Source organism: Micropterus salmoides, unplaced genomic scaffold (genome assembly GCF_014851395.1).
Source record: "Micropterus salmoides isolate LMB-PRFRI ecotype aquatic unplaced genomic scaffold, ASM1485139v1 Ms_hic_scaffold_18, whole genome shotgun sequence".
In the NCBI taxonomy this organism is placed as follows: Eukaryota; Metazoa; Chordata; class Actinopteri; order Centrarchiformes; family Centrarchidae; genus Micropterus; species Micropterus salmoides.
The window spans coordinates 32,391,846-32,679,345 of NW_024040928.1; the positions used below are offsets into that span (position 1 = coordinate 32,391,846).

At 43.9% G+C, this 287,500-nt stretch overlaps 8 protein-coding genes, 1 long non-coding RNA gene and 2 pseudogenes across 12 annotated transcripts in view; 10 read left to right on the top strand and 1 right to left on the bottom strand.

The window, feature by feature from the left end:
- Nucleotides 1–3,930, top strand: part of zbtb25 (zinc finger and BTB domain containing 25) — a 4,408-nt gene extending 478 nt beyond the window's left edge. Inside the window, exons 2-3 of one of the 2 annotated variants that reach the window (XM_038727624.1) lie at nucleotides 746–926; nucleotides 1,060–3,930. In XM_038727624.1, coding sequence (XP_038583552.1) covers nucleotides 754–926; nucleotides 1,060–2,248 — 1,362 coding nt within the window. In that variant the 5' untranslated portion in view covers nucleotides 746–753 and the 3' untranslated portion in view covers nucleotides 2,249–3,930. Of the gene's footprint in view, nucleotides 1–638; nucleotides 927–1,059 lie in introns of those variants that run through there. The other variant, XM_038727625.1, reaches the window with a different exon arrangement.
- An 8,002-nt stretch (nucleotides 3,931–11,932) lies between these two features.
- mthfd1a (methylenetetrahydrofolate dehydrogenase (NADP+ dependent) 1a, methenyltetrahydrofolate cyclohydrolase, formyltetrahydrofolate synthetase) lies at nucleotides 11,933–21,356 on the bottom strand. Its single transcript, XM_038727694.1, has 13 exons — nucleotides 21,253–21,356; nucleotides 19,831–19,916; nucleotides 18,681–18,783; nucleotides 18,494–18,578; nucleotides 18,306–18,365; nucleotides 17,869–17,922; nucleotides 17,653–17,789; nucleotides 17,018–17,118; nucleotides 16,644–16,780; nucleotides 16,439–16,550; nucleotides 13,330–13,463; nucleotides 12,810–12,903; nucleotides 11,933–12,642 (listed from the first exon to the last, which is right to left on the bottom strand). Exons 3-12 carry the CDS (start codon nucleotides 18,779–18,781, stop codon nucleotides 12,850–12,852), a joined length of 975 nt encoding a protein of 324 aa, XP_038583622.1. The 5' UTR covers nucleotides 18,782–18,783; nucleotides 19,831–19,916; nucleotides 21,253–21,356; the 3' UTR covers nucleotides 11,933–12,642; nucleotides 12,810–12,849.
- A 7,118-nt stretch (nucleotides 21,357–28,474) lies between these two features.
- LOC119909372 (NACHT, LRR and PYD domains-containing protein 3-like) lies at nucleotides 28,475–145,470 on the top strand. Its single transcript, XM_038727571.1, has 15 exons — nucleotides 28,475–29,045; nucleotides 29,133–29,258; nucleotides 31,237–31,341; nucleotides 31,462–31,566; nucleotides 31,755–31,833; nucleotides 33,626–33,854; nucleotides 34,132–35,935; nucleotides 36,022–36,195; nucleotides 55,498–55,607; nucleotides 137,098–137,188; nucleotides 137,277–137,450; nucleotides 137,584–137,757; nucleotides 137,891–138,064; nucleotides 144,448–144,494; nucleotides 144,714–145,470. Exons 1-15 carry the CDS (start codon nucleotides 28,897–28,899, stop codon nucleotides 145,241–145,243), a joined length of 4,071 nt encoding a protein of 1,356 aa, XP_038583499.1. The 5' UTR covers nucleotides 28,475–28,896; the 3' UTR covers nucleotides 145,244–145,470.
- Nucleotides 145,471–147,024: 1,554 nt separating this feature from the next.
- On the top strand, nucleotides 147,025–148,467 carry LOC119909472. The gene is made up of 2 exons (XR_005445459.1): nucleotides 147,025–147,613; nucleotides 147,781–148,467. It is a non-coding gene; the product is annotated as an uncharacterized LOC119909472 (long non-coding RNA).
- A 14,830-nt stretch (nucleotides 148,468–163,297) lies between these two features.
- LOC119909378 (NLR family CARD domain-containing protein 3-like) lies at nucleotides 163,298–180,488 on the top strand. The gene is given in 12 exon segments (XM_038727583.1): nucleotides 163,298–167,917; nucleotides 168,005–168,136; nucleotides 169,028–169,126; nucleotides 169,227–169,286; nucleotides 169,952–170,030; nucleotides 170,211–170,439; nucleotides 170,717–172,095; nucleotides 172,097–172,521; nucleotides 172,620–172,793; nucleotides 172,936–173,109; nucleotides 179,387–179,433; nucleotides 179,662–180,488. Coding segments are annotated over 12 exon segments (3,513 nt in total). The 5' UTR covers nucleotides 163,298–167,768; the 3' UTR covers nucleotides 180,228–180,488.
- Nucleotides 180,489–190,454: 9,966 nt separating this feature from the next.
- Nucleotides 190,455–205,555, top strand: LOC119909388 (annotated as a pseudogene).
- A 1,408-nt stretch (nucleotides 205,556–206,963) lies between these two features.
- Nucleotides 206,964–215,287, top strand: LOC119908587 (cleavage and polyadenylation specificity factor subunit 3-like). The gene is made up of 4 exons (XM_038726373.1): nucleotides 206,964–206,981; nucleotides 207,181–207,278; nucleotides 208,329–208,457; nucleotides 214,989–215,287. Exons 1-4 carry the CDS (start codon nucleotides 206,964–206,966, stop codon nucleotides 215,053–215,055), a joined length of 312 nt encoding a protein of 103 aa, XP_038582301.1. The 3' UTR covers nucleotides 215,056–215,287.
- An 8,419-nt stretch (nucleotides 215,288–223,706) lies between these two features.
- On the top strand, nucleotides 223,707–224,171 carry LOC119909453 (NLR family CARD domain-containing protein 3-like; the record flags this gene model as incomplete). The annotated part of the gene is made up of 1 exon (XM_038727719.1): nucleotides 223,707–224,171. A coding segment is annotated over one exon (417 nt), but the record flags the coding sequence as incomplete, so codon positions are not given.
- Nucleotides 224,172–224,463: 292 nt separating this feature from the next.
- Nucleotides 224,464–225,279, top strand: LOC119908588 (NACHT, LRR and PYD domains-containing protein 12-like; the record flags this gene model as incomplete). Its single annotated transcript, XM_038726374.1, has 2 exons — nucleotides 224,464–224,603; nucleotides 225,033–225,279. Coding segments are annotated over 2 exons (372 nt in total), but the record flags the coding sequence as incomplete, so codon positions are not given.
- Nucleotides 225,280–253,451: 28,172 nt separating this feature from the next.
- LOC119909057 lies at nucleotides 253,452–284,108 on the top strand (annotated as a pseudogene).
- A 2,876-nt stretch (nucleotides 284,109–286,984) lies between these two features.
- si:ch73-212j7.1 (centrosomal protein of 170 kDa protein B) overlaps nucleotides 286,985–287,500 on the top strand; it is a 26,313-nt gene continuing 25,797 nt past the window's right edge. For 2 of the 3 annotated variants that reach the window (XM_038727099.1, XM_038727101.1), the window contains exon 1: nucleotides 286,986–287,241. The gene's annotated coding sequence lies outside the window, so the exon portion shown is untranslated. Of the gene's footprint in view, nucleotides 287,242–287,500 lie in introns of all 3 variants that reach the window. The other variant, XM_038727100.1, reaches the window with a different exon arrangement.

Below are 287,500 nucleotides of genomic sequence, written 5' to 3' on the forward strand. Positions count from 1 at the left end.
CCAGCTGAGACACACTGATGGCTGAAGCTGCTGCCTGCTGGGAAACAAAGTTTAGGATCAGCTGAAACTGTTGAGTCAGAACAAACATTAAAAACTGTAGGAGAGGAGTCGACTACGACTCCCAGGGTGCATTTCATTAACAAACAGCCTGTTAGCTGCGCTGCTAACAGCTCAAGATTCATAAACAGTCTGCAGAGAGGATGAATTCAGTAACCACGGTGACACGTGTTGTTCAGGAGGCTCCTGGGTACCGTAGGTAGAGCTGTTGTCACAATAAAACATTTCATATTATTCGATATTTATATTATATATGATTCGATCTTTCTGGTCAGAATGTGACACTTCTGATGCCGAAATCTGAGGCAGTAAAGTGTTTTTCAGTCAGAACAACAGAAGAAATCTCTTAATAGAAAAGTGCTAATTCATTTGTAATATTTATTGTTTTATTGCCGAGCTCTAATTGTACTCCACCATTAACCTGTGTGATGGTTTCAGCAGCATTCAGGAGGTAGTTGGTAGAAGAAGTTAAAGTGTTAACAAACAAACCCGCCCAGCTGCTAACAGAAGCTGCTAACCGGAGCTTCGACCAGCTAATTCAATGTGAACAAATATACTTTGGTTGGGAGCCTTTGAAAACCCTGTGCACTAGACTACTGGGACCTTAATGTTCTACTGTGTAGACATGTTTAAATGTGAGTGTTGTTCCCATTGTGTCCTGGTTTGAAACGGCTGCTGTGCGTTGCAGAGTGGGTCATGGAGGTGTCGTCTCACAGCCTCTTCCTGCTGCAGCAGCTCAACGTTCAGAGAGAGTTCGGCTTCCTGTGCGACTGCACCGTCGCCATCGGAAACGTCTACTTTAAAGCCCACCGAGCCGTGCTGGCCGCCTTCTCCAACTACTTCAAGATGATCTTCATCCACCAATCCAGGTCAAGGGGTTGGGAGGGGGACTCTCATCTGAGAGTCCTGAACCAGGGCACACTAATGTTGATTCTCAGTGTGATCAGGATGAAAAATTGGCACTGACGTTTTGTCCTTCCTGTCTCATGTTCGTGTCCTCAGTGAGTGTATAAAGATCCAGCCCACGGACATCCAGCCGGACGTCTTCAGCTACCTGCTGCACATCATGTACACCGGCATGTGTCCCAAACAGCCGGTGGACCAGAGCCGGCTGCAGGAAGGCATCAAGTTTCTTCACGCTTACCAGCTGTGCCGGAAACCCGGCGAGGCTGCAGCAGACGCCACCACCGACGTGGTCCGCATGTCCAACCTGTACGGCATCCAGATCTCCTCCCAGCTGGCCAACAAGGAGGCGCCCGGGGTCCCCAAGTCTACCACGGTGTCCTGCGGGGCACCAGAGGACGGACGCTCCTCTGGCCGAGGGGCACGGTCCCACTCCCAGCTGTCTCTTACTGTCGGACTGGAGGGGGTCCCGTCAGACCGTCAGATGTCGGCGCTGCGTAACGTCTGCTCTGTGGCGTCTGGAGACGACTCAGACATCTCGACTCGTATCAAGCAGGAGCGGTTGGAGGAGGAGGAGGGGGAGGACGGCGAGGGGGAGGAGGGGCAGGGGTTGGGGTCTCCATCTCAGAGTAGCAGTCCCAGTCAGGGCCTCCTCTTCAAAGACAGGGCCCTTGTCCTCTTGTGTCCCCGCTGTGGAGAGCGCTGCTCCTCCCCCGAGGGCCTGCGTGAGCACCTGTTCAGCCACGCCCTCGATCCCACCCGCCTGATGGAAGGGCTGTCGCAGGGCGGCGAGCTGGATGCCGGTGTGGAGGAAGGACCACCAGGGGCCCAGGAGCAGCTGGATGCAGGGTGCCTGGAGGAGGCGCTGAGACAGAGCCAGGCGCTCGCTAACCAGCTGGCTGCAGAGCTGAGGAGGAGCAGGGGCGGAGGAGGCGGGAGCAGCCCCACTCCCACCGTCCTGCACTCACGCAAACGTAAGATCGCCTGCGCCGTCTGCAGCCTGCGCTTCTCTCACAAGAGCCAGCTGCAGGAGCACATGTACACCCACACTGGCAAACCATCACGCTACCACCGCTACAACCGCCTCTGCAGCCAGCTCTTCCAGGCCTCCGCCCACTTCTGCGAGGGCGGTGCTGAGGGAGGGGGCGGTGCTGGGGGCGTGGCCTCATCTGGAACCGCTACACTCTCTGAGGAGGCCAACAGGGACACACAGGACAACGGCAGCTCCTGCTACTCCCTGGACTCTGAGGTCTCCCAGGAGAGCGTGGACGGCGTGCCCGTCGAGTGATGTCATCAGATGAACCATGACAGGTGTTTCACCTCCAGGTGGCGTGACGGAGCACACAGGTGGTTCTGTTGTCTGGTAGCAAAAAGACGAGTTGTTCCAAGAGACGTTCTCTCTGGACTCAGACTGGACTCTGAGGTTTGTGTTGTTGTTCTGTTTCTGTCTCTGCTGCTGTCTGATGGTCCTGTACCTGTGCAGGTGTGTGTGTGTGAATCAGTCACGTGATCATAGTGTGGTGCTGTGGTTATCAGCTGAGGGGGTCGGACTGCTGGTTTTAAGAGTTTTAGCTCATGAACTTCAGTAGAGCTGCAACAATTAGTCTATTAATTGATGAGTTGAGCTACAGAAAATGAATCAAAAGTGCTCTGAAAATCGATGAATTGCTTAAAGTCATTTTCTAAGAAAAGTCAAACTTTTCTTTTGCAGCTTTTCTAATGTGAATATTTGCTCACAGTCAACTGCATTTTTGGGGTTTTGGACTATTGGTCGGAGAAAACAAGACGTCTGAAGACGTGTTGGACTCTTTTTCACTGTTTTCTGACATTTTGTAAACGAGATGATTATTCGGCTAATCAAGAAGTAAACTAACATCACTTTCATCATCGATTAAACTTCGATGAACGTGATGGTTCGTTTTCTCTCAGACAGCGTTTACATCACATCGTGTGATCAGTTTTATTTCATCGGATCGTGTTTATTTCTGTGGAATCCTGCAGAGAAATGTTGAATCCTGATCTTCCAGACTCACCAGCGAACAGGTTTCATTAAGGTAAACTCCATCAGTGACGTAGGAGTCAGGTGTGTAGAGCAGCAGCAGTGCCTTCTGTGGTGGTGTTATGGTGTTTGTGTCGTTTCCATCAGTAAAACAAAGCTTCATGACAATCTAAGTCAAAATCAAATTGTCATTGACAAAGTTCACCAGCTGTTTTACTAATGTTTTGACCAAATTATTCCTTTTCTAAAATAGAAAAAACTGCACTTATTTAAACATTCACGTTTCTGCTAATCATTCTGCAGGGTATTGATTTGCTTCCTTCTGGGCAGTTTGTTGGTTTCATCAGCTCGTTCATCACAATTCAGTTTCTTTATCACAACAACACAATAATAGTTTAAATAGATTTTACATCTGAAGAACGGAGGGAAATTAAACATTAAGCATTATATTATAGTCGTGCTACAGCCTGCTGGTCTTGTCTGACACCGCACAGGTTCACCTCAGGGTCACGTGTCGAGCGACTGAACAGTTAAAGGAGGGGAAGAAACATTCTGTTTTTCTTTGATATTTCTCTATTTCTGTTTGTTTCTTGTGAAATAGTGAAAACTTTCACTTCTTCAGGCTGTAAAATCCTTTAAACAAGACAATCTGTTGTAGTTAGTCTACAGAGTAGTTTAGTCCTCGCTACTCGGATCCATGATGAGGAGAATCACAGGATGTTACTTTATTTTGAAAGACGTTTCATGGAACGGTGTTGTGGTCCTTTGAGTCCTCTGCTGTTAGTGTCTCTGGTCACATGACCGGCGGTTGCGATGGCATTGATTATTGATTGGTGAATGTCTGATTGACAGTCGTGACGTCGTCGTGTTTCACTGTAAAAAAAATCAAAACAGGAAGTTTTGTGTTGACGTGTTTTGTACATAGACGTCTGTTTTTTTCATTGATGGAACAATAAAGTTTTGTAAATAAATGTCTTTTTCCACCAATCAGACGACAGAGCTGGAGTTTGAGGACATGATATTTTTTTAATCATTTGTAGCTGATATAAATCTGCAAATAACAATATTGTCGGAACCCAAAACTTTAAAGACTCCTGGACGTCATGTGAAGGTTTCATTTTGTTTTATATTCAAATAATTTTAACAAAGAAACAAACAACAGAGGAAACTAGTTACATTAAAGTTAAAAAAAATAGTTTTATTTATTATTGTGATGATTAACATACAAGAGAAAAGCATCAAATAATCCAAGGCAGACTGAACATCAGCTTCTCATCACACCTGTAAACTAAGTGGAGGAAGCAGCACCGAGAAACAACAAAGGACAACTCATAATATTCCAGTGAGAAAGAAAAACAAAAATAGGAAATCACATATAAAACTTAAGAGGCTGTAACGGAAACAATCAATTGTAAAATCAATACTTGATACATGAATGAATGAATGAATGAATGAATGATTCACATGTTGAAGGAGTGTGTGTGAACCACTGCGAGAAGAGTACTGATATGAGAAACAGCTTTATTGTCAAGTAGTTTTTACACATACAAGGACAAACAAAAACCTATCAAGGAATAAACAGGATGTACAAGTTATAATGTTTGTAAAATAATAGAAATCAGCGAGAGAATAACATTTTCAAACTTGAAAGCTCATTCTTGACCTTTCAGCAGAAGATCATGGTCATCCAAGACTAATGAAAGTGAGTGAGCCTTTGAGTGCTGAAGGTTAAACCCTCGTCTGATCTCAGGTGCTTCATTTCCTGCAGTAACAGATTCAGTCCAGCAGGCGTCAGCAGAGGGCAGAACAGCGAGGGAAGCTTTCACTCAGCAGGAACCTAAAAAGATGTGAAATGTGTTTTTCCTCCTGCAGCTCAAACTGTACATTTAATTTAAAGTGACACTTTATTCTTGTGATATCAAGATGTTTTCTTGTAAAAGAAATACATTTATAATCATAAAATTTAAACTTTATGATCCTGATTTTACAAAAAGAAAAAGTCAACAACCTGAAAGATGACGACTTTATTCTAAATAATCTACTAAGAAATTTATTTTCATTACAGTATGACTTTATAAAAATTTATCTCATTTTTCCCCATGTAAAATTAAAGTTATTCTTTCATGACAACAGACAGAAATACAGCTTTATTCTATTAATATATTGACAGTGACTCAGTAAATCACAGGGTCATTAAACTGTTTCAATACTAATGTGAAAATATTATAATAAAAACAGGAAGTGACCTCATGATGAGCAGAATATTAATCTAATCTCAAAGCTGCAGGTTCTCGCTCAGATTCAGGTGACGGTGCCTGCTGATTGGCTAATTCATGGATGTGATGTCACATAGGCAGAGAGAGGAAAAACCTGATCAGCAACATGTGAACGGCTCAACACTGAAGATGCTGAATTCTAACCATGATGTCAGTGTTTGCAGAAAATAATCAGCCATCAGATTAACAACAATAATCTGACACTACTGAGAGATACGAGGTTTTCCTCCTGAACTCTCGTACGTGTTTGTTCATTTTATCTTCATGTTATTAAACTAAAGATCAGAAGTTTTAATTCTCATCTAACACATCTGTAAATTATAAACAATAATAATAATGAATAAAAACCACGTGACAAAGTGCTTTCACAAGCGATAAAAGCAAGAAGAGTCTTGTAAGGAATTTAAAAACAGTTAAAATCAACTATAATCAGGAAAGGCTCTCCTATAAAAGTATGTTTTAAGAAGGGACTTAAAAGAGTTCACTGACTCAGCCGACCTGATTTCCTCGGGCAGGCTGTTCCAGAGCCTCGGGGCCCTGACAGCAAACGCTCTGTCCCCTTTAGTTTTCAGTCGAGACTCTGGAACAGACAACAGACCTCTGCCCGAGGATCTCAAGGTACGTGCTGGTGCGTATGGGACTAAAAGGTCAGAAATATAACAAGGCGAGAGGCCATGAAGAGCTTTAAAAGTGATCAATAGAATTTTAAAGTCAATTCTAAAACATACTGGGAGCCAGTGTAATGAAGCTAAAATAGGAGTAATGTGGTCATATTTCTTTGTTCTGGTTAAAAGCCTGGCAGCTGAGTTCTGGACAGTCTGGAGTCGATCAATAGATTTTTGGGTTAAACAGGTGAAAAGGCTGTTGCAATAATCCAGGCGTGATGAGATGAAGGCGTGTTAGAAGGTCTCAGTGTCCCTTAAGAGTTAAGATTCTTTGCCACAGGCCTGATGTGATCCACTAGGGAACCAGTAGAGGGCAGTGTTTGCTGGGACCCGAAGACCAGGATCTCGGTTTTGTCGCCAGGGTTTTGAAGGAATGCGTAACAAAAACTGACCTAAAATAAAGAAGTTCTGCTCTGAAGTTAAGGCCGTGCTCTTGGATAAAGACAGTAATATATTTCCATACAGGGTAGTCATGTCCAGTAAAAGCACAGAGGACATGTTTACACCCAGGTCCAATGTAAGGACACGGTCATTCGTTTGTCTGCACACATATTGTGTAAAGTTAACAGAAGAGGTGATGTTTAAAAAACACAAGAGAGAGAGAGTCATCATCAACATGGAGATTAAAATCACCACTAAGAACATCTCTGTTTTAATTTAAATCAAGAGCTGATAAAAATAAAGATCTTCCAGGTTTTGACTAACCCGACCTCTGACTCTGGGTTTGCTGAAAGAGTCATACTGAGTTCAGCTCGCTGGCTGTCGTCACTAGTTTTTAACCAGGAGTCAGTTAAAAACACAAAGTCTAGATTAGCAGATTAAATTAAACTATTTCAAGTTAAAGTCTTGAGCGTGATCTCACATTGAAGTTGGTGTATTTGTGCTGGGTGCTGTTAATCTGTAATGTTTCTGTGTGGGCGGGGCTGGTGGAGGAGTCGGCAGCTGTCGGTGAGTTCTGATTGGTGAGCGGTGGTGAGTTCAGGTGTGCTGCGTGCTGTGTGAGCAGCTAACATTAATAATTAACCAACCACAGAGGCTCCCTGAAGACGGACGGGCGCTCACCTGTCCGAGGCTCTGATTGGTCCATCTGCTGTTGCTTAGGGACACATGGATGTATTTTTACTCTCCATCGCTATAGAAACCGAAGCTGCCGAGGTTCCTCACATCTTTAAAAATAGACGACGACATTTAGAGCTGCAGCAGATCATCAACCGATCATCTGTACCCGACTGCTGGTCACCAAACCAGGTTTTGTCAAGAAAACCAGTGAAAAGTGACAGGAAGTGACTCCAGGCGTGAATCTGGAGGTGTTGATTTTTAGCATAAAGAGTCGGGGGCTCCATGGCAACATTCCCAACCTCCATCTGGCCCTCTAATCCTCCCCCAGAGTAACTGGCTCCATGCCCCCCCCCCCCTCGCCACCTCCAGCTGATGTGGTGGAGCTGCACATCGGTGGTATTATGATTTACTGCGCTGTGTTAATGTAATGAAGTATTACTGTTGTTGGTCTCAGGGACGACACAGCTGCAGCTGAACGCTCAGCTCCACCTGCAGCTTTTATTAAAGTGGGTCACATGACATCAGTCACAGTCTCACTGTAATGACACTAACGTGTTCCCTCGTCCTTCTACAACATGTTTGTGCTACATGTAGCTGAAGGTCACAGACGGAGCCTCCAGCCGTCCACACAGGACGGAAACACGACCATGTGCATAGGTGTCATTTACACTGGGGACTCTGGGGAATCTGGGGACGCTGGGGACTCTGGGGACACTGGAGACTCTGGGGACTGTGGACTCTGGGGACTCTGGGGACACTGGAGACTCTGGGGACGCTGGGGACTCTGGGGACACTGGAGACTCTGGGGACTGGGGAATCTGGGGAATCTGGGGACGCTGGGGACTGGGGACTCTGGGGACCCTGAGGACTCTGGGGACTCTAGGAACGCTGGGGACTCTGGGGACGCTGGGGACTCTGGGGACACTGGGGACTCTGGGGACGCTGGGGACTCTGGGGACCCTGAGGACTCTGGGAACTCTAGGAACGCTGGGGACTCTGGGGACGCTGGGGACTCTGGGAACTCTAGGAACGCTGGGGACTCTGGGGACGCTGGGGACTCTGGGGACGCTGGGGACTCTGGGGACGCTGGGGATTCTGGGGACGCTGGGGACTCTGGGGACTCTGGGGACGCTGGGGACTCTGGGGACCCTGAGGACTCTGGGAACTCTAGGAACGCTGGGGACTCTGGGGACGCTGGGGACTCTGGGGACTCTAGGAACGCTGGGGACTCTGGGGACCCTGAGGACTCTGGGGACTCTAGGAACGCTGGGGACTCTAGGAACGCTGGGGACTCTGGGGACTCTGGGGACGTGTACCTGCCATTTTGAAAGCATTTGTTGAACCTTGCACCACAAACTAACAAATGAAAGGTTTATTTGCATAATGAGAAAACATTTTAAATTCAGTTTAAATACAGAAGAAACAAAAGTAACTTTCCGGCTCTATACTGTCACCTGCCAGCCAAGTTTTTTGTTTCCTTCTATATTTAGACAAACATTTCCACAGAAATAGCAGCAGAAAAGTGTCCAGAATGCAGGACGGTGTTTAACGCTGCCACTGACCTCCATGTACTTCAACGTTTCATATTTCTTTAAAATCGTGCTGAACCTCTGCTCGTCTTCTTCTCGTGCTGATCCGTGCCGCCTCCGGCAGTTTGTGTCTCTGTGGTCGTTCCGCTGACGTTAGAACAAGAAGAACCTGATTTATTTAGAACCTCTCAGTAAACACATGTGGCCCTGAGGCTCCTGGGGGCCTGATCCGGTCTCCTGTAACCTTCCATCTGTGATCGTCTCTGCTGCAACGCCGGCTTCTGATCAGGTTCCGATCATCAGAGGTTCTAAAGATAGAACGGCTCAGCCGGCACAAACTCATAATGGGAAATAAAACCAAATCTCGTTTCCCCCGCGGGGGGACGCTCGCCCTCCCCCGCCCTCTCGCCTCCACATCGGAGATGCAATTTCTGTAAAACAAAACGCCAATCGGTGAGGTTGCTGTGGAAACTGGGGCGGTGGATGCAGAGAGACGGGCTCGGCGTGTCCTCTCTCAGAGAAACAGATCTGATCAGCATCAGGACGGAGATCCACGTTCAGGTGAGGCTTCCTCTGTTGATGATCAGCTGATCAGACTTCTGATTAAAGACTCTGATCTGGGATCAGCTGAGGAGGAGGATTTATAAATCTGACAGAAAGATTTACTCTTGCTTTATTCAGTCTGTAACTCTGACAGAGGTCTGTGTCTCTGCCTCTCCAGCTCCTCAGCGAGACGGTCGATAATCTGCGTTACAGATACGTGTGCTGAGAAATCATCTCTGCTCTAAGGATAAAAAACTCGTTATTGGGTTTCTGAAATAAAATGTTTGCAGTTCAGGCGTCTCCAGCTTTGCTTTCTCTGCTCTCATGTGTGACGTGAAGAAGGCAGAGCAGCTTGATTTTAAATTAACTTTAAATTCTAACGGAAAGTGAACGACTGAATGACGTCAGTTCATCCTGAGGCGTTCACAGTTAAACAGCAGCATGTTCAGGCTAATTATCTTTAACTGACCCATTAAACCTTTTTCTTTATAGATAACAGTTTGAACTGTGAAACTTATTTTTATTTAAACAGCTACCTTTCCCCAACAGAAACATGATTTTTATGTCCTTTTACTTTACTGTTCTAATGTGTTCACAGTTCAGCCGGCATTTATTTAGCTGACAGACTTTCAGAGAGGGAATTTAAGCTCCATCTGAAAATGTAGCTTTTTGCTTCTTTCTATTTTAACGTTCATCAGAGGTTTGATGAGCCGGCGGTGTGTAACTCTGTCTCGGCTCTGCAGGTTCAAACAGCAGCAGATGATTCGTCGGCGGCTGACAGAGAAGCTGAAACGACTCCAGGAAGAATAAAAACCACTCAGCTTCACCGTGGAGACGAGTCATGGAGACGCAGGACGGAGAGGACGTGCAGCGAGCAGAGAAAGCCACTTTAAAGAGGAAGCTAACGGGTCCTCCCAGGCTGCTGCTGGGAAAGACCAGGACCAGGAGTGTCGGGGAGGACAGACCCGAGGCCCGGACTAACAGGGACCAGACAGGAAACCAATCCTCAGCTGAAGCAGACGCCGATGCTGCTGAGCTGACGGAAACTGAAATGAACGTGGACGTTTCATCTGGAGTCACCGTGGAGGGCTCCAGGGGGCGCTGTGGAGCGGCAGGTGAGGATGATGACATCACAAACAGGAAGCTGAACAGACGCAGGTGGTGGAGAAGATTCGCACCTGCTGTCGTTTGTAGCAGGAAGCAAAAGACCAACATCCAGGAAAGTTTGGAGAAGCAGAAAAACGACCGTCCTGCTACAGCAGAGGAGGCGCTGCAGGAGACGGACGCCGCTTCAGAAGAAGACACCGAGAACAGTTCTAAAGGGAGGAGGAGGTTTAACGGGACGGCGTGGACGGTGTTTAAACGGTTCCGGACTTCGTCCAATGCTCGCCGAGGTTTTGTGGAGAAAGATGGTGACGAACCTTCGACGACCTTCCAAAAAAAAATTAGAAACATTTTCAGCAGTGGAGGAAAGAAAAGGTCGTCTGGTGTCCCTCTGGAAAACATGGAGGACACGGCGAGGTGTGAGGCGCCGCCACGTTCAGCTGGAGCTCCAGTGGGGAGTCTGCAGGTTGTGACGGTCCAGCTGACTGAGGAGAGTCCAGACGAGACTCCAGCTGAAGATCAGCAGCTCTGTGACGCCGGAGACGGATCAGAAACCGTCAGAACCGACGGCGAGGACGTTAAAGACGCAAACAACGTCAAAGACGAGGTCTGCTGTGTTTCCACCGCCGTCGTCCTGGACGCTGAACCTGAAACTACCTCACAGTCCCTTCTGCCGCCGACTAACGGACCCGGTATCCGGATCGAGCTGGTTCCTGCAGACGACGTCACTCAGGAGGAGGAAGACCGCCGGGTGGGCGGTCCTGCTTTAGTGAACCAGAACCACCTCCTCCTCAGCTTCGACCACAGCGAGCGGCGGCTGGTTCAGACGGCCCGCTCTCTGGTCCGAGCCGCCATGAACGCCGCCGTGGAGCAGCTGAGCAGAGAGCAGCAGAGCGAGTCGGACGGCGTCCAGAGAGAGCCGCAGGGCTGCAGAGACCACGCCTGATGGCGAGCGCCATGAGAGGAGGGACGCTGCCTGCAGGTCTGACAGACTTTAATCCAATCAGATCTGAGTCAGCGGTGTGTTCAGGCGACAGGAGAGAAAATCAGAACAAAGACCCTTTATCACCCAGCAGAGCAACTGTTAGCATGAAACTCAAAAAAGCTTCACTGTCGCTTTGTGTGACGTCACTTGTTGTGATTGGCTTAACGCTGGATCCTACATTTCCCATAATGCACCCAACTGGACCTGCAGGGGAGACGGGTGGACCACAGCTGACAGCTGACAGCTGATTATTATCCTCCGCCAGAGAAGAAGACTCACGAGGTCAAAGTGACTGATGATCAGCTTCAGGCTGAACAGCAGCTGAGAGGAAGCTCTGCCTGTCAGTCACAGCTCAGGGCTTAACTCTTCCATTAAAAACACGACGTAATCATTTGAATTCTCTTTAATTAATCGTGTCTGATTCATGTTCTGCTCATTAACGTGTTTATCTTGTGTTGATTAATGAGGCATGATGTGGTTTGTTTTGGTTTGATTCAGAATAAGACGACTTCCTGTTTTAGTTTCATATCGTTAGTTTAAATACAGAATTTACTCAAATCAAAATGTATTAAAAGTATTAAACTTGCTGACTGAACGAATGTTTATTGATCTCTGAGTGTCGAGCACAGAAACCACAGAAGAAGAACATTTGTTTTTTTAATAAACATGTCGAGCCGTCAGAAAAAAACTTTTTCCTCCTGAAGAAGCAAAAACAGAAACAATGAAATTTATTAAGGACATGAAACCCAGAGAGCCTCCAGCGTCACACAGCTGTCAGTCAGCTGTCTTCAAACCAACACATGATGAAAATGTAACAAGAATAACTTTATTTAAAAGTTTTTAAAAGACAAAACAAACCAGCTCATTAATATAGAGTCAATAACTGAAGACGGTCGTTATGATGTTTTTCTTCAAACATGTGATGCAAACAGAGTTTATTATTATTATTATGAATAAAAACATTAAAATTCAGCTGAGCGATGAATTAAATCTTCACATGTTTAAAGTTACTAACGACTTTCTATCTGGAGGCTCTGACAGTCACAAGCTTTTATTCTGGCGGCGACTTCCTGTTTGTTTGAACACTAACGAGCCGTCAGCTGCACGACCTCCACAAACTGTTTGTTCTGATTCAAAAGCTTCTGTTAATCGTTTCTTATTAAACCCCCCCGACCTGCGTCCAGCAGCACAAACAGACGAACAGAATAAAAATGAGATGATTTAGTTTTATTATTAAACTGATTCATCAGAAACACGAACGTCCCTCTGATCAGGTACTTCATGGTGTCACAGTAGGAAACTGCTGGTTTCCATGACAACGACCTCTGACCCCTGAACAAACAGCTGCTGCTGAAGATGAGAGGAGACAGTGTGACCCTGAGTTCAGACTGTCAGGACAGTGTGACCCTGAGCTCGGACTGACAGGCTCAGTCAACAACAAGTAGATTTCATTTCTTCTTCTTGTTTTAGTTGTTTTATTCTCTGATTATGGACGTAAAATATGTGTCTTCACTCAGAGCCCCTAAATGAAATGACATCAAGATGAAATAAAACTTTATTGGTCTCTTTAGGTCAGATCAGAAACACTCTCAGTGTTATGAATAAAGTCATAATTTTACACAGACTAATGTGTAATATAAATAATTAGTAAATAAAATTGTAATAATTTTTAAAAAAACGTCTGCTCACATGTTTTTCACCTCTCAGTTTTTCCTGCAGTGTCGTTTTTTCACTTCGTCGGCTGATTCTTCAGGAGGAAACGCTGAGCGCTCTGTACCGTGTTCTGAAACAAAACCACCAAAAACAAACATGTAACATCAGCACAACCACAAAAGTGAACAGAACACATTTCCTCCTGAATCTGAATAAAGTATCTTCAAATATGAACTCCGAGGAGTCACAGATGAAGCATCACTGCCAGAGTCTCAGGGTTATTGCGCCTGCAGGCGAGACTCAGGGAGTAAAATCTCATTAGTTCTGCACTCCAGATTAATAATTGATGTTATTGTGATAAATGTCTGAACATTTAATCTTTAAAACGTAACGAGTCTCTGCTGTAATGAAAGAGTCTGAAGGTGTTAACGAGGAAACACATCTGTTCCTGTTTCCTCATGAAGAAACTCTCGGCTTTAGAACACATGCTTTTATATTTATGGAGATTTCTCTGAACTTAAAATACTTCAAAATACTTCAAAACAAAATAAAACACCTCCATGAGCATGGCCACCGTCATCGGCCCCACACCTCCTGGAACAGGTGTGATGAATCCTGCTCTCTGATTGGCTGAGGCGTAGTGGACGTCGCCGACGACCCGTTTCCCGCTCGCCTTCGTCTTATCTGTCACTCAGAGGTCAAAGGTCACACAGAGCAAATTAATTACTGTTAATATATTTAACAGAAATCAGAGTTCAAACACCAAAGGAAAGCATCTTATTAGTACCACATGCAGTACCACACGCAGTACCACACGTAGTACCACACGTAGTACCACACTTAGTACCACACGCAGTACCACACTTAGTACCACACGCAGTACCACACTTAGTACCACACGTAGTACCACACGTAGTACAACACGCAGTACCACACTTAGTACCACACGCAGTACCACACGCAGTACCACACGTAGTACCACACGTAGTACCACACGTAGTACCACACGCAGTACCACACTTAGTACCACACGCAGTACCACACGCAGTACCACACGTAGTACCACACGTAGTACCACACGCAGTACCACACTTAGTACCACACGCAGTACCACACTTAGTACCACACGTAGTACCACACGTAGTACCACACTTAGTACCACACTTAGTACCACACTTAGTACCACACGCAGTACCACACGCAGTACCACACGCAGTACCACACGCAGTACCACACGTAGTACCACACGCAGTACCACACGCAGTACCACACGTAGTACCACACGCAGTACCACACGCCGTACCACACGCAGTACCACACGTAGTACCACACGTAGTACCACACGCAGTACCACACTTAGTACCACACGTAGTACCACACGCAGTACCACACGCAGTACCACACGTAGTACCACACGCAGTACCACACGTAGTACCACACGCAGTACCACACGCAGTACCACACGTAGTACCACACGCAGTACCACACGTAGTACCACACTTAGTACCACACATAGTACCACACGCAGTACCACACGTAGTACCACACGCAGTACCACACGCAGTACCACACGTAGTACTACACGCAGTACCACACGCAGTACCACACGTAGTACCACACGTAGTACCACACGTAGTACCACATGCATTACCACACGCAGTACCACACGCAGTACCACACGTAGTACCACACGCAGTACCACACGTAGTACCACACGCAGTACCACACGTAGTACCACACGCAGTACCACACGTAGTACCACACGTAGTACCACACGCAGTACCACACGTAGTACCACACGTAGTACCACACATAGTACCAGATGAAGTACCAACTGTAGTACCAACTGTAGTACCAGTGTGTACCACACGTAGTACCACACGCAGTACCACACGCAGTACCACACGCAGTACCACACGTAGTACCACACGCAGTACCACACGTAGTACCACACGTAGTACCACACGTAGTACCACACGTAGTACCACACGCAGTACCACACGCAGTACCACACGCAGTACCACACGTAGTACCACACGCAGTACCACACGTAGTACCACACGCAGTACCACACGTAGTACCACACGTAGTACCACACGCAGTACCACACGTAGTACCACACGTAGTACCACACATAGTACCAGATGAAGTACCAACTGTAGTACCAACTGTAGTACCAGTGTGTACCACACGTAGTACCACACGCAGTACCACACGCAGTACCACACGTAGTACCACACGCAGTACCACACGTAGTACCACACGTAGTACCACACGTAGTACCACACGCAGTACCACACGCAGTACCACACGTAGTACCACACGTAGTACCAGATGAAGTACCAGCTGTAGTACCAGTGTGTACCACACGTAGTACCACACGTAGTACCACACGCAGTACCACACGTAGTACCACACGCAGTACCACACGTAGTACCAGATGAAGTACCAGCTGTAGTACCAGTGTGTACCACACGTAGTACCACATGTAGTACCAGATGAAGTACCAGCTGTGGTACCAGTGTGTACCACACTTAGTACCACACATAGTACCACATGCAGTACCACACGTAGTACCACACGCAGTACCACACGCAGTACCACACGTAGTACCACACGCAGTACCACACGTAGTACCACACGTAGTACCACATGTAGTACCAGATGAAGTACCAGCTGTAGTACCAGCTGTAGTACCACACGCAGTACCACACGTAGTACCACACGTAGTACCAGCTGTAGTACCAGCTGTAGTACCACCTGCAGTACCACACGTAGTACCAGATGAAGTACCACATGTAGTACCACATGCAGTACCACACGCAGTACCTGACGTAGTACCACACGTAGTACCACACGTAGTACCAGATGAAGTACCACATGTAGTACCACACGCAGTACCACACGTAGTAACACACGCAGTACCACACGTAGTACCACACGTAGTACCACACGTAGTACCACACGCAGTACCACACGTAGTACCAGATGAAGTACCACATGTAGTACCACACGCAGTACCACACGTAGTACCACACGTAGTACCAGCTGTAGTACCAGCTGTAGTACCAGTGTGTACCACACGTAGTACCACACGTAGTACCACACGCAGTACCACACGTAGTACCACACGTAGTACCACACGCAGTACCACACGTAGTACCACACGTAGTACCACACGTAGTACCACACGCAGTACCACACGTAGTACCACACGTAGTACCACACGCAGTACCACACGTAGTACCACACGCAGTACCACACATAGTACCACACGTAGTACCAGATGAAGTACCACACGTAGTACCACACGTAGTACCACACGCAGTACCACACGTAGTACCAGATGAAGTACCACACGTAGTACCACACGTAGTACCACACGCAGTACCACACGTAGTACCAGCTGTAGTACCAGCTGTAGTACCACACGTAGTACCAGCTGTAGTACCACACGCAGTACCACACGTAGTACCAGCTGTAGTACCAGCTGTAGTACCAGCTGTAGTACCAGCTGTAGTACCACACGTAGTACCAGCTGTAGTACCACACGTAGTACCACACGTAGTACCAGCTGTAGTACCAGCTGTAGTACCAGCTGTAGTACCAGCTGTAGTACCACACGTAGTACCAGCTGTAGTACCAGCTGTAGTACCAGTGTGTACCTGCTATGTAGTTGATCCCACAGTCGATGACCACGGCTCCCTGCTTCACCCACTCTCCTCTCACCATCTCTGCTCTTCCCGCCCCCACCACCAGGATATCGGCTCGGCCCACCTGCAGACAGGAAACGCATCATCACACATACAAGAAGCGTTTACATTTGGGATAATAAAAGAAATCCTCATCATCCTCCTGAGGTGACGTCACCTGGTCAGGTAGGTCTGCGGTCTTTGAGTGACAGGTGGTCACGGTGGCGTGGTTCCACAGCAGCAGGTCATGCATCGGCGCTCCGACAATCTTACTGCGACCAATCACAACCGCGTGTTTCCCCACCACAGACACGCCTGCACAGGAACAGGAAGTCACAGGTGAGACGCGTAAAGTCCAACTAAACGCTTTGTCGCACTGAACGTGGCTCACGAAGCAATCATGGTTAGTCAGCTGTTTACCACAAACTGTCAGTCCTTCATGTTGTGATAACGGTGTGGTGCTACACATGTTCACACAGTCATCATCACCACATCACTGCAGTCGAGATTAAAGGGTTAAATTAACTGTGTGTGTTGTATTGTGTGTGTGACCTGTGTGTCTGATGAGCTCCATGCAGCCGCTGGGGGTGCAGGGGATGAAACAGTCCTTCAGGACACCTCGAGACAACTTCCCTGCATTGACACAGCTCAGACTGCGCACACACACAGGTTTGTGTTACTATCTTTGCGGGGACAGGAACCCTACATTACATTTATTCCTTTAGCTGACGCTTTTATCCAAAGCGACTTACAATTGCTAAACATGCTATACATGTCGCACGCCTCTGGAGCAACGAGGGGTTAAGTGTTGCTCACCACAGTGGGGGATTGAACCCGGGTCTCTCACATTTCTCTCACACCAAAGGCAGGAATCACATTGCGCCATCGCCGACCCTATAACCAAGTCTTGACCTTGAGCTGAGCCCTTTTAACTTGTGGGGTCCAGAATTTGGACCCTACAAGTAAATTTGAATCCTGGTTTTTGGACCCCATGAATACAGTAAAAGAAGCTCGCTGTAGATATAATCTGATTTAAGAGGATTATTCCATGTTGTTAAAGGTCAAAGCAGTTGGTCAGGAGGTTCAGAGGTTTATATCCAGGACAAACACAAACATGAAACCACAGAACAAAAACCCTCCAGGACGTGAAAAGAAAAGAAGAAGACAGACTTCCTGTGAGGACTCACCCATCCACGTCTTTCTCTGGAGAGACGGCGTTGGTGATGAGGTCGGTGTCGATGTGGTTAACGGAGTCCAGAGGCAGCTGGACGATCAGACCGTGGACGGACGGGTTCTCGTTGGCACACATGACGCTCTGCAGGACCTGCAGCACCACAGGAAACAGGAAACAGTCAGAGCGGCAGCTTCCGCCACGGCCGGCTGTCTTCGGGGTCGTCACACACCTCGTCCTGCGTCGCCGTCGTCGGCAGCCTCACGTGTTTCGCATCGATTCCAATCTGCAGACGAGAAACTGAAAGAGTTACCAAAGCTGCAGCAGTCAGCATCATTATGTCCCCTTTGTTTCACCGTTAAAGTGACCTTAGCCTCGTTTTATTCTGTGTCGGGTGCGACTTAACAAAACCAAGGAGGGTTGACACTTTTTATTTCTCATGAAAATAAATCACACATTTCAGAACTTTAATTCCTTCACTGCATTTGCAGAATTATTTTATTGGGCTACTTTTTTTCCTTATTGAACTCTAATATATTTACTCTAAGAGCCTGTGTGGAACTTTCCCAACGCACGCACAACAAAACAAAACATGCACAAACTGAATCCCCAGAACCATTGACAGCAGAGGAGCAACAGATTCCAGAATCCGTCTTCGGTGCACCTCACCTGGGCTGCAGCCCTCAGTTTGGTGCTGATGTACAGGTTGGAGTCGTCTCTGTCTCCCACCTGAAACACAGGTGAGCACCTTCAGGTTATCAGGAGGGGAAACAGGAAGTGAGAGCGCCCTAAATGTTGGTAATAATCACTCTGGGTCCTGGTTTCTCTCTTCAGACTGAGCTGCTGAGTCAACAGACCTGTAAGACGACCAGACTGGGTCTGAACCCTGAGAACCGGGTCCTCATGGTCTCCACCTCCTGCTTCAGCTTCTCCTTCACCAACCTGCTCACACACAGACCCGGATCAGTTCTTAAAGTGTTTAATCCCGGTCCCGTCCGGTCCCTCTGCAGGAACCGAGACAAACTGGTATGTGGACCGACTCACTTGGACGTCTTGATGCCAGAGACGACAGTTGCCATGGTGCGCCTGCTTCCTTGGAAACAAGAAGGCCGGAGGCGGAGTGGGAGGGCGAGCGAGGATAACATGACTGAGAAAGAGAGAGAGAGAGGGCGAGCATCAGGTAACATCACAGTGAGAAATAATGAATTATCTCTTAATGAGCTGCTGACCTGAAACAGACAGGAAGAGGACAATAAACTCTTTAAAGATCAATCAATAGGTTCTGATTTATTGATCAGTTAGTGTATTTAACAAATCTCTGATCGGCTCCTTTGTGGCCAAAAGTATGTGGACAGCTGATCATCCACGTGTCAATAAAATATCTGCTTGTTCAAAGTCCAGCGTTTCCCTCTGAGTGCAAAGTAGCTAATACTGAAGTACAAGTACCTCTTAAATACAATATCTGAGTAAATGAGCTACTTTTAACCACCGTAAACAAATGACACACACACATTTGAACTGACTTGATGTTAATGAAGCTCATCGGGCTGCCGGTTCAGCACGTTCTCAGCCCAACTCGTCACATATGGAAGCATCGCTTTTTAACAACTTCAACAATGTTTTTGCCCATGTAGGGCTCCACAGCTCCTCAGCCACCTCCTTATGTCCTACACCTGCTTTTAGGATTCATAAAGAACGCTACCCAGTTCTTTGAACTATGACGCTAAGGTGTTTTGACCATGTGTCCATATGTGACGATTTCAGAGTGAGAATGTGCTTATAAAATGTTTAGTAATATTATTACAAAACAGCTGAAGGTTACTTACAAACACAAATACTGTGAACTGGTTTTCTCAGCTCTTTACTAACTGATTTATAAAGTTATGTTACTACAAAGACATAAATAAAGTTGTGTTACTATGGAGACAGCGTGCAGGGCGTTTTCACAGGGACACAGTTCAGTCATTAAACATGTTAATCATTAGAAACTAAAGACAGACTTTGTGTCTGTGAGCTCGGCTGTTTCTCCTTTAATAAACAAACACAAATCTGCCTGCAGCTTCGCTTCTTCGCCACGTCAACAGACAGCAGCCAGAAAGTTTCCCATGATTCATCTGTGCAGCTGCAACAGAGTTAATGTGGCTGCAAACAGACGAAGCGAAAGAAACAAGCAGCAGCAGCAACAACAACTTACCTGAGAGACGAACAGAGTAGAACTGAACTCTGCAGGAGGGTGAGAGATCCTGTGATGTTTGATCAGCTGCTCCTGTGTGTGAGTGTCTGAGTGTATGGAAGCTCATTAATGACAAAATACTCAAACCAAACTGTAATGTTGATCATCCTGTAAGTGAAAAATAAAATCTATTCAGAAACTTCAGATTGTATTTGTCACAGGCCAGGTTTCCATTTGTGTGTAGAGCAAATCTTTTACCATTTCCAGAAAATTGGAAAAGAAAATGTGAATTCATGCATTTTGTCGCACTTTGCTTTTATCAACACAACAACTTTTCCAACCCGTTCTCACACTCAAGTCATCACATATGGACGCTTTGTCAAGACACATTGGCGTCACAGTTCAACGCACTGGGGGAAGCCCTGCAGCACCATTTATAAACGCCAAAGGTAGGTGTAGGATATTTAAAAGGAAAGTCCGATCAAAGAGCTGAATGAGTGGATCAGAAACCGGAATTTCACACTGGTGTTTGTTTAACATGTGAAACAAACAGTCAATGTTTTTATTACGTCAGTTGCGTAAGTTACACAAGTAACGTTACTTAACTTACGCACCGCAAAACTTCAAATAATAGCTGAGTCCGAAATAGCTTTCTGTCCCATTTACTGGAATGGAACACATTTTGACATATAAACGCAGGTCTCGATTAGAAGCCTGGTCAGGTTTTTACAGAAGTAAAATGCTTTTTTCCCATTACCTTGCTGCCTTCAAAATAAAAGCGCCTAAGCCATCTGTCAGAGCTATTTCAAATTAATAATTGGTAGTCAATATGTTATTTGATATATATAATTTTATACAATATTCATACTGGTTGAAACAAATAGTTTTATAGCAGCCTGTTCCACATCTTTGCTGAGCAACAGTTTTTTTGCAAATGGAATTAAAGGCCAGCCCCACATGGACAACTGTCCCAAATATATTCAGGGTCAATTCAGTGATTTTAACAAATATAAGCCCGGGCAATCAAAGTTTTACGGTAAGTTAAGTCACGTAAGTAATGTTATTTTAATCCAAACCTTGATGGTATTACAATTACAACATTTCACAACATTTACCACTAGTTTTATTTTGAAAGTCTAACCAGAATCAGACATTCTTTATTGATCCCTGAGTGGAAATTCTTGTGTCATAGTTGCTCACATTGCACATAAAAGTATTAAGGAATAGAAATAATAATAGAAATTTGGTAAAACACTTTAGGACCCGTGTCCCCCTCAGACTTCACTGTACTCTTCCCACCTCTGATCATTTGTATTATACAGAATAAACTGGTCCATGTGTTTAAGTGGATCCACAAGAAAACTCTCAAATATTATAAAAAGAATACTTGACTTCCTTAGCTCTGTCAGACTCAGTGTGTGATATTGGTTGTTCATTTCTCACCGTGTCAGATCTTTGCCTTTTAATCCAGGACTGGATTTTGGCCTCTGTTCCCCACCAAAGTCCGGATCTTCGTCGCAGAGTTTGTGGTGGAAAATGTATGTAGAAAAATTTTATAAATTACAGCAAACTGTTTGTTCAGAGAGTCTGACCAGGAGGAATTATTGCTATCACCCAGTCAGCAGTCTGTGAAGTCTTTCTCAGCCCTGAGAGAAGCTGACAAAACAACCTCAGAGGTATTTATTGAATCAGAACAGGGGGCCCTCGAGTAGAGCTGAAACTCAGCCAAGCAGAAAATCCTTGAGCATAAGAACAGACATCACAAGTACACAAGGAGGAAGGATTCTATTTTAAGTACAAACATTCAAACAAGCTTTTTTGAGTTAGTATAACAGAGTGATACAAACAATAAATAGATAAAACAAAAGTCTGCAATGTCGTCTTTACTCCATGAAATATAGGACAGCTGATCAGCTCCAACAACACACAAACTGTCCTAATTAGTCACAGTGATAATTAAATATTATTAAATATTTCAGATGTGAACTAATAATAATAATAATAATAATAATAATAATAATAATACAGTTTATTTATAGGTGCCTTTTAAAACACTCAAGGTCACCAACACTCAGTCTTTAAGTAGTATAAACATGGCAGAAACTAAAGTACAGGTACGTGCAGTACTGCAAATGTGACACCACAGCAGGACTGTTAAAAGGAAAACTTTGCTTTGAGTTCAGACTCAGTACGACTGTGTGTGTGTGTGTGTGTGTGTCAAGTTATCAGTGTTTTTGTTTTACTATTGTGGGGTTCAAAAATAGTTTTTTACTATACTTGTGGGGACCAACCAACTTGTGGGGAACAAAATGCTTAGCACTTGCATGTAAGTGCATTACACATTAAATTTATTATTATTTATTATATAAATGCTGGACCCCACAAGTTGAAAGGGCTGTTTGAGGGTTTTAGGGTTCAGGTTAGAACGAGGTTCAGGTTAGGCAGGTAGCTGTGATAGTTGAGGATGAAGAGAATGCATAATGTCAATGACAAGTCCCCAAGAAGATAGTTAGACAAGTGTGTGTGTGTGTGTGTGTGTGTGTGTGTGTGTGTGTGTGTGTGTGTGCACGTCTTACTAAGGAGTTTCTGAGAGTTCAGTCTGAACTGAATCAAACCAGCAGAAGGATCCAGACTGATAGAAAGTAGGGAGGTCAAAGGTCAAACTGGAGGAGGAGGGACATCCTAAACTGCTCTCAGCCAATCAGATTCCAGACTGTCAGGGAGGAAAGAAGAAACAGCCCCTTGACAAGAAGGAACAGAAGGAGGAGGAGGAGTGTTCTTTATCTCTTCATTGAAACAACTGTACTTCTCTTTCATTAGATGTTGTTTTTAAATAAACAGTTTCATTCCGTCTGTTCAAACTGTGAGTCAGATTTATATGAAAGGCCGTTCAGGGTGAAAACACTGAAATACGGACTGACAATATGTTCACACTCACCACCTCCTCACACAGCAGGATGCAGGCTGCTTGTGTGTTTCTGAGTGTGTGTGTGTAAAATAATGTCAGTGTTCAGTAATGTCAGTGTTTGATTGTAACAGGAAGTCACTGATGTGTTAAATATCCCTGGTTTATTATTATGAGTCTGTTGTATTTCTAAGGTCTGCAGATAATTTCATGTTGCAGATCATAAAGTGAAGTGTTGTAGATTTAATTGTGTTCGACCTAATTTTATTTTGAAAGTTAGCAGAGGAAGTAGTGTTTTTTCCTGCATTTGACATGAATTTGCAAAATCTTCTATGAGGAAGGCATGACCCGCCCTACTGTGCCTCTGATTGGCTTAGTCTGATGATGATGAACAAGAACTTCTTGTTCTTTTAGCAAAGATTTGTCACCTTCAGATATTTCATACACTTTGTCTGCTTAATCACATGAAACAACACAAATAAAATAGACAAAAATATGTCCAAACTTTGTAAAGTGTTTTTTCAAAGTTTTCACTTTGTAAAACAGCTTTCACTTTGTAGAAATGTCTTCTCTTTGTCAAAATATCCTCACCTTGTCAAATAAGTCCTCACTTTGAAATAGTGTTCTCAGTTTGTTGAAACGTCCCCGCTTTGTGAAAAGGTCCTCAACTTGTCAAAATGTCCTTACTTTGTCAAAAATGTCTTCATTTTGTAGAAATGGCATCACTTTGTAAAAACATCCACACTTTGTCAAATTGTCCTGTTTATGAAAATGTCCTGATTTTGTCAAAATGTCCTCAAATTGTCAAAAATGTCTTCATTTTGTAGAAATGTCCTCACTTTGTGAAAATGTCCTCACTTTGTTGAAACGTCCTCACTTTGTCGAAACATCCTTAATTTGTGAAAACTTAAATGCTTTGTGAAAATGTCCTCACTTTGTTTAAACATCCTCAAATTCTCAATTTGTCAAAAATGTCTTCGTTTGTAGAAATGGCATCACTTTGTCAAATTGTCCTCAATTTGTGAAAATGTCCTCAATTTGTCAAAAATGTCCACACTTTGTCAAAACGTCGGTTCTTTGTTAAAAATGTCCTCTCTAAGTTGAAACGTCCACACTTTGTTCAAATGTCCCCGCTTTGTGAAAATGTCCTCACTTTACATCCTCACTTTGACAAAAAAATGGGAAATCTTTCTCGAGATCTCGAGATGACAAACCATAGCTGAATATGTATTTTTACATTTGTGATGTGTGAAATCATATCCACAAAAATACAGAGTGACTTCTAAACCAAACTGTTTTTGCATGTTTGCAAAATGTGGTTGGTGCGTTTCTCTAGGATTATGTCAGAAAGTATTTCAGTATCACTTTTAATCTAAGGCAGGGGTTCTTAACCTTTCTGGAAGTCCAACCCCTTTTTGAAGTTGAAAATATTTTGCGCACAGTCATGCTTTATTGTGAGCATGTGAAACAGTCTCACTCTTCACTTCTTCATAAAAACTTTCTGTTGTTGAAGAGGATTATGAAAAAAAAAGACCTTCATTGAGGATCAAACACACAACTGTTAGACTATGAATCCTGTGCTCTACCAACTGAGCTAACCAGTGACATAAAAAACACACTGAAATTATCATTAAGAAATGTTCCTGTTTCGTTATTTCAAGATCACAAAAACATCATCCCGTTACCACAGGGAAACAACATTTGTTATCTCAAGATTCCGAGATAATTGTCCTGTTTTCACAGGAAAACGGAGTAAAAAAAGCATTTGAATCGATGGCCGCTTAGGGCTTCCGTAGATCTCTGTGGAACAGATTGGACAAAATTCCACAAATGTGTAAAAAGGATCTAACAAATGTAATAAAACCCACAGTTTGACCGAACGCAAACTGCAAATGTGTTTTGTGGATATGATTTTACACATAACAAATGTAAAAAGACATTTGTGGAAAGTGAAATATATATAATATAAAATCTTCCATAGATCTGTTAATTTCTTTTCTGATTGATATTGCATTATTTAAACACAGTTAATATCATATGAGACTTTTTCTTTGTGGAGATCCACCTGACCCAAAGTGTACCGGAACTGCACGCATGCACGCACGCACGCACGCACGCACGCACAACCAGCTGCAGAATGAGGTTTGTCTTCTTCTTCATCTTCTTCATTCCTTTCCTTCCTGAGACTCAGTGTGACTCTCTGTTCAACCTGTTTCCTCGTCTCTTGAGACAAACGGAGTAAGGACTAATTTAAAACTTCCAAAGAAATAAAAAAATAAATCTGCAGGTCAGAAATTAAATGTGCAGAATGTGTTTTTATATATATATAAAATAATCCTTTTTGTAACACTGAACATTAAACACTGATGCAGAGAGTTAAACATGATGTATTTAGCAGGTAAATGTTGTTTGAGTCTCAGGTGTAAGTCACCTGAGTGCTGATAATCTGAGATCAGGTTTGTCAACAGGCAGAAGGAATGCAGCCGAACCACAGCATGACTCACTTCCTGTTCACCTGAGACACACCTGATCAGAGGCGACAGGTTCACTGAAAACCATGTAGGTCCAAGACTTTCAGCCTGGTTGAGATTCAGGGATCTGGTGTCTTTAATTGATCTATCTGGCTTTAAAATGGATCAGTTATCATAGTAATCAGTGCTTCCCAACCCGTGGTCCACAGGCCGAATCAGGCTGAATGAAAAAAAGGTCAGAGAATCACTAATGCAGCGAAGAGAGCAAATAAGTTTGGAAACTCCTGATATCAGAAAGGTCAAAGATTAAATTGCAAACCTGAACACAAAGTTACAACCTTTCAGACATTAAATGAAAATATAAAATATAAAAAAGAACTTTGAATTTACAAACGATGAAACTAAAACACCATAAAGAAAAACCCAACCCTGAACGTGAAAGTTAGATATGCCAGTTTACAAAGAATTTAAATATGTCGTCAGTGACCGTTTCATCATGTTGGTGAAAATAATCTGGATCATCATCATCTTTCTAACCAAACATGAAAATAAACTCATTGACTCAGGTGACCTGTGAGGCTGCCTTACTTTATTATATCTGAGCCTAAAGAATAAAGAATACAGACAGCACCAATCAGAGAGACGTCAGAGCTTTAGAGATGTGAGTTATCAAACCCATTTATAATTAATATAATTACGACATTACCTGGTTCCCACACTTTGCCTCATTAATAACTAAGTGTTAATGCGTTTTAATGATAAGATGCTCAACCTGATTTTCATTTAAAAAAATTTTTTAAGTAAAACATTTAAACCTTTAAAAGTCTGAAGCTCTGACACATTAAACATGTAGTTTAAAATAAATTCTGAATGCCTCTGAATGTTTCAGTGATACTCCCATGTGAACAGGTGAACAAACCGGTGGAACAAGTGAGTCCATGTGAACGCAGCTCAGGTGTGTCATCACCAGTCCAACAGGTCACTCCCCCTCCACCCCCGCAGGAGCCAGGCGGACCGGTCGGACCTCCACTCCTCCCTCGGTGAGGAGGTTCAGGTATAAATGAAGGATCCGGTCAGAGCTTCACAGCCCGGCGGACGCTGCTGATCCTCTTTGGTCTAGTGGTTCTCAACAGTTCAACAGTACTGAACCCATGTTTGTGAAATGTTTAGGACCACTGGATCAGAGTGAAGGAACTCTCATCTGGTTCCTATCATCAGTCAGAAGACTCTGTGGAGCTCTTTACTTTGGATCTGACCCGGCAGCAGAACCTCAGGTGGGCTGAAAGGACCCTGATTGGACTGATTCCAGCTCAGACTCTGTTTTATTAACTCTTTAAAGGTTTCGCAGCTGTCTGACGGACGTCTTGTGTTTCATGATGCTGGCGTGTTTTCTCTCCTCAGCTTTGACTGTTTTTCTAGTGTTTAGTGTTTTTAGTATTTTATTCTTGTTTGAGGGCAGCTGGACACAAAGCTGCCGTCTCTTGACTTCGTCCCTTCAGACAGAGGAAGCTCAGTGATCAGGAGAAAGGTGTTTATTAGTATTGTTAGTGTGTGTATATTATAAGTGTGTGCTGTCTGTGTGTTTGTCTGACTTCACCCCTGTTTATATATTTATGTATTTTATATTTATCACATTGCTGTTAATTTAACATTAATTAATTATATTATGTACTATATTATATATTAATTGCTGCTGGAGAGATTTTACAAAAATAAAATTTATTTAAATGTCATCACGGTTGATCTGCTGTAGTTTTTAATTACTGAATTTAAAATTAAGTTAAATCTGTGTTATTTTCTTAAAGATTGACCAACAGGATTCAAATGTGGGTTAAATCCTTGTCTCTGATTGGCTGTTCCTGCTTTTTTTTTGATCTTATGATTGATTTGATTTAAGAATACAAATGTTTTCCTCCTCAATTGTTCTGTAAATAAAAGCAGTTGCTGTAATTGTTTCTCGTGTTGAATTTATGGTTCAGTTTTCAAAGGTTTTGATGGAGCTTAGTTTTCCTGAGCAGAAGGAAAAACAATAATACATAATTAAATACATAAATCAATACCTCCCAAAAGTCTGATCACTTTGTAATATATATACTGTGCTTGTAGTGAAAAGTAATAATATTTTAAAATTCAAAAGTGTAGTGTATAATGTAATGCAATATAATAATAATAATAATAATAATAATAATAATAATAATAACAATATATATATATATATATATATATATATATATATATATATATATATATAATTAGTTAGGATTTAAAAATTCAACATATTCACAAATAAAGCCATTTTCTGATATTAAACAGCTATAAGCTAGTTTCAGATAATAGTACACTATTTAGGATAATATTGATTCCAGTTAGATGAAACAGCAGTTTAATTTTTGTCGGTTGTTTTCATTTATTAAATCCTCATTGAACAACAAGTTCAATGTTTTTTTCACGTGACTTTTCCGTACAGGGGATTAATAAAGAAATATCTTATTATGAAAGTTTGCTGTAGCCTTCGTCCTTTTTTAAGGTTGTGGTCAGTTCATTAGAAGTGACACCGACAAGCAACTTTATACAACTGAATATGTGCAACTGAGCTTCTCCCTCTTCTTTGTCTGCTGACAGAGTTAGTTAGTTAGTTAGTTAGTTAGTTAGTTAGTTAGTTAGGACCTTAACTGCATTCTGGAAAATATTCAGTTCCACCACAGAGGGTTAAAAACAATACGGGACAATAGATGAGACAAACAGCAAACACACAGTTTGAGTGGACAAGGTGATTTAAAAACACTCGTCCGCAGCTAAGTCAACAATGTGACTTTAAAACAGACAGCAAGCTGCAGAATGAGGTCCGTCTTCTTTTTCTGCTTCATTCCTGTCGTTCCTGAGTCTCTGAGATTCTTGCTGTTCAACCTGTTTCCTCGTCTCTCGAGATGTGTTGAGGTTATGGTTCAGTTTCCAACAAATAAATAAATACCCTCAAAAGTCTGATGTCTTTGTAATAAATATACGGTATTCCCCATTCACATGTTGGCATGTGTAAACCCCCCCCCTTCGCCAAAGGACAGTTACACTGACTGGGTTTCTGCCACAGGTTAGACCGGTTTTGACGTCACTCTGATGTTTTTTAGACTCTGAAGTTATGAGGCTGTGACGGCGTCCTCAGATCAGATCCACACAGACACCAGGACTGACAAGGAAGAAAAGAGCAGCTTCTTCTCTCCCAGTGTTTCCTCCACACATGAAGGTGCAAAGTGTCTGTAAGTCGACCTGAAGTGAGTTCAGCAGGTGAGAATCCGACCAAATGTCTGATAATCAGGATCACTTTGATCACATTGTGCTGGATCACTGTTTAACTGGACAGTAGAAATGCTTCTTGATGCTGATTGGCTGTTTCTAAATATCTCTTTGAAATCTGCTGTAGAATTTCTCTCCGAATTAAAGAACAATGATTTCAGAAAGATTTCCCTGTAATATTGTTCATGTTTCTCAAGTAGAATCAGCAGCAGTCTGATTGTAGTCTGAGCTCACATCATCAGTGAAACATGCAGGGTGTGTCTCTCATTTCAAGACTTGAAGACACAGACCTTAATTTTCTCTTGGCACCCAGAAAACCGCCAAATGCAGTTTATTCTTCAGCATATAACAAGCGTTCAGTGTTTAGACTTTCTAACTAATTTAAATTCTAAAGTGTCCTGAGATGTAAAGCTTGTTGTAATGAATGAGTGCAGCTCTCTCAGCATGTTGTTGTGTTTGTGTGAAGGTGTGGGCTCTGCTATGAATCAGTGTGAGGACAGAGAGGAGGGAGTCCCTCCCTCTAAAAGCACTCTGTGTGGGGAACATGACAGCCAGACCAAAGCTCAGAGGTGAGATGAGGATCTCTAACTGTCCAGGACTCAAATCACTCCACCATCATTATTCACTCTCAAAGCTCTGTGTGTGTTGTGTTGAAGCCCAGAGCAGCAGCAGGGACCAGACTCTGCTGGACCTGGACCTGGACCTGGACCTGGATCCAGCTGTGTGTCTGTGAAGAGTGATCGGTCTATGGAGCCTCCTCTTGCTTTTAAAGGACAATGCGGGTGAATAAAATTTAGTTCTGAGCTGCCCACAGTAAAGTTGCAGCCAGACAGACAAATTAAATTCTGCTAAGTAACCAGCTACGCTCCTCCAAGTGGTTGCTTTTTAATGTACCCAGGGTTTTGACAGATCTGGGGAAAACTGCATTGTCATATGTCTATGAAGATTCTCAGTCATCCAGGTCATAGTTATCCAACGAAGGTTAAAATGAAGGGCAACTGGACTTGGTTGAAGCTACTGGAAGACGTTTCGTCCCTTATCCAAAGGACTTCTTCAGTTCTGACTGACTGGCAGGGAAACTCAGCTGTTTAACCTCAGTGGGATCGTTATCCCGGGTCATCGATACCGCTGGTTCGTTAGTGTTCCTTGTTGCTGTGACGACAGTCGTTACAGTCGTTAAGACTACCTGTGGCCAAGACTGAACGACCATCGTTGGTATCTTCACCTGAGGCCAATAGGTTACGTTTGTTGAGTTTCCTGGGAAGTGATGAAAGGACAGCATTGTAAGTGGGGGATAAGTGGTGGCGTAGACCCCCTCCTCTGTTCAATGACGGCTTCTCAACCCTGGTGTAGATGGCTTCCTTGACACCTCTTTCAAACCATCCAACTTCTCTGTCTAAAATGTGCACCTGGTGGTCCTCAAACGAGTGTCCTCTGTCCTTCAGATGTAAGTAGACAGCAGAGTCTTGACCTGAGGAGTTGGCCCTTCTGTGTTGAGCCATGCGTTTGTGTAGTGGTTGTTTAGTCTCCCCAATATACAGGTCTGTGCATTCCTCACTGCATTGGACCGCATACACTAGATTGCTTTTCTTGTGTTTGTGTGTGGTCTTTGGGGTGTACCAGCATCTGTCTTAGTGTGTTCTTGGGTTTAAAAAACACAGGGATGTGATGTTTGTTAAAAAACCCTCCTGAGTTTCTCTGATACTCCAGACACGTATGGAATCACAATGTTGTTGCGTTTGACCTTCTTTGCAGTGAGGAATGCACAGACCTGTATATTGGGGAGACTAAACAACCACTACACAAACGCATGGCTCAACACAGAAGGGCCAACTCCTCAGGTCAAGACTCTGCTGTCTACTTACATCTGAAGGACAGAGGACACTCGTTTGAGGACCACCAGGTGCACATTTTAGACAGAGAAGTTGGATGGTTTGAAAGAGGTGTCAAGGAAGCCATCTACACCAGGGTTGAGAAGCCGTCATTGAACAGAGGAGGGGGTCTACGCCACCACTTATCCCCCACTTACAATGCTGTCCTTTCATCACTTCCCAGGAAACTCAACAAACGTAACCTATTGGCCTCAGGTGAAGATACCAACGATGGTCGTTCAGTCTTGGCCACAGGTAGTCTTAACGACTGTAACGACTGTCGTCACAGCAACAAGGAACACTAACGAACCAGCGGTATCGATGACCCGGGATAACGATCCCACTGAGGTTAAACAGCTGAGTTTCCCTGCCAGTCAGTCAGAACTGAAGAAGTCCTTTGGATAAGGGACGAAACGTCTTCCAGTAGCTTCAACCAAGTCCAGTTGCCCTTCATTTTAACCTTCGTTGGATGCATTGTCATACTATGCACCCTGGGCATGGAATAATTTGCAAAAAGATCTGAAATTGGAAACATGAATATCCATTGATAAATTTAAGAGTCTGATAAAGTTTTTCTTGAGAGGCCATTATGTTGAACAGATGTTTTTTTTTTTTTTTTGTCCAGTTGTATATGTAGCATTTTAATATGTTGTGTTTATGTATGGCTGCTACCTTGGCCAGGTCTCTCTGGTAAAGAGATTTTTGATCTCAATGGGACTTCCTGGTAAAATAAAGGTAATAAAAAAACAAACAACTAAAAGTCTAACTCTAACGCAGAGAAACTGCAGATTCAGCTGACAACTCACTACTAGAGACACCAACACATAAATATTTCTATTAAATCTGCTTTGAGGACACATTTGACCTGTCAGTTCTTTGTTCATACCAGGATCCATGAGCAGAGACCTGAACCCAGCTGTGTGTTCATGAAGAGTGACCAGTCCATGGGCAGACCTATTGAGTTGAAAGATGGACAGCATTCTGATAGTCAAGGGTAAGAATTTAAAGTGGGATTTATTTTTGTGTATCAGTATTAAAATATTTGAACCTCAAAATTTTTCAGCAGCGTTTTATCTCAGAACCTGGGCATTTATCAGTGTTGTGTTTCTATCAGGATCCAACAGCAGAGTCCAGTCTACCCTGCACCCAACTGTGTTTCCATGAAAAGTGACCACTTCATCCGTTTCTATTCCAAGATACAAGAAAAGCATTTTGACAAGTAATTGACTTTTTGCATAAATTGATAATTTAATATTTCTAAACAGCATTTTACCCAGAAATAATTATGATGAAGATGTTAGCATTTTTCAATGTGTATGAGGATCTGTTTCTATCAGGATCCACAAGATATAACACCTCACATATTTTACTGTTTGCCATTATATGTATCATCATATGTCTTCACAGAGTTAAGCGGCAGGGCTCAAAGGATCCCAGAGGTCAATCTGCTCAGCAGCATCAAGCACACCTGGACTCCATATTCATGGTGTGTAAATGTACAAACAGAGCTAATACTGCTAATTTTCTTTTATCAGGTGGCAGCAGAAACAGTTTGTGTTCAGTAGCAAGTGTCCCTGTTAGAGTGAGAGGAAGTGCTTGCCTCACGCCTGCCGCCGAAGTTGAATTGTCGCGCAGCACAAATCATTGGAAGAGAGACTGATCCTCGCTGTTTGTGAGTTTCCAGAATCTATTACTGTTTACTAAATAGGACATCAACAGGAGGGAATTCACATGACAGAGCATCCCGTCCAGGCAGAACAGATTGAGCTGGCAGATGGTGTGCAGGTTGCAGAGCGAGGCAGGCAGGCAGAGACCACAGATAACTTGTTAATCTTAGCAGGCAGGGGAAAACACACAGATTAGACACAAGGGAAATCACAACAAGAAAACAACAAAGGTTGTCACAAAGGTAAACATCTGATCTGGCAAATATGGACGGATCTGTCACTAGGGTCACGGTGTGTCGGTAGATTAACACTTGAGGCCCCAAAGTACGAAATAAAGAACTGAGAGATGGTTTATATACTGTTTAATTCTTCCCTTTGTAGTAACACATATACAGATATCCAGTAGTCATGCAGTAACAGCTGCGTGTTTATGTCTAGTTGTGGTTTCTTTAAAGAGGAAGAATAACAAAATACAACTGAATGAAGGAAAACACAATTTCCTCCATATGCAGTAAAATGTACTGTAATATTACATATCCTAATACAAACAATAATCAGGAATTATATGAATATTACTACATGTCTGCCAAAACTAACAATTTTCACGTGTTACGGTTCTGGAGAGGTTGGTGTGTGCATTATTTGTTGTATCTTTGGTTTGATTTACTTCCTTTGTTCACTGATTGTCTAATTTATCCTTTTACACCAAGTCTACTCCATAGCCATGTTGTGAGCATTTATTCTTATATCAAAATGAAGGCTGGGGGATTTTCTATGTTTGATAGAAAGGACTTCCTACCTTTTGGTTTAGCCCTCCACTAACTTCAGTGGGTGTAATATGGTAATCAAGAGTCTCTTCTAGAATTTAAAAATGTTATAAAACTGAATGGCTCAAATTCTGATAGTGGAATGAGTCATTTCATGGGGGTTGTGACACTAGAAAAACATTTCAGTTCAGGCAGGCGATGAAGTCAAACTCAGCTCATTCCAGCATGTCAGCTGATAGCAGCCATCTTCAGCAGCACATCAGCTGACAGCTCAGCTGATTCCACTCTTAGCATTCATTGGCAAATTAAATTAAAACTGCTGTTCTCTGGCCTAGAGACAGAGAGACAAGTCGCTGAGAACAAGTCGCACTCCGCCTGCACTGAAAGTATAATGGAAATATCAGAATGAATCCATTTGTTTTAAACCAAGGCTTCTTACTACAATTGTATGTGACTACTTGACAAAGCAAAATTTATCTAAAAAGTGTAAAACACAGAAAGTAATCAAATAACCACAATTAAATTTCACTCCGTTATACACCTAATTACACATATGTTAACAGTACTTATTAACATCAACTTGGAACTTTGGGGATTTGCTACATGTGTTCTTTATCAACAGTTCCTCATTATGTTGATAAAAAATCTAATCTGGCAAGCATTATGTTCACTTCAAAACATGTTTCCTTTTGTAAATTAGTGTATAAACATATTTCTACGAGACAGGGCAGTCCACAAAGTAAGTCTCCATGCTGCACTCTGCAGACCAGCAGGCTTTCTGTCTGTCACAGATGATCTGATGTTGACTTCTACCAGTTCACCTTTACATTTTCTTCTGTTCCAGCTGCTCCAGGAAAACATTGTCAGTTTTGTGAAGAACGAGGTGAAGAAGTTCCAGAGAGTTCTGGGTCCAGATTACCCAGAATGCTTAGAGAGTCAGAGGGAGGATGAGGAGGTGTTGGACGGTGAGGAGGAGGAGCAGAGGAGGAGCAGCAGAGAGGCATTTCTGAAGATCACACTGCACTTCCTGAGGAGAATGAAGCAGGAGGAGCTGGCTGAGCGTCTGCAGAGCAGTAAGAGGATTTGAACAGATTTAACATGATGGAAAGAGGAAATGGAGGCAACATGGGAGAAGTTTCCATTTCAAACTCTGCTGTTAATATGATGCACACATTTGGATCAGATCTATGAATTCTTCTGGGCTGAAACTCAGAAACTGTTCACAGCTGATGAGCTGAAGAGATTTCATGGAGGAGGAAAATAAATACCATCTTGATGTCTTAAAGTTTACATTAATCAGATTTACTGTAGCATCCACTTATTAATCACATTTGTTGTTTCTTCATTCAGGAACTGTTGCTCCAGTGTGCCGACGTAAACTCAAGTCTAACCTGAAGAAGAAGTTCCAGTGTGTGTTTGAGGGGATTGCTAAAGCAGGAAACCCAACCCTTCTGAACCAGATCTACACAGAGCTCTACATCACAGAGGGAGGGACTGCAGAGGTCAATGATGAACATGAGGTCAGACAGATTGAAACAGCATCCAGGAAACCAGACAGACCAGAAACCACCATCAGACAAGAAGACATCTTTAAAGCCTCACCTGGAAGAGATGAACCAATCAGAACAGTGATGACAAAGGGAGTGGCTGGCATTGGGAAAACAGTCTTAACACAGAAGTTCACTCTGGACTGGGCTGAAGACAAAGCCAACCAGGACATACAGTTCACATTTCCATTCACTTTCAGAGAGCTGAATGTGCTGAAAGAGAAAAAGTACAGCTTGGTGGAACTTGTTCATCACTTCTTTCCTGAAACCAAAGAAGCAGGAATCTGCAGCTTTGAAGAGTTCCAGGTTGTGTTCATCTTTGACGGTCTGGATGAGTGTCGACTTCCTCTGGACTTCCACAACAATGAGGTCCTGACTGATGTTACAGAGTCCACCTCAGTGGATGTGCTGCTGACAAACCTCATCAGGGGGAACCTGCTTCCCTCTGCTCGCCTCTGGATAACCACACGACCTGCAGCAGCCAATCAGATCCCTCCTGAGTGTGTTGACATGGTGACAGAGGTCAGAGGGTTCACTGACCCACAGAAGGAGGAGTACTTCAGGAAGAGATTCAGAGATGAGGAGCAGGCCAGTAGAATCATCTCCCACATCAAGACATCACGAAGCCTCCACATCATGTGCCACATCCCAGTCTTCTGCTGGATCACTGCTACAGTTCTAGAGGAGGTGTTGGAGACCAGAGAGGGAGGAGAGCTTCCCAAGACCTTGACTGAGATGTACATCCACTTCCTGGTGGTTCAGTCCAAACTGAAGAACACCAAGTATGATGGAGGAGCTGAGACAGATCCACACTGGAATAAAAAGAGCAGGGAGATGATTGAGTCTCTGGGAAAACTGGCTTTTGAGCAGCTGCAGAAAGGCAACCTGATCTTCTATGAATCCGACCTGACAGAGTGTGGCATCGATATCAGAGCAGCCTCAGTGTACTCAGGAGTGTTCACACAGATCTTTAAAGAGGAGAGAGGGCTGTACCAGGACAAGGTGTTCTGCTTCGTCCATCTGAGTGTTCAGGAGTTTCTGGCTGCTCTTCATGTCCATCTGACCTTCATCAACTCTGGTGTCAATCTGCTGGCCGAAGAACAATCAAACACCCGGCAGTCTAAAGTCTCCAGAGACAAACCTAAACTAATACATCTCTACCAGAGTGCTGTGGACAAGGCCTTACAGAGTCCAAATGGACACCTGGACTTGTTCCTTCGCTTCCTCCTGGGTCTTTCACTGCAGACCAATCAGAATCTCCTACGAGGTCTGATGACAGAGACAAGAAAAAGCTCAAAGACCAGTCAGAAAACAATTGAGGTAATCAAGAAAGAGATCACTGAGGATCTGTCTCCAGAGAGAAGCATCAATCTGTTCCACTGTCTGAATGAACTGAATGATCGTTCTCTAGTGGAGGAGATCCAACAGTCCCTGAGATCAGGACGTCTCTACACAAATAAACTCTCTCCTGCTCAGTGGTCTGCTCTGGTCTTCATCTTACTGTCATCAGAAAAAGATCTGGACGTGTTTGACCTGAAGAAATACTCTGCTTCAGAGGAGGCTCTTCTGAGGCTGCTGCCGGTGGTCAAAGCCTCCAACAAAGCTCTGTAGGTGGATATATGAACAATTTAAAAAAGCTTCATTTCATGTTTGACAAACATTTAGTTTGTGTCCATTGTTAATCCTTCATCAGGTTGGGTGGCTGTAACCTCTCAGGGAGAAGCTGTGAAGCTCTGTCCTCAGTTCTCAGTTCCCAGTCCTCTAGTCTGAGAGAGCTGGACCTGAGTAACAACAACCTGCAGGATTCAGGAATGAAGCTGCTGTCTGCTGGACTGGAGAGTCCCCACTGTAAACTGGAAACTCTCAGGTCAGGATTCAGTTATTCAGTTATCAGAGTCATGTAGGTTCATTTTCCTTCTGAAAACCTGAGGTTATGATGTTTCCCTGATTCCAGTCTGTCAGGATGTCTGATCAAAGAGGAAGGCTGTGCTTCTCTAGCTTCAGCTCTGAGTGCTAACCCTTCCCATCTGAGAGAGCTGGACCTGCGCTACAATCATCCAGGAGAGTCAGGGGTGAAACTGCTGTCTGATGGACTGGATGATCCACAGTGGAGACTGGACACTCTCAGGTATGGACACACAACAAGAGTTAAACGGCAGGTTCCTCTATTTTCTCTTTTTTAACACCTCGCACCTCCTTCAGCAAAAACTATCATCTTTGTCAAAGTAGTAAGTAGGCCTGAGTTCGGAGTCTTATTGAATAGAAATACACATTTGTTAGAAACATCAAACTTTAATCTCCCTCATTACCACCAGAGATGAGCCCAATGAGGGTGGTGTCTGAAGCTTCTCCAGACAGAAGCAGAGTCATTTTTGGAGAACTGGTGCTGTAATCTCTCTGCTTACAGCTGCTAAGCATCTTGCACTGCTTTGCTAAACCTGTGCTTTGACTCCTTAAACCTGGCCTGGTTGCCACTTCTAAATGCCTCTTCCTTTTCCAACCTCAGCTGTGAGTTTAGCTGTGAACCAGGGTTTGTCATTCTCATAACTCACCCTGGTACGTGTTGGAATGCAGCTGTCCTCACAGAAACTGATGTAGGATGTCACAGCTTCTGTATACTCATCCAGGTTATTGGTAGCAGTCCTGAAAACATCCCAGTCAGTGCAGTCTTGGTCTTTAAATAACAGTAAATTGTTTTATAAACTTAAAAGATGCTTATTAATCATTCAACGTAAACCTCCTCATCAGACTACTCTCTTTCTACAATCACCCTCTCCTGGCCTCACAGAGTCCTTGTGCCACAGCATCACAGCTTTTGTTGAATCAACATTTTTTATACACTTGATGGATGGTATTACTTGATCTCCGGGTAGGACAGCTGGACCATTAGGAGATCTGTCAGTGCATCAGACACTAGACTGGACAGCCTGACTGAACATTTTAATGTTCTGCTTCAGCCTCTTCTTCCTCTGCTTCGTTTTTTTTGTTTTGTTGGTTTCATTTTGTTGGATTGGGGCAGCTGTGGATCAGGAGGTAGAGCACTTTGCCCGTTAATCGGAAGGTCCTTGGGCAAGATACTGAACAACGAATTGCCCCTGGCGGCTGTTCCGCCAGTGTATGAATGTGAGTGAATGTTAGTTTCGGTTTGAGCACTTAGGCTCAGTGTATAAATGTGAATGAGTGAATGGTGAATGCAGATGTAGTGTAAAAGTGCTTTGAGTAGTCGAAAAGACTAGAAAGGCATTATAAAAATACAGAGCATTTACATTTACGTTTAAAGCTAAAAACCTAAAAGCACTCCAAGCACAACTTTTGTAATTTGCTCCCAACACTACCTGCTTTCACACTGCCTTATTTCACGGGGGTATTGAGCCATGTGTAAGGTACAGACCTGGAAAGGGAGGTCCGATTTGATCCGCCTCAGAACCGGGAAAGTTGGTGACAGAGACAAGACAGAGACACGGAACAATCTCTCTGTGAAAAGCCACAACCGGCATGCTGTCTTATTACATGCCTCTGGTTCCGGTAAAGCTGGGCTGTTATGTGAAAACACACATGGTTGCAGGATAATGCTGCAAACTGCAAACTTTTGTTCAGTATGAATGAGAAAATGCGACATATATGCAGATATTCTTTCCGTGTTCATCTCTCAATGTTACACTCTCACTCTCCCCTCATTCCCTCCCGACTCCTGTCCTGTCCCCCAACTCCCACCCCCTTACAAATCTATGCCAATCAGACATAAGTAATATGAAAAGAACATGAACAACAGCCAATGAACCCCCCTAACTACGAGTTACACAATTTTAGATACCTTGGTTTCATGGGAACCAGTTGAAGTGCCACACACAACAAACAAGTACACTGGGCTGCTGATAGTTACCTGAAGTGATAGGAGGAGAGAGGAGAGGGACGAGAAAAGCACAAGACTACCGGAAAGGGGAGAAGTTGTGTTAGTAACATGGATTAATGGGATGAGGTTGCATAAAGAGGGAGAGAAAGAAGAGGAGAGAGGAGCTCAGTGCATCATGGGAAATTCCCCGGCAGTCTAGGCCTATAGCAGCATAACTAAGGGATGGTTCAGGACTCATCTGAATCTGCCTCCTGAACCCAAACCTGGTGAAACCTGGTTCCACAGGAGAGGAGCTTGATAGCTGAGCGCTTTAAGATAAGATGATGCCTGACCATTAAGAGCTTTGTAGGTAAGATTTTAAATTCTATTCTGGATTTTACTGGAAGCCAATGCAGAGAAGCTAAGACAGGTGATCTTTTCCTGGTTCCTGTCAGAACACGTGCTGCAGCATTCTGGATCAGCTGAAGAGACTTTTTCGAGCAGCCTGACAATAAGGAATGTCAGTAATCCAGCCTAGAAGTAACAAATGCATGGACTAGTTTTTCTGCATCATTTTTAGACAGGATGTTCCTGATCTTTGCAATATTACGTAGGTGAAAAAAGGCGGTCCTTGAAATTTGCTTAATGTGAGACTTAAACGACATGTCCTGATCAAAGATAACTCCAAGATTTCTCACGGATTCCAACTTCAGTTTTATCTGAGTTTAACATTAGAAAATTACAGGTCATCCAGGTTTTAACATCCTGAAGGCACATTTGAAGTTTAGCTAACTTATGAATTTCATCTGGCTTGATCGATAGATATAACTGAGTATCATCTGCATAACAATGAAAGTTTATGGAGTGTTTCCTGATAATAATGCCTAAAGGAAGCATATATAAAGTAAAGAGGATTGGTCCGAGGACAGATCCTTGAGGAACTCCATGACTAACTTTGGCATGCATGGAGGACTCATCGTTAACATGAACAAACTGAAATCGATCTGATAAATAGGACTTAAACCAATGAAATGTTCCGGTCCCTGTAATAGGATCTGATGGTCAATGGTATCAAATGCAGCACTAAGATTTATTAAAACCAGTACAGAGACAAGTCCTTTGTCTGATGCAAAAAGGAGGTCATTAGTAATTTTCAAGTAATTTTCACCAGTGCTGTCTCTGTGCTATGATGAGCTCTAAATCCTGACTGAAAATCCTCAAATAAACTATTGCTCTGTAGAAAGTCACACAGCTGTTTAGCAACTGCTTTCTCCAGAACCTTAGAGAGAAATGGAAGGTTAGATATAGGTCTATAGTTGGCTAAAACATCTGGATCAAGTTTGGGCTTTTTCAGAAGAGGTTTAATTACAGCTACTTTAAAGTACTGTGGTACATAGCCTGTTGATAAAGATAGATTGATCATATCTAATATAGAAGTGCTGACTAAGGGTAAAACTTCTTTAAGCAACCTAGTCGGGATGGGGTCTAAGAGGCAGGTTGATGGTTTAGATGAAGAAATTATTGAAGTTAGTTGGTAAAGATTGAGGGAAGTAAAGCAGTCTAAACCTATATCTGGTTTGAGTTTGGAGATAATTTGGTGTTTCTAATAGTTAGAATTTTATCATTAAAGAAGCTCATGAAGTCTTAACTACTGAGAGCTATGGGAATACATAGCTCAATAGAGCTGTGACTCTCCTGAAACCTGGGGTTGTCCTATTTTCCTCTATTACTGACGAGTAGTATGCTGCCCTGGCATTACGGAGGAAAAGTTTTAAGACTATTTTGCCATTGGAACGCCAATTCCTCTCAAGTTTCCGCAATATTTGCTTTAATTTTCGAGTTTTAGTATTATTATCTTTTTTTACAGGCGCAACAGAGTCGAGTGTCCTTCACAGCGAGCCTGCCGCGCTATCAACAAGATGATTTACTTGGGAGGGATTGAAATTAGCATAGGAGTCCTCCGTTAATTTGTGACTTTGATAATGAATTTAGAGCTGATGGAATCGCATCCTTAAATTTAGCTACAGCACTATCAGACAGACATCTTAAATTGAAATTTTTGCCCAATGGCGTGTAGTTCAGCAATACAACAAAAAGAATTGGTTGCAGTGATTTCCAACTTGGATGTGAAAGACTAAGAACAAGGCTTTCAAATGAGTTATAGTTTAGTTTAGGTTTAGAGCTGATTAGTAGGCTAGAGTCAAAGATAGCTGCAACTCCACCTCCTCGGCCTGTGCCTCGAGGAATGTGAGTATTAATATGACTGGGACGGGTGGATTAATTTAGTCTAACATATTCTCCATCACCCAGCCAGGTTTCAGTAAGACAAAATAAATCAATATCATAATCTGATATTAGTTCATTTACTAGTACACCTTTAGAAGAGAGAGATCTGATGTGTCCACATGTAATTTTCTTATTCGTTTGCACTATTGCTCTTTTGGTTTTAATTTTTATGAAGTTTTTATGCACAGCTCCTCTTTGTTTACCTTTGATTTAAATAATTTCGCACTATAGGGTTTTCACTAAGTAACTCCTGGAATGGAGGAGCAGAGAAGTGTGTTAGACTGCGACTCTGCGTAGGGTTTTGGGTGGGTAACTGCTGAATTAGAAGGGCAGAGAAGTGTGTTAAACTCTGCCTCCTGGTCTCAACTCTGGTTTGTCATGGATTTGGTCCGCTAATAAACTTGATTTCTTGAAATGAGAGCTGCTCCTTCCCAAGTGGGATGGATGCTGTCTCTCCGAATCAGACCAGGTCTTCCCCAGAAAGTCTGCCAATGATCTACAAAGCCCACATCGTTTGCTGGACACCACCTCGACAACCAGCGGCGGAATGACGACATGCGGCTGTACATGTCATCACTGGTCAGATTTGGCAGAGGTCCAGAGAAAACTACGGTGTCCGACATTGTTTTTGCATATGTACACACCGACTCAACATTAATCTTAGTGACCTCCGATTGGCGTAACCGGGAGTCATTACCGCCGACGTGAATAACAATCTTACTGTATTTACGTTTATCCTTAGCCAGCAGTTTCATATAAGACTCAATTTCGCCCGCTCTGGCCCCAGGGATGCACTTAACTATGGCCAGTGGCTTCGCTAATTTCACGTTTCTCAAAATGGAGCTGGCAATGATCAGAGTTGGTTTCTCAGCGGGTGTGTCGCTGAGTGGGGAAAATCTGTTAGAAACGTGTACAGGTTGGTACGACTGTTCCTCCTTCGGACAGTCACCCAGCCACCCCTTCCTGGCTGCTCAGGAGATGCTGGGGGACGGCTAACACAGGCTAACTCAGGCCGTTCCGCACCGACTACCGGGGAGTGGCTAGCTACAGTAGCTAAAGACTGATCTACCAAGCTGCGGAGCCGGACTTCTAAATCACTGAGCCTCGCCTCCATGTCTATAAATAAACTACACTTATTACACGTACCGTTACTGCTAAAGGAGGCAGAGGAGTAACTGAACATCTGACACACCGAGCAGGAGAAAGTAGGAGAGAGAGAGGGAGAAGGTGAAGCCATCACTAGCTGCTAAGCTAAAGTCGCTAATGACTAAGCTAAAGTACTGTAGCGTTCGCTACCAAAATTTTTGAAAACAACTATGAGATTAAACAGCAGTCACTAAAAGATGGAAAGAACTGTGAGTGCTTAGGCAGAATTACTGTCAGAATAAGTGTTTAGCGGACAGTTGGCTGCTATGTAATGACAAATTTAACTGGTATTTAGCAAGAGCAGCAAAACACGCTACCAACACACAAGCACTGAAAACGGAAATGGGTCAACACGCTTACCGCAGAACGTCAACACATTATGCTTTTCTTGTCCTTGTTTTGATGTGAAAGAAAGAAACAAACAAAAATCATTTACTTTCAGGGCCATTTCAAGGCACAATGATCTGGAGGGCGTAACATCGAACAAAACTTGGATATGGGCTACTTGGGCTTAAAACCTTAAGAGGGAAATAAGAAAGTGTTGTATGTGGGAACTTAGCTATTCATTATTTTGATGTTTAGAGAGAACAAATTTAACATATTTCACAACCACTAATGCCTTAATGAAAAATAATTTACTCTGTTGGCAACACCGAGCTTATGTGTTGTACACTGTACAGTTGTAGTCAACCAGGCACATCAGAAGTGTTAAGCATATATACCGTTCGTGCATGAATGAAGCAGAAGCTAACTTTGCTTTTCTTATTCAGAAGTTGAAAGTTTTAGCAGTTTACAACCACCAATGCTTTTAAGATATGAAAAATTCTTATCCCCCTGCTGTTAGCAACATCCAACTTATGTAACTTTTTGTACACTGACTTGTACACACAGGAGAGTTACACATTATCAGCCCTTCAAGCATGACAGTCTTACTAGCTGTTGATTGACAACCTATAAATATTTCTGCTCTAAAGCACAGGTGTGCTACATGATTTATGAAACCAAGATGTAAGGGTGCATACCTCTACCACAAAGGTTTTGCCAGGTGTGCACTGCTTGCAAGTTTGCTGCGCAGCAAAGTAGTGGGTGTGGTCTTGCTAGGGGGATTCCAGCAAATGACTGATAATAGAATTTAAAGGAGTGCTCACACAGTTGTCGTTGCTGTGGATTAAGAAGGTTTACATATTGGGCCCATCTCAATATTTTAAATAGCTTAAGCAATAGGGAAGAAGGCTAAGCATGCTTTACCATATACACAACAGTTGACCATTCTCTGGACCCTTCTTTCACCTCGGGGCCCTAGGCAATTGCCTGCTATGTCTACCCGGATGCAACATGCAAAAATCTGGGGGGAAGACAGGTTGCAGTTGTTGCAGTGGTGTTAGACACAAGGTTTAAATATGAAAAGAGATATCCTGTAATACAAAAAAAGTAGTGTCTTAATGTAAGGAAGATTTCATGATGATATTGATTAGTTTCTTGTTTTTACCCCATTCACCTGTAGTATCCTTAATTAATATGAAATTCTCAAGCCAGGTCAGTCAAGTCCAAAATCCCAAAAGGCCTTAGAGTCCGAACATCATATGACACTCTCTGTCCTCAGACCCCCTGTTTCTGACACATAAATTACACAATACAAGTTGAATCTGGTGGTCAGACTGATCTGAGAACAGTCTCGAAAACGAATAGTTGTTCATGTGTGAATGCTGGTCAAACTATTTAGCATGACAACATGCAGAGGACAATATTTGACACTCTCATATTAGTTGTCTTCTTTTTCACATATTTTTCTCTCAGTGTAAGAATCCTGGACACATTTGACATAGATGAGTTTCAGCGTGTTGGATAAAAAATCACTCTGACTGTGTTTCTTCCTCCAGGGTGGACCATGGTGGAGAGCAGAGGTTAAAACCTGATGTGAGAAAGTGTAAGTGTGGATTCAATCTGACTTATGATGACAAAACAGCACACAGTCAGTCTCTTTCAATACAAAGTTGATAGTTGTGGTATTTAGTCAGTTCAATTAAATCTTATTAATGTAGCACCAGTTCATAGCAAAAGTTATCTCAATTGCTTTTTCATAAGAGCAGGTCTAGACCATACTCTTTGTAATAGTATTAACAGAAAGGCTACAGTACCCACCATCAGCAAGTACTTGGCAACAGTGGCAAAGAAAAACTTCCTATTAAGAGGCAGAAACCTCAAACAGAACCAGCTCAGGGTGGAAGGCCATCTGCCTCAACTGGTTGGGCTGAGGATGTCTGATAATAAACTGCCGCTGTGTCGTGTCTTTTTCTCTCCATCAGATTTCTGTGAACTCACACTGGACACAAACACAGCAAACAAATTCCTCAAATTGTCTGACAACAGCAACCGGGAGGTGATATATGTGACAGAGGAGCAGCCATATCCTGATCATCCAGAGAGATTTGACTGCTGGGTTCAGCTGCTGTGTAGAAATGGTCTGACTGGTCGCTGTTACTGGGAGGTTGAGTGGAGAGGAGAAGTTTATATATCAGTGAGTTACAGAGGAATCAGCAGGACAGGACAGAGTACAGACTGTGTGTTTGGAATGAATAATCAGTCCTGGAGGCTGACATGCACTGGTGATGGTTACTCTGTCTTGCACAATAAAATAAACACAGTACTCCCTTTCTCCCACTACTCTTCTAACAGAGTAGCAGTGTATGTGGACTGTCCTGCTGGCACTCTGTCCTTTTACAGTGTCCATTATGGCAAACTGATCCACCTCCACACCTCCAACACCACATTCACTGAACCTCTTTATCCTGGGTTTGGGTTGTTCTGGCCTGGGTACTCCTCAGTGTCTCTGTGTTCTGTGTAGGAGGGAGACAACCTCCAGTCCTGTGGTTTAAATGTTGGTGGTGGACGAGGCTTCACTTTGGTTAACATCTGGCTCACTGATTGTGCCTTTAAATTTATATTTATATTAACATACAGTCTCTATATGTTACTAACAGGTATCATTCTACATGAAAACCTCACTTTTAAAACAAAGTATTTTGTTGATGATAACACAGCTTTGTATATTTATATTATCATTTTATTTTCTGTCTTAACCTTCAAATATCAAAGCAGATCAATAAAATAAAAGTGATCAGATAAAATGTCAGAAAGAATCAACATCCAACATGCAGATTTTATTTCTTTTAGTTAACAACATTTTAAATTCACCTTCAGAGGACAAGTTACAGGACGACAGATGTTAACAAATGTAAGATCAGCTGAGAGCTCTGAGACACGACTATAAAACATCAACATGCAGCTTCACTTGACAGACGAGATGAAAACACAACAGCTGATACTGAAATCAAAACTGTTGCTTCATATTCTGAATTTATTTTAAACGAGAAGAAATCAGCTGATAGAAATATGAATATCAACTGATTTCTCTGAAGCTGTCTTGTTTGATTTTGGTCTGTGCTTGTCTGCCCTGTTTTGTGTTTTGGGGTATTCATCCTGTTTGTCACTCTGTCTACCTGTGTGTCATGTCATGATTGTGACTAGTTGCACTGTGTATTTTGCTGATTGAGTTCAGCCTACTTGGTACCTGTCTGTTCACTGACCAACCTACCAATGTGTCTTCGGTCTGACATGAGAAGATCATGTGCTCCACCTGGTCTTGTTCCCGCCCTGTGCTTAAATGTTGGTCATTTCTGTTCAGTCCTTGATGGTTTGTGTGTCTGCTTGCTTGCCTGTTTGCACTACCCTTTGGATTTATCCCTTGTTCTGTCACTTTTTGCATTGTTTGTTGTATGGACTTTGTTTTTGCTGCTCTGCAGACAACCTTGGATTATAGATTACCTTGGTGTATTATATGGACTCTGCTGTAAATTTGGTTTCGTCATTTGTTAATATATACTAAACAACTGAGCCAGTTCTGACTTTGTGTCCTGCATTTGGGTTTTAAAACATGTTGGTGCTGGAAAACATGGAAAATTGTGACAATAATTCACTGAATCATCTGTAAAATAACAGAAAACAAATAAATGCTCATCACAATATCTTGTTTTATTTAAAAGCCCCAAATATTTATTTCATTAGTGTCAAGATCAAGAAAAGCTGCAAATTCTCACATTCTTGACTTTTATGTTAAAAAATGACATGAATGATTAAATATTAAAATAGCTGCAGATGAATGTTCTTCCGATCAATCAACTAATCGTTGCAGCTCTGCTCAGTATCAGCTCACTGAGATTTTGGCAAAAACATGAATAAATTCCATTGAAAATTAATACAATTTTCTTATTTAAAACAACCAGAGTTAATCACCTAAGGGTCTTCTGCAAAAATTTAGTTTAATTTCATATACTTATTTTGAAAATGATAAATTATATGATTATACACTGCTCAAAAAAAATAAAGGGAAAACTAAAATAACACATCCTAGATCTGAATGAATGAAATAATCTCATTAAATACTCCTTTCTTTACATAGTTGAATGTGCCGACAACAAAATCACACAAAAATCATCAATGGAAATCAAATTTATCATCCCATGGAGGTCTGGATTTGGAGTCACACTCAAAGTCAAAGTGGAAAACCACACTACAGGCCAATCCAACTTTGATGTAATGTCCTTAAAAGTCAAAATGAGGCTCAGTAGTGTGTGTGGCCTCCACGTGCCTGTATGACCTCCCTACAACGCCTGGGCTCCTGATGAGGTGGCGGATGGTCTCATGAAGGATCTCCTCCCAGACCTGGACTAAAGCATCCGCAAACTCCTGGACAGTCTGTGGTGCAACGTGGCGTTGGTGGATGGAGCGAGACATGATGTCCCAGATGTGCTCAGTTGGATTCAGGTCTGGGGAACGGGCGGGCCGGTCCATAGCATCAATGCCTTCCTCTTGCAGGAACTGCTGACACACTCCAGCCACATGAGGTCTAGCATTGTCTTGCATTAGGAGGAACCCAGGGCCAACCGCACCAACATATGGTCTCACAAGGGGTCTGAGGATCTCATCTCGGTACCTAATGGCAGTCAGGCTACCTCTGGCGAGCACATGGAGGGCTGTGCGGCCCCCCAAAGAAATGCCACCCCACACCATTACTGACCCACTGCCAAACCGGTCATGCTGGAGGATGTTGCAGGCAGCAGAACGTTCTCCACGGCGTCTCCAGACTCTGTCACGTCTGTCACATGTGCTCAGTGTGAACCTGCTTTCATCTGTGAAGAGCACAGGGCGCCAGTGGCGAATTTGCCAATCTTGGTGTTCTCTGGCAAATGCCAAACGTCCTGCACGGTGTTGGGCTGTAAGCGCAACCCCCCCCCCCCCCCCCCCCGTGGACGTCGGGTCCTCGTACCACCCTCATGGAGTCTGTTTCTGACCGTTTGAGCAGACACATGCACATTTGTGGCCTGCTGGAGGTCATTTTGCAGGGCTCTGGCAGTGCTCCTCCTGCTCCTCCTTGCACAAAGGCGGAGGTAGCGGTCCTGCTGCTGTAGACTCCGTCTCATGCTACCACTAGAGCTAAACTAAAACATCAGCCAGGAAGCACAGGAACTGAGAAGTGGTCTGTGGTCACCACCTGCAGAACCACTCCTTTATTGGGGGGGGTCTTGCTAATTGCCTATAATTTCCACCTGTTGTCTATTCCATTTGCACAATAGCATGTGAAATTGATTGTCAATCAGTGTTGCTTCCTAAGTGGAGTTTGATTTCACAGGAGTGTGATTGATTTAGAGTTACATTGTGTTGTTTAAGTGTTTCCTTTATTTTTTTAAGCAGTGTATGATAGCCCAGTACCCACAAAATCCATTGTCCTCAGACATTTCGCTTCAATTTGATAAGTAAGAAAAAATAATTTTAAATGTATATTACATATTCCAGATGAAAGAGTGGAATGAAAAAACAACAACATTTCTTCTTATTCTTTTGTTGTTCAAAATGTGCCCCAGGTTTTTGTCAACATTGTCAGATATTTATTTAAAGGCAATAAAATCAGGCAACTACATGGTGAACTGTATTCCAGTGGACCCCTTTCCACCCTCTACATTTATGAAATGCAATGGTCAAACAAGTTCCTGTAATTTACTATTTTTCCATATGTTTTGTTTACATATTTATTGACATTGTTAATGTCACAACCTTAGTGTGTCAACACTGTCTTTTTTGTATAGAAAGTATTATTTTAAATTACAACATAAGTACCTGCTTTTTTTTTGTAGAGGCCAGAGGTAGCTAGCAACAGAGGGAAAACAGTACGGAGTGTGTAAATCATCCAAAAATTGACGTATAATTCAAAATGGCCGACTTCCTGTTGGTTTTAGGGCATTGCTCCAAGAGGCTTTTTTGTGCGTCTGGACAAGATACACGTACCACAGAAAATTCGTGCATGTAGGTGAAACGTGAACGAGGGGCTAATGTTTTCCAATTTTCTAGGTGGCGCTAGCGAGTCATTTTGCCACGCCCATGCACGAAACCCATAAAATACGGTTCAGTATTGACATGTCCAGTTCTGACATATGTGCAAAGTTTGGTGAGTTTTCGAGTATGCTCAGGTCCCCAAAATGGAGCTTACTTTGCAGAAAAAAAAATAAATAAATAAAAAAATAATAATAATAATCTTTACAAATTCAATAGGGACCTCGCACGGTTCGTGCTCGGGCTCTAATAATCCTTACAATTTCAATAGGGACCTCGCACGGTCGTGCTCAGGCTCTAATAATCTTTACAATTTCAATAGGGACCTTGCACGGTTCGTGCTCGGGCTCTAAATAAATAAATAACCCCCAGAGGCACTGCAACACAAATGCAGAACACCCCGACCCAACCGACAGGTGCCCTCCATAGAAACGACCATCCACATGCCAATCGACAACACAATGCCGACAGAACGCAGAAGAGCAGCACCTGGACTGCGGCGCACACAACAGAGACCAGAGCCCGCACCCAAACTGCACATCCTGAAAACTAACTTTATACTTAAGTCTCCAGAGGAGTCCAACAACTGGCTGACAGAGAAATGGGGAAGAATGGATCCAAGGCCAATGAAGCAAACCAGGCAGCCTTTCCAAGCCAACTGGCCCCTCCAAGCCAATGAGGAAATGCCTCCCTCCAATGCACAAACTAAATGCCCTGCAGCCATCCAGAGACCCTGCACAGAAAAAATACTACGCATCAAGATGCATCGACAATCCCTCCCCCCGACCCACGCCAGGTCAGGCAAGGCAGACACCAACCCCACGGCACCCCCGACACCCCGGGGCTTCAGGGGCAGGACACGAGGCTAATGAGAAATACTACTTTTACACAGAGTCCTCACAAATACTGTTTTTGCACAGTGTCCTTACACACACTGCTCTCAAAGAAGCAAACACACTAGCTAAACTACTGCCAGACCCTGACCACCTCCTGGTCATAATATTATGGCTGATCAGTGTTTGTTGCTGTTGCTTTTTTGAAATTTTGGATTACAATGTGGTAGTTCTTTTGTCATTGTGAAAAAAATCATAGCAATAGCAATGTTTTCACTGTAATTAGTTAATCTCATTTCAGAGGTTTTACAACACTTAAGGGGAAGGTGGGGGGAAATAAAATTATAGACATTTATAGGATTAATTTTCAATTTTCAATTTCAATTCAATTTTATTTATATAGCGCCAAATCACAACAACAGTTCTCTTACAACGCTTTTCATAAAAGAGCAGGTCTAGACCGAACTCTATGATGCTATTTACAGAAGCCCAACAATTATTATAGAAAAATTATAGAAAATATATTGTGGTTTTACAAATTCCTAATTTGGGTTGTAAGCAGTGAGGTGTGGGTGTACTGTAACACATCTTAAAAGTCTAATACATCTGATATATTTTGTGGTCAACATACTGAACTTCTGGGTGAATGGGGGCTCCAACAAGATTTCTGTTGGCCCTGAATATTTGTGTCATGTTGTGTCTAGTGGACAGGTAGAGGAACTACATCACCTGACTTTCTGCCACAGGTTAGACCGGTTTTGACGTCACACTGATGTTTTTTAGACGTGGACTCTGAAGTTATGAAGATGTGACGGCGTCCTCAGATCAGATGCACACAGACACCAGGACTGACGAGGAAGAAATGAGCAGCTTCTTCTCTCCCAGTGTTTCCTCCACACATGAAGGTGCAAAGTGTCTGTAAGTCGACCTGAAGTGAGTTCAGCAGGTGAGAATCCGACCAGAGGAATCTGTAAATGTCTGATAATCAGGATCACTTTGATCACATTGTGCTGGATCACTGTTTAACTGGACAGTAGAAATGCTTCTTGATGCTGATTGGCTGTTTCTAAATATCTCTTTGAAATCTGCTGTAGAATTTCTCTCTGAGTTAAAGAACAATGATTTCAGAAAGATTTCCCTGTAATATTGTTCATGTTTCTCAAGTAGAATCAGCAGCAGTCTGATTGTAGTCTGAGCTGGTCTGACAGCTTGGATCCACTTGGCTCAGGTTTCTGGTTTAACTGTTAATACTCTGAAGTTAAGAGCATGGATGAAGAGTTCAGGGCTCAAATACAGACATCTTCCAGCACTGAGACGGACTTGGTTTCACTGAAGACCCTTTAGGATCCAGAATCCTTTCTAGATGGACCAGAGCCAGCAGGGTGGAAGGGAACTTAGAGGCGGATTAGGGCCCCTCAGCCATCAGGGGCCCTCACAGGAATAGAGGGGGACCAAAGTAAAATCAGCCATCCTGTGTCTCTCTGGTCATGATTTAAACATTTAAAGACAGAAATAAAGGTTTAAAGACACAGACCTTGAGGAGAACTAATGTGTCCTGAGATGTAAAGCTTGTTGTAATGAATGAGTGCAGCTCTCTCAGCATGTTGTTGTGTTTGTGTGAAGGTGTGGGCTCTGCTATGAATCAGTGTGAGGACAGAGAGGAGGGAGTCCCTCCCTCTAAAAGCACTCTGTGTGGGGAACATGACAGCCAGACCAAAGCTCAGAGGTGAGATGAGGATCTCTAACTGTCCAGGACTCAAATCACTCCACCATCATTATTCACTCTCAAAGCTCTGTGTGTGTTGTGTTGAAGCCCAGAGCAGCAGCAGGGACCAGACTCTGCTGGACCTGGACCTGGACAAGGACCTGGACCCAGCTGTGAATAGTGACCGGTCTATGGGGCACCCTATGGAGTTTAAAGATTAACAGCAATCTGATGATCAAAAGTAATATTTTATCTTTTAGTTTTTATTAAAGCTTTTAAGAGTCAACATAATTTTCAGCAGCGTTTTAACCCTGAAGAATTTCAGTCTATCTTTGGATTTATCAGTGTTTGATTGTATCAGGATCCGACGAAAGACACCAGATTCTCCAGGACCTGGAGTGTCCATAAAGTGTGACCAAGAGTTTAAAGATGAACAGCATTCTGATAGTCAATGGTGAGAATTTTTTATGTATTAAAACATTTGAACTTCATTTTCAGCAGCGTTTTATCTCAGAACCTGTGCATTTATCAGTGTTGTGTTTCTATCAGGATCCAACAACAGTCCAGTCTACCCTGCACCCAACTGTATTTCCATGAAAAGTGACCACTTCATACGTTTTTATACCAAGATATGAGAAAAGCATTTTGAAAACTAAATTACTTTTTTTTTTTTTATAAATTGCATATTATTGCATTAAATCTAATATTTCTAAACTGTATTGTACCCAGTAATAATTGACTTGAACATATGAGCCTTTTTCAAAGTATAGGAGAATCTGTTTCTACCAGGACCTAAAAGATATAACACAGCACATTGTAGCAGGTCTAAACTGCATATGATTTTTAATAAATTTATGAGAATTAATACCCAATTATGAATTTTAATATTCAGAAAATATTAATCCATAAAAAGCTCTCATTTCGCGGTGCACCACGGGAGTTGTTATTAACCTAGAGTCTCCGGACCTCTAGGTAGCTTTTAATAATTATACAATTATTCACCAGTGATCAGTTAGTTAATAATCGCTCAATTATCTTAAATCAATCAGTCAGTCTCATATCTAGGGTAAATTCTCTTGGCAGGGACTGGCAATACACACAATTGTATTACAGTGAATTTATTAACTAACTAAGGTGATATAAAAAGGTGGTTAAATACATCAGAGAAATAAACAATGGCTAAACAATGAGAATGGAGGTTCGATTGTGGGAGGACTTGACTCATATGGCAGAGGAGAACTAATGAAAGTAAGCTATAAGTTTAGGAGTTAAAAAGACAATATTAACACTATGGGACATCATTGATCACAGAATGCCTTGTTTTGCCTTACGGTGGGTCGGCGGCCTGCCTTGGCCTGTTGCACGGGTCCCACGCTAGCTGCCCGATCCTGGCTTTTTGCTAGGGATTCTCCGGGGTTCTCTGTGTCTGATTGAAGAAAAACCCTTAAGGGTTGGCCGTCCTCCGCCTGGCAATTCGGCTGTTCTTCAGGTGTCCTTGGTTGCCGCTGGTGAGACCACATGGGTTAGTCTGACCTCGGTGAAGTTAGCTCGACGAAAAAGCTTAAAAGGGAACTTGGTCGTTCCTGAATTAGACCACTGTAACTTAACAGACTGATAACTTTTAACAAAACAAAAGAAAGAAAATAAACCAAGTAAAGTTGCTGGAACTGAGGGACAAATCGATGTTGCGGCACCTCGCGTGTGTAGCTTCAAGCGAAACAAAGACTTTGTTGCGCTGGTCGAATTCTTAGGGCGTTGCCGGGAGAGGGGAACGACGGGCGCGTGCCGAAGCGCCGTTGAAGAGCCCGAAACAAGCCGGCAGAGGAGGGTGGCAGAGAGCAGAGAGGAAGAGAGCGAACGACGTCATGTGTCTCTCTTTTGTTGTCTGGGGCGTGGTTCCCCAGAGGGCAGTCCTTCGTTTCCCGCAGAGCGGGCCGTTTGCCGGTTTCCCGAGGGACTGTCTTTCTAAACTTTTAATATGTCTATAAAAGGAAAAGAAAATCTATTTGGGCGTATTATAATCAAATATTTTCCCACAATCAAACCTCAATGGTCAAGTTTAAGCATTTGGTAACAGGAAAACAATTGTCAGTAATTAGACCTTAAAAGGTTAGCATTTCAGAATGATGGCATGTAATACTTATTTCGACCACTTGGGGGTGTTTACATAAAGTTCAGGGCTGTCCTTGGTGTCCAGGAATATCCCTTTGATGAGAGGTAATTAAACACAGAGCAAGGACAGTTGCCATCGTTACATGTGTGGGTCAGTTTAGGGTTTCCTACCCCTTTCTTTAAGAAGAGTTCTGATAGGCTGTATGTAATCTTTGGTTAGTTTCTTTGTCATTTGAACAATTCAGGCACAGAGAGGCTTATCTCGGCTGTGATGAACTGCCCAGAGACAGCACTTTTTTTTTTCACCTTTTCCTTTGGGTCTCTTCAGCCGTCTGTTGAAAGTTGATATGTTTACCCCCTCCGTTCTCTCTCCCAGGGAGAGAAGAGGAATTTGAAGTAGCCCAAATTTATTTTAGGTGTGTAAATGTACAAGCTCAGCTACTACTGCTAATTACAACAACCATTGAAATTATATTGATAAGTTATTCAATTATTTCCCAATTACACTGCAATGGCACCTCCACAGGAGTCACAGGTCAGAGGTCGTGATTGATAATGGTCATACACAGTTTCAGAAATTTTGGAAACTTCACAGCTGTTATCAATTACTTGATACATGCCACTTTTAAATGCAGTTATGACATTCGACCAGCATGTGTGTTGGCTCCCCTAATAGTAGGCTATAACCAGCAATATATGGCAACAATATATAACACTAAGTAAAACTACATTTTCTTCTGTTCCAGCTGCTCCAGGAAAACATTGTCAGGTTTGTGAAGAATGTGAAGGTGAAGAACGAGGTGAAGAAGTTCCAGAGGGTTCTGAGTCCAGATTACCCAGAATGCTTAGAGAGTCAGAGGGAGGATGAGGAGGTGTTGGACGGTGAGGAGAATGAAGCAGGAGGAGCTGGCTGAGCGTCTGCAGAGCAGTAAGAGGATTTGAACAGATTTAACATGATGGAAAGAGGAAATGGAGGCAACATGGGAGAAGTTTCCATTTCAAACTCTGCTGTTAATATGATGCACACATTTGGATCAGATCTATGAATTCTTCTGGGCTGAAACTCCGAAACTGTTCACAGCTGATGAGATTTCATGGAGGAGGAAAATAAATACCATCTTGATGTCTTAAAGTTTACATTTATTAGATTTACTGCAGCATCCACTTATTAATCACATTTGTTGTTTCTTCATTCAGGAACTGCTGCTCCAGTGTGCCGACGTAAACTCAAGTCTAACCTGAAGAAGAAGTTCCAGTGTGTGTTTGAGGGGATTGCTAAAGCAGGAAACCCAACCCTTCTGAACCAGATCTACACAGAGCTCTACATCACAGAGGGAGGGACTGCAGAGGTCAATGGTGAACATGAGGTCAGACAGATTGAAACAGCATCCAGGAAACCAGACAGACCAGAAACAACCATCAGACAAGAAGACATCTTTAAAGCCTCACCTGGAAGAGATGAACCAATCAGAACAGTGATGACAAAGGGAGTGGTTGGCATTGGGAAAACAGTCTTAACACAGAAGTTCACTCTGGACTGGGCTGAAGACAAAGCCAACCAGGACATACAGTTCACATTTCCATTCACTTTCAGAGAGCTGAATGTGCTGAAAGAGAAAAAGTACAGCTTGGTGGAACTTGTTCATCACTTCTTTCCTGAAACCAAAGAAGCAGGAATCTGCAGCTTTGAAGAGTTCCAGGTTGTGTTCATCTTTGACGGTCTGGATGAGTGTCGGCTTCCTCTGGACTTCCACAACAATGAGGTCCTGACTGATGTTACAGAGTCCACCTCAGTGGATGTGCTGCTGACAAACCTCATCAGGGGGAACCTGCTTCCATCTGCTCGCCTCTGGATAACCACATGACACACAGATCTTTAAAGAGGAGAGAGGGCTGTACCAGGACACGGTGTTCTGCTTCGTCCATCTGAGCGTTCAGGAGTTTCTGGCTGCTCTTCATGTCCATCTGACCTTCATCAACTCTGGTGTCAATCTGCTGGCAGAAGGACAATCAACCTCCCGGCGGTCTAGAGTCTTCAGAGACAAACCTAAACTAACACATCTCTACCAGAGTGCTGTGAACAAGGTCTTACAGAGTCCAAATGGACACCTGGACTTGTTCCTCCGCTTCCTCCTGGGTCTTTCTCTGCAGAGCAATCAGACTCTCCTACGAGGTCTGCTGACACAGACAGGAAGTAGCTCACAGACCAATAAGGAAACAGCTGAGTACATCAAGAAGAAGATCAGTGAGAATCTGTCTCCAGAGAGAAGCATCAATCTGTTCCACTGTCTGAATGAACTGAATGATCGTTCTCTAGTGGAGCAGATCCAACAGTCCCTGAGTTCAGGAAGTCTCTCCACAGATAAACTCTCTCCTGCTCAGTGGTCAGCTCTGGTCTTCATCTTACTGTCATCTGAAAAAGATCTGGACGTGTTTGACCTCAAGAAATACTCTGCTTCAGAGGAGGCTCTTCTGAGGCTGCTGCCAGTGGTCAAAGCCTCCAACAAAGCTCTGTAGGTGGATGTATGTATGTACATTTCAAAAATGTTTGTATTTGACAAATAAATAATTTAGTTTGTGTCCATTGCTAATCCTTTTTCAGGTTGAGTGGCTCTAACCTCTCAGAGAGAAGCTATGAAGCTCTGTCCTCAGTTCTCAGCTCCCATTCCTCTAGTCTGAGAGAGCTGGACCTGAATAACAACAACCTGAATGATGCAGGAGTGAAGCTGCTGTGAGTTGGACTTGAGAGTCCACACCGGAAACTGGAAACTCTCAAGTCAGTATTAAGCTGTTTCTTTTAAATCCTCCTAATCTGGTTAGTAAAAATGGTCTGGAGGATATTTTCTGACATGATTTTCTAAAACACAGAGTTTATGATGTTTTCCTGATTCCAGGCTGTCAGATCACAGAGGAAGGCTGTGCTTCCCTGGCCTCAGCTCTGAGCTCCAACCCCTCCCATCTGAGAGAGCTGGATCTGAGTAACAACGACCTGCAGGATTCAGGAGTGAAGCTGCTGTCTGCTGGACTCGAGAATCCACACTGGAGACTGGACACTCTCAGGTTTGGACAGACAACAAGAGCTCACATTCTGCAGGTGTCTCTATTTTCTGTTATTTAATGTCAGTCTACTGGAGTCCATCATCATGAAGGACGTCTTATTTCTCCTCATTCTGCTCAGAGCAGTGAGTAGGCCTGAGTTAGGAAACACATGGAAGTCTTATCAATTGGAAACATCTGTTCATTAGAAACATCAGAAACTTGCATGTAAAATCATTCTCATGTGAGCCCTGCTAACAGCATGGCTCTGTGGATACAGGCAGGGGTGGACTGGTAATCTCGCATACCAGGTAAATGCCTTGTGGGCTGACAAACCTTAGGGGCCGGTGTATCATAAATTACTCATTTATATAACTTTTTTAAAAAAGGGCCAACTATCGGCCCATAAAGCATGTACCGCCCATTTGGTCATTTTCTATACTGACACTGGGCTGGCCTAATTACATCTCTTACTAGTCCCCCTCCCTCCCCCAGGGCTTAAAGTTCTCCGGCACAGCGCCAGAATTCTTATGTATTTTTTTAACTGTCGCCTGATATGTGTGTGTGAAGCGCCAGTCCTCTGCACAATCTCTGTTGGTGTATGCACAAAAGAAAGGGGACTGGCACTTCCTGACTACATGGACACTAATTGGCTATTGTAGGCCTTGGACTTCTACTTTTTACTCTTTGGCATTATGGGACTTTTGTTGAGTACTGCCCTCTCCTTATCAGGTTCTCTGGGCACTATGTGATGCTCACCTGTTCCTGTTCTCGCCTGCTTCCTAATCTCTTGGTACAAACAGAAGAGGAGAAAGAAGCTCGGGTGCCTTTCGTGCAGTCGTGTGCATATCAAGTTGTGTTGCTCATCAAAGTAACTGTTGTGAACTACCTAATTACAGCCTGGAGGTGCGTGACACTAAAAAAAGTTTGACGTACTACAGCAAACTTTAGAAATGTTGAACTCATTGTTGTGCATGAATGATTATTGACGAGTTAGTAGTACTTAGCATTAACTAATTAGAAACTGACCACGATAATTTTTCTTACACAGATTTAATGAATGGAAACAACCCACACAAAGGATACAGCTGTCCAACTTGAACTAATATTATGCTAGTCGTAAGATATGTAGTAGGTTATCTGAAATTATGATGAATACACTAACATTAGCCCTAATACTGGCCGCTACAAAAGGCAACATGTAAATGGGGACTACCAGTAGGGCTGGGCAATTAAACAATTATAATTATCGCAATATAATTTTCATCGATAACAAAATAACAAATGTTCAATAAATGTTTAATTTAATTCATTTGAATCATAGACAAATCAGCATTTCATTTTTCTATTTAGATATTTACTTTGTTGAGAAAAAGGGACTGAAAACAGATTTTATCAGAATAGTTCTGAATGTTCTGTCTCAGATTTGTGAAGTGTGTTTGGCATCAAGTGTTTGTTCTGACCAGAAGGAAAAGTTTAAAACCACAATTAACTTTCACTCAGGAGCAAAAATCTGCCTTTAATCTTGAAAGAAATAACGATTTGACATTTATTGTGAAAATTTAATTTAAAAAATATCCAATGATATGAAATCTTTTATTGGGATAACATTTTTGTCCATATCGCCCAGCCCTTTTTCCACTTCAAGCACTGATTTTAGGTGATGGCAGAAAATGTTTCCAGAATGCAGGAAATTAAGTGTTTAACGCTCAAATTTTTCAGGGGGAGGACTCCCCCAGACCCACACGTTGAACATTTTGTCAAAACAGTGTACAATTATCTTCTCGTCTTGTGAATCCTGTATCGTAATTCCTCATGTCTCGTGAGCTAAGTGTATCATCACACTCCTAATATTCAACACAGAGTTACACTCTTGCCCCCTGCCCTCCATCTTTCTGTGCCTGAACGCATTTCAGGCACAGAAAAAGTTCTTGCTTTAAGTCCTACTCCCCATCTGCCCTCTGTTTCTTGCATTGCGGGCCAAAAAACAATCTTCAGACGGATGCCAATAATAAAAGCCGAAAATAACCAATATGTGAGCAGGAGGAGATTGGAAGTGAAGCGGTAAGCATAGAGTAGCTCAGCCTTTAGGGAGGGAGGTTCACAGTGTCATTTACACTGGGGACACTGGGGACATGTCCCCACTACTTTTTATAATGGCAGATGTTGTTCACATCACTTTTGAAAGCATTTGTTTAAAATGTTCTTAAAAAAACTTGTTCATTAACATTCATTCAAAAATGTTCATTAACAAATGAAAATGCTTTGAGAAATGTTTACTTGCACAAATCTGAAAACCTACAATGTAAACATAGAAGAAACATCTGCGTTGTCCAATAAAAGAAACTTAAGCTAAAAAAATAATAAGCTACTGATTACTGCATTATTCTATTACATTTTTATATTCTGAATCGTCACTTGCCACCTAAATTGTGTGCTACCCTTTATATAAATAAAGACATTTCCTCCATAAATTGGTGCAGAAAATATCTCCAGAATTCAGGAAATTAAGTGTTTAATGCTCAAAATCTTCTGGGGGAGAAACAAATGGTATATTTCATCAAAAAATATTTTTTTCTAAATAGTGTTCATGTTACTAGTAACGGGTTACTGTAATAATATTGCTTTTTCCAGTAACTAGTAGTGTAACTAATTACTTTTCTATAACAGTTACTAAGGCAAGTAACGCTGCGTAAGTTGTTACTGAACGCACCATCTTTGATGTGAATCCACGACTGTGCAGCAGGTCAGTGGCACTGGACTGTGTTGTTCATGTCAGCTGATAGCCAAACACTGAAGGAAGAAAGGAGAACGAGGGAGACAGGTGTTCTTTCCACAGCTGGAAGTAGCTGCTGCCATTTATGTGTCACAGTCTAAGATGCAAAGAACATTGTCGTCTATTGTACTACTGTGCTGTAGCAAAAAGCTTTCAACCGCGAACATTTCTACATCTCATTTATTGAAGCATCTGCTGCAGCAGCACAGTGATGTGAAACTTACAGAAAGAAGCTGTTTAAAAGTCGGGATTTACTTGCTTTATATTTTTATTTCAGCTGGTGGTGTTAAGAAACGTTAGGCCAAGGCTATATGCTTTGTAAAAACCATACTCCTTGCTGCTGTTATGAATATGATATTAGATTAAAAAAAAGTCGGGAGAGATGCTTTGTTTGGGGGTGAAGGGGGTGGTAGTGAAAGCAGTGTTTCCCATAATTAGCCTATAATTTTGATAATTATCAGCGTGGACTGCCACATTGGCTACTGATTTTCAAAATTTTTTACTAGGTGTACTTAAAGTCATTGATTGAGGAGCATATATTCGTGCAGCACCTCCTCCCTCTTTCTTTCTCTCTCTCTCCCTCTCATGAACACCGCTGCACAAACCTGTCCAAAGTTAGAATACCACCCCTCGCTGTCATTCTGTGGGAAACACTGGAAAGTAACATAGCAACGTAACTAGTTACTCTTATCACCAGTAATAAGTAAAGTAATAATATTACTTTTTTAAGGAGTAATAAGTAACTAGTAATATATTACAAATCTGAGTAACTTGCCCAAAACTGTGTGTCAAACCCCTAATCTGGGCCCTTAAATGTCCCCACCACTGTCCAACACAAAGTGAGGCCCTTGGGTAGGGTGTGTGCCATGCTGTAGTGACAATGATGATGATTACTTCAATTAAGGTCAATGATTATAACATGATCGTGAAAAGAAAATCCTGCTAAATTTATGAAATAAATAAATAAATTAACAATTGTCACTGTGTTTTTATTTGCCTGAGCAAAATATTTTATTTCATGTACCATTGTACATTTGACAGTTGTAGGTATGGTACAAATACCATGGTACATACATATGTATATATTTATGTTATACCATGGTACACATACCATTGTTATATTGTAAATACCGTGGTATATGTACCATGGTATTTTTTGACAGTATCATGGTGCATATCATACTGTATACCATGGTATTTTTGACAGTACTATGGTACCATAGTACTGTCAAAAATACCGTGGTACTAGTACCATGGTAAACTTTCTTAATCTCAATAAATGCAGGAAAATTATTTGCAGGTCTGCAACTCAGATCAGGACATTGTAAAGGAACTATAGTTAAGTTATGCTTAACAACCCCAGCGAATCTATAACTACATCTAGCTGGCTGATACAGTGTTAAAGACACACGCAGAGCAATACAGCAAGTCTCCAAATGCATACAGCATCAAGCATGCAAAGCTTCACATGAGGCAAGAGTAAGTGATAAATTCGAGGAGCGGATGCAGTCACTACAGCAGAGAATCTTTTACGGTACCTGTAGTCGGCTGTGAAAGTCAACATTTGGATTTGATGTCTTTTCCTACCCATCGGCTTCACAGCATTTTTTCATCCAGGGTCCTAAATCCTCCCACTTTTTATGTTTAGCTTTGACAAGAGGGACATGAGGAACTGAGTTAAGCATCTGAAACAGAGTTTTAGAATGTGGATCATTCACAAAACTGCACATTTTTTATTGCTCCAATATCACAAGGTCAGTATCAGTGTGTTTTTTTTCCTTCATGTTTTCTGAACCATTTGTTCTCTAAAGTCACGAAATCAGCACGACGATGCACATATGACGTGCAGCCTAGTTCTTCTGGAGACATGAAGACTGTCTGTGAGCATGTGTTCTTGAAAAGTGTTTTTACTTCTGTGATTAGGGAATGGTTTACTGCGTTAACTGCTGTCTCTGGCGTTTTCCACTTATGTCCATATCTCAACTCCCTTTGACTCTGTTTAACATATTGTGATGCCATTTCAGAAATTCTGGCCACAACAACTCCCTTAGGAGTGGAAATCAGAACAATGCCCAACAAACACATCAAATCTCTAGTGAGGAGGTTCACTGGACAATGGTCTGATATCAGAAAGGAGTATATTATACACCGGAGACAGCTGATCAGCAGTGCTCCAAGGTTCATGGGGAGACAGAGTCCAGCCCAGCTGCTTTGCGGGCGTTTTGCTTCCTGAATAGTTTGTTGACATCCCTCTCTGAGATTGTGTGTGTGTGTGGGGGGGGGGGGGGGGGGGGACTGGCCCCCTCTAAGGCCCCATTGACACTGCTGCGTTTTCGAATTAAAACAGAAACCTTTTACTACATTTGCTCCTCCCATCCAGACTGAAAGGACAAAAGACCTAAAATGGAGAAGTTTGGATACGCTGCTGACCCCATTTTGCGTTTTGAAACTCCAGAGGGCATTTTAGTGAAGGCGGGCATAAACGGGGGACTTTAGAAACATTGATGCAGACGCTCACGCTCGGCTCTCTGATTGGGTCTTATAAGTCATGCAAAGCAGAAACACGATGCTACTGACAGAGTGACTTGTACTGTGCATGTCTTCGTTGCAACGACTCCCAGTCAGCTTTCTGCTGTCTTGTGACAGTAGTCTCAAAGTCATTGTGGTAGACAGGGGTCACACATTACACGAGCTGACAACAGCTGTGTCACCCGACGCTGGTCTCCAAACCACATTTTATCAAGAAAACACGTGAAATGGGAAATGATGTAAACCCACACACGACACAGCTTTTGTTTGCTATTATAAAGCTAGCAATAATAACAAAGAATATGGGTGAAAGGATGGATTAGCACACGCAGGTCACAGGGATTGTCTGAGCTACAGAGAGAGCTGAAAGTAAGTAAAAAGTGTTTTGAAGAGAAAAAGTAGCTGCCTGCTCTCTTTGGCTGGATGTGGATGTAGAGTTGGCTGAAGGTCCTCTATAGCTTCACTGGTCCACTGCTTTGATATCCTCACCACAGGTTTACAGAGTTGTAGTTTCTGCCTTGTATGAAGGAATCAGATGGACCATGATGTGGTCGGAGTGTCCCAGTGCAGCGGGGTGGATGGTGTGATAGGCACGGCTTACTATGGTGTAGCAGTGATTCAAAGTGTTCTCCTCTCTGGTTGGACATTTTATAAATTGTCTGTGTTTGGGGAATTCTTGGCTGAGGTTTCCTTTGTCAAAGTCACCAAGAACAATAAGGGAGTCCAGGTTTGTCTGCTTTCTGGTCTGCAAGCATGCGCTGTGCGTTGTACACGTTTCAGCCCCCTTGTCAGGTGAACCACTTGTTGTGTATCTTCTCCTCTGAAGGTGAATATAAAATGTGAACTAAAATAAATAAAATCTGGATGTTGAACACTCACGCTGTCTGACCTTTTCAAACTGATCATGATTTTATTGATCTGCTTGAAATATGGAGGATAAGACAGAAAATACAATGATACAAGGAAAAATTACAGGCGGTACTTAAATAAAAGTAATAGTACCTCAATGTAAAAATGTTGTTAGAAGTAAAGGTTCTGCATTTAAAATATGTTATTAGAAAAAAGTATTTTTAAAAGTGAAAGTTCTCATCATCCAGAATGACACCTGATTGTTATGGCCAAATTGTTCAAAACAATGTTTGTGAGGCTCAAACTCAGCAGGAAAAAAAATTCTTGAGCAACAGAATAAATCAAGACTATATTTATTTATATCAGCCCTGAGGAGATCATTTCACCATTTCTAAGAAAACATTTCTGACATTAAAGGCACAATCAGTGAGCCAGATGTTAAACAAAGTGAAGCCTCGTCCACCACCAACATTTAAACCACAGGACTGGAAGTTGTCTCCCTCCTACAGAGAACACAGAGACACTGAGGAGGAACCATAGGACCAGAACCACTGGAGCTTAAACCCGGGATAAAGAGGTTCAGTGAATGTGGTGTTGAAGGTGTGGAGGTGGATCAGAGTGTCAGAGGAGACTCTGTAGAAGGACAGAGAGCCAGCAGGACAGTCCACATACACTGCTGCTCTGTTAGAGGAGGAGGAGGAGGAGGAGAGAGGGAGGACTGTTTCTCTCTTATTGTGCCAGACAGAGTAACGACCATCAGAGCAGCTCAGACTCCAGGACTGATCATTTCTTCCAAGGACACAGTCTTTACTGTCTCCTCTCCTCCTGATTCCTCTGTAACTCACTGATATGTTAACTCCTCCTCTCCACTCGACCTCCCAGTAACAGCGACCAGTCAGACCATTTCTACACAGCAGCTGCCAGCAGTCAAATCTCTCTGGATGATCAGGATATGGCTGCTCCTCTCTCACCAGCGTCACCTTCCTGTTGTTGTCAGACAGTTTGAGCTTTCTGTGTGCTGTGTTTGTGTCCAGTGTGAGTTCACAGAGATCTGATGGAGAGAACGAGACACAACACAGCAGCAGTTTATCATCAGACACATCTGAAGGTTTATTCTTTGTTTGTGTGCTGATGTTGTTCATTTCTATAAAGTTTAATGATGATGCATTTAGTCAGTAATGTTTGAATGAATAAATATCACAACTATCAACTTTGTATTGAAAGAGAAACTGACTGTGTGCTGTTTTGTCATCATGAGTCAGATTGAATCCACACTTACACTTCCTCACACCAGGTTTTAACCTCTGCTCTCCACCATGGTCCACCCTGGAGGAAGAAACACAGTCAGAGTGATTTTCTATCCAACATGAGTCCTAACTGCTGTTCAACATGAAGCAGTGTTTCTCAGTTTGTCAGTGGGACAGAGAAACAGGCTGAAACTCATCTGTGTCAACTGTTTCCGGGATTCTTTTACTTTCAAGTTCTGAAGGACATTCAAAACAGTGTCTGGCTTACTTGAAAATAAGCGTCCATAGGTTTATGAATGCGGATCAAATGCCGGGACACACGAATACCGGTAGCATGTCCTAAAGTGTCCTTATAATCAAATTGTTTAACAAGGGAGAAAATAAATATCTGCCTTATGTATGTGTCATAAAACCCTCCCAATGGGAGTCCCGCACACTACCGACTGAGCTAAACATACACGCAAATACCCAGGGAACAATCGACTATGTTCTGGCCCGCCATGTACGACCTATTTGCCGACCCCTGCTTTAAGTGATCCTATGTTGATATCAGATATAAGTCAGAGCAGCAAGTGGAGTCGGCGACAGTATTTAGTTATAACAACAATATTAACACCAATATTAATAATAATAAATAATATAGGTTTGCCCTTTCTTTGCCTTTAAAAAAAGGGGGGTTATTCTTTTTGTGACATTCAATTCCAAGGTAGCCTCTCTGGAACCATCACCTTATTGTAGTGGAGAGGTTTGTGTGTCCCTATGAACCTGAGGGCTTTGTAGTCTGGAGCCTGGTGCTCCTGGTAGGGCCTCCAATGGCAAAGTGGTCTTGAGCGAGGGGCCAGACTAGGAACCCCCAATGACAAAACCAGCAAGACGAGGAACTACCCCGCCCAGATGGAAGTCTGGGCCCCCTGTCTGGAGCGTGGCCTAGAGGAAGGGCGCATTGGCAAGCTTCTGGTGGCCGGGTTTCCAATGGAGCCCAGCCAGGCGCAGCCTGAAAAATTGACATGGCACCTGCATCCTTCTGCTGAGGGAGTATGGGGTGAGGGGTTCTCTTTTAAGGGCTATCCATTCCCTGTATTTCCAAAGGGACAGCTGTGTACAGATTCTTGGCAGTAATTTGACACCAAGAACCAACAGATGGCTCTGGAGAGGTGACAGACCGAGAGGAAACGGAGGCGTTGTTCTGCTCACTGTCATCATTTCCTAACAACCAACTTAGGCCTGACTGAGGTAAAGATCCAGGCCAAAGAGGAGGAGATACACGTCCTCCCTGACAGCCCAGCTGGGCTGAAAGACAATGCATGGTATGCAACCACGATGCTGCAGATTCCTGCTTCTTTGGTTTCAGGAAAGAAGTGATGAACAAGTTCCACCAAGCTGTACTTTTTCTCTTTCAGCACATTCAGCTCTCTGAAAGTGAATGGAAATGTGAACTGTATGTCCTGGTTGGCTTTGTCTTCAGCCCAGTCCAGAGTGAACTTCTGTGTTAAGACTGTTTTCCCAATGCCAGCCACTCCCTTTGTCATCACTGTTCTGATTGGTTCATCTCTTCCAGGTGAGGCTTTAAAGATGTCTTCTTGTCTGATGGTTGTTTCTGGTCTGTCTGGTTTCCTGGATGCTGTTTCAATCTGTCTGACCTCATGTTCATCATTGACCTCTGCAGTCCCTCCCTCTGTGATGTAGAGCTCTGTGTAGATCTGGTTCAGAAGGGTTGGGTTTCCTGCTTTAGCAATCCCCTCAAACACACACTGGAACTTCTTCTTCAGGTTAGACTTGAGTTTACGTCGGCACACTGGAGCAGCAGTTCCTGAATGAAGAAACAACAAATGTGATTAATAAGTGGATGCTGCAGTAAATCTGATAAATGTAAACTTTAAGACATCAAGATGGTATTTATTTTCCTCCTCCATGAAATCTCTTCAGCTCATCAGCTGTGAACAGTTTCTGAGTTTCAGCCCAGAAGAATTCATAGATCTGATCCAAATGTGTGCATCATATTAACAGCAGAGTTTGAAATGGAAACTTCTCCCATGTTGCCTCCATTTCCTCTTTCCATCATGTTAAATCTGTTCAAATCCTCTTACTGCTCTGCAGACGCTCAGCCAGCTCCTCCTGCTTCATTCTCCTCAGGAAGTGCAGTGTGATCTTCAGAAATGCCTCTCTGCTGCTCCTCCTCTGCTCCTCCTCCTCACCGTCCAACACCTCCTCATCCTCCCTCTGACTCCCTAAGCATTCTGGGTAATCTGGACCCAGAACTCTCTGGAACTTCTTCACCTCGTTCTTCACAAACCTGCCAATGTTTTCCTGGAGCAGCTGGAACAGAAGAAAATGTAAAGTTGAACTGGTAGAAGTCAACATCAGATCATCTGTGACAGACAGAAAGCCTGCTGGTCTGCAGAGTGCAGCATGGAGACTGGATCAGAATGCTGCTTCACTATTTACTTCGTGGCTGTCCTGTCTCGTAGAAATTACATTTATAATTTGCAACAGATAATATGTTATGAAGGAAACATAATCTATGTGTAAAGTTCAGTTAATTCAGTTCTGGTCATACAATTGCAGGAGCCAAGATACATGCTGGTGGTATATTGCAACTGACTTCATGCAGTTAAAATTGTCATTATCAGTGGGCTGGTCGAGTGATGGATGACAATAATAATATCTTTCCTTACAAGTGATCTGTGCATGAATGAAAAAGAGTATTTATCCACTGCATATCTAGTGTTATTGTTTTATCATTGTGTCTATGCAGCTATATATGATTTTTGCTAGCCACTATGGATGAGAATTTGGAGCTGAGGTGCTCGCCATGTGATCCCTACGCTAATTATTTCCAGATTCATGAATGCTAGCTAACCCTAACCTGTCCTATCAAAACATGTCATGCTGAGTTCCAACAAGTTCAAACATTCATTACCTGTTGTTAAAACTGTTAAGTATTTAATGGTTGAACTGAAATACGAAGTGGCTAGTGTCAAGTATTTACCCTTTACTGCTATTGCGGCATTGCTAACTCAGGTGACAGAAAACAGCATGTGTGTAGGTCTTTCATAATAAAAGCATTCTGCTGGTTTGTCAGCAGGAGGATTTAACACAAATCATAAATAACGTGACAGGCTAGGTCGACGTTGGCAGTAAGTGTTTATGTCTGAAAAAGATTTAATTAGTGTTTTGGAAAGCTGTGCTGGTGTAAAAGGGAGAGAAATGTAATTGTAGTGATCTCATTCCTTCTTCTTTTTACAATTATTGGCATTTAAGAGACATTTAGTCTTCTGTATCACTGCTATTTAGTGTTTATATTACGTTTGATAATAAAGGTATGGGTACTTTATTGTCACATGTAGTGTCTTAACTGTGCATGGCCACTGTCCACCATGACTACTGATCTATGACATCTTACCTGAGACTCTGTGTGGTACAAATCTAACAATTCATTGCCTGTGAACATAATCTAGGAAGAGATTACGTTCGTACAAATATAATTTCAAAGAAAGATGTTTTTTGTTTGTTGTAATTAGCAGTATCAGCTGTGTTTGTACATTTACACACCATAAATATGGAGTCCAGGTCTGTTTGATGCTGCTGAGCAGACTGACCACTGGGAACCTCTGAGCTCTGCCGCTTAACTCTGGTCCTGGTAGAAACAGATCCTCCAACACTTACAAAAAGGCTTACATGTTCATAGCAATTATTGCTGGGTAAAATACTGTTTAGAACTATTTTATTTAGCAGTTTATATAAAAAGTAATTTACTTGGCAAAATATTTTTTCTGTATCTTGGTATAAAAACGTATGAAGTGGTCACTTTTCATGGAGCTGGGTGCACGGTAGACTGGACTCTGCTGTTGGATCCTGACAGAAACACAATACTGATTAATGCACAGGTACACTGAAATTCTACAAAGATCAAATGCTGCTGAAAATGATGTTGACTCTTGACTGTTTTAATTCAAACTATGAGTAATTATTACTCATCAGACTGCTGTCCATCTTTGAACTCAATAGGTTGCCTCATAGACCAGTCACTCTTGATGGACACACAGCTGGGTCCAGGTCCAGGTCCAGGTCCAGCAGAGTCTGGTCCCTGCTGCTGCTCTGGGCTTCAACACAACACACACAGAGCTTTGAGAGTGAATAATGATGGTGGAGTGATTTGAGTCCTGGACAGTTAGAGATCCTCATCTCACCTCTGAGCTTTGGTCTGGCTGTCATGTTCCCCACACAGAGTGCTTTTAGAGGGAGGGACTCCCTCCTCTCTGTCCTCACACTGATTCATAGCAGAGCCCACACCTTCACACAAACACAACAACATGCTGAGAGAGCTGCACTCATTCATTACAACAAGCTTTACATCTCAGGACACTTTAGTTCTCCTCAAGGTCTGTGTCTTTAAATCTTTATTTCTGTCTTTAAATGTTTAAATCATGACCAGAGAGACACAGGATGGCTGATTTTACTTTGGTCCTTCTCTATTCCTGTGAGGGCCCCTGATGGCTGAGGGGCCCTAATCCACCTCAAAGTTCCCTTCCACCCTGCTGGCTCTGGTCCACCTAGAAAGGGTCCTGGAGCCTCTGGGACCTTGACTGTGCTAAAGGGGTCTTCAGTGAAACCAAGTCCGTCTCAGTGTTGGAAGATATCTGTGTTTGAGCCCTGAACTCTTCATCCATGCACTTAACTTCAGAGTATTAACAGTTAAAACAGAAACCTGAGCCAAGTGGATCCAAGCTGTCAGACCAGTTCAGACACACCCTGCATGTTTCACTGATGATGTGAGCTCAGACTACAATCAGACTGCTGCTGATTCTACTTGAGAAACATGAACAATATTACAGGGAAATCTTTCTGAAATCATTGTTCTTTAACTCGGAGAGAAATTCTACAGCAGATTTCAAAGAGATATTTAGAAACAGCCAATCAGCATCAAGAAGCATTTCTACTGTCCAGTTAAACAGTGATCCAGCACAATGTGATCAAAGTGATCCTGATTATCAGACATTTACAGATTCCTCTGGTCGGATTCTCACCTGCTGAACTCACTTCAGGTCGACTTACAGACACTTTGCACCTTCATGTGTGGAGGAAACACTGGGAGAGAAGAAGCTGCTCATTTCTTCCTCGTCAGTCCTGGTGTCTGTGTGCATCTGATCTGAGGACGCCGTCACATCCTCACAACATCAGAGTGACATCAAAACCGGTCTAACCTGTGGCAGACTCCACCTCACCAGAAGTATTTTATTTCCCTGTTCCTCTCCCTGACCTGAGATCATGTCACACCTTTCCTTTATAACATCTACATCCAGTCAGTAACATCACACATCAGATGTGTAGTTTCATTTTCTGTCCACTAGATGCTGCTAACTAACCAGCTAATGAGCAGCTCAGTAAACATTACATTTATTCATTTAGCTTTTATCCAAAGCGACTTACAGTTGCCATATATGTCAGAGTTTGCACGCCTCTGGAGCAACTAGGGGTTAAGTGTCTTGCTCAGGGACACAATGGTGGACGGTAGCAGTGGGGAGTTGAACGCGGGTCTCTCACACCAAAGGTATCTGTCTTATCCACTGCGGTGTCACCACCTCTCAAATGTGCAAGAGAGGCTCAATGATTAGACCCAGCATGAGGTTATACGTATTTATTTTTATTTTAAATAAGTATTCTTATTTATTGATTGACTGGAGATGAGAACTTGTAGGGAAACAGTAGGTAACCTCTGCAGCTGGATGTAAAAGATAAAATGACATTTCCTGACTTGGTTAATAAATTAGTAAAATTTGATTTATATAGCACCTTTAAAAATCTAGGTTACAAAGTGCTTTACAGAAGGATAGAAGGTTAAAAGAAACATTACAACAGCAGACATAGCACAATAAAAACAACAGTTCAAGGCATCACTATGGAGTAATAGTGACATTGAAAACTTATGTAATATATAATAATAATCCTTATTTGTAGAACACTTTTCAAAAACAAGTTACAAAGTGCTTTATCAAGTGTAAAAAATAATACAAAAAAAAACAAGATAAGAGCATGAAAATATTGAAAAGACTAAAATACACGTTTAAGATAAAATATATAATTAGTAAAACAGAATAAAATAAAAGGGATAAAATGAAGTCAAATAAGATCGGGAAAAGCTCTCCTATAAAAGTATGTTTTAAGAAGGGACTTAAAAGAGTTCACTGACTCAGCCGACCTGATTTCCTCGGGCAGGCTGTTCCAGAGCCTCGGGGCCCTGACAGCAAACGCTCTGTCCCCTTTAGTTTTCAGTCCAGACTCTGGAACAGACAACAGACCTCTGCCCGAGGATCTCAAGGTACGTGCTGGTGCGTATGGGACTAAAAGGTCAGAAATATAACAAGGCGAGAGGCCATGAAGAGCTTTAAAAGTGATCAATAGAATTTTAAAGTCAATTCTAAAACATACTGGGAGCCAGTGTAATGAAGCTAAAATAGGAGTAATGTGGTCATATTTCTTTGTTCTGGTTAAAAGCCTGGCAGCTGAGTTCTGGACAGTCTGGAGTCGATCAATAGATTTTTGGGTTAAACAGGTGAAAAGGCTGTTGCAATAATCCAGGCGTGATGAGATGAAGGCGTGTAAAATGGTCTCGGTGTCCTTAAAAGTTAACATAGATCGAATTTTAGCTATATTTCTAAGTTGATAAAAACATGATTGAACAAGCTTTGTGGTGTGCTGCTCGAAATTTCAATTACTATCAAACCAAACACCAAGGTTCTTTGCCACAGGCTTAATGTGATTTACTAGGGAACCAGCAGATGGCAGTATTTGATTTGCCATCTGCTGAGACCCGATGACCAGGATTTCTGTTTTGTCTGAGTTCAGCTGGAGGAAATTATTTGACATCCATTTTTTAACTTCACAAAGGCAGTTGTTAAGTGAACTCAGCATTCCAGGGTCTGTGGATCTGACGGGCAAGTATATTTGTGTGTCATCAGCATAAATATGAAAAGAAATGCCATGTTTATGGATAATATGTCCAAGGGGAAGCAGATACAAGGAAAACAAAATGGGTCCTAAGACCAACCGCTGAGGCACACGATATTTAACAGGACAGAACGAAGAGACATAGTTGTTTACAGACACACAAAATTTCCTATTTGACAGGTAGGATGAAAACCATTCTAGAGCAGTACCAGAGATCCCCACCCAGTGCCTCAGTCTGTCTAACATGATGTTGTGATCAATGGTGTCAAAAGCAGCGCTAAGGTCCAGGAGTACCAGGACTGAGCACATGCCTTCATCAGCAGGCATTAAAAGGTCATTGATGACTTTAAGCAGGGCAGTCTCAGTGCTGTGGTACTTCCTAAAACCAGACTGAAACTTTTCAAATAATTTGTTATTTTCCAGCACAGTGAGCAGCTGTTTGGACACAATTCTTTCTAGAATCTTTGCAATAAAAGGCAGTTTTGAAATTGGTCTAAAATTATGTGGGAGGGAGGGATCTAAACCAGGTTTCTTTAAAAGTGGGTTCACGCAAGCCGTTTTAAAATAATCAGGGACACAACCAGTAGAGTAAGCTCTGAGTAAGAGGCCGTGGGGGTAATAGAGGCTCTGATTGACACCACCTTATTGGTAAAATAAGATAAAAACAATTCACAGTCATCATTACTTCCAGCTGAGGCACAAGGAGGGGTTGGGTTTACCAGCTGATCCACAGTCTTAAACAGAAACCTGGGATTGTGTTTATGTGTAGTAATGAGTTCAGAAAAATAGTGTGTTCTCGCATCCTTAACCATGTTATTGTAGTTAATTAATAAATCCTTCAGACTGAGATAATGGACTTGGAGACTGGATTTTTTCCATCTGCGCTCTGCTTTCCTGCATTCCCTTTTTAGGCTGCGAATGCTGTCATTTATCCAGGGTTGCTTACTAGCTTTAGACGTAGGCCTAACCTTTAGAGGAGCAGTAATATTTAGTGACGACAAGCAGATATGATTGAAGTGATCGACCAGATTGTTGGTGTTGGAATCAGACAGGTGTTGGCTTTGGCTCTGAAAGACTGCGCAAAACTTTGAAACACTTTGTTCATTAAAGATGTGACAACACACGGAGCTTGGTGAGGCGGCATGAGTAACAGGCGAATCGCAGCTAAAAACAATACATCTGTGGTCAGATATGGTCATGTCCACTAATTCCACAGAGGAAATGCTGACACCCAGGGTAAAAACCAAGTCCAGTGTTTGACCACGGTTATGTGTTTGCCCTTTGACATGTTGTTTGAAGTTAAAAGAAGTGGCCATATTTAAAAAGTCAGTTGCATTAACATTGTTGGGGTCATCAACATGAATATTAAAATCGCCACAAAGAACAATTCTGTCATAATTTAAAACCAGAGTAGATAAAAATTCAGGAAGTTCTGATAAAAATCCTCCAGGCGGTTTTGGGGGGCGATAAATTATAACAAATATGATAGGTTGCAGCCCTCCAACTTTAAGAGTGAGAACTTCAAAGGAGTTAAATTCATCACAGCGTACTTGATAACATTTAAAATTTTTCCTATACACGCTCACTAGCCCACCACCACGACCACTGACCCTCGGTTGACTAAAGCAATCATATTGAGGCGGACACAGTTCAGCTAGCTGGCTATAGTCATTCATTTGCAACCAGGATTCAGTTAAAAACATAAAATCTAGATTTGCAGACAAGATAAAATCATTTAAGATAAAAGTCTTACTTGAAAGTGATCTCACATTGAAGAGAGCCATTTTAAATTAGTTTGTTCTGGGTGCTGGAGTTGGTGCAGTTGTCCTAATCCTTAAGAGATTACTATGATTTCTGTGTGGGATGTGCACGTTTCGGTTTACTGGTCTATGCGTGATGATGACAGGAATAGAAGTCTGTGGAACAGCGCTGGGAGCAGACGGCTTTACATGCCAGCAGGTGGAGACAGTTGTTTGTGGCAGTGAGCCAGAGATCTGTTCTGTGAGCGGTGGTGTGTCCAGGTGTGCTGCATGAATGATTAGTCATTCACGTAAGTCATGTGTGGACCGCACCACATGCTGTATGTGAGCAGCTAACATTTCTGAGCCCCGTTTGTTTGGGTGAAGTCCGTCTGTCTTAAAAAGAGACATTCTTTGCCAGAAAATATTAAAATTATCCACATAACACACGGTGAGCCCTGCAGGTGGACTGGAGCCAGTCGTGGAGGCCAAGGAGTCTACTGAAGCGGCCAGCACCGCGACCAACTGTGGGAATGGGACCAGAGATAAAAACGGACTTTCCACACTGCTTTAAAAAGTTAAAAAGACGGTTAAAATCTGATTTTGTCGGCTCAGACTGCTGAAGAGCTGTGTCATTTGTTCCGACATGGACTATCACTCTTGTGATGGAGGACAGGAGCGACGGGATCAGGTCCTGGAGTTCTTTTAAAATGTCAGCCGTGGTGGCACCGGGGAAGCAGCGAGTGGTAGCGTTAAAGAAACGGATGTTTCTGGTTATGGAGTCACCAATTATTAGTGTGGTTGGGGAGAAAAGAGGACGAAGAGATTCCGGTTGTGGGGTCCTAGAGCAGGACTGAGCAGAATCTGCTTCAACACTGCGTGCGGACTGAGGATGGAGTGTGTGAGCTGCCGAGTGTTGTGTTGGAGTAGCAGTAACAGACCTGAGAGAAGGGCTACCCGACGGTGCAGGGTAGAGACGGCCTCCGGAGCGTCTGAGCACAGCCTCCTTCAGGATCCTACGTCGGGAAGCGGAGGTTCTTTATGTACAACAAAGTCTTCAGTTGTGAGTTAAAACACTCAAGAGAGTTTGCTGACTTGACTCCCAGGGGGAGACTGTTCCACAGCCTGAGACCTAGGACAGCAAATGAACCGTCTCCTTGTGTTTTTGTCTTGAACGAGGTATAACTAGCAGGTTGTAAAACTGAAAATACAGTCCTCAGATACAATGCCCATGAACCCATCAATTAACAGAAATGTCAAATGACAATAAATTAGTTGGCAAGAAAGTGAAAATATCTAAATATCTTCCGCTATCACAAAGTTGCTGAAGCACCCCCCCCCCCCCAAAACATACAATAATTTATTATTTTTTGAAATAATGCTCAACTCGATCCTCGTGGCGCGTGTTAGTCCCTCCCACCCGAGATGTGAACTCAAGGAGTCGAGGGGGAGACTCGAGGAGAGAGGAGTCAAGGAAACAGGCATTTAACGAAATGAAATGTCCTTTCCTCGGAGCCTCATTTTAGAGAGACGTAAGTTAAATATGACGTGTTGCACAGCTGCATCATCTGTCCACTCTTTGAGTTGTGATCTCTGTCAGAGCAACAGACCAGCTGTCGGCACTAAAGGCTACAGATCAAATCTTCACAATCCAGAAACATGTCTGACATTATAACACGTAGAAACATCTCGAGTGTCACACTGTGCGTTTGTCTGTTCTGCTTTGGTCTTTTAGATTTTGTCTGTATCCCTGTGTTATAGTTGGTCAGTAGTTGTCTGTTTACGTGGGTTTCTGTTATTGAAGTTAGATTCTTGTCTGCTATTTTGTTACATGTGTTCTGTCTGTGTTGGTTATTAATTTTGCCCCATGTCTGCCTGTCAAGTGTCCGTCTGTTCCCCCAGTTATCACTCTGCCTGCCTCTCTCTGTTTTCCCTGCTGTCTCTCTGCCTCGTTTACCTTGATCCCTGTCACCTGTGTTGCTCCTGCCCTGCTCGTTAGTCCCTGTGTATATATACCTGGTGTTTCTGTTTAGCTTGCCTTGTCACTCTGTTGTTTTGGACTCTGTTTTATCAGCCACTCTGCCTGTAAGTGTGCTCGCCTTTTGTTTGCCTAAATAAACCCTTTTGAACTGTACCTGCTCCGCTTTGGGTCCAATAACCTGCTCACCACACAGACCCTGACATCGAGGTTCCAATAAACATTATAGCATCTGTTGAAAACAGTCAGATTACAGCAGCCTGATCATTCACTAGGCTACACAGTAAGCTACAACTTTTTTTTTTTTGATCACTTCAGCCCTCACCCTGATCTGGTGAGCGTTTTATCATCAGTCCCTACAAAATGACACAGTAACATTTATCTCATAAAACCTGTGACTCTGTGTTTCCTAAATGTTTTCAGGAGATGATTCTTCTAAATCTTATTATTATTATTATTATTATTATTATTTGAACGGGTTGGCTGAAGGGAAACTGTGTGGCTCTTTATGAGAGGAGGGTTAATGTTAACGTCCACTTTGATTTGACTCATTAAAAACAGCTGAAACGACTCCACTGGGCTTTTTAATGGACACACTCTGTTTTACTTTCTTCTTCCTAGAATCTCAACTCTTTGTCCCTCCAGTCTCTTTTAAATTCATCTTTCTTTCCTTTTTTCCCCTCTTGACCTGCAAATAATGATTCTTTTCCATCTCCAGAGCTCAGGCTGACGTCTACAGAGCTCCTGTTTATTCACTTTACTGAGATCCAAAACAGAAAAGCAGCAACTCGTCACACTGGAGAAGCTGGAACACAGAATTATTACAGACTTTTTCTTCAGCGCTCTAAACTGAAGCCACTTTTCCAAAGCTGTTCCTACAGTCTGCATCACCAACATGCATCTGTCCAAACAGTTCATCTCAGAATCACAATCAGGTTTATTGCCAGCTACATTTTCACATACGAGCAATTTGCCTCAGTGTGTTGCTGCTTAACAGGACACATAAAGTACAGAAATATAAAGAAAGAGAAAGTCAAGAGATCAAAATGTACAAGTACACAAAATAATCCAACAAATAAACAGGATATTTGACAGGAATGTGCAAAAATGTCTGCGTCACTTTTTAAAAGCACAATTTATTCAAACTGTTGTGAAAACTAGCAACAAGAAATGTTAAGTAACAAATGAAAATGCTTTGAGAAAGGTTTGTTTGCACAATAAGAAAAGCTGCCGTGCAGTTTAAATCTAGAAGAAACAAAACAGTAAGTGAAGCTAAAAGAAAAACAAGCTGCTGATTTCTGCATTATATTCTGTTCTAGTTTTAGATTTGAATCCTCACCGGTAACCTATATTTAGTGTTTCCCTTCAAAGAAATAAAGACATTTCCAGCAGATGTTGGTGCAGAAAATGTTTCCAGAGTGCAGGAAATGAAGTGTTTGATGGTCAAAACGCCACAGTCTAAAATGATGATTTAGCTTCAATCTGTCAGTTTTCAGATTTCTAGTTATTTTGCAGCTATTATTAGCAGACTTTCACAAAATGTACAAAACAACCTTGAATGATCTTTTTAAACATTATTATTTGTCCATTTTACACAAGTCTGTCAGCTGCAACACTTTCCAAGTAAAAGTTCAAGCTGTCTTTTTAAAACTCTGCAAACTGAATCAGATATGGTTTGAAAGTTTGTTTTCTAGAGCACAATGTTGACTAGTTCATATATCAGATATCTAGAAGAGATGTGTTCATGTGACAAACTGGAATATGTTTCTAATGTTTTAGCTAATCTTTAAAGCCTGTTACACTGGGCTCTCGTCTTACAGTTTTTCGGTCCAAACTCTTCACACAGTCAGAGAAACAGAAGTGTGTGTGGATCAAACTGTCAATCACTTTTATTGCTTTCACACATTCAATGAGCACTTTCACCAAAATCAGGAACTCTTCTTTCCTGCTCCACCTCCTGCAGAACTCTTTATATTATATCAAAACAGCATTTCTGCACCAAACAATCTGAAATCTCTAGAAGAACTCAGCAGAATATTGACTTCAATGAGTCTGTGTGTAGAGAACTGTGTGCAACAAAGAGCTGCAGTCTGAGTGGAAAGCAGGAAATGTGCTTTCATTTGAGCAGATTTGCGTCAGAGGGTTGGAACATGGATTACAGGTGATACTGCAGCACTGAACTTTAGGAACTAGACTTTAGTTTAAACTTTTTATTTTTCCAAAGTAAATGACGGAACAGAATGATAAAGAAACAAGTCCTGCATTTCTGATTCCTTCTTGTTCCATAGACTTTAGTACAGTCCATAATGTGAAAATCTGTTCTTCTGTAATAAAATACTGATTGATGAGAAAAATACTTCACCCTTCAAAGATAAAGTTCATCATTTCTGTAGAATGCTCCTTGTAATCAGTGTTTTTAGCTCAGTGTGTTATCAGTGACAGTGTTTGCTTTCTGACTGAGAGTTGTTGCCTGTGTTTGGTCCAACCAGTTTATTTTGAGACATGTATGAAGTGTTTTGGTGGTTTTAGTGAGTGTTGGAGGTGAGATTAGCTGTTTGGCCCAGATGCATGCTGCATCGTATTAGAATCTATTACCATCTCTGAGTTGTACTCTGATCTGTGGAGCCAGTGAGTTCTTGTAAACGTTCTTGTGAGACTCGACCTTGTCAGATTCCCAGAGAACACTGATATCTGGCAGCCTGACGCCTGAGCTGCTGTCTCTAGCTGATCAGTCTAACTGTTGTCTCCCTAACAAGGACAGTTAAATGAGAGAAAGAACTAGAGCTGGAAGGTCAGTGAACACTTGAGGGCTCAGATAACGACTCCAAGCTACACCTGTCTTACCTTTCCCTGTTACATGAAGCCTCCTAAGAAACATCTGGAACAGTCACTGGATGCATTTTGTGTGAAAGAAATCCGTCCGTCCATCAACTAATCAGTTCATCTATTAAATATTTCAGCTCTACTTTCCTCCTCTCAGTAGGACCTAAAATAATCATTAGTGATGTTACACAGCGTGTTTCAGAATAAAGTTAGAGGAGCTTCATGTGAGGAGTTTTTAAAAAGATTCATTTTCTTTTTATTGCTTCAGTTTATCAAACAAAAGCTTTTCACCTAAAATGAACTTTTGTCCTTTTTTGTTATTATATGCAGTGGTGAACATTAAATAAGTACATTTGCCTAAGTACTGTCCTTAAGTACACATTTGTACTTTGCTTGAGTATTTTCTCCTTCTGTTCCATCTCAGAGGGAGATATTTTTACTTCACTACATTTATCTGACAGCTTCAGTTACTTTACAAAGTTAGATTTTTACACACAAACACATGAAGAGTTTATAAAATATGATGTTTAGTTATAAATTAAACTCCAACAGTTTATACAAGTACAGCTGAAATGATTCGCTGAATGACATTGAAATGAACAACTCTGATAATTTAAGTCATTTTTAATGTAAAAAAATTTCAGGGTTCACAAATGTGAAGATTTGCTGATTTTCCTTTTTAATAATTTGAATATATTTTAATAATGTTGAGGTTTGGACTACGCTGACGAAACAAGCGTTATGAAGGCGTCACTTTGGGCTCTGGGTAACTAAACGAAACAATCACTGGAGAAAATAATCAGCAGATTGATCCAGAAGGAAAAGAATCATTAGCCGAAACTAAAGAGTTCAGAATGAGCTCCAGCTCAACAACTACAGCAGCAACATCCTGCTTTACATCAACACTTTTACATTTAATCATTTGGCAGACGCTTTTATCCAAAGCGACTTACATTTGAGGAACAACATACAAGCATCAGAGCATCAAATACAGATCTTCAACTGACAATACATACTAGTAAGAGCTCACAGTACATATCACATCAATGGGGTAGATACCGAGGGAAGGAAGTAAGAGTTAACAAAAAGTGCAATCAAAACAAGATCATTGTAGGGGATAGAAGAAGAAGAGCACAGGAAGTGCATGTTAGAGGTGTTATAAGAGGAAGAAGACGCCCCTGCTCTGATGGCGTGTGGTAGCTCGTTCCACCATCGTGGTGTCACAGATGAGAACAGGGACTGGGATTGCTTTGTGTGAAGGGATGGCAGAGCCAGGCGGCATTCGTTGGAGGAGCGTAGCGGCCGACAAGGAACGTAAGTTTGTATTATGGAGTTTAGGTAGATGGTGCAGAACCAGTAGTCACTCTGAATGCAGCATTAGTGACTTGAATCTAATTCTGGAGGCCACGGGGAGCCAGTGGAGGTCACTGAGTAATGGAGTGACATGAGTCCTTTTGGGCTGATCAAAAACCAGACGCGCTGCTGCGTTCTGAACCATTTGTTAGGGTTTCACTGCACAAGCTGGGAGAGCTGCTAGGAGGGCATTGCAATAGTCGATGCGAGAGATAACCATGGTCTGTACCAGAAGCTGGGTGGCGTACTGAGTGAGGTAGGGCCTGATTTTCCTTATGTTGTATAGAGCAAAGCGGCACGACCGAGAGACAGTAGCAACATGGTCTGAAAAGGACAGCTGGTCATCAATCATGACACCAAGTTTCTCACCACCTTGGTTGGAGTGATGGTTGCGGAGTCAATTTGTAGTTTGATGTTATGGTGGATAGATTGCTTGGCTGGAATGACCAAGAGTTCAGTCTTAGAGAGGTTTAGTTGAAGGTGGTGAGACTTCATCCATGCAGATATGTCTAATAGACAGTCCGTGATCCGCGCCGAGACGGTGGGGTCGTCTGGTGGGAAGGATAGGTAGAGTTGCGTGTCGTCTGCGTAGCAGTGGTAAGAGAAGCCGTGCGAGCGGATAATCGGCCCCAGTGAGGTGGTGTAGATTGAGAAGAGAAGGGGCCCAAGCACTGAGCCTTGGGGCCCCCCTGTGGAGAGGCAGTGGGAGGAGGATAATTGTCCTTGCCACAAAACATTGTAGGAATGCCCCGAGAGGTAGGATTCGAACCACAGGAGTGCTTTACTCGAGATGCCCATTGCTGAGAGAGCAGATAGCAGGATCCTGTGGTTGACTGTGTCAAAGGCAGCTGATAGGTCAAGCAGGATAAGAACCGAGGACTGGGCTGCAGCTTTAGCTGACCTTAGGACTTCTGTTACAGACAGAAGGGCCGTTTCAATAGAGTGGGCACTCTTAAAACCAGACTGATATGATCTAGGAGGTCATTCCCTGAGAGGAATTCTGAGACCTGTTTGAATACTGCCCGTTCAATAGTTTTGGATAAAAAAGGTAGAAGAGACACTGGTCGATAGTTCTCAACTTGAGTTGGGTCAAGTGAGGGCTTTTTGAGTGAGGGTGTAACCCGAGCCCTTTTGAAAGTGTTCGGGAAGGTTCCTGAAGCCAGAGAAGTATTTTTCACATGAGTGATTGTCGGGACCACAGTAGGAGATATGGCTTGGAGGAGATTCGTAGGAATCGGGTCCAGTGGGCATGTAGATGGACGGCTACGGGTCAAGAGTTCTGATACTTCGCTCTCTGTGAGAGGAGTAAATGAGGAGCGTGAACAACCATTGACCTGGAAGGGCAGAGGAACAGATGTAGTAGGACTGATACAATGATTGAGTTTGAGTGTTTCAGATAATTGGCTAGTTATAGCCGCCACTTTGCCTGTGAAGAAGGAGACAAGTTTGTGGGTGGTGGAGGAGGATTTAGTAGCACTTTGAAAGTGGAAAATAATTTCCTTGAGTCAGTGGCACTGCTTATTCTGTCATTATAGAACGCAGTTTTGGCAGCACAGATGCTTGTTGAGAAGGAGGATAGGAGCAAGGTCTTTGGTTTTTCGCCATTTTCTTTCCGCTCTGAGATCAGTACGGAGCCAACGGATGGTATCAGTTAGCCATGGGTGGGGCTGGTTTGGGGGAGCGGGCTTGTTGGATAGAGGACACAGGCTGTCCAGGCACGAGCTCAGTGTAGAGCACAGAGATTGTGTGGCATCATTGACCTCAAGTGAGGAAAATGTGTTGAGGGTGGGTAGAGCGGAAGCTACCACTGAGGCAAAGTGAGCGGGAGACAGGCTGCGGAGGCTGCAGAGGCTGCGGCGGTGTGAAACCAATGGTGTTGGAAGAATGGGCTTTTCCTGTAGGCATACTGTGAACTGAATGAAATAGTGGTCAGACACATGTAGACGTGTGACTGTTAGGCACTCTGTGGCACAGTTTCGGACAAGAACGAGCAACATAGTATTTTTACAGCGTGGTATTAGTACTTTTATTTGATCCACTTGATGAAGACAATGTAGACCACCATCGCTCTAGTAATTAATGAGAACAATTTAGGCTATAATTCTCTAAAATTATTCACAACACGTGCGTCCTCTGACACATATAGCAGCTGGAAGTCTCTTTGGATAAAAGTGTCAGCTAAATGAATAAATGTTTCACTTCATCAGCAGATGCTTTTGTCCTGGTCTCTCTTATTTAAACACAACTTCTCTCTACACAGATGTTAGATTTGGAATAAGAAGGACATTCTCTGTAAAAACAAGTCAATGTTTAACTGCTTTAGATACAATATTTTACTTGTTGGTCAGCTGTTTGATACTAACGGCAGACTGTAGAGCTGCTCAGACTTTTGGACCACGTATCAAATTCCCGTATCAGTTAAAGAGTATGCGATTGTTTTTGATGCCGTTCCTTCAGGAGGCAGGATGCTGCTGAAGGCATTAACTTCCTGTGGCCACACTATCACACTATCACTTTGACACTGCTGCAAGCAACAGGTCAATTCTAGACTAATACGAGGTTTATTCCAAAAAGCTATTGTTGCTATTCCTTCCATAACATCGTGTTAGAATAGTATAACAGAGAGTGTGCCTTGGGATAAAGTTTTTACTCTTTAAATATTTGCTCACTAAGAAAGTGAGAGAAGTTTTTTTTAAAGTGATTCAGCGAAATCTTTCTTTAAAGATAGAAACAGAAGATTCAAACTGAGTGTTCTCTGTGAAAATGCAGAGGAAAATGTTTCTGTTCTCACACTGAGAATTTCTGCTCAGACATGTTGGAGTTCATTCAGGCTCATCACATTCCAGATGTTTCTTTTTGTTTAAAGGAGGTTTTCTTTGGTGTTTGTGATTTCAGGGACGAGAAGAAAGGACTATAATTCAGAACAAATCTGTTATTCTTACTTGCCAAATATCATATCTACAAAATGTTATATTCAGCTCTTGTGATTTATGGATGTGACTGATGTTGGAACTCAAGAACAGAAGTTGGTGCTTTAACCTGTAGTTTTTCATTAGAAAGCCTTACTGAATCTCTTAAAGTATATATTTGTAGATTTGTTTGTACCCATGGAGAATGAAATGTTATATAAATATATATGTCTTTATATGTTGGATGTTTGTGCTGATCTTTTCAATAAAGTAAATTTATTTAAAAAAAACTTTGACTGGAAGAGCAACTCACCCTCTTCCTGGGGCTTTTCTTATTTCCCCAATTTGTCCCTCCTCCACTCCTCCAGCTCGCATCTCAGGTGGGAGGGATAAGACCCCAAGCGAGGATCAAATTTGGGAAATGAAATGAAAAAGGTGCGACTAAGTGGTGTGTGACACGTTTCCTCACACAAGACTCCAAAGACGAATCAGAAAGGTATGCTATGTCCTTTTTAATGAACAACTATAGAAAGAGAAAATCGCCAGGACAGATTGGCCTAAAGTTTCTCTTCCTCTTTTAAACCACAGGTCAGCTGAAAGTCACAAGTTAAACCGAAACCCCGGCGGAGGGAGCTCAGAGTTAGTGTCTTCTATGAAATGAACTTTTTCATTTTAATCTTGGGGATTAAAACGTGGATTTAAATTGGCTTGTGCTTCTCAAGCTGTCTGCTGCAGAGAGCCACAGAAACAGGAGGCTGCTTGGAGAAAAGAAAGAGAGGAAGCTGAACTTCCTGGTAAGTTCACTAAACATGTGTCTGTTAACATTACTTGAGTCCAGCTGTCGTTGTACTTTACAATGAAACAATCTAGAATAACGCAGCCCTGATCGATCCGAACTCCATTTAGAAAAGAAGCATTTTAAAAGTACTTTTCTTGTCATCTTGCTGACAAACCTGACAAAGCATGAATTCATGTTAAACAAATCAGCATCATTATGTAGTTATTTCGGCATCATTTTGATCTGTTTATTACAATTTAACCACAGCAAAGTGTTTATTAAATATTTAAGAAGCTAAAGGTTCGCCCTGACCAGCAGAGTTCAGAGTTCACTCAGACAGAGGCTGCAATGAAGCAACACACACTGGAGGAAAGTTTTAAAAGGAGACAGAAACTTAATTTAATGTACATGAAGTGTGCGCTGTTCAACTGTTCTAGGGAAATACAAGTATCTGATCAGGATCGTGGCATGTTTCTCAACAGAAACACATCTGAGCCCATCGCTCCTCGCCACAGCTGAAACACAGACCTGAAACCTTTGCAGGCAAATCAAGCTAGTGAGCAGCTGAACCAAACATGTTGAACATTGAAGAAAAGTTCTAAACCTGATAAAACTACCACAGTTAACACCAGCAGCGACTAATATTTACCTTTGGAGGATCATGAAACTTTCACTAGAATTAATGTCACCAACCTGTGCTGCATGTGACCTGACTCAGAGGTGTGTTCACAACGCTGCTGCAACATAATGTTAAAATAATTTTCCATGAGTTTTCCTTGACTGGATAATCAGTCAGTTGTTTTCAAGGATGCGTGGGAACCCTGAATGAGCAGTAATCTCGTACAATATAAAAAGTAGACCTTAAAAACAGACAACAGGTTTCTGTTTAACTGACAGTTTATTGTATGTGTATCATATGTACAAACACTACTGATCTAAAAAGAAGCAACATATAAATCTGGAGTTTACATTTTATTACAAAATGCAGATAAAAACAAGTTTATTTACAAAAAAGAACTTCTACAGAGCTCTGATCGTCGTATAAAAGTTAAATTTCATCACAGCTGTTAACCAGCTGCATGAGTTAAAGCTGGCTGAAGCTACTCCCAGCATGCACTGGCTGAGAAGTTGACCTGAAGTGAATTCAGATGAATCCAACCAGAGGAATCTGTAAATGGCTGATAATCAGGATTTAAACGATGATGTTTGGGTGTACTCAGAGCCGTTAAATAAGAGAGTTACGACACTCACATTGACTTCTGTTGGAACTGTGGAATGAGGAAGTGAGGCGCGTCATGGGGCAGCCGATAGTTCCAAACACTGAACAGTTCCAGCGCTGAACCCCGTTCATTTCAGTGTTTCTGAAGTATGTTCGCGGGTAAGTTGATGAATTATTTTTGAAATTTTAACCCATTAGCTGACCTCTTATGAATTTAATCAATATTGGTATTTTATGTAGCCAGCAGTTCATGTTTATCGGAAGATATTAACTAATTTATTCAGATTCTAAGTGCAGCTAGCTAACGTAAGCAACACTACAGTAGTTAAGATAAAGTAAACCACATGTCATTTTGCCAACATTTACCTCAAATGTTAAGTTATAAGTTAGTTCGTTGGCATTCAAAGTTTATCTTTGGTTATTAGAATTATTGTAGAGGTTAGCAGCACTCATTTGCGACCTTAATAGTAACATTACCCATGATTACAATGAACGGTAACGGCAGCTAAGTTAAATAGATAACATTACTAGCTTGTATCTAATAATGTTGTTTCTGGTTCATTCAGTTATTACACACATTGTTTGTTGGACAGTGCATCAGTGACGGCTGATCAGATCAGCAGCATCGATGTCGATCAGCGCAGTACAAAAAGTTAACAATGTAACTGCAGCAGATAGATAATGACTTCATATGTTTTTCTGTTAAAGAGGCTGATATGTGAAACCATTGGAGACTGACTTTAATGAGCGAGCAGTCCACAAAGGATCCAAAAAGCAACGAGGTATGTCCCTGTCAGAAACAGCTCTCTGTGTCCTCCAGAATAATCAGAGTTGAATCAGCAAACACTGAACATTTTAACCTTCATGAAGGTAGGATTATTGCAGGACCACATTAGTTTCAGCTCGGTGTACCTAATACACTGGCAGCTGTATCACTTATAGGCCTCATAGAAACGTACCAATTCCAAATACCATATCCAGCCAACAATATCCAGGACAAACTTTCTTCCACAAATATGTAAAGAGTGTACATGAGACATACAAATAATTTGAGCTACCGAGGCCTTTACACATCCTTCCTTTCAGCTACTGGTCTTCACTGTGTTGAATACACTGTTACAAAGAGAGGAAGCTCACGCAAACATAATCTTAATGGTTTTATTGTAACAACTAAACATAAACAAACTTTGAGGCAAACCGTGGAAATCAGAACTATCAGGAGTGTCATGAATTTATGTGTAAGTGTAAAATGTAGTGAGTGCAAAATGAAAAGCTACATAATAAGTCAAAAATGAAGAGCTGGCGTGTCCCAGGGGTGGTGCATGGTGCCGTGGGAAACAATAGAAAGACTGGGCAGAGTTGGCAGCCATCTTAAATACATCTCAGCCGGCTGAACAGGTGAGCCACATCTCCTGACGACCCTGGCCTTGGCTCCGCCCATAGACAGCATGGAACTCAACCCCCCCCCCCCCATAAAAAAAGTTCTTATGGGAGCGGTAATTACATTCAAATCTTAGTTAGAATATACAATTCTAGCAATTCTATACAAAAGTCTAGCCAATATAACATGAAAAATGGCTTCTCTGGATGTTATAATTACCTCATCCGCATAAGTCCTGCTTACAGACTCCCACTCAGCAACTTCGTACCTTAGAAGCAATTTAAGAGATAGGAGAAAGAAACACTGGAAACAGATGAGAACAGGAACCAAAACATTAAATTTATGCTCTAGACAATGCATCTGCCATAACATTTTCAGAACCTTTAATGTGCCAAACATCAAGATGGAAAGGCTGTAAGAACAGACACCATCTCATCAAACGCTGGTTTGGGTTCTGTAACAAATGTAGGAAGGTGAGAGGATTGTGGTCCGTGAAAACAACTAGAGGCCTACATCCATTACCTATATACACTTCAAAGTGCTATAGAGCCCAAATCAACGCAAGTACCTCCTTCTCGACAACTGAGTAGTTCAACTCGTAAGAGTTAAACTTGCTAAACTTAACTAACTGGCCTCACAATACCAGATACATCTGTTTGCAGCACACCCATAATGCTGGCTTCCACTTTGATCTGAAATGGAATCCTCTCCTCGCCTTGGCCCTCTTCGGCAGGGGTGGGGCTCCTGCTGCTTCCCCCTGCCGGCTCTCTCACAGTGGGGGCATTCAGGAGTCTCTGTCGGGGTGATTTTTGGTGCTCCTCCTTGGGGGTGGTTGACTCGGGGGACTGGGCCCCCGTCCAGGGACGAGACTGGCCTTGGGTTTAGGGGGCTTGGGGGCTGCTGGCTCTGCCTGCAGTCTGGGGAGGGATGCCTCTGGCTGGGCTGGGGGACTGTTGGCCTGGTTCCTGGTTATTGTTCCCTGGTGGTGGGGAGCTTCCCGGCACAGCTTTCTGCTGTTCTTCCTCGGGGCGGGGCGCAGATTCCCCCGGGATGTGCGGTCTTGGGTCCTTTTTGCTTTGGGGGGTCGCGGGGTGCCCTGGGTGGGGATCTCTGGGCACTGCGCGGGTTGATCCGGTTGCAGTTTGGAGAGCTGCGATGGGATTGGAGGGCGATTGTCGATGCATCTTGATGTTGATGTCTTGTGTTTTTTTTGTTTTTTTCCCCTTCCCTGTGCAGGGTCTCTGGATGGCTGCTGGGTGTTTAGTTTGTGCATTGGAGTCCGGTGGCATTTCCTTATTGGCTTGGAGGGACCAGTTTGCACCCCTGGTTTGCTTCGTTGGCCTCAGATCCATGTTTCCTCATTTCTCTGTCGGCCAGTTGTTGGACCCCTCTGGATACTGAAGTTAGTTTTCGGGATGTGCAGTGTGGGTGTGGGGCAGGGCTGTGCTCCGGTTTATTCTGGGCTTGTGCCTGGAGTTCTCGCCCCTTGACATGTTGGTGGGTTGGTGGTGGCATGCAGCTGAACTAGTTGATTTTGCCTCGTTGCTGGTTTGGCTGGTGTTGCACGGCGGCCTGGGGGCGTGCTGTGCATGGGGATGTCGGCTGGCGCGGGCAGTCTTAGTTTTTCCGTCGGTTGGGGTGATGGCGGACTTTTATTGGCTGATGCACGGTGAGCAACGCGGCGTGTTTGCTGTGGGGCTGGGATTTACTGCTGGAGATTCTCTCCGCTGGCTTTCGCTGCTGCTCGCTTTCTCTCGTTTGCCTGACCTCGCAGACTTCTTCAGTTCTGACAGAACTGAAGAAGTCCTTTGGATGAGGGACGAAACGTCTTCCAGTATCTTCAATCAAGTCCAGTCTCCTTTGACTTTAACCTTTGTTGGGTATATAATAAGTAGCTTATATACCAGAAACGCAGATACTTGGGGACCTTTAGCCAGCTTTGTTTATGTACACTAACGTTGATATGTCTCTCATAACTACAAAAACACAAACCATACATCACCACATTTGTAAAATGCCTTGTTCTATATATATATATATATATATATATATATATATAGATATAACAGAGTAACATACAGTCAAACAACGCACAAACAGATAAGATACAAGGTAAACATAGTTCGTCAATAAACCTTGGTGGTGAATAAGTAAACCAGCACAGTCTACACCTACATTGTCTTACCTAATGTTAGCATCGTCAAAGTTCTCCAAGACAGCTCTCAGTCGCGCTACTGTTTTACAACTCAGCTGCAGCTACACCAGCCTGCACTCGTAGCAACCATTAGCTGTATGCTAAATAGGTAGCTACCATGGCTAGCGATGAAAGTAACAAATTACCATCAAAATGATAAAAGCCAGATTACCTTTCTAGCAGAAATGAAGTGATCATGGTGTAACTTTTCAGTCCCTTGGGGTACTTCAGTTGTCACCATCGTTGACCAGCCACGTAGATATTACCTAAATGGTAAAAGGATGTAGATATATTGGAGAGTTGCTTTTAATTACTGTCAAATGTTTATATAAAATAAACCCACGCATTTAAATGAGAAAAATATGTAGAAATATTGGAGAGTTGCTTGTAATTACTGTCAAATAATATTAATATAAAGCAATAACTTTAAAATTATGTTTCTGCAACTTAATATCACATAATCTTGTTTTTTTGTGTTGTGTGGTGATGGTGCAGTGGATAAGACTATGCCTTTGGTGTGAGGGACCCGGGTTCAATACTGCTGACGTATTGCGGTAAGCGTGTCGACTCATTTCCGTTTCCGGTGCTTGTGTGTTGGTACCGTGTTGTGCTGCTCTCGCTAAATAACAGTTACATTTGTTTGATTACAGCGGCCAACTGTTCGCTAAACACTTATTCTTTACAGTAATTTTGCCTAAGCACTCACAGTTCTTTCCATCTTTTAGTGACTGCTGTTCAATCTCATAGTTGTTCTAAAGTTTTGGTAACTGACGCTACAGTACTTTAGCTTAGCCGTTAGCGACTTTAGCTTAGCAGCTAGCGATGGCTTCTCCTTCTCCCTCTCTCTCTCCTACTTTCTCCTGCTCGGTGTGTCAGATGTTCAGTTACTCCTCTGCCTCCTTTAGTGGTAATAGTACGTGTAATAAGTGTAGTTTATTTTTAGACGTGGAGGCGAGACTCAGTGATTTAGAAGTCCGGCTCCGCATCTTGGTAGATCAGTCTTTAGCTACTGTAGCTAGCCAGTCCCCGGTAGTCGGTGTGGAACGGCCTGAGTTAGCCTGTGGTAGCCGTCCCCCGGCATCTCCTGTGCAGCCAGGAAAGTGGGGGGGGGGCTGGGTGACTGTCCGAAGGAGGAATAGTCATAAGCATTCAAAGTCCACGGGGCATCATCAACCTGTTCACGTTTCTAAAGACGGAAGGAAGACCTGGTCTGATCCGGAGAGACGGCATCCATCCCACTTGGGAAGGAGCAGCTCTCATTTCTAGAAATCTGGCCAAGTTTATTAGTGGACCAAATCCATGACAACCCAGAGTTGAGACCAGGAGGCAGAGTCGCAGTTTAACACACTTCTCTGCTCCTCCATTTCAGGAGTTACTTAGTGAAAATCCTATAGTGACGGTGTCTGTCCCCCGACCATCGAAATTATTTAAAAAGGTAAACAGAAGAGGAGCTGTGCATAAAAACCTCATAAAAATTACAACCACAAGAGCAATAGTGCAAATGAATAGGAGAGTTAAATGTGGACTCTTAAACATCAGATCTCTCTCTTCTAAAGTTGTACTAGTAAATGAACTAATATCAGATTATGATATTGATTTATTTTGTCTTACTGAAACCTGGCTGGGTGATGGAGAATATGTTAGCCTAAATGAATCCACCCCTCCCAGTCATATTAATACTCAGATTCCTCGAGGCACAGGCCGAGGAGGTGGAGTTAGTTATCTTCGACTCTAGCCTACTAATCAGCTCTAAACCTAAACCAAACTATAACTCATTTGAAAGTCTTGTTCTTAGTCTTTCGCACCCAAGTTGGAAATCACTGCAACCAATTCTCTTCGTTATAGTGTACCGAGCACCTGGCCTGTATTCTGAATTCTTATCTGAATTTGCAGAGTTTTTGTCAACTTTAGTCCTTAAAACGGACAACGTTATTATTGTAGGGGATTTTAATATTCATGTGGATGTTGAGAGTGACAGCTTTAGTACTGCGTTTATCTCTCTGTTAGATTCCATTGGCTTCTCTCAGAGTGTTCATGAACCGACTCACTGTTTTAACCACACCCTCGACCTTGTTTTGGTGTATGGTATTGAAATTGAACATTTAATGGTGTTCCCACAGAATCCCTCTTTATCCGACCACTGTTTGATAACTTTTGAGTTTGTATTGCTGAACTACTCGCCATTGGGCAAAAATTTCTATACAAGATGTCTGTCTGATAGTGCTATAGCTAAATTTAAGGATGCGATTCCATCAGCTCTAAATACATTATCTAGTCACAAAGTAACGGAGGACTCCTATGCTAGTTTCAGTCCCTCCCAAATCGATCATCTTGTTGATAGTGCTGCAGGCTCGCTGCGAATGACACTTGACTCTGTAGCCCCTCTAAAAAATAAAATACTAAAACAAAGACGGTTAGCTCCATGGTATAATACTGAAACTCGCAAATTAAAGCAAATATCGCGGAAACTTGAGAGGAATTGGCGTTCCACCAAAGTGGAAAATTCTCGTTTAATTTGGCAAGATAGTCTTAAAACTTATAGGAAGGCCCTCTGTAATGCTAGAGCAGCGTACTACTCGTCATTAATAGAGGAAAATAGGAACAACCCCAGGTTTCTTTTCAGCACTGTAGCCAGGCTGACAGAGAGTCACAGCTCTATTGAGCCAAGTATTCCCATAGCTCTCAGTAGTTACGATTTCATGAGCTTCTTTAATGATAAAATTCTAGCTATTAGAGACAAAATTCACCAAGACCTGCCCTCAACTGGCACCGACTTATCTCTTAACTCAGGAACCTTAGAAACAGCTGTAGAACCAGATACATATTTAGACTGTTTTGCTTCCCTCAATCTTTACCAACTAACCTCAATAATTTCTTCATCTAAACCATCAACCTGCCTCTTAGACCCCATCCCGACTAGGCTGCTTAAAGATGTTTTACCCTTAGTCAGCACCTCTATACTAGATATGATCAATCTATCTTTATCAACAGGCTATGTACCACAGTACTTTAAAGTAGCTGTAATTAAACCTCTTCTGAAAACTTGATCCGGATGTTTTAGCCAACTATAGACCTATATCTAACCTTCCATTTCTCTCTAAGGTTCTGGAGAAAGCAGTTGCTAAACAGCTGTGTGACTTTCTACAGAGCAATAGTTTATTTGAGGACTTTCAGTCAGGATTTAGAGCTCATCATAGCACAGAGACAGCACTGGTGAAAATTACTAACGACCTCCTTATTGCATCAGACAAAGGACTTGTCTCTGTACTGGTTTTATTAGATCTTAGTGCTGCATTTGATACCATTGACCATCAGATCCTATTGCAGAGACTGGAACATTTCATTGGCATTAAAGGAACCGCTCTAAGCTGGTTTAAGTCCTATTTATCAGATCGATTTCAGTTTGTACATGTTAACGATGAGTCCTCCATGCACGCCAAAGTTAGTCATGGAGTTCCTCAAGGATCTGTCCTTGGACCAATCCTCTTCACTTTATATATGCTTCCTTTAGGCAATATTATCAGGAAACATTCCATAAACTTTCATTGTTATGCAGATGATACTCAGTTATATCTATCGATCAAGCCAGATGAAACTCATCAGTTAGCTAAACTTCAAATGTGCCTTCAGGATGTTAAAACCTGGATGACCTGTAATTTTCTCATGTTAAACTCAGATAAAACTGAAGTTATTGCTCTGGGGCCTAAGCACCTCCGTGACGCATTATCTAAAGATATAGTTTCCCTTGATGGCATCACCCTGGCCTCCAGCACCACTGTGAGGAATCTTGGAGTTATCTTTGATCAGGACATGTCGTTTAAGTCTCACATTAAGCAAATTTCAAGGACCGCCTTTTTTCACCTACGTAATATTGCAAAAATCAGGAACATCCTGTCTAAAAATGATGCAGAAAAACTAGTCCATGCATTTGTTACTTCTAGGCTGGATTACTGCAGTTCCTTATTATCAGGCTGCTCGAAAAAGTCCATTAAGACTCTTCAGCTGATCCAGAATGCTGCAGCACGTGTTCTGACAGGAACCAGGAAAAGAGATCACATTTCTCCTGTTTTAGCTTCTCTGCATTGGCTTCCAGTAAAATCCAGAATATAATTTAAAATCATTCTTCTTACCTACAAAGCTCTTAATGGTCAGGCACCATCTTATCTTAAAGAGCTCATAGTACCAGGTGAGTCCTGAACCATCCCTTAGTTATGCTGCTATAGGCCTAGACTGCCGGGGGATTTCCCATGATGCACTGAGCTCCTCTCTCCTCTACTTTCTCTCCCTCTGTATGCAACCTCATCCCATTATTGCATGTTACTAACACAACTTCTCCCCTTTCTGGTAGTCTTGTGCTTTCTCGTCCCTCTCCTCTCTCCTCCTATCACTTCCTGCAGGTTTTCTGGCTCTGGAGCTGTGGAGTCTGGATCTGTGGTTGCGGGTCACCTGCTGTCCCCGTGTTCCTGCTCGACACCCTCTGCTGCAACGACTATTGTTGCTAGTCTTATTGTTATTATTGTTATTATAATCATTAACATTACGATGGTTACCATTAACACTATTATAAATATCTGTACCATTTTTCATTCAGTCTATAGCAACATCACCTTCACTGTCTGTACCTCTGTGTGTATATTGTGTAGGCTGCCTCCCTCCCCTCTCTCTCTCTCCTTACATCCCTCTCTTTTTCTCTATTCCTCTTCTGCTCTCTCTCTCTCTCTCTCTCTCCCTCTCTCTCTCCTTCAACCCCAACCGGTTGAGGCAGATGGCCGCCCACCCTGAGCCATGGTTCTGCTCGAGGTTTCTGCCTCTTAAAAGGAAGTTTTTCCTTGCCTCTGTCGCCTAGTGCTTGCTCTTGGTGGGAACTGTTGGGCTTCTGTAAATATCATCACAGAGTACTGTCTAGACCTGCTCTTTTATGAAAAGCGCTGTGAGATAACTGTTGTTGTGATTTGGCGCTATATACAGTGGGTACGGAAAGTATTCAGACCCCTTAAAATTTTTCACTCTTTGTTTCATTGCAGCCATTTTCCAAAAATCAAAAAAGTTCATTTTATTTCTCAGTAATGTACACTCAGCACCCCATCTTGACAGAAAAAAAACAGAAATGTAGAAATTTTTGCAAATTTATTAAAAAAGAAAAACTGAAATATCACATGGTCATAAGTATTTAGACCCTTTGCCGTGACACTCATATTTAACTCAGGTGCTGTCTATTTCTTCTGATCATCCTTGAGATGGTTCTACACCTTCATTTGAGTCCAGCTGTGTTTGATTATACTGATTGGACTTGATTAGGAAAGCCACACACCTGTCTATATAAGACCTTACAGCTCACAGTGCATGTCAGAGCAAATGAGAATCATGAGGTCAAAGGAACTGCCTGAAGAGCTCAGAGACAGAATTGTGGCAAGGCACAGATCTGGCCAAGGTTACAAAAAGATTTCTGCTGCACTTAAGGTTCCTAAGAGCACAGTGGCCTCCATAATCCTCAAATGGAAGACGTTTGGGACGTCCAGAACCCTTCCTAGAGCTGGCCGTCCGGCCAAACTGAGCTATCGGGGGAGAAGAGCCTTGGTGAGAGAGGTAAAGAAGAAGCCAAAGGTCACTGTGGCTGAGCTCCAGAGATGCAGTCAGGAGATGGGAGAAAGTTGTAGTAAGTCAACCATCACTGCAGCAATCCACCAGTCGGGGCTTTATGGCAGAGTGGCCCGACGGAAGCCTCTCCTCAGTGCAAGACACATGAAAGCCCGCATGTAGTTTGCTAAAAAAACACCTGAAGGACTCCAAGATGGTGATAAATAAGATCCTCTGGTCTGATGAGACCAAGATAGAACTTTTTGGCCTTAATTCTAAGCGGTATGTGTGGAGAAAACCAGGCACTGCTCATCACCTGTCCAATACAGTCTCAACAGTGAAGCATGGTGGTGGCAGCATCATGCTGTGGGGGTGTTTTTTAGCTGCAGGGACAGGACGACTGGTTGCAATCGAGGGAAAGATGAATGCGGCCAAGTACAGGGATATCCTGGACGAAAACCTTTTCCAGAGTACTCTGGACCTCAGACTGGGCCGAAGGTTTACCTTCCAACAAGACAATGACCCTAAGCACACCGCTAAAATAACGAAGGAGTGGCTTCACAACAACTCCGTGGCTGTTCTTGAATGGCCCAGCCAGAGCCCTGACTTAAACCCAATTGAGCATCTCTGGAGAGACCTGAAAATGGCTGTCCACCAACGTTTACCATCCAACCTGACAGAACTGGAGAGGATCTGCAAGGAGGAATGGCAGAGGATACCCAAATCCAGATGTGAAAAACTTGTTGCATCTTTCCCAAAACGACTCATGGCTGTATTAGATCAAAAGGGTGCTTCTACTAAATACTGAGCAAAGGGTCTGAATACTTATGACCATGTGATATTTCAGTTTTTCTTTTTTAATAAATTTTTTTTCTCTCAAGATGGGGTGCTGAGTGTACATTACTGAGAAATAAAATGAACTTTTTAAATTTTTGGAAAATGGCTGCAATGAAACAAAGAGTGAAAAATTTAAAGGGGTCTGAATACTTTCCGCACCCACTGTAAATTGAATTGAAATTGAATCCCCCACTGTGACCCGTTTACCATTGTGTCCCTGAGCAGCACACTTCGCCATGAATAAATGTAAACTAATATTTAACAGGAATTTACTGTAAATAGATAATATAAATAATAAAATAAAAGTTGAAATCTATCACTGTACTGGTATTAGGCTTAAAATTAGAGTATCTATTAAATTAGGTTTTTTACTGTAATTTGACAGTAAGTGGTTGGCAACTTTGCTGCCAGACTTTTTACCGTTATTTTATGATTACAGTGTAGGCAGATCACTATTAAGAGAACAGAATTGGTCCAAGTATGGAGCCTTGGGGGACTCCTACCGGACATTCAAGGTGAGGAGATTTAATATTGTAGACAGAGACACAATGCGTCCAGTAGATGGCTTGTTCGGAGCAGTTGAAGTTTGGACAGGAGTACTTGATAATCAACAGGATCAAAGCCCTTTTCAGATCCACAAAAACAGCACCAACAACAGCATGAGTTTCTAATGAATGTTTGACCTTTCAATGAAAACTTTGATAGCTGTTTCAGCTGAATGGTGGGCATGAAATCCAAACTACATGGGATCCAGAGAGCTACAACATTTATTCAAATGATTTATTAGTTGTTTTGCTACCCATTTTTCAATAAGTTTAGATATTAGTGGAAGAATGCTGATTGGTCTGTAGTTATTATTCTCTGATCTGCTCCCTAATTAAAAAATTATTGTAATCATGACCTTCCAAGCTGGTGGAACAACAGACTGTTTAATTGTTAGAGTAATCATATGTAATTGGGCATGGTAGGGACTCTTTGTGCAGTTTAATGAAGTTCGGGTCCAATCCAAACTTCCAAAACTTTGGAATTATTTAATTCATCAATGATAGAGGCCAGGTCACAAGCTGGTCTGCTGTCTCCTGTTTAAAAGAGCGACGGCTGGGGAGTCACGTGGGATCGCTGAGAAGAATAGAATAGAATAGTCTTTGTCATTGCACTGTGAAGGTACAACGAAATTTAGGGTGCTCCCACGGAGCCACCCTTGCACCATAAAAACAAGAAAAGAAAAAACAAAGACAAACAGGTTAAAACAAACAATATTCTCATAAAAATAGAGACACAATAATATATACAACCAGGATATATAAATAAAATAAAATCTAATACAAAGGTCTTAAAGTGTCTATAGTTATTACAAGAGTGCAAAATAGGCGGGAAGTGGGCTGATTGTCTGCTGTTTTTGAGCATTATTGGGTGAATTGGAGGCTCCATTAATAATAATAATAATAATCCTTATTTGTAGAGCACTTTTCAAAAACAAGTTACAAAGTACTTTAACAAGTGTAAAGACAATAATACCCAAGAGACAATAATACAAAAAACAATACAAGATAAAAGCATGAAAACATTGAAAAGACTAAAATACAGATAAATATAAAATTAGTAAAATAGAATAAAATAAAAGGGATAAAATAAAGCTCTCCTATAAAAGTATGTTATAAGAAGGGACTTAAAAGAGTCCACTGACTCAGCCGACCTGATTTCCTCGGGCAGGCTGTTCCAGAGCCTCGGGGCCCTGACAGCAAACGCTCTGTCCCCTTTAGTTTTCAGTTGAGACTCTGGAACAGACAACAGACCTCTGCCCGAGGATCTCAAGGTACGTGCTGGTGAGTGTCCATGGGTACTGGCAGTTGGGCAAATGGCCCAGGGGAAAAAGCTGTTCGTCAGCCTACTGGTGTGAGATTTGGTTGACCTGTAACATCTCCCCCGAGGGCAACAGATCAAACAGGGGGTAGGCATGGTGTGAATGGTCTCTTGTGATGACCTTGGTTCTCCTGAGGCAACAGGATATAGAGATGTTTTCCAGGCTGGGCAGAGGGCAGCCTGTGATCTTTTGGGCAGTGTTTATAACCCTCTGTACCGCCTTCCTGTCCTCAGCTGTGGAGCCTGCGTACCACACACTCACAGTGTGTTAGGACGCTCACCACAGAGGAGTGATAGAAAGCCAGCAGCTGCTTCGTGTCCAGATTGTTCTTCCTGAGGACACGCATAAAGTGTAGCCGCTGCTGAGCCTTCTTGACCAGGGCCCTGATGTTATGGGTCCAGGAGTAGTCAGCAGAGGTGTAGGTGCCCAGAAACCTGAAGGTGGTGACCATTTCCACCCGATCTCTATTTATGAGGAGAGGGGTGTAGTCCTGTCTGTGCTTCCTGAAATCCAAAATTAGTTCTTTTGTTTTAGGGATATTTAGAGTCAGGTTACCAGCGCGACAGATCCTTCACTTCTGCCCTGTACGCTGTCTCGTCCCCTTCGTGGATACATCCAACTACTGTAGTGTCATCCGCATATTTTATGATGTGGTTTGTTGGGTGGGTTGGAGAACAGTCATAGGTGTACAGGGCGTACAGCAGAGGGCTCAGAACGCAGCCTTGAGGGGAACCAGTAATGAGTGTGGAGGAGTGGTGGGGGCCTAGTCTCACAGATTGTGGGCGGCTCGACAGAAAGTTTTTAATCCAGATACAGGTGGGGAGAGGGATCTGTAGCTGTATCAGTTTACTGTAAAGAATGTCCAGAATGATTGTATTAAACGCTGAGCTGTAGTCCACAAAGAGCATCCTCACATAGCTCTTCTTGTTTTCCAGATGGCTAAGCGCTGTGTGGAGTGTGAGGGCAATGGCATCCTCCGTGGACCGGTTTGCCCTATAGGCAAACTGGTGAGGGTCGAATGAGGGAGGAAGACAGTCTCTGATGTGCTGGGAGACTGATCGCTCCAGACACTTCATAATTACAGAAGTCAGAGTGATGTGTCTGTAATCGTTCAGGCTGTCTATGGCAGTTTGTTTGGGAATGGGGATGATGGTAGAGGCCTTCAGACATAGGACTGTAGCATGTATCAGGGAGAGATTGAAAAATTTAGTGAGGATCCCTGTCAGCTGGTCTGCACACGCTTTAACCACCACTCCCAGGATGCCGTCGGGACCAGCAGCTTTTTCTGAGGTTCACTGCTCTCAGGTTCTTCCTCACCTCATGCTCCTGAATAGAAAGAGGTGGAGTACTAGAGCCAGGGGGAGACAGTGACTGCAGGTGAGTGGTGGTGATCTCAAACCAGGCAAAGAAGCTGTTTATCTCCTGTGCAAGGGTGCTGCTGCTGGAAGATGTGAGAGGGGAGCGGCCTTTGTAGTTGGTTAGGGCCTGAATACCCTTCCACATCTGTCGCGGGTTGTTGTCGACCAGATGTCCCTCTACTTTCCTCTTATAGGAGTCCTTGTTTAATGCCCCTCCTCAGGTCAGCTCTGGCGGTGCAGTAAAGAGCCGTGTCTCCCGTCCTAAAGGCAGAGTTACGAGCTCTGAATAGTGTCTTGACTTCACTTGTCATCCAGGGCTTCCTGTTTGGGAAGATCCGGATGTGTCTCTTCGCTGTGACTTTTTCGATACAGCACTTGATGTAGAAGAGGACAGACTCGGTGTCCGTGTCCAAGTCCTGATCTTCGAAAGTACTCCACTCTGTGCAGGCAAAGCAGTCTTGCAGCTGGATGAGAGCATTTTCAGGCCAGGCTGTGATGGTCTGTGTGGTTGGTTTTATTTGCCTTCTGAGGGGGGTGTAGGCTGGGAAGAGGAACAGGGTGAGGTGATTTGATTGTCCGAGGTGGGGGAGGGTGGACGCTCTATAGGCATGTTTTATGTCGCGATGATGTGAGCGCCATCCGGATAAGCCCTCTGTAGTTTAGTTACCATGAGCTGAAGCTGGCCGAGTGCCGTGCTAACATTAGCTTTGGGATGTATGTAAACAGCAGTCACAGTGACTATCGTTAGCTCCCGTGGCAGGTAGAAGGGTCGGCACTGGACAGACATGGCCTCTAGGTCCGGTGAGCAGTAGATGTCAATTACTCTACAGTCTGAGCACCAATCCTCAAGTACGTACGTATGTAGCGAAAGATGGTCGCATAGTTAGTGATAACAAGTTAGCAAACACTGCCGGGGATAGCAAAGGAGAGAGTAACGAAGGAAGTGTATTGTCTGCGATGCAACAGTCTTTGGAGAAAGCCACGGAGGAGATGGGAAAAGTGGGGAGTGCAAGTGCAAGTGGATAGGGAAGCCCTGCAGCGTCAGTTTTTGACAGTAAAGGCAGGTGTAACCAGCTACTCATTGGCTGGCCATGTCTATAAGGGGATAATCAATTTTGCCTGCTAGTAATAACTATTGGAGGTATCTAGATATTTGGAATTAGGCCAGATCAGAAGACAACACTGAAAGAACACCACAAGGCACAGGAATAAGTTAAACTGCATGTATTAAATGCAATGCATAAGAAAGGTGAATATCATTAATAAACGGTTGCAATTATATACAGCAAAGTAGAGAAGTGAGATCCCAAATATACAAAGGTAGAAAATTACAAGGTATCAAAATTGCGAGTGCACTCAAAATAAAAATAGACCCGAGTCTGTTAAAATAAAGTTCTCAGTTCCTCAAGTCACCGATAGTGGATCAATGCGTAAAGTAATTGTCCTCCTCCAAGGAAAACAAGTGTCAGTGTGCACAAAGTTCTACTTGACCCCTTGGGCCAAGGGGTAATAGATCAAAGTTCTCCGGCTTAAGGTTGCAACCTCCTGGCTACAACCGGGCTCTTAATCAAGTGGGGGTTGTCTCGCCATCGAGTACTGGAACAGTTTCTCCAAGGTCTCCAAGTTCTCCAGGTTCTCTGAGGATTTCCACCGCCAGTCTAGACTCCACCAGAACGCGATCTCCCAAACTTTGAATCTCGTAAAAAAACCCTGACCTATACGGAATAGGTCTACATAATATTACCGTAGAGCTAACACTGTTGACATTGCTGTCACAGACTAAGGCTGGTATCAATAAACTCAATATCACTAATCACAGTTTGTTTCTAGTTCAGTTGTACAACATATTAAATTTCTCAATATAAAAACTATCATTTTGAAATAAAGTGCATGACCATAATACATAGTTATCACTAAGGTGCAAAATAACAATACATAGATGTAACACAAATACACAGAAATACATTCAAAATACACTTAACAGCCCTGAATGAATGAATGAATGAAGTGTATGAAAATCCCACCTAAAACTCAACATAAAACAGTTTCAAAACATATAACTTGATGGAACACAATATCGTTAAAGACATTTTAGTAAGTTAACAAGGATAATACATTGTGTTAGTGTGGTGGGACACTAACACACTGGACCACTGCTACACTACATTAAAGGATGCATATCGCTCTGTTCCCCGTGCAGCCCTGGCACTGTGATCACTGTCTGGTTCATCTTATCCCACACACAGGCAAAAACTGAATTCTGCAAAACCTGAACGTCCGTAAAGACGGACCAACGAGTCAAAGCTGAAGTTACAGGCCTGCTTTGACTGCACTGACTGGAGTGTTTTTGAGGCTGCAGCCACTGAGCTGCATGAACTGACACTGTGTGACATCTTACATCAGTTTTTGTGAGGACATGTGTGTGCTGACAAAAACCTTCCGCACATACAACATCCAAAAACCATGGTTCACAGCGAAGCTCAGGCAACTTCGTCAGACCAAGGAGGAGGTCTTCAGAAGTGGGGACAGAGTCCTGTACAACCAGGCCAGGGATACTGACTAAAGAGATCAAAGCTGCTGGCCCCCATCATTCAGATCTTTAACAAATCACTGGAGCTGTGTGAAGTTCCCTCCTGCCTCAAATGCTCCACAGTCATCCCGGTCCCCAAAAAACCCTCCATCTCTGGATTAAATGACTACAGGCCTGTCGCCCTGACATCTGTAGTCATGAAGTCCTTTGAAAAACTGGTGTTGGCCCGCCTGAAGGACATTACAGGCCCCTTGCTGGATCCCCTGCAGTTTGCCTACAGGGCTAACAGGTCAGTAGATGATGCAGTCAACTGCATACATCCTGCAACCACTCGACGCTCCAGGGACATATGCAAAGATCTTGTTTGTAGACTTCAGCTCAGCGTTCAACACCATCATCCCGGACATCCTCAGCACCAAACTCACCCAGCTCACTGTGCCAGCCTCCACCTGTCAGAGGATCACAGACTTCCTGACTGACAGGAGTCAGCAGGTGAGACTGGGAAACATCACATCCAGCACCCGGACTATCAGCACTGGCACCCCCCAGGGGTGTGTGCTCTCCCCACTGCTCTTCTCCCTCTACACCAACGACTGCACCTCAGGAGACCCATCTGTCAAACTCCTGAAGTTCGCTGACGACACAACGGTCATCGGCCTCATCCGGGACGACGATGAGTCGGCCTACAGACGGGAGGTTGATCAGCTGGCTCTCTGGTGCGGTCAGAACAACCTGGAGCTTAACACGATCAAAACTGAGATGATCGTGGACTTCAGGAGGAGCCCCCCCACTCTGCCCCCTATCACCATACTCAACAGCCCTGTGTCTGCTGTGAAATCCTTCAGGTTTTTGGGTTCCACTATATCCCAGGACCTGAAGTGGGAGCCCAACACTGACACCATCATCAAGAGGACCCAGCAGAGGATGTACTTCCTGCACCAGCTCAGGAAGCTCAACCTGCCTAAGGAGCTGCTGATTCACTTCTACACTGTCTGCTTTGGATCTGCCACCAAAAAGGACAGGAGCAGACTACAACGGAAAGTCAGGACTGCAGAAAAGATCATCAGTGCCAACCTGGCCTCCATTCAGGACTTATACATTTCCAGAGTCAAGAAATGGACAGGAAGCATCACTGCAGATCCATTTCACCCCTGTGGTGGGAAGAAGCATGTTTAAATAAACAGCTCAGGCAAACACTTGTCTGTCTGTGAATATTATTTTATTTCAAGTCTTCTGCAGAAGGACTCACAGCAACACACATACGCCAGGTACATGTATGCTCGAATGAGTGAGGAGAGCTCCGTGAGCCTGTTATTTATCCAGCTTTAGGGTCAATCTTATCATCCCACAGAGACACATTGTCCCTGAAGTCTGGATAACACAGTGAACAGAGATATTTTGACTGTTACGTTTACACAGATTCAGTTCCACATTACAGATTAGTCTCCCTGAGTCCAGGGTTACATGCAATATGTTTGGAATTCCCATTACATTGCTCCCTTTTAGCATTTTATGCTAACCAAACATAATACAAACATTTCATGTAACCTTAGCAGTGCTTGCAGAATAGGTGATTATGTAAGAAGAAATAGACAATAAGAAATATAAGGAACCAAAATTAGAATATAAGGAAATATAATGATAAAATAATTATTAACTAAATAATTATAACAGATTAAACTTCACTTTCTTCCCCTCTGGAAGGTGGGATCCACTCCATTGAATCAGTTAGTTCAGTTGGTAGTTGCCTATACTGACCCATTGATGATTTAATTCCTGTAGCAATCATAGATCTAGCACAAGGGATCACACAGCATGTCAGGAGGAGGAAAGCACCAAGAATGACAAACAGTGGGGTCAACATTTTCAACAGCACATTCTTCCATCCACCTGTTAGCCATGACCACATGTCCCATCCCCCAGTGTTCTTTGAGTCCTGTTTTTTTTTTCATGCAGTAGATCATTCAGGTGGGAGACAACATGAATGATATTGTCCGAGACATCTGGGATGTATGTACAACAGTCCGGTCCAATTATGTGGCAAACTCCGCCTTGAGTCGCCAGCATCAGGTCCAGGGCCATTCTGTTCTGCAGAGCCACATTTCTGAGGCCCTGCACAGTGGGTGTGAGGGTGGAAAAACCCACTTCTACAAGGGCTGTCAGGTTTTCCAGTTCAATAGCCAGTCCATCTAGCTTATGTGTATTGAACTCTGGTGTTTGAGCGTCTGGCTCTGTGAGGCACACAAAAAGTGGGCGTAGTGAGTGTGGAAATGGCTCAGAGTGGGCAGGATGGTGACAGAGGTCAACAGGTGAGCAAGATAACACATCCCACACCATCCAGGTCTCAGGATTTGATACACATGTTGCCCACATACCCACATGTGTTGTCTCAGCGCTCCATAGCCATCAGAAGAAGGAATTGTAAGAACTGGGTTGTCGCTCCCTGGGCGGTGCAAACTTATGGTGTCTGTCAGGTTCAGTGGGGCGATGTACAGCTGTGTACACTTGCACTCCTTCCTGGCTCCATTATCCCATGTCATGCCGCAGGTTCTCAGGAAACGATCTCTTGGTGTGAGACATTGTCTGGTGAAACACACCATGCCAGTCAAGGCTGTTGGATTTGTTGTCATGATGGGCTTGTAGATTTTGTGCTCCGTTATCTGAGACGTGTTCCAAAATCGGGTTGTGAAGCCCCCAAAGCTGACCATGCTGATGTTACACAGTGTCTCTGAAACATTTAGTGGTCTGGGTTTTACTGGTATGGAGTTCCCCACCTCATGAGGGAGCTGTGCACACGCATAACAGCTCTGGTTGGTCACTTTTCTTGAAGTGGTCATCATGGTTGCATACCATGCATTGTCTTTCAGCCCAGCCGGGCTGTCAGGGAGGATGCGACCTCCACTCCCCTCCCTCCCTAGGAACACAAGGCAGGGGAAAGCTCAGCTCACTCACTGATCTCGATCTTCACCTGGTCTGAGGCCTTTTGGTTGCTTTGGCACTCGTTTGCTGTGGGTGGCGTGAATCCAAGTTGCTCATTCAGCCACTTTTACTTCTGTTTCTGTTGTTAGCAGTATCTGAAATGGCCCGGTCCACCTGTGAACCCGCCAGTTCTGTCTCCGTAAGTCCTTTACCACAATCCAGTCTCCTGGCTCCAGATTGTGCAGTTTCTTCTCTGCGGCCTTCGGGATGGTGTTTTTGATCTGCATGTGAATTTCAGAAAGCACAGAGGACAAATTAGCACAATATCTCAACATTTCATCCTCACATTGGCTGGTATCAGGGAGTTGTCTTTTTACTGGCCCAATCCCTGTGTTCAATGGTCTGCCAAATAGGACTTCAAGGCTCCTTCTAGGCTGACGTATTGCGGTAAGCGTGTCGACTCATTTCCGTTTCCGGTGCTTGCGTGTTGGTACCGTGTTGTGCTGCTCTCGCTAAATAACAGTTACATTTGTTTGATTACAGCGGCCAACTGTTCGCTAAACACTTATTCTTTACAGTAATTTTGCCAAAGCACTCACAGTTCTTTCCATCTTTTAGTGACTGCTGTTCAATCTCATAGTTGTTCTAAAGTTTTGGTAACTGACGCTACAGTACTTTAGCTTAGCCGTTAGCGACTTTAGCTTAGCAGCTAGCGATGGCTTCTCCTTCTCCCTCTCTCTCTCCTACTTTCTCCTGCTCGGTGTGTCAGATGTTTAGTTACTCCTCTGCCTCCTTTAGCGGTAATGGTACATGTAATAAGTGTAGTTTATTTATAGACATGGAGGCGAGGCTCAGTGATTTAGAAGTCCGGCTCCGCACCTTGGTAGATCAGTCTTTAGCTACTGTAGCTAGCCAGTCCCCGGTAGTCGGTGCGGAACGGCCTGAGTTAGCCTCTGGTAGCCGTCCTCCGGCATCCCCTGTGCAGCCAGGAAAGGGGGGCTGGGTGACTGTCCGAAGGAGGAATAGTCGTAAGCTTTCAAAGTCCACGGGGCATCATCAACCTGTTCACGTTTCTAACAGATTTTCCCCACTCAGCGACACACCCGCTGAGAAACCAACTCTGATCATTGGCAGCTCCATTTTGAGAAACGTGAATTTAGCGAAGCCAGCGGCCATAGTTAAGTGCATCCCTGGGGCCAGAGCGGGCGACATTGAGTCTTATTTGAAACTGCTGGCTAAGGATAAACGTAAATACAGTAAGATTGTTATTCACGTCGGCGGTAATGACTCCCGGTTACGCCAATCGGAGGTCACTAAGATTAATGTTGAGTCGGTGTGTACATATGCAAAAACAATGTCGGACACCGTAGTTTTCTCTGGACCCCTGCCAAATCTGACCAGTGATGACATGTATAGCCGCATGTCGTCATTCCGCCGCTGGTTGTCGAGGTGGTGTCCAGCAAACGATGTGGGCTTTGTTGATCATTGGCAGACTTTCTGGGGAAGACCTGGTCTGATCCGGAGAGACGGCATCCATCCCACTTGGGAAGGAGCAGCTCTCATTTCTAGAAATCTGGCCAAGTTTATTAGTGGACCAAATCCATGACAACCCAGAGTTGAGACCAGGAGGCAGAGTCGCAGTTTAACACACTTCTCTGCCCTTCTTTTTCAGCAGTTACCCACCCAAAACCCTACGCAGAGTCGCAGTCTAACACACTTCTCTGCTCCTCCATTCCAGGAGTTACTTAGTGAAAATCCTATAGTGACGGTGTCTGCCCCCCGACCATTGAAATTATTTAAAAAGGTAAACAGAAGAGGAGCTGTGCATAAAAACCTTATAAAAATTAAAACCACAAGAGCAATAGTGCAAACAAATAGGAGAGTTAAATGTGGACTCTTAAACATCAGATCTCTCTCTTCTAAAGGTGTAATAATATCAGATTATGATATTGATTTATTTGGTCTTACTGAAACCTGGCTGGGTGATGGAGAATATGTTAGCCTAAATGAATCCACCCCTCCCAGTCATATTAATACTCACATTCCTCGAGGCACAGGCCGAGGAGGTGGAGTTGCAGCTATCTTCGACTCTAGCCTATTAATCAGCTCTAAACCTAAACTAAACTATAACTCATTTGAAAGTCTTGTTCTTAGTCTTTCGCACCCAAGTTGGAAATCACTGCAACCAATTCTTTTTGTTATAGTGTACCGAGCACCTGGCCCGTATTCTGAATTCTTATCTGAATTTGCAGAGTTTTTGTCAACTTTAGTCCTTAAAACGGACAAAGTTATTATTGTAGGGGATTTTAATATTCATGTAGATGTTGAGAATGACAGCTTCAGTACTGCGTTTATCTCTTTGTTAGATTCCATCGGCTTCTCTCAGAGTGTTCATGAACCAACTCACTGTTTTAACCACACCCTTGACCTTGTTTTGGTGTATGGTATTGAAATTGAACATTTAGTGGTGTTCCCACAGAATCCCTCTTTATCCGACCACTGTTTGATAACTTTTGAGTTTGTATTGCTGAACTACTCGCCATTGGGCAAAAATTTCTATACAAGATGTCTGTCTGATAGTGCTATAGCTAAATTTAAGGATGCGATTCCATCAGCTCTAAATACATTATCTAGTCACAAAGTAACGGAGGACTCCTATGCTAATTTCAGTCCCTCCCAAATCGATCATCTTGTTGATAGTGCTGCTGGCTCGCTGCGAATGACACTCGACTCTGTAGCCCCTCTAAAAAAGAAAATACTAAAACAAAGACGGTTAGCTCCATGGTATAATACTGAAACTCGCAAATTAAAGCAAATATCACGGAAACTTGAGAGGAATTGGCGTTCCACCAAAGTGGAAAATTCTCGTTTAATTTGGCAAGATAGTCTTAAAACTTATAGGAAGGCCCTCCGTAATGCCAGAGCAGCGTACTACTCGTCATAAATAGAGGAAAATAGGAACAACCCCAGGTTTCTTTTCAGCACTGTAGCCAGGCTGACAGAGAGTCACAGCTCTATTGAGCCAAGTATTCCCATAGCTCTCAGTAGTTACGATTTCATGAGCTTCTTTAATGATAAAATTCTAGCTATTAGAGACAAAATTCACCAAGACCTGCCCTCAATTGGCACCAACTTATCTCTTAACTCAGGAACCTTAGAAACAGCTGTAGAACCAGATACATGTTTAGACTGTTTTGCTTCCCTCAATCTTTACCAACTAACTTCAATAATTTCTTCATCTAAACCATCAACCTGCCTCTTAGACCCCATCCCGACTAGGCTGCTTAAAGATGTTTTACCCTTAGTCAGCACCTCTATACTAGATATGATCAATCTATCTTTATCAACAGGCTATGTACCACAGTACTTTAAAGTAGCTGTAATTAAACCTCTTCTGAAAAAGCCCAAACTTGATCCGGATGTTTTATCAAACTATAGACCTATATCTAACCTTCCATTTCTCTCTAAGGTTCTGGAGAAAGCAGTTGCTAAACAGCTGTGTGACTTTCTACAGAGCAATAGTTTATTTGAGGATTTTCAGTCAGGATTTAGAGCTCATCATAGCACAGAGACAGCACTGGTGAAAATTACTAATGACCTCCTTATTGCATCAGACAAAGGACTTGTCTCTGTACTGGTTTTATTAGATCTTAGTGCTGCATTTGATACCATTGACCATCAGATCCTATTGCAGAGACTGGAATATTTCATTGGCATTAAAGGAACCGCTCTAAGCTGGTTTAAGTCCTATTTATCAGATCGATTTCAGTTTGTACATGTTAACGATGAGTCCTCCATGCACGCCAAAGTTACTCATGGAGTTCCTCAAGGATCTGTCCTTGGACCAATCCTCTTCACTTTATATATGCTTCCTTTAGGCAATATTATCAGGAAACATTCCATAAGCTTTCATTGTTATGCAGATGATACTCAGTTATATCTATCGATCAAGCCAGATGAAACTCATCAGTTAGCTAAACTTCAAATGTGCCTTCAGGATGTTAAAACCTGGATGAGCTGTAATTTTCTTATGTTAAACTCAGATAAAACTGAAGTTATTGCTCTGGGGCCTAAGCACCTCCGTGACGCATTATCTAAAGATATAGTTTCCCTGGATGGCATCGCCCTGGCCTCCAGCACCACTGTGAGGAATCTTGGAGTTATCTTTGATCAGGACATGTCGTTTAAGTCCCACATTAAGCAAATTTCAAGGACCGCCTTTTTTCACCTACGTAATATTGCGAAAATCAGGAACATCCTGTCTAAAAATGATGCAGAAAAACTAGTCCATGCATTTGTTACTTCTAGGCTGGATTACTGCAATTCCTTATTATCAGGCTGCTCGAAAAAGTCCATTAAGACTCTTCAGCTGATCCAGAATGCTGCAGCACGTGTTCTGACAGGAACCAGGAAAAGAGATCACATTTCTCCTGTTTTAGCTTCTTTGCATTGGCTTCCAGTAAAATCCAGAATAGAATTTAAAATCATTCTTCTTACCTACAAAGCTCTTGAAGGTCAGGCACCATCTTATCTTAAAGAGCTCATAGTACCTTACTACCCCACCAGAGCACTGCGCTCCCAGAATGCAGGGTTACTTGTGGTTCCTAGAGTCTCCAAAAGTAGACGAGGAGCCAGAGCGTTCAGCTATCAAGCTCCTCTCCTGTGGAACCAGGTTCCAGTTTGGGTTCAGGAGGCAGACACCATCTCCACATTTAAGAGTAGGCTTAAGACTTTCCTCTTTGATAAAGCTTATAGTTAGGGCTGGCTCAGGTAGTCCTGAACCATCCCTTAGTTATGCTGCTATAGGCCTAGACTGCCGGGGGATTTCCCATGATGCACTGAGCTCCTCTCTCCTCTACTTTCTCTCCCTCTGTATGCAACCTCATCCCATTATTGCATGTTACTAACACAACTTCTCCCCTTTCTGGTAGTCTTGTGCTTTCTCGTCCCTCTCCTCTCTCCTCCTATCACTTCCTGCAGGTTTTCTGGCTCTGGAGCTGTGGAGTCTGGATCTGTGGCTGCGGGTCACCTGCTGCCCCCGTGTTCCTGCTCGACACCCTCTACTGCAACGACTATTGTTGCTAGTCTTATTGTTATTATTGTTATTATAATCATTAACATTACGATGGTTACCATTAACACTATTATAAATATCTGTACCATTTTTCATTTAGTTTATAGCAACATTACCTTCGCTGTCTGTACCTCTGTGTGTATATTGTGTAGGCTGCCTCCCTCCCCTCTCTCTCTCCTTACATCCCTCTCTCTCTCTCTCTCTTTCACTCTCTTTCACTCTCTTTCTCTCTCTCTCACTCTCTTTCACTCTCTTTCACTCTCTTTCTCTCTCTCTTTCTCTCTCACCCCAACCGGTCGAGGCAGATGGCCGCCCACCCTGAGCCATGGTTCTGCTCGAGGTTTCTGCCTCTTAAAAGGAAGTTTTTCCTTGCCTCTGTCGCCTAGTGCTTGCTCTTGGTGGGAACTGTTGGGCTTCTGTAAATATCATCACAGAGTACGGTCTAGACCTGCTCTTTTATGAAAAGCGCTGTGAGATAACTGTTGTTGTGATTTGGCGCTATATAAATAAAATTGAATTGAATTGAATTGAAAAGGACTGAGACCCCCTCTGCCCCTCATCCGGCTTCTCATGTGCATTAAAATGATCGGCAAAGCTTTTGTCCATGTTAAACCTGTTTCTTCACAGCATTTAACAAGCTTGTTTTTCAAAGTGCTGTTCTCTCTTTCAACTGCACCTCCGCTAGCTGGATGATGAGCACAATGTTGCCTGAGATCAATCCCCATATACTGCCCTACACTCTTCAGTGCTGCGCTAATAAAAGGTGTGCCGTTATCACTGGAGATCTTAGCTGGGATTCCCCAGCGAGGAATGATCTGGCTTATCAAAGCTTTTGCAACTGCTGCTGCGTCCTGTTTAGATGTTGGAAATGCCTCTACCCCTTTAGAGAACATCTACTATGACAAGTGTAGCAGACCTAAAAATTTTAGTTATGCATTTTAATAAATTTATGAGAATTGATACCCAATTATGAATTCATAAAATCAAAATTTCCTCGTTTCAGGGCACCACCGGAGTTGTTATAATCCTAGAGTCTCCGGACCTCTAGGTAGTTTTGAATAATTATACAATTATTACTAGTGATCAGTTAGTTAATAATCGCTCAATTATCTTAAATCAGTCAGTCAGTCTCATATCTAAAGGGTCAATTCTCTTGGCAGGAACTAGAAATAGGCAACACACACAGCTCTTGATTATATTACAGTGAATTTATTCTCTAACTAAGGTGATAAAAAGATGGTTGGATACAGGGAACATAAACATTTGCTGAACAATGAACCTGGAGGTTCGGTTGTGGGAAGCATTTGACTCATACGGCATAGAAGAGCTACTGAAACTAAAACTATAGTTTAGGAGTTAAAATGGACATCTGATCACAGGACGTGTGTTAAGTCTTACTGCTTGTCGACAGCCTGCTTTTGGCCTGTTGCTGGTCCCACGCTAGCTGCCGATCCTGGCTTTTTGCTAGGGATTCTCCAGGGTTCTCTGTGTCCGATTGAAAACGCCTCCTCCGTCAGGCAATTCGGCTATTTGCAGGTTTCCTTCGTTGTAGCTGGTGAGACCACGTGGCTTGGTCTGACCTCGGTGAAGTTGGCTCGACGAAAAAGGCTTAAAATGGAACTTGGTCGTTCCTGAATTAGTCCAGTGTAACTTAACGGACTGATAACTTTAACAAACAAAAGAAATAAAGAAAATAAAACTAACTGAAGGCAGATCGATGTCTCGGCACTTCAGGTGTGTAGCTTCAAGCGAAACAAAAGGCTGGTCTCGCTGGCCGACTGAGGGCGTTGCCTGGCGAAGCGTCCAGAGGGCAGAGCAGAGTGGAAGGGAGCCAACAGCGAAGGGAAGAGAGTGAAGCGAGGTCGCGTGTCGCTCTTTTGTTGCCTGGGGCGTGGTTCCCCAGGGGGCGTCTCAAGTTTCCCAAGGGACTGCCTTTCTAAACTTAAAAAAGTCTATTTGCACGTATTATAATCAAATATTTTCCACAATCAAACCTCAACGGTCAAACGGTTGTACTGTTCTAGGCATTTGGTAACAGGAAACAATTCACATTATTGGTCAGGATATTTATACATTTAACGACATTTCCGACGAGGGCATGTAATACTTATTTCGTCCACTTGGGGGAGCTCAGGTTACATGTGGAAAGCTTGGATTAAATCAAAGATCGTCTCTCCTTAGGAACCGGGGAATTTGTTGATTCATCCTTAAATTCAAGCTGGCGATTAAGAGTATCGTAAAACATTCCTTTGTCATAATTTCTAGAGGAATTTTGTAGGAAAGTATTATGAACAAGCATTGATTACATCAGAGTTCAGTCTTGCTGAAAATAAAAACACTGCACAAGTAACTTCTTTTCAGCACTAATATCAACAACAGATAGCAACAACAGTTAACATAACTACTCAAATAGAGGCAAACGTAATCAAGTAACTAAAGATTTAATTAACTCAAGTAAATGCTTTGAGTCTTTGGAGACTGCAGTCCTTTTACATTGAAAGTTCAGTGTCTGGACCATGTCACACTTGGGTGAGACAGGGGTTTTCCTTTTTGATGTGGTAATAAACAAAGAATAAGCTCAGTTGCCACGGAAACGTGTGTGGGGGGGCCAGTTTTGATAGGCTGTTCAGGGAGATGCCAATGGCTGGTTTGTGTCCCTTTGTCAGTTTAACAGTCAGGCCCCGCGTTATCAGCTTCGGAATCAAAAAGGTGCCAGTTTTATGGTCGGGATAGCACTTAGAGAAAGCAACTTTGACCCCTCCCCATCTTCTCTGGGGAGGAAAAAGGAATTTAGGGTAGCTCCAAATTTATTCAATGTAAAATGCACAAATCCACACTGTTGTTCACTACACAAGACAATATTTCTTCCCCTGTGACGGTGTCAGTTCAATGAAGTCCATTTGCAGGACCCACCTGTGGGATCTGAATCGGCTGCCCCACATTGACAATTTGTAGTAGATCTGAGGCCATGCATTTAGAAACATTTCTGTGAAAACCTGTTGGCAGAATATCAAGGCAGCATGAGGAGGATTTCAGATGTTGTATTATGTCCTCCAGGTTTTTAGAGTTAATAGAATCAAATTGTCTCATGCTGTATGAATTGTTTTTTTAAGTGGACACAGGGACAAGACATATCCTGTTACTGACATGGAGGCACTGATTGCTTGTCTAATTGTTCGAGTTTTGTCTGTGAAGAAGGAAGCAAATTCATTGCAGGCCCTGGTGGATAGAAGTTCAAAGGCTACAGACACCGGAGGGTTGGTTAGCCTGTCGACAGTAGCAAACAGGGCACGTGCATTATTAGTGTTTTTGGTGATGATGTCAGTGTCACGGGTATGTGTGGTGAAGCAGGTAGTAGGACCCAAATGCAGGACACATAGAGTGGTGCAGGTACAGTTCAATAGTTTAACTCAACAAAAGCCGAGCACACTTACAAAGAGAGTGGCTGATTGACTGAGTCCAAAAACAAAGACTGTCCAACAGAAATCCAAAAGGGTGAAAACCAGAATCCAAAAATGAGCAGGGTAACAAGGAGACACGGTGAGTAAGGCTGAAGACACGCGAACACACTGCAACACAGGGAGACAGCATACAATGACCCAACAAAGACAAAACAGAAACACCAGGTATATATACACAGGGATAACGAGCAGGGCGGGAGCAACACAGGTGACAGAGATGTGGGTTAACGAGGCACAGGTAGGCAGAGAGAGCAGGGGAAGACAGAGACAAACATGCAGAGGGATGACTGAGCTAACAGACATGACAAGGGTTACTGAACACTAGACAAGCAGACAGAGAGAATAACCAACAAGACAGACAGACACACACACACACACACACACACACACACACTCACATGTTACCAAGAACCAGAACCTGAAAGAGAACACGAAGTACAGAAGAGACTAAACCAAAATAGTACACACTAGAACCAAGAGCAAAGACCAGAACTAAGGACATGGAACAAAAACCCAGACTTCAAAAATAACAGATAATAAAGCCAACGAAACACAAAAGGTACAAAACAAGACATGGCAGGCAGGATCGTGACAGTCAGAGAAGAAGGACCGCCTTGCATTTCTCAGTTCTTAATTATAAATGCGAAGTCTCTCTTTATAGATGTCATAATGAACCTGGAGATTTGTTTTCCGCCACCTGCGTTCAGCTTTTCGACACTCTCTTTTTTGAGTTCTGACCAGCGTGGCATTTCTCCATGTAGATCTTCTCTTACCAGAGACCACCTTCACCTTGGCTGCTGCAATGGCATCAATGACATTTGTAATTTTAGAACTGAAATTATCTACAAGCTCACTGACTGAGACCCGTGAGAGGGCGGGTGTCGAAGAGAAAGCCTCAATACATTTTTCACTAGTGTTTTCAGTGATATGCCATTTTGTGATCACCTCTGTTTTAACATTTGTGTGCATGAGTGCATTTGTGTGCACTCTCAAAGAAAACACAGGAAAGATCAGAGAGCAACATCAGTCACCACAACCTTGGAAATGTCCAGACGCTTGGAGTTGACCAAGTCCAAAGTGTGCCCCTTATTGTGCGTGGGCCTCGTCACATGTTGAGTCATTCCATAATTATCAAGAACACAAAACAGTTCTTTAGTCCCTCTGTCCTGGGGGTTTTCAACATGGATGTTAAAATCACCAACAATAACCACACAGTCAAAGTCAATACAGATTATAGACAGCAGTTCACCAAAGTCATCAAAAAAGTTTGCACAGTATTTAGGGGGCCTGTAGATATTTAGAAAAATAGCTTGAGAAGAGGAATTCAGCTGAAGAGCCACATATTCAAAAGAAGCTAAATTCCCATAAGACATCTTTTTGCATTGGAGGGAGTCATTAAACAAAATGGCAACTCCACCTCCTCTCTTGTGCACTCTAGCTTCACTCATGAAACTGAAGTTGGGAGGCGTAGACTCGATAAGGACAGCTGCACTGTTATCTTGGTCCAACCAAGTTTCAGTTAAAAACATGAAATTAAGATTGTGAGTGATTATAAAATCATTGATTAAAAATGTTTTTCCTGCCAAAGACCTAACGTTTAACAAAGCTAATTTTAGTGTGTTAAAAACATTATCTGGCCCACTTTTTTCGACAGGCTGCGGCTGACGAGGAATTGATACTAAACTTGCAGGATATGTTGAGTGCTTCCTGTTTCTTAACACATTCACCATGCTTTTTCTGTTACCAATCAAGACAGGGATGGAGAAGACTACCTGCACACTGGGCCCCGGCTTGTCCTGGGAAGAGTCACGAGTGCCATTTTCCTTGTAGCCTGGACCCAGCACATATCAGACAGAGCTTATTGGGCTTTTTCGCCATTGCAGAGCGGGAGGGCGGGTTGGGCGCTGTATTTGTGACACATGTGTCAAACCTGGAGGACTTAGAGCCAGTGGCGGAGGTGGACGGTGAGGGGGGTTTAGGGTGGAGAAAATGGGAGTGGAGTGAGGGAAGGTGCGGGGAGTAAATTTGGTCCCAGCTCTAACCAGGTCTTCCATGTGATCAGTGAAGTCCATCAGGGGGGAGAGGGGAGAAAGGGTGTCTGAAGGTGGGTGAATCCTCACTGTTGGTTTTCAGTGAGGGAGGTGGAGGCTCTTTCTCTTGGCTCAGATGTCTCCCGTGATCAGAGCTCTCTTCCGGCGGGGGCTGAGGTGGCTCTCCTTCAAGGTTTCTGCCATGTTGTGTTATGTCTTCTTCTTGTTTAGATTCCTCTTGTCTCTTGTCCTTGGCAGAGGGAACAGACGAGTGACGCAGAAAGTAAAACAGGTTGGAGCTGAACTGTTTTACTCCTGACTTGTTAAGGCGAAGTCCATCTGCCTTAAAAAGATGTCTGCAGTCCCACAGAAAGTAAAAGTTTTCGATGAAATGCACTGAATGGACAGTACATGCCGTTGAGAGCTACATGTTAAAAGCCATCAATCTGCTGAATCTGTCAGCTCCTCTTTGGATTGGCGGTATAGGGCCACTGATAAACACCTCAGCATTCAGAGAGCTGACCGTGTTCAACATATTAGTAAAGTCCTCTTTCAAGACTTCAGACTGTTGCTTCACAACATCATAGGCCCCGATGTGCAGTATGATGTTTTTCACAGTAGGATGTTCAGCCACGATATGCAGGACTCTTTCTGCCAAGTCAGACACTGTATCCTTCGGGAAGCAGAGTATTTTGGTGTTCTTACTGCACATGCTTCTTACATCGTTTACAGCAGAGTCACCCACAATCAGAGGTTGAGGCCCAGTCGTTAGCTTTCCCTGCAGCCTTTTACTTTCTGATTTACTCAGTCCTTACCCTTCTGTGTGAGGACGGGATGTTATCCAGGTCATCAGACGGAGATCCAGGGTCCTGCAATAGTGGTGAAAATCTGTTCTGCTGTTGCACACTCGGTTGTTGGGGAGGTTTGTTGCTAACTCTCCCTTTCGCAGCTGTCCACGGCTGTGTCCTACCAAGAACCTGGGGTTGAAGAGGTGCTCTGCCTGGATGATAATGCAGGCCAGCCAGTCGCATCACAAATCTCAGGGCGCTGGGTTCTGCTTGTTACTCGTCCTCCCATTTCCCCAGGAAATGATTTACTCTTAGGCTTTGCACCAAGAGCGTTCCAGGGAGGACTCCCTCTTTTAGATTTATTACCCAGTACACAGGCCTCCTGCTTCTTGGTAGTCTTGTTGGTGCTAATTAGCCGTGTTTTAGCATGCTCTTGTTCACTGTTTTGGGTCCACGGTAAAGTGGTCATTCCCACATAATCCATTCACTTCCACATTAACTTCTAACCTGTGGATCTTGGTTTCCAGCACAGTAATTTTCTGTAGAGGTTTGTAGAAGTCGTCCGTGGAGAAGGGGGACATCTTGTTGCTAATTAGCATTAGCTATAGCTCCAGTCACTGCAGTACAGGCTAGTGCTATTGATAGGCCGCACTCGCGTAGCACTAAGATCATTAAAGGTTTTAAAGTATGGCAAGAGCCAACTTTATCTGACAGTCCCAGTGATTTAAAAGTATCCAAGAGCTGCTGATTTCTAGCAGGAAAAAAAAGAATGCAAGGAGAGGCAAGAGCAAGCAGCAAAGCGTCTGCACTGTAAGAAAGCAGGAAGTGTCTTGACTTCCGCGATTAAGGAATGATTAACTGAGTTCACTGCTGCCTCTGGCATCTTCCACTGATAATCATATAGCAACTCCCTTTGACTTTGTTTAACAAACTGTGATGCCATGTCAGAAATTCTAGCCACCACAACCCCATGGGGAGTAGATATCAGAATTATGCCCAACAAATACATCAAATCTCGAGCAAGGAGATTCACAGGGCAATGGTCTGACAGCAAAAAAGAATGTTTGAAATGCTTTTCAATCTCCTCACTGCAAGTTAAAGGTGCTGTGAATCCCTCCATCAGAGGTTTACCTGAAACCCCCACTGTTCTGAAACATATATATATATTCCTATACAATATGAAACTCATTTTTGGAGTAGTTTGGAATTCTTGACTTCTAATGAGTGTCCGATTGTTTATTTCGTGATCCCAGAGATGACTGGCATCTGCACTGGCATTATGTGCCAGTCGCATTCAGGAAAATGTGTGCATGCTGGAGTCCTAATGAGATCGAAGAAGATCGGGAAGTTTCCAGTCATCGGACCTGCTTCTTCGATGGCGGAGGCCGTTGTCGTCATACATTGTGCCTGTCTTTCCGTCTTCGGCATTGATGCCTCAGTCTTCGCGGATGGTTTACGTAAGGCGACAGTCTGCAGATCAAGGAGTTAATCATCAGAATCTTCGCTCTTTATGTAAAGGGAGTACAGTAACATTTTATGATTCATCTTTGCAATCCTCTTCTGATACCACACCCATTCCAGTGACAATGGCGTTGATTATCGCGAGATCTCTGGCAAATGAGACCTTTATTTTGAATGATCTTCTTCTTTCTCATGAAATAGATTTTTTATTTGTTACTGAGACATGGCTTAATGCGGGTGAAATGACTTCTCTCTCTGAACTTTCTCCTCCTGGTTGCAGTTTTTTTAGTACCCCTAGGTCTGTTGGCCGCGCCGGGGGGTCTTGCAGTGGTTTTTAAAGACAAGTTTAAGTATAGACTTTTACCTTCTGCATCCTTTTGCACTTTTGAATCTCAGTTAATTACGCTGAAATCTTTTAAATCTGTGTTATGTGTTTTGATTTATAGACCCCCAAATTTTCATGGGGATTTTATAGTTTAGTATAGTATAGTTTTCTGAATTTTTATCTGGTACTGTCCCTTATTTTGACAATATTTTAATTTTGGGGGATTTTAATATACATGTGTTCAAAGCCCCTGGTCAAAGAATTTTTAAATTTATTACAGTCATTTGATTTTTTACAATGCATATCGGGTCCAACTCATTGTATTGTATTATCTCTGGGATTCTCTGTTGATAGCGTGAAGATTGTTGATACTGTTTTTTCTGATCATAAGGAGTGTAGGAGGGCTGAAAGCAAATGGGTTAAAGATAAATTACAAGTCTCTTATGAGATTTTGAAGAACCATTTGAACAAGTATCATAGAGCTGTTAAATTGGCTAGATCAAATTATTTCTCATCATTTCCAGAAACTGCAATAATTGTAGAGTACTTTTCTCTACCGTAAATGCTGTTCTTCATCCTACTGCTACTCTTTCATTCACTCCTTCTGCTGACATGTGTGAAGAGTTCTTAAACTTTTTTATTGGTAAGGTTGATGGAATTAGATCTCAGATTTCATCTGTTGGCATTGATTTTATTCCTTCTGTTGACCCTACGAACAAATTAACTAGTTTTATGCCTGTTTCTTTGCAGCAGCTTAATGATATAACTGCTCATATGAAGCCCACCAGGTCTCCTGGTGATGTGCTCCCTTCTTCTCTGTTTAAGAAGGTACTTGAATCAATTGGCCCAAGTATTTTGTCTATTATGAATATTAGCTTGTCATCTGGTGTTGTTCCGGTTAGTTTTAAGCATGCGGTTATTCAGCCCCTTTTAAAACAAAAACGGTTTAGACACCTCTGACATGAGTAGATTTCGTCCCATCTCAAAATCACCTTTCATTTCTAAGATATTGGAAAAAATTGTAAATGCACAGCTTAATGACTTCTTAATGAGGAATAACATTTCCGATAGATTACAGTCAGGTTTTAGAGCTGGTCATAGTACAGAATCTGCTCTTTTGAGGGTCTCTAATGATATCCTACGAGGTGTTGATTCTGGAAACCGTATTGTTTTGCTTTTGTTAGATCTTACAGCGGCATTTGATACAGTTGATCATAACATTCTCATTGATTGTCTTAGGAATCAGGTTGGTATTCAGGGCTTAGCCCTGAAATGGTTCTCTTCCTATTTGAAGGATAGGACTTTTTCAGTCAGTTTAGGGGATTATTTTTCATAGTGTCTAACTGTCTAAGGCTGAAGCTGCCTGTTGCCGGAAAACCACACTGCTTTACCCACATGTCCAGCTGGTCAATACTGCCCAACCCATAATTAGCAATCATGTAATTAATATTAGGAGAATTCACTATAGAAGGGTCTTGTTCCTGCTTACTGTTATTTGAACCCATTTTCCTTTGGTAGTTAAAACCCTTAATTCCCACAATGTAATAAAGAATTAACCTTTTAAGGTTTTTATTCTTTAAAATGTAGAATTAGCTGAATCTTTTGTTTTAAATTTGGGAGGTTTGTTTAATTATTGTGTTATGAGAACCTTGAAGCCGGGTGCTTGGGAAAAGATTGTTTACAGATCTATATTTTCTCTAAATACTTACGTGTTTCTATTAAATGTTAACAAAGCTAGTAGTCTGAGGAAATCCTATCCTGTTTACAAAAAGCCTTTGTTCAACATTCACACAGGGTCTGTTAGTGTTTGCTTTTTTTTTCCTAGTCGCAAATTCATTCACACAAGGCTGTTTTCAATTCTCACTCAATTTTTTTCATTCGCAATTCAGTCATGCCTCTGCAGTAAACACATTCAGCATTCAACATACTGTATATTTACTTTGCATTCACCTAGAATAGCAACTTTAAGTAAAATAATACATTTTAAAACAGTTGTTTTTAATTTTATAGTGAGTCCTATGATTCACACTCCTCAATTTAGGAGCAGTAACTCTGTCTCTAATCAGCCACCTGTTTACTGGTTACCACTTTTTATTTTAGAGCTGTTCATACTGTAATATTGTCATGTTGGATATACTGTATACCAATCCACCTACCTCATGTCATAACTCTTGCACAAAATACTTATTTATTTCAGCATCCTTTGCACTATGCACCATCGCATTGTGTACATGTATACAATGTATGTGTACCTGTATATCACATCCACCTCCGACATGTACATAATAACGATAATAATAATTTTACTTCTGCATCCTTTGCACTCTGCTCCCTGTACTATTTGTCAATATGTCTATATTGTCATGGTTTATAGTGTGTATATTAGTGTTGTCTACACTGAAGCCTGTATCTGATTTCATTTTATTATTGTGTTATTGTATTTTTGTACGAGTAAGCACATTGTGAGCAATGTACAATCCTGAGTCAAATTCCTCGTATGTGTACACATACCTGGCAATAAAGCTGATTCTGATTCTGAACCTGCGACTTATTGGTCTCAAAGAAAGGATGGAAAATGGTAAATTATCAGACTGTGAAAACCATAATCTCCGATGCTCTGGGCGTTGAATTGGATGGGTCACAGTTGCAACGTGTTCCCCGAGCCCCGGCTCCAATACCAGAAGAAGGCCTCACGCCGAGACTTATTTTTATTCGCTTCCTGAGCTTCCTGGCCTTAAAGGAGAAATATAGAAACAAAGGAGTTGTGATCTGGAAAGGCTGCAAGCTGTAATTTTCCCCCGACATGACGAAGAAGACGGTGAGAAAAGGAGAAGGTTTACAATTCAATTCAATTTTATTTATATAGCGCCAAATCACAACAACAATTATCGCACAGCGCTTTTCATAAAAGAGCAGTTCTAGACCGTACTCTATGATGCTATTTACAGAAGCCCAACAGTTCCCACCAAGAGCAGCACTAGGCGACAGAGGCAAGGAAAAACTTCCTTTTAAGAGGCAGAAACCTCGAGCAGAACCATGGCTCAGGGTGGGCGGCCATCTGCTTCGACCGGTTGGGGTGAAGGGGAGAGAGGGAGAGAGAGAGGGGGGGGGGGGGGTACAACTCATGAACGTGGTCATACGTTTGACCTACAGTCGTAATGTTAATGATTATAATAACAATAGTAACAATAGGACTAGTAACAATAGTCGTTGCAGCAGAGGGTGTCGAGCAGGAACACGGGGGCAGCAGGTGACCCGCAACCACAGATCCAGAGCCAGAAACACGTGCAGGAAGTGATAGGAGGAGAGAAGAGAGGGACGAGAAAGCACAAGACTACCAGAAAGGGGAGAAGTTGTGTTAGTAACATGCAATAATGGGATGAGGTTGCATACAGAGGGAGAGAAAGTAGAGGAGAGAGGAGCTCAGTGCATCATGGGAAATCCCACGGCAGTCTAGGCCTATAGCAGCATAACTAATGGATGGTTCAGGACTCACCTGAGCCAGCCCTAACTATAAGCTTTATCAAAGAGGAAAGTCTTAAGCCTACTCTTAAATGTGGAGATGGTGTCTGCCTCCTGAACCCAAACTGGAACCTGGTTCCACAGGAGAGGAGCTTGATAGCTGAACTCTCTGGCTCCTAGTCTACTTGTGGAGACTCTAGGAACCACAAGTAACCCTGTATTCTTGGAGCGCAGTGTTCTGGTGGGGTAGTAAGGTACTATGAGCTCTTTAAGATAAGATGGTGCCTGACCATTAAGAGCTTTGTAGGTAAGAAGAATGATTTTAAATTCTATTCTGGATTTTACTAGAAGCCAATGCAGAGAAGCTAAAACAGGAGAAATATGATCTCTTTTCCTGGTTCCTGTCAGAACACGTGCTGCAGTATTCTGGATCAGCTGAAGAGTCTTAACGGACAAATGCATGGACTAGTTTTTCTGCATCATTTCTAGACAGGATGTTCCTGATTTTCGCAATATTACGTAGGTGAAAAAAGGCGGTCCTTGAAATTTGCTTATTGTGAGACTTAAACGACATGTCCTGATCAAAGATAACTCCAAGATTCCTCACAGTGGTGCTGGAGGCCAGGGCGATGCCATCAAGGGAAACTATATCTTTAGATAATGCGTCACGGAGGTGCTTAGGCCCCAGAACAATAACTTCAGTTTTATCTGAGTTTAACATTAGAAAATTACAGGTCATCCAGGTTTTAACATCCTGAAGGCACATTTGAAGTTTAGCTAACTGATGAGTTTCATCTGGCTTGATCGATAGATATAACTGAGTATCATCTGCATAACAATGAAAGTTTATGGAATGTTTCCTGATAATATTGCCTAAAGGAAGCATATATAAAGTGAAGAGGATTGGTCCAAGGACAGATCCTTGAGGAACCCCATGACTAACTTTGGCGTGCATGGAGGACTCATCGTTAACATGTACAAACTGAAATCGATCTGATAAATAGGACTTAAATCAGCTTAGAGCGGTTCCTTTAATCCCAATGAAATGTTCCAGTCTCTGCAATAGGATCTGATGGTCAATGGTATCAAATGCAGCACTAAGATCTAATAAAACCAGTACAGAGACAAGTCCTTTGTCTGATGCAATGAGGAGGTCATTAGTAATTTTCACCAGTGCTGTCTCTGTGCTATGATGAGCTCTAAATCCTGACTGAAAATCCTCAAATAAACTATTGCTCTGTAGAAAGTCACACAGCTGTTTAGCAACTGCTTTCTCCAGAACCTTAGAGAGAAATGGGAGGTTAGATATAGGTCTATAGTTGGCTAAAACATCCGGATCAAGTTTGGGCTTTTTCAGAAGAGGTTTAATTACAGCTACTTTAAAGTACTGTGGTACATAGCCTGTTGATAGAGATAGACTGATTATATCTACCATAGAAGTGCTGACTAAGGGTAAAACATCTTTAAGCAGCCTAGTCGGGATGGGGTCTAAGAGGCAGGTTGAGGTAAAGATTGAGGGAAGCAAAACAGTCTAAACATATATCTGGTTCTACAGCTGTTTCTAAGGTTCCTGAGTTTAGAGATAAGTCGGTGCCAGTTGAGGGCAGGTCTTGGTGAATTTTGTCTCTAATAGCTAGAATTTTATCATTAAAGAAGCTCATGAAGTCGTAACTACTGAGAGCTATGGGAATACTTGGCTCAATTGAGCTGTGACTCTCTGTCAGCCTGGCTACAGTGCTGAAAAGAAACCTGGGGTTGTTCCTATTTTCCTCTATTAATGACGAGTAGTACGCTGCTTTGGCATTACGGAGGGCCTTCCTATAAGTTTTAAGACTATCTTGCCAGATTAAACGAGAATTTTCCACTTTGGTGGAACGCCAATTCCTCTCAAGTGATATTTGCTTTAATTTGCGAGTTTCAGTATTATACCATGGAGCTAACCGTCTTTGTTTTATTAATTTCTTTTTTAGAGGGGCTACAGAGTCCAGTGTCATTCGCAGCGAGCCTGCAGCACTATCAACAAGATGATCGATTTGGGAGGGACTGAAATTAGCATAGGAGTCCTGCGTTACTTTGTGACTAGATAATGTATTTAGAGCTGATGGAATCGCATCCTTAAATTTAGCTACAGCACTATCAGACAGACATCTTGTATAGAAATTTTTGCCCAATGGCGTGTAGTTCAGCAATACAAACTCAAAAGTTATCAAACAGTGGTCGGATAAAGAGGGATTCTGTGGGAACACCACTAAATGTTCAATTTCAATACCATACACCAAAACAAGGTCGAGGGTGTGGTTAAAACAGTGAGTCGGTTCATGAACACTCTGAGAGAAGCCAATGGAATCTAACAGAGAGATAAACGCAGTACTAAAGCTGTCATTCTCAATGTCCACATGAATATTAAAATCCCCTACAATAATAACTTTGTCCGTTTTAAGGACTAAAGTTGACAAAAACTCTGCAAATTCAGATAAGAATTCAGAATATGGGCCAGGTGCTCGGTACACTATAACGAAGAGAATTGGTTGCAGTGATTTCCAACTTGGGTGTGAAAGACTAAGAACAAGACTTTCAAATGAGTTATAGTTTGGTTTAGGTTTAGAGCTGATTAATAGGCTAGAGTGGAAGATAGCTGCAACTCCACCTCCTCGGCCTGTGCCTCGAGGAATCTGAGTATTAATATGACTGGGAGGGGTGGATTCATTTAGGCTATTCTCCATTCATATTCTCCATCACCCAGCCAGGTTTCAGTAAGACAAAATAAATTAATATCATAATCTGATATTAGTTCATTTACTAGTACACCTTTAGAAGAGAGAGATCTGATGTTTAAGAGTCCACATTTAATTTTCCTATTAGTTTGCACTATTGCTCTTGTGGTTTTAATTTCTATGAGGTTTTTATGCACAGCTCCTCTTCTGTTTACCTTTGATTTAAATAATTTTGATGGTCGGGGGACAGATACCGTCACTATAGGGTTTTCACTAAGTAACTCCTGAAATGGAAGAGCAGAGGTGCAGAGTCTGCTACACAGTCTTGACATGCGTTTCACCCTGGCTTATCCAGCGGAGCTGCACTTCACGTGGCAAGCGAAACACATGAGGTTTACAAATGACAGGGAGGCGATTAACTTTTTTAAAAGGGAGACAGGAAGGCGGGGATCGTCAGATGAGACACCTATGCAGGCAGACGAGTAACCTAACCTACACTACTCCGTCAGTGCACACTGCTTGTCCTCAGAGATGTGGATGAAGCTAGAGAGACAATTGGGCAGATCCCCTTTTTCGTTCAGATTAAGAACGAAAAAGGGGATTTAGTGACAAACACAAGCGAAATTAACAAAGTGCTTGTGAGAAAAAGCATTCGATAGGTTGGAATAGGGACTTCTTGTGGTATACTCTCAGAATATTTGGATGTGGGGACAGTTTTATTGAATGGGTGAATGTCATTTACTCAGACGCAAGGTCGGCAGTAACAATAAATGGAATGACATCATCCTTCTTTAATTTAAAGGAGACGTATTAAACTGCTTTTCCAGACCTATATTATAGTTCTGTGACTCCTGTATGGCAGCTTTGCATTAATCAAAATTAAAAAAAAAATTATTTTCTTATATTGACTCTTCATGTAAGGCTTCATTTCAGCCTCTGTCTGAAACAAGCTGCAAATGCTTTTTTCCCTGTAAGCCCCCCCCTCAAGACCTGAAGCATGTTACCAGGCTGTTGTTGTTGCTGGGCAGAACAGGCAGACTGAGTGTTGCTGGGCCGTTGCTATGGGAGCACATGCCTATAATGGAACACCAGCTCCGTCTGGCTCCGTATTATGTAGAACGGAGCCCTTGGTAGAAAAATCAGTTGAAAACAGAGCATTCAGAACAGGAGGAAATCTGGGGTTTTTGCTCACAGGTATTTCTTTTAAATACTTTAACTTTACTTTATCACTTTTTGAAGCTTTGGCCATCAACATCCAACATTATAACATTGTAGATATGTCGTAAAATGTGGGAAAGCATAATAGGTCTCCTTTAACACGTGGGACTAAACAAGGAGATCCTCTTGGCCCTCTGCTTTTTACGTTATGTCTGGAACCTCTAGTTGCTGCAATAAGGACTGAGAACAGTATTAAAAGTGTTTTTCATGGGGATGAGGAACAACAAATGTTTCTCTATGCAGATAATATATTATTGATTATTGAGGACCCTCTGCAGTGAATTCATAATGGTCTCTCTATAATAGAGTTCTTTTCAAAACTGTCGGACTACAAAATAAATTGGCACAAATCCGAAAGCAACCCAATATCAAAAGGGTGCAATCAATCAACAATCACCACGTTTCAAGACCAGAATGAAATATTTAAGTATTAGGTTGTCCAGATCTGGAAAATACAATTGCCATTAATATGTCCCCTTTAAATTTACATTTACATTTACTCATTTGGCAGACGCTTTTATCCAAAGCGACTTACATTTGAGGAACAACATACAAGCATCAACAGAGCATCAACTACAGATCTACAACTGACAATACATACTAATAAGAGCAGCAATAAATACTAGTAAGAGCTCACAGTACATATCACATCAATGGGGTAGACACCTAGGGAAGGAAGTAAGAGTTAACAAAAAGTGCAATCAAAACAAAAAAGTGCAAACAATACAAGAACATTGTAGGGGATAGAAGAAGAAGAGCACAGGAAGTGCATGTTAGAGGTTAGGAGTTAGAGGTGTTATAAGAGGAAGAAGACGCCCTTGCTCTGATGGCGCGTGGTAGCTTGTTCCACCATCGTGGTGTCACAGATGAGAACAGGGACTGGGGTTGCTTTGTGTGAAGAGATGGCAGAGCCAGGCGGCGTTCGTTGGAGGAGCGTAGCGGCCGAGAAGGAACGTAAGTTTGTATTATGGAGTTTAGGTAGATGGGTGCAGAACCAGTAGTCACTCTGTATGCAAGCATTAGTGACTTGAATCTGATTCTGGAGGCCACGGGGAGCCAGTGGAGGTCACTGAGTAATGGAGGGACATGAGTCCTTTTGGGCTGATCAAAAACAAGACGCGCTGCTGCGTTCTGAACCATTTGTAAGGGTTTCACCGCACAAGCTGGGAGACCTGCTAGGAGGGCATTGCAATAGTCGATGCGAGAGATAACCATGGTCTGTACCAGAAGCTGGGTGGCGTACTGAGTGAGGTAGGGCCTGATTTTCCTTATGTTGTATAGAGCAAAGTGGCATGACCGAGAGACAGTAGCAACATGGTCTGAAAAGGACAGCTGGTCATCAATCATGACACCAAGTTTCTCACCACCTTGGTTGGAGTGATGGTTGCGGAGTCAATTTGTAGTTTGATGTTATGGTGGATAGATTGCTTGGCTGGAATGACCAAGAGTTCAGTCTTAGAGAGGTTTAGTTGAAGGTGGCGAGACTTCATCCATGCAGATATGTCTGATAGACAGTCCGTGATCCAAGCACTGAGCCTTGGGGCCCCCCTGTGGGGAGGCAGTGGGAGGGGGATAATTGTCCTTGCCACAAAACATTGTAGGAATGCCCCGAGAGGTAGGATTCGAACCACAGGAGTGCTTTACTCGAGATGCCCATTGCTGAGAGAGCGGATAGCAGGATCCTGTGGTTTACTGTGTCAAAGGCAGCTGATAGGTCAAGCAGGATAAGAACCGAGGATTGGGCTGACCTTAGGGCTTCTGTTACAGACAGAAGAGCCGTTTCATTAGAGTGGGCACTCTTAAAACCAGACTGATATGGATCTAGGAGGTCATTCCCTGAGAGGAATTCTGAGACCTGTTTGAATACTGCCCGTTCAATAGTTTTGGATAAAAAAGGTAGAAGAGACACTGGTCGATAGTTCTCAACTTGAGTTGGGTCAAGTGAGGGCTTTTTGAGTGAGGGTGTAACCCGAGCCCTTTTGAAAGTGTTCGGGAAGGTTCCTGAAGCCAGAGAAGTATTTTTCACATGAGTGATTGTCGGGACCACAGTAGGAGATATGGCTTGGAGGAGATTCGTAGGAATCGGGTCCAGTGGGCATGTAGATGGACGGCTACGGGTCAAGAGTTCTGATACTTCGCTCTCTGTGAGAGGAATAAACGAGGAGAGTGAACAACCACTGACCTGGAAGGGCAGAGGAAAAGATGTAGTAGGACTGATACAATGGTTGAGTGTTTCAGAGAATTGGCTAGTTATAGCCGCCACTTTGCCTGTGAAGGCAGCAAAGGTATCAACAGACAAGTTTGTGGGTGGTGGAGGTGGAGGAGGCTTTAGTAGCACTTTAAAAGTGTAAAATAATTTCCTTGAGTCAGTGGCACTGCTTATTCTGTTATTATAGAACGCAGTTTTGGCAGCACAGATGCTTGTTGAGAAGGAGGATAGGAGCAATTGGTAGCCCTTAAGGTCGGCGGGGTCTTTGGTTTTTCGCCATTTTCTTTCCGCTCTGAGATCAGTACAGAGCCCACGGATGGTATCAGTTAGCCACGGGTGGGGCTGGTTTGGGCGAGCAGGCTTGGTGGATAGAGGACACAGGCTGTCCAGGCACGAGCTCAGTGTAGAGCACAGAGATTGTGTGGCATCATTGACCTCAAGTGAGGAAAATGTGTTGAGGGTGGGTAGAGCGGAAGCTACCACTGAGGCAAAGTGAGCGGGAGACAGGTTGCAGAGGTTGCGGCGACAACATGGTATTCGAAGGAGGCATATTTATTCGGGGGTAGCAGCTGTGTGAATTTCCATTTGTTGGAAATTAAGAACCCAGTCCCACCCACCCTCCCAGACGGCCGGGGGGTGTGGGTGAAAGAGTAATTGGTGGACAGCGCAGCGGGGGTAGCAGAGTTTTCTGGTTTGATTCAGGTCCCAGTGAGCGCCAGTAGCCCGAGAGATAATGTGTTAGCATAAGCAGTGATGAAGTCAGTTCACTGTGGTAGGTTTCACTGACGTATTGTGAGTCTAATTGCACACAGGTGTTGGGCATTAAAAATAATTGCACCCAGCTGAGATCGCCCTCCGGATTAACAAGACAAAAGCTTGGTTTCAATGGGTGGGACACACACCTGGTTGTTTGAGCTCGCTCAGCCGGCCTTCAGATTCTAGTGGATTGCTCTGTAAAAGTGCAAAGAAATAGCACCTCAAGAGTAGCTAAAAATATAAATAAGAAAATTAAACTAAATTTGGATAAATGGAAGCTGATAAATCTTACCCTATGGGGGAAAATTAATATTATTAAGATGGTCGTCGCCCCACAATTTAATTACATCTCCATGATGATACCAGTCACCATTTCAGAAGGAATCTTCAAGCCATATAACAATTTAGTTAGAGTTTTTATGGAATGGAAAGAAGCCTGCTCCAGCTTCCTCCCACTGTCCAAAGACATGAAGGTTAATTGGTGTCTCTCAAATTGTCCTTAGGTGTGAATGTGAGTGTGAGTGGTTTTTGTCTATGTGTGGCCCTGCGATGGACTGGCGACCTGTCCAGGGTATACCCTATATTTTTACTACAGCATTGATACAAACTCTTAGAGAGGATGCAGGGACCTAAAATATGTGTGTTTATATGTGGTATATGTTTATCTGTATATATATATATGTGTGTGTGTGTATATATGTGTGTGTGTCTGTGTATATATATATATATATACACACAAGTTCACATAAACATAGCCCTTGTGAACACATTACCACTGCAGTATAGCTGCATCACCCTGGGTGTACTATAAACACAATACAATGACTAAACAACTGCTAACCACCAACAGTGCAAACTGGGGCTAGCACAGCCAACAAGGTTACATGGATAATTTTGGCAGACCATAGTGTGGCTGCTTACTGCTATAACTGGCGCAGTTATAGCTTGCAGTTATTATGGCAAGTTGTTGCTAATACTAACGCTAACGGTTAGCTCTACTAATTATCGCTAATGCTAACAGTAAGCGCGGCTAATTATCGCTAATGCTAACAGTAAGCGCGGCTAATTATCGCTAATGCTAACACTAACACTAATGGTTAGCTCAGCTAATTATCACTAACACTAACGGTTAGCTCCGTTATCAGTAATGGTTGCTAACACTAATATCTAGTCACAGCTTTACATTATTTCACCAAGTTTCACAGTCAACTCGCCAAGAAGTTTCTTTGGCAACTACCAGCAGGATTGTAACCACTACCTAAATCCACATTTATTGTGCTCTCTGCTCCAACATGTGCGTTTGTCTGCAGCTCCGTCAGCAAAAGGAAGCTACGTCACAATCAACACGCTAGTGTTGTGTCGTTCAAAGAACGTTTCGTTCATAAGACCTAATCGTGTATATGACTCAGGAGGAACGGGTTGTCTCAGTGAGTGATTCGTTCATTTTCACGCATGCGTGAATGATCTTGGACTCTTACGTTCACTCGTCACACGTCAGCTGCTTGGGCTCCATCAGCACAGGAAACAGAATTGATTAGTTCACGACTCTCAACTGTGGGTCTGTTTGAGTCGTTCATTTGTCACCTGACAGCTCGGGTTAGGCAAGTTTATTTGTATAGCACATTTTAACAACAAGGTAATTCAAAGTGCTTTACATAAAACATAAAAGCAACAGGGAAATATAAAAAAGTATATATATATATAATAAAAGTGTTACAATCAGGGTTAAAAGAGTTCAATGAATAAAAGCAATGATAAATGAGACAGATGACAAATGATAAAAAGCTAAAGTGTTACAGTGCAGTGTAAGTTATCAAAAATCTTAAATATTTAATTAAAAGCAATGGTAAAAAGAAAAGTCTTCAGTCTTAATTTAAAAGAACTGACTGTTTCAGCAGACCTGCAATTATCTGGGAGTTTGTTCCAAATATACGGAGCATAATAACTGAACGCTGCTTCTCCTTGTTTAGATTTGACTCTGGGGACAGAAAGCAGACCTGCCCCAGACGACCTGAGAGGTCTGGATGGTTCGTAACAAAGCAGAAGATCGGAAATATATTTTGGCCCTAAACCATTTAGTGCTTTAGTGGGTCAGTAACTTCCTTTTTATTTATCGACAGAGCCGTGCTGTTGTTTCAAAGCTCGTGTCTGGTGAACAACCTGCAGTGTTTGAGAGTGATGTGCTCATGTTTGTTCCCCTTCGAGGGAACTCGAACTGCGTCGGTGACGACACTATGGGAACGACCCTGGGCGTGGCAGGGCTAAACTATGAATGAAACTACTCCAATCCTATTGGTGTTACTAGAACAGTAGTGTGTGACGGCGTAACCAGAGGGGGTATATAAGCACGCCGGCACATAGGACACATTAGCTTCTTTCTATTCAGCAGGCACTCTGGCTATGTTTGGAAGCTCCATTTTCCTACCTGACATCGAGACGAAGCAGCAGAAGATCATGTCAAAGCGATTCCGACAGTGTGTCTTCCCTTGTGAGCGTTTCATCACAGAAGGTGATACCCATGGGATGTGCGTCTCATGCCTGGGGATGTCGCATGCTCAGGCGGCTCTCGAGGGGGCTGCCTGTGACCATTGCGGCTCTCTTCCTAGAGGATGGTCGGATGCGCTCCCCTCGTGGCACAGGCCCCGCGGTCGCTGAGGCGTCGCGGCGGCTCCGATACTGGGGATCACAACGCAAGATCGCCGAGGGTGCCGGAACGGCTGAGGCCTTTTTCCTGTCCTCGTCCGCGGAATCCTCCTCCCCTCGTCCCCGATCGGGAGCCCGTTTCTCGGTTTCTCCCACTCGAGGGGCGAGTCCGGAAAGGCTGACATGATCTGGCTCTGAGGAGCTAGATGTGCTTAGCATAGAGGAAACGGAATGTCATCAGCCCTCGCCAGGATACGAGGAGTTGTTGGAAGTGGTGACGCGGGCCATGGCCAAGCTGCACATTGATTGGCCACAGGCGGTGCAGCAGCCTTCGGCAGGCAGCAAACTAGATGAGCGGTTTCTGCAACACCGAGCGCCACCCCCGCGTTGACCCCTACCATTTTTTCCGGTTCTGCACAATGAGTTGTGTAGATCATGGAATAAACCCTTCTCGCACGGCTGTCTACATCCCCCCGGCTGGACTACATCCCTCCGGACGCCGGCGCTCCCCACCAAGCCGTGTCGGATGACGTCCGATTTGGTGGGCAAGGCCTACATGGCAGCGGGTCGAGCTGGTGCCAGCCTACATATGATGGCTGTCTTGCAGGCATACCAGGCTGATCTTCTTCGGGACTGTGACTCCCCTGCCGGTCAGACTCCAGGACCACGACGGCTCAGGAAAGGCAGACAGCCTTCATCCAGCACCTACCGCCACAGCCAGAAGCAGAGCGTCGCTTCGCGGGATCCCCCTCAACAAACCTGGGATGCAAGACGGCGCTCTCGCCCACAGCCCCCCGGGAAGACGGATCTGAGGACCGTCATTCAGTCTCGGCGGGCCCGGGGGAAGAGGTCCTGAGACCTCGAGTGGGGGGACCCACCACCACCCCCCGCCTCCTCACCCTCCCTGCCCCCCTTCCACTGAGAGAGGCCGATCGAGGTCCTCTCTCTCATGGTGGCTCCAGCAACAGGCGTTGTTTCTCCCACCGCTTCAGCGCTCGGGACGTGCTAGCCGCCGGCAGGCCCTCGCCGATCTGTCCGCCCCGAGGGGCGGCAGCCGGAACACGACTGGGCTCACAAACCGTGGTTCACCGGCGAGCCTTCCCTGGTGGTCCTCCGCTTCAGGACGCCACCGGGGATTCCCGCGGGACACCGGCCACCAGCCCACCAGCATTTGCAGTCCCTCAACCAATCTCTGAGGAGATTCAGGTTCAGGATGCTTACCATCCCAGCCATCATCAGTCACATCCAAACCGAGGATTGGTTTGTCACGGTAGATCTGCAAGACGCTTATTTCCACATCTCCATCTGTTCCTCTCACTGAAAGTTCCTGATGTTCGCCTTTGGTGGCACGGCTTACCATTATCGGGTTCTTCCGTTTGGCCTAGCACTATCCCCGCACGTTCACCAAATGCATCGATGCACCTCTGGCTCCGTTGAGGCTCCAGGGCATCCGCATACTGAACTACATTGACGACTGGCTCGTCCTGGCCCAGTCTCGAGAGTTAGCGGTTCGGCATCGAGATGTCGTCCTCGCCCACCTTCAGCGTTTGGGGCTGCGGCTCAACACACAAAAAAGGGCTGACACCCGCTCAACGGACTGCATTCCTAGGGGTGGTGTGGGACTCAACGACGATGCGGGCCCAACTGTCTCCCGCACGCATCGAGTCCATTTAATCCTCAGTGACCAGAGTGCAGTTAGGCCGCGCCATCACTGTGAAACACTTTCAGAGGGTGTTGGGTCTTCTGGGAGCAGCGTCCAGTATAATACCTTCCGGACTACTGCACATGAGAGCCCTTCAGTGGTGGCTAAAATCCAAGGGATTCTCCCCGAGGGGAAATTCGCTTCGTCTGATACGGGTTACGAGCAGATGCCTTCGTTCCCTGTCCGTATGGAGGAAGCCTTGGTTCCTGTCCCAAGGTCCTGTGTTGGGAGCAATCTGTCGCCGAACAATTATTTCAACAGACGCCTCACTCACGGGATGGGGCGCGGTCATGGACGACCGCTTCGCGAGAGGCTCCTGGGAGGAGCATCATTTCTCTTGGCACATAAATTGCCTGGAAATGTTGGCGGTTTTCAGAGCTCTGAGGAGTTTTCTGCCCGCTCTCCGCAGTCGCCACGTCCTTGTCAGGACCGACAATATGGCGGTGGTGGCCTATTTGAATCACCAGGGGGGTCTGCGCTCACGCCCATTATGCCAACTGGCACATCGGATCCTCCTGTGGTCCCAGGAGAGACTGCTGTCCCTCAGAGCGATGTACATCCCTGGGACCCAGAATCAAGGAGCAGACCTGCTGTCGAGACAGGGGTTGAGGCCCGGGGAATGGAGACTCCACCCCGAGGTGGTGGAGTTATTATGCGAAGAGTTCGGCCCCATAGACGTGGACTTGTTTGCGTCCCGAGAGATGGCACACTGTCCCCTGTGGTTCTCCCTATCACCCCCAGCCCCGTTTTGGCTGGCACGAGTGTGGTTCTCGGATTTAATATCGCTCCTCGAGGACCCGCCCTGGCAGGTCCCTCTGAGGAGAGACCTGCTGTCCCAGGCGGAGGGCCAGATCTTTCACCCGCACCCCGCCCTGTGGCAGCTATGGGTCTGGCCCCTGAGGGGGCGCAGTTCTTAGAGGCGGTTCTGACGACAGGAGCAGTCGAAACGCTGCTCAGCTCCAGAGCCCTGTCCACGGGAAGGATGTACGGCCTAAAGTGGAATGTGTTCACCACCTGGTGCAGAGAACGGGCGGTGGACCCAGTTACCTGCTCAGTAATTGTGATACTGGAGTTCCTCCAGCACCGTTTCTCCGCTGGCCTCTCCCCGTCCACGCTCAAAGTATGTGTGGCTGCCATTGCAGCATTCCACGACCCTCTGAGTGAAGTCCCTTGGGGAGGCTTCTGCTGGTCGTGCGCTTCCTCCGTGGAGCCCAGAGGATGAAACCCGTGACTCGTTCCAGGGTTCCCACCTGGGACCTGGCAGTGGTTCTCGAAGCGCTGGCTGAGGCCCTCTTTGAACCCCTGGAGTCGGCTGAGGCCAAGCACCTGACCCTTAAAATGACCTTTCTCCTCACTATCACCTCTCTGAGGAGGGATCTCCAGGCACTGTCGGTGTCCGAGTTTGCCCCGGGGAGGGTCAGGGCCATCCTGCACCCTTGTCCAGGTTATGTCCCTAAGGTTCCGGCCAGACTGGCAGGGTCCACGGTGCTGCAGGCGTTTCATCCCGCACCTCATGTGACGACGGAGGACGGGAGACTTCATCTGCTCTGCCCTGTCAGAGCACTGAGTATTTATACTCTGAGGTCCTCCCGGTGGAGGAAAGCAGACCAGTTGCTGGTGTGTTTCGGGTACCCCAAGGCTGGGCTCCCCGCTTCTAAACACACCATCAGCAACTGGATCGTTCAGACTATTTCCTATGGCCTGGCCTATCAGGTGCGCAGTTTGCCTTCACCTATGGCGGTAAGGGCGCACTCTACTCGAGGCATGGCGGCTTCTAGGGCCCTCCTCGCAGGGGCGTCACTCCAGGATTTGTGTGATGCGGCTGGCTGGGCCACCCCTCACACTTTTATCCGGTTTTACAGTCTGGACCTGCCTTCTGCACCCGGCACCCGTACGCTCTCCTCCTAGTCGTGCCGTCAGGTTCTGCATGCTGTGTGCTATCTCGTTCCCATAGTGTCGTCACCGACGCAATTCGAGTTCCCTCGAAGGGGAACGTCTCGGGTTACGTATGTAACCCTTGTTCCCCGAGAAGGGGAACAAGACACTGCTTCGGTCCACCACACCTCACCCCGCCTGGAGGGCTAATGTGTCCTATGTGCCGGCGTGCTTATATACCCCCTCCGGTTACGCCGTCACACACTACCGTTCTAGTAACACCAATAGGATTGGAGTAGTTTCATTCATAGTTCAGCCCTGCCACGCCCAGGGGCGTTCCCATAGTGTCGTCACCGACGCAGTGTCTCGTTCCCCTTCTCGGGGAACAAGGGTTACATACGTAACCCGAGACGTTTCTCTATCTGCAGAATCAGGACCTGATGTGGCCCATTCTGCATCCAGAACTGCCAAACTGCTGCATTTATATAATGTGTATTTCTTTGTTCCTCTCTCTGTGCTGGAGTTCTTCATGAACTTGGTGGCTTGTTCCAGATTATTATTAAATTGGTTGAATTTTAATAAGAGTTTGTTTATTCATATAGTGTATCAAGCTTATTACTTCAATATATTTACTACAAATCTGATATTAATATTTTACTCATGGATAGGGACGTTAGGCTGCTGTATGAATGAGCACGTCAGAGATAATGATAGTAATTATATACATAAGCCTTTATATGGATGGTCTGGTTGTATACTCAGGAAAGATTATGACAATGGAAGGATTTAGCCGGAGTAGTGGTGATTACATTGAAAACATATTTCTGTGGTTTTTACATGGTTTGAATTTGGTTGTGGGCCCAGGGGGGTTTATATAATGATGATATACAGTAATCAAGAGGTGAATTTGTGCATTATACTTTGTCAAATAATTTTTAATCGCCCACTAGAGGGCTGCAGCACCACAATAACCAGCCTAGTTCAAATGAACAAAATGACTCAAAAAACAGATTAGTTCATTTTAATGAACAAGATTTGAATGAACGAGTCTGTCAAAAGAGTCAAACTTACCATCACTACAACACACTCTCATCTGCTGCATTATGGGAAGGAGATTAACTACGAGCCTTTGTTTTCATGAATTAGGTCAGTATGGTTAATGGAAATATTAACTATTTAATGTCACATCCTTCCACCACATATTTAAATCCCTCTTTTATTCACTCATCTATTTTATGGAGCTCTGTAACCAGGGGTGACATAATGCTTAGCCAGATTTGTTCACTTTTGCACTTTCAATAATAGTCATAAAAAGTGTGCTTTGGCCTTCCACAATGTTTGTATTCTTTTATTTCTTGCTGATGTAAATTGTTGTCTGTCTGAGGTCAGGCCAGTTTTAAGTTACTTTTTAAGTAATTGATCTCTTATCTTCATTAGCGTCCTGCATTCATTATGAAGCCATGGTAGGTCATTATCATTAGCCTGTTCAGATTGTTAAAACACAAGTTATATCTCTCAGAATGCATCCCTTTTAATTTAAGAGATCAGAGTAATAGTAATAATAATAGATTAATTGTTTTGAGTAATTTAAAAAAAAATTCCTAATTCTCTGATTTCAGGTTCTCAAATGTGAATATTTAATATCTATGACAGTAAACTGAATATACTGTATTTGGATTGTGGACAAAAGAAGACACTTTAGGACATTATCTTGGGCTTTGGGAAACACTAAGTGACATCTTTCACCATCATCTGACATTTTATGGACCAAGTAACTTATGAATTAATCAACAAAATTATAGATTAATCGATAATGACATGACAACTCCAATAATATTCACTTTTGTGTCGTATGTTCTATAAGGTGAAGAATTCTTTTGGCATCTTTGCAGGATGAAAAGATGGCGACACAGAAAGAGGTCCTCTTGGGAATTTTGGAAGATTTGGGAGCCGAGGACTTTAAAAAGTTCAAGTGGTACCTGCAGCAGAAGGGGGTCCTGGAAGGCTTCCCAGCAATCCGAAAGAGTCGACTGGAGAATGCAGACAGGGTGGACACCTTAGATCTGATGGTCCAGAACTATTGCATAAACACTATTAAAGTGATCAGACTAGTTTTGGTAAAGATAAATAAGAATGATCTAATGGAAAATATACCAAACACTATCTCAAATCCCACAGGTAAATCATTAAAATGGAATTATTAACAAGATCTTTTTATTTTATGCAATCATGCATCACAGTTTTAGACTCATGACAATGATAACAGATACAGTTGAAATTCTGATATTGAAATTGGCCTCCTAATATCAAGAGAACTGCCACATTTACATGGTGGAGGGGTTGAGGTACAATGACCATGGAAGCTGATCTCAGGGTCACTAGCTTCTGGTAGGGTCACCCAAGGCAGTTTGTCTTAGGTGAAGTGTCCGATCAGGGGTGATTGCAGAGCCCTTTTGGATCAGCAACCTTGAAAGCAAACTACCACACCCAGATTAGGGCCTCTTTCTGCAGCCAAGCCTAGGAATGAAGCTTACTGGCAAGTGCCTGGTGGCAGGGTCCATTTGCAGTGTCAGGGTCAGGTGCATTGCCAGTCAGGTCACAGGTACAGGAGAGTAGCAACACGTAGCACCGGCTTTGAAATTAAACTCCTATATAGGGAATTGACTCTCCTTTAGGCACCAGGCAGGTGTGGGGATTCTCACGAGCCACTGCCTAAGCACTGGTGAGCTGGAATATTCCTCCTGGAATGGTACCAAGATTCAGTGAGAGCATTTGATGGATGTGTTTTGTTATTAGACTTCTGTGATAGTCATGGACTGTCGATAATGGACACCATAATCAAGGCATAAGGTGGTTCGCAAGTTACGGTACACTGTACAGCAAAGCTTGATTATTGAGGTTGTGATTGTTTCATTAAATTTGCAGTCGTATGTCTGGGACAAGTAATGAGAAGAGCAAAGCTGTCCACCACCACCAGTTGAGACGTTGGCGACATGGAATTCAAGTGGTTCAAGTGTTTAAAATGTCAATATTTAAAGTCTGTAAAGAAGAACTTTGGGGTTGGTTGGCGCCGGGAAAAGATGAAGCAGTAGATGGGTATTGGAATGCCAGAAGGGCGGTAGCTTCTGTGGTCACAAAAGAAAAAAACTGGTATAGGAGGACTTGAGGCCATGGAGAACAACTTTTCTGCCTTAAAGACGGCCTGGCAGATCGTCAGGAAACTCAGGAGGGGAGGTTAATAGCTGACCCAGACTGAGGATATTGTCGGACAGTTTGGGGAACTGCTGAACCAGACTGACACGTACATGAAATTAATCAGAAAGGCCCACAGTGACATTATCAGAGTAGTTCCCAGGCTCCCTGGCAGATCTTATTCCACGGTGATGAAACGGAGACTGTGGCAGAACCTCAGATTCAGTAGGACCAATGCAGATTCAGAGAAGGTGGCCATCAGGTTTACATCTCTGCTGTTAGCAAATTATGTGGTTTTAAAGGCTTTACCTGTGAGAAGCAGAAAGGATAAGAGTCAGCACCACCAAGACTGAGACCACTCGTCTGTAAAATAGTGAATTGTTCATTTTGGTTTGGGAGGGAATTGTTGTCAAGGAGACCGAGGATCTTGTGGTCTTTCACAAGTGAGGGAATGGTGGAGCATGAGAATCAATAGCAATGTGGATGCCATACTAAAGAGAGAACTAAAACAGAGAACTACACCTGAAGGTGATGCTCTGGGTTTACCAGAAGATCTGTGTTCTCACCTATTGTCGGTTTGGCTGGTCTCACCCTTAAAGATAACGCGAGCAGCTCAGATAATTAAGGAGCTTGGAGTAGAACTGCTGTTCTGTCATGTGGAAAGAAGCTTGTTGAGGTTTAGGCATCTAACTACGACACTGTCCTACGGAGGTATTCAGGGCACATCCAACTTAGAGGAGACCATTGGGCAGGCCCAGAACCCCCTGAATACCTAGGTACGCCTTGCGATCCCCCAGAAAGAGCTGTAGAAAGTGGCTGGGGAGAATTACATACATCATTACATATAGTTGTGGAAAATGGATGGATGAACTATTAAGAAGCAAATAATGTCAAAAACGTAAAGCTTGGCAGAAACATATTTTCTGCCCGAAAAGAGGAAATGTTTCCATGGCTCACATACTCTTTAGCATCTTCTAAATTCTGTCATCTCTTTTTCATTATTTCAGAGATTCTTGCTGAGTACCAGTGTAAAATGAAATCAAAACTGAAGAAGAAGTTCCAGTGTGTGTTTGAGGGGATTGCTAAAGCAGGAAACCCAACCCTTCTGAACCAGATCTACACAGAGCTCTACATCACAGAGGGAGGGACTGCAGAGGTCAATGATGAACATGAGGTCAGACAGATTGAAACAGCATCCAGGAAACCAGACAGGCCAGAAACAACCATCAGACAAGAAGACATCTTTAAAGCCTCACCTGGAAGAGATGAACCAATCAGAACAGTGATGACAAAGGGAGTGGCTGGCATTGGGAAAACAGTCTTAACACAGAAGTTCACTCTGGACTGGGCTGAAGACAAAGCCAACCAGGACATACAGTTCACATTTCCATTCACTTTCAGAGAGCTGAATGTGCTGAAAGAGAAAAAGTACAGCTTGGTGGAACTTGTTCATCACTTCTTTACTGAAACCAAAGAAGCAGGAATCTGCAGGTTTGAAGAGTTCCAGGTTGTGTTCATCTTTGACGGTCTGGATGAGTGTCGACTTCCTCTGGACTTCCACAACAATGAGGTCCTGACTGACATTACAGAGTCCACCTCAGTGGATGTGCTGCTGACAAACCTCATCAGGGGGAACCTGCTTCCCTCTGCTTGCCTCTGGATAACCACACGACCTGCAGCAGCCAGTCAGATTCCTCCTGAGTGTGTTGACATGGTGACAGAGGTCAGAGGGTTCACTGACCCACAGAAGGAGGAGTACTTCAGGAAGAGGTTCAGAGATGAGGAGCAGGCCAGCAGAATCATGTCCCACATCAATACATCACGAAGCCTCCACATCATGTGCCACATCCCAGTCTTCTGCTGGATCACTGCTACAGTTCTGGAGGTGTTGAAGACCAGAGATGGAGGAGATCTGCCCAAGACCCTGACTGAGATGTACATCCACTTCCTGGTGGTTCAGTCCAAACTGAAGAACGTCAAGTATGATGGCGGAGCTGAGACAGATCCACACTGGAGTCCAGAGAGCAGGAAGATGATTGAGTCTCTGGGAAAACTGGCTTTTGAGCAGCTGCAGAAAGGCAACCTGATCTTCTATGAATCAGACCTGACAGAGTGTGGCATCGATATCAGAGCAGCCTCAGTGTACTCAGGAGTGTTCACGCAGATCTTTAAAGAGGAGAGTGGGCTGTACCAGGACAAGGTGTTCTGCTTCGTCCATCTGAGCGTTCAGGAGTTTCTGGCTGCTCTTCATGTCCATCTGACCTTCATCAACTCTGGTGTCAATCTGCTGGCAGAAGAACAATCAAAATCCTGGCTGTCTAAAGTCTTCAGAGGCAAACCTAAACTAACACAGCTCTACGAGAGTGCTGTGGACAAGGCCTTACAAAGTCCAAATGGACACCTGGATTTGTTCCTCCGTTTCCTCCTGGGTCTTTTACTTACGACCAATCAGAGTCTCCTACGAGGTCTGCTGACACAGTCAGGAAGAAGCTCACAGACCAATCAGGAAACAGTTGAGTACATCAAGAAGAAGATCAGTGAGAATCTGTCCCCAGAGAGAAGCATCAATCTGTTCCACTGTCTGAATGAACTGAATGATCGTTCTCTAGTGGAGCAGATCCAACAGTCCCTGAGTTCAGGAAGTCTCTCCACAGATAAACTCTCTCCTGCTCAGTGGTCAGCTCTGATCTTCATCTTACTGTCATCAGAAAAAGATCTAGACGTGTTTGACCTGAAGAAATACTCTGCTTCAGAGGAGGCTCTTCTGATGCTGCTGCCAGTGGTCAAAGTCTCAAAGAAAGCTCTGTAGGTGGATATATGCATGTGCAATTAAATTTTTTTGTATTTGACAAATAAATCATTTAGTTTGTGTCCATTGCTAATCCCTTTTCAGGTTGAGTGGCTGTAACCTCTCAGAGAGAAGCTGTGAAGCTCTGTCCTCAGTTCTCAGCTCCCAGTCCTCTAGTCTGAGAGAGCTGGACCTGAGTTACAACAACCTGAAGGATTCAGGAGTGAAGCTGCTGTCTGCTGGAATCACGAGTCCACACTGGAAACTGGAAACTCTCAGGTCAGTATTAAGCTATTTGTTTTAAATACTCCTCATCTGGTTTTAGGTTCATTGTAGGGAAAATTGTCTGTAGGATTTTCCTACTCACATGATTTTCTAAAACACAGAGTTTATGATGTTTTCCTGATTCCAGGCTGTCAGGCTGTCTGATCACAGAGGAAGGCTGTGCTTCCCTGGCCTCAGCTCTGAGCTCCAGCCCCTCCAATCTGAGAGAGCTGGACCTGAGTAAGAACGACCTGCAGGATTCAGGAGTGAAGCTGCTGTCTGTTGGACTCGAGAGTCCACACTGTACACTGGAAACTCTCAGGTCAGTATTAAGCTGTTTCTTTTTAATCCTCCTCATCTGTTTTTAGGTTCATTGTAGGGAAAATTGTCTGTAGGATTTTCCTGCTCACATGATTTTCTAAAACACAGAGTTTATGATGTTTTCCTGATTCCAGGCTGTCAGGGTGTCTGATCACAGAGGAAGGCTGTGCTTCTCTGGCCTCAGCTCTGAGCTCCAACCCCTCCTACCTGAAAGAGCTGGACCTGAGCTACAATCATCCAGGAGACTCCGGGGTTAAGCTGATGTCTGCTGGATTGGAGGATCCACACTGGAGACTGGACACTCTCAGGTTTGGACAGACAACAAGAGCCCACACTCTGCAGGTGTCTCTATTTTCTGTTATTTAATGGGAAACACATGGATCTCCAGAAGTCTTATCGATTGGAAACAGCCATTCATTAGAAACATCAGAAACTTGGATGTAAAATCATTCTCATGTGAGCCCTGCTAACACCATGGCTCTATGGATAGAAGCAGGGGTGGACTAGTAATCTGGCATACTGGCTGATGGCTGGTGAAAGCAGGATTTAATCCCCACGAACATTATTATTATTCTTTTTAAATATACCTGCTTTGCACCTGTCTCTGAATTCTCTTCTCCCCACACTCACACACACCTAATCTCTGGTCTCTCACTGCAAACACACTGGCTTGCCCCGCCTCTCACTGTCTCTCTCCGCCTGTCACCTCCACTTTCTCCATCAGCAGTGTGTTTTATAAGGGAAGGAAAGGCAAGGCAAGTTTATTTGTATAGCACATTTCAACAACAAGGTCATTCAACAATTCAAGTGCTTTACATAAAACATAAAAGCAACAGGGAAATATAAAAAAGTTTAAAAGCAACATGTAACGTGTAAATATTTAATTAAAAGCAATGGTAAAAAGCTAAAAACAAAGAAAAAGAAAACAGCACAGTAAAAGTTACAGTGCAATGTATCTTATCAATCTACTAGTTAAAGACAGTGGTAAAAAGAAAAATCTTAAATATTTAAGTAAAAGCTATGGTAAAAAGAAAAGTCTTCAGTCTTAATTTAAAAGAACTGACTGTTTCAGCAGACCTGCAGTTATCTGGGAGTTTGTTCCAGATATACAGAGCATAATAACTGAACGCTGCTTCTCCTTGTTTAGTTTTGACTCTGGGGGCAGAAAGCAGACCTGCCCCAGACGACCTGAGAGGTCTGGATGGTTCGTAACGAAGCAGAAGATCGGAAATATATTTTGGCCTAAACCATTTAGTGCTTTATTAACTAACAGGAGGCAATTCTTTGACATACAGGAAGCCAATGTAAAGACCTCAGAACTGGAGTGATGTGATCCACCTTTTTGGTCTTAGTGAGGACTTGAGCAGCAGCGTTCTGAATCAGCTGCAGCTGTCTGATGGATTTCTTATGGAGCCCTGTTACAGTAGTCAAGTCGACTGAGGATAAACTGCTCAATACAGTTACTCAGCACCCGTATGGGATCATAGTCCCCTGGTGAAATGGTTATGTAAATCTGTGTGTCATCTGCATAATTATGGGAACATATTTTGTTGTTTTTCATAATCTGAGCCAGTAGAAGCATGTAAATGTTAAACAAAAGAGGCCCCAGAAACGGAGACAGCGCTCTGCGAGTGAATGGCAGGCACTCTATGGATAGTAACCATGGCAACAGCTTCTGTGCGCTACACACCTGTAGCCTTTTTAACTTAAATTAAAATTATTTACCTGATAGGCCTGCATTTAGTTTTGTGGGCATGCTCTGCTATGTGAAGTCCCTCCTGTTGATGTCCTGATACCTATTTAGATTCTGGCGAGACCACGTGGTTGGGTCTGACCTCGGTGAAGTTAGCTCGACGAAAAAGCTTAAAAGGGAACTTGGTTGTTCCTGAATTAGACCAGTGTAACTTAACGGACTGATAACTTTAACAAAACAAAAGAAAGAAAATAAAACAAGTAAAGTTGCTGGAACTGAGGGAAACTGAAGTCATGGCACTTCAACAACAGATAGCAACAACATGGTAACATCACTACTCAAATAAAGGTAGCGTAATCAAGTAACTAAAAGATTATTTAATTAAACAGGTAATGCTTTGAGTCTTTGGAGACTGCAGTCTTTGGAGACTGCAGTCCTTGTTTACATAACTTCAGGGCTGTCCTTGGTGTCCTGGATTTTGTCACACAGAGGCGTGAAGGAGTAGCCCTTTGATGGTGTAATGAAACACAGAGCAAGGTCAGTTGCGTGTGTGGGGGGGGGGCAGTTTTGGGTTTCCTGCCCCCTTTAAAGGAGAGTTCTGATAGGCTGTTCAGGGAAACGCTAATCGCTGTTTAATGTCCCTTTTGTCAGTTTAACAGTCAGACACCGCGTTATCAGGCTGCGGAATCAAAGGTGCTAGTTTTACGATCAGGCTGCTAAGGAATAGCACTTAGGGAAAGCGACCTTTCCACCCGCCTTTCTTTTGGGGTCACTACAGCCATCTGTAGAGGGTTGATAATCAAACCCCCTGCTTCTCTCTGGGAGAGAAAAGAAGAGTTGAGTGTCTAAATTATTTAATATAAAATGCATAAATCCACACTGTTTGTTCACAACAACTTCAAGCACTGATGATAGGTGGGACCACAGAGTCCACAGCTCCAGAGCCAGAAACACTTGCTGGAAGTGATAGGAGGAGAGAGGAGATGGACGAAAAAGCACAAGATTACGGGAAAGGGGAGAAGTCGAGTTAGTAACATACATTAATGGGATGAGGTTGCAAACAGGAGCTCAGTGCATCATGGGAAATCCCCCGGCAGTCTAGGCCTATAGCAGCATAACTAAGGGATGGTTCAGGACTCACCTGAGCCAGCCCTAACTATAAGCTTTATCAAAGAGGAAAGTCTTAAGCCTACTCTTAAATGTGGAGATGGTGTCTGCCTCCTGAACCCAAACTGGAACCTGGTTCCACAGGAGAGGAGCTTGATAGCTGAACGCTCTGGCTCCTAGTCTACTTTTGGAGACTCTAGGAACCACAAGTAACCCTGCATTCTGGGAGCGCAGTGCTCTGGTGGGGTAGTAAGGTACTATGAGCTCTTTAAGATAAGATGGTGCCTGACCATTAAGAGCTTTGTAGGTAAGAAGAATGATTTTAAATTCTATTCTGGATTTTACTGGAAGCCAATACAGAGAAGCTAAGACAGAGAAATGTGATCGCTTTTCCTGGTTCCTGTCAGAACACATGCTGCAGCATTCTGGATCAGCTGAAGAGTCTTAATGGACTTTTTCGAGCAGCCTGATAATAAGGAATTGCAGTAATCCAGCCTAGAAGTAAAAAATGCATGGACTAATTTTTCTGCATCATCTTTAGACAAGATGTTCCTAATTTTCAAAATATTACATAGGTGAAAAAAGGTGGTCCTTGCAATTTGCTTAATGTGAGAATGAAACGACATGTCCTGATCAAAGATAACTCCAAGATTCCTCACAGTGGTGCTGGAGGCCAGGGCGATGCCATCCAGGGAAACTATATCTTTAGATAATGCGTCACAGAGGTGCTTAGGCCCCAGAGCAATAACTTCAGTTTTATCTGAGTTTAACATGAGAAAATTACAGGTCATCCAGGTTTTAACATCCTGAAGGCACATTTGAAGTTTAGCTAACTGATGAGTTTCATCTGGCTTGATCGATAGATATAACTGAGTATCATCTGCATAACAATGAAAGTTTATGGAATATTTCCTGATAATGTTGCCTAAAGGAAGCATATATAAAGTGAAAAGGATTGGTCAGAATACAGATCCTTGAGGAACTCCATGACTAACTTTGGCGTGCATGGAGCACTCATCGTTAACATGTACAAACTGAAATCGATCTAATAGGACTTAAACCAGCTTAGAGCGGTTCCTTTAATGCCAATGAAATGTTCCAGTCTCTGTGATAGGATCTGGTGGTCAATGGTATCAAATGCAGCACTAAGATCTAGTAAAACCAGTACAGAGACAAGTCCTTTGTCTGATGCAATAAGGAGTTAATTAATTAGTAATTAGTAATAGTAATTCCTTACTACTACTGGCACAGTAGTAGTAAGGAATTAGTAATTTTCACCAGTGCTGTCTCTGTGCTATGATGAGCTCTAAATCCTGACTGAAAGTCCTCAAATAAACTATTGCTATGTAGAAAGTCACACAGCTGTTTAGCAACTGCTTTCTCCAGAACCTTAGAGAGAAATGGAAGGTTAGATATAGGTCTATAGTTGGCTAAAACATCCGGAGCAAGTTTGGGCTTTTTCAGAAGAGGTTTAATTACAGCTACTTTAAAGTACTGTGGTACATAGCCTGTTGATAAAGATAGATTGATCATACCTAGTATAGAAGTGCTGACTAAGGGTAAAACTTGTTTAAGCAGCCTAGTCGGAATGGGGTCTAAGAGGCAGGTTGATGGTTTTGATGAAGAAATTATTGAAGTTAGTTGGTAAAGATTGAGGGAAGCAAAGCAGTGTAAACATATATCTGGTTTTACAGCTGTTTCTAAGGTTCCTGAGTTTAGAGATAAGTCGGTGCCAGTTGAGGGCAGGTCTTGGTGAATTTTGTTTCTAATAGTTAGAATTTTAGCATTAAAGAAGCTCATGAAGTCGTAACTACTGAGAGCTATGGGAATACTTGGCTCAATAGAGCTGTGACTCTCTGTCAGCCTGGCTACAGTACTGAAAAGAACAATGGGGTTGTTCCTATTTTTTTTATTAATGAGTGGTACGCTGCTCTGGCATTAAGGAGGGCCTTCCTATAAGTTTTAAGACTATCTTGCCAAATAAAACAAGATTTTTCCAGTTTGGTGGAACGCCAGTTCCTCTCAAGTTTCCGCGATATTTTCTTTAATTATGCGAGTTTCAGTGTTATATCATGGAGCTAACAGTCTTTGTTTTATTATTTTCTTTTTTAGAGGGGCTACAGAGTCGGGTGTCATTCGCAGCAAGCCTGTAGCACTATCAACAAGATGCGAGTAACAATCTTACTGTATTTACGTTTATCCTTAGCCAGCAGTTTCAAATAAGACTCAATATTGCCCGCTCCGGCCACAGGGATTTCTCAAAATGGAGCTGCCAATGATCAGAGTTGGTTTCTCAGCAGGTGTGTCGCAGAGTGGGGAAAATCTGTTAGAAAAGTGAACAGGTTGGTGATGACCCGTGGGCTTTGAATCTTTACGACTATTCCTCCTTCGGACAGTCACCCAGCCACCCTGTCCTGGCTGCTCAGGAGATGCTGGGGGACGGCTACCAGAGGCTAACTCAGGCCGTTCCGTACCAACTACCGGGGAGTGGCTAGCTACAGTAGCTAAAGACTGATCTAGCAAGGTGCAGAGCCTGGCTTCTAAATCACTGCGCCTCGCCTCCATGTCTAAAAATAAACTATACTTGTTACACGTACCATTACAGCTAAAGGAGGCAGAAGAGTAACTGAACATCTGACACACCGAGCAGGAGAAAGTAGGAGAGTGAGAGGGAGAAGGAGAAGCCATCGCTAGCTGCTAAGCTAAAGTCACTAACGGCTAAGCTAAAGTACTGTAGCGTTAGCTACCAAAACTTTTGAAAACAATTATGAGATAGAACAGCAGTCACTAAAAGATGGAAAGAACTGTGAGTGCTTAGGCAAAATTACTGTAATAATAAGTGTTTAGCGGACAGTTAGCCGCTGTAATCTAACAAATTTAACTGGTATTTAGCGAGAGCAGCACAACACGGTACCAACACACAAGCACCGGAAACGGAAATGAGTCGACACGCTTACCGCAGTATGTCAGCCATGGGTGTATTATGTGTTTATTGAATTTTCACATTAAATAAACATCTTTAGTAATTTAAATACCTTTTCTTCTTACAGTTTGTAGCTGCACACTCCTATTTACGTCTAATATAACTTGAGCATGGCCTATACTGCACCTTTAATATGTCAGAATTGACAATAAACTTCTTTAATAATTACAGTCCAAAATTAGATGCATATAATTACAGTATAAATGATTTGCTGCTGAGAGAAACGCCTTTATTCTCTGTTAACTTCATCATTTTGCCTCATCTGTCTCAGTGAAATACATTCCTTCATTGATATGAAATTCCAAGTCAAGTCAGTTTTATTTATCAAGTGCAAAATCACAAACTTGTCTCAGAAAGCTTTACAATCTGTATATCATATGGACTCTTCTTCTTCTGGATTCTTCTCCTTCTTCTTCAAGTCTTTTTCTGTCAGACAGTGAAAGAATCCTGGAGACAGTTGCCACAGATGAGTTTCAGCCTGTTTCTCTGTCACAGAGACAAACTGAGCAACACTGCTTCATGTTGAACAGCAGTTAGGACTTATGTTGGATAGAGACCCTCTGTTTCTGACGTATAAATTACACAATACAAGTTGAATCTGGTGGTCAGACTGATCTGAGAACAGTCTGGAAACAGTTTACTTTTTCATGTGTGAATGTTGGTCAAACTGTTTATTTAGCGGGAGAACATGCAGAGGACAATATTTGAAATCCTCCTCCCACTTCTTCTTCTTCTTCTTCTTCTTCTTCTTCTCCTTCTTCAGGTCTTTTTCTGTCAGACAGTGAAAGAATCCTGGAGACAGTTGACACAGATGAGTTTCAGCCTGTTTCTTTGTCATGCTTCATGTTGAACAGCAGTTAGGACTCATGTTGGATAGAAAATCACTCTGACTGTGTTTCTTCCTCCAGGGTGGACCATGGTGGAGAACAGTGGTTAAAACCTGGTCTGAGGAAGTGTAAGTGTGGATTCAATCTGACTCATGATGACAAAACAGCACACAGTCAGTTTCTCTTTCAATACAAAGTTGATAGTTTTGGTATTTATTCATTCAAACATTACTGACTAAATGCATCATCTTTAAACTTTATAGAAATGAACATCAGTACACAAACAAAGAATAAACCTTCAGATGCATCTAAACTGCTGCTGTGTTGTGTCTCGTTCTCTCCATCAGATTTCTGTGAACTGACATTGGACACAAACACAGCAAACACAAACCTGAAACTGTCTGACAACAGGAAGGTGACATGGGTGAGAGAGGAGCAGCCATATCCTGATCATCCAGAGAGATTTGACTGCTGTCCTCAGGTGCTGTGTGGAAATGGTCTGACTGGTCGCTGTTACTGGGAGGTCGAGTGTAGAGGAGAGGTTTATATATCAGTGAGTTACAGAGGAATCAAAAGGAGAGGAGAGAGTAAAGACTGTGGGTTTGGAATGAATGATCAGTCCTGGAGTCTGTACTGCTCTGATGGTCGTTACTCTGTCTGGCACAATAACAGAGGAACATCCCTCCTTCTCTCCTCCTCCTCCTCTAACAGAGTAGCAGTGTATGTGGACTGTCCTGCTGGCACTCTGTCCTTCTACAGAGTCTCCTCTGACACACTGATCCACCTCCACACCTTCAACACCACATTCACTGAACCTCTTTATCCTGGTTTTGGGTTCTGGTCCTCTGGTTCCTCAGTGTCTCTGTGTTCTCTGTAGGAGGGAGACAACTTCCAATCCTGTGGTTTAAATGTTGGTGGTGGACGAGGCTTCACTTTGGTTAACATCTGACTCACTGATTGTGCTTTTAATGTCAGAAATGTGTTTTCTTCGAAATGGTGAAATGATCTCAGGGCTGAACTTGTTGTGTACAAACTGTGTTGACTTTGATTTTCACTTTAATAAAGTTTTCTTGGAGCAGCATCTAGTAGCTGCTGATGGCTGCAGAGCTTCTTATTCACTTCAATAAAGGTTTGAAGACAAAAACTCAACAAATAGTCTTGATTTATTCTGTTGCTCAAGTAGATTTCTTTTCCTGCTGAGTTTGATCCTCACAAACACTGTTTCTGCACAACTTTCTGACGACTGCTTGTTCACCAGGTGTTTGAACTTTTCATTTTCCCTTTTAACGTTTTGAAGGGCTAAAGTTTCTCTACGTGACAAAAGGCTCCAGAGACGAAATATGTGTATTTAGAACATTTATTAGAGATAGAGTTAGACATTCACAGGAAGAAGGGAAAATATAGAACATGTACTATTACATTGTAGGAAATACAGGGATGAGAGGATGAGGCTAAATCAAAAGTAAGTAGGCAGGAAGTAAGTGGAACCTTGAAGGTTTATTATGCACAACAGGAGACGGGGTAAACGATACACAGAAAGCTGGTGTACAATATATAATATAATTTTATGATATAAATTGACCCAACGAACATAGCTGGTTGCGGTATGCACCTTTAAAAGTCATGGTTGCAATCTGCCATAAAACAAAAAGAAGAAGAAGAAGAGGAACACACTAAAGGTGGAACCAAAGTTACGAGCAGTTGTAGCTTTAGGACGGAGGAAGTCAGGTGATCGAACATGTGCTGAAAAAACATTTTTCGGATTGAAACATTACACAGTATGTGGTAGAAACACCGGTAATCAAATTGAGATTGTGATAGGTGATATAGTAGCAGCAAGGGTGCTAAGAAATGGTAGTTTAGTGTATGTGTGACCCTGCGATGGACTGACGACCTGTCCAGGGTGTACCCTGCCTTTCGCCCGATGTCAGCTGGGATTGGCTCCAGCCCCCCGCGACCCTGTACGCAGGATAAGCGGTTGACGATGGATGGATGGATGGTATTTTGCAGGAAGCGATCATCCAGCTTACTCGCAGCATGTCTGGCACAGCATGTGTGTCTGGCACAGCCTGCGGCCAATCGAGCTGGAGCTTGGCCACTGCCACTGTCACCACCTCCAAGAGCTCGTCATAGCTGGGTGCTGACTGATGACTTTGATCCGGCTCCCGGAAGTCTTCCTCCTCCATGATGCTGAGCCAGTTCCTCAGAACCAGACAGTTGCAGCCTCTCCGGGCTCACACCTCGAGCGGGAGAAGCCAGAAGTGGGCTCCCGAACGGGGAAGAGGGGAGTTGGAGCCAGCAGACGATGAACGGGAAAAAGTCTTGGCAGTCCCGATGCCCTCGGAGATGTCGCGGTGGGAGCCCCATGACCGAAGCCGTCGTGCCGCCTCAGCGACCGTCTTCGGAAAAAAGAGCCGCACGGGACCTCAGCACCCTCAGGTGCAGGGCCTCGCAATGGCCGCAAGCAGCCCCCTCGAGAGCTGCCTGGGCATGCGGCATCCCCAGACAAGACACACACAGGGCATGAGTGTGTTAGGAATGTGGGTTTTGTGTTCATGTTTCCTGTTTAAGTCTGTTTTTGGTTCTGTGTATTCGGTGTAGCCTTGTTTATTATTATTCATCTGCATCCTTAAGTTACTTAGTATCTGTCTTGTCTCGTGTCTTAGTTCTTAGTCCTGTACATTAGTTCATGTGTTTTATGTGTTATTTTGCCTATGTCTGTCTGAGTTCTGCTGGAGTCCTGCTGCTTCTTCCTGCCTGCTTGTCTCTCTGTTTTCCATACTCTCTGCCTGCCTTGTTAGCCCTGATCCCGGTCACCTGTGTTGCTCCCGCCCCGCTCGTTAGTCCCCGTATGTGTGTATATATGCCTGCTCTTGTCTTCAGTCTTGGTCACGTCCTTGTGTGTGTGCGTCTTGTTGAGTGTTCCGCCTTGTTTTCCCTGTTCCGGATCGCCTTGTGTTTCCGGATCGCCTTGTGTTTCCGGATCGCCTTGTGTTTCCTGGATTACCTTTGCTTGGACTTTTGCCCTGAGTTCCACGTAAGCCTGTTTCAGTTGAGTTTGAGTTAATAAAGTCTTTGAACTGCATCCTCCTCTCGCCTTGCCATTGTCTGCATTTGGGTCCTCACCCCAGTCTGCACTCAGCAGCCAACCCCTGACAGTGTCCCCAGCCATGATGTAGCGCGGGCATGGGAAAACACACTGCCTGAACTGCTCACCAGCCATCTCCTCTGCTAGACTTTTTTCCAGGTAAGAAATTTCCTCTTGTGGTTGTACTTCTTTCGTAGTCTCAAACATGCCAGAGTTCCTGCTGAATAGAAAAAAGCTAATGTGTCTGGTGGGCCGGCGTGCTTATATACGCCTCCAGTTAGAACCTGCAGTACTTCAGCGTGTATCATGTGTGTTTCATGTTTCAGCTGACTCAGGCTCAGACAGGAAAGTTTAACATCCACGTTCATGTCGAGTACGAGTGGCGTCTCCAGATTGAGGACCTGGACAAGAGTGACGATGAGATGGAGGACAAGATCAGCTGGTTTCATGTTGAACAGCTTGTGGGCGTGTAGCAGTTCAGATGTGTCTGTTTCCTGCAGCCAATCCGTAACCAGCGTGAGGAGCATCCCATCAGCTGCTTTGTGCTGTGCAGCGCCGATGGCAGCGGCCCCTTGCAGCCCAACCTGCCGGCGCAGACACGCTGCTGAGCCTGGAGAGGGCAGGAGGGTTAGCAGGTCTGGTCTCCAAAGAGAAGTGATGAGGGCTGTTTTTATTATTAGTTACGTCATGTAATAGACGTGACAAAAGACCAACTCACCGGGAAAACCGAGCTACCAGGAGCTACTGACCACAGCTCCAGCAGAGTGGCTCTGAGCTCCGGTAGACTGCAGTCAGCTGATTCGTTCGTTTATTCGGATCCCCGTTAGCTGCTACTAATGTGGCAGCTACTCTTCCTGGGGTCCACATACGACAAACATATAGCAAATATACAAGTTATCCATGAATCTAAAAATGACACCTACAGTGCTTATAAAAAGTATCACTGTGTGTACGTGATAATGCAGGCAGCTGACAAAGTAAAAAGTGTCACAACACAATTATGCAACAAACCATTCACCTGAGCTCGGCAGTGTTTGCGTTATTATTCAAGTGTTTTTTTTAAAAGCAGCCTTACTGAGTGCTTCAGCAATGAAAACATGTAAGTTGTTCCACATGTTGAGGCTCTGTACATCACAGATCTGCATCAGTCCTGGGTTTTTCCTAAACTAGACAACCCTTTGTAGCAAGTACTATAAATATGTTGGTTTCTCACACACTTAAAGAAATTCCTACGGTTGCATGCCAACCTCTCTTCCACTCTAAGCCACGAGAGGCTGGCGTGCTCACTGTCCGTCCTCAGCCTCACACCCGATGGACAGGCCAGTGCGAGTCTTTATTTTTAGCTGTTTGTAGCTGAAACAGACCAGACAGGTGAACAGTAATCAAGGTGGGATCAGATTAATCCTGTGTCTCCAGCACTGTAGTGGCAGGACTAAGAAAAGGGAACATCTTCTAATACTTGATATTCCATTACACATTTTCTTAACAATGTTGTCAACATGTTTCTCCCATGTTAACTGTCCATCTGGTGTAACACCAAGAACATTTACCTCTTGAACCTGTTCAGTGTTTGAGGCTGTGGGTGAAGGGCAGAGCTGGTTTTCTCCCTCAGTGGCAGGTCTAGATCTGAACAAGTCACTTTGGGCTTTTGCTACATTTAAGACCAGTCTGTTTTCACTAATCCAGTTCACTATTAGATGTTTAGTTCTGTAGTCCTGGAGTGTTAACAGAGGAGCTGCAGAGCGCCCTCTGGTGTGCAAACTATGCAACACTCATGACCTGAGGGAAGGACCCAACTCGGTTTCTCTGTTTCAATAGTCATATCAGCTGTTATAAACGCTGATCTTCTGCTTCGTTACGAACCACCCAGACCTCTCAGGTCGTCTGGGGCAGGTCTGCCTTCTGTCCTCGGAGTCAAAACCAAACAAGGAGAAGCGGCGTTCAGTTATTATGCTCTGTATATTTGGAACAAACTCCCAGATAACTGCAGGTCTGCTGAAACTGTCAGTTCTTTTAAATTAAGACTGAAGACTTTTCTTTTTACCATTGCTTTTAATTAAATATTTAAGATTTATTTTTATTAACTTTTACTGTCCTGTTTTCTTTAGCTTTTTTTTTATCATTGCTTTTTTCCATTTAACTCTTTTAACCCTGATTGTAACACTGTAACTTTTATTATATTTTATGTTGCTTTTAAACTTATATTTCCCTGTTGCTTTTGTTTTATGTAAAGCACTTTGAATTACCTTGTTGTTAAAATGTGTTATATAAATCAACTTGCCTTGTCTCTTCCTTTGTGGTTGCCATAATTTCTGCATCCCGTCTGGCCGGGCTGTCGGGGAGGATGTGTGTTTCCTCCTCTCAGGCCTGACTGTCTCTAGTAGCTGAAATGAAGACAGCGAGCAGAACCACGCCTCCGTGTTCTCTTGGCCCATCACCCCTTCAGCGCCATCTGTTCGTCGTTCAAAAGGACTGAGGCCCCTCACTCTGCTTAAGTACATTAAAACGATGGCAAAGACTTCATCCATGTTAAACCTGTTTAACATTTAATGAGTTAGTTTTTCAGCGCGCTCTCTTTCAGCTGCACCTCTGCTAGCAGGGTGATAAGCTCAGTGTTGTTTCAGATAAAATCTCCTCTCCTACACTCTTCAGTGCTGCACTAATGAAAGCTGTGCTGTTATCACTGGAGAGCCAATACTTCCTTCCCTCAGAAGGCGTCCGCTCAATAAAATCCATATGTAGATGGTCAGATGGTTTTTCTGGAGGTGAATGTGCCACCTGTGGAATCTGAATAATCTCCACATTGTTAGTTGCACAAATGATGCAACTGTGAAACCATTTTTAGGAGAAGTTATAGAAACCCTTTGTGAACCAGTATCTGTTCAGCTCCTTTGTCTTATTCCTCCCGTGGTCTTTACTATGAGTCAGCTGAGCATAATACAGACACAGGTACTTTAGCAGTAATGGCTTCTCATCTGGGCCATACCACACACTGTCAGAAAACAGCTTTCTGGAGTTGCTCTCGCCTGTCAGTCCTTTGAATCAGCTGCAGTAGTCAGTTACAACAGTACGTTGAGAGATTAATGTCTCTGCTGTAGTCTTTTTATCTCTTGCATCTCTGCAGCTTCTGTCAGTGTAACTAACTCTGCTGCTCGTGCTCGATAGTTTGAAGGGAGTGTGTTTGTCAAAGTTGTTACTTCAGAACCTGCAGGATTTCTACCAGTTGCTGGATCCCATGATGCTGATCGTCCACAAACAACTCCAGATCCACATTCCTTAGAGGGGTCTCCTGTCAGTCTGCCCTTGGAGAGCAGGCTTCTGTTATCACTGCAGCACAGAATCGGGCAGCTGTCCTTCATGTGGAGTTGGGAGGAGGGCTGCAGGATTTAACCCTCTGTAAGTTAGACTGTTACTAGTGTCTGCTGTTCATATCTGTGTCTCTGTAACTCTGCTCTGTCAGTATGCTACTGTTTGGGTTCAGGCTAAATAACAAAATAAAAGCTAAGTAATATTAGACACATAAAGCCACCTGCTGTTAGATCTTAAAGGTGAGATGTTTTCTCTTCAAGCTGAATCCCTGAGGCTGCATGTGGAGCGAACAAAGTCAGATCTGTAAATGTGTTTCAGAGGAGGCTCAGTGAATGGATTAGTTCTTACTAGTTTATATTATTAGTTATCAAAAGGAGGTCACATGGAATAACCTACATGTGTGTGATTTAGTTACAGAGAGAGTTCAGTAGTTTTAACTCAGAGTCAGAAACTAATCAAAGGACAGACCTGCATGCTTTGATTTTATTTGCTGTCTGAAGTTCTGTTTGAGGTTTGAGGTTATTGAGTTGTTGAGTCTGTAGGATCAAACATCATGATCATGATCATGATCCCCTGCTAAGCTTTGACCCGAGGGGACCCGAGGGACACGAGGGACTGCGTTCGTTATCTAAAACATCTTTTATTGCTCCATCACAAGCAGTTCAGTGTTGGTGTGTTTTTATTTTGATGTTTTCTGAACCATCCGTCCTTAAAAACTCTGATCTCTACCAAGATGAACATATGATGTGCAGCCTGTCTGTGTGTGCTTCTGAAAAGGGTTTAGACTGATTAATGAGTTCACAGCTGCACCCTCCCCTGATCTCCAGAAATCAGCTCCCTTTGGCTCAGTTTAACAAAGACTGGTGCCGTTTCAGAAACTCTGGAAACAGCAACTCCCTCAGGAGTGGAGATCAGACTAAGGGCCAACAAACAAAATATCTGCTGAGAAAAGAGGGTTTGAAATTAGAGCTGGGCTATAAAACAATATGATAATTATCTAAATATCATTTTCCTCATGAACAAAATAACAAATGTTCAATAAGTGTTTGATTGAATTCATTTGAATCAGGAACGAATCAGCACTTAATGTTTCTACTAAGATCTTTATTTTGTTGAGGAAAAGGGACTGAAAACAGATTTCACTTGATAAAATGTTGAAAAGAGATTTTCTCAGAATAGTTGTGAATGTTCTGCCTCAGATTTTTGAAGTGATCCTCTGTTTGGCATCAAGAGTTTATTCTGAGCAGAAAGAAAAGTTTCAAACCACATTAACTTTCACTCAGGAGCAAAAATCAGCCTTTAAACACATTGATCCTGATAATTAGAGAGATTTAATGAGATGAAATAGTTTTCTGGTGCTAACATTTTTGGCCGTATGGCCCTGCTCTGTAGTAGAAAGTTCAGAGGTCAGAGGTCAACACCGAGGGGAACACACAGTCAGCAGCAGCAGAAGGAAAATGTGTGAGTTTGTGATTTTAAGACATAACGTTCAAAATGTCACAACGACGACGAGGAGTTCATCCTAAAATCTGTTCAGTCACTTTCAATCAGGTCCTGCAAAAAATCCAAATAATAAGAAATCTGTTTAGTCCAGCAACGAGCTGACGTTCACTGAGGGGGAGATGATCGTGGTGGAGGGGGAGGAGGACAACGAGCGGTGGGTGAGGAAATCTCATCAGCGCCGCCTTGTGACGGGAATTTCATGATTCCATCTTTAAGATACTGCCATGTAACTAATCTCACCAGCCTCTTGGGTATGAACATTTTTCCAGAATGCAGGAAATGAAGTGTTTGATGGTCAAAAGGACCCCCATATATTTCATCATCACATCTGAGCCCTGATGTTCACTTTTCAACACAAAGTGACGCCCTTGGAACAACAGGAAGTGTTACATACAGAAATGAACTCCTGAAGTATTTTTCACAGTAATCAGTATTTCAGTTCATATTAATAAAAACAGATTTCACTTTATTGACTATTCGGCCAGACGCCACAGTCTAAAATGATGATTTAGCTTCAATCTGTCGGTTTTCAGAATTTAAGTTATTTTGCAGCTGTTATTTCCAGACTTTCATAAAATGTACAAAACAACCTTGAATGATGTTTTTAAACATTATTATTTGTCCATTTTACACAAGTCTGTCAGCTGCAGCACTTTTCAAGTAAAAGTTCAAGCTGTCTTTTTAAAACTCTGCAAACTGAATCAGATATGGTTTGAAAGTTTGTTTTCTAGAGCACAATGTTGACTAGTTCATTTATCAGATATCTAGAAGAGATGTGTTCATGTGACAAACTGGAATATGTTTCTAATGCGTTAGCTAATCTTTAAAGCCTGTTACACTGGGCTCTCGTCTTCCAGCTTTTCTCACTTGCTAACATGCATCGGTCCAAACTCTTCACACAGTCAGAGAAACAGAAGTGTGTGTGGATCAAACTGTCATTTTTATTGCTTTCACACATTCAATGAGCACTTTCACTAAAATCAGGAACTCTTTTTCTTTCCTGCTCCACCTCCTGCAGAACTCTTTATATTATATAAAAACAGCATTTCTGCACCAAACAATCTGAAATCTCTAGAAGAGCTCAGCAGAATATTGACTTCAATGCGTCTGTGTAGAGAACTGTGTGCAGTGTTTGGAACAAAGAGCTGCAGTCTGAGTGGAAAGCAGGAAATGTGCTTTCATTTGAGCAGATTTGCGTCAGAGGGTTGGAACATGGATTACAGGTGATACTGCAGCACTGAACTTTAGGAACTAGACTTTAGTTTGAACTTTTTTCCAAAGTAAATGACTGTACGGAATGATAAAGAAACAAGTCCTGCATTTCTGATTCCTTCTTGTTCCATAGACTTTAGTACAGTCCATAATGTGAAAATCTGTTCTTCGGTAATAAAATACTGATTTATGAGAAAAATCCTTCACACTTCAAAGATGAAAGTTCATCATTTCTGTAGAATGCTCCTTGTAATCAGTGTTTTTAGCTCAGTGTGTTATCAGTGACAGTGTTTGCTTTCTGACTGAGAGTTGTTGCCTGTGTTTGGTCCAACCAGTTTATTTTGATTGTTTTCCTCACTAGCTGTTCTTCTCCTTCCTTGACTGGGACCTACGTCTTAGATTCTGTTGTAGCACTTCTCTGTTTATTCTCTTTTGTTAAACAAATTTTTCAAAGACAACGGTTTGTTGTAACTCAATTATTTGCTCAACCTCTCACCAGGAATACAATTTCCACGACATAAAGCACTTATCAAAATCAATGTTTTCAAAATACAGAACATAAAACAATAATAAGAATCACAAAATGTGACAAAAATGAGTTCTAATAAAAATACCAGTATACACATATAAACACAAGAATGAATCTAAAATACCCAAATATATATAAGACATATTAGACATGTTCGTAAAAATTTTATTATGATTTAATGTTTCTGAAGCGATTTAAAAGGAAACTACTAATTATGTGTTTTAATTACATTTAGATTAACATGTTGTGATTTTTGATTTAAGACCAAATTCGTATATCATGTTAACTAATGTTAATGTTAAGAAAACTAATTAACTAATGTTAATGTTAAGAAAAAGTATCTAAAGTGATCTCATGGTGAGGAGGAACACACTTCTGGCTTTTAGATTTTCTGTCAGAAAGAAGATTTGGAGTTAAAGTGGGATCAGAAGGATCTGAGGAATTTGAAATTATTAATGGAATTCCACAAGGCAGTGTTGTTAGTCCACTTTTATTTAACGTTATGATTAATGCTATTTTTATGAATCAGTACAGGAGGACTGGGTCAGCTCTGTATGCAGATGATTGTTATGAGTTGTAGTTTTTTACCTGTGAGTTTGAGCTTTTGCCATTGTTTCATATGTCTATTTACCTGTTTCTCTCGTTCCTTGCCCTTAGTAGTTTTTGTCTTGTCGTTTATCTTAGCTCTTGGTCCTGTGTTTTAGTTCTTTGTCTTTGTTCCCAGTCCTGTATCTCGGTTGATGTGTTAGTGTTTAGGGTTCTGTCCTGTGTCCAGTATCAGTTATATAGTCTGTTGTGTTTTGAGTTCCTCTGAGTTATTGTGTGGTCAGTTCATTATCTGTTGGTCTTTGATTCCATGTCATGTTCTTAGTCTTGTACCTTAGTTCGTGTCTTTAGTCTCCGGGTCTTGTGTTCTCTGTTAAGCTCTGTACTGTGTTCTAGTTCTGTGTTCTCGCTTATTCACTGCTTGTCTTGTCACCCTGTACCTCTGGATTTTGGATTTTGGATTTTGGATTTCTGTTAGGAACTACCTTTGTTTTGGACTCTATCAGCCACTCAGTCAGTAAGTGTGCTCGCCTTCTGTTTGTTCTAATAAATCACCTCGGTTTACTGCACCTCCTCTGCCTTGCGTCCTGCATTTGGGTCCTCCAACCTGCTCAACTCTGCCACCCATCGTAACAATGATGGGGCCGTCTGGACAGGGTGAGAAGGAAAATCAAGGAAGCAACAGGAAAAGTAGAACAATGGTCGTATAACTGCGGCTTTAAGCTTTCTGCAGGTAAGTCTGACAGACAGGACCTGAAGTTATATGGCCACAATATGGAACCAGCAGATCATTTTAAATATCTGGGTATGTGGTCAGACCGAAAGGCAACATGGGAAACACACGTCGAAAAGGTGGAAGTGCTAAATGTACTGAGAGCAGAAAGACTGGGGAGCAAATAAAGCATGACGGATGTATATTTACAGGCTCTAATGAGGTCAGCTACAGATGATGGATGCTGCGTATCTGGAGCAACAGCTAACACACATTTACTGAAGGAGGACTTGTGCAGGTGTGATGAGACCAACAGCAGCTAAGGCGATCCAGGTTAGGAGAAGTGTCCTCAGACCTGAGAAGACTGGAGGCGTGGACGTGGACGTGGTTATGGAAACCCTGCAGAGAGTCTGGAGTACAGTTCTGTTAAAGGTGACGGCTTTGACTCGGTAACAAAGACTAAATCAGAGGAGTATAGATGAAATAATACCTGCTTCTTAGTAAAATCCCTATTTGGTTAATTCCAACAACTGAGACAGACTTAAACATATTGGAACTACAGAGCGAATGGGAAGAGAAGGGAAAGGACGTCTGGCAGGTCAGGACATAAGGAGCAAATATTACAGTTACTGAGTCCAGACGGATCTAAAGATGAAGAGGACGAGGCAGGAACAGGAAGATATAGACCAACAATGAACGTCAGCGTTGGGAAAAGACGTGAGTAGGACTGCAGTGGGCTTAGATTTGGAATGAGAAGGACATTCTCTGTAAAAACAAGTCAGTATTTTTTAACTGCTTTAGAAACAATATATTACTTGTTGGTCAGCTGTTAGATACTAATGGCCCCTGGAGAATGAAATGTTATTTGTTGGATGTTTGTGCTGACATTTTCAATTTTACATCGACAGGAAGAGCAACTCACCCTCTTCCTGGAGCTTTTCTTATTTCCCCATTTTGTGCCTCCTCCACTCGTCCAGCTCGCATCTCGGTGGCAGGGATCAGACGCCAAGAGGATCAAATTTGGGAAATGAAATGAAAAAGGTGCGACTAAGTGGTGCGTGACACGTTTCCTCACACAAGACTCTGAGAACGAATCAGAAAGGTATGTTATGTCCTTTTTAATGAACAACCATAGAAAGAGAAAATCGGCGGGACAGATTGGCCTAAAGCTTCTCTTCCTGTTTTAAGAGCCAGAGATGTGGGCATGTGGCAGCTGTGTGAAGTGGAAAGAGAAGATGTAGATGATGTAGCAAGATCAAGACAGAAAAGAATGCAAAACTGTGGGGGGGGACATCCAGCTTCCTTCAGGGGCTGCCAAAGTTATATCAAAGCAGAAAATGTGGAGAGAATGAAAAAGGACCAAAAAATATCTCATGCAGAGGCAGTAAAAAGGGTGGAGGATAACAGTGGGGTCAGTCAAGGTCACAGTGAGGTCACTGCAAGAGATCTAACAAAAGGACAAACTTTAAATGACGACTCAGCTGTGATTAACAAGAAAGGTCTGCTGGCATTCATGGTTGAAGCAATGTGGAGAGTTAAATTGGTGGCAAACAAAAAAAATCAGATGTGGCACGAGAAATTACTTCTGCTGCAGAAAAAGCTTCGAGGCTACAAGGGAATTAACCCAAAGGAAATATGGGAAGTTACTGAGACTCAGGAAAGATCAAAGATCAAATGGAAGTCAACAGAGTTGGATGGCAATGAGGAAGAAGAAATGGACAGCAGGTACGGAGACTATGATGGTGATTAGTTTCTTTTGTATTGTTTTACATAATGCTGTGGAATGCTTGGAGTCTGACTGCGAATGGGCAGGAATTTAAACACTTGATAGATGGTCTTAGAGAAGAAACAGAAGTGATTTGCATTGAGGAAACTTGGTTAAAACCGAGACTAGATTTTATAATACCTGGATACAAATGTGAAAGGAAGGATAGAGCGAATACATCAGGAGGGGGACGTGCAACCTTTATTAAAAATGGAATCAGTGTAGAAGAATAGAAATAAAAACAGTGTTAGAGTGTGTCAGTACAGACGTTTGGACTGATCGAGGGAAAGTCTCTGTTATAAATCTGTATAATCCGTGCATTAAGCTAGAAGAGTCATTTTCAGGAAACTGTAGATAAGATTAGTGTACCGGTGGTTTGGCTCGGGGATTTTAATGCTCATAATGAACTGTGGGGAAGTAAGAAGAGACAGAAATGGTCAAACTGTAGAAGATTTTCTGGACAGAGATAATCTAGTTGTGTTAAATGATGGTGGTCCTGCTTGGTTTAGTACAAGTCGATCAGTTTCCTCTTTCATAGATATTACAGTTGTATCAGCAGAGTTAGCATCAGTCAGCAGGTGGGAGACAATAGGTCTTTATTCAGGGGGAAGTGATCATGTGCCAATAATTTGTACATTTGGTAGGTGTCTAATCGAGGAGCCAGTTAATTGCTCCCTGAGGTTTAATGAGAAAAGAGCTGATTGGATAAAGTCTGAGGACCAAGTAAATATGGGATCATCAATAATAGATAGTGAAAAAGGAGACGAGTGGAATAGTTCTCTAAGCAAAGTAATGTGGTCAGCTGCAGTCAAGAATATTCTGAAGAAAAAAGTACCAGTAAGAGGATCACTGGTACCATGGTGGACTGAAGAATGTAACTCTGCAGTCCGAGCTAGGAACAGGGCCTATAGAGATTTAAGGCAACACTTATTAGAGAACTGTGCGACTGAGTATCAGAGGCTTAGAGCTAAGGCAAGACGTGTAATTAAGCAAGCAAAGAAACAAAGTTGGAAGAGTTTTTGTAATAAATTAGGACCAGCCTTTAGTACAATGACAGGAGGTTTTAGGCAGACAGAAATCTCTGTCCTCCACTGTGATGGAGCTGAAGCTGTAAATAATAAAGGAAAAGCAAATATGTTGGTCAAGCAATTTCAAAAAGTTCATAGCTCCAAGAATGTAGGTGAAGAAAACAGGAGAAGGAGATGTCAAATAACAAGAAATAATATGACTAAATAGCACATAAATTGTGATAATTCTGATGATTTCAATGTGTTTTTCTCAATGGAAGAGTTAAAAATGAGGTGGCAAAGAAGGCGGTGCAGGAGGAAAGAGTTCAAATGAATTTACAGTATGGCTCACCAGATTACACAGAAATAATAAACAGGTCAGTAAAATCCATGGGAACATGAAAGGAAGGGGAGAACATATTATTCAGTCCAAAGAAAATGTGCTTTTAGATGTAAGAGAAGAGATGCAGTAGTTTGCCCAGAGGTTTGGGCTCTGCGGGCTGAGGAGTGGGCTGGCTCTGATTGGTTAACATCCTGATGGAAAGTGTGAATGTGGAGACAAGGAAACGGTGAAGCTTGTTAGTTCACTGCAGAAAGTAGCTGCTCTCCTCAAAGGATTGTTCAGGGACCTGGGAGCAGCTGGAGAAACTGTTTCTACTTCATTTGGATAGTTGGAACTAAATGAAGAAAAAGTGGATTATAGAAAAGGATGGAGGCAATCAGCACTAAGATGTGAATAGAATAACGAGCAGTGGAGCGCAGCAACACATGAATTCACACGAAGATCAACTCGCCCTCTTCCTGTTTGCAGCGATTTCCGTAACAAACCGCAAAGTTCAAAGTGTGACTAAACGGTCCGTGACACGTTTCCTCTCACAAGACTCTAAAGAAGAATCAGAAATGTTTGAACTTTTTAATGAACAACTGTAGAAAGAGGACACTCGCGAGGACAGCTGTTCTCTAACGAGGCGAAACTGAAAGGAAGCTCAGAGTTAATGTCTTTGATGAAATGAACTTTTTATTTTAATCTCGGGGATTAAAAAGTGGATTTAAATTGGCTCGCGCTTCTCAAGCTGTCTGCTGCAGAGAGCCACAGAAACAGGAGACTGCTTGCAGAAACTAAAGAGAGGAAGCTGAACTTCCTGGTAAGTTCACTAAACATGTGTCTGTTAACGTTACTTGAGTCCAGCTGTCGTTGAACTTTACAATGAAACAATCTAGAATAACGCAGCCCTGATCGAACCGAACTCCATTTAGAAAAGAAGCATTTTAAAAGTACTTTTCTTGTCATCTTGCTGACAAACCTGACAAAGCATGAATTCATATGTTAAACAAATCAGCATCATTATGTAGTTATTTCGGCATCATTTGGATCCGTTTATTATAATTTAACCACAGCAAAGTGTTTATTTTGGGTCCATGTAGGAAACCAGATTAAAGCCCTTTAACGTTAAAAGAGCTGCGTTCAATACTACCAATTTCATAAACCACCTAAAAATGATCATCCACAGTGAAACCAGTTTAGTCCTGTACCTTTTAAAATAGATACAGCGAACTGGAAAAATCTTTAAGAAGCTAAAGGTTCGCCCTGAGCAGCAGAGTTCAGAGTTCACTCAGACAGAGGCTGCAATGAAGCAACACACACTGGAGGAAAGTTTTAAAAGGAGGCAGAAACTTAATTTAATGTACATGAAGTGTGCGCTGTTCAACTGTTCTAGGGAAATACAAGTATCTGATCAGCAGATACTCAATATTAAATGACTCGATCAGGACCTCCCTACAAAAAAAGGCTTCAAGTCCAAATTCTTTCATCTCTGAAGTCCCTGCATCTGCTCTTCTTCTCTTCTTTATAAATTTTTTATAGTGTGTATATATAATATATAACAGCCTACTAACAAATCATTCTGTTGAACCTCAGCTCTCTAACGTCTCTGTGGTCCGGAGCCCAAACGCAGAGTAACGGTACAAAAAGCTGTTTCAGACATGTTGCTGTCACAACGCCACACTTTATTTAAACTTCACAAAGAACTTGGAGTATTGATGTGCAAGTGTAATACGGTCAGAAACTGGACTACTTCATTTCAGTTCATTGTTCTGAGCCCGGCTTCCTCTTCATTGTTATCCAACTTTCTCTACAGTAACACATCTGAGCCCATCGCTCCTCGCCACAGCTGAAACACAGACCTGAAACCTTTGCAGGCAAATCAAGCTAGTGAGCAGCTGAACCAAACATGTTGAACATTATTCACCCGTTTAAAACCAGCTGAGAAGAAAAGAAAAACCTGATAAAACTACCACAGTTAGCACCAGCAGCGACTAATATTTACCTTTGGAGGATCATGAAACTTTCACTAGAATTAATGTCACCAACCTGTGCTGCATGTGACCTGACTCAGAGGTGTGTTCACAACGCTGCTGCAACATAATGTTAAAACAAGTTTTTCTCTTATTTTCCATGAGTTCATCGGTCAGCTGTTTTCCAGGACGCGTGGGAACCCTGAATGAGCAGTAATCTCGTACAATATAAAAAGTAGAGCTTAAGGAGGTGGTGCTGGAGTGGGTGTCGATGAGGGGCCCACTTTCCATGTGTCCATAATTCCTAATGGCGGGTCTGGCGCTGAATAAGTGGTCAACTCACCTTTAAGAACATCTAGTCACTTCAAACATCACAATCATTTATTTAACACCCAGAAAGCGTCTAAACATTGTTTTAAATTAACTTCATAAAGCAACAAAATGAAAAATCCCTTCATGCCATCAAAAGTAATAAAAGGCGCTCTAACAGTGGTGAAAGACTGAATCTCAACATTTGGTCTTCTGAAAACTCCCCCACATTACCTGCGCTCACATCGCTAAAGGTGAGGCGCTACCAGTCTGTGTGATACAAGATCATATTAAAATTCATTTCAGCATTCCTACCAAACTATATGCTCATAATATTCAGCCCCACATAAAAAATTTAACCCTTTTATTTTGGGAATAGAATTTTGGGAAAACCCAAAATAAAAGTATGAACCTGAAAATTAGCTTCCACTACATTACACACCACAAGGGAAAAACGTTTTAGTCATTATAAACTTGCTTTTTTGGTCTTGATTTAGTCTGTTGCTCCGGTAGGCCGACACAAATACTCTTGTTAAGGACAGAGTCCTCACAGAAGCACACACAGCAGCTAAACTACAGCCGGACCCTGACCTCTGACCTCTCAGCAGTTTCAGTCCCAGCAGCAGATATTGTACTTGTATTACAGAAGCAGTATTTGTAGTAGTAGCACTATTAGAAGTGAAAATAATTACAAACTTTATCTGTTCAACAGCTTTTAAAACAGTCTTTACAGGGACAAACGAGTAAAAAGGCCTTTAAAGAAAAGAGCTGTTTATTAGCACTTCTGTGTTCTTGTGTCTCATATACATTTCTGTACACAAAGTGCTGTCCAGCTGCTGTCTGTGGACGTGTTGCTACAGTGTTTAGTGTGAGTAAATGCCGCACAATGCGTCTTTTTTATCGACCGGCGTAACAATGGCTATACTGGCTAGTTGTAAACAACGGCTGGCCGAGCGAGGTTTTCCGACTTTTTAACTGGAACGCCGTCAACTCGGGTGTGACGTCATTCCCGAGGACAAGCAAAACAGAGCAGGTAAATATGTCCAAAAGAGAGAGAGAGGGGGAAAATGTGTGGGGCCGAAAAATAAGAATTTAGAATAAAGAAATGTCGGCACAAGAGGCAGCTAAAAGCGCCAAATTAACCGACCTCTTCCTTGGTGGAAAGGTGCTGTGGCAGGCATAGAAAGACAACAGGTCGCATCTGAGTACAAGTATCGTAGAATTTTGACACTCTCCTTCAAACCTCAGGTACAAAGCGTCTGTAACAGGGTCAAAGTCAGTCTTTCTAGTTTAGGTTCATAGGAGATTACATGTCCACAGAGGCGGCTGAGAAATTATATTATAGATATTACAAACAACAGTTGAACGAAGAAGGACGAGGAGAGAGTCTTACTCAGAGCTGAAGCTGCGGGATTTGATTTTTATGCACAAACACACACTGCTCTATTTTATGAGACTGCACTATAGTTTATATTATATTTAACTATTTCAGCATTCTGACTGACTCACGCTTGCCTGACCAGGAGTTTATATAAAACTGTGCGTAGGAACCTCACTAAAAGTGTACGTGCGCCTAAAATGGCGTACACCAAAAAATATTCAGACTTATAAAACCATGCGTACTTGTAAGCAAGTTCCCTTTATAAATCACAATCATCTTGAAATGTGCTGCATGTGAAGGAGCGACACGTCCGGCCCTTCAAACGCCCATAGTTGCCTATAAACGGTCAGTGAAGCACATTAATGTTAATACGTCCTGACTGCAGGAAGAGAAGGAGCTACAAAACGAAATTTAACTCAGTGACACTGACGTTACTTTTGGTGAAGCTGAAGTTGTTTGGTGGGTAAAAAAAACGCACTTTAATGCAACGCTTGTGCACCGGAGGAAAAGGGCCCCCGGAGCTCCGCCCCTTTATAACCTATCTGCAGGAAGGGGCCTCCCTCTGAGTACTGACGTTGCTGGCTGGAGGGGGACACAGACGGGACGACCCAGCTACTAATGTGGATTCACCCGTCTGAAAAGAGAGTAAACCAAATGACTTCCACTTGTGTTTAAACATTTATTTATGCTACCCAACAGTCTGCTCACTTAACAACGCTGGCGATGAGTTAAAAGAAATAGTAAATTTCCATAACGTGTTTTTACAAGCAGAGCATCACATTGGCTCAATAAGGCAACGAACATGTGATAACAGAGCCCGTTCTCATCTCAGGGCGTCAGATACCGCCGACTTGAGAAAGAGTGACAAAGCTTATTTAATGTTACTTTAACATTATGTTGCAGCAGCGTTGTGAACACCCCCCTGAGTCAGGTCACATGCAGCACAGGTTGGTGACATTAATTCTAGTGAAAGTTTCATGATCCTCCAAAGCTCATTTGACGGGTGCTCTGGGTCGTCCCGTACAGACCGGAAGTGCTAGTTAGCGGTAGCTACGTTTGTGATAAAGGTGTTGACAGCCCCCCGCTGTCTGAAAGCGACGCATTGAGATGAGAATGTGTTGGATAACAATATACGAAACTACACTCTCATATTTGCTCGACTGACGCATTGAAAACAGCATCAATTTAAATATAATTTGTCGTCCTGTTCACCTTATTTATGAGAATAAATTGCGCTGCATGCAAGTATTAATTAATCTGATTCCTGATTAAACGGTTCTTTTTGTGCGCCGCAAATTATCTTAAATTATGTTTCTTTTTATTGTGAACTTCAGTTAAAAAACGGGTGTCTGATTATTCAGAAAGGCTTTAAGCCTGAACTACTCAGAGGTAGTATTTCCATTTATTTTACAGAAAAGGAGGCGTCTTCATTTCAAACTGTTTCATCCTTCTGCCATGTGAGTCGCCGTTTCTCATGGTTCAGAGTTTACTTACAGGACGCACCAAATCCCGTCAGCTCTGGTTTTATAGATCACAACCTTTGCTTGGGCAGTGGCGTACGTATGTTTCCGGCCCTGTTTTGTACGTACGCACCGTTTATAAATGAGGCCCCTGGTCGTGTTTAGTGCAGTGGTGCCTTAACAAACTGAAGAGGCAGGTGTCATTAAAAATTTCTTGAAGGTCTTCATCATAATGAAATATTACGACATATTACGAAAAGGATCAAGTTCTTATCAAAATACAGGGGAAAGCAAAACAAAAAAAGATAAAAGGAAATTTAACAACAGGGAAAAGAATCCGTGTGTAGTTTTTAAAGGTGCTATATAAATAAAATTCACTTAAATGTTATTTAATGTTTTACATCCAGCTGCAGAGGTTCTTTACTGTTTCCCCACAGTTCTCATCTCCAGTCATCTTGAAATGTAGGTTGTAAATCACTGTAGCAGAATGAAATCAATAAGAGTTTGTCTAAAATAGTTCATTTATAAATCCCTATAAACCTCATGTTGGGTCTGATCACTGAGACTTGATCCTCCATCACAGATTTGTTTACTGAGCTGATCTTTAGCTCATTAGCTGGTTAGTTAGCAGCATCTAGTGGACAGAGAATAAAACTACAAATGACATCAGTAATGTTTCTGACTCTGGCTGGATGGAGATGTTGTAAAGGAAAGGTGTGACACTTTCTCACGACCAAATGGAAAACCTATTTAAGAAATAAAAGCTTTTGTTCTTGTAACCTTCATCAAATATCAAAACAAATGGATCACAAACATAAAATAGGTACAACCCCCCACCACTCAGGTCAGGGAGAGGAACTGGGAAATAAAAAGAGTCTGCCACAGGTTAGACCGGTTCTGACGTCACTGTAGGCGTGGACTCTAAAGTTGTGAGGCTGTGACGGCGTCCTCAGATCAGATGCACACAGACACCAGGACTGACGAGGAAGAAATGAGCAGCTTCTGATTGTAGTCTGAGCTCAGATCATCAGTGAAACATGCAGAGCGTGTCTGAACTGGTCTGAGAGCTTAAATCCACTTGGCTCAGGTTTCTGGTTTAACTGTCAATACTCCAAGTGTTCGAACAATAATTTTACCAACACTGTGGAGCCAGCATGGAGTATAACTAAACTAACTGGCTGCTAAGGGCCAATAATGGTGGCACAAGCCTTAATGATTTAACATTTAGGGATCAAACCAACCCAAAATATAAACTATAATGAAGTTTGGATTTCAGTCAGAAACACATTTTCTGAGCACTATTACAAATTGTGAGAATATAAAGAAATAGTGGTGCCAGATTAAATTCTGGAATTTAACAGGATTTTGGGTATGCTCTAACACATGTGGGTACTGTACCCACATTTTAAATATAAGGGCTAGTATAACTAATAACTGGGCTAAAACAACAAACCTTTAAAACATGGGATTGTAACAAAAAGGTCGAGGTTTATTTATAATTGTAATAAAATAAAGTGAATTTGGTGCTATATTTGATATGATTTCAGTGAAATACAGAATCAGGATTTCTCTTCCAAACTTTCAACATTTTTAATTCAATTTACTTTATTTAACTACTCTGTGTCAATACTACATCCTGAGCACAGTTTTGGGGTGCTACAGCAAATCTGAGATGTACATAATTACATTTTAGGGGCATTGTGACAACTTGTGGGATTATTAAATTGCCTAAATCTGTCAGAGAACCGAATCGTGGTGCCAAACTTAGTGCTGAGGGGTGTAAATAAATATCGTGTCAGGCAGAGACGTCACTAGGATTGAAAGGTTATTCATAACTTGCGCTTGCAAAATCTGCACTCGCATCTTTTGTTACTGTATTAGAACTACCCTTATGTCAACAACGATAATGTTACATGGGCATCAGAAGGAAAAACAATTTTTTTTTGATTTGTTTTTACATATATATATCAAGAGAACAAGATGTGATGTTTCATAGAAATCCTTATTGCTTACATGCTATTTTAAAGCTGCTACGTTCAATGTTTTGCTCTAAACTGCATTTCATTGTATTTTGTATAGAATGACAATAGAGTCTCTATCATGAATCCTGAAATCTATTAGCTGTGGGGAGTCTGGGTGGCCTCCCTCAGAAAACTTTGAGCATTAAACACATTCTGGTGAATTTTTCTGCACCAGTTCAAAATCTAAAACTCAACAGAAACTAAGTCAGTGCAGCTCTCAGTCATTCTGTGTTGCTCTCAGATATGTTTCTCCTGTAGATCAACTTTGTCCCTGCTGAGTCATCACACATGCAGATGAAAAAACAATCATTTTGTCCGATCCATTTCTAAATCAGATCTGGCACTGGTAGCACAGCTAGCTTCTCTCATTGACCAGGATTCAAAGAGCTGCTAACTGGTTGATTAATGTTAACATTACTGTAGCTAGCTGGCCAACCAAAAATGTCAGATAACTCTGTTAAGTGTTATAACAACATAGCATAACTGTAATTCAGTGCTGCAAAAAAGACAACATGAAGCCTTGAAACGCATCAGGTGAACAAACGGTGAACATTCACTTAAAAAGCAGCTTTTTAGTGACAGTATGTGAGTACAAAGACACACCAGAGCAGCTGGTATCCTAACATACTTTCTTCACCTCGCTGTGTGCCGGCAGTGCAGCAGGCGAGAGCAGTGAAAACAAGGAATGGAGGTTAACTTACATGGACTCTACATGAGCCGAGTGGAATGGATTTAAAGAAGGAGCAGCGTGAATTTTTGGAATTTACTAGTCCAAAATCATTGGTCTTAAAAAGTGGGACGCTTCTTGTCCCACCCACATACAATGGTTCTGACTCCCATGTAATGTAGCTTATAGACACATCAACGCTGCATGGGGGGAATTCACTTAAGCCAGACTGAGTTCTTTTGTAGGCTGTGTCTTAAATGCTATCCAGCTGCTAATGTAGATGTGTGATAAAGTAATACCATGTCTAAGTCCAAAGAATGCTATTTAATTACAGTAATTACTGCACTGTGGATTGGTTCAATCAGAGCGTGATTTTCCTCTGTAGTTTGGCTGCATTCAAACATACATAAGATGGAATAAAATATTTGGAGGAATGATTACTATATATATGGATGCATGTACAGAATGTATGATTGCTTTTACTTTATTTTCCTGTGTGTATATCTGTGGGTATATGCTCATGTAAAGCCTAGCCATTTAGGCAACATCTACATATTTATTTAAGATATTACAGCCAACAAATGCAGAAAGTTAAGTTTGTCAGAATATAGCAAATTTAATAAATATCATGAAATAATTTAGTTTAGGCTTTGCCTTGGTGCCTAGACCTGCCAACAAGTGTTTGTTAAAAGAGAACAAAACATCCCACATTTCCTTAAACCTTTAGATCAGTAACTGACTGACCTCAGAAGAAGCTGCCCTGCCAATCTCCCGCTTCTCTCTCCTAAAATATATTCAATATCCATCTGGTCAATGAATGGAATCATATACAACAGCATTAACAGGGACACTATAACATTTAGTTTTCACTGACAACAACATTCTGTGGGGACTGACATTGTTTTGAAATAGGCTACTAGAGATGGGTAATATTAATGGCGTTCACATTATCAATACTAGTGTTTTCCATAGCCAACTAAAATATCCGCTTTCCTTTAGCTCAGTTTAACGTAGCTTTAGTTCAGCGAGTAACAGTGACTAACAGGAACTTCCAGTTTGACTCTCTATCACTCTCTACGCTCAGTCAGTCTTCCTTCACCGTGTCTGTGTGAAGAAAGGTTGCTTGGCAGAGAAGTGATGAAGTGCAGCCTCCCTCAGGGTCCTAGTGCCCGACCACAGCAGGGATTTAAACAACCAGAGGGATTATGCAGTTTTAGAAACATGCAGTTTTAACTGTTAATACTCTGAAGTTAAGTGCATGGATGAAGAGTTCAGGGCTCAAATACAGACATCTTCCAGCACTGAGACGGACTTGGTTTCACTGAAGACCCTTTAGCACAGTCCAGGTCTCAGCTGTCCCAGAGGCTCCAGGACCCTTTCTAGGTGGACCAGAGCCAGCAGGGTGGAAGGGAACTTAGAAGTTTGATTAGGGCCCCTCAGCCATCAGGGGCCCTCACAGGAATAGAGGGGGACCAAAGTAAAATCAGCCATCCTGTGTCTCTCTGGTCATGATTTAAATGTTTAAAGACAGAAGTAAAGATTTAAAGACACAGACCTTGAGGAGAACTAAAGTGTCCTGAGATGTAAAGCTTGTTGTAATGAATGAGTGCAGCTCTCTCAGCATGTTGTTGTGTTTGTGTGAAGGTGTGGGCTCTGCTATGAATCAGTGTGAGGACAGAGAGGAGGGAGTCCCTCCCTCTAAAAGCACTCTGTGTGGGGAACATGACAGCCAGACCAAAGCTCAGAGGTGAGATGAGGATCTCTAACTGTCCAGGACTCAAATCACTCCACCATCATTATTCACTCTCAAAGCTCTGTGTGTGTTGTGTTGAAGCCCAGAGCAGCAGCAGGGACCAGACTCTGCTGGACCTGGACCTGGACCTGGACCTGGACCTGGACCCAGCTGTGTGTCCATGAAGAGTGACCAGTCTATGGAGCCTCCTCTTGCTTTTAAAGGACAAAGGAGGTGAATGAAGTTTAGTTTAGAGCTACTAACCTTAAAGCTGCAGTCGGACGGATAAACAACTGAAAGTCTCTATAAAACTCTGTAACGCTGAGAAACTGCAGATTCAGCTGACAACTCACTACCAGAGACACCAACACATACATCTAATAGTATGTGTGTGTGTATATATATATAATTTAAAGGGGCTATATGTACATTTTTCAATTAAATTACTTATTAATAAATCAAATTTTCACTGCCTTATTCTCAGTGGACTCGTTATAATATTCAGTCCAGCTCACTACCCGTTTCGTTATCATCCAATACATTTAGCTGTGCTGACATTGCTGAGACTCCGGTGAAAGATACACAGATAGTAAAGATAGTTACTGAAAGCAACAGGCGAGCTAACGCCGATGTAGCACGTCAGCTAAATGCAGTCACTGTAACTTTATCATGTAACCAACATGGATTAGTTCAACCTGCAGCTTCTAAAACTATTACTGTAACGCTGCAGGGGGAGTTTACCTGAGTCTCCTGCATGTTGTGTCTCCCTGTGTTTTTTCCAGGAGTATTGTGCCGAAGTGCGGCTCGCTGCGCTGAATGAAAGGTACGGAGCCGGTGATGATCTGCCTCTGAGACGGGAACGCTGAAGTAACAGAACCTGAACATGTCTGAGTGAAAAGCCACAGCCTGCATGCTGGTGTTCCTGCATTTATTGCGGGATTTGTGGATGAAAGCGGTTGTGTTTCGGATTATGCTCGCTCATGAGTTCAAGCAAGCACGCGTATGAGCACACGCCTGGCTGCAATCTAAAAAACTGCACCGCAAGTGGCCGCTGAAAACTCTGTAATGCCCCTTTAAATCTGCTTTGAGGACACATTTGATTCGTCAGTCCTTTGTTCATTCCAGGATCCATCAGCAGAGACCAGATTCTCCTGGATCCAGCTGTGTGTCCATGAAGAGTGACTGGTCTATGGAGCCTCCTCTTGCTTTCAAAGGACAATACAGGTAAATGAAGTTTAGTTTTGAGCTACTAACAGTAAAGCTGCAGCCGGACAGATATATAACAACTGAAAGTCTCTATAAAACTCTGTGTGTCCATGAACAGCGACCGGTCCATGGATTTCCCTGTACACTTCAAAGCTGGACATAATTGTGCTGAACAAAAGTAAAAATCTTAAATGTTTGTGTTGTTTTGTTGACTCTCCTAAAAAGAGCTCTCAGGTAGGTTTTGGTCCTGCACCGTTCTTTGGTAATTAAAAATAATAATAGACACTTTATTTATTCCCAGAGGGAAATTCTCATGTCACATCAGCAGCACAGAAATGAACCAGGTTCAAAGAACAGTGCAAAAACAAACACATACTAACATTAAAGTAAGAATATAAAAAGTATGAGCATGCCCTTTTGTGTGCTCATAGTTAAGTCCAGTTAGAGTCCAGCAGGACCTCATCAGCCTCTCAGTCCACTGATGTCCACACTGAGACACAGCTGGATGAGTAAAACAGCAGCATTTTCTCCTGGAGGAATTTCAGTGAACCTGTGCATTTATCAGGATCAGCAGAGTCCAGTCTACCTGCACCCAGCAGTGTTTCCATGGAAAGTGACCAGATCATACATTTTTATACCAAGATACAGGAGAAGTATTTTGCCAAGTAAATACTTTTTTTGCATAATTAGCTAAATTTAATATTTCTAAACAGAAATAATTGTAATGAAGATGTGAGACTTTTCAACGTGTATGAGGATCTGTTTCTACCGGGGTCCACTAGATATAACACAGCACATGTAACACTGTTTGTCATTATATGTTCAAATCATATTTCTTCACAGAGTTGATCAGCAGAGCTCAGAGGTTCCCAGTGGTCAGTCTGCCCAGCAGCATCAAACAGACCTGGACTCCATATTTATGGTGTGTAAATGTACAAGCTCAGCTACTACTGCTAATTACAGGAGCCACAAAGTAAATAGTGAAGCAGCATTCTGATCCAGTCTCCATGCTGCACTCTGCAGACCAGCAGGCTTTCTGTCTGTCACAGATGATCTGATGTTGACTTCTACCAGTTCAACTTTACATTTTCTTCTGTTCCAGCTGCTCCAGGAAAACATTGGCAGGTTTGTGAAGAACGAGGTGAAGAAGTTCCAGAGGGTTCTGAGTCCAGATTACCCAGCATGCTTAGAGAGTCAGAGGGAGGATGAGGAGGTGTTGGACGGTGAGGAGGAGGAGCAGAGGAGGAGCAGCAGAGAGGCATTTCTGAAGATCACACTGCACTTCCTGAGGAGAATGAAGCAGGAGGAGCTGGCTGAGCGTCTGCAGAGCAGTAAGAGGATTTGAACAGATTTAACATGATGGAAAGAGGAAATGGAGGCAACATGGGAGAAGTTTCCATTTCAAACTCTGCTGTTAATATGATGCACACATTTGGATCAGATCTATGAATTCTTCTGGGCTGAAACTCAGAAACTGTTCACAGCTGATGAGCTGAAGAGATTTCATGGAGGAGGAAAATAAATATCATCTTGATGTCTTAAAGTTTACATTTATCAGATTTACTGCAGCATCCACTTATTAATCACATGTCTTGTTTCTTCATTCAGGAACTGTTGCTCCAGTGTGCCGACGTAAACTCAAGTCTAACCTGAAGAAGAAGTTCCAGTGTGTGTTTGAGGGGATTGCTAAAGCAGGAAACCCAACCCTTCTGAACCAGATCTACACAGAGCTCTACATCACAGAGGGAGGGACTGCAGAGGTCAATGATGAACATGAGGTCAGACAGATTGAAACAGCATCCAGGAAACCAGACAGACCAGAAACAACCATCAGACAAGAAGACATCTTTAAAGCCTCACCTGGAAGAGATGAACCAATCAGAACAGTGATGACAAAGGGAGTGGCTGGCATTGGGAAAACAGTCTTAACACAGAAGTTCACTCTGGACTGGGCTGAAGACAAAGCCAACCAGGACATACAGTTCACATTTCCATTCACTTTCAGAGAGCTGAATGTGCTGAAAGAGAAAAAGTACAGCTTGGTGGAACTTGTTCATCACTTCTTTCCTGAAACCAAAGAAGCAGGAATCTGCAGCTTTGAAGAGTTCCAGGTTGTGTTCATCTTTGACGGTCTGGATGAGTGTCGACTTCCTCTGGACTTCCACAACAATGAGGTCCTGACTGATGTTACAGAGTCCACCTCAGTGGATGTGCTGCTGACAAACCTCATCAGGGGGAACCTGCTTCCCTCTGCTCGCCTCTGGATAACCACACGACCTGCAGCAGCCAATCAGATCCCTCCTGAGTGTGTTGACATGGTGACAGAGGTCAGAGGGTTCACTGCTCCACAGAAGGAGGAGTACTTCAGGAAGAGGTTCAGAGATGAGGAGCAGGCCAGCAGGATCATCTCCCACATCAAGACATCACGAAGCCTCCACATCATGTGCCACATCCCAGTCTTCTGCTGGATCACTGCTACAGTTCTGGAGGAGGTGTTGGAGACCAGAGAAGGAGGAGAGCTGCCCAAGACCCTGACTGAGATGTACATCCACTTCCTGGTGGTTCTGTCCACACTGAAGAACATCAAGTATGATGGAGGAGCTGAGACAGATCAGCACTGGAGTCCAGAGAGCAGGAAGATGATTGAGTCTCTGGGAAAAGTGGCTTTTGAGCAGCTGCAGAAAGGAAACCTGATCTTCTATGAATCCGACCTGACAGAGTGTGGCATCGATATCAGAGCAGCCTCAGTGTACTCAGGAGTGTTCACACAGATCTTTAAAGAGGAGAGAGGACTGTACCAAGACAAGGTGTTCTGCTTCGTCCATCTGAGTGTTCAGGAGTTTCTGGCTGCTCTTCATGTCCATCTGACCTTCATCAACTCTGGTGTCAATCTGCTGGCAGAAGAACAAACAACCTACCGGCAGTCTAAAGTCTTCAGAGACAAACCTAAACTAACACATCTCTACCAGAGTGCTGTGGACAAGGCCTTTACAGAGTCCAAATGGACACCTGGACTTGTTCCTCCGCTTCCTCCTGGGTCTTTCACTGCAGACCAATCAGACTCTCCTACGAGGTCTGCTGACACAGACAGGAAGTAGCTCGCAGACCAATCAGAAAACAGTCCAGTACATCAAGAAGAAGATCAGTGAGAATCTGTCTCCAGAGAGAAGCATCAATCTGTTCCACTGTCTGAATGAACTGAATGATCGTTCTCTAGTGGATCAGATCCAACAGTCCCTGAGTTCAGGAAGTCTCTCCACAGATAAACTCTCTCCTGCTCAGTGGTCAGCTCTGGGCTTCATCTTACTGTCATCAGAAAAAGATCTGGACGTGTTTGACCTGAAGAAATACTCTGCTTCAGAGGAGGCTCTTCTGAGACTGCTGCCAGTGGTCAAAGCCTCCAACAAAGCTGTGTAGGTGGATAGATGTATATGTGCAATTTTAAAAATACTTAATTTTATATTTGACAAATAAATAATTTAGTTTGTGTCCATTGCTAATCCTTTTTCAGGTTGAGTGGCTGTAACCTCTCAGAGAGAAGCTGTAAAGCTCTGTCCTCAGTTCTCAGCTCACATTCCTCTAGTCTGAGAGAGCTGGACCTGAGTTACAACGACCTGCAGGATTCAGGAGTGAAGCTGCTGTCTGCTGGACTTGAGAGTCCACACTGCAAACTGGAAACTCTCAGGTCAGTATTAAGCTGTTTCTTACTTTCTTTCTAAATCCTGCTCATCTGGTTTTAGGCTCATGTTAGTGAAAATGGTCTGTAGGATTTTCCTGCTCATATGATTTTCTAAAACACAGAGTTTATGATGTTTTCCTGATTCCAGGCTGTCAGGCTGTCTGATCACAGAGAAATCCTGTGCTTCTCTGGCCTCAGCTCTGAGCTCCAACCCCTCCTATCTGAGAGAGCTGGATCTGAGCTACAATCATCCAGGAGACTCAGGGGTGAAGTTGCTGTCTGCTGGATTGGAGGATCCACATTGGAGACTGGACACTCTCAGGTTTGGACAGACAACAAGAGCTCACATTCTGCAGGTGTCTCTATTTTCTCTTATTTAATGTCAGTCTACTGGAGTCCATCATCATGAAGGACGTCTTATGTCTCCTCATTCTGGTCAGAGCAGTGAGTAGGCCTGAGTTGAGAAACACTTGGATCTCCACTTGGATATATGTCCCCACCACTTTTTGAAATGGCAGATGTTGTCCACATCACTTTTTGAAAGCATTTGTTAAAAATGTTCTTAAAAAAATTTGCACCATGAAATGTTAAATAACAAATGAAAATGCTTTGAGAAAGGTTTATTTGCACAATTCTGAAAACCTGCAATGTAAACAAAAAAAGTACCTTAAGCTAAAAAAAATAATGCATTATTAATACTGCATTATTCTATTTTATTTTTATATTCAGAATTGTCACTTCCCACCTGAATTTGTGCTTCCCTTTATATAAGTAAAGACATTTCCTCCATAAAGTGGTGCAGAAAATATCTCCAGAATGCAGGAAATTAAGTGTTAAATGCTTGAATATTTATTCAAAATACTGTTAAAATATGTTCTCGTCTTGATCTCGTGACCCTGGTGTGCCGTCACAGCCCTAATCTGAGCCCTATTTATTTATTTATCTGCGGTAACATTAGTAGTAGTAGACTATATTAGAGACCCCCACGAAGCTCAGATTATAACTCGAACCCTGACTTTAAACATCCAAAGTGGACACAAAGTGCTGTACAGAAAAAACAAATATACATAAATAAATAAAAGACACTAAATACATAGCTCACACGATGCATACAATCAAGTAAAAACAATAACAACCATACAATGAAACAATAAAATCAATGCTATCAAAACAAGAAATGTGACCTTCAGTTTTCAAAGGGCAAGGAAAAGAGGTGGGTTTTAAGAAGAGACTTAAAACAGACAGTGAAGATGCCTGTCTAATGTGCAGAGGTAGATCGTTCTACAGTTTAGGAGCTGCTACAGCAAAAGCTCGGTCCCCCTTTTAGCTTGCGCTTTGTTTTGGGCACACTTAGGAGCAGTTGATCAGCTGAACTGAGAGAACGGGTGGGTCTATAGGGGGGTAGCAGCTCAGAGATTTGGGTGGGGCAAGACCATTAAGACATTTAAAAGCAAATAAAAGAATCTTCAAATGAATCCTATAATGTACAGGCAGCGAGTGGAGTGAGGCTAAAATTCCAGTTAGTAGACGCTCTGCAGCGTGTTGACCCCCACCTACAGTGTATAAAAATAATTTATATTTCTAAACATTATGTTTTGTCTATTTTACACCAAGTTTGTGAACTTTAGATTGTGTCAATCTCATCTTTATTATCACTTTCCAACTAAAAGTTTGACCGGTCTTCTGAAAACTCTTCATTTTGAATCATATATCATTTGAGAGTTTGTTTTCTACAGCACAACGTTAGCTAGTCCAAATCAAGTCTATATATATAAGTGTGTGTATATGTGTATGTGTATGTGTGTATATATATATATACTTATATAATTTCAAGATGGCGCCGCAGCCGGCCGCCTCGGGATTACGCTCCGTAGTGGTTTTTGTGTTTTTGTTGCTCTTCTCTGGTAACTTTTACCAGAGAAAAGCTCTTAAACATTGGACTTTCAACTACTCATACTATTCCACCACTCTTTATTGACCTTGGAACTTTCCCGGAGTTACTAGTTGGAGAGCTGAAACAGCAGGGATTTCGCACTGCGCTCCCTTCAATCCACCTGGCGAATGTCCGCTCTCTGGCCAACAAAATGGACAAACTGCTGCTCCTCAACAGAACTAACTCAGACTTCTGCAGATCTGCCGCCCTCTGTTTCACCCAATCCTGGCTCACCGAGCGCATCCCGGACAGCACATTTCATCTACAGGGATTTAATCTCATCCTCGCGGATCGCGAAAGGGAGCTCACGGGAAAAACACGGGGAGGCGGACTCTGTTTCTATATAAACGAAGGTTGGTGTACAGGTCACGGTGTTGAAGAAATCATGCAGGCCTCACCTAGAGACTGTAAACTGTTTTATTCACCGCGGGAGTTTTCCTCGTTTGTTCCTGGTCACTGTTTACATTCCACCTCAGGCCTGTGTTAGTGAGGCGTTACTACACCTGGCTGACCAGATAACTCACTAAGTGGAGAAAAACCAGACTCCCTGCTCATTGTTCTTGGGGACTTTAACAGAGCAAACCTCAGTCATGAACTTCCAAAGTACAGACAGCATATTAAGTGTCCCACCAGGGACACTAACACACTGGACCACTGCTACACAACATTAAAGGACGCCTATCGCTCTGTTCCCCGTGCAGCCTTGGGACTCATCTTCTCCCGACACACAGGCAAAAACTGAAATCTGCTAAACCTGTTGTAAAGACTGTGAAAAGAAGGACCAACGAGTCAAAGCTGGATTTACAGGCCTGCTTTGACTGCACTGACTGGAGTCTTTTTGAGGCTGCAGCCGCTGACCTGGACGAACTAACTGACACTGTGACATCTTACAGACATCAGTTTTTGTGAGGACGTGTGTGCCGACTAAAACCTTCCACACATACAACAACCAAAAACCCTGGTTCACAGAAAACTCAGGCAGCTTCGTCAGACCAAGGAGGAGGCCTTCAGAAGTGGGGACAGAGTCCTGTACAACCAGGCCAGGAACACGCTGACTAAAGAGATCAAAGCTGCAAAGAGGAGCTATGCTGAAAAGCTAAATAACAGCTTTGCAGCCAACGACCCTGCGTCAGTGTGGAGAAGCCTGCGGACACTCACAAACTACAACAGACCATCCCCCAACACTGCTGGTACTCAACGACTGGCAGATGAGCTGAATGGTTTCTACTGTAGGTTTGAAAAGCCCAGACACACCTGTCCCCCACTCCAACGCCATCTTCAAACAGTCACCTTCCCCCTCTGACCTCTCACCTGCACTCAAGATCTGTGAAGAGGACGTGAGCCACCTCTTCCACAGGCAGAAGATCAGGAAGGCTCCTGGACCTGACGGTGTCTCACCATCGTGCCTGAAAATCTGTAGTACTAGTAGTGGGCTACTCGAACAAGACATTCATGGACAGAGCAGAAAATATGGATCTGATGCAATGCTACTATACAAGCAACCCCAGTGAGAGGGGTTATATGCAGGGACTATGGGATATATGGATGCTTCGAAACCCATCATCAACACTGACAAAGAAACAACTCCTAGCTCAGTGTTCTAACATCCGCAAACGGCAGCTCCTATCACAACTAGAGATTGATGAAGTACAACAAATATGCTACAGCAAGGGGGAGCAAGGACGACAGGTCAGCGGGGAGATGTCATCATCATCCCCACACTAAAGCCATAACCGAGACCAATGAGCTCCGACTAAAAGCCAATTGCACAAGTCACCATCAAATGCGGCATATACCAAGGTGATGCACTATCCCCGCTGCTGTTCTGCATAGGCCTGAACCACCTCAGCCAGATCATCACAAAGACTGGCTACCTGGCTAGCCAGGATCTACAGCAACGACATTGGAATGTCGTCCGGACTGGACAAGTGTGGTCGCATGGTATCAAAAAGAGGGAAGATGATCAGAACCGAGGGGATTGAACTACCAGAAGGCCACATTGCAGATGTTCAGGATAGCTACAAATACCTTGGGGTGCCGCAGGCTAACGGAAACCATGTACCACAGACAAATAGAAGAAGTGGCTGATATCCAGAAATCCTACCAGTGGCTGGAAAAGGCTGGACTGAAGGACAGCACAGAAGCACTAATCATGGCGGCACAAGAACAGGCACTCAGCACAAGATCAATAGAGGCTGGGGTCTACCACACCAGGCAGGACCCCAGGTGCAGACTGTGCAAGGATGCCCCTGAGACAGTCCAGCACATAACAGCAGGGTGTAAGATGCTGGCAGGAAGTGCATACATGGAACGCCATAACCAGGTAGCTGGCATAGTGTACAGAAACATCTGCCATGAGTATGGGCTGGAAGTACCAAGGTCAAAATGGAAGACACCTCCTGAGGTAGTTGAGAATGACCGAGCTAAGATCCTGTGGGACTTCACAGGATCTTTGCTCCAGACTGACAAACAGATGATGGCTAACCAACCAGACATCATGCTGATCGACAAACAGCGACAGCAACATCAAAAAGAAGGAACACGAGAAGCTTGAGAAATACCAAGGGCTGAAAGAGGAGCTAGAAAAGATGTGGAGAGTAAGAGCAACAGTGGTGCCAGAGGTGATCGGAGCACTGGGGGCTGTGACCCCCAAACTGGGAGAGTGGCTACAGCAGATTCCAGGTAAAACATCAGAGGTCTCTGTCCAGAAGAGTGCAGTCCTAGGAACAGCTAAGATAAATGTAAATGCTCCGTATTTGTATAGCGCCTTTCTAGTCTTTTTTTCATTCACTCACTGAGCCTAAGTGCTCAAACATAAACTAACATTCACACACATTCATACACTGGCGGAACAGCCGCCAGGGGCAATTCGGGGTTCAGTATCTTGCCCAAGGACACTTCGACACGCAGCCTGGGGGAGTCGGGATTGAACCGCCGACCTTCTGATTAATGACCAACCCGCTCCACCTCCTACCACAGCCGCAGACCCCTCAAACTCCCAGGCTTCCGAGCTTGAGGATGACACATACCACCCCACAAGGGGTGAGAGGGGTATTTTTTATATATATATATAATGTGAGGGCAGGACGCGCACGCACACACACACACGCACATACTCACTCACTTCCCGCTCCCTTCCAGCCTCAATTAAAATAAACCTCGCTATTATGCGTGTTTCTTCTACTGTTTAAGTAGCGCGATCAAGGGTGCACACTTGGTAGTTCTGCTCTTCTTTAAGCATACATTTAAACAAACATCAAACACTGTGTGTCGAGATGCATCGCTGCTCTGTTTCCCATTCAGTTTGGCTAAACGGGAGTGTAACATTTCCGTCTTTTAAATAGCATGTTCTCGCACGCTTTCATGGTCATGTGAACTGCAAAATTATGGTTTTTGGTTGTAGTAATAATTTGTGATGTAAGTAACTGTTCCAGGGGAAGGAAAATGTTGGATATAATTATTGTTGAAAATAGTCTAATAGAGATAAATCCTTTTCTGAAGGTGGTAAAATCTATTTATTATGTTGTGTAAATAATGGTTAAGCCTAGTAGGAGGGGCTACTGTCTTTAAAAGTCGCAGCTTTGGTCTTGGCCTGGTTACAGAGGAGGTAACTAGTGAGTTGTATGTTGGGTTTTTGTGTAACTTTATTATTGCATAAGTTATAAATTACTTTTTTCAAATAGTTATTTTTTTTGTTTTGTTTTCTTTATGCAAGTTTTTTTCACTGTTTGCATAATAAAAATCACGCCACTATTTTTCAACTATGCCTGTGTTTTCTCCTATTTTGAGGAGTTTGGAAGAGAACCCCGCTACATAGAAATTAAACAAAAAAACTAAACTAAATAAATCGTACATTGAAAATATTTCCTACTTTTTTGACAAACAGTACAACTATTAAACTAACAAACACTAATAATGTTTTTCCACTGGTTGTTCTCAGTTTGTGAGGAAATACATTTACGTTTCTCCTGGTTGTAGCTTCAGTGTTGTGAAGCTTCATTTAATGTAGAGTTAACTGGTAGCTTGGCTCACTACATTTACAAGTGGCTTGCCCAACACTGTTTGCTGTAAACACTAGTTTTTATTATGAATACAACTGTTAAATATTTAAAGCAAAATGAGCAAATGTAGATGCATATAATTACAGTGTAAATGATTTACTGCTGAGAGAAAAACCTTCTAGGTGCCTTTAATCTCTGTTAACTTCATCATTTAGCCTCATCTGTCTCTAAAATACAGTCCTTCATTGATATGAAATATGAAGTCAAGTCAGTTTTATTTATCAAGTGCAAAATCACAAACTTGTCTCAGAAAGCTTTACAATCTGTCCATCATATGGACTCTCTGTCCTCAGACCTGCTGTTTCTGACATATAAATTATACAATACCAGTTGAATCTGGTGGTCAGACTGATCTGGAAAAAGTTTAGTGGTTCATGTGTGTATGCTGGACAAAATGTTGATTTAGCAGGACAACATGCAGAGGACAATATTTGACATCCTCATTCTTCGTCAAACAGTGAAAGAATCCTGGAGACAGTTGACACAGATGAGTTTCAGCCTGTTTCTCTGTCACACTGACAAACTGAGGAACACTGCTTCATGTTGAACAGCAGTTAGGACTCATGTTGGATAGAAAATCACTCTGACTGTGTTTCTTCCTCCAGGGTGGACCATGGTGGAGAGCAGAGGTTAAAACCTGGTGTGAGGAAGTGTAAGTGTGGATTCAATCTGACTCATGATGACAAAACAGCACACAGTCAGTTTCTCTTTCAATACAAAGTTGATAGTTGTGATATTTATTCATTCAAACATTACTGACTAAATGCATCATCATTAAACTTTATAGAAATGAACAACATCAGCACACAAACAAAGAATAAACCTTCAGATGTGTCTGATGATAAACTGCTGCTGTGTTGTGTCTCGTTCTCTCCATCAGATTTCTGTGAACTCACACTGGACACAAACACAGCAAACAGAAACCTCAAACTGTCTGACAACAACAGGAAGGTGACGCTGGTGAGAGAGGAGCAGCCATATCCTGATCATCCAGAGAGATTTGACCACTGGGAACAGCTGCTGTGTAGAAATGGTCTGACTGGTCGTTGTTACTGGGAGGTCGAGTGGAGAGGAGGAGTTTATATATCAGTGAGTTACAGAGGAATCAGAAGGAGAGGAGACAGTAAAGACTGTGTGTTTGGATTGAATGATCAGTCCTGGAGTCTGAAGTGCTCTGCTGGTCGTTTCTCTGTCTGGCACAATAACAGCGTAACAGACCTCCCTCTCTCCTCCTCCTCCTCGTCCTCCTCTTCTTCCTCGTTCTCCTCCTCCTCTAACAGAGCAGCAGTGTATGTGGACTGTCCTGCTGGCTCTCTGTCCTTCTACAGAGTCTCCTCTGACACACTGATCCACCTCCACACCTTCAACACCACATTCACTGAACCTCTTTATCCTGGTTTGGGGTTCTGGTCCTCTGGTTCCTCAGTGTCTCTGTGTTCTGTGTAGGAGGGAAACAACTTCCAGTCCTGTGGTTTAAATGTTGGTGGTGGACGAGGCTTCACTTTGGTTAACATCTGGCTCACTGATTGTGCCTTTAATGTCAGAAATGTGTTTTCTTAGAAATGGTGAAATGATCTCAGGGCTGAACTTGTGTACAAACTGTGTTGACTTTGATTTTCACTTCAAGTTTTCTTGGAGCAGCATCTAGTAGCTGCTGATGGCTGCAGAGCTTCTTATTCACTTCAATAAAGGTTTGAGCTCAACAAATACTCTTGATTTATTGTGTTGCTCAAGTACATTTCTTTTCCTGCTGAGTTTGATCCTCACAAAGGCTTAACAAAAAAAAGATAAGTAAGGCAGGAAGGAACCTTGAAGGTTTATTATTATTTGAAAAATGTAGAGCTATATAATAGGATTTAGTTTTTTTATTATTATTTTTATGATATGAAGTAGTTCTAACAAACATAGTTTATGCTACATACTCCTCATGACCTGCTGCTCATCAGCCAGTGAGTTCCCAACATTTATCAGCACAGCAACCAGAGAACACTTTTATAAATACACACTCAGCTGTACTAGCAGGTGGACTTTAATGTCCAAGTGTGTTGTTTTCCCTTCTCTGTACAGACTCGACCTGTGTATGAAATGTGCTTTCTAATCAAACTGCTTTGCCTGACAGAAATCAGACTAACATAAAGGTCAGGGTTGATGGGGACCTTGTATAAGCTGCAGTACTTCAGCGTGTTCATCAGAGTTCTCAAACCTTCTCACGTGGTGATCACATGACCCAAACACTCACATACACACACACACGATGTATAACGTTACTTATGAATGAAGTTGCTCTTCTCCCACTTCCTGCCTGAACCCGCTGCCTTCTCCCCTGGAGTCAGAGTCCTGGTCGTAGCCGCTGCGACTAACTAACTAATGAAATGTTTTTGGACTAAGGCCCCGCCCACACTACTCCGTTTGAGTTTAGAAAGACAGAATTAAAACGTCCACAGCAGCGTTTTAGCTGCGTATCAGAGATGATACGTCTACATTAAAGCGACTGAAAACGCACATCTAGTGGCCGTTCACGTACACTGGGCGTGCGCGTGCCGCTGTAAACAGGAAGCAGATGGTCTGTTCCATAGTTACAGAAGATTTGGTGAAAGAATCAAGTAATGCAGGCGAAGAACCGCACCAGGTTTTATATAAACTCTCCCTTCTGATCTAGTGAGTCTGTGATTTCCTGACTAAAGTACTTTAACACTCGGTTCTCGCAGCGGCCCCAGGACTCCTTTCCCCACTTGAATAACTCAGCAGAAAGTCAGTGTTGAAAAGCCAGCAGGTTCTTGTTGATCACAGCGGTGAGCGAGCCTCAGACACTCGGGCGTCAGACGTCTCTAAAGTCCCAGACTCCGGTCGTGCATGTTCACCTTCAGCTCCGAGCGTCCGAGTCCTCTCACATGAATGATGGTGACTCTTGTTTTCTAATAAACAGCGTGAGGCGAGCACTTGTCTTTCTGTGGGTTTTCTTGCAGACTCAGTGGGAAACACTCAGCATCAGAGTATCACCGGAGTGAGCTGCTTGTCTCTGAGCATGCAGCTTTAATCCTGCTTCAGGGTCAGCACTATCTCACCACTGGAACGAGGACGGGCTCGTCTGGAGGACACTCGCATGAAAATCCATTTCCATTCCAAAGCATGGTTTACCTCTCACTGAGCTCCTCCCCCACCACAGAGGGTTTCAAGTTAAAATGAGCAGCAACATGAAGATCTGTGTTTCTGTTCAGAACCCTGAAGATCCTGATGTCATGAGGAATCTCACTGCCTCACCTCTGACCTTTACAAACTCTCACTGTTTTATCTCTCTGCTGAACATTAGCTCTTTAACTAACTCCGCCACATTTACACTGATGTGTGAACTGAGATGTTGGTTAATGTCCCTGCCAAATAAAGAAAGAAAGAAAGAAAGTGTGTTGTTCTTCTCTCTCTGTGGGGTCACAGGGGAAGCTGCTTTTTGTTGCACCTGACGGCTTCATGTTGTTCCCACACCGTGACTCCATCTTTATTTGGTTTTTCACTTCCTTCTTCAAACTCACAGAACTTTGGTTTAAATTCTAGTAGAGATGAAAAAGTTTCCAAAGATCCCAAATGTGTCTGAATGTGTTTAAAATGATCCAGCAAACATGAAAAGAATCTTTGACTGGATGGAAACAACAAGGAGCTTCAGTGAAGATCTGCAGCAACACCAAACATCAGATATCTAACTGCTGCTGCTGCCTCTTGGATCCAACGACAGGAGATCTGAACGCTCCTGCACACAGTGATACAGGACAGAGTCCAGACCTGAACCCCCTCCGACACGAGCCGGACCTGACCTCGCTGATGCTCTGGTGTCTGAACAGGATCAAATCCCCGCAGCCACTTCAACATCTGGAGGACAGACGTGGAGCCGTCCACATACTTTTGGCCACATGGTGTATTTGCTGTGTGAGAAGCTCACAGTGTGCTGCTGGGATCAAACCTGTGACTCTGTGTTTCCAAAATGTTTTCAGGAGATGATTCTTCTTCTTCTTATTTGAACGTGTTGGCTGAAGGGAAACTGTGTGGCTGGTTATGAGAGGAGGGTTAATGTTAACGTCCACTTTGATTTGACTCTTTAAAAACAGCTGAAATGACTCCGCTGGGCTTTTTAATGGACACACTCTGTTTTACTGTCTTCTTTCTTTCTTTTTACTTTCTTCTTCCTAGAATCTCAACTCTTTGTCCCTCCTGTCTCTTTTAAATTCATCTTTCTTTCCTTTTTTCCCCTCTTGACCTGCAAATAATGATTCTTTTCCATCTCCAGAGCTCAGGCTGACGTCTACAGAGCTCCTGTTTATTCACTTTACTGAGATCCAAAACAGAAAAGCAGCAACTCGTCACACTGGAGAAGCTGGAACACAGAATTATTACAGACTTTTTCTTCAGCGCTCTAAACTGAAGCCACTTTTCCAAAGCTGTTCCTACAGTCTGCATCACCAACATGCATCTGTCCAAACAGTTCATCTCAGAATCACAATCAGGTTTATTGCCAGCTACATTTTCACATACGAGCAATTTGCCTCAGTGTGTTGCTGCTTAACAGGACACATAAAGTACAGAAATATAAAGAAAGAGAAAGTCAAGAGATCCAAAAAAGTACACAAAATAATCCAACAAATAAACAGGATATTTGACAGGAATGTGCAAAAATGTCTGCGTCACTTTTTAAAAGCACAATTTATTCAAACTGTTGTGAAAACTAGCAACAAGAAATGTTAAGTAACAAATGAAAATGCTTTGAGAAAGGTTTGTTTGCACAATAAGAAAAGCTGCCGTGCAGTTTAAATCTAGAAGAAACAAAAAAGTAAGTGAAGCTAAAAGAAAAACAAGCTGCTGATTTCTGCATTATATTCTGTTCTAGTTTTAGATTTGAATCCTCACCGGTAACCTATATTTAGTGTTTCCCTTCAAAGAAATAAAGACATTTCCAGCAGATGTTGTTGCAGAAAATGTTTCCAGAGTGCAGGAAATGAAGTGTTTGATGGTCAAAAGGAGCCCGATATATTTCATCATCACATCTGAGCCCTGATGTTCACTTTTCAACACAAAGTGACGCAACAACAGGAAGTGTTATATACAGAAACAAACTCCTGAAGTATTTTTCACAGTAATCAGTATTTCATTCCATATTAATAAAAACAGATTTCACTTTATTGACTATTCGGCCAGACGCCACAGTCTAAAATGATGATTTAGCTTCAATCTGTCAGTTTTCAGATTTCTAGTTATTTTGCAGCTATTATTTCCAGACTTTCATAAAATGTACAAAACAACCTTGAATGATCTTTTTAAACATTATTCAATTCAATTCAATTCAGTTCTATTTATATAGCATCAAATCACAACAACAGTTATCTCACAGCGCTTTTTAATAAAAGAGCAGGTCTAGACTGAACTCTGTGATGTTATTTACAGAAGACCAACCATTATGGAACATCCAAAGTGTCAGAATTAAATGAAAGAATAAATAAATAAATGGGGAAAGATATCAAAGAAAGAATGAAGGAATAAAAGAATAAATAAATACATGCAGAAATATATCAAAGAATGAATGAATAAAAGAATAAACACATACATTTGCTTTTGCCTTTCCCTTAGAGACCTATGTGTATTGCTTTTTCCTTCCTCTTCCTTAACTGTCAATCAACGTGTTGTGGCCCGCCCACTAAGTCCAACTAATCACTCACAAAAGTATTTCTCGCCATGATCAGAGATGTATAAAGGTCCGATCCACACTCCATACCAGTTGGTGGCGGTAACGCACCAATTCGTTGTTGACAACTGACAATAAAAGCACAAGGAGGAAGAAGAAAAAGAAGAAGAAGGAGGAAGAAGAAGCTTACGTTAGACAGAACCAGCACATGTCAATGTGATCTAAATGTAGAAGTCCATTAACCGGAGATAACTGTAAGAGAGGGAGGGAGAGGAAGAGGGCGGAGAGGCAGAGGACCTACCTGGAGTGATGGCTCAATAGAGGACGAAGAAAGAGTGGAAGCCCTCCAAAGGAATTTATAATATTTATAATATTTATAAGGTTGTTGGAACATTATTATATTCTGACCTGTTTGTCTTTATGACAAACCCCAGCACACAGTGATAACGTTATGTACATAGCAGCTCTGTGCACATGTACCCCTGGTACTGTAACGTTAGATAGTAGTAACCTGTCATTTACTGGGCAACAATGATTATATGAAGACGTATTATAGTTGAGCAAACACTGGCCAGCCTGCAAACCCTAATATGTACCAGTACCATGTTGCCTTATAAAGCCTTATTTTATCAGAATCACAAATTCTTTATTGATACCCGAGGGGAAATTCTTGGTTACGATTGCTAAGCCTGCATGTCAAGGAAAAGAAATAACTATCTAAAGTAGGTAAGTAGCAAATATAATTAAATATACAAATTATAAACTCTAAATCTAAATAAAGGTAATGTGGACATGTAAAGTAATTTACAACATCAACAGAAGTGTAATGATAAATAGTAGTAGTGCATTAAATCCTAATAGTAATCATGAGTACTGGTATAGTGCTTTGGAATGGATACAATCTTAAAAACAGCATTACTGAGACAGAGTAACCTGAGTATTGAAGCAGAGAATATTGCATATTGAGTATTTTTCCCTGTGTCCTCTTTCTTCAGGAGATGACCCTTGAAGAACACAGAGCTCTCCACCCTTCTGCTGGAGAGGCAGCCAGGCTGGTCTTTGATGCCTCGATGATGCATCAGCGCAGACATGGTGCCCCACCTTCTGCCAGAGTGCCAGGAGTACCTCGGTGTACTTGTGGTAACTGTAGGGAAATGCCTACGGACCAGGAGCAAGCGAACTGTGTGAGCCTGCTGCCGCACTTCTCCCAGAACTGCCTTGAAGAAGGCTTCATTACCGGGAGGACGTCACGGCGTTAGGCAACATCAGGGAGCCTGGGGATGACAACAGGGAGTACCGCTATGGTGCCTATAGACACTTCATCTATTGGCAACATGGAGCTTTAGGCCAGGGAAACCAACTTGCCCAGTCCCCAGTTGTTGTGTTTGGAGGGACACAACACGGGTTTTATTCCTGGACTGTGAATTTCCCCCCAGGGCCTCTGGCATGGTCATACAGTTTCACACAAATACTCACAAAGCTGCCTCAGCATCATCAAGGCATCAAACAAATGTACATAGTTAACATTTGATTTATTATTACATTTCTAAATATATTTATTCATATTTCTCCCCTCTTTATTGTGTTATAGTTGTTCAACTGCACTTCTAGATACATTTATATACATTTGTACACGTGTTTAGAAAAGTATGACAATTTCAAACTTTGCAATAACATTTCCAATACCAATTTTAGTTATTTATATTTACATAATAGGGGACAGCTGTATAATTGTATTTGTATTTAGGCTACCTACTGAAAATAATATGCGCTGGTCATTGTGGACTTAGCAGAATAAGATGAAACGTGTACAAATTGGAAAAACATGAAATAACCACTGGAGGAGGGTAGGAACAGAATTTAATGTTAATAAATGTCTCTTTTTGAAGAGTAAAAGCTATGAAGTTCTTTCCCTCGTGATCCTGCCTGACAAGTACCAGGACACATGCAAGGTGATCTCCTGTGGGGATCCTTCCGCATCAGATGCTGGTTGGAATAACGGTCCTGTTGAAGACAGTGCCATCCTCAGAAGGCCACTGCATTTATCCACAGGCAGGATCAGAAATGTAGCCAGTTGTTCTCGTACACTGTGGACGCTCTGACACCTATGATGTCATCTTTACAAAGGACATTCTGTGGTTCTGGGAAAACAGGGTCATGATCACAGGGAGAAGGCTCATCAGGAGGGTCTTGATGTGCTCCACCCAGCACACTGTTTAGAAATCGGTAGAAGATCCTCTTCATCAGAGCTGAAACCATTCTGTCCATCATCTCTTTCAAGGGAGTAAGATGAAGCTTTATCTGCCCAATCAATTCTGTACATAATGACAACTTTCAGATAAAAACAAGTTCTCATATAATATCACTGAAAAATAATACATGTAATTAGGAAGTACTACTTACACACTGTTCATTGGGTCACTGAAAACATTTTCCTCCAAGTCCTCCTCAACAATGCTCATGTCATGTAAGCTGCAAAAAACATATTACAAATATATATTGTGAACATTTGGAGAAAAGCAATACAGGTCTCAAAGTTATGATGTGTACATGTTACCTTTGTTCAAAGCCCTGAATTTCTGTGGCTTCTGGAATGACATCAAGATGCTCATCTAAGAATAACCAGAGCAAGTTGTGTAAATCCCACAAATGCTCATTCAACAGTAAATATAGACCAAAAATTCAATAAAATTACACACTAATCATAAAGTTCATGTCTCAAAATCAAAGCTATTAGGACAAAATTAATATATTGTTATGCATGACTTACCGGTCTGTTCCACTAGAAGCACCAATGCGAGACAATGCTGGAGCTGGGACTTGCAAAGGTTTTCTCTTCAAGGGAATCGATGTTGCAGGACCTGTCTCGTAGCTGGAGAAACAACAGCAGCATCAATAAATGAAGTGCTACATGACCCAGTCGCATACGACTGAAATACATTACATACATCTTGTTAGGGTTTGTTCATCTGGCCTAATAAATTGAACATCCCAAAAACTATCACATCTAGTGCAAGTATGATCACCGACAGACAACATGGAAAACGTAAGACAAGAGTGTGTGAAAATGTCCCTGTTTCTGTACCACAGTCCATTATAAACCACATCATGGGTAAGTTTACAAAGCCATAGTCAGGTGAGGATCAAGGGTGCTCTACAATATAATAATATAACACAAATAAGTAGTGACAGCCATAATTGAGCTTGTAGTAACCTTTGTATCCACCCTAGAAGCAATACAAACAAATACGTTGTTTCTAATGTAAATTCTGACAATAAGCATAATTAGTCACTTGATAAGCACACAGTGTTGTTATCGTAATGCTGTTAGCAGTAAAAATAAATGTTTTCCACCAGGGCAATAAACATTTAGCTTGCTAATCTGAGCCACCATGCTCCATGCAATGTTACGGTTTTATAGCTAATTGTAATCATCAGCTGATTGTTTCATAAACACAAAAGACACATTTGTGTTCACTAAACGAAGCCGAAGCGCTGGAGAACAACCTTCGAAATAACAATCCAACTAACGTTACATATTTCTTCTAACAGGGTAGTAAAGGTTTAGCTGGCTAATAAATAAAAAGGAAACGTCGCTGTCTCTTTACACCTCCGATTGTTCCCCTGCATCCGAATCATCACTATTCAAGTTCTGAAGCATCTCCAGGGCCATGGTTCCAGTCATGTTCCTCTTCATTCGCTCATTCATTTTAGAAGCCTAGCTATATATATAGCCTATAGATCGTAGTCATCACTGTGAAGCGCTTTGAGTATCTATGATAAAGCGCTATATAAATGTAATTCATTATTATTATTATTATTAGCCTATTTCTGATCAACCAATTTTGTCTAATATACTTTTTGTTTGTAGAAATTAGCATATATACAAAACACTCGCTACTGACCTTTCCATCTATACCACAATACAATAAGATGGGTATAGATGGTCTATGTATAACCTAACTAATTCAAAACATAATTTGGAATTATTTAATTTAAGTAGACACAAACACAGTAGTTTTTGTTTGTTCTTTAAAAAGGGAACTGTGGACAAGCTCCTCTGAACAGAACAGAAACGTCTAAGCACCTGTTGAGTCTTTTCCAGAGCGGCCAGTTGACAATCTGAGGAGTTATCAGTCAGACGGTCACCAAGCTGTATCTGGACACTAAGCCATTCACAAACACCTCAGGAATAAAAACTTTTGGATATTCCCCCTGTCACGTCCAAAGACTTTGCCCAAAGACTTCCACTCATCCTACGATGGACTGGACCACGAGATGCCCGTTACCAGCTGGAGCCTCACGCAGACGCACACACTGATGTACTTAGGCTATATTGGTTACAGTTGTTCATTAAAATGAGCGTAATTATATTTTTGCATTACTTTTTTAATACCTTTGCTGGTTTTAATGGTGTTAATATAATTCCATCCATCCATCCATCGTCAACCGCTTATCCTGCGTACAGGGTCGCAGGGTAATATAATTCCTAATTAAAATTATTAAGTCAAAAATCTAGTAGAAGTAAAGACTCCAATCAATCCAGTCACTCACAAACAGTCTGACAGATTCATTTGATCAGATGCATTTTGGCTGAAAGGTAAGTTTTTGTAGCAACTTGTATAGTGTAGTGTTTTGGGGGCACATACCAATTATGATAAGAGTCCAGAAGGATAAGTTTGGATTTAAAAAAATAATCTGTGATTCCCTGAAATGTCTGATACACACACATTAGGGTCAGGTTGCCTTTGGCCTGAATCATGCTGAATTTAGGATGACCTGGTAAAACAAAGCTTTGTAGAAACAAGGGTAGGCTCGCTATCAGTACTACACCGACTGAAGGGCTCATAAAAAGACAATTGAGGCTTAAACTGTTCACTGATGTTCCACTTATGGTGATTACTTTATTACATTATTTATGTTTGTATGTTCTATTTTAGGAGATACTTTAATCTGACAGTGACGATAAATAAAATGCAAATTAATCATTTATGCCAAATTGGGTGTCATGATTGATGACCAGCTGTCCTTTTCAGACCATGTTGCTACTGTCTCTCGGTCGTGCCGCTTTTCTCTATACAACATAAGGAAAATCAGGCCCTACCTCACTCAGTACGCCACCCAGCTGCTGGTACAGACCATGGTTATCTCTCGCATCGACTATTGCAATGCCCTCCTAGCAGGTCTTCCAGCTTGTGCGGTGAAACCCTTACAAATGATTCAGAACGCAGCAGTGCGTCTGGTTTTTGATCAGCCCAAAAGGACTCATGTCCCTCCATTACTCAGTGACCTCCACTGGCTCCCCGTGGCCTCCAGAATCAAATTCAAGTCACTAATGCTGCATTCAGAGTGACTACTGGTTCTGCACCATCTACCTAAACTCCATAATACAAACTTATGTTCCTTCTCGGCCGCTACGCTCCTCCAACGAACGCCGCCTGGCTCTGCCATCCCTTTAGACAAAGCAATCCCAGTCCCAGCTGTTCTCATCTGTAACACCACGATGGTGGAACGAGCTACCGCACGCCATCAGAGCAGGGGCGTCTTCTTCCTCTTATAACACCTCTAACATGCACTTCCTGTGCTCTTCTTCTTCTATCCCCTACAATGATCTTGTATTGACTGCACTTTGTTAACTCTTACTTCCTTCCCTCGGTATCTATCTCTGATGTGATATGTACTGTGAGCTCTTACTAGTATTTATTGTCAGTTGTCTGTATTTGATGCTTTTATGTTGTTCCTCAAATGTAAGTCGCTTTGGATAAAAGCGTCTGCCACATGAGTAAATGTAAATGTAAATTTGATCTAAAATCATCAAGCAATAGATGTTTCAAGCTATAACCTAGAGTAGCTCAAATCTATTGTCTGTGTTACTTCCTGCCGTTTTAAACGCCGTTTTGTTTGCAAAACATGCTACAAGAGTGACGTTTTTTGGCACTAATGTCCTGCCATACACGAGGCTTCTAACCATTTACGTCATCAACACAAGTCTCGACACACGCTTCAAAGCGGCGATACGGAAGAACAAACACTGTTTTAAACCACGTGTCTGCATCCGGCGGAAAGTCACCGGTGAACATGGACACTGTTAAACCGAAACCGAAAGCGAGCTGATGTCTTTGATGAAATGAACTTTTTTATTTCAATCTTGGGGATTAAAACGTGGATTTAAATTGGCTCGCGCTTCTCAAGCTGTCTGCTGCAGAGAGCCACAGAAACAGGAGACTGCTTGGAGAAAAGCAAGAGAGGAAGCTGAACTTCCTGGTAAGTTCACTAAACATGTGTCTGTTAAGGAGTCAAATTAAAATTCTCCAAAATTATGCAAAACTATATTTCTGCAAACTAAGTGTTGTAGGATCACAAGCAGGAGATCAGTGATGCTTGTGGTGATTTTGGAGACACTACAGCTCATAACAGTGAAGCTATTGAAGAGAAAAATTCCAAACTCCAAAATTATGCACAACAGTATTTCTACATACTAAGTGTTGAAGTATCATCAACATGAGATCACGGATGCGTGGGGTGATCTGCAGCTTATATGAGTGTAGTTATTGCCTACCTAATATTAGGTATGCAAGTCTTTTTCCTGAGTGTTGTAGTATAACCATCAGTATATCATGAATGTGTAAGGTGATTTTGTCTACTTAACTACGATGGTAAAGAGGCGTTGTTTGTGTTTTAAACACGTTTTGCTTACAAGTTATTGATCCCAGAAGTTTGATCTGTGACTATATTTCCAACTTTACCGAACTCTGTTAACGTTACTTGAGTCCAGCTGTCGTTGAACTTTACAATGAAACAATCTAGAATAACGCAGCCCTGATCGATCCGAACTCCATTTAGAAAAGAAGCATTTTAAAAGTACTTTTCTTGTCATCTTGCTGACAAACCTGACAAAGCATGAATTCATATGTTAAACAAATGAGCATCATTATGTAGTTATTTCGGCATCATTTGGATCCGTTTATTATAATTTAACCACAGCAAAGTGTTTATTTTGGGTCCATGTAGGAAACCAGATTAAAGCCCTTTAATCGTTAAAAGAGCTGCGTTCAATACTACCAATTTCATAAACCACCTAAAAATGAAGACTTAAAGTGAAACCAGTTTAGTCCTGTACCTTTTAAAATAGATACAGCGAACTGGAAAAATCTTTAAGAAGCTAAAGGTTCGCCCTGAGCAGCAGAGTTCAGAGTTCACTCAGACAGAGGCTGCAATGAAGCAACACACACTGGAGGAAAGTTTTAAAAGGAGGCAGAAACTTAATTTAATGTACATGAAGTGTGCGCTGTTCAACTGTTCTAGGGAAATACAAGTATCTGATCAGCAGATACTCAATATTAAATGACTCGATCAGGACCTCCCTACAAAAAAGGCTTCAAGTCCAAATTCTTTCATCTCTGAAGTCCCTGCATCTGCTCTTCTTCTCTGAAAACGTCCAATGTTGCATTTTCCCCGACCTGCTTGGATCCCGATCATTGTTGCTTGCGGCTTTATACATTTTTTATAGTGTGTATATATAATATATAACAGCCTACTAACAAATCCCATCATTCTGTTGAACCTCAGCTCTCTAACGTCTCTGTGGTCCGGAGCCCAAACGCTGGTACAAAAAGCTGTTTCAGACATGTTGCTGTCACAACGCCACACTTTATTTAAACTTCACAAAGAACTTGGAGTATTGATGTGCAAGTGTAATACGGTCAGAAACTGGACTACTTCATTTCAGTTCATTGTTCTGAGCCCGGCTTCCTCTTCATTGTTATCCAACTTTCTCTACAGTAACACATCTGAGCCCATCGCTCCTCGCCAGAGCTATGGAGGACTGATCCTGACAAATTCAGAAATAAATACAGAAATAAATGCTCAATAAATAAATAAGCATCTGATTAAATGCACAAAGAAATAGAGTAAATAAATGAATCCATCCATCCATCATCAACCGCTTATCCTGCGTACAGGGTCGCGGGGGGCTGGAGCCAATCCCAGCTGACATCGGGCGAAAGGCGGGTTACACCCTGGACAGGTCGCCAGCCCATCGCAGGGCTAAATAAATAAATGTAGGCAGTAATTAAATTATACAAGGAGACATAAATGTATATGTCTATTTTAATTGGCTTCTTTACTTATTCACCTTTGTAATAATTACCTTATATATTTATTGTCCATTATAATCTTCAACTTTATTTATTAATTACAAATTTTTTAAATGTATTTATTTATGTGTTTGTTTTAATATTTTTGTCTGTTTTATTCTTCCTTTGTATTTATTTACCTTATTTATTTTCACCCATGGTATTTATTTCAACGATCTTGCCCCTCACACAGTCAGATGGCTTCCTTCAGTGCGCTGAGGTGTTTAACATGGTTATCCGGGAGTGACACGCGGTGACGCGCTGCCAAGATGGCGACGGTCAGCTCCGCCCAATTCGGGCTTCAAAACTGCTCTTCAGAAACCAACGGGTGACGTCACAGATGCTACATCCATTTTTAGCACAGTGTTTTCGTTATCAGACTTCTTCTGCAGGTAATGGTTCTTCGTTAAACAACAACAAAAAACAAGAAACAGGGTAACAGAGCAGGGCTCGACCAGCGAGTTTGAGTTTGTGTTCAGGAACAAAAGAAAAAGAAAAAAATAATGTTGACAGTGTCGCGCCTCCTATCACCGCTCACGCAGTTGTGGAAAGACAATGTGCTGGCTGCGCTCAGGCCTACTTATACCTGAGGGGGGCGCGCTGGCTGTATTACCAGGGTGACCTGCAGGATTACAAGCGCAGCCAATAGTGGCTCTGCTTTTAGGTCTGACTCACTATTTAGCACTGGGTGTGAAATGGGCCATGGTGCCTGTTTTACCGTCCTTTGTTTGAAATTAACTCCAGCTCAGGCTTTGTAGATTCAACAGGCCTTTAGGCTGCCAGGAGGCCCAGCTTTGTTCTACATGTCTGATAATCTGGATCAGGATATAAATGATGATATGTGAGCCGTTAAATAAGAGAGTTACGACACTCCCATTGACGTCTGTTGGAACTGTAGAATGTGGAAGTGAGGCGCATCATGGGGCAGCCCGATAGTTACAAACACTGATTAGTTCCAGTGCTGAACCCCGTTCATTTCGGCGTTTCCAAAGTACGCTCGCGGGTAGCCATATTCAAATAAATTACCATTTCACAGTAATGCTAGAATAGAATAGAATATACTTTATTGTCCCCTAGGGGAAATTTGTCAGGGACTCAAAAGTACGTAGTGTATAGTAGTAGCTGCCCTTACAAACAATAAATCCACATAAAATACAAATAACAGCTAAAGACTCATAACACATCCAGTCAAAATAAAAAATAAATAAAATACAATACAAAACAACAAGCAGAACACCAAGGTATTGCACACTTCCCATTCCTCAGCGTACAGATCTATTTAAAATTTTGATGGAGGTGGGTACGAAAGAGTATTTAAAATAGTTCAATTTGGTTTTGGGGATTCTGTACCTTCTGCCAGACGGCAAGAGCTTGTATTCCGTTTGAAGGATGTGGGACGGGTCCAACAGTACTCTCCGGCCTGCCTAAGTACAGACTGCTTAAAGATGGACTGAAGGGAGAGCTTTTCAGTCCTCCCCATCACCTTCATAGCAGTCTGTACCAGGTGCTGCAACTTTGATTTGGACTGTGTGGAGACATTGCCGAACCACGCCGTCATCCCATACCTGATGACACTCTCACAACACGTTATGGATTGTATTTAGGAACAGAGTAATTTGCTCGGTAGCCTAACCATCTCTCCAGTTACATTTCAACAGATAACACTGTCAGTGCTATCTGTCCATCCCTCCACTTTAAACAACACTACTGTAAGTATAGTTAAGGTAATAATCAATGCACAGAATCCGAAAATTCCTGCCAATATAGTCTGGCGTAAATGTGTTGTAACGTTATGTGATGGTTGCAGCGCCTCTCCCTCCTAAATTAAACACAAAAACTGATTTATGCTGCCTCCCACACTCCCCAGAAGAAATGCTATCATATGTAAGTGTCAGGGTAGCAATCAAAACAATTTATGTGTTAACTCAACAAGATCTCATCTGCTGCACAGGGGAAGGAGTTTAACTACGAGACTGTTTTTAACCCTTTGTTTACAATTATGTCAGCAAGGTTAATTATGAAATATAAACATAACTATTTATTTATTTAATGTCACAATCTTCCACCACATATTTAAATCCCTCTTTTATTCAGTCATCTATTTTAAAGAACTCTGTAACCGGAGGTTACATAATGCTTGGCCAGATATTTCCCCCGTTCCCTTTTGCACTTTCAATAATAGTCATAAAAAAGTGTGCTTTGGCCTTCCACATTGTTTGTATTATTTTATTTCTTGCTGATGTAAATTGTTGTCTGTCTGAGGTCAGGCCAGTTTTAAGCGACTTTTTAAGTAATTGATCTCTTATCTTCATTAGCGTCCTGCATTAATTATGTCCATATCAGAAGTCTTATTGTTCACATAAACACATTTTAATGAGCACTTTTCCATAATATTTTCACATTAACTGATGGTCATGGATTGCTTAACCAATAGCACAGTTTATGAATCTGTGCTATTGTTTTATAAATTATTGATTTGTACAGATTTCCACGTCAATATTTTTTATGCTTCTACTTAAAACTAAAGAAACTCTTTCAGTTATTACTCAGTCTACAATACTGACTGCAGTGATTGGTCAATTAATTGATTTGAGTTTAACTATTAAATTAATAGCCAACTATTTTAATAATAATAGATGAATTGTTTTGAGTAATTTCCTTTTTTTTTTTTCTAAAAATTTCTAATTCTCTGATTTCTGGTTCTCAAATGTGAATATTTAATATGTATGACAGTGAACTGAATATACTGTATTTGGATTGTGGACGAAAGAAGACACTTTAGGACGTTATTTTGGGCTTTGGGAAACACTGATCGACATTTTTCACCATCTTCTGACATTTTATGGACCAAGTAACTTAAAATGATAGATTAATCGATAATGATAATGTTCTGTATGTTCTATAAGGTGAAGAATTCTTTTGGTATCTTTGCAGGACGAAAAGATGGCGACACTGAAAGTGGCCCTCTTGGGAATTTTGGAAGATTTGGGAGCCGAGGACTTTAAAAAGTTCAAGTGGTACCTGCAGCAGAAGGAGGTCCTGGAAGACTTACCAGCAATCCGAAAGAGTCAACTGGAGAATGCAGACAGGGTGGACACATTAGATCTGATGGTCCAGAACTATTGCACAAAAACTACTGAAGTGTTCAAAATAGTTTTGGTAAAGATAAATAAGAATGATCTAATGGAAAATATACCAAACACCATCTCAAATCCCACAGGTAAATCATTTAAATGGAATTATTAACAAGATCTTATTTTATGCAATCATGCATCACAGTTTTAGACTCATGACAATGATAAAAGATACTGTAGAAATTCTGATATTGAGAACTGCCACATTTGCATGGTGGAGGGGTTGAGGTACAATGACCATGGAAGCTGATCTCAGGGTTACTAGCTTCTGGTAGGGTCACCCAAGGCAGTTTGTCCAAGGTGAAGTGTCCGATCAGGGGTGATTGCAGAGCCCTTTTGGATCAACCTCGAAAGCACAATGCCACACCCAGATTAGGGCCTCTTTCTGCAGCCAAGCCTGGGAATGGAGCTCACTGGCAAGTGGCTTGTTGGCAGGGTCCATTTGCAGTGTCAGGGTCAGGTGCATTGCCAGTCAGGTCGCAGGCACAGGAGAGTAGCAACACGTAGCACCGGCTCTGAAATTAAACTCCAGAATAGGGAATTGACTCTCCTTTAGGCACCAGGCAGGTGTGGGGATTCTCACGAGCCACTGCCTAAGCACTGGTGAGCTGGAATATTCCTCCTGGAATGGTACAGAGATTCAGTGAGAGGATTTGATTGATGTGTTTTGTTATTAGACTTCTGTGATAGTCATGGACTGTCGATAATGGACACCATATTCAAGCATAAGGAGGTTCACAAGTTACAGTACACTGTACAGCAAAGCTCCATTATTGAGGTTGTGATTGTTTGATCAAATATGCAGTCGCGTGTCTGGGACAGTTGGGTAATGAGAAGAGCAGAACTGTCCGCTCATCACCACCAGCTGAGACGTTGGAGACATGGAATTCAAGTGGTCGGTATTTAAAATGTCAATATTTAAAGTCTGTAAAGAAGAACTTTGGGGTTGGTTGGCCCAGGGAACAGATGAATCAGTAGATGGGTATTGGAATGCCAGAAGGGCGGTAGCTTCTGTGGTCACAAAAGAAAAAAACTGGTATGGGAGGACTTGAGGACATGGAGAACAACTTTTACACCTTTAAGACGGTCTGGCAAATCATCAGGAAACTCAGGAGGGGAGGTTAATTGCTGACCCAGTCTGAGGATATTGTCGGACAGTTTGGGGAACTGCTGAATCAGACCGACACATACATAAATGTAATCAGCAAGGCCCACAGTGACAAGGTGCCAGGGGTTGATATGTTGTGTCCTGATACGTGGAAATATCGGGGGGAGAAAAAAAGTACCAGAGACTGTGCTCAAATTATCAGAGTAGTTCCAAGGCTCCCTGGCAAATCTTATGCCACTGTGATGAAATGGAGACTGTGGCAGAACCTCAGATTCAGTAGGACCAATGTAGATTCAGAGAAGGTGGCCATCAGGTTTACATCTCTGCTGTTAGCAAATGATGTGGTTTTAAAGGCTTTACCTGTGAGAAGCAGAAAGGGTAAGAGTCAGCACCACCAAGACTGAGACCACTCGTCTGTAAAACAGTGAATTGTTCATTTTGGTTTGGGAGGGAATTGTTGTCAAGGAGACCGAGGATCTTGGGGTCATTCGCAAGTGAGGGAAAGGTGGATCATGAGATCAACAGATTCAGTTCAATTCAATTTTATTTATATAGCGCCAAATCACAACAACAGTTATCTCACAGCGCTTTTCATAAAAGAGCAGGTCTCTGTGATGTTATTTACAGAAGCCCAACAATTCCCACAAGGGCAAGCACAAGCGACAGAGGCAAGGAAAAACTTCCTTTTAAGAGGCAGAAATCTCGAGCAGAACCATGGCTCAGGGTGGGCGGCCATCTGCCTCGATCAGTTGGGGGTGAAGGGGGGAGAGAGAGGGGGGGGGAGCCAGCCTACACAATATACACAGAGGCACAGATAGAATCAGTGGCAATGTGGATGCCATACTAAAGAGAGAACTAAAACAGAGAACTACACCTGAAGGTGATGCTCTGGGTTTACCAGAAATCTGTATTCTCACCTATTGTTGTGGGTTTGGCTGGTCTCACCCTTAAAGATAAGGTGAGCAGCTCAGATATTTATAAGGAGCTTGGAGTAGAACTGCTGTTCTGTCATGTGGAAAGAGGCTTGTTGAGGTTCAGGCATCTAACTACGACACTGTCCTACGGAGGTATTCAGGGCACATCCAACTTGGAGAAGACCATTGGGCAGGCCCAGAACCCCCTGAATACCTGGGTACGCCTTGCGATCCCCCTGAAACAGCTGTAGAAAGTGGCTGGGGAGAATTACATACATCATTACATATAGTTGTGGAAAATGGATGGATGAAATATTAAGGAGCAAATTATATCAAAAAACGTAAAGCTTGGCAGAAACATATTTTCTGCCTGAAAAGAGGAAATGTTTTCATGGCTCACATACTCTAGCATCTTCTAAATTCTGTCATCTCTTTTTCATTATTTCAGAGATTCTTGCTGAGTACCAGTGTAAAATGAAATCAAACCTGAAGAAGAAGTTCCAGTGTGTGTTTGAGGGGATTGCTAAAGCAGGAAACCCAACCCTTCTGAACCAGATCTACACAGAGCTCTACATCACAGAGGGAGGGACTGCAGAGGTCAATGATGAACATGAGGTCAGACAGATTGAAACAGCATCCAGGAAACCAGACAGACCAGAAACCACCATCAGACAAGAAGACATCTTTAAAGCCTCACCTGGAAGAGATGAACCAATGAGAACAGTGATGACAAAGGGAGTGGCTGGCATTGGGAAAACAGTCTTAACACAGAAGTTCACTCTGGACTGGGCTGAAGACAAAGCCAACCAGGACATACAGTTCACATTTCCATTCACTTTCAGAGAGCTGAATGTGCTGAAAGAGAAAAAGTACAGCTTGGTGGAACTTGTTCATCACTTCTTTCCTGAAACCAAAGAAGCAGGAATCTGCAGCTTTGAAGAGTTCCAGGTTGTGTTCATCTTTGACGGTCTGGATGAGTGTCGACTTCCTCTGGACTTCCACAACAATGAGGTCCTGACTGATGTTACAGAGTCCACCTCAGTGGATGTGCTGCTGACAAACCTCATCAGGGGGAACCTGCTTCCCTCTGCTCGCCTCTGGATAACCACACGACCTGCAGCAGCCAATCAGATCCCTCCTGAGTGTGTTGACATGGTGACAGAGGTCAGAGGGTTCACTGCCCCACAGAAGGAGGAGTACTTCAGGAAGAGGTTCAGAGATGAGGAGCAGGCCAGCAGAATCATCTCCCACATCAAGACATCACGAAGCCTCCACATCATGTGCCACATCCCAGTCTTCTGCTGGATCACTGCTACAGTTCTGGAGGAGGTGTTGTTGAAGACCAGAGAGGGAGGAGAGCTGCCCAAGACCCTGACTGAGATGTACATCCACTTCCTGGTGGTTCAGTCCAAACCGAAGAACGTCAAGTATGATGGAGGAGCTGAGACAGATCCACACTGGAGTCCAGAGAGCAGGAAGATGATTGAGTCTCTGGGAAAAGTGGCTTTTGAGCAGCTGCAGAAAGGAAACCTGATCTTCTATGAATCAGACCTGACAGAGTGTGGCATCGATATCAGAGCAGCCTCAGTGTACTCAGGAGTGTTCACACAGATCTTTAAAGAGGAGAGAGGACTGTACCAGGACAAGGTGTTCTGCTTCGTCCATCTGAGTGTTCAGGAGTTTGTGGCTGCTCTTCATGTCCATCTGACCTTCATCAACTCTGGTGTCAATCTGCTGGCAGAAGAACAAACAACCTCCCGGCTGTCTAAAGTCTTCAGAGGCAAATTAAAACTAACACATCTCTACCAGAGTGCTGTGGACAAGGCCTTACAGAGTCCCAATGGACACCTGGACTTGTTCCTCCGCTTCCTCCTGGGTCTTTCACTGCAGACCAATCAGACTCTCCTACGAGGTCTGCTGACACAGACAGGAAGTAGCTCACAGACCAATCAGAAAACAGTCCAGTACATCAAGAAGAAGATCAGTGAGGATCTGTCTCCAGAGAGAAGCATCAATCTGTTCCACTGTCTGAATGAACTGAATGATTGTTCTCTAGTGGAGGAGATCCAACAGTCCCTGAGTTCAGGAAGTCTCTCCACAGATAAACTCTCTCCTGCTCAGTGGTCAGCTCTGATCTTCATCTTACTGTCATCAGAAAAAGATCTAGACGTGTTTGACCTGAAGAAATACTCTGCTTCAGAGGAGGCTCTTCTGAGGCTGCTGCCAGTGGTCAAAGCCTCCAACAAAATTCTGTTGGTGGATATATGTATATGTGCAATTTCAATAATGCTTGCTTTTATATTTGACAAATCATTTAGTTTTTGTCCATTGCTAATCCTTTTTCAGGTTGAGTGGCTGTAACCTCTCAGATAGAAGCTGTGAAGCTCTGTCCTCAGTTCTCAGCTCCCATTCCTCTAGTCTGAGAGAGCTGGACCTGAGTAACAACAACCTGAAGGATTCAGGAGTGAAGCTGCTGTCTGCTGGACTCTCGAGTCCACTCTGTAAACTGGAAACTCTCAGGTCAGTATTAAGCTGTTTGTTTTAAATCCTCCTCATCTGGTTTTAGGTTCATGTTAGTGAAAATGGTCTGTAAGATTTTCCTGCTGACATGATTGTTTTAAACACAGTTTATGATGTCCTGATTCCAGGCTGTCAGGCTGTCTGATCACAGAGGAAGGCTGTGCTTCTCTGGCCTCAGCTCTGAGCTCCAACCCCTCCCATCTGAGAGAGCTGGATCTGAGCTACAATCATCCAGGAGACTCAGGGGTGAAGCTGCTGTCTGATGGATTGTTGGATCTACACTGGAGACTGGACACTCTCAGGCCGGTGTAACATAAATTAATTATTTTAACCGTTTTAAAAAATGGGCCAGTGATTGATTGCCCATTCGGTCATTTTCTATACTGACACTGGGCTAGGCCAATCACATCTCTTACTAGGTGCTGAAGTTTATGTGTGGATTTTTGGGGAGATTGTGAATTGAGAAGTGTTTCAGTTAGTTTTGGTTTCCGCCTCCTTGTCTCATATCCAAAGTCCCAAATGGGGTTCTGTCTCTGTCATATGGTCTGAAGGGGAAACTACTACACCAGCAGAGCAATACTTATCCTCAATACAGTACAGGAAATATCCACTTGTTCTCTTGCGACTCAGTTTTCCTTATTGTGATTCACTATATTTTATAATGTTGTATTCAAACCGGTCTTGAGTAAATTTAAAAAGATAGATTGCATTTTGTAAGATCAATAGATTTTGATGTGTAGTACTTTTACTTTTGATTGGAAGTATTTTTAAAACCAGTTACTTTTTTACTTTTACTTGAGTAGGTTTATACTGGGTGACTTTTACTTTTACTTGAGTAACATTTTTCGTGTGGTATCTTTACTTTTACTTAAGTGTGAAAATTGAGTGCTACTTCCACCACTGTCACAGTGTTGCTTTTCATTACTGAAAACCCCCAAAAAAGAGATTCTGCCAGAGGAAGCTGAAACCTAAATATATATAATCATTAATAAATGTACATACATCCTGACAACATTGTTTTACATAGGTACAGTGCCAAAACAAATGTCATGCCGTATAAGTCTCACAGAAGGTACAGTTCTGCATTGCCGCAAGGTGCAGGTTACGGCTTAGTTTCAACATGTAGACAACAGTCCAAAATTATGTAACAAAATTCCCCCTCTCACCCCTTGCGGGTTGGTATGTGTCATCCTCAAGCTCGGGTCCTCTACCAGAGGCCTGGGAGTTTGAGGGTTCTGCGCAGTATCTTAGCTGTTCCTAGGACTGCACTCTTCTGGACAGAGACCTTTGATGTTTTACCTGGAATCTGCTGTAGCCACGCTCCCGGTTTGGGGGTCACAGCCCCCAGTGCTCCAATTACCACTGGCACCACTGTTTCTCTTTCTTTCCTCATGTTTTCTAGCTCCTCTTTCAGCCCTTGGTATTTCTCAAGCTTCTCGTGTTCCTTCTTCTTGATGTTGCTATTGTTTGGGATTGTCACATCAATCACTACAGCCTTTTTCTGCTGTTTGTCGATCAACACAATGTCTGGTTGGTTAGCCATCACCAGTTTGTCAGTCTGGATCTTGAAGTCCCACAGGATCTTAGCTCGGTCATTCTCAACTACCTCAGGAGGTGTCTTCCATTTTGACCTTGGTACTTCCAGCCCATACTCATGGCAGATGTTCCTGTACACTATGTCAGCTACCTGGTTATGGCGTTCCATGTATGCACTTCCTGCCAGCATCTTACACCCTGCTGTTATGTGCTGGACTGTCTCAGGGGCATCCTTGCACAGTCTGCACCTGGGGTCCTGCCTGGTGTGGTAGACCCCAGCCTCTATTGATCTTGTGCTGAGTGCCTGTTCTTGTGCCGCCATGATTAGTACTTCTGTGCTGTCCTTCAGTCCAGCCTTTTCCAGCCACTGGTAGGATTTCTGGATATCAGCCACTTCTTCTATTTGTCTGTGGTACATGGTTTCCGTTAGCCTGCGGCACCCCAAGGTATTTGTAGCTATCCTGAACATCTGCAATGTGGCCTTCTGGTAGTTCAATCCCCTCGGTTCTGATCATCTTCCCTCTTTTTGATACCATGCGACCACACTTGTCCAGTCCGTGTAGATCCTGGTAGTGTGGATCAGTGAGTCGACGTCTCGCTCATTTCTGGCATACAGCTTGATGTCATCCATGTAGAGGAGGTGACTGATGGTTGTTCCACTTCGGAACCGGTATCCGTAGCCAGTCTTTGTAATGATCTGGCTGAGGGGGTTCAGGCCTATGCAGAACAGCAGCGGGGATAGTGCATGGTATATGCCGCACTTGATGGTGACTTGTGCAATTGGCTTTGAGTTGGCTTCCAAACTTGTTTTCCACAGCCCCATTGAGTTCTTGATGATGGCTATTAGTGTCCTGTTGATCTTGTACATTTCCAAGCATTCCAGTATCCATGTATGTGGCATTGAGTCATAGGCTTTCTTGTAGTCAATCCAGGCGGTGCACAGATTGGTCTGTCTGATCTGGCAGTCTCAAGTCTCAATCAACCAGTAGCTGAAGCTTGGCTCCACTGGTATTACTGCCCATCCATCTGGGCCCTGTCCATATATTGAGCCATGTGCCTACTCATCATAGCCGCTATGATCCCTGACAGGAGCTTCCATGTTGTGCAGAGGCAGGTCATTGGCCGGTAGTTGGATGGGATTGTTCCCTTCTGGGGAACCTTCATGATCAGGACTGTCCGTGCTTTGGTCAACCTTGGGGGGTGGTGATGGCACAATAACACATGCTTTTGGTGTGAGAGACCCGGGTTCAATCCCCCACTGTGACACATCCACCATTGTGTCCCTGAGCAAAACACTTAACCCCTAAGTTGCTCCAAAATGAATAAATGTAATGTAATGTTAACCGTTCTGGGTGGATCCCATCCATCAGCAGTTGGTTCATTTGTGCTGCCAGGCATTCATGGAGTACAGTTAGTTTCTTCAGCCAGTAGGTATGGATCGTGTGATCATGTCATCAGGTATCGACCGCTTGTTGTATTTCTTGGGTAGCTCTTTCCTTGCATCTTCTGTAGTTCTGAGAGCTGACTAACCTCTCTTCTTGTTACCTTGATCTTGGCCTCTAGCCTGCTCCTCTATGGGGGGGGGGGTAATGCTCTTTCTGGCTTGTGGTGTTCATCTTATAGGGGACTGGGGACCCAATCTCTGAGTTCTTCCACTTGCCACAGCATATTTGTTGTACTTTGTCAATCTCTAGTTGTGGCTGTTAGAACACTGAGCTAGGAGTTGTTTCTTTGTCAGTGTTGATGATGGGTTTCGAAGCATCCATATATCCCATAGTCTCTGCATATAACCCCTCTCACTGGGATTGCTTGTATAGTAGCATTGCATCAGATCCATATTTTCTGCTCTGGTCCATGAATGTCTTGTTCCAGTTGTCCATTTGTCATCAGGTTGCCCTGGTTCCCCAGCACCTGACGCGGCCTTTGTTGACCTAGGCGACATCCGAGCCGGAATGGCTCTTGTATTTGCAGTTTGCAATGCTGGTAGCATTAAGGACTTTGCCTAAGGGTCCACCTGGAAAACCCCGCCCTGACCATGAATCGAACCCACGATACATACACACACACACACACGCACACACCTCAGAAAGCTTTACAATTTGTACATCATATGGACTCTCTGTCCTCAGACCCTCTGTTTCTGACGTATAAATTACACAAAAGTTCAATCTGGTGGAAGTCTGGAAACTGCATGTGTGAATGCTGGTCAAACTGTTTATTTAGTGGGACAACATTCTGAGGACAATATTTGACATTCTGCTCTCATAATTAGTTATCTTCTTCTTCAGACAGTGAAAGAATCCTGGAGACAGTTGACACAGATGAGTTTCAGCCTGTTTCTCTGTCACACTGACAAACTGAGGAACACTGCTTCATGTTGAACAGCAGTTAGGACTCATGTTGGATAGAAAATCACTCTGACTGTGTTTCTTCCTCCAGGGTGGACCATGGTGGAGAGCAGAGGTTAAAACCTGGTCTGAGGAAGTGTAAGTGTGGATTCAATCTGACTCATGATGACAAAACAGCACACAGTCAGTTTCTCTTTCAATACAAAGTTGATAGTTGTGGTATTTATTCATTCAAACATTACTGACTAAATGCATCATCATTAAACTTTATAGAAATGAACAACATCAGCACACAAACAAAGAATAAACTTTCAGATGTGTCTGATGATAAACTGCTGCTGTGTTGTGTCTCGTTCTCTCCATCAGATTTCTGTGAACTCACACTGGACACAAACACAGCACACAGAAACCTCAAACTGTCTGACAACAACAGGAAGGTGACGGTGGTGAGAGAGGAGCAGCCATATCCTGATCATCCAGAGAGATTTGACCACTGGGAACAGCTGCTGTGTAAAAATGGTCTGACTGGTCGCTGTTACTGGGAGGTCGAGTGGAGAGGAGGAGTTTTTATATCAATGACTTACAGAGGAATCAAACGGAGAGGAGACCTTAAAGACTGTGTGTTTGGATTAAATGATCAGTCCTGGAGTCTGTTCTGCTTTGATGATGGTTACTCTGTCTGGCACAATTACAGAGAAACAGTCCTCCCTCTCTCCTCCTCCTCCTCTAACAGAGTAGCAGTGTATGTGGACTGTCCTGCTGGCTCTCTGTCCTTCTACAGAGTCTCCTCTGACACACTGATCCACCTCCACACCTTCAACACCACATTCACTGAACCTCTTTATCCTGGGTTCTGGTTCGGGTCTGGTTCCTCAGTGTCTCTGTGTTCTCTGTAGGAGGGAGACAACTTCCAGTCCTGTGGTTTAAATGTTGGCGGTTGACGAGGCTTCACTTTGGTTAACATCTGGCTCACTGATCGTGCTTTTAATGTCAATTTCAATTTTATTTATTTATATAGTGCCAAACAACAACAACAACAGTTATCTCACTTTAACTCATGTGTAAGTTAACATGTTAACAAATTTTACTCTTGCTACTAAGAGTTAGTACATGACACGCAACAGTAGTCCTCATTTTCTGAGCTGCTTTCTGATCTGCTTTTGTCAAGCTTTGTGAGGAACTTGCTGCTGAGCATTTTAGTCCTAATTTATAATTATGAAGAGCAAATAAAAAATAAGATAAAGATGAAGGCCCTTTAAAAAGGCCTATTTCACCATTCCACAAAGGATATAAAAATGCAAGCGCCAAGCACCATAGACAAACCTGAATTCCCCTAAGAGAAAGTTTAAATGACTGCACTAGTGTAATAAGACATTTTATATAATTGAACCCTGGATAAAGTACCTTTTGCTAATACTGCAATCTTTGATATTTGTGCATGCATCCAAGTTATTTCTGAATAACAGGTAAAACAGTAAATTCTCAATAAAGTGGCCCTGAATATTTTTGTATCACAGAGAAATGTTTAAATATTACTAACACTGATGTTAAAATTTCCATTTTTGAAAGAAACAAGAGGTCTTTAAGAGATACAAACACTCATTAGCTGAAAAACATTCACCGCATGGAGGTCCCCTCTTTGGTAGGTAGATACTGCTCAAGGATCCAAGTGCCCTCTGGGCAATTTCTTGAAGACTCCCATCATTGGCCTATGGTAACCCCTCCTAGTATCTTATCATTGGCTCACGGTAACTCTGCCCATCCTCTTATTTTGTATGTGACAGCATGTGGGAAATAACTGGTGAGGGGTTGGGGGCCGTTACTTCTGGTACAACCAGATTATTATATATAGTCGGCTGTTCCAAACTCTTGTCTCCGGCTGATAAAAATAGGTTCCTGTTTCAAAAACGAACTCTGTCTGATAAACCCAGACCGTTTTTAACAACCGGAGTCTGAGTTATAGATAACTCTATTCCATAACTGGTCTACAAGATTACCTGAAGATGCTAATGACAGTTACAACACACAACACGACTCATTGAGAAAACAGAGGGAGGGATGGAAGGAGGTGCGGGGGGTGGAGCACATTCCTCAATTCACCCTGCACAGCCTATGCTACACCAGAAAGAGAGAGGACAGGCCAGAGGAGACACAGACTCACAAGTTTAAGACTAGGCTACAGCTTTTGAGTGATAATGATGGCAAGTTTGTAAGACAAAGCACTAGCAAAGATTTTACAAAGTTTAATTTTGGAACTCTCTCTTATTTTGCTGCATGCTGTTGAAGGTAATTTAAAAATCTGTTTAATTTTAACTCACTGTTATACTATTTTACTGTAATTATTTCATCTTATTCTTTAGTTCTTTAATGATGGTAAGTTTGTCACACAAAGCTTTAGCAAAGATTTTACAAAGTTTAATTTTGGAACTCACTCTTATTTTGCTGCATGCTGTTGAAGGTAATTTATAATGCTGTTTAATTTTTACTCACTGTTATACCATTTTACTGCTTTACTGTAATTATTTCAATTTATTCTTCACTTGTTTAATAATAAAGACTGACTTGATTCCAAATCAATGAAGAAACCTCCTACTGATCCTTTGCTGGCCCCGGAGATTCCTCCTTTACTTATAACTCACTGCTATACTTTTTTGATGATAAATTTATTACCATAAACACCTACCAGTTAATTCATTCAAGTTCATGTTTTATTACTTAATAAAGTCTTTAAATCAATGAAAAACCTCCTCCAATTATCAGTCAAAAACACACAACGGAAGGATGTACGCAACCCTTTTATCAGTTACATACTCATATCCGGTATGGGGGCGGGACCGGAAGTAGCTGTCAAAATTAGTTTGATGGAATGTCATTCAAATTTCTCTCTCGCGCGGAGCAGCGAAAGTTCAAGAGTTCATTTAGTCATCATCCTGGAGTTCAAGGGACCAAAGATTCTGGTCCGTTTTTAATCCCATCAGCTGCACAGCGTTCAGCTTTCAGTCACCTCAGTGTGTAAAAAACGTGTGTGTTGTGGTTCAGCTGGACTGTGGGATCCATCTTGGTCTGGATGGGACGGACGCTCTGCCGTACACTGACCTGATGGACCTGGCTGAAATGGACCTGCTGCTCATCAGCCAGTGAGTTCCCAACATTTATCAGCACAGCAACCAGTGTATTGGAACTAGTTTATAGGCTTATTTTGTATGTTCTTAGCACCACCTAGTGGTGATTACAAAAGCTGCTCTGAAGAGGAAGTAAGCTAATTGTAAATAGTCAGGATGACAGGAAGTGGTGTTTAGGAACTTCCTTTTTTCACATGGGCTCATAGAGGAAACATCACAGTTAACAATCCTTGTAATCCTGTGTCTTTAAGTCCACCAAACGGCTTCATCCATAAGTCATCTTCAATATACAGTGGTATTAACATGTCGATATTATTATTTCTTGTTTTGAGTGTAGTCAAATTATTTATGAATATCGGTAGATGATGTTAGTGTATTGTTGGATTGACATAGTTTCCTTGCCTCTGTCTCCTAGTGCTGCTCTTGGTGGGAACTGTTGGGCTTCTGTAAATAGCATCACAGAGTACGGTCTAGACCTGCTCTTTATGAAAAGCGCTGTGAGATAACTGTTGTGATTTGGCGCTATATAAATAAAATTGAATTGAATTGAATTGAACATACCTACTTTCAGTACCTGGTAACAGTCAGTACTTGTTGTGATAGTATTCCTTCTCTAATAATGTACTAGAGACATTATTTAGTACATACAAGATACTTACATGTTTGTATCTTTGTGTCCTTTTTGCAGTTTTACAAATTACATATTTTCCTTCATTAAATCCTGCCAAACACAACAACCTGCCTGTTCCTTGGAGAATGCAATGCTGGAGAATATAATGTTAAGCTAGCTGTATAGCTGAAAAACACGTTGCCTGCAACAACTTTTAGTGAGGACAGCATAACCAGAGAACACTTTAATATACACACACTCAGCTGTACTAGCAGGTGGACTTTAATGTCCAAGTGTGTTGTTTTCCCTTCTCTGTACAGACTCGACCTGTGTATGAAATGTGCTTTCTAATCAAACTGCTTTGCCTGACATGATGCTGAGAAATCAGACCAACATAAAGGTCAGGGCTGATGTGGACCTGGAAACTCCTCAGTAACTGTTGCCCTCCCTCTCAGCTTCCACCTGGATCACTGTGGAGCTCTGCCCTGGTTCCTGCAGAAGACCAGCTTTAAAGGACGCACCTTCATGACTCACGCCACCAAGGCCATCTACCGCTGGCTGCTGTCCGACTACGTCAAAGTCAGGTAAGACCAGGACCCAGAGTCACATCAGACTCCCATACTACAGGGACCTGGACTCACCAGGACAGGATATGATGTACTGTGTTTAATATTCTTCTGTGTATACCATGTGGAGTATAACCTGCAGTACTTCAGCGTGTATAACCTGCAGTACTTCAGCGTGTATAACCTGCAGTACTTCAGCGTGTATAACCTGCAGTACTTCAGCGTGTATAACCTGCAGTACTTCAGCGTGTATAACCTGCAGTACTTCAGTGTGTATAACCTGCAGTACTTCAGCGTGTATAACCTGCAGTACTTCAGCGTGTATAACCTGCAGTACTTCAGCGTGTATAACCTGCAGTACTTCAGCGTGTATAACCTGCAGTACTTCAGCGTGTATAACCTGCAGTACTTCAGCGTGTATAACCTGCAGTACTTCAGCGTGTATAACCTGCAGTACTTCAGCGTGTATAACCTGCAGTACTTCAGCGTGTATAACCTGCAGTACTTCAGCGTGTATAACCTGCAGTACTTCAGCGTGTATAACCTGCAGTACTTCAGCGTGTATAACCTGCAGTACTTCAGCGTGTATAACCTGCAGTACTTCAGTGTGTATAAGCTGCAGTACTTTAGTGTGATGTGTAGTAAAGCAGTGGCTTGTACTGCGAAGCGAGGTACCTGGCTTATCCAGGTAACTTCAGGTGTAACTTCCTGGTTAACCCTTATTACGAAAGGTGGATAGGTGTTACCCGAGGTCTGTTGGCATGGTGATTTACGCTGCATCTCCAAACTGCTCCGAACAGGTTTTGTTCCTGGTTAACTCGAGGTTCCCCTGCAGACGTGGACTACACACCACATTTGTACTCAGTGTTGCTGAGGAGGAGTATTAATACACACCACTTGATAAAACCTGTTTGGATCTCATCCTGACTTGTTCCTCTGGGCTGCAGCTGAAATGAAGCATCACGTTCATGGTTTTATGCTGGGCTGAGCAATGAATCTAAATTTCCCACCAATCAACTGTAACATTTTGACCACCTGCTGATCGCACCAGATTTTATTTTGCATAGACCAATAAGGAACTGGGACTGTTACTGAATGTAACATGGGAGTTACAAGTGGCGGTGGCGGCAGAAAACAAACTGGGAGTCGTCACAAAGTAAACAGCGACATGCACAGTACATGTGTAGACTGTTATTATCACGGTACAGAATATTTTAATAAAAACACAAAAACTAAAACTCTGTCAGCAGCATCGTGCTTCTGCTTTGACTTATAAGAGCCAATCAGAGAGCCAAACGCGAGCGGCTGCATCCCTGCTGCCCCCCCTCTCATGGCCTCATCCAGCTCTCTGAGGCTGGCCTGTGGGTAGATTAACTTGTCATCATGTTGTTGCTGTTCTCGTTCGCTCGGCTGTCCCACCGGCGGTGGTTGTGATGCTGGCTGTGTTGACAGGGGAGCAGGTGCAGTCTGGCGTCTTCTTGGGGGAACCGAGTTCAGGTCCGGGTCTGGTTTGACATGCTGAGATGCAGATTCGTTAAGAGGAGCTGTCCCTGCCTCTATCTTTGTGTCCCTGCGATGTGCTTCCTTTAACCAATCCGTATCCGCTGCCCAGTCGGCTCTAGAGAGATTTAGATCTCTTTAGGTATTTAAATTTAGAATTGGTTTGCTCTAAATATCTCTAGTTTTAAATTTAGGAGCTTGTTTTGTCTTTAATAACTCTTTATTTTCTTTATTCTTGATTTATAGAAAAAACTCTTTCCCTGTTCACAAAAGCTTTTGTTCAACATTCACACACTTTCTGTTTTTTCTTTTTCTCATTCACAGTTCAGTCCTACATCTGCAGTATAAACACTCTCTATTTCCCTTAAGTAAACTCTCACTTGTGATCTAGTGAGTCCCGTGATTTCCTGACTAAAGTACTTTCATGTCAGGGATGTGAGATTGGTGATTTTCCTCACTAGCTGTTCTTCTCCTTCCTTGACTGGTCCCAGTCAAGGATCTTTTGTTCCAGAAAACATAGATGCTCAGACTGTGTAAATGATCATGCAATTGTTTGCTCTGGGCCAGACGTTAGTGATTGTCTTAGGAGACAGAACCTCTGGTCCAGCTGATTCTGTTGTAGCACTTCTTTGTTTATTCTCTTTTGTTAAACAAATTTTTCAAAGACAACGGTTCGTTGTAACTCAATTATTTGCTCAACCTCTCACCAGGAGAGGTGACGAGATCTTAAACTATTTGTTGAGTCAGCTAAGTCTCTGACTAAAAGATCAGGAAACTTTGAAGATGATGTACTAACAGACCAGGAAATCTATCGTTTAAAGAAACTGGTACTCAGAGTAAAAGCACAAATAGCTGATAATGTTTAAACAAAAAACATGTGTTTCTCTCTTTTCTTGTTTCCTCTTGTTCTCTCCTTTTTCTCCATGTGTGATTTCAACATAGGCACTTTGAACCTAAATGGAGGGATGATGTTAAAAGAACTGATTTTTACTGCTGATGGAGCTGAAGAAAATAGATGTGATGTTGGGCGGCTGTGGCTCAGGAGGTAGAGCGGCCGTTAATCGGAAGGTCGGCGGTTCAATCCCTGGCTCCCCCTGGTTGCGTGTCGAAGTGTCCTTGGGCAAGATACTGAACCCCGAATTGCCCCTGGCGGCTGTTCCGCCAGTAATGTTAGTTTCTGTTTGAGCATAAGTGCAGCTGCAGTGGAGGAGTGGGAATTGTGTTTTCCATGAGCTTTTTATCTTCTTCCCATAAAGTAGAGGAAATTACTGAGGGTTGTTTATTGAAGCTTGAAGTTCATTTTGAAAATGTTAACTTGGTGTTTGTTAATGTTTATGCACCAACCAGTGGAGCAGACAGGTTAGCGGTGCTAAATGTTCTGTGTGACACCATCCAGAACTGTAATAGTGATGAGTATTTGTTTTTAGGAGGGGATTTTAATTGTACTGAAAATCCAAAGCTTGACAGGAATCATCAAGAACCTCATCTTGCTTCATCACGCAGGTTCAGGCAGCTGACTGAAGCTCATGAGTTGTCTGATGGATGGAGGATGTTTTATACCTGGAGTCACTGTAAAGACAATGTGTTATCTCTGGCTGGGCTGGATCGCCTCTACTCTTTTAAACACCATGTGAACATTTTTAAAAGCTGTCACATTCACCCAGTGGGCTTCTCAGATCACTCTCTTGTTGTTTGCTCTGTTTTTATAAAGAATGTCCGTCTAAAAAGCTCTTATTGGCATTTTAACACGGCCCTGCTTCATGACAAGGCTTTTAGATTAGCCTTTGAATATTTCTGGGTTAACCACAGAATTTGTAAATCCAATTTCACATGTGTTCAACAGTGGTGGGATTTTGGTAAATCTCAGATTAAACAGTTGTGTCAACAGTTCACTTGTAATGTCACTAGAGATGTAACCAGATCTATGAGGGACCTGGAGGCTCAGGTGGTAGAACTGCAGGGTTTGGTAGATTCTACAGGAGATCGAGGGCTTTTAGACTCCCTTAAATCTAAAAAGTTGGCTCTGTCCAGCTTGCTGGGCGCTGCAGCACAGGGAGCTCTGGTCAGATCACGCTTCCTCTCAGTTCTTTTTTGGTCTGGAGAGGAAAAATGGACAGAGAAAAATTGTTCACTCTCTGCGATTTGATGGTGGCTCTGCAATCTCAGACTCTTCTGAGATTAGGAAACTAATCTCAGAAACACTGAACAGTTCCAGCGCTGAACCTCATTTCAGTGTTTCTGAAGTATGCTGTAAGTTGATGAAATTACTGCATATTTTTGAAATTTTAACCCATTAGCTGACCTCTTATGAATTTAATCAATATTGGTATTTTATGTAGCCAGCAGTTCATGTTGATCGGAAGATATTAACTAATTTATTCAGATTCTAAGTGCAGCTAGCTAACATAAGCAACACTACAGTAGCTAAGATAAAGTAAACCACATGTCAGTTTGCCAACATTTACCTAAGTTCGTTAGTGTAACGGAGTTAAAAATGCACTTTAATAATTCTTATTTCCAAATGTGCATCTGTGGATTTTATTTATCATTTAATGATTTTATTGAATATTTGTGAATTTTATCTCATTGAGTTATTTTTATTTATATTTATTTTTGCTATTTTTTCCTGTGGAAAATGTCCTTAGCTGCACACTACCCCTTTTGTACCTCCTGAGCTTCCGTAGTGCTCGTCTCGTGAGGGTAAGTTGTGTGGAAAAGTGCTGCTGTGTTTATGTATTGTTTTCTTTGGAAATTGAACCATTTACGTTAAAACTTTAAACACAAATTGTGCAATGTCAATATGGTTATGTCACGTAGCAGTTTTGTATCAGTGTGACCGTTAAAATAGGTTTTATCAGTGTTTTCGTTTTAACTTTCTGGCGCCAGTTTTACCAGGCAGGTGTCCTGTCACCTATGTAACCTGTCGGAGCTTTCAGCGTCTTGTCACTTATTTTTGTATGTTTAGGAAGCAGAGGTAATGTAAGAGGAGGCCGGGGGGTAATTGATGTGTGCATTGTGTTCTGCAGGTGTGTGTTTTCCTTCTGTTTATTAATGTAACTTTTGTTGTCTCTGTCACCTCCCACACACACTTTTTATTCAGACCACCAGGTGTCGCTGTTAGGCGATGTTGTTTTAAGGAAACTTATGTACTGTTTTTATGTAATTGTTGCATTTAATATTTAGTATTTTCTGAACAGTGTTAATGGCTTTCTATGAACACTATATACACTATGAGCAGAGTAACTCATGTGATGTTGGAGTAATGTGTTTGTAATGTATTTTGAATACATGAAGTGCTCAGTTGCGTCTTGCACCGCTGAGGGAAGCAGAGGTAATGTAAGAGGAGGCCAGGGGGCAATTGATGTGTACATTGTGTTCTGCAGATGTGCGAGCCAATAAATCGTGGAAAAGAAGTGATCTCAAGAGTCATCCTTCACACACCCGACCAAACCCGTTACATTAGCATTCAAAGTTTATCTTTGGTTATTAGAATTATTGTAGAGGTTAGCAGCACTCATTTGCGTCTTTAATAGTAACATTACCCATGATTACAATGAACGGTAACGGCAGCTAAGTTAAATAGATAACATTACTAGCTTGTATCTAATAATGTTGTTTCTGGTTCATTCAGTTATTACACACATTGTTTGTTGGACAGTGCATCAGTGACGGCTGATCAGATCAGCAGCATCGATGTCGATCAGCGCAGTACAAAAAGTTAACGATGTAACTGCAGCAGATAGATAATGACTTCATATGTTTTTCTGTTAAAGAGGCTGATATGTGAAACCATTGGAGACTGACTTTAATGAGCGAGCAGTCCACAAAGGATCCAAAAAGTCCAAATGTCCCTGTCAGAAACAGCTCTCTGTGTCCTCCAGAATAATCAGAGTTGAATCAGCAAACACTGAACATTTTAACCTTCATGAAGGTAGGATTATTGCAGGACCGCATTAGTTTCAGCTCGGTGTACCTAATACACTGGCAGCTGTATCACTTATAGGCCTCATACAAACGTGGCAAGCTTGTATATTTACAGAGTAACTTGTGGAGTACAAATACCTTATCCAGCCAACAATATCCAGGACAAATGTTCTTCCACAAATATATAAATTGTTTACATGAGACATACAATACAAATAATTTGAGCTACCGAGGCCTTTACACATCCTTCCTTTCAGCTACTGGTCTTCACTGTTTTGTACCTGTACAATGTAATGCAGTTTAATACAATAGCTCTGTCATGAATTAAATAAATTTCAACAATTTAATTACATTGTTATTACTAAGTACTAATTACTAATTAAAGGTGGTGTACACCAACAACAACAACACTAACATCACCAATTTTGACCTCAGTGATAAAACACTGCACTGCCACTGCAGACACAAGTCAAGGTTTTCCCTGTAGCTCTTCTGGGGGTGTGGTCACTCAAACCTCTGGGCTAGCCTGCCACCTAAATTATAGCAAGTCAACAGTGATGACCCACAAAACGCATACATTATTTGAGAAGTCTGGACATTTCATTCTTGTAGATCGAAATGTTGCCTTAAAAATACAGAGAATTAACATATAGAATTATTTGCAGCCTAAAAGTGTGCAAACCTTTTTTCCTTTTTACCCTGCAGGGATATATAATGATTTTGCTTTTTACCTGGATGTGTAAACACTTGATCCCTCTTCTGGTATTTATTATTTGGTCATTAAATTCAAAGAAATTTGAAAATTTTATTAAGGTTAATAGGAACTTGTCCAACAACTTGTAGTCCTCTTAAATTACATGAAAAAAGTTTATAGTTACTTAATTTAAAATTCTGTACTGAAGCACAGAACTAAATAACCAAAATCATGTCCAAATACGAATGGACCTAACTGTAGGTGTGTACTCTCACTCCTGTAATCTCAACCTCATGGAAATGTTTGGGGAAACATTGGCTTTCCATGTGTATTATAGTTATTATTTATATTATGATATTAAAATCTATGTCTTTCAATGTATTAACCTTAACACTGTTTCATCTTTCTTTACCTCTCCCCGTTTTCTCCAGCAGAAACAGGCTTGAGTCTTCTCAAGACCCGCTCTTATCTGGGGCCTATGACGTGTTCGGCTTCTGACAGTGGAATTTACCAAAAACAACCAAGTGTCCAGATCTGCTTTTCTTCCTATTGTTGCAGTGGAAGAATGCTTGGACTATTTTGAACACTTATGCACATATGCCTTTCCTTGCCTGCTTTCTGCCATCATTCTCACCCTGTAGGAGGTTTAATGAGTTTCTTTAAAGACTGCCCATTCAAGGAAACCTTACTTACCTCTCCCTCTATATAATAAACTGTTTTGTTGAATGCAGTTGGTTGCTTTATATATTTTGCACCATGGACCAAACTTCTTTCTTTTTTTTTCTTTTGTTTTTCTTTTTTTTTTAAACCTGTCCTGCCCAGCAGCCTGGTATAGAGTATAATGACCTGGATACCATATTGTGCCAGACAGATTTTACTTTAACAAGAGAGTATTAAAATACTCCTTTGTCTGTTTTATTATTTATTTAATTATGTATTGATTGTCAGCGGGCCGGACAGGGGGGCAGACACGGGGATGGGGGGGCAGACACGGGGATGGGGGGGCAGACACGGGGATGGGGGGGCACAAACAGACAACACCTGTAAGAGAAGGGGGATGGAAGGTGGGGACAACAGGGAAAAGCTGTGGGAAACACCAATTGCAGAAAGCAACAAAACCTGCAATAGAACAGAGAGGGGGGCTTGGGGAGGAGAAAAACAGCAACAACAAACAATAAAAATAATAATAATAGTAAAAGACAACCAGCCGAACAGCAGCAATAAACAGCTGACATAGTAAGACAACTAAGAGAAAAATGAAAACAAGAAACAGTCACACACACTAAACAAGCAACACAACACAGCCACGAGAGCTGGAATAATAATTAATTTAAATAAGTAACTGAAAGAAAAGCATCAGGAATAATTCTACCAGGGACAAACTAAATTTGTTTGTGTCTATGTGTGAGACTGTGTGTGTCTGTGTGTGTGTACGTGTGTGTGTGTACATGTGTGTGTGTGCGCAGAAGCCTGTTAAAGAATGTAGTTGTTAGTGTGAGGGGGACAAAGCCCAGACCCAAAGGTCCGCCCACACCCAGGAGGCAATGTCACTCAGGCCAGGTCAGGCCAGAAGACCCCCGCGCCCTTCCCTCCCTAGCTGCGAAGCATCCCCGCACAACCACCAAGCATCCAGTCCGGGCACTAAAATCCAGAGGAGACACCCCCCAACCAGCTCAAAAAGGACCAGCCCGCACCCCCAACCCACCCCGTCAACCCCTTCTTCCCGGTCCCCCACCCCTCCAACAACCAGTCGCCAGACCCCTCACAGAACTAACCAACACTACCCCGCTACCGATCTAAACAGCGCCACACAACAGCCAAGTAATGCGCTGCACAGGAGAGATGCCAGCCAGCGCAAACCGTCCCCATCCCCCTCACAGCCAGGGAGACCACAGACCCCACCCACAGTTACACCGTGACCCACACCGCACATTCACCACCGGACCGAAACCCACCAAAAGTATCCCCCCCCTCCCCCAACCTGGACCCACACAGAGAGGCAGCCAAGCACCGAGCGCCACCACATCTGCACAGCGCGCGAGTCAAAATCACCACCCGCGCACCGATACCAACAACCGCGCGACACCCGAGCAGAATGGCTACCCACCCCGCAGCAGCAGCACGCCAAATACAGGGCAAACACCAGTCCCCCCGTCAAGCCCGCGCCCTAGGCAGCCCGAGCGCCGCACCACCGCCCCCCGCCAACACCACGCCATCAACCAACATTCAAAAAAAACAAAAACGAGTCCCCCACGCCCGCACCGCGATGCAGACAGTCTTCAACTGTCCAATTTTGGTGAGCTCTTGCAAATTGTAGCCTCTTTTTCCTATTTGTAGTGGAGATGAGTGGCACCCGGTGGGGTCTTCTGCTGTTGTAGCCCATCCGCCTCAAGGTTGTGCGTGTTGTGGCTTCACAAATGCTTTGCTGCATACCTCGGTTGTAACGAGTGGTTATTTCAGTCAAAGTTGCTCTTCTATCAGCTTGAATCGGTCGGCCCATTCTCCTCTGACCTCTAGCATCAACGAGGCATTTTCGCCCACAGGACTGCCGCATACTGGATGTTTTTCCCTTTTCACACCGTTCTTTGTAAACCATAGAAATGGTTGTTCGTGAAAATCCCAGTAACTGAGCAGATTGTGAAATACTCAGACCGGCCCGTCTGGCACCAACAACCATGCCGCGCTCAAAATGGCTTAAATCACCTTTCTTTCCCATTCTGACATTCAGTTTGGAGTTCAGGAGATTGTCTTGACCAGGACCCTAAATGCATCGAAGCAACTGCCATGTGATTGGTTGATTAGATAATTGCATTAATGAGAAATTGAACAGGTGTTCCTAATAATCCTTTAGGTGAGTGTATATAAACAGTGAATACACATCAGTTCGTACACATCTATCAGAGTGAATATCAACATAGAATTCAGATAACTTTCAGAAACCAAAATAATAGCAATAACTTCACTTGTGGCGTATGGGAACGGATCAGAGTTCAGAAGTCCATCCACGGACCATTAAAGTGTAAAAGTGCTTCCTCGCTTTGTCAAACTCCTTGTGTGGGGTAAGTGAATGTAATTGTCACACTGATTTAAGTATCTCTCCCTCTCTTGGTCTTGGCTCGCCACCTCAGGACCAGCAGCACTCCTCTCCAACAGAAGCCTTGTATCCACAAAGCCAGAAAAATAATTGCTATATAGTTCAACTATATATTTTTATTTTCTCCTCAAAGTCCATACAGCTAATGTTTTTTTTTCATATTTAACAAATTATATAAACCTTGCATATAACAACCAAAATAATTGGCCTAATGCTAACGGGTAGCACGGCCAATTATCGCTAATGCTAACGGTTAGTGCAGCTAATTATGGAAAATGCTAATGCTAACTGTTAGCTCGGTTAGCGCTAACGGTTGTGTGGTGGGCATTGCGTGTTTAAATAAACAGCTCAGGCAAACACTGGTCTTTCTGTGAATTTTATTCAAGTCTTCTGCAGAAGGACTCAAAGCAAAACACATACGCCGTGTACATGTGTGCTCGAATGAGTGAGGAGAGCTCTGTGTGTTATTTATCCAGCTTTAGGGTCAATCATATCATCCCACAGAGACACGTTGTCCCTGAAGTCTGGATAACACAGAGAACAGAGATATTTTGACTGTTACATTTACACAGATTCAGTGCCACATCACAGATGACTCTCCCTGAGTCCAGGGTTACATGCAATATGTTTGGAATTCCCATTACAGTTGCTAACACTAGTATCTAGTGAAATGGAAATATGTCCTTTAGTGAGTCTTCTGAAATAAAGAGTCCAATCCAGATGTCTTTTAAGGGTTTTATTCTTTGCAAAGGGTCAGACAGACATACAGAGTGCAAACGGTCTGCAGAGTGTGAGACAAAGAGTCAGTGAAGAAGCAGGTGACTTTATATTACTCCAGTATGTTAGGGAGGAAAGGAGTAGGGATCAACTGTCCTCCGATGAAGACCTATCAAGGACAGTCAGATAAGAAAACTCTCTAACGAGCATCTTTCCCATGAGAAACTTCACCTAGCTGTAACATAATAAAATAATCAAACCCCACACATTGGTCTATTCTGATGAAGCAGGCAGGGTGAAACAGTAAACACAGTAACATATCAAATTTCCATCACAATAGTCACAGCTTTACATTATTTCACCATGTCTCACAGTCAACTCACCAAGACGTTTCTTTGCCAACTAGCAGCAGGATTGTAACCACTACAGGCCTTTCTCAGAACTTGCTAAATCCACATTTATTGTGCTCTCTGCTCCAACATGTGCGTTCGTCTGCAGCTCCGTGGGCAAAAGGAAGCTACGTCACACTCAACACGACATCTGCTGCATAGGGGAGGAGTTTAACTATGAGACTATTTTAAACCCTTTGTTTACATGAATTATGTCAGTAAGGTTAATTATGAAATATTAACTTATCTATTTAATGTCACATCCTTCTACCACATATTTAAATCCCTCTTTTATTCAGTCATTTATTTTATAGAGCTCTGTAACCGGGGGTTACATAATGCTTAGCCAGATATTTCCCCCGTTCCCTTTTGCACTTTGAATAACAGTCATAAAAAAGTGTGCTTTGGCCTTCCACATTGTTTGTATTATTTTATTTCTTGCTGATGTAAATTGTTGTCTATCTAAGGTCAGGCCAGTTTTAAGTGACTTTTTAAGTAATTGATCTCTTATCTTCATTAGCGTCCTGCATTAATTATGAAGCCATTGTAGGTCATTATCATTAGCCTGTTGAGATTGTTAAAACACAAGTTGAATGCATTCCTTTAATTTAAGGTCAGAGGTCTATATCAGAAGTCTTATTGTTCACATAAACACATTTTAATGAGCACTTTTTCACATTAACTGATGCTCATGGATTGCTTAACCAAGAGCACAGTTTATGAATCTGTGCTCTTGGTTTATTAATCCATGTCCTTGTACTATTGATTTGTACAGATTTCCACGTCAATATTTTTTATGCTTCTACTTAAAACTAAAGAAACTCCTTCAGTTATAACTCAGTCTACAAAACTGACTGCAATGATTGGTCAATTAATCAATTAGAGTTTAATTATTAAATTAATAGACAACTATTTTATTAATAGATTCATTGTTTTTAGTAATTTTTCTAAAGGAACAAAATTCCTAATTCTCTGATTTCAGGTTCTCAAATGTGAATATTTAATATCAATGACAGTGAACTGAATATACTGTATTTGGATTGTGGACAAAAGAAGACACTTTAGGACATTATCTTGGGCTTTGGGAAACACTGATCAACATTTTTCATCATCTTCTGACATTTTATGGACCAAGTAACTTAAAATGATAGATTAATTGAGCCCGTTCTCATCTCAGGGCGTCATATACCGACGATTTGAGAGAGTGACAAAGCGTAGGTATTTGACACTAAAGGTATCCTCTGAGGCGTTCAGTATAAAACGTTCGTGATAAAGGTGTTGACAGCCCCCCGAAGCCCCTACCCTTACCACAACCATCAGAAATGTTAGTACCTAAACCTAAGTCACTGAATGTACGCATGTCAGCTAACTCTACAGCTGCGCACATCAGCCTCACGGCCGATGTGCTAACAGGTAGGGTTAGCCTCCCTTGTGTTGCTGCAACGTAGGAAATGGGGGCGTTTCATACAAACGCTGAAGGGTACCTTTAGCGTAAAATCCTTACGCTTTGTCACGCTGTCTGTAAGCGTCAATTATGTCGATAATGACATGACAACCCCAATAATATTCATTTTTGTTCTGTATGTCCTATAAGGTGAAGATTTCTTTCGGCATCTTTGCAGGACGAAAAGATGGCGACACAGAAAGAGGTCCTCTTGGGAATTTTGGAAGATTTGGGAGCCGAGGACTTCAAAGTTCAAGTGGTACCTGCAGCAGAAGGAGGTCCTGGAAGGCTTCCCAGCAATCCAAAAGAGTCGACTGGAGAATGCAGACAGGGTGGACACATTAGATCAGATGGTCCAGAACTATTGTATAAACACTACTAAAGTGATCAGAATAGTTTTGGTAAAGATAAATAAGAATGATCTAATGGAGAATATACCAAACACCATCTCAGAACCCACAGGTAAATCATTTAAATGGAATTATTAACAAGATCTTTTTATTTTATGCAATCATGCATCACATTTTTAGACACATGACAATGATAACAGATTGAAATTAGCCTCCTAATATCAAGAGAACTGCCACCTTAACATGGTGGAGGGGTTGAGGTACAATGACCATGGAAGCTGATCTCAGGGTCAATTCTGGTAGGGTCACCCAAGGCAATGGCAAGTGCCTGGTGGCAGGGTCCATTTGCACTGTCTGGGTCAGGTCCCAAGCACAGGAGAGTAGCAATTTGTAGCACCGAATCTGAAATTAAACTCCAGAATAGGGAATTGACTCTCCTTTAGGCACCAGGCAGGTGTGGGGATTCTCACGAGCCACTGCCTAAGCACTGGTGAGCCGGAATATTCCTCCTGGAATGGTACAGAGATTCAGTGAGAGGATTTGATTGATGTGTTTTGTTATTAGACTTCTGTGATAGTCATGGACTGTCTATAATGGACACCATATTCAAGCATAAGGAGGTTCACAAGTTACAGTACACTGTACAGCAAAGCTCCATTATTGAGGTTGTGATTGTTTGATCAAATATGCAGTCGCGTGTCTGGGACAGTTGGGTAATGAGAAGAGCAGAACTGTCCGCTCATCACCACCAGCTGAGACGTTGGAGACATGGAATTCAAGTGGTCGGTATTTAAAATGTCAATATTTAAAGTCTGTAAAGAAGAACTTTGGGGTTGGTTGGCCCAGGGAACAGATGAATCAGTAGATGGGTATTGGAATGCCAGAAGGGCGGTAGCTTCTGTGGTCACAAAAGAAAAAAACTGGTATGGGAGGACTTGAGGACATGGAGAACAACTTTTACACCTTTAAGACGGTCTGGCAAATCATCAGGAAACTCAGGAGGGGAGGTTAATTGCTGACCCAGTCTGAGGATATTGTCGGACAGTTTGGGGAACTGCTGAATCAGACCGACACATACATAAATGTAATCAGCAAGGCCCACAGTGACAAGGTGCCAGGGGTTGATATGTTGTGTCCTGATACGTGGAAATATCGGGGGGAGAAAAAAAGTACCAGAGACTGTGCTCAAATTATCAGAGTAGTTCCAAGGCTCCCTGGCAAATCTTATGCCACTGTGATGAAATGGAGACTGTGGCAGAACCTCAGATTCAGTAGGACCAATGTAGATTCAGAGAAGGTGGCCATCAGGTTTACATCTCTGCTGTTAGCAAATTATGTGGTTTTAAAGGCTTTACCTGTGAGAAGCAGAAAGGGTAAGAGTCAGCACCACCAAGACTGAGACCACTCGTCTGTAAAACAGTGAATTGTTCATTTTGGTTTGGGAGGGAATTGTTGTCAAGGAGACCGAGGATCTTGGGGTCATTCGCAAGTGAGGGAATGGTGGATCATGAGAATCAGTGGCAATGTGGATGCCATACTAAAGAGAGAACTAAAACAGAGAACTACACCTGAAGGTGATGCTCTGGGTTACCAGAAGATCTGTGTTCTCACCTATTGTCGTGGGTTTGGCTGGTCTCACCCTTAAAGATAAGGTGAGCAGCTCAGATATTTATAAGGACAAAGGCAAAGAGGCTCGTTGACCTAACTACGACACCGTATCGTATTCAGGGCACAACTTGGAGAAGCCCATTGGGCAGGCCCAGAACCCCCTGAATACCTGCGTACACCTTGCAGTCCCCCAGAAAGAGCTGTAGAAAGTGGTTCAGGAGAATTACATACATAATTTCATATAATGTGGAAAATGGATGGATGAAATATTAAGAAGCAAATAATATCAAAAACATATTTTCTGTCCGAAATGAGGAAATGTTTCATGGCTCAAATACACTTTAGCATCTTCTAAATTCTGTCATCTCTTTTTCATTATTTCAGAGATATTTACTGAGTACCAGTGTAAAATGAAATCAAACCTGAAGAAGAAGTTCCAGTGTGTGTTTGAGGGGATTGCTAAAGCAGGAAACCCAACCCTTCTGAACCAGATCTACACAGAGCTCTACATCACAGAGGGAGGGACTGCAGAGGTCAATGATGAACATGAGGTCAGACAGATTGAAACAGCATCCAGGAAACCAGACAGACCAGAAACCACCATCAGACAAGAAGACATCTTTAAAGCCTCACCTGGAAGAGATGAACCAATGAGAACAGTGATGACAAAGGGAGTGGCTGGCATTGGGAAAACAGTCTTAACACAGAAGTTCACTCTGGACTGGGCTGAAGACAAAGCCAACCAGGACATACAGTTCACATTTCCATTCACTTTCAGAGAGCTGAATGTGCTGAAAGAGAAAAAGTACAGCTTGGTGGAACTTGTTCATCACTTCTTTCCTGAAACCAAAGAAGCAGGAATCTGCAGCTTTGAAGAGTTCCAGGTTGTGTTCATCTTTGACGGTCTGGATGAGTGTCGACTTCCTCTGGACTTCCACAACAATGAGGTCCTGACTGATGTCACAGAGTCCACCTCAGTGGATGTGCTGCTGACAAACCTCATCAGGGGGAACCTGCTTCCCTCTGCTCGCCTCTGGATAACCACACGACCTGCAGCAGCCAATCAGATCCCTCCTGAGTGTGTTGACATGGTGACAGAGGTCAGAGGGTTCACTGACCCACAGAAGGAGGAGTACTTCAGGAAGAGGTTCAGAGATGAGGAGCAGGCCAGCAGGATCATCTCCCACATCAAGACATCACGAAGCCTCCACATCATGTGCCACATCCCAGTCTTCTGCTGGATCACTGCTACAGTTCTGGAGGAGGTGCTGAAGACCAGAGAGGGAGGAGAGCTGCCCAAGACCCTGACTGAGATGTACATCCACTTCCTGGTGGTTCAGTCCAAACTGAAGAACATCAAGTATGATGGAGGAGCTGAGACAGATCCACACTGGAGTCCAGAGAGCAGGAAGATGGTTGAGTCTCTGGGAAAACTGGCTTTTGAGCAGCTGCAGAAAGGCAACCTGATCTTCTATGAATCCGACCTGACAGAGTGTGGCATCGATATCAGAGCAGCCTCAGTGTACTCAGGAGTGTTCACACAGATCTTTAAAGAGGAGAGAGGGCTGTACCAGGACAAGGTCTTCTGCTTCGTCCATCTGAGCGTTCAGGAGTTTCTGGCTGCTCTTCATGTCCATCTGACCTTCATCAACTCTGGTGTCAATCTGCTGGCAGAAGAACAAACAACCTCCCAGAAGTCTGAAACAAGAAAGGATGAGTCTGCAGTGACACATCTCTACCAGAGGGCTGTGGACAAGGCCTTACAGAGTCCCAATGGACACCTGGACTTGTTCCTCCGCTTCCTCCTGGGTCTTTCACTGCAGACCAATCAGAATCTCATACGAGGTCTGCTGACACAGACAGGAAGTAGCTCACAGACCAATCAGAAACAGTCGAGTACATTAAGAAGAAGATCAGTAAGAGTCTGTCTCCAGAGAGAAGCATCAATCTGTTCCACTGTCTGAATGAACTGAATGATCGTTCTCTAGTGGAGCAGATCCAACAGTCCCTGAGTTCAGGAAGTCTCTCCACAGATAAACTCTCTCCTGCTCAGTGGTCAGCTCTGGGCTTCATCTTACTGTCATCAGAAAAAGATCTGGACGTGTTTGACCTGAAGAAATACTCTGCTTCAGAGGAGGCTCTTCTGAGGCTGCTGCCAGTGGTCAAAGCCTCCAACAAAGTTCTGTATGTATGTGTCATTTCAAAAATGCTTAATTTTATATTTGACAAATAAATAATTTAGTTTGTGTCCATTGCTAATCCTTTTTCAGGTTGAGTGGCTGTAACCTCTCAGAAACATGCTGTAAAGTGCTGGCCTCAGTTCTCAGCTCCCAGTCCTCTAGTCTGAGAGAGCTGGACCTGAGTAACAACAACCTGCAGGATTCAGGAGTGAAGCTGCTATCTGCTGGACTCGAGAGTCCACTCTGTACACTGGAAACTCTCAGGTCAGTATTAAGCTGTTTCTTTTAAATCCTCCCCATCTGGTTTTAGGTTCATGTTAGTGAAAATGGTCTGTAGGATTTTCCTGCTCACATGATTTTCTAAAACACAAAGTTTATGATTCCAGTCTGACAGGCTTTCTGATCACAGAGGAAGGCTGTGCTTCTCTGGCCTCAGCTCTGAGCTCCAACCCCTCCCATCTGAGAGAGCTGGACCTGAGTAACAACAACCTGCAGGATTCAGGAGTGAAGCTGCTGTCTGCTGGACTCGAGAGTCCACACTGTAAACTGGAAACTCTCAGGTCAGTATTAAGCTGTTCCTTTTAAATCCCCCTCTTCTGGTTTTAGGTTCATGTTAGTGAAAATGTTCTGTAGGATATTCTTGCTGACGTGATTTTCTAAAACACAAAGTTTATGATGTTTTCCTGATTCCAGGCTGTCAGGCTGTCTGATCACAGAGAAATCCTGTGCTTCTCTGGCCTCAGCTCTGAGCTCCAACCCTTCCTATCTGAGAGAGCTGGACCTGAGCTACAATCATCTAGGAGATTCAGGGGTGACGCTGCTGTCTGCTGGACTGGAGGATCTACACTGGAGATTGGACACTCTCAGGTTTGGACAGACAAAAAGAGCTCACACTCTGCAGGTGTCTCTATTTTCTGTTATTTAATGTCAATCTACTGGAGTCCATCAACATGAAGGACTTCTTATGTCTGTTCAGAGCAGTGAGTAGTTGGGAAACAGATGGATCTCCAGAAGTCTTCGACTGGAAACAGCCATTCATTAGAAACATCAGAAACTTGGATGTAAAATCATGTGAGCCCTGCTAACAGCATGGCTCTATGGATAGAAGCAGGGGTGGACTGGTAATGACGGACCTTTGGGGCTGGTGTATCAGAAATGACTTATTTATATAACTGTTAAATGGACTGCGGCCCATTGGGTAATTTTCTCTACTGACACTGGGCTGGCCTAATCACATCTCTTACTAGCCTTCCTCCCCCCGCCCCGGGCCTTAAAGTTCTCCGGCACAGCGACGGAATTACGGCATGGGCCGTTTTTATGTTTGACAATATATAATAATGTCCATGGAAAATATTCTATTTTTTTTAACTGTCGCATGATATGTGTGTGTGAAGCACCAGTACTCAGCACAATCTCTGTCGGTGTATGCACAAAAGAAAGGGGACTGGCACTTCCTGACTACGTGGACACTCATTGGCTATTCTAGGCCGTGGACAGGGCATCTAATTTTCTATTGGGTCAATTAAGGTGTCACTCACAAGGTCAAGTTGTACCGGCTTTTTTTGTTTACATGCTGACTGCAGTTAAACATTAGTCGGTGTCTATTTATTGATATGAAAAAGCATTTTGGACTAAATATTTAATTGAATTGGATTGTCTGGACCTTTGCCAACATAAAAAGGCCGGGTTTATCAGAATGTAAACCATCAATAGGCTACAGCGCCTCTGGTAAGTGGCGTCAATTTTGATTATCGGCAGTGCTTGAAGTGGGTCACCAGTATCACTACTTCTACTTTTTACTCTTTGCCATTATGGGACTCTTCTTGAGTACCGGCACCTGCCCTCTCCTTATCAGGTTCTCTGGGCACTATGTGACGCTCACCTGTTCCCAGTTCTCACTTCTCTCCTAATCTCTCGGTAGAAACTTTAGACTGTATATAAAATGGACGTAGTATCTGTGACGTCACCCATTGGTTTCTGAAGGGCAGTTTTGAAGCCCAAATTGGGCTTCAAAATTGACGTGTTGCTGAAACCACTCCCGCCTAGCTCGACATGAACGAGTTAGCTCACTCATAGGAGCTAATGCTATACGCTACTCTGCGTCTGCAGAGGTTGCTTCTACACCCCTGGTGCTGTGTGGTGAAGTTTGGAACCTTTGGCCGTGTTGTTACCTGTTTATGGTCGTTACCACTTTACAGTCACAAGACACCTGAACATATAAAAATAACTCACATATCTGTTATTGACATTATACGTTTTAAATGCGTTTTAATATCTAAACGTTATTTTGCAACACTAGATTTTGTTGAGACAAATGTTAACAGTTAACTATGAATCATTTATTAATTAAGTTAACGTTTACTTACATCTCAAATGAATTAACCTTTTTACAAAACGTTAGTCACAAGTTGTTTATTTTATTTGTGATTATTCACATTAAAAAGATAAACAGACTTAAATGAACAGACTTTCCTAATGAACTAATGTTACGCTGCGCACCGCATGGCTGACAGGATGGCAGCACTTCTCCACCATCAGCCACTATGGTGCACAGTACAGTTTTGACCGAACAGGTTGAGACCGCGACCCGCAAACATTTGGTGTACTGGGACTTTTCCAAGCTGTCGGTCCTCTCCTCTGCCCTCTCCACATCAGGTTCTCTGGGCGCTATGTGACGCTCACCTCCTCCCATTCTCGCCTGCCTGCTAATCTCTGTAGGCGAGACAGACGAGGCAGAAGAGAAGCTCAGGGGCCTAGCAGTGTTCAGAAAGTAGCTCGGCAGTGTCACTTTTCATGAACTGACCAATCACAGCCTGGATGGGGCGGGACACATACATTAAAAATATTGACAGATAGGTGTCATTTACACTGGGGACGCTGGGGACAGGTCAGAATCAGAATGTCTCCATCACTTTTTGAAAGCTTTTGGTAAAAATGTTATGAAAAACAGCAACAAGGAATGTTAAATTACAAATTAAATTTGATCGTCGTTCTACAGTTTAGGAGCTGCTACAGCAAAAGCTCGGTCCCCTTTGAGCTTGCGCTTTGTTTTGGGCACACTTAGGAGCAGCTGATCAGCTGAACTGAGAGAACGGGTGGATCTATAGGGGGGTAGCAGCTCAGAGATGTAGGGTGGTGCAAGACCATTAAGACATTTAAAAGCAAAATGAATTCTATAATGTACAGGCAGCCAGTGGAGTGACCCTCACCTGCAGTGTAAATGTCAGGTTCATACACCTATAATATCAGACAAGGAAGAAAGACAAGAGAGTTAATGGCTTTTTACTCGCGAGGAGAACGGACAGAGATGCACTCAGTTACAAACTCCAACTGCTCTGAGGTATCTCTTCCGTTTCCTCTCTTTTTATTATATTCAGTTCCCTAGTTACATGCATGTTGCTGCTCTAAGGGGAAAGGGGGTGCAGCAGCAACATGAAACGTGATCAACGTGACATACATTATTGTACAGTATTGTTCCAGGAACTATGTAGGTCTAGTTCAGTCGCTCCTCAGTGCTAGGGCTCGGTTCCTGTTATTCAGTTGTCTGTTCCGACAGTCATTTCCTTCAGTCACGCCATCCGCTGTAGACTTCCTGTCAGTACATTTCTGCAGACTTACACACTTGCATTAGTACACGTCTTGATAGATATATATATATATCTCTTGTTTCAGATTGCATGAGCGAGAGTAAATATAAGATAACTTATATACATACTGGTTCCAACAGTATATAAATAATTTATATTTCTAAACATTATGTTTTGTCTATTTTACACCAAGTATGTTAACTTTAGATTGCGTAAATCTAATCTTTGTTAGCACTTTCCAAGTTGAAAACTCTCCATATTGAATCATATATCATTTGAAAGTTTGTTTTCTACAGCACAACCAGCGGCGTAAGGTAGTAACAACGGGCTCCAGTGCAGGCTGTTATGATGGGCCCTTGGGCTACACCGTTACAAAGCACACCCTGCATTTGTGTCTAGAAGGGAACCCTATATTGGCAAATTTATGTGCCTTATTTCCTTGTTTTGCCACGGTTTAACAGCTGATAAGATTAGATTCAGTAAATACCTCATTTAAAGCTCCTTATCCTATTTATTATTTATTTCATACACGAGTATGAAATTGAACAGTTGTCTTGGTGTGTGTCTCTCTCCAACACACACACGCAGCAGTGTTGCGTGCGCCTGGATGCAGCAGTCTAAATGTAAATGCTCCGTATTTGTATGGCGCCTTTTCAACCACTCAAAGCGCTTTTACACTGCATCTGCATTCACCAGTCATACTAACAACTAACATTCATACATTCGACCTTCCGATTAACGGCCAACCCGCTCTACCCCCTTAGCCACAGCCGCCTCAAAGCCGTCCCTAAAGTAAAGCACCGTTATGTGATGGATTTTAGAGTTGGACTGTGTCGCCTAGACTTTTGTATTTGCAAAGTACAGAAGTCAAATAGAGAGTGTTTAGGAGCATAGCCAGTGCTGTCATTATCAAAATCCTGAAACAGGATTGGACAGTGTCCTCAGTAACCCAAAACAATGTAATTTGGGAGCTTTGAGACCTTCTCCTCCTGTTCTTTTCTCTCCTGTCTCTCCTTAAACTACTTTTATGTGTAAATAGCGACTTCCAGCTTGCACGGGTTCTTTGTTAGTCTACTGGTCAGATTTTGCGTTCTGTAGTCAAGTAGTTAAGATTGGGTAGTCATTTACATATTACCCAGCAATCATCACTGCATATGTAGCAGTTATGTGACATGAATAACAACGACTAAATTAATTCTGTTAATCTGTGTACCCTATACCTTATACCCTCAGTATTGTACACACAAAAGTCAGTGGTGTCTGACACCACAGCAAAGGGGCATGTGCACATATGAGGGTATATATAGCTGATCACAATTCACAATACAGTTTAAGATGGGTGGTGATGCCGCATAGATAAGATGCTTGCCTTTGGTGTGGGAGACCTGGGTTTGATTCCCTCTGTGAGACATCCACCATTGTGTCCCTGAGCAAGACACTTAACCCCTAGTTTCTCCAGAGGCGTGAGACCACTGACATGTAGAGCAATTGTAAGTCACTTTGGAGAAAAGCATCAGGTAAATGAAACGGGTGTTTTCTATTCATTGATGGACTTGATGAAGCATTTTACCATGTCATCGATAAAAACCATGTCATTGATAAAAACCATGTCATCGATAAAAACCATGTCATTGATAAAAACCATGTCATTGATAAAAACCATGTCATTGATAAAAACCATGTCATCGATAAAAACCATGTCATTGATAAAAACCATGTCATCGATAAAAACCATGTCATCGATAAAAACCATGTCATTGATAAAAACCATGTCGTTGATAAAAACCATGTCGTTGATAAAAACCATGTCGTTGATAAAAACCATGTCGTTGATAAAAACCATGTCGTTGATAAAAACCATGTCATTGATAAAAACCATGTCATTGATAAAAACCATGTCGTCGATAAAAACCATGTCATCGATAAAAACCATGTCATCGATAAAAACCATGTCATCGATAAAAACCATGTCATCGATAAAAACCATGTCATCGATAAAAACCATGTCATTGATAAAAACCATGTCATTGATAAAAACCATGTCATTGATAAAAACCATGTCATTGATAAAAACCATGTCGTTGATAAAAACCATGTCGTTGATAAAAACCATGTCGTTGATAAAAACCATGTCATTGATAAAAACCATGTCATTGATAAAAACCATGTCGTCGATAAAAACCATGTCATCGATAAAAACCATGTCATCGATAAAAACCATGTCATCGATAAAAACCATGTCATCGATAAAAACCATGTCATCGATAAAAACCATGTCATTGATAAAAACCATGTCATTGATAAAAACCATGTCATTGATAAAAACCATGTCATCGATAAAAACCATGTCATTGATAAAAACCATGTCATCGATAAAAACCATGTCATCGATAAAAACCATGTCATTGATAAAAACCATGTCATCGATAAAAACCATGTCATTGATAAAAACCATGTCGTTGATAAAAACCATGTCGTCGATAAAAACCATGTCATCGATAAAAACCATGTCGTCGATAAAAACCATGTCGTCGATAAAAACCATGTCGTCGATAAAAACCAGCTGGTAACACAGCAGGGCTGCTCCCGTCAAGGGCCCCCAATACAGTCTGGGCCCCAGTGCAGCTGCATTGTCTATACATACGCCCCTGAGCACAACGTTAGCTAGTCCAAATCAAGTCATTTTCCTCGCCCTTGAAAGCGGTTAGAGCATCATCATTTTACACACTGTTTCTGAGGTCATATAACATTTACAGAGGTTTTTTTAAATATCTTTTATCGTCCTTATTTCATGTGGCATTTTTTCTGTAAATATAAATAATCCTTGAAAAACAGTATTTTGATGACTTCTGTAAATGTCTTGAGTCTTATCAATGTGCTGGAAAATGGATTTGCCAAACACAGACCTGTATGTGTAGCCAACAAAAGCACTTTCGTCACATCACGTACATCAAATCCTTGTGACTTTGCTGCAGGGGAATAAAGACACGAGAGACTGAGTTTACTTTCTATTGTGTCGCCTGAACAAAAAGCTCTTGTGAAAAGGATCAGGGTCCAGTCTGACCACCTCTTCCTCTAGTGAGGAGGAAACTCCTCTCTCTCTCCCTCTCTTTCTAAAATGCTTTATTGACCTGAATGTTTAGGTAAACAATGTGAAAGCAGAAAGTCAAATGTTAACAATTATTTTACCTTTACATTCATTCATTTAGCTGATCATTATATACAGTGGGTACGGAAAGTATTCAGACCCCTTTAAATTTTTCACTCTTTGTTTCATTGCAGCCATTTTCCAAAAATCAAAAAAGTTCATTTTATTTCTCAGTAATGTACACTCAGCACCCCATCTTGACAGAAAAAAACAGAAATGTAGAAATTTTTGCAAATTTATTAAAAAAGAAAAACTGAAATATCACATGGTCATAAGTATTCAGACCCTTTGCCGTGACACCCATATTTAACTCAGGTGCTGTCTATTTCTTCTGATCATCCTTGAGATGGTTCTACACCTTCATTTGAGTCCAGCTGTGTTTGATTATACTGATTGGACTTGATTAGGAAAGCCACACACCTGTCTATATAAGACCTTACAGCTCACAGTGCATGTCAGAGCAAATGAGAATCATGAGGTCAAAGGAACTGCCTGAAGAGCTCAGAGACAGAATTGTGGCAAGGCACAGATCTGGCCAAGGTTACAAAAAGATTTCTGCTGCACTTAAGGTTCCTAAGAGCACAGTGGCCTCCATAATCCTCAAATGGAAGACGTTTGGGACGACCAGAACCCTTCCTAGAGCTGGCCGTCCGGCCAAACTGAGGTATCGGGGGAGAAGAGCCTTGGTGAGAGAGGTAAAGAAGAAGCCAAAGGTCACTGTGGCTGAGCTCCAGAGATGCAGTCGGGAGATGGGAGAAAGTTGTAGTAAGTCAACCATCACTGCAGCAATCCACCAGTCGGGGCTTTATGGCAGAGCGGCCCGACGGAAGCCTCTCCTCAGTGCAAGACACATGAAAGCCCGCATGGAGTTTGCTAAAAAACACCTGAAGGACTCCAAGATGGTGATAAATAAGATCCTCTGGTCTGATGAGACCAAGATAGAACTTTTTGGCCTTAATTCTAAGCGGTATGTGTGGAGAAAACCAGGCACTGCTCATCACCTGTCCAATACAGTCTCAACAGTGAAGCATGGTGGTGGCAGCATCATGCTGTGGGGGTGTTTTTCAGCTGCAGGGACAGGACGACCGGTTGCAATCGAGGGAAAGATGAATGCAGCCAAGTACAGGGATATCCTGGACGAAAACCTTTTCCAGAGTGCTCTGGACCTCAGACTGGGCCGAAGGTTTACCTTCCAACAAGACAATGACCCTAAGCACACCGCTAAAATAACGAAGGAGTGGCTTCACAACAACTCCGTAGCTGTTCTTGAATGGCCCAGCCAGAGCCCTGACTTAAACCCAATTGAGCATCTCTGGAGAGACCTGAAAATGGCTGTCCACCAACGTTTACCATCCAACCTGACAGAACTGGAGAGGATCTGCAAGGAGGAATGGCAGAGGATACCCAAATCCAGATGTGAAAAACTTGTTGCATCTTTCCCAAAACGACTCATGGCTGTATTAGATCAAAATTTCTACATTTCTGTTTTTTTCTGTCAAGATGGGGTGCTGAGTGTACATTACTGAGAAATAAAATGAACTTTTTTGATTTTTGGAAAATGGCTGCAATGAAACAAAGACTGAAAAATTTAAAGGGGTCTGAATACTTTCTGTACCCACTGTAAATTGACTTAAACATCCAAAGTGTCCAAAGTATATATAATAAACATAAAAAACCTAAACAAAATAAATTGTACCTTGAAAATATGTCCTGCTTTTTTGACAAGCAATAGTATTTTTACAACTATTAAACTAACAAACACTAATAATGTTTTTCCACTGGTTGTTCTCAGATTGTGAGGAAATACACTTTGCTGTAATAATTTGGCATTTGGGCATTTCTCCCAGTAAGTAGGGGAGTTTCTGTCAGATTTAGAGCTCTCTCACGTTGTTGCTGTTTGGAGCAGGTCTTTATTTTTTTCTCTGGAATAAAGTTGGTTCAATATAAATAAAAGTAGCTCAGATGTAGTAAATGACTTCTGCCATGTTGCTGTAGCTGAGCTTGCTACGTTTCTCCTGGTTGTAGCTTCAGTGTTGTGAAGCTTCATTTAATGTAGAGTGAACTGGTAGCTTGGCTCACTACATTTACAAGTGGCTTGCCCAACACTGTTTACTGTAAACAAGTTTGCTGTTTTTTTATTATGAATACAACTGTTAAATATTTAAAGCAAAAAGAACGGGCAAATTTAGATGCATATAATTACAGTGTAAATGATTTCTGATGAGAGAAAAACCTTCTAGGTGCCTTTAATCTCTGTTAACTTCATCATTTAGCCTCATCTGTCTCTAAAATACAGTCCTTCATTGATATGAAATATGAAGTCAAGTCAGTTTTATTTATCAAGTGCAAAATCACAAACTTGTCTCAGAAAGCTTTACAATCTGTCCATCATATGGACTCTCTGTCCTCAGACCTGCTGTTTCTGACATTAATTACAAAGTTGTATCTAGTGATCAGACTGGAAACAGTTTAGTTGTTCATGTGTGAATGCTGGTCAAACTGTTTATTTAGCGGGACAACATGCTGAGGACAATATTTGACATCCTGCTTTCTTCTTCTTCTGGTCTATTTCTCTCAGACAGTAGAAGAATCCTGGAGACAGTTGACACAGATGAGTTTCAGCCTGTTTCTGTGGAGAGAAGGAGTTTATATATCAGTGAGTTACAGAGGAATCAGAAGGAGAGGAGACAGTAAAGACTGTGTGTTTGGATGGAATGATCAGTCCTGGAGTCTGAGCTGCTCTGATGGTCGTTACTCTGTCTGGCACAATAACAAAGAAACAGACCTCCCTCTCTCCTCCTCCTCCTCCTCCTCCTCCTCCTCCTCCTCCTCCTCCTCCTCCTCCTCCTCCTCCTCCTCTAACAGAGTAGCAGTGTATGTGGACTGTCCTGCTGGCACTCTGTCCTTCTACAGAGTCTCCTCTGACACACTGATCCACCTCCACACCTTCAACACCACATTCACTGAACCTCTTTATCCTGGATTTAGGTTCTGGTCCTCTGGTTCCTCAGTGTCTCTGTGTTCTGTGTAGGAGGGAGACAACTTCCAGTCCTGTGGTTTAAATGTTGGTGGTGGACGAGGCTTCACTTTGGTTAACATCTGGCTCACTGATTGTGTCTTTAATGTCAGAAATGTGTTTTCTTAGAAATGGTGAAATGATCTCAGGGCTGAACTTGTTGTGTACAAACTGTGTTGACTTTGATTTTCACTTTAATAAAGTTTTCTTGGAGCAGCATCTAGTAGCTGCTGATGGCTGCAGAGCTTCTCATTCACTCAACAAATAGTCTTTTTATTTATCCTGTTGCTCAAGTACATTTCTTTTCCTGCTGAGTTTGATCCACCATTTCTAATAACTTTATGAAAAATGTGGCAGAATAAAAGTCCATAAAAGGTTTACGTTCATTTAAAATCAAACAACTTAATGAGGTAAATACTAAACGCTAGAATTAATGGGAGCTGTAGTTTTACGGGGACCTGGTTCTACTGGGATTTGTGGTTCTACTGGGACCTGGTTTACCTTTGTGAAGCCGAGCTCCAGCATCAGCCTGTCAGCTACAAACTTGATGTACTACTTCATCAGCTCACATTTCATCCTGATCCGCTTGGCTGATGACAGATGATCATAAAAGCAGTGAGTTACAGAGGAATCAGCAGGATAGGATACATTAATGTGTGTTTGGATGTAATGATCAGTCCTGGAGTCTGTACTGCTCTGCTGGTCATTACTCAATGACCCACTCAATGACCACTTTCTCCAGAGCTTCCTACCTGGAAAGACTCGTTCTGGTGAGCTGTGGTTTACCAGTGAATTACAGATTTGTTTATATAAAACACAGACAAACACACTGTGAGCTGTTGTTGTGAAATCTTTCAGGTTCTTCCTCCTCCTCCTCCTCATCATCATCATCATCATCATCATCATCATCATCATCATTATGGAGATGAAGTTGTTCTCTGTTCTTCTCAGGACTGTTGGACGTTGTGAAGTCCAAGGTGAGATGCCAGATTCCTTCCTCTGTACTGGTCTGTTTACAGCCATATGTAACCAACATGATTTAATTCTGAGATATGAAAAATATTTTAACAAATCTAATGCCTCTAGAACATGACACCAAAAGTAAAATGCTGAAGTCTAAGAATGAGGTGCAGATCCAAAATATACAGTCTAAGGATCATAGACGTGTCTGTGAAGGTTCTCAGTCATTCAGGTCATGGTTATCCAAGGTGGGTTAAAATCAACGCAACTGGACTTGGTTGAAGATACTCAAAGACGTTTCACCTCTCATCCAAGAGGCTTCTTCACTTCTGACTGACAGGCAGGGAATCCCAGCTATTTAACCTCTGGGGAGTCGTTATCAAGATGATGCATACCGTTTGGTTCTTTAGTGCTCCTGGCTTCTTGTTGGAGTCACCTGAAGACAAGTCTCTGCCACTGGGAATGTATACTTCCCGGTGGAGAACTGAAGAAATAAATAAGTTACAACAAACAGTTGTCTTTTGGTATTTATTAAAGTAAAGATAGGAACAGGGAAGTACTTAAACCAGAAACAGCTGGGTCAGACTTTGACCACCTAGGGCAGATTCGAGCATCTGGCCCTGGGCAGAGGACTCCAATTCCCGTGGGAAAAGAGACGTAACAATCCACAGATGTTCATACATTCCCACTCACTCTAACATAAACACTGGCATGGCACAGTGGGCAGCATGGACGTCGTTAGGCCCCATAAGAAAAAGAAAAAGAACTGTTAGGTTTAAATTTTGTTTTCTCAACAAAGATAAGCAAAAATATTGACACCCCCATGTCCATCACCACTTCAGACTGCAGACCACCCCCACCCCCAACACACATGGACAGTTCAAAACCCCTCCCCACCACCATCACCAAGCATCAGGTGAGCAGAAAGCTGAGGAGGCTCCGTCCAAGGAAAGCAGCGGGCCCGGACAGAGTGTGTTCAAGGATGCTTAAAACCTGTTCTGCTGAACTGGGGGAGCCACTCCAGCATGTCTTCAACCTGAGCCTGCAGCTGGGGAGGGTCCCAGTGCTCTGGAAGACCTCATGTCTCATCCAGGGAGCCGGGTGACTTCAGATCAGTAGCACTCTACACACATCATGAAGACCTTTGAACGGCTGCTGTCCTCAGACCCCAGGTTCACCATGCACAACATCCACTTCAGTTTGAACACCAGGAGAAGGTGGGCGTGGAGGATGCCATCCTCTATCTGCTCCACAGGCCTACTCACATCTGGAAAAGGTGAGCGGCGCTGTGAGAATGGCGTTTTTTGATTTCTCCAGCGCCTTCGAACCCATCCAGCAACTCCTGCTGAGAGACAAGCTGACAGAGACGATGGTGGACCCACGCTTGATGACATGGATTATGGACTAGCTCACAGAGAGACCACAGTACGTCAGACTGAAGGACCACACGTCAGACACTGTGGTCAGCAGCACCGGAGCACCACAGGGGGCCGTGCTCTCTCCCGTCCTCTTCACCTTGTACACACCTGACTTCCAGTATAACGCCGGGCTCTGCCACATGCAGAAATACTCAGACAACACTGTGATAGTCGGCTGCATCAAGGATGGACAGGAGGAGGAGTACAGGAGCCTGGTAGAGGACTTCGTGAGGTGGTGCAGGACCAACCATCTGCAGCTGAACACCTCCAAGACCAAGGAGATGGTGGTGGACTTCAGAGGGAAGAAACCACGTCTCCAGCCTGTGTCCATCAAGGGGGTCGATGTGGAGGTGGTCAGGACTTACAAATACCTGAGGCTGCAGCTGGATGACAAGCTGGACTGGACAGAAAATATGGACACTCTCCACAGGAAAGAGTCGTCTGTACTTCCTGAGAAGGCTGGGGTCCTTCAACATCTGCAAAAAACTGCTGCAGATGTTTTACCTGTCTGTGGTGGCCAGCGTCCTCTTTTATGCTGTAGTTTGCGGGGGAGGAAGCAGCAAGAAGAGAGACGTCGTTCGACCGGACAGACTGGTGAGGAGAGCTGGCTCAGTGTTGCGCTCAGAGCTGGACTCTCTGGTGACAGTGACAGAAAGAAGGACCCTGGACAAACTGCTGTCCATAGTAGACAACGCCCACCACCCTCTGCACAACACCTTCATTGGGCAGAGGAGTGTGTTCAGTGGCAGACTGCTGTCCCAGCCCAGCTCCACCAACAGTCTTAAAAACTCTTTCATCAGACTGTACAACAGCTCCTAGCCATGGCAGGAAGGACAATTCATTTTAATTTAATTTCAATTTCGAGCAGCACACCACAAAGCTTGTTCAATCATGTTTCTATCAACTTAGAAATATAGCAAAAATTCGATCTATGTTAACTTTTAAGGACACCGAGACCATTTTACACGCCTTCATCTCATCACGCCTGGATTATTGCAACAGCCTTTTCACCTGTTTAACCCAAAAATCTATTGATCGACTCCAGACTGTCCAGAACTCAGCTGCCTGGCTTTTAACCAGAACAAAGAAATATGACCACATTACTCCTATTTTAGCTTCATTACAGTGGCTCACAGTATGTTTTAGAATTGACTTTAAAATTCTATTGATCACTTTTAAAGCTCTTCATGGCCTCTCGCCTTGTTATATTTCTGACCTTTTAGTCCCATACGCACCAGCACGTACCTTGAGATCCTCGGGCAGAGGTCTGTTGTCTGTTCCAGAGTCTCGACTGAAAACTAAAGGGGACAGAGCGTTTGCTGTCAGGGCCCCGAGGCTCTGGAACAGCCTGCCCGAGGAAATCAGGTCGGCTGAGTCAGTGAACTCTTTTAAGTCCCTTCTTAAAACATACTTTTATAGGAGAGCTTTTCCCGATCTTATTTGACTTCATTTTATCCCTTTTATTTTATTCTGTTTTACTAATTATATATTTTATCTTAAACATGTATTTTAGTCTTTTCAATATTTTCATGCTTTTATCTTGTATTGTTTTTGTATTATTGTCTTTACACTTGTTAAAGCACTTTGTAACTTGTTTTTGAAAAGTGCTCTACAATTAAAGATTATTATTATATTATTAATGCAAGTGTGAAATAAAGAATATAGATAGATAAGATAATAAAATAATATTAATAATAAGATAAGTAGACTTGCAGTTAAAGGGGCTATGTGTAGTTTTAACTGTGAGCTTTCATGAAGTTCTCCATCGCAGCACTCAGCGAAGGCATCAGAGTTCACGATGAGACGGAAACTGAGGTGGATGCAGACGTCTTTGAAGCAACAGCAAGCCAACGCTGGTGTTTTTACTGGCAGACCTGACAACGGTAAACTTGGTTCCCATTTCCGTCAGCATGGTTCATGGAATGCTGACGCGGTTACGTTTAGTTGTGAAAAACCAACGAACAGCAGGTGTTTATTTCTACTCTCCTGAACTACACTTAGATTCCCAGGGGACAACCAGTTGGTGTCGTAACCATTTCAGCACCATAAGTTCCAGGCTGTCTCTCAGATGGTAGTCATCCTGGATGAGGAATTAAGGACCTGATTTACTAAAGGTCTGCCTGAGTAAAAACGTGTGCAAACTTGATATCACCAGCAAATACGGTGTTCACATAGAATGACGTCTTTAAAAAGTGCAAGATAGCACCTGTTGTTCATTTCGTACTTTTACCTTAATGAATATGAATTTGGGGTTTAACATGCAAATACATTTAATTACTACACGCAATGTGATCTACCAAGCCAAAACGCAATTTCATGTGAGTGCAACAGGTTCCCTGTATGTTCTGATAGCTTGTTTTTTTGGTATGATTAACAAAGGCAGAAACCAGAAAAGGGTAGTTTTTCCGTTTTTTCAACAAAAAAACCAACATTAAGTTGTTTGATAAGTTTGGAGCATGTAGTTTGTGGTGCTGTTAAGCCGTAATTAATAAAACAAAGGTGTGTCTGTTATTTAGTCTAGCCTCACAGATTGAGGCTTATTTTAGTAAATACTGGGGACAGTAAAGTGTTCATGATATTATAAAGATCGATGGCATCGAACCAACAGCAAGCACATTTGAGTTACAAAATATGACCAGCAGGTGTCGCACTGCACCTCCCTCAGCTCACCTGGAGCCACTTGATGAAACGTGCTCAGTGTTATTCTGCAGTGTTTGCAGATTCACCTTATATGGTCTACTTAGTCTTATTTTATACTCAAGACTGCACACATTCGCACAAATCCCCGAGAAAGAAAAAGGAGGTTTGAACCTTTGTCCAACCATCATGTTGCTATGGCAGCTGCCAGCGCTTTTAGCTCCTTAAACTTAGCTTAGTTTGTTTGTTCCAGCTTTATTGCTGAAACACGAGTTACCTATAATAAATATACAATAATTTGAAAAGGAAGACGGGGCTTTTGGATTAGGCTAAAGAGCAGTGGACCACAATCAACTGGACCGGGCACCAGGTGGGTTTGGTGGTCGCTCAGGGGAGAGGAAATGAGGTGGACTGCATCCCAGATCCCAAATGAGAGGAGTAGGAATCAATGTTGCTTGGTGCTAAAACGCAATCAAGTCTTTTCATGTCTCTTAATTGCATTGTGGTGTATAACATATGTGCATTTGACCATTACAGTTTAACATAATGCTCTGTAGCTGGAGACAGTGAACCCTTAAGGGGAAGTAATGATTGATGGGTGTGCAAAGAGTGAATGGAATTTGACCTCTGACCCAGTGGTAGGGGGAGTAGAGGTTAGTGTGTATGAAGGGACTGTGCCCTTATATGGTATTTAGCAGAGACCTAAACATGTCCTATATAAGCTGTGTTCGATGTACAGAGAGACAGAGTGGCCATCAGGCTGGGTCACTCTCCAAGCTGCTGCAGAGCTTGTAATTGATGCTGAATTCTTTGATGTAATAAACTTTTATAATCAAGAACAGTGTCAAGCGGATTTCTTCTCAACACATCATCGCAGCATTATCGTTCGGACACCACAGCATCCACGTTTCCCTCACTTGCGTCTTTTCCAACCAAGCAATAAGAGAAGGAACGCCTCCACAGCGTCACATCCGTTTCTGATGACGGCGGCAGCTGATCACAGCTGGATCAGCTGTCAGTCGGCTCTAACAGCTGGATAGACTTTTGATGGAGTTTGTGTCTGCACATGTGTTCTGTGTTGGTACTAATAAAGTCTCTGTTCTCAGTGCAGAGCAGCAAGATTCTTTCTGTAGCTGTTACTGTTTAACACCTGCACATGAATAATAAGTGACTGTATGTCCTGCTCAGAAGCACAGGATCCTTTCTACTGGCACAATACTTCCATTATCAGAATAATATTTATTGATTCTGATTGTGAGTTTTTTATTGGATAACCCAGAATCTGATCATGGTCTCTTTGGATTTATTAGGCTAAATGTTTCAGGGAATATGAAATGATGTAACTCTGAGTCGACGCTCAGTTTTAGGCTTTCAGTTTATTTCCTCTCCTGATATCCTTCAACACTACTGCATGGTTTATTTGCAAGTCACATCACTCGTCACTGATTGATCACTGCGTTCCATCATATCAATCCAACACAGCAGCTTTCGTTCATTCTTTCACCAGCTGATTTTACTGGCGGCGCCGCCGGCTGCTTCCATCAGATGCAGCCAGTGAGATGACTGGATATGCATGCTTTATTTTCCTTTGCTTACTTAGGCTTTACTATGTTTTATTATCGTCTATTTGGTGTAAACACAGGAACGATCAGCCCCACATGTGACATAGAAATGACAATAAATGATGTAAAACATGTTTCTTGCTGACAGACTCTCCGACTCTTCTGGACTTTAATTGTCTCCATAATAAAAGTGTTGTGGTGCTACAGAGTCTCCCCCCTTCCCTGTGTTTTCTGTCTGTCCTCCCTGTCTGTGTCTGTCTGGGCGTGGCTACACTCTCTGGCTCCAGCGGCGCACCTGGTTCTCATCCCACTAATCAAGCTCCTGCAGTATTTCAACCCAGTCAGTTAGCCACATGTGGTACATGCGTCAAGGCCGACAATCTTCTCCTATAAGATTCCTAGTCATTTCTGTCTCTCCCTGGATTAACCTGTTTTTCTCTGTGCCCAGGATCACACTACCTCCGGGAACCCTGCCGAACGCCACACCCTGCTCTGCATCCCTTACCTGGACTTACTCACCTCCTCCGTGCTCTCCATACTGCCCTGTTGGACCTATCAATAAAACCCTTTTGTTACCCCTTCGAACTGTACCGAGTCTGCCTTTGAGTCCTCAAGTTTTTGCATTATGACAAAAAGTTGATGGGAGAAACAAAAGAAGGGAAATGTTGAAATCAAGTATCTGTACACTTATGCCTGCTACTTGTGTTTAAACACACATATAAGTATCCAGTTGACAGACTTATTCAAACAATTTATTTATTCAAAAGTAAGAAAATAGGTTTAAATGTCTGTTATAGAGAATCACATCAAAAACCCGAGCAAGAGACCAACAAAAAGAACAGAAACTGAACTTGAGATGCTTGTTGACGAGGTGCAGGTCTTGACTTATTACACTGTGCACATGCTGCTCTCTACACGTCTTCTTATGATGTCTATAAGGTCCTTAATTCTGTTTTGAAAAGGCCTTGGTTCATGCTTAACGGCAGAGTTTTGAAATGTCTGAATTGTTCTTGTTCAGCTGCTGCCTGGTGATCCACTGTGGAAAATGGGTTTCGGCCAAATAGTGACACACGTGTCAAAGAGGATCCCACTTCCTGCAGCCTCTGGCAAAAGAGCTCCAGCCAGTGTTTTTGGGCATTCACCTAAAGCCCGTTGTTTGGGGATACCCTTGCCTAAATAAAATAAGCAAATCAAAACTAATACTAACTACTAAGACTTCAGTTACATATCATCATCCATATCAATGCATCTTGACAGAAGTATATCTTTAGGGAGCTTCTAAGGGAAATTATGAAATTAAACAACAAACCTTGGATCCTGTGTGCATTCCAGGACTGCACCGTCCGGTCAAGTTGCAGCCAGGTTAGTGTGGATACGCAGAACCGCGTCATGCTGTCTTCTAAATTCAGGGCCCCTTTCAGTAGGTAGTTGACCCTCTTGTTTACCATTGGCAACATCCTTTCTACTATATGATTCGGTCAGTTTGAAAGAGGAAACAACACTGATGATTTTAGTAACAGATCACCATAGTAACCACGAGTTCTGTAAAGAGCACACTGTATGCATAACAAGCATATAAAACTAGCCATCTTCCTTTTGAGCTGCAGCTTTGTGTTTTTACATCCATTGCTGGACCAGGTTGAAAAACACCATCTCATAGGTCTTCCGCGTTTGCATCTGGGAGTCTTTGTTTTTTGTTGATTGATTTATCCTTTTTCTTTCTCCCACCCCTATTGGCTGCTGGGGTTCTTGCCTGCCTGTTGCTGGGGTCGGTGTGGCACAGTCGTGGCGTCCCACTCTCACTAACAACTACAGTCTTTAACAGGCTTCTGCGCACACACATGTACACACACACATGTACACACACACATGTACACACACACATGTACACAATCAGTCTCACACATAGACACAAACAAACTGAGGTTGTCCCTGGTAGAATTATTCCTGATGCTTTTCTTTCAGTTACTTATTTAAATTAATTATTATTCCAGCCCTCGTGTACCATTAACGCCTTGTTCACACTACACGATTTTTAGCCTGATTTGCCGCTCGGCGACCGTCAGGCTGTGATCAGGAGTAAATCAGTGGTTGATCGGCGGTCGCCAGTCGTTATGAGTGAACTACTCAATGACGCGTCAAAACGGCTCCCCCACACGTTTCTGACACATCGCTGACGTCTGCCAGATATCTAGCACGCCAAATATCTGGAGGAGTCGACCGACTCGACATCCAGCCAATGAGAGCAGGCAGCTACTCTTTTAACACTTTTAACTCCCCTCCAGCTCTCTGTAGCTCAGACGTTTCCTGCTACCTGCGTGTGCTGATCAATAAAAGGTGCATCTGCAAAGAAATAGTAACAAATATCTCCGGCAATGTTTGGCCTCCGCTGTGGATTTGATGCTGCCCACAGCTTCTTCCTCTCCAGACGATGGTAAGGGCATCCTGGGTGTGTTCACGGCCCTCAAGAAGTTATGCAGGACACCGGTAACCTTCAGATAACCGCCCGTTGACAGGGCTGGACCCTATGACCAAGCATTCCGAAAGAACTTAGCCGCTTGACAAATACTGAAAACGCTGGTGAAATACAGGCACTGAAAATGTTACACTTTCCTTTTGTACTCAACTTTGATATCCTGAAATGTAAACAAACTCAGACAAAGGTTTCTACATCACAGGTCAAACGTCAAGGCACGCCAACTCATAGTAACTCATCTAATATATATATTTACACAGTAAGACATGAACTCCCCTAAAGACATGATCTGTTCAGTTTTGGGGGTCATCGGGTTTCATCCAGCCAGAGCTGCAGCGTGGGCGTCTCCACAGCGCCACGCAACTTTCTAAACTCTTCCATCTCACAGAGAGAAGAGTGCAGAGGGGCGGGGCCTCCCCAGGATCAGACCGCCTGACTTCAACTGTAACGTTCTGTGTCTGACGCAGAGGCTACATCAAATGATTGAGCTGTGGCGCACTGGCATCTGTTGTCTCCGTCCAATCACACGCACGCTCACAACGGGGATAGATGGTAGTCTACTCTAATGGCTTCCTAATACAGGAAATATTGAGTAATAACTTTGTCTTGTCTGTAAGAAAGGAAAACAAGAAATTGTGCTGAATTTATTTTTTTGGTTTTGATTATAAAAAAAACTAATGAAAAATCAAACTGAATGTTGTTTTTTTCATTTTGGGCCCAAAATTGGAAAAATGCTTTTGTTAATTATACCACAAAATGAACAAACGGGAAAACCACCTTTTTTTTCGTTTGTCGTTTCAAACCAAAAACAAAGAAACGGGGAAAAAGAGACGTTTTCCGTTTCTGGATTCTGAAAAACGGCTTCAAATTCAAATAACAGTCCGATTTTGGTTTTTTGAAATTCCTATTTTTATTTCTCCGCTGAAGATAGATGTTAAGAAAAGGAAGACCGGTGATGGTAAACATATTAAAATAAAAGCCAAGCTTGTAGGACGGTCAGATATGTAACATTATGCAGCACTAATGTTATACCAGGGTGACGTTAGATGAAAATAAATAAATAAACTTGGACCGAGAGAAATACGTTGATTACCTGCACTATAATATTGTGCATTTATTCATGTAAACAGCAAGAGTCACGTTTTTTAAACACATTGTTTGGTGCAGTACAGTTGGTAGGCTAATATAGGTTAACCTAAGAAATGATTGTGTGCAGAGTTGTTGCTGTCAGCGCTATATTTTGAATATTAAATTCATATTTAATCTGGTTTCTAACGTAATGTACCAAATTGTTTCCCCTTTCTACCAGCAGGTGGCCTGTTCTGTGTCTTTAGTAAATGTTCTGAATCCAGATTACCGATACAGATGTATTTATTGTTGTTCATTTCATTTGGTTTTTGATATTTATGTCTTATTTGCAGCCTAGTTATCATCTTCATCATTCACCCTCAGCCCAGAGTTAAAGCTGCACGCCCTTCTGTTCTAACCTGGTTCTAACACTGCTGTCAGCTTCTCAGCAGCTCTGACAACAAACGCACATCAGAAATGTCCTCATCTCACCATCTGGCCCAAAAAAGGATTTACTAGTGTGCTATATCCTGTGTGAAGCTTTCTTCTCCCATTGTGTCATGCAAGTGAAGAGAATCCATACAAGTCTTTCCATAGTACATTAATCCAACATATAGAGCACATACATGCTTTCAGTGGCAGTGCATGTTCAGTCGAGGGCTGCAGAGCATTGACTCTGAAGCCATGAGGTAAGAACATTTTATGAGGTCCTCAAATGAAAGTTCAAAAAACATAATTAAATTATTAAAAACAGGCTGTCAGGAATAACTGCAACAAAACGTTTCCAGTAACTTCTGAACAGTCTTGCTCATTTACTTGTTTAAAGTTGCTGAAACACAATATGACATCATGTCTAACTTTTTAGGTTCAGGTGAAATGGTTTTCCACAAGGGACCCCCCCCCCCCCCCAGTTAACGCTCAGATAAATATTATAAATATATATAATATAAATAAAATATATATATTTTCCACAAGAATATTTGTTTATTTAGTCTGACCCTGTTGAAGAACAGTGATGGTGTGCAGGACACAACTATCAGCTTGTGAGGGTCCAGCTGGTCCTTTGAGGTTTTCCTGGCCTCTAAGCCGTCTGAGTGAGGCGACGATCCCAGGAAGCTCTAAAAGAAAAGAAATGCAGTTGCAAATGAGCTATAACAAATATTCAGTTAGGCCAGTACTTCCACCTGGTTTAGTTCTTCATTTGCGTCATTATAAACACTGTAATTCTGTTCTTATAGCAAATCTTTATTCCAGCCATCGTCAACCGCTTATCCTGCGTACAGGGTCGCGGGCGGCTGGAGCCAATCCCAGCTGACATCGGGCACAGGGCGGGGTTCAACCCCGGGCAGGTGAGTCCATCGCAGGGACACACAGACAAACAACCAGTCACACCTGAGGACAGTTTAGAGACATCAATTAACCTAGCCTGCATGTCTTTGGACGGAGAGAAGAACATGCAAACTCCACACAGAAAGGCCGAGGTGACAGTGCTAACCGCTGTACCACCGCGCCGCTACTGAGATTGAATATTACAGAAAATTTAGTAACATTAAAAACTGCCTTACAGCAAAAAGCAACACTTTATTATAACGTTAATTGCGTTACTTTTGTAACTTTGTTACTCCCAACACTGTTTATAAGGCAGACTATTAACATGCTAACTAACGTTAGCTATATTAATCCACGTGCTAGCATTAGCTAACGTACACCAGCACCATCCACCAAGGAAAATATTTCCAAACCAGAGTGAGCTCAGCTTTAGTTAACTTACACAACTGTGTTGTCTTGCTAACAATAAGAAACTTACCAAGAAAGCGGTCCCTGCATATGTCCTCTCCTGCTTGTACTTCAGCCCTGCGTACAAACGTGTTTATTGTTTACAAACAAGTATAACTACATTATGATTTAAAGTATGCTCATTACTTTATGTTAAGTTAAGAACATGTGCTCTTTCCTTTACCTGATTAAAAAAATTAAAAGAAAGAAATGAAAACAATAATTATAAAATGCTTTTGAAAAATGTTTTGCAGTAGCCTACACAATGAAGCATGTTTTAACCCACTAAAAGTGTAATTGTTTAACAATGTACTTGCACAAAGTACACCTAAATAGTATTTACTAAGAGTTAAATAGACTAAAATGTTGTGAAAAATATACTTTTATTTAAGCATATTTATTAAAAATGTAATTAAGTATATATTTATTACCAATTTATTCAAAGTATACTTTTGAGAAGTATGTTAAAGCTCAGGAGAATATAGCTTTAATATACTTGTAGTAAGCATGTTAGGAGTATGAATGTACTATAAGCATACTGTGAATTTAAAAAACACGTTCAGAGCCTTTACTTCTTTTTCACCTGGGTACCATCACCTGTCTTTATTTTCTTAACGGTCTGGGTATCTCATTTGTAATTATTTACATTTTACTTTTACGATGTCTATGAAGATTCTCAGTCATCCAGGTCATAGTTCTCCAACGAAGGTTAAAGTCAAGGGCAACTGGACTTGGTTGAAGATACTGGAAGACGTTTCGTCCCTCATCCAAAGGACTTCTTCAGTCCTGACTGACTGGCAGGGAAACTCAGCTATTTAACCTCAGTGGGGTCGTTGGCCCGGGTCATCGATACCGCTGGTTCGTTAGTGTTCCTTGTTGCTGTGACGACAGTCGTTACGGTCGTTAGGACTAACGGTGGCCAAGACTGAACGACCATCGTTGGTATCTTCACCTGAGGCCAAGACTGAACGACCATCGTTGGTATCTTCACCTGAGGCCAACAGGTTACGTTTGTTGAGTTTCCTGGGAAGTGATGAAAGGACAGCATTGTAAGTGGGGGATAAGTGGTGGCGTAGACCCCCTCCCCTGTTCAATGACGGCTTCTCCACCCTGGTGTAGATGCTTCCTTGACACCTCTTTCAAACCATCCATCTTCTCTGTCTAAAATGTGCACCTGCTGGTCCTCAAACGAGTGTCCTCTGTCCTTCAGATGTAAGTAGACTGCAGAGTCTTGACCTGAGGAGTTGGCCCTTCTGTGTTGAGCCATGCGTTTGTGTCGTGGTTGTTTAGTCTCCCCAATATACAGGTCTGTGCATTCCTCACTGCATTGGACCGCATACACTAGATTGCTTTTCTTGTGTTTGGGTGTGCGGTCTTTGGGGTGGACCAGCATCTGTCTTAGTGTGTTCTTGGGTTTAAAAAACACAGGGATGTCGTGTTTGTTAAAAATCCTCCTGAGTTTCTCTGATACTCCAGACACGTATGGAATCACAATGTTGTTGCGTTTGACCTTCTTTTCCTCCCCTGTAGTTTTGTTCTTCTTGGATCTTGTGGCTGTTTTCACAAAGGTCCATTTAGGGTCTCCACAGGCTGTAAGTGCCCCCTTCAGGTGGTTCTGTACAGTAGGTATTGGTCTGTGTGTGTGGGTTTTCTGTAAACACCAATCTGCAGGCTCCTGTCCTCTTCAATGTGTACAGCGCAGTCCAGGAAGGCCAAACTGTTGTTGTGGACGTCTTCTCGTGTGAACTTGATGGTGGTGTTTAGACAGAGGTCGAGTAATTTACAGATCTGGTCGGGGCTGAGGCTAGTTCTGTTGTCCAGGGTGTTGTCTTGTGTTAGCCGTTTCCTGACGGTTTCTACTGCCTCTATGGTGAGGAAAGAAGTCACGTCATAGGATACCATGGTTTCATCTGGATCCAGTTTTAGTCCTCGAACTTTGTTTACAAAGTCAATAGAGTTTTGGATGTGGTGAGGTGTGTTTTTCCCACCAATGGAGCTAAGATGGTGGAAATGTGTTTGGCAATGTTGTAGGTGACCGAGTTAATGCTGCTGATAATCGGCCTGAGTGGGGCTCCTTCTTTGTGTATCTTGGGTAGTCCATAAATGCATGGAATGGCTTCTCCAGGATACAAACGGTAATATTGTTCACGGGTGATGGTGTTGTCCTTCTGTAACTGTTGTAGACATTCTATGGCCTTTTTCTTGTATCCGCTGGTTGGGTCTCGTCTCAGTGTCTCATATGTGTTTGTGTCCATTAGTAGTGTGTTGACTTTGTTCTGGTAATCCGCTGTGTTAAGTACTACCGTGCATCTTCCTTTGTCCGCAGGTAGGATAGTGATGTTTTGATCCTTTACATTTACTCATGTGGCAGACGCTTTTATCCAAAGCGACTTACATTTGAGGAACAACATAAAAGCATCAACAGAGCATGAACTACAGATCTACAGCTGATAATACATACTAGTAAGAGCTCATAGTTCATATCACATCAGAGATAGATACCGAGGGAAGGAAGTAAGAGTTAACAAAGTGCAGTCAAAACAAGATCATTGTAGGGGACAGAAGAAGAAGAGCACAGGAAGTGCATGTTAGAGGTGTTATCAGAGGAAGAAGACGCCCCTGCTCTGATGGCGTGCGGTAGCTCGTTCCACCATCGTGGTGTCGCAGAAATTAATAAAACGAAAATACCGTTTATCTGTTTTTTGTTTCAAAATGAAAAACAAAATATCTGTTTTTGGTGTCAGAATCAAAAAAACGAAAAACCAATTAAAACCGGCCCGTTTTTCATTTTATTGTTATTCCTTTTTGAACAAAGAGTCTGTGAACTTCAGTCAACTTGTTTCTCGTTATAAACCCAAAACGGAAGTCATGTGGTCTCTTCCTTTTATGGAAGGGATGGTAACCAGTAAAACCTTCAAAATAAAAGTAGCCCATGTACCATGTAGTTAGAAAGTTGATTATAGACTAAAACTAAACTTAACTAATGTTTTTCTAGTAAAACTAAAGTAGCACTGGGTGTGAAAAAAAACACTTGAGTTAACTGAAATAAAATTAAAAATAATAACTGTTGGGGAGAACTAAACATTTTTAAGACCATTGGTGACTTCAGATTAAGACAAGTGATGTTGATGAACTAATGTTATATGTAGTTTAGGACAGCAGTTAGCCTATTTATTTAAGTTTATATTATTAAATTCATATTTTAGTTTCCTAACATATTTACAGGCCTTCTTGCTGTGTGGGAGCTCAACCAGCAGAGGTCACTCTGAACCCTTCTGTGGCGCCAACAGGCAACAAGGTTCTGACCTTTTGTTTCTACCAAAGAGAAGGTGTGCAGAACTTTCTGTGGTGCTATAGCTGCTAAAAACTCTCAGCTTCCACCATCTACTGTTATGTGTCAAAACTAAACTCTTCCAAAACAAATCTGTGGAGGTTTATACGTTTTATTTTCCTTTGCATTTTTCTCCAGTGTAAAATACTTATGTTAAGTAGTTCTCATTAGTTATACTGATGTGTGAAACCTGGTGAGCATTACTGAGAGTCAGAAAGCGTCTCCTCTGGCTCTGGGGTCTTTTACTGCCTTCCCTGGGTTTAATTCTGTTAGATGGGAAAGCTCTGCACTGTTCGAACCTGTGTAAAGTAAAATAAAAGTGACAGGTGATGTGAGCCTGTGCAGGTTTAAGGACTGATGACAGTATGAGGGCTGGTCCCATCACCTACCATCACTCTCTGTTCAGATAAATGCTGGACTGTCAGGACAGAGCAGAACACCACCCTCTTTACAGACAGCGTCTCACATGTGGAGCCTGATACTTAAGAAAATAATTGCTTCTAAAAGTCTCTTTTTGTGTTGGATTGGATTTATTTAAAGGAATTAGAGACAAAACTTGAGTACTGGGGGGAAATCTGCTGTTTCCTTGGTCCTCCTGTCTGGTTCCTGAGTGTAATATGTGATGGGAACTGGATCCAGTTAATGTTCCTGATCATTTGGTGGCTTTTGTGTTTGTTGCAGTTTGTCTTCAGAAGTAGGTCAGTGTGGTTCTATCTTCACCCCTGCAGACATGTTGCAGCATTAAGACAGTGTGAGGGACGTGTGTGGACACATTGATCTGTGGGACATGTTTGATATGTTGAGAGGAAGAGAACTCAGTCCTGCTCTGAGTCTGTATCACATGTGAGAAAATATCAGAAGGTTCTTCTTCTGAATGAAAGGCTTAATGTCCACATAAAGCTCGGTGTCCATCTGACTGATGACCCCTCAGATTGTTAACTGGCAGTAAAGGCTGAACAATGTGTTTAGGGGAGTTTGGCCCCGGAGCCTTATTGTGCTTTACGTGTGTGCCTTGCTGTCTTTAGGTGGTGGTGCACACCTGTGGGTGGTGGTGTCGGGCATCCTGGTGGCAGTTGTGCTTTGGGAACAGTTTGCTTTTATCCGTTAGCATCTCTGCAGCATTGGCCTTAAGCTTGTGTTAATAAAACTGCTCCAAACCTGATCTTTAAATTTTGATGTTTCATAAATCACCTTTCCAGTTGAAACGCACGTCTGTCTGGTAAAGAGATGCTCTGTAAAAAAAAATAAATCCCGTTGGTTAAAATGAGAGATTATATCACGGATCTGTTCCCAAGCTTGCTTATTAGCTTGTAGCGCTACGCTAACCTTTCTGCTAAAGAGGTCAGTAGTCCAAAATGTTCAAGTGGCACAGAATTCATTTATTATATACATAATGTGCCTGAGCTCCTTCTCCTCGTGTGCAGTGAGCGTTTTATGATGTGAACGCTGGACGTGGGCTTTTTAATTAAATCTCCATGTGTCCACTGCAGAGGCTCTGACCGCAGCCTGGAGGAGGAACTAGTAGAAATGACTATTGGTATAATAGAACCTGAACATTAACACGCAAACCCTCATTGAAATACTTTCGCCTCCATGTGTTTGCTCCTGTTGCCATCTAAATCACCCATAACAGGAACTACAATGACACGTGCAATATTTAAAATGCACACGCAATTTAGTGCTCTTTATTCAGGATGTTAGTGAATCAGGCCCAAAGAAGTGCTGCACCTGTGAAATCTGTTGTTCATCCAGAGACCCAGAACATCAGTAACCAGACTACGTCCCTGACGCAGACCGACTGAGAAAAGTCTCTGCAGTTCTGAACTTGACCAACTGTTGGAGCCTGTGTGATCAGGTTTCGGGTACAATCGATGGCCAGGACGTGATAATGTGAGAATTGTTCCAGGCTGGAATTCTCCTCTGAAAAACAAGAGATTTTAACAGCGAGCTGAGCGTTTCAATAACACTAAACTACAGACTGAAGCTTGGGGCTAAATGTTTTTATATAAATTGTATTCAGACGTGCGTAACGTTGGTGGCTGTAGTTTGACTCGCGTAGCTGGTAAAGAATAAAACTGTGAAACTCTAAAAGTTATTTTGAACTGTGTTTGGTTAGAATAACAGTGAAGGTGAGTAAATATTAGAGACTCTTTTCCAGGAGTCAAAGAAAAGGTTTAACTCTGAAACTTAACTATGAAAACACAGAGTAGAAGTTTCCACTGATCCCCCTTCACATGTTGGTCCAAACAGGGAGGAGGCCGGCTCGAAGCCTGAAGCAGAACACAGTGGCCCAGCAGCGTCCTGACTCTACATCTGTCCACTGCAGAGGAATCATCCACAACCTGCAGGAGGAACTTGCAGAAAGTAGTGGATTAGCATACTATTAAACATTAAATAAATATATCTTCCACTTTGTTTGGATACTCTGCCTACAGATAGTTTATAGAATATTAGTAACATTTCAACTTTAATTAGTTTAGATTCAACAGTTTCACAAATCAAAGTGTTTCCTGATGTTACACCACTGGTGAGATTAGTGTTCACTATAATTAATATAAACTATTTAGCTTACTGCAGTTCTAATATTCATTTCAGCTGGACGATACAGGAGTTCACCTCTGTGGGCTTTTTTCATTCATTAAATCCTAAAGTAAGAAAATGGTCTACGTGGTCTCTGATTTACTGACGTCAGTAATCAGAACGCAGAGTTCGGCGTTTGCCGGACGTCCTGTACGCTCACTGTGTCGGTGTTCACACTTTAAAGGAAGCATGAAGGTAACGTCAGCCGCTGCCCCGAGCAAAGCTCCGTCAGCCGGAGTGGCCTTCTGCTGCATTTCAGAGGAAGCGTGTTGAGTCAAGTCTGACTCACCTCCAGGGCCGCTGGAAGGCTTCTGGCGAGTCACCGCTGACGTCTTTTTACTTCCTGTTCATTATAGAAGCTGCACGTTTGTCCAGATTTGTAGTTTAATCTTTATTTCCACGTGCCAGTCGACTGAACACTTTCCCTGATTCTTAAGGAGGAATTGGTGCATTTACTTAACTTACACTGAGGCGCGTGAAGGGGCGCTGTGATTGGACGATGACAGGTAGTCAGTGTTCAGGTCAGCACCCGTCTCACTGAAGGTTTACAGATGTGGACTCGCGCAGGACGATCAGAGACCGTTGATTATTAAAATGTTGATCAGCTGGGCAACATGGACTCACATGTCTGAGTAAATAATAACAGCATGTGGTCGAGTTGAAGTATTTACCTTTGAAAATGTATTACAGGAACCTGCGGCAGCCAGAAGTACTCAGCGTATTAAAGCAGGTCGACAGACGGAGCTCTGTGCACATCTAAGAACTGTCTCACCACCAGCGAGGCAGCAGCTGGCAGCCGTCAGCAGGTACGTGTTTAACGGGGACACGTCCTGTGTTCCTGACCTGTTCGAGACGGGGGGCCACCAGGGGGCCAGGGAGCCTGATCCAGAGCCTTCTGTACCTGAGAGTCCCAGCAAAGCCGGATCCACCTCGGCGCAAGGAAAATTTCCCATCCACAAACTGGTCTTTGAGGCCATCACCGTGGCGGTTACACTGGACGCAGTCTGTCAGGGCGATCAGCACTCACCGTAAATCTGTTTGTAAAATATCGTTATTCTGTATTTAAGGAAGCACCCTGTAGTCTTTACTGACCTCTAAAAGGTCATTCAGTCGTGAGAAACCACGTCACAACGTCTCACTGCACCTGTGAAACACGGCAGCTACATTTGATATGTTTGTCCCGACCCGCCTGGCGAACGAGCCGTAAAACCTGCATGTAGAGAATCAGAAATCTGAAGCTGCTTAATGACTTTGCCCCAAAATAAGGTTGGCGCTCCAGGAGCTGAAGCGCCGCATGATGGTTTCTGCTCTAACCTTCAGGTCTCCTGAGCTAACGTCATGCTAACCGCGTAGCCTCAATAACACGTGAGAGCGATTTGTTCTGACTTGTCTGTAAGTGCTTAGATCACGACTGCTTCAACAAAACAAGTTCACTCTGAACAGAATAGTTGTTTTTAACATAAATAGTTTTTTCCAGGGGCCTCCTCCATCATGGAGTCTGTGGTTACCATAGAAACGAGGTGTGGCTGACAGGCTCACGTGACCCCGCCGTCCCTGCTGCTCTCTGATGGTTAGCACGTTAGCACACAGTGACCCGCGGGTGACCTCTGACCCCGCCCACAGAGGACTGCGGTCTCCCACCAGACTTCATTAAAGTTTGGACAGTTTTTAGCGCAGAGACGGTTCTCCCGCCCTCCGGCTCTCACGGTAAGGACGCATCTTTATCTTTATTTGACATTAAAATTATAAACTTTCTGTGGGAAACAGTCAGAGTTCAGACTTCATGTGAGCTAATACGGGAAAGTTTTCAGGAAAGTTAGGTGCGATGCTGACACGTCAGTCCCGGCGCGTTTCTTTCGCTGCCGAACGTCGTTTGAAAAACTGTGATTTTAAATCTCCGTATCTCGTCGGCAAAGTTTAGCTCTGGATTAATTTAATCGACAACATAACCTGAATCCTTCCTGACCAGACTGAGACTCGGCGTGTGTTCAGTCGGTCAGGGATTCTTATTTAAACAAAGAAACCACTCTGAAATCTGTTTTTTTCACCGCTTTAACCATCTGAACAAGCCGCGCAGGAAAGCTGCGTCCTGTAGAGTTTAAATAAAACGACTGAGGTTTAAATGTTTTTTAAATGTTTGATGAGTTATTAACTTGCAGAATTCACCAGAATCCTCTGTGTATCCCGACAGGGTTCAGATCTACCTTCTGCTTTGTGTGTATTTTACTGAAGAGGACAGAGACGTTAAATCCTCAGATTTTTAATGGGAGTCTGGTTAGACTCGTACAGAGGAGGGTGGAGGAGGGAAGCCACCGCCTCAAGACACGAAGTGAATCAGAGTTTTTCAGGCGTTATTGATCAGTTAAAACCTAAAACACTCAGTATCTGTTAACACTGACATCCAGTTTGTCCTAATAAATCAATGAGGAAACCTGGACTTTGAAACCACACAAAGTGAATTCACTCACTTTTCTTTTGGTCACATTTTTAACACTAATATTAATATCTGATGTGTTTTAATGTTAGAATATAACTTAGCGTTAAAACAACTGTGAAGTTGCCCTGTGAAGGGTCCAGAGCCTCAGGTTGGGAACCACAGCTTTGTGACATTAAAACAGTAAAGCTGATCGATCAAAGGGATCAGTGACGTCATCGATCAGCTGATAAAAACCAGCTCACAAATATCTGAGTTGCTCAGCAGGAAGAGAGAAGAAGAAAACTTCACCAACAACACAGTGCAGTACAACAGGTAGTACTAATCCATGTACAAGTACACAACAACAATAACAGGCAGTACTAATTCATGTACAAGTACACACAACAACAACAGCAGGTAGTACTAATCCATGTACAAGTACACAACAACAATAACAGGCAGTACTAATTCATGTACAAGTACACACAACAACAACAGCAGGTAGTACTAATCCATGTACAAGTACACAACAACAATAACAGGCAGTACTAATCCATGTACAAGTACACAACAACAATAACAGGCAGTACTAATCCATGTACAAGTACACACAACAACAACAGCAGGTAGTACTAATCCATGTACAAGTACACAACAACAATAACAGGCAGTACTAATTCATGTACAAGTACACACAACAACAACAGCAGGTAGTACTAATGAAGTATTTTATGGCAGATATAAATACAGTAGTTATGGTGCGACAGCTGCAGACTCGCAGCTCCACCTCAGCTGGCATGAAGGAATTTCTCCGCCCGGCCCGTCTGTCACCACACCTGCACACACTCACCTACGCACATTCACCTGCACACACTCACGCCCGTTCACGCCCGTCCACGCCTCGGCTGGCTCGCCTGACTTCCTTTGTGTTTCCAATTTCTGATAAGATAAAATCTTGTCAGGCTTTGGGTGTGTTCAGAGCGTCCTGGCTGTTCTCTAACCTTCATGTTGCGGCCGCCATCATCTCTATTCTCCTTCCAACGTGTTTTCTCTGTTGGTCGAAGAGTCGATCTGTAAAATGTGAAGTGGGAAACTGTCCGTCACCGCGGAGATCATTCAGCCGTCCTGCTGAAACTTTAGTTGAATGAAAACCAACAAATATTCCAGCTTTTTATTCGTGGTTACAAAACAACTGAAACGAAGAATAAATGATCAGATTATTTTTCTGATCTGAACAGTTAAACTCAGACCTGCTGTGTGGGGTTTAAAGGAGACCTGTTATTCTGACTCCTGTTTGGCAGCTTTGCACGACTCAAAGTTAAAAAAAATAATTCTCTCTCTTATACTGACTCTTCATGTAGGCCTTCATTTCAGCCTCTGTCTGAAACAAGCTGTAGATGCTCCTGTCTCTTTAAGGCCCTCCTCTCAAAGCCCACTGTCTTCTGATTGGCCAAGACCTGAAGCAGGTTACCAGGCTGTTGTTGTTGCTGGGCGGAACAGGCAGACTGTGTGTTGCCGTGCCGTTGCTGTGTGAGTAAATGACCATATATGGAGCAGCGGCTCCGTCTGGCTCCGTGTTGTGTTACGGAGCCGTTCGTAGAAAAAGAAACCGGAGCGTTCAGAACAGGAGGAAACCTGAGGGATTTCTTTTAAATACCGTAACCTCATAATTTGAAGCTTTGGCCAAGTTTAACATGAACATCTGACACTGTAGATAAGTCATAAAATGTGGAAAAGCATAATATGTCTCCATCAGCCACAGGCTGTGTAAAGGAAGTGGGCGTGGCCTTTGTGACGTCCCCCGTTGGTTTGTGGACTACCGTTTGGAAGTTTGAGACCATAAACTCATCAGGAAAGTGTTTACTGAGGGAATAAATCAGCTGACAAGTAGAAACATTTTCTCAGAGACTTCTATACAATCACACTTCTTTCTGCAGCCGCTGGAGTCGCCCCCTGCTGGCTGCTGGAGAGGACGCAGGTTTAAGTCGCCCCCTGCTGGCTGCTGGAGAGGACGCAGGTTTAAGTCGCCCCCTGCTGGCTGCTGGAGAGGACGCAGGTTTAAGTCGCCCCCTGCTGGCCGCTAGAGAGGACGCAGGTTTAAGTCGCCCCCTGCTGGCTGCTAGAGAGGACGCAGGTTTAAGTCGCCCCCTGCTGGCTGCTGGAGAGGACGCAGGTTTAAGTCGCCCCCTGCTGGCTGCTAGAGAGGACGCAGGTTTAAGTCGCCCCCTGCTGGCTGCTAGAGAGGACGCAGGTTTAAGTCGCCCCCTGCTGGCTGCTGGAGAGGACGCAGGTTTAAGTCGCCCCCTGCTGGCCGCTAGAGAGGACGCAGGTTTAAGTCGCCCCCTGCTGGCTTCTAGAGAGGACGCAGGTTTAAGTCGCCCCCTGCTGGCTGCTAGAGAGGACGCAGGTTTAAGTCGCCCCCTGCTGGCTGCTGGAGAGGACGCAGGTTTAAGTCGCCCCCTGCTGGCTGCTAGAGAGGACGCAGGTTTAAGTCGCCCCCTGCTGGCTGCTAGAGAGGACGCAGGTTTAAGTCGCCCCCTGCTTGCTGCTAGAGAGGACGCAGGTTTAAGTCGCCCCCTGCTGGCTGCTAGAGAGGACGCAGGTTTAAGTCGCCCCCTGCTGGCCGCTAGAGAGGACGCAGGTTTAAGTCGCCCCCTGCTGGCCGCTAGAGAGGACGCAGGTTTAAGTCGCCCCCTGCTGGCCGCTAGAGAGGACGCAGGTTTAAGTCGCCCCCTGCTGGCTGCTAGAGAGGACGCAGGTTTAAGTCGCCCCCTGCTGGCTGCTAGAGAGGACGCAGGTTTAAGTCGCCCCCTGCTGGCTGCTAGAGAGGACGCAGGTTTAAGTCGCCCCCTGCTGGCCGCTAGAGAGGACGCAGGTTTAAGTCGCCCCCTGCTGGCCGCTAGAGAGGACGCAGGTTTAAGTCGCCCCCTGCTGGCCGCTAGAGAGGACGCAGGTTTAAGTCGCCCCCTGCTGGCCGCTGGAGAGGACGCAGCTTTAAGTCGCCCCCTGCTGGCTGCTAGAGAAGACAATCAGTTTATTAAGACATCTGATCAAGAAAAGCAGAGAAGAAGAAGTCTGAGGGTGTTTCTGCAGAACAACAGGAAGCTGCAGAGTTTCATACCAGCGAATATTTCTGTCAGCTGACCTGCAGTGTTTCAGCGGCGACTCATCAGACAGGCAGCGTCTGTGTGCTTCACTCTATGAAAGAGTCTTTGTGTCTTCAGACCAGCAGCTGAACTCTGCCTCACTTTGTGGGAGTGAAGCTACTGAACTCATTCGGTTTAAACCAACCAGGAACCTCCGGCTGCTCTCTAAGCTGCCAGCAGGGGGAGACTTAAAGCTGCGTCCTCTCTAACAGCCAGCAGGGGCGACTTAAACCTGCGTCCTCTCTAACAGCCAGCAGGGGGCGACTTAAACCTGCGTCCTCTCTAGCGGCCAGCAGGGGGCGACTTAAACCTGCGTCCTCTCCAGCGGCCAGCAGGGGGCGACTTAAACCTGCGTCCTCTCTAGCGGCCAGCAGGGGGCGACTTAAACCTGCGTCCTCTCCAGCGGCCAGCAGGGGGCGACTTAAACCCGCGTCCTCTCTAACAGCCTGCAGGGGGCGACTTAAACCCGCGTCCTCTCTAACAGCCTGCAGGGGGCGACTTAAACCTGCGTCCTCTCTAACAGCCAGCAGGGGGCGACTTAAACCTGCGTCCTCTCTAACAGCCTGCAGGGGGCGACTTAAACCTGCGTCCTCTCTAGCAGCCAGCAGGGGGCGACTTAAACCTGCGTCCTCTCTAACAGCCAGCAGGGGGCGACTTAAACCTGCGTCCTCTCGAACAGCCTGCAGGGGGCGACTTAAACCTGCGTCCTCTCTAACAGCCAGCAGGGGCGACTTAAACCTGCGTCCTCTCTAACAGCCAGCAGGGGGCGACTTAAACCTGCGTCCTCTCTAGCAGCCAGCAGGGGACGACTTAAACCTGCGTCCTCTCTAGCGGCCAGCAGGGGGCGACTTAAACCTGCGTCCTCTCTAACAGCCAGCAGGGGGCGACTTAAACCTGCGTCCTCTCTAGCAGCCAGCAGGGGGCGACTTAAACCTGCGTCCTCTCTAGCGGCCAGCAGGGGGCGACTTAAACCTGCGTCCTCTCTAGCGGCCAGCAGGGGGCGACTTAAACCTGCGTCCTCTCTAGCAGCCAGCAGGGGGCGACTTAAACCTGCGTCCTCTCTAACAGCCTGCAGGGGGCGACTTAAACCTGCGTCCTCTCTAGCAGCCAGCAGGGGGCGACTTAAACCTGCGTCCTCTCTAACAGCCAGCAGGGGGCGACTTAAACCTGCGTCCTCTCGAACAGCCTGCAGGGGGCGCCTTAAACCTGCGTCCTCTCTAACAGCCAGCAGGGGGCGACTTAAACCTGCGTCCTCTCTAACAGCCAGCAGGGGGCGACTTAAACCTGCGTCCTCTCTAGCAGCCAGCAGGGGACGACTTAAACCTGCGTCCTCTCTAGCGGCCAGCAGGGGGCGACTTAAACCTGCGTCCTCTCTAGCAGCCAGCAGGGGGCGACTTAAACCTGCGTCCTCTCTAACAGCCATTTAACACTTAATTTCCCGCATTCTGGAAACATTTTCTGCACCAATTTATGGTGAAAATGTCTTTATTTATATGAAGGGGAACAAAATGAAGATGGCAGGTGACGAGTTAGTTTCTTCTATATTTTACTTGCGTGTTTCCTTTTTGTTTGATTTGTAATTTAACTTTCTTTGTTGCTGTTTTTCAGAACATTTTTAACAAAAGCTTTCAAAAAGTGATGGGGACGTTCTTATCCTGACCTGTCCCCAGCGTCCCCAGCGTCCCCAGCGTTGCAGTGTAAATGACACCTATCTGTCAGTATTTTTAAATGTCCCGCCCCATCCAGGCTGCGATTGGTCTGTTCACCAAAACTGACATTGATGAGCTACATTCTTCACACGGCTGCTTGAAAGCTTCTCTCCTCCCTTGTCTCTCTGCGCCGTGAGAACGGGAACAGGTGAGCGTCCCGTGGCGTCCAGAGAACCAGCAGCTGGGAGAAGTCCCGTTGTGTTTGCAACGTTTTCTGAATGAACAACGTGTTTCCTGCAACGTTCTACAACGGGCTTCGAGGTGTGTTTCCTCCCGTTTGGTGGGCCAATCAGCTGCGATAAGTTTGTAAACACAGCGGCGTTAAGAAGGCAGGGAAATGCAGCACGCTGCGTTCACAGCAGGGTGTTCAAGGAAACATCGTTTCTGTTGAAAAAACGTTCTGCACGATATTGGAAAAATGACATTGCAATATTTTTTTTCTGCGATATGAAAAAATGACAGGAATTTTCACCAGATGACTTAAATAGCAATATCTGGAATTAAGTATCCTAGAATTATTAGGGAGCTTTTGTATAGGAAATAAATAAATAGGCTATAAGACTAATAAGACTTTTTTGATTGCACCATCTTTTCTCTTTAATGCAGTAAACACATTTTAAACAAAATTATAAAAATCAAAAAACAGCAGCTATAAACCAGAACATAAAAACAAAGTGTTGGGCGTAATGGTTGATCAGATTAAGGTCAACTTAAACTTCTCAAGTGTATAAAATCTGGTTTGGTTCTTTTAACAAAAGTGCAGCAGCACGAACAGTTTCCAAAAATAAAATATTACTGCAATAAATAACAGTATCAAGTAATAAATATCAATATAGAACCAAACTGTTTTTAACTTGTCTTAGCAACTAAGGAAAAAGTGTTGGGCACATTGTTTAAACAAAGAAAATCTGCTTTCCTAGCAGCTAAACGAGTGTTAACTGTTGCATAAATCATTTCACTTTCTCGTAAGCATCTGATGCGTTGCTCATTCAAGCTGAGAGGTTTTTGGCCCGTCTGTCCACCATTGCAGAGACGAGAGCGTTGGCAAACCTTCTGAGGGGGAGCGCGTAGCAGGAATGCATAGATAGTTGCGGGCAAGCTTGGCGAGTTGTGGGAAGATCTTCCTCTTTGTCTGTGGAATGAGTCAGCAGGTAGTTGTGTAACTCTGCTTCCACAGCATCCTTCAGGGTCAGACAGGAATCAGCCTTTACTGCAGCTCCGCTTTCTTTAAAGAAACTTCCCAACGACTTCTTGGCTTTCTGTGCCTGTGATGTGTCGGCATCTTTTGGCTCCACTTCAGTGCTGCAGCTCGGTGTCTCCTGCCATCCCATCATCTCTGACGCCACTCTGGCCGGGCCTTGTTATCGGCATTGATGAAGTCCATCTTGAACCGGGGGTCCAAACAAGGGGCCGTGTCTAGCAGCTCCTGAGTAGCTTCATCTTCATATTTCACGTAGATGTAATCCAACATCTCGTTCTTCAGCTTCTTGGTCAGGTCTTGCATTAGCAGGATTGAGGTGTTGAAGAGGTGAAGAACTGGCTTCACACAGGAGACCCCAACGTAGTCTTGCCCTGAAAGTGCATCTGTGAAATCCAGCAGTGGGCCCAGTGACTTGCTGACCGATTCCAGGACATCTGTCTCTTGCCAGGTTGGAATTAGATGCCGCGCCTTCTTGTCCGCAGACATATGACCTATATACCAAGAAATGGCATGGGCATAACTTACCTCTCTCACGTAGTCCCCCAGCAGCCACCGCTTCTCTCATCCCCGTTATAAATAACGTGGCCGGTCAGACTAATGTAGGGCTCTGTTGTCCGGCTGGACCGCAGATCCGTGGTAGCGGCATAATATTCCACGCGTGACAGCTCGGTTTCAACTTGTGCCTTGCATTTGTCGTAGAGCTCTGGGATGGCATCTTGAGAAAAGTGGGTGCGTGATGGTATTTTATATCTGGATCGTCTTCACCTCTCTGACTACAACACTACACGTGGTGAACCTGTTCGCACCTCTGATCATAAAGTTATACGTCCCAGCATCGGCAGTTTTTCTCCAACGGTCGGGTTGTTTTGACCCAACAGCTGACCGTGTGATAAGCTGATGGTAATCTGCTCCGCTGGCAGCTGATTGGCCGCTGCAGGATCAATAAAGGCTTCCGCCTCGTCTCTTTGCAGCTTCTCGTCGTCATGGCAGCCAAATGGGGGACGGTGAAGGACCGCGTGACAAGTCCAGTCCGCGACCAGGACGCCACGCTGGAGGCCAACCTGGAGAACGCCGACCCCGAGCTGTGCATCAGGCTGCTGCAGGTAGGACTGCTGACCCCTGGGGGCCCAGCAGGGAACTACAACACACCTGTACGTTAGAGAGACAGAACCAGACCAACTTACTCGTGTCCCCCTCAGGTTCCCACGGTGGTGAACTACTCTGGTCTGCGGCGGCGGTTGGAGGCCAGCGATCGGGCCTGGATGGTACAGTTCCTGGAGCTGCGGGGCCTGGACCTGCTGATGGAGGCGCTGGAGCGGCTCTCGGGTCGCGGCTGCGCCCGGATCGCCGACGCTCTGCTGCAGCTGACCTGCGTGGCCTGCATCCGGGCCGTCATGAACTCATCCGAGGGACTGCACTTCATCCTGGACAACCAGGGCTACGTCAGGACCCTGATTCAAGGTGGGTCCAGTTAACCTGGTTTAAGACATCTTATCGTCTGCTTTGGTCCTCTGGTGAAGTTACTCACCTGAGGACGTTTTGTATGTCCTAATGGTTGGCGGGTAGTCACGTGACCCGTCTCACCTGTCTGCACCCGTCTCCACCCGTCTCCACCCGTCTCCACCTGTCTCCACCTGTCTCCTCATGTCTCTTCCTGTCTCCTCATGTCTCCACCTGTCTACTCATGTCTCTTCCTGTGTCCTCCTCTCTCCTCCTGTGTCCACCCGTCTTCACCTGTCTCCTCATGTCTCCACCTCTCTCCTCCTGTGTCCACCCGTCTCCACCTGTCTCCACCCGTCTCTGTGTCCCCTTAGCTGTGGACACATCTAACGTCATGGTGAAGATGCAGGTGTTCGAGCTGCTTGCGGCTCTGGCTCTATTTGCCCATCAGGGACTCCACCTGGCCCTGGACGCCCTGGACCACTACAAGGTAAGGACGGCTCCCAGGGGCCTCTTCCTGTTCCGGCTCAGGACAGCAGAATACTTTTTGTTATTGAGGTCTGTCAGTCCTCCACCAGCTGTTCAGAGACCAGCTCTGCAGTTCATAACCAGACTTCTTCTGTTTCCTGAAGACAGCGAACGCAACACGTTCACTGTCTGCAGCCTGAGCTCATTGTCCCTCCTCATGGCCTCAGCAGAGACACCTGCTGTGCCTCCTTCACCTCCAGCTGTGTCTCCGTCTACTCCAGCTTTGTCTCTGTCTCCGTCTGCTTCTGCTGTGTCTCCTGCAGCTGTGTCTCCGTCTCCTCCCGCTGTCATCACCTCCAGCTGTGTCTCCGTCTCCTCCTACTGTGTCTCCGTCTGCTCTTGCTGTGTCTCCGTCTCCGTCTGCTCCTGCTGTGTCTCCTCCAGCTGTGTCTCCGTCTCCTCCAGCTGTGTCTCCGTCTCCTCCTGCTGTCTGCTCTTGCTGTGTCTCCATCTGCTCTTGCTGTGTCTCCATCACTTCCTGCTTTCATCTCCTCTAGCTGTGTCTCCGTCTCTTCCTGCTGTGTCTGTCTCCGTGTGCTCCTGCTGTGTCTCCTCCAGCTGTGTCTCCGTCTCCTCCAGCTGTGTCTCCGTCTCCTCCTGCTGTCGTCTGCTCCTCCTCCTGCTGTGTCTCCGTCACCTCCTGCTGTCGTCTCCTCCTGCTGTGTCTCCGTCACCTCCTGCTGGCGTCTGCTCCTCCTCCTGCTGTGTCTCCGTCACCTCCTGCTGTGTCTCCGTCTCCTCCTGCTGTGTCTCCCTCTCCTGCTCCTGCTGTCATCACCTCCTGCTGTCGTCTCTGTCACCTCCTGCTGTCGTCTCCTCCTGCTGTCGTCTCTGTCACCTCTTGCTGTCGTCTCCTCCTGCTGTGTCTCCGTCACCTCCTGCTGTCGTCACCTCCTGCTGTCGTCTCCTCCTGCTGTGTCTCCGTCACCTCCTGCTGTCGTCTCCTCCTGCTGTGTCTCCGTCTCCTCCTGCTGTGTCTCTGTCACCTCCTGCTGTGTCTCCGTCACCTCCTGCTGTCGTCTGCTCCTGCTGTGTCTCCGTCTGCTCCTGCTGTGTCTCCGTCTGCTCCTGCTGTGTCTCCGTCTGCTCCTGCTGTGTCTCATCACCTCCTGCTGTCGTCTCCTCCTGCTGTGTCTCCGTCTCCTCCTGCTGTCGTCTCCTCCTGCTGTCGTCTCCTCCTGTTGTGTCTCCGTCACCTCCTGCTGTCGTCTGCTCCTCCTCCTGCTGTGTCTCCGTCACCTCCTGCTGTGTCTCCGTCTCCTCCTGCTGTGTCTCCGTCACCTCCTGCTGTGTCTCCGTCTCCTCCTGCTGTGTCTCCGTCTCCTGCTCCTGCTGTCATCACCTCCTGCTGTCGTCTCCGTCTCCTCCTGCTGTGTCTCCGTCACCTCCTGCTGTCGTCTCCTCCTGCTGTGTCTCCGTCTCCTCCTGCTGTGTCTCGTCACCTCCTGCTGTCGTCTCCTCCTGCTGTGTCTCCGTCTCCTCCTGCTGTCATCACCTCCTGCTGTCATCTCCTCCTGTTGTGTCTCCGTCACCTCCTGCTGTCGTCTGCTCCTCCTCCTGCTGTGTCTCCGTCTCCTCCTGCTGTGTCTCCGTCACCTCCTGCTGTCGTCTCCTCCTGTTGTGTCTCCGTCACCTCCTGCTGTCGTCTGCTCCTCCTCCTGCTGTCGTCTGCTCCTCCTCCTGCTGTGTCTCCGTCTCCTCCTGCTGTGTCTCCGTCTCCTCCTGCTGTGTCTCCGTCACCTCCTGCTGTCGTCTCCTCCTGTTGTGTCTCCGTCACCTCCTGCTGTCGTCTGCTCCTCCTCCTGCTGTCGTCTGCTCCTCCTCCTGCTGTGTCTCCGTCTCCTCCTGCTGTGTCTCCGTCTCCTGCTCCTGCTGTCATCACCTCCTGCTGTCGTCTCCTCCTGTTGTGTCTCCGTCACCTCCTGCTGTCGTCTGCTCCTCCTCCTGCTGTGTCTCCGTCTCCTGCTCCTGCTGTCGTCTCCTCCTGCTGTGTCTCCGTCTCCTCCTACTGTGTCTCCGTCTGCTCTTGCTGTGTCTCCGTCTCCGTCTGCTCCTGCTGTGTCTCCTCCAGCTGTGTCTCCGTCTCCTCCAGCTGTGTCTCCGTCTCCTCCTGCTGTCTGCTCTTGCTGTGTCTCCATCTGCTCTTGCTGTGTCTCCATCACTTCCTGCTTTCATCTCCTCTAGCTGTGTCTCCGTCTCTTCCTGCTGTGTCTGTCTCCGTGTGCTCCTGCTGTGTCTCCTCCAGCTGTGTCTCCGTCTCCTCCAGCTGTGTCTCCGTCTCCTCCTGCTGTCTGCTCTTGCTGTGTCTCTGTCTGCTCTTGCTGTGTCTCCGTCTCCTCCTGCTGTCATCACCTCCTGCTGTGTCTCCGTCTCCTCCAGCTGTGTCTCCGTCACCTCCAGCTGTTGTCTCCGTCACCTCCTGCTGTCGTCTCCTCCTGCTGTGTCTCCGTCACCTCCTGCTGTGTCTCCGTCTCCTCCTGCTGTGTCTCCGTCTCCTCCTGCTGTCGTCTCCTCCTGCTGTGTCTCCGTCACCTCCTGCTGTGTCTCCGTCACCTCCAGCTGTGTCTCCGTCACCTCCTGCTGTCGTCTCCTCCTGCTGTGTCTCCGTCTCCTCCTGCTGTTGTCTCCTCCTCCTCCTGCTGTGTCTTCCGTCACCTCCTGCTGTGTCTCCATCACCTCCAGCTGTTGTCTCCGTCACCTCCTGCTGTCGTCTCCTCCTGCTGTGTCTCCGTCACCTCCTGCTGTGTCTCCGTCTCCTCCTGCTGTGTCTCCGTCTCCTCCTGCTGTCGTCTCCTCCTGCTGTGTCTCCGTCACCTCCTGCTGTGTCTCCGTCACCTCCTGCTGTCGTCTGCTCCTCCTCCTGCTGTGTCTCCGTCTCCTCCTGCTGTGTCTCCATCTCCTGCTCCTGCTGTCATCACCTCCTGCTGTCGTCTCCGTCTCCTCCTGCTGTGTCTCCGTCACCTCCTGCTGTCGTCTGCTCCTCCTCCTGCTGTGTCTCCGTCACCTCCTGCTGTCGTCTCCTCCTGCTGTGTCTCCGTCACCTCCTGCTGGCGTCTGCTCCTCCTCCTGCTGTGTCTCCGTCTCCTCCTGCTGTGTCTCCGTCTCCTCCTGCTGTGTCTTCCGTCTCCTCCTGCTGTGTCTCCGTCTCCTCCTGCTGTGTCTCCGTCACCTCCTGCTGTCGTCTGCTCCTCCTCCTGCTGTGTCTCCGTCACCTCCTGCTGTGTCTCCGTCTCCTCCTGCTGTGTCTCCGTCTCCTGCTCCTGCTGTCATCACCTCCTGCTGTCGTCTCTGTCACCTCCTGCTGTCGTCTCCTCCTGCTGTGTCTCCGTCTCCTCCTGCTGTGTCTCTGTCTCCTCCTGCTGTGTCTCCGTCTCCTCCTGCTGTGTCTCTGTCACCTCCTGCTGTGTCTCCGTCACCTCCTGCTGTCGTCTGCTCCTGCTGTGTCTCCGTCTCCTCCTGCTGTGTCTCCGTCTCCTCCTGCTGTGTCTCCGTCTCCTGCTCCTGCTGTCATCACCTCCTGCTGTCGTCTCTGTCACCTCCTGCTGTCGTCTCCTCCTGCTGTGTCTCCGTCACCTCCTGCTGTCGTCTCCTCCTGCTGTGTCTCCGTCTCCTCCTGCTGTGTCTCTGTCACCTCCTGCTGTGTCTCCGTCACCTCCTGCTGTCGTCTGCTCCTGCTGTGTCTCCGTCTCCTCCTGCTGTGTCTCCGTCTCCTCCTGCTGTGTCTCATCACCTCCTGCTGTCGTCTCCTCCTGCTGTCGTCTCCTCCTGCTGTCGTCTCCGTCTCCTCCTGCTGTGTCTCCGTCACCTCCTGCTGTGTCTCCGTCTCCTCCTGCTGTGTCTCCGTCTCCTGCTCCTGCTGTCATCACCTCCTGCTGTCGTCTCCGTCTCCTCCTGCTGTGTCTCCGTCACCTCCTGCTGTCGTCTCCTCCTGCTGTGTCTCCGTCTCCTCCTGCTGTGTCTCCGTCTCCTCCTGCTGTCGTCTCCTCCTGCTGTGTCTCCGTCTCCTGCTCCTGCTGTCATCACCTCCTGCTGTCGTCTCCTCCTGTTGTGTCTCCGTCACCTCCTGCTGTGTCTCCGTCTCCTCCTGCTGTGTCTCCGTCTCCTGCTCCTGCTGTCGTCACCTCCTGCTGTGTCTCCGTCTCCTCCTGCTGTGTCTCCGTCTGCTCCACCCTCAGGTCATTTACACGACCAGTCAAAAGTCTGGGTCTGTGAAAAATGTCCATGTTTCCGAGAGAAAAGCACATTTTTAGTTCATCAGTCGCCTCAGACTGATCGGGAACACAGAGCGGACGTCGTCTTTCCCTGTCAGAGTCCTTACAGCCTGGAAAGTTGTGAATAGTAATTAAAATGTAAGATTTAAACACCTGTGTGGCCCTCAGAGGGGCCAGTACGAGCGGCTGCTCCCTGATGATCCTGTACTTCATGGAAACACACAGGACACTCCAGGGCTAGAAGGTGCGTTCAGAGGACACCTACTGTGAAGGGGGGGCGGCGTTATGTTGGGGGGGTCCACTCATCAAACCTGCGACTTTATCACTTTCTGACGGTCAGGAAGCCTGCTGTAGTCATGGCAACAGCTAAACTGATGACAGGGGAAGCGGCGTTCAGAGCAGCTGGTGTTTGAGTGGACACACCATGTGCTTCCAGCGCAGGTCTGAACCCGGAGGCGGAGTCTCCGCATCACTCAGAGCGGTGAACATGTGAGCAGAGGGTGTCGGAGCCTCGGCTCTTATCAGGGCTGAGTGTAGCAGCAGATAAGACCTGTTCCTGGCAGCCGCCTCGCCCAGGCTTGTCTGGTCCCTGTCTGACAGAGGCATGATGGGATACCTACCATCACTGTCACAATGTGGGCACGAGCTCAGCGCCGGTCCCCCGCCAGATAACGCAACACCAGATATCTGCTTCCTGTCAGCTGATCAGAGGCCAGACTCAACAAGCCCAGCTGCTCAGGTGTTTCTGCCTGAACTCCAGGAGAGAGAACCTGATCCAGGCTGCAGCACCAGAGGAGACCAGACTGGATCAGGTCCACTTTAAATTCTGTTTGACCCGTTTAACTCAGGTCAGACTGCAGAGAGCAGTAATATTTATCCAGATACTATGTTCAAGTACTTCAAACACAGTGTACAGTCTGCTCGGTGGCCCCTGGGCCCCTGGGCCCCTGGTGCTTCCTCGTTTCTTAGATTCCCACTGAGACCATCAAAGAGTTTCAACATGAGGCAAACGGAACCGGAGTTGATACAAGATGCAGTTTGTGAAAGAGGATTTATCAGCTGCAGCCGAGCGTCAGACAGGTTATCGTCTCTTGGCTCTCGCTGTACTCGGGTCTGAAACTAGTTCATGATGGGGGACGATTCGTGTTCCACACAGGCCAGGTGGGTTTGGACATGTTGAAGAAAGTCCGGTTCTGTTTGTCTCAGGTTAAAAACTCTGATGGTCTGAAACATTTCAGAGGGAGTCTAAGAAATGAGGAAACTCTTCTTCACAGCAGCAGAGACTTTCTACAGGCCACGCCCCTCCCGCTCTACAGACCACGCCCCCTCCCCCTCTACAGGCCACGCCCCCTCCCCTCTACAGGCCACACCCCTCCTCCTCTACAGGCCACGCCCCCTCCCCCTCTACAGGCCACGCCCCTCCCCCTTACAGGCCACGCCCCTCCCCCCCTACAGGCCACGCCCCTCCCCTCCTCTACAGGCCACGCCCCTCCCTCCTCTACAGGCCACGCCCCCTCCCGCTCTACAGGCCACGCCCCCTCCCGCTCTACAGGCCACGCCAGCTGCTCTCCTCTACAGGCCACGCCAGCTGCTCCTCCTCTACAGGCCACGCCAGCTGCTCCTCCTACAGGCCACGCTCCTCCTCTACAGGCCACGCCCGCTGCTGCTCCTCTACAGGCCGCGCCGCTGCTCCTCCTCTACAGGCCGCACCCCCTCGCCTACAGGCCACGCCAGCTGCTCCTCTACAGGCCGCGCCCGCTGCTCCTCCTCTACAGGCCGCGCCCGCTGCTCCTCCTCTACAGGCCGCGCCCGCTGCTCCTCTACAGGCCGCGCTCCTCCTCTACAGGCCGCGCCAGCTGCTCCTCCTCTACAGGCCGCGCCCCTCCCCTCCTCTACAGGCCGCGCCAGCTGCTCCTCCTCTACAGGCCGCGCCCCTCCCCCTCCTCTACAGGCCGCGCCAGCTGCTCCTCCTCTACAGGCCGCGCCAGCTCCTCCTCTACAGGCCGCGCCCCTCCCCCTCTACAGGCCGCGCCAGCTGCTCCTCCTCTACAGGCCGCGCCCCTCCCCCTCCTCTACAGGCCGCGCCAGCTGCTCCTCCTCTACAGGCCGCGCCCCTCCCCTCCTCTACAGGCCACGCCAGCTGCTCCTCCTCTACAGGCCACGCCCCCTCCTCTACAGGCCACGCCCCCCTCCTCCACCTGCAACCTCCGATCCACAGACTCCACCCTCCTTTCCCCTCTCCCCCAGGTACCAAACCTTCCCCATCGCTGCCCCCCCTCTCTGGACCTGTGTCCCCCATCATAAACCCAGCTGGTTCACCTGTAACGGTCTCAGTCTCACCTGCTTCCTGTTTCCTCTAGTTGATCTTCTTTCTAAATAAAAAGTATTGTCATTGTTCTGCGTGTTGATAAAGTGTTTTGTTGCCCGTCGGCCTTGACTTCACTTCCTGTGTCTGTGTTCCAGAGTGTGAAGAAGCAGCAGTACCGCTTCAGCGTGGTCATGAACGAGCTCCACGCCACCGACAACGTCCCGTACATGGTGACGCTGCTGAGCGTCGTCAACGTCCTGGTGCTGCGAACAGAAGACCTGAGGAAGAGGGACCGACTGAGACGGGAGTTCATCGGTACGTCCACCATCCCTGAGAGTACTGGGCGCAGTACTGGGCGCAGTACTGGGCGCAGTACAAGAGTAATCATGTGGTACTAACAGTAATACTGTGAGCAGCAGAGGGAACATGAGGACCAGTGAAGCAGCTGAAGTTGGTTGTTGTTGCTATAGGTTCAAATGTAAACCAGGTCTCTGACCACCAACATGTCGTTACAGGTCTACAGCTGCTGGACCTGCTGCCCAGGCTCAGGTACTGGTTCTGGTTCTGGTTCTAATGATCCGTAATCAACATGTCCTTCGGTTCCTGATCCCCGTCTCTCCGTCTGTCTCCAGGGAGACGGAGGACCAGGACCTGAACATCCAGTGTGACGCGTTCGAGGACTCTTTGGCCGAGGACCAGGAGGAGATGGAGCGGCTGTACGGAGGCATCGACATGAGCAGCCACCAGCAGGTCTTCACCTCGCTCTTCACCAAGGTAACGTCCACCTGCAGCAAGACCTCCCTAACCCACCTCAGACACCACCTCCACCTGCAGTAAAACCTCCCTAACCCACCTCAGACACCACCTCCACCTGCAGTAAGACCTCCCTAACCCACCTCAGACACCACCTCCACCTGCAGTAAGACCTCCCTAACCCACCTCAGACACCACCTCCACCTGCAGTAAGACCTCCCTAACCCACCTCAGACACCACCTCCACCTGCAGTAAGACCTCCCTAACCTCACCTCAGACACCACCTCCACCTGCAGTAAGACCTCCCTAACCTCACCTCAGACACCACCTCCACCTGCAGTAAGACCTCCCTAACCCCACCTCAGACACCACCTCCACCTGCAGTAAGACCTCCCTAACCCACCTCAGACACCACCTCCACCTGCAGTAAGACCTCCCTAACGCACCACCTCCACCTGCAGTAAGACCTCCATAACCCACCTCAGACACCACCTCCACCTGCAGTAAGACCTCCCTAACCCACCTCAGACACCACCTCCACCTGCAGTAAGACCTCCCTAACGCACCACCTCCACCTGCAGTAAGACCTCCCTAACCCACCTCAGACACCACCTCCACCTGCAGTAAGACTCCCTAACCACCTCAGACACCACCTCCACCTGCAGCAAGACCTCCCTAACCCACCTCAGACACCACGTCCACCTGCAGCAAGACCTCCCTAACCCACCTCAGACACCACCTCCACCTGCAGTAAGACCTCCCTAACCCACCTCAGACACCACCTCCACCTGCAGTAAGACCTCCCTAACCCCACCTCAGACACCACCTCCACCTGCAGTAAGACCTCCCTAACCCACCTCAGACACCACCTCCACCTGCAGTAAGACCTCCCTAACCCACCACCTCCACCTGCAGTAAGACCTCCCTAACCCACCTCAGACACCACCTCCACCTGCAGTAAGACCTCCCTAACCCACCTCACACCACCTCCACCTGCAGTAAGACCTCCCTAACCCCACCTCAGACACCACCTCCACCTGCAGTAAGACCTCCCTAACGCACCACCTCCACCTGCAGTAAGACCTCCCTAACCCCACCTCAGACACCACCTCCACCTGCAGTAAGACCTCCCTAACGCACCACCTCCACCTGCAGTAAGACCTCCATAACCTCACCTCAGACACCACCTCCACCTGCAGTAAGACCTCCCTAACCCACCTCAGACACCACCTCCACCTGCAGTAAGACCTCCCTAACGCACCACCTCCACCTGCAGTAAGACCTCCAACCTCACCTCAGACACCACCTCCACCTGCAGTAAGACCTCCCTAACCCACCACCTCCACCTGCAGTAAGACTTCCCTAACCCACCACCTCCACCTGCAGTAAGACCTCCCTAACCCACCTCAGACACCACCTCCACCTGCAGCAAGACCTCCCTAACCCACCTCAGACACCACCTCCACCTGCAGTAAGACCTCCCTAACCCACCTCAGACACCACCTCCACCTGCAGTAAGACCTCCCTAACCCACCACCTCCACCTGCAGTAAGACCTCCCTAACCCACCACCTCCACCTGCAGTAAGACCTCCCTAACCCACCTCAGACACCACCTCCACCTGCAGCAAGACCTCTCTAACCACCTCAGACACCACCTCCACCTGCAGTAAGACCTCCCTAACCCACCTCAGACACCACCTCCACCTGCAGTAAGACCTCCCTAACCCACCACCTCCACCTGCAGTAAGACCTCCCTAACCTCACCTCAGACACCACCTCCACCTGCAGTAAGACCTCCCTAACCCACCTCAGACACCACCTCCACCTGCAGCAAGACCTCTCTAACCCCACCACCTCCACCTGCAGCAAGACCTCTTTAACCCACCACCTCCACCTGCAGCAAGACCTCTCTAACCCACCACCTCCACCTGCAGCAAGACCTCTCTAACCCACCACCTCCACCTGCAGCAAGACCTCCATAACCCACCACCTCCACCTGCAGCAAGACCTCCATAACCCACCTCAGACACCACCTCCACCTGCAGCAAGACCTCCATAACCCATCTCAGACACCACCTCCACCTGCAGCAAGACCTCTCTAACCCACCACCTCCACCTGCAGCAAGACCTCCATAACCCCACCTCAGACACCACCTCCACCTGCAGCAAGACCTCCCTAACCCACCTCCAGACACCACCTCCACCTGCAGCAAAACCTCTAAACTAAGCTCCTCTCTGGACTCGTCCTGAGGTTTTCATACGACCCGGTTCTCTGCAGCTGTGAGAACCCAGAATAAACCTTCAGCTTTAGTTTCAATAAACGGATCAAACTGAAACGACGACATCATGATGCTGAATGTTAAACGTGTGAAGTGACGCTCTGTCAGCAAGACGCCAAGCAAACTACTTTTAAAAAGCTCGTTTTCTGAATGGAGTTTGGTTTGATCGGAGCTCTGCTAACCTGTTTCTCAGTAAAGTTCATCGACCGCTATAATCCAGTGAACCCACAGGTAGTCCAGCCTCCTCTCTTTCCTCCCAGCAGCCTCCTGCTGTGTCGCTCTGTGTTAACATGAAGTCGTCTTAGCGTGGACTTTGTATGTGACCGCGCCCGACGCTCAGCTTGCATTTGGTCTGAGCTTCAGCATCGCTGCAGAGACCTGCACCTGTAAAACATCCAGATAAGAACTTTATTAATCCGCCGTAGAGGAAATTTAGGTCAACATAGCAGCAGAAGGAAGAACAGATGCAGTATTGTAGATGTATTAACACTCTATTGATACTAATACAGACTGTCCGTCTCTCTGTCCCCCCTCCCCGTCCAGGTGTCCAGCAGCCCGTCCTCGGTCCACCTGCTGTCCATCCTTCAGGCCTTGCTGCTGGTGGATCCGGACCGAGCTGAGGTCTGGTCGGCTCTGGAGATGCTGGCTGACAGGGCCACCCTGCTGTCCCAGGACTGTAAGTCCAGATTCACACTCTCCTCTCCACTGTTGCTGAAGCATTAGGGTCCAGACCTGATCTGGTCCATTCTGCTGGGGCAGGTTGGGTCTGTTCAGATCAAGTCTCTCTTATTTGAAAATTAATTAATGGAAGTGAGCGTCGGGAAGGGTTTCCACCGTTCCACGATAATTTGGACCTACTTTTAAATATGTAGTTTCAAACGGGGGCGAGCTGGTCCTACCTGCTGTCCGAGATCCTGTCTGTGTGCTCTGCCTGTCCCCGAGTGATCCGGGCCTGATCTCAGACTCTGTGTGTTGTAGCTGACGTAGATTCTGCCGACCGTCTGCTGGAGAGGCTCCTCCCACGCAAGGCCCTCGCAGCCAATCACAGGGTCCGAACCATCGACAGGGCGGTACAGACTCAACTACCGGACAGTCCTCCCAGCCAATCAGAGCCCTCCCTCAAAGATGCCTCGACAGCTTCTTCTCAGGGACCCCCATCTGCTCCTCCTGCCCCCCCACCTGGTGTGGCAGCTCCTCCTCCCCCTCCTCCCCCTTTACCTGGTATGGGACCTCCCCCTCCTCCCCCTTTACCTGGTATGGGACCTCCCCCTCCTCCCCCCTTACCCGGTATGGGACCTCCTCCTCCTCCTCCTCCCCCTTACCCGGTATGGGACCTCCTCCTCCTCCTCCTCCCCCCTTACCGGTATGGGACCCTCCTCCTCCCCCTTACCGGTATGGGAGCTCCCCCTCCTCCAGGTGACTGCATCGTAGCCCAGTCGGTTCGGGGTCTGGGCAGCTCGTACTCCAGACCCGCTCCCTGCCCCCCTCCGTATGAAGAAACTGAACGGCAGAAACTCCCGTCCAGAGCGGCGACAGGTCAGTGAGGTTTTAACTTTCCTGTAGTCCGTCCCGTGTGGACCGGGTCTGATCCAGAACTCTGGTCTTGACATGGACCCAGTGAAAATGTTTTGTCTCTGCAGCCCATCAGTCCTTGTGGACGTCGACACCTGCGGACTCTGTGGAACCGGATTACTGCACCATCGAGCAGCTCTTCAGTCTTCCTCCAACTGAGACCAAGACCAGGGTCCAAACCAAGACCGAGCCCAAAGAGGTACCTGCAGATCCAATGTAGGGACATGTCCCCAGCTGTGGGGGCGGCCAGTGAACGTCTCCTTCTGTTCCCTTCGTCCACAGATTTCCTTCATTGACGCCAAGAAAAGCCTCAACATCAACATCTTCCTGAAGCAGTTCAAGTGGTGAGTCGGCCTTTCAGCCAATAGGAACACATCTCTGCAGTGACATCACACTAAGGAGACTGGGACAGGTGATCTGGTTTAATGTAGTGGCGATGTAGCTGCAGTTACTAACGTCCTCCACCTGTCCCTCACCTGTCCTCCTGTCTCACCTGCTTCCTGTCTGTCTCTCCTGCAGTTCCCATGAAGACTTTGTGTCTCTGATCCGGAGAGGAGACAGGTCCAAGTTTGATGTGGAGGTCCTGAAACAGTTGATCAAACTGCTGCCGGAGAAACATGAGGTCACCTGTCCTACCTGTTACCTGTCATGGACCTGTACTTTAGTTGTCTCTGCTGTCCTACGTGTCCGTCACGTCTCATCTTGACCTGTTCTTTTCATGATGTACCTTCATTTCACCTCAGCCTCACCTGTTGTTTGTCCTTTTCTACCTTCGTTTTCTGGTCAACCTGTCCTTCACCTGTCTCCCCTGTACTTTTTCTGTCCTAAATGTCCTTCACCTGTCTCCCCTGTCCTTTTTCTGTCCTAAATGTCCTTCACCTGTCTCCCCTGTACTTTTTCTGTCCTAAATGTCCTTCACCTGTCTCCCCTGTACTTTTTCTGTCCTAAATGTCCTTCACCTGTCTCCCCTGTACTTTTTCTGTCCTAAATGTCTTTCACCTGTCTCCCCGGTCCTTTTTCTGTCCTCAATGTCCTTCACCTGTCTCGCCTGTAATGTACTTGTTCCACCTGTGCTGCACCTTTGTCTTTTCTAACCCCACCTGTCCCTCACCTGTGCTTAGGTAGAGAACCTGAAATCTTACCAGGCAGACCGGGACAAGTTGTCCTCGGCGGATCAGTTTTACCTGCAGCTGCTGGACGTCCCCAGGTAAGAGAACAGCGCCGCCTGCAGCTGGTCAGTATTTAGTTAGTGAGCTGCAGCCCGGTGAGCTGATGAACCTGCAGTGACTCTGACGGGCAGCTCAAACAACCACCTGCTGCTGATCACAGTGTGTCCTCTGGTGCTGTCTCCCCGTCTCCCTGTCTCTCTCCCTGTTTGTCTGTCTCCCTGTTTGTCTGTCTCCCTGTCCGTCTCTCTGTCTGTCTGTCTGTCTCCCTGTCCGTCTCCCTCTCTGTCTGTCTCTCTTTCTGTCCGTCTCTCTGTCTCTCTCCCTGTTTGTCTGTCTCCCTGTCTCTCTGTCTCTCTCCCTGTTTGTCTGTCTCCCTGTCTGTCTGTCTCCCTCCCTGTCCGTCTCCCTGTCCGTCTCCCTGTCTGTCTGTCTCCCTGTCTGTCTGTCTCCCTGTCTGTCCGTCTCCCTGTCTGTCTCCCTGTCCGTCTCCCTGTCTGTCTCTCTGTCTGTCCGTCTCCCTGTCCGTCTCCCTGTCTGTCTCCCTCTCTGTCTGTCCGTCTCCCTGTCTGTCCGTCTCCCTGTCCGTCTCCCTGTCTGTCCGTCTCCCTGTCTGTCTCTCTGTCTGTCCGTCTCCCTGTCTGTCTCCCTCTCTGTCTGTCCGTCTCCCTCTCTGTCTCTCTGTCTGTCCGTCTCCCTGTCTGTCCGTCTCCCTGTCTGTCTCTCTGTCTGTCCATCTCCCTGTCTGTCTCCCTCTCTGTCTGTCTGTCTCTCTGTCTGTCCGTCTCCCTGTCTGTCCGTCTCCCTGTCCGTCTCCCTGTCTCTGTCTGTCCTCTGTGTTGCAGCTACTCTCTGAGGATCGAGTGCATGTTGCTGTGTGAGGAGAGCAGCTGTGTGCTGGAGACCCTGAAGCCCAAAGCTGAGCTGCTGGACCGAGCCTGCCAGAGTCAGTACTCACACTAAGTACTCACACTAAGTACTCACTAAATACTGAATACACACATTAAGTACTCACTAAATACACAATCCACACACTAAGTACTCACATTAAGTACTCACTAAATACATCAGGTCAGGTCTGTCTCCAGGACACACAGGTAGAGGACGTTCAGCTCAACCTTCATTTGACTGAAGTGAAACTAGGGCTGAACAGTTAATCACAATTTAATCAAACCCCTTTATGGCCGACTGAAGTTTTCAAAGGTGATTTAAAATAAAGTACTGCAGAGATGTCCTGGCCTTAACAGACTTATAAACAAATCTTTGGTGCAGATCCTCGTTCACACCTGAACTCATCTTAATAAGTCTTTCAGTGAAAATGAGAATAATGAAACATAAATTTCCTGAAACATCACAAATCTTGTCACAGTATCAGTCAAAATAATCACAATAATCAACCTCAGGTGTGATACATTATTATATCGTCGTTCTGTTCATTGTTTTTGACACTTCAGTTCTTTTATGGCTTGTGGGAAGAAACTGTATCTGGAGGTGCAGGTCTTAATGGACCTGTAGCGCCTCCCAGAGGGCAGCAGGGTGACAGTGTGGCTGCCTGGGTGGGATGAGTCCTGGATGATGTTTGTGGCCCGGCAGAGACATTAGGATCTGGATATGGTGAGAGAGGGCAGCTGTGTGTTGGTGATGTCCTGAGCTGGTCCAATAACTCTAATCTAATAATAAGAGCCTTGTTGTCAGCCTCAGTGCAGCTTGTGAACCACACAACAGAACCTCTGTAAAAGGAAACCAGCGGCTTCTGACACAGGTTCAGATCTTCAGTGCCCTGCTGAGCCTTTTTCACAAGCGTGGTAGTGTTAACGGTCCATCTGAGGTCCTCAGAGATTTGTGTGCCCAGGAGTTTGTTGCTGACTCACTCGACCATGACCACTCTGATCTATAGGGGAGCGTATTCGTCTTCCTCCTACAGTCAATTATCAGTTCTTTTGTTTGGAGGGGTTGAGCACCAGGTTGTTAATGTGGCACCATGCAGTCAGTTTCTGGACTTCAACCCTGTAGGCAGACTCATCGATGTTTTAATGAAGAATGAAATGTCATTTTAATGTTTGATTCTTGAAATCTTTTTTGTCTTGTCTTCAGGTGTGATGGAGAGCGCTCGTCTGCCCAGCTTCTGTAAACTCATCCTCAGTGTTGGAAACTTTCTCAACTACGTGAGAATCTTCACACAATATAACGACTCTGTGCACCAGAGGTCTAATCTGAAAACATGTCATGTGACCAACATGTCTGATCTGATGTCACTTCTTCTTATGTGATGTCATCCTATCAGGGGACTCACACCGGGAACGCTGAGGGTTTTAAGATCAGCACTCTGCTCAAACTGACAGAAACCAAAGCCAACAAGTCCAGAATCACACTGCTGCACCACATCCTGCAGGTATCACACTGCTTTCACTGCTGCTCACATTGCTCACACCGTTCACACTGCTTTCACTGCTGCTCACACCGTTCACACCGCTCACACCGTTCACACTGCTTTCACTGCTGCTCACACTGCTTTCACTGCTGCTCACACTGCTCACACCGTTCACACCGCTCACACTGTTCACACTGCTTTCACTGCTGCTCACACCATTCACACTGCTCACACCGTTCACACTGCTTTCACTGCTGCTCACACTGCTCACACCGTTCACACTGCTCACACTGCTTTCACTGCTGCTCACACTGCTTTCACTGCTGCTCACACTGCTCACACCGTTCACACTGCTGCTCACACCATTCACACTGCTCACACTGCTTTCACTGCTGCTCACACTGCTTTCACTGCTGCTCACACTGCTTTCGCTGCTGCTCACACTGCTGCACCACATCCTGCAGGTATCACACTGCTCACACTGCTGCTCACACTGCTGCTCACACTGCTTTCACAGCTGCTACTCACACTGCTTTCACTGCTGCTGCTCACACTGCTTTCACTGCTGCTCACACTGCTCACACCGTTCACACTGCTTTCACTGCTTTCACTGCTGCTCACACCGTTCACACTGCTCACACTGCTTTCACTGCTGCTCACACTGCTTTCACTGCTGCTCACACTGCTCACACCGTTCACACTGCTGCTCACACCGTTCACACTGCTGCTCACACTGCTTTCACTGCTGCTCACACTGCTCACACCGTTCACACTGCTTTCACTGCTGCTCACACTGCTCACACCGTTCACACTGCTTTCACTGCTGCTCACACTGCTTTCACTGCTTTCACTGCTGCTCACACCGTTCACACTGCTCACACCGTTCACACTGCTCACACTGCTTTCACTGCTGCTCACACCGTTCACACTGCTGCTCACACCGTTCACACTGCTCACACTGCTTTCACTGCTGCTCACACCGTTCACACTGCTGCTCACACCGTTCACACTGCTGCTCACACCGTTCACACTGCTGCTCACACCGTTCACACTGCTCACACTGCTTTCACTGCTGCTCACACTGTTTTCACTGCTGCTCACACTGCTTTCACTGCTTTCACTGCTGCTCACACCGTTCACACTGCTCACACTGCTTTCACTGCTGCTCACACCGTTCACACTGCTGCTCACACCGTTCACACTGCTCACACTGCTTTCACTGCTGCTCACACTGCTTTCACTGCTGCTCACACCGTTCACACTGCTGCTCACACCGTTCACACTGCTGCTCACACCGTTCACACTGCTGCTCACACCGTTCACACTGCTCACACTGCTTTCACTGCTGCTCACACTGTTTTCACTGCTGCTCACACTGCTTTCACTGCTTTCACTGCTGCTCACACCGTTCACACTGCTCACACTGCTTTCACTGCTCACACTGCTTTCACTGCTGCTCACACTGCTTTCGCTGCTGCTCACACTGCTGCACCACATCCTGCAGGTATCACACTGCTCACACTGCTGCTCACACTGCTGCTCACACTGCTTTCACTGCTGCTACTCACACTGCTTTCACAGCTGCTGCTCACACTGCTGCTCACGCTGCTCACACTACTTTCACACTGCTGCTCACGCTGCTCACACTACTTTCACACTGCTGCTCACACTGCTTTCACACTGCTTTTACTAAAGAGCCCCAGCGGCCTGACTGAACCCTCCTCAATGATAACTCCTGGAATTGTTTCAATGACTCCTGGAACCTTTTTAATAAACCTGTCACTTTCCTCCATGCAGTGGTTCCTGCTGCTGCAGCTCGTCATTAAAGTGTTATTATAACTCAGCTGTTGTCTGTGTGATTGACAGGAGGCGGAGCTGAACCATTCGGACCTGCTGAACCTGCCGGATGATATGGAGATCTGTGACAAGGCTGCTGGGTAAACGGATGAAAGACTCAGCTCTATAGATTTCTGTTCTTTTTGTTGAAACAGGCGAGGGGTCGGAGAACGTCTTCGACTTCAGATGCCAGACACTTGATTTAAAGTCAGGCATCTGTTGAATGTAGGTAAAAATCTCCCTCGCGGTGAAGAACTGAAGCACTCAGAGACTTTTAAAATTTAACAACTAAGTGTGACCGAGTACACGACTTTAGTAGGCATTGGATTCATCAGTGGTTCTTCCACCAATCAGCCTTAACTTAGTGAACACTGCCAGGTGAAGTAAGTAACCCTGATTATCTCATCACCATGGCACCTGTCAGCGGGTGGGATCTATCAGGCAGCAGGTGAACATGACGTCCTCATAGTTGATGTGTCAGAAGGAGTCCAAGGAGACGCTGTGAACCGGCGACAGGGTCGTGCATGTAGGTGGGGAGTGAAGGCCGTGTGGTCTGATCCAACAGACGAGCTGCTGTGGGTCAAAATGCTGAAGAACTGCCGATGCTGGTTCTGATAGAAGTCAGAACACACAGAGGAGTCCAGACCACGACTGGGCTGGTGGTCTTAATGTTCTGGCTGATGGGTGAACGTGTTTAAATGAAGGTGAAGCAGATGTGTGTTTGTGTCTGCAGGATGAATCTGGAGTCGATTCAGTCTGAAACCAACTCTGTGATCAAACGGCTGAAAAACTGTGAGATGAAAGTTTCTTCTTCCTCTGAGGACCTGAAGGATCAGTACCTGTCTGCCCTACAGGTACAGCAGTCCAGTCCAGACTGCGCCCCCTGCAGGACGGGCTCTGACTCTCAGGATTCACTAACCCACAACATGTCCAGACTGTTCTGTGGCAGAATCATTTACCTGTCGTCTTCTTCTTCTGTGGTGTTCGCAGGTGAACCTGCGGGCGTTTGAGCAGCTGCAGCAGCTGCTGTCCTCTCTGGAGGACAAGAAGACGGATCTGTCCGGCTACCTGTGTGAGGACAACAGCAGCTTCTCCATCGACGAACTCTTCAGCACCATCAAGACCTTTAGGGGCCTGTTCCTCAGAGCCATCAAGGTCAGCAGCCAATCAGAGAGCAGTGTCAGCAGCAAGTTCTATGATTCTCTCTTAGAATATTTATTTAGGTTATTACAGTTGTTTATAAAATTATTATATGTATATATGAGTAAAGTAATGACGTTGTCGCTGATGCTGATTGGTCCGTCAGGAGAACGAGAGCATTCGGCAGCTGGAGCAGAAGAGGAAGAAGCAGGAGGAGGACAGGAAACTCAAAGGAGACACCACCACCAAGATCGGTGAGTCAAGCGCTTACGCTCAGCGACCTCCGACCCCGGCAGGTCACCTGACTCTGGTGCGATCTGACCAATGGCGAGGCGAGCGCTGGGCGCAGTGCAATTACATAGAAAGTCGATGCAAAGACACGCAGAGACGACTTCCTTGCGTGCAGGACGCGGCATTGTGAAGTACACCATCATGCAAATATTCATGTCCTCCGAGTTTACTTCTTTAATTTCTGGGATTTAAATGTAGATTAATCGTCACTGGAGCTTCTGAGCAGCGAGCTATTCTGAGGGACGACTTCATATTTCATATCAACAGGAGGCTGCTGGGAGAAAAGAGAGGAGACAGAAGTACCTGTGAGTTCAGAAGACGTGTGTCTGAACTGAACTCCATTCAGAAAACGAGCTTTTTAAAAGTAGTTTGCTGACAGACAGGATGTCGTCTGAAGGTTTGTTCTGGGTTCTCACAGCTGCAGAGAACCGGGTCGTGTTTATTCACATAAACTCCCGTTTTACTCGACTACTCTAGCAATCAAACTCAGGCGAGTCACGTGACGTGAAGATTACATTTGGTCCTTTAGGGCTCATTAGAGTTCCTGTTCTTTAAGCTCCAGGACCAGATCCTGCAGAGCCCTCTGACCAAGTCTCTGTCCTCCAGTCAGGAAGGACGTGTCCAACCAGAGCGAAGGCTGCATCATCGACAACCTGCTGGCTGAGATCAGGAAGGGCCACAACCTGAAGAAGACCAGACCCCAAGCTGAGAGGAGCCCCAGAGTCCACGGTGAGGATTGTGGTGGACTGAGGTGGACTTGAGTCTCTAGCAGTGAATCTGGGTTTGACTGTTTTGCTGTTGTTGTCAGATCATCCCGGGGTCATACAGAGGTCGCTGGCTGTGGACCAGCCGGACTCGTCTGTCTCCAGCCAATCGGAGAAGCCGGCAGAACCACCAGAGACGGCCCAGATCCCCACGGAGCCACCAGGTGAAACAAGACCAGAACCAGGGCCAGCTGAGACTGAAGGAGGCCGCCCAGAGACTCAAAACCCCTCTGAACCCTCCACCAGTACTACTGCTGCTGCTGACACCGACGGGGACCAGAGCCGGACCAGAGCCCAAGAATCTGAGGTGGACCCAGAGACCAGAGTCAGCAGTCCAGGAGGGGAGGAGGAGGTGCCGCTCCAACCAGAGGAGTCCGGAGACGAGAAAGTAAACAGGAGCGAGGAGTCCACGCCTGAAGTGATCAACAGGAGCACAACCCAACACAGCCAAGATCCAGCATCTGGTCCAGACGAAGCAGCAGGGTCCAGGATCGAAGCAGCAGGGTCCGGGATCGAAGCAGCAGGGTCCAGGATCGAAGCAGCAGGGTCCGGGATCGAAGCAGCAGGGTCCGGGATCGAAGCAGCAGGTACAGAGCTGTGGTGTTCAGTGGATCCGTCAGCAGAGGGCGCCGACAGCTTCACAACTCAGTGACATTCACTGCAGTTTGTAGATACATGTACTGCGAACGGGGTTCAGGCCGGGAGGAAGATCATAATAGATTCTATTTATTAATTAACAAAGTGCAAAGTGAGAGAACAGAAGACAAATCTAAAATACTCCCCTGTGTCTTCAGACAGCAGCACGTCCTCCAGTTAGAGAGACAGAAGTTTAATTAATTATTGCTAACGTGTTTCGTTATGAGACCTCAGCAAGGTCACATGACATCATGCACTTCAAAGAACAGCTGATCAGCTCGTGGTGGATTTGTGAGCTAGAGAGTGTGAAGCCTCAGAACATGACTGGAGGATCCGCCTCTTTTTAAACTCTGATCCTGATTTGTGGATTTGTTTTACATGTTTAAGATAAATATTTTTGTGGAGTCAATTATTTATAAAATATAAATAATTAATGTTGACACTGATCTGACTCCGTAGTCCCTCCACAGTTTATACGTATATCTCACGTAACGATGAAACGGGTTTTCCTCTGTGGACAAAATAAGAGAAACACCTGCAGTATGACTCATTAAAACTTCCTGAAGGAGGATTTAGAAGTTGTTCCTAATTAACTGTTCCCTCCTCTCTGAGGTGGTTTCCCTGATTCAAAGTATTCGTTTAAAAATGTTTGATCTGAAGTTGATAATAATGTTGGTCCACAGTATCCAGGTTTCTGATGCTCTCGTCGTCTGAGACCAGGGCCTGTTTCAGAAAGCGGGTTTATGAAAACTCTGAGTAAGATGAGGGAAAACGTCTAAAACTTTTACATTACAAAAACAATCATTAATAGTTAGACTGAGTCGGACTGTCACAGGTCCACGAGGAGCCTGAACCGTCTGATCTGTTCCATTAATCTTTTCATCTTCAGTTATTGCCACCGGCCTGTAGCTGTTTAAAATGAAGGAGAATTCAGCTCTTTATCATTCATTAAGGAAACTCCAGTCTGGTAAATAATGAATGAGCAGCGCTGTATAAAATGTAACGATGTTAACGTATCGATCCTCCACTCCTGCGTTTTTGAGCCAATCAGGGTCCGCGTTGGCAGCGTTCATATTTCTAGCTCCACCCGATTAAAATGGAGCCTCTGCCTTTATTTAGCCGTTGCCATGGTGAATCGTACTATCGGAGCTCCATTGATGAGGCTTTTTTTTCATCCTCACGCACGCGTTTCCATCAGGCTCAACATACTCAGAGCTGACTGAACTGATTCTGATTGGCTGTTCTGAAACAGAAAACTCGGAGTCTGACAGCTCAGAGTTCAGGTTTACACTCAGAGTTCAGGTTTACACTCAGAGTTCAGGTTTACACTCAGAGTTCAGGTTTACACTCAGAGTTTGTTAAACCTGCTTTCTGAAACGGGGCCCTGGATCAGGTGCTGACAGGTCCAGGTCCAGGTTGTGTAAATGCACTCAGTGTTTTTGACTGCAACACAGGAGGGAATTTCACAATAAAAGCGTTGTGCTGATGATGTACATGTCCATGTGTCTTGAAACCAACCAATCAAAGCGTATGTTTGACCTGCAGGAGCCGACGACGGGTCCAAGCGGTCCAAACATAAGAAGGGATGTGTGTCGCAGTGAGGTAAGTTCTTATGGTCGACCCATCCTGGACCGGTCCGGGCTGCTGTCTGCTGGTCTGGAGGTGAATCCTTCAGACGAGCAGACAGCAGGGACAGGAAACAGGAAGTTCGGTCTGAGAGGCTGAATTCAGGGCAGAGTAACATACCGTCTCCCTGTGATGATTCTTCAGCTCTTATTTTGTAATGTTTTGTTTCCTGCTGATTTCTTCTTCTGTGGTTCCAGATGTGCGGAGGAGAACTCGTCTCCACAGCAACGGGACTGAATCCATCCACAGGAAGAGAAACGTGTAAAAAAATCAAATCTGAACTGACTTAAACCGTTTTTTCTGTCTACCTGCGCTGACAGGTGTGACCTCGCTTCCTGTTCGATAAACCCCTCCCACACGTCAACCACTGTGGAAACTCGATTGATCCATCAACAGGAAATTGATCGGCAACTATTCGGTCAATTGTTTTTGTGAGAAAAACAAACAACAGAGGAGCGTTTGTTTTTATATTTTCATCGTTCGTTTTCAGTTTTTAACTGTTTAAAGACGTCGACTCGGGTTGAAGAGTCGTGCCAAACATTTACATGTGTTCATATATATCATTAAATATAATTAAATATCATTAAATATTGTTAAATGTTGTTATAGTCATGTAGGTGAAGGACTGAGTCTGTTTGGGTCCGTCTATTCTGGATGTTTGTTAGACGAGAGAGGAACTCTTTATTCAAGTTTATTTTGAGCGGAAAAAAAGATTTCTGAAAACGCTGCAGAGTTGCAGCAGAAACACTTCAGATCAAACATTTTTAAATGAGGACTTTGTTTTTCAAACTTTTCAAATTAAAAGCTGAAACTGATCCACTTTGTGTGTCATGTTTTTATATCCCCCCATACCTGAACAGGGTCACATGGTTTAATGTTCAAGCTGCTCAGTTTTAGCTACAGAGTGAAGCGTCTCACGTCTATAAGATCTTTGTTGGGAGTTGCACATGCTCAGTACCTAGTTAAAGGCTACTAGCCAATCAGAAGCAGAGTAGGGCGGGTCCTGACAAGCCGTACATGTTAGAGCCCGAGTCTGATCCAGAACCAGCTTCAGAACCTGGACTGGATCAAGAGTTTGAGAGCTGTAACAGGTTTTACCGGAGCTCAGTCTCCACATCAGTCACAGCTTCGTGTCCTCTGACGGTAGCTGTTCTTTACAGAGTAGAGCAGAGAAATATATCAGAGGGAATGAAGTGAATTTATACCTGAAGCAGGAACCTGAAGGCAGCAGCTTGGATTGTGTATCCAGGAGCAGAGAGGAGCATCAGGCGAGATGGATTCTGTCTGCTTCACATGTTTGTTGGACCGTTCAGTTCGTTTTGTCTGCAGAGACTCTGAAACTTTCTTCACTAGTGATGATGATGTGTTTTTCTGTTTCAGGCTGACAGAAGCAAAACAAACCGGTAAAAGATTCATAAAACAACGTCCACCTCAGACAGAAGAGACGAGTCAGCCTGTCGGTGTTCGGTTCAAAGGTCAACTTATTATCAAGAAAGCAGAACGTGACCGCGTCCGAAGCTGCCCTGAAGATTCAGATTCTTTTTGTTTATTCCACCATGTGAGTCAGATTCATGTAACTTCAGCCCCCCGCAGAGGCTCTACACCTGAACAGTAGTCGGTCCACATCATAAAGCAAATAACAAATAGTGTTATCTTACCGTGAAGCGGCCCGGGGGTCTTTCTCGGCGGCGTCTTGTTAACCGCGCTGAGATTACCAAACAGCAGATCACTGCAGAAGTGAAAACTGACGTTTTCAGAAGAGATCCTTCGGTGCTAAAACCCTCGACTTCCTCAAGAAAAACGGTCTCTGGTCGGCCTTTTTACTGACGGAGTCAGCGTTGGCATCAAAAGTCAATTTATCATCTCTACGGCGCTGCCGCTGACCACAGGAGGGTTTCTGCAGAACTCCACCAGCATCTCTTCGAGTCCTGGTCCATGGCCCACCTCATGGTCCTGCAGGAGGCTGACAGTCACAGAGGCATCTGCGATCATGAACCTGGACTTCAGCGTACTCTGGCTGTCACCGTAAAGGCCTGAACTCCCGGGGGGGTCCTGTAGAACATCAGGGCCTCAGACAGAGTGTCATCAACACAGCTTCTCTGAAATCAGAATCCCTTCAGGACCTGGACGCCTCCAGGGCTCTGAGGCGAGCAGGAAAGCAGCTGACCCCTCCCACCCCGGACACAAACTGCCCCCCCCCCCCCTTCAACGATACAATCGTCTCTGCACATGTAAACACAACCTTTCGTGACTAACTCAACCCCTTTGGTGATGGGACCTACAGGGACCACCGTGGGTCCAGAACATGGGAACTTAATTCTGCCAGAAGGAGAGCTGGACACCAGAACACTGTCTGGTCTCCAGACTTTCACCAGTCTGGAGACCAGAACACTGTCTGGTCTCCAGACTTTCACCAGTCTGGACACCAGACAGTGTTCTGTTGTCCAGACTTTCACCAGTCTGGACACCAGAACACTGTCTGGTCTCCAGACTTTCACCAGTCTGGAGACCAGAACACTGTCTGGTCTCCAGACTTTCACCAGTCTGGACACCAGAACACTGTCTGGTCTCCAGACTTTCACCAGTCTGGACACCAGACAGTGTTCTGTTGTCCAGACTTTCACCAGTCTGGACAACAGAACACTGTCTGGTGTCCAGACTTTCACCAGTCTGGAGACCAGAACACTGTCTGGTCTCCAGACTTTCACCAGTCTGGAGACCAGAACACTGTCTGGTGTCCAGACTTTCACCAGTCTGGAGACCAGAACACTGTCTGGTCTCCAGACTTTCACCAGTCTGGCTACTTTCTGAATTCAGGCTGACGTCAGTCCAGCCAGGACGGCTTCGTGTGACAGACAGAGGAACACACGTGTGTGTTTGTGTGTAATTACACTCATTAGTGTGATGATGGTGTTTAAGCTTTAATCAGCAGCTGCCTGCAGGACCAATAGACACGCCTCCTGATGACGTCAGTGATCAGGACTGACAGCACGTCGCCGCTTCCTTTCTGATGTTTGATCAAATCTGACTCACAACTGTAATGAACTGAGGTGACGTCATCCCTGGCCGCAGCCACACGCACGAGGCGGCGGACAGTCAGACCACGTGACCCCACCCGAGAATATGAATGATCACAATAATCCTCTTAATGAAAATTGATCGTATTGATGATGGTGCGTGTTTCACGTTGAACCGCAGCAGGTTGATCAGCTGATGATCCGTCAAACTACCGGCACTCAGTCCGGAAACCAGCCTGCCTTCACAATAAGAGCCCAGCGTGCGGGAGACCAACAGAAGGTGCAGGTTTCATGTCTGTGAGCTGCAGTTGTTGTATTTAACATCCGGGTGTTCAGAGGACTGTCTGAAGCACGCTGCCGTGTTTAATGCACTGTAACAATATCACAACCAGGACCCGGGGCCCTCAGGAGCCGGGCAGCTTCAGGTTCACTGTGTTTAATATTTCATCTTTTTCAGAGACGATAATTAAACATTTTATTGTGGTTTCAAATGTTGGACGCTGGAGACATGAAACTAAACTAATTAATTAACTAAAAAATATATTTATAATATTTTTAGGAGTAATATTTTTGTTGTTGTTGATATGTGTTAAGTGATTCAGAGTTCTGGATCCGGTAATTCTGCCCCACATAGTCTTAAATGAGTTACATTCTGCAGGCTTTTATTGTGAAGGCTCCGCCGGAGCGCTTCCGGTGCCGCGGTGCGTCTTGACGCAGAGGGTGGCAGCTGGTGCGTCAGGAGGAGACAGAGATGCCATAACAGCAGCATCAGAGACCGTCAGGAGGATTTGATCTGTGTCCGCTCGGACCCGCTTCCTGTCCCGGTACCGGTCCCGAGTCCGCTCCGGGACGCCCCTCATGCTTTGTCCGCCCTGCAGCGCGTCAGTCCGGGTTTTAATCTGCAGAGAGAAGCGCAGCATCTGGAGCGGAGGTAAGAGCTGCAGGAGGAGGGGGGGGGCAGGGCGTGGAGGAGGGGAGCGACCTGTCTCTCTGCTTCCTCCGGGACCGGCTCCTCTCCGCGGCTGCAGGCTGGACCGGGGCGGCTCCTCCTGTCCGGCCTGCAGCCGCGGATGAAGCGCTGAGGCCGGCGGGACGTTTCTGACTGAAGCCGCTCCAGCATCCAGCATCCAGCGCGCGCGCGTGCGTGTGTGTGTGCGTGTGCACGTGTGGTACCCCGGGCGTGGCTTGCT

What these genes read in the sequence shown, in the direction of transcription:
- mthfd1a (XM_038727694.1), bottom strand. Translation starts at nt 18,781, where the DNA reads ATGTTATCCTCGCTCGCCCTCCCACTCCGCCTCCGGCCTTCTTGTTTC. An exon ending in CCAGAGAAAGACGTGGATGG is followed by an intron (nt 17,119 to 17,652) that starts GTGAGTCCTCAC and finishes GTGTGTGCGCAG; the next exon opens with TCTGAGCTGTGTCAATGCAG. An exon ending in GGAGCTCATCAGACACACAG is followed by an intron (nt 16,781 to 17,017) that starts GTCACACACACA and finishes GTTCCTGTGCAG; the next exon opens with GCGTGTCTGTGGTGGGGAAA.
- LOC119909372 (XM_038727571.1), top strand. Translation starts at nt 28,897, where the DNA reads ATGAATGAGTGCAGCTCTCTCAGCATGTTGTTGTGTTTGTGTGAAGGT. An exon ending in TCTGAGAGAGCTGGATCTGA is followed by an intron (nt 55,608 to 137,097) that starts GTAACAACGACC and finishes CATCAGAAAAAG; the next exon opens with ATCTAGACGTGTTTGACCTG. An exon ending in TGTACACTGGAAACTCTCAG is followed by an intron (nt 137,758 to 137,890) that starts GTCAGTATTAAG and finishes TCCTGATTCCAG; the next exon opens with GCTGTCAGGGTGTCTGATCA.
- LOC119908587 (XM_038726373.1), top strand. An exon ending in GACCTGCTGCTCATCAGCCA is followed by an intron (nt 207,279 to 208,328) that starts GTGAGTTCCCAA and finishes CCTCCCTCTCAG; the next exon opens with CTTCCACCTGGATCACTGTG. An exon ending in TCCGACTACGTCAAAGTCAG is followed by an intron (nt 208,458 to 214,988) that starts GTAAGACCAGGA and finishes CGTTTTCTCCAG; the next exon opens with CAGAAACAGGCTTGAGTCTT.